Genomic DNA, 234,789 nt, shown 5'->3' with positions numbered 1-234,789 from the left:
GGGATCTTCCTGGACCAGGGATTGAACCCATATCCACTGCCCTGCATTGGAAGGTGGATTCTTTTTTTTTTTTTTAACATCTTTATTGGGGTATAATTGCTTTACAATGGTGTGTTAGTTTCTGCTTTATAACAAAGTGAATCCATTATACATATACATATGTTCCCATATCTCTTCCCTCTTGCATCTCCCTCCCTCCCACTCTCCCTATCCCACCCCTCCAGGTGGTCAAAAAGCACCGAGCTGATATACCTGTGCTATGTGGCTGCTTCCCACTAGCTATCTACCTTACGTTTGGAAGTGTATATATGTCCATGCCTCTCTCTCGCTTTGTCACAGCTTACCCTTCCCCTTCTCCATATCCTCAAATCCGTTCTCTAGTAGGTCTGTGTCTTTATTCCTGTCTTACCCCTAGGTTTTTCATGACATTTTTTTCTTAAATTCCATAGATATGTGTTAGCATACGGTATTTGTCTTTCTCTTTCTGACTTACTTCACTCTGTATGACAGACTCTAGGTCTATCCACCTCATTACAAATAGCTCAATTTTGTTTCTTTTTATGGCTGAGTAATATTCCATTGTATATATGTGCCACATCTTCTTTATCCATTCATCCGATGATGGGCACTTAGGTTGCTTCCATCTCTGGCTATTGTAAATAGAGCTGCAATGAACATTTTGGTACATGACTCTTTTTGAATTATGGTTTTCTCAGGGTATATGCCCAGTAGTGGGATTGCTGGGTCATATGGTAGTTCTATTTGTAGTTTTTTAAGGAACCTCCATACTGTTCTCCATAGTGGCTGTACCAATTCACATTCCCACCAGCAGTGCAGGAGTGTTCCCTTTTCTCCACACCCTCTCCAGCATTTATTGTTTCTAGATTTTTTGATGATGGCCATTCTGACTGGTGTGAGATGATATCTCATTGTAGTTTTGATTTGCATTTCTCTAATGATTAATGATGTTGAGCATTCTTTCATGTGTTTGTTGGCAGTCTGTATATCTTCTTTGGAGAAATGTCTATTTAGGTCTTCTGCCCATTTTTGGATTGGGTTTTTTTTGTTGTTGTTATTGAGCTGTATGAGCTGCTTGTAAATTTTGGAGATTAATCCTTTGTCAGTTGCTTCATTTGCAATTATTTTCTCCCATTCTGAGGGTTGTCTTTTTTCTTGTTTATGGTTTCCTTTGCTGTGCAAAAGCTTTGAAGTTTCATTAGGTCCCATTTGTTTATTTTTGTTTTTATTTCCATTTCTCTAGGAGGTGGATCAAAAAGGATCTTGCTGTGATTTATGTCATAGAGTGTTCTGCCTATGTTTTCCTCTAAGAGTTTGATGGTTTCTGGCCTTACATTTAGGTCTTTAATCCATTTTGACCTTATTTTTGTGTATGGTGTTAGGGAGTGATATAATCTCATACTTTTATATGTACCTGTCCAGTTTTCCCAGCACCACTTATTGAAGAGGCTGTCCTTTCTCCACTGTACATTCCTGCATCCTTTATCAAAGATAAGGTGACCATATGTGCGTGGGTTTATCTCTGGGCTTTCTATCCTGTTCCATTGATCTATCTTTCTGTTTTTGTGCCAGTACCATACTGCCTTGATTACTGTACCTTTGTAGTATAGTCTGAAGTCAGGGAGCCTGATTCCTCCAGCTCCATTTTTCTCTCTCAAGATTGCTTTGGCTATTCGGGGTCTTTTGTGTTACCATACAAATTGTGAAATTTTTTGTTCTAGTTCTGTGAAAAATGCCAGTGGTAGTTTGATAGGGATTGCGTTGAACCTGTAGATTGCTTTGGGTAGTAGAGTCATTTTCACAATGTTGACTCTTCCAATCCAAGAACATGGCATATCTCTCCATCTATTTGTATCATCTTTAATTTCTTTCATCAGTGTCTTATAGTTTTCTGCATATAGGTCTTTTGTCTCCTTAGGTAGGTTTATTCCTAGATATTTTATTCTTTTTGTTGCAATGGTAAAAGGGAGTGTTTTCTTGATTTCACTTTCAGATTTTTCATCATTAGTGTATACGAATGCCAGAGATTTCTGTGCATTAATTTTGTATCCTGCAACTTTACCAGATTCATTGATTAGCTCTAGTAGTTTTCTGGTAGCATCTTTAGGATTCTCTATGTATAGTATCATATCATCTGCAAACAGTGACAGCTTTACTTCTTCTTTTCCAATTTGGATTCCTTTTATTGCCTTTTCTTCTCTGATTGCTGTGGCTAAAACTTCCAAAACTATGTTGAATAAGAATGGTGAGAGTGGGCAACCTTGTCTTTTTCCTGATCTTAGTGGCAATGCTTTCAGTTTTTCACCATTGAGGATGATGTTGGCTGTGGGTTTGTCATATACAGCCATTATTATGTTGAGGAAAGTTCCCTCTATGCCTACTTTCTGCAGGGATTTTATCATAAATGGGTGTTGAATTTTGTCAAAAGTTTTCTCTGCATCTATTGAGATGATCATATGGTTTTCTCCTTCAATTTGTTAATATGGTTTATCACATTGATTGATTTGCATATATTGAAGAATCCTTGCATTCCTGGAATAAACCCCACTTGATCATGGTGTATGATCATCTTAATGTGCTGTTGGATTTTGTTTGCTAGTATTTTGTTGAGGATTTTTGCATCTATGTTCATCAGTGATATTGGCCTGTAGTTTTCTTTCTTTGTGACATCTTTGTCTGGTTTTGGTATCAAGGTGATGGTGGCCTTGTAGAATGAATTTGGGAGTGTTCCTCCCTCTGCTATATTTTGGAAGAGTTTGAGAAAGATAGGTGTTAGCTCTTCTCTAAATGTTTGATAGAATTCTCCTGTGAAGCCATCAGGTCCTGGGCTTTTGTTTGTTGGAAGATTTTTAATCACCGTTTCAATTTCAGTGCTCATGATTGGTGTGTTCATATTTTCTATTTCTTTCTGATTCAGTCTTGGCAGGTTGTGCATTCTACGAATTTGTCCATTTCTTCCAGGTTGTCCATTTTATTGGCATAGAGTTGCTTGTAGTAATCTGTCATGATATTTTCTATTTCTGCAGTGTCAGTTGTTACTTCTCCTTTTTCATTTCTAATTCTATTGATTTGAGTCTTCTCCCTTTTTTTCTTGATGAGTCTGGCTAATGGTTTATCTATTTTGTTTATCTTCTCAAAGAACCAGCTTTTAGTTTTATTGATCTTTGCTATCGTTTCCTTCATTTCTTTTCCATTTATTTCTGATCTAATTTTTATGATCTTTCCTTCTGCGAAGTTTGGGGGTTTTTTGCTCTTCTTTCTCTAATTGCATTAGATGCAAGGTTTGGTTGTTTGTTCGAGATGTTTCCTGTTTCTTAAGGTGGGCTTGTATTGCTATAAACTTCCCTCTTAGAACTGCTTTTGCTGCATCCCATAGGTTTTGGGTTGTCGTGTCTCCATTGTCATTTGTTTCTAGGTATTTTTTGATTTCCTCTTTGATTTCTTCAGTGATCACTTCGTTATTAAGTAGTGTATTATTTAGCCTCCATGTGTTTGTATTTTTTACAGATCTTTTCCTGTAACTGATATCTAGCCTCATAGCATTGTGGTCGGAAAACATACTTGATACAATTTCAATTTTCTTAAACTTACCAAGGCTTGATTTGTGACCCAAGATATGATCTATCCTGGAGAATCTTCCATGAGCACTTGAGAAAAATGTGTATTCTGTTGTTTTTGGATGGCGTATACTATAAATATCAATTAAGTCCATCTTGTTTAATGTATCATTTAAAGCTTGTGTTTCCTTATTTATTTTCATTTTGGATGATCTGTCCATTGGTGAAAGTGGGGTGTTAAAGTCCCCTACTATGAATGTGTTACTGTCGATTTACCCTTTTATGGCTGTTAGTATTTGCCTTATGTATCGAGGTGCTCCTATGTTGGGTGCATAAATATTTACAATTGTTATATCTTCTTCTTGGATCGATCCCTTGATCATTATGTAGTGTTCTTCTTTGTCTCTTCTAATAGTCTTTATTTTAAAGTCTATTTTGTCTGATATGAGAATTGCTCCTCCAGCTTTCTTTTGGTTTCCATTTGCATGGAATATCTTTTTCCATCCCCTTACTTTCAGTCTGTATGTGTCTCTAGGTCTGAAGTGGGTCTCTTGCAGACAGCATATATATGGGTCTTGTTTTTCTATCCATTCAGCCAATCTGTGTCTCTTGGTGGGAGCATTTAGTCCATTTACATTTAACGTAATTATCGATATGTATGCTTCTATTCCCATTTTCTAAATTGTTTTGGGTTCGTTATTGTAGGTCTTTTCCTTCTCTTGTGTTTCTTGCCTAGAGAAGTTCCTTTAGTGTTTGTTGTAAAGCTGGTTTGGTGGTGCTGAACCCTCTTAGCTTTTGCTTGTCTGTAAAGGTTTTAATTTCTCCATCAAATCTGAATGAGATCCTTGCTGGGTAGAGTAATCTTGGTTGCAGGTTTTTGTCCTTCATCACTTTAAATATGTCCTGCCACTCCCTTCTGGCTTGCAAAGTTTCTGCTGAAAGATCAGCTGTGAACCTTATGGGGATTCCCTTGTGTGTTATGTGTTGTTTTTCCCTTGCTGCTTTTAATATGCTTTCTTTGTATGTAATTTTTGACAGTTTGATTAATATGTGTCTTGGCATATTTCTCCTTGGATTTATCCTGTATGGGACTCTCTGTGCTTCCTGGACTTGATTAACTATTTCCTTTCCCGTATTAGGGAAGTTTTCAACTATAATCTCTTCAAATATTTTCTCAGTCCCTTTCTTTTTCTCTTCTTCTTCTGGAACCCCTATAATTCGAATGTTGGTGCGTTTAATGTTGTCCCAGAGGTCTCTGAGACTGTCCTCAGTTCTTTTCATTCTTTTTTCTTTATTCTGCTCTGCAGTAGTTATTTCCACTATTTTATATTCCAGGTCACTTATCTGTTCTTCTGCCTCAGTTATTCTGCTATTGATCCCTTCTTGAGTATTTTTCATTTCATTTATTGTGTTGTTCATCGTTGTTTGTTTCATCTTTAGTTCTTCTAGGTCCTTGTTAAATGTTTCTTGCATTTTGTCTATTCTATTTCCAAGATTTTGGATCATCTTTACTATCATTTTTCTGAATTCTTTTTCAGGTAGACTGCTTACTTCCTCTTCATTTGTTAGGTCTGGTCGGTTTTTATCTTGTTCCTCCATCTGCCATGTGTTTTTCTGTCTTCTCATTTTGCTTATCTTGCTGTGTTTGGGGTCTCCTTTTTGCAGGCTGCAGGTTCGTAGTTCCCGTTGTTTTTGGTGTCTGTCCCCAGTGACTAAGGTTGGTTCAGTGGGTTGTGTAGGCTTCCTGGTGGAGGGGACTAGTGCCTGTATTCTGGTGGATGAGGCTGTATCTTGTGTTTCTGGTGGGCAGGTCCACGTCTGGTGGTGTGTTTTGGGGTGTCTGTGGACTTATTATGATTTTAGGCAGCCTCTCTGCTAATGGGTGGGGTTGTGTTCCTGTTCTGCTATTTGTTTGGCATAGGGTGTCCAGCACTGTAGCTTGCTGGTCGTTGAGTGAAGCTGGGTGCTTGCGTTGAGATGGAGATCTCTGGGAGATTTTCGCCATTTGATATTATGTGGAGCTGGGAGGTCTCTTGTGGACCAGTGTCCTGAAGTTGGCTCTCCCACCTCAGAGGCACAGCACTGACTCCTGGCTGGAGCACCAAGAGCCTTTCATCCACCCGGCTCAGTATAAAAGGGAGAAAAAATATAGAGAAAGAATTAGTCGAAGTAGGAAGAAAGAAAGAAAGAAAGAAAGGAAGGAAGGAAGGAAGGAAGGAAGGAAGGAAGGAAGGAAGGAAGGAAGAAGAAAATAAGGAAAGAAGGAAAGAAGGAAAGAAAGAAAGAAAGAAAGAAAGAAAGAAAGAAAGGAGGGAGGGAGGGAGGGAGGGAGGGATGGTTGGGGGAAGGAATGAGGGAAGGAAGGAAAAAAATAAAGAAAGAAGATGAAATAAAATAAAATAACGTTATTAAATTAAAAATAATTATTAAGAAAATAAATTAAAACAAAAAACGGACGGATAGAACCTTAGGAGAAATGGTGGAAGCAAAGCTATACAGACAAAATCTCATACAGAAGCATAGACATACACACTCACAAAAAGAGGAAAAGGGGAAAAAATCATAAATCTTGCTCTCAAAGTCCACCTCCTCAATTTGGGATGATTCGTTGTCTAAAGGAAGGAAGGAAGGAAAGGAAGAAAGAAAGAAAGAAGGTAAAGTAAAATAAAATAAAGTTATTAAAATTAATTATTAAGAAAAAAATAAAAAAAAAAACCACGGACAGATAGAACCCTAGGACAAATTGTGGAAGCAAAGCTATACAGACAAAATCTCACGCAGAAGCATACGCATACACACTCACAAAAAGAGGAAAAGGGGAAAAAATCATAAGTCTTGCTCTCAAAGTCCACCTCCTTAATTTGGGATGATTCGTTGTCTATTCATGTATTCCACAGATGCAGGGTACATCAAGTTGATTGTGGAGATTTAATCCGCTGCTTCTGAGGCTGCTGGGAGTGATTCCCGTTTCTCTTTTTTGTTCTCACAGCTCCCAGGGGCTCAGCTTTGGATTTGGCCCCGCCTCTGCGTGTAGGTCGCTGGAGGGCGTCTGTTCTTTGCTCAGACAGGACGGGGTTAAAGGAGCCGCTGATTCAGGGACTCTGGCTCACTCAGGCTGGGGGGGAGGGAGGGGCATGGAGTGCGGGGCGAGCCTGCGGCGGCAGAGGCCAGCGTGACGTTGCACCCGCCTGAGGCACGCCGTGCGTTCTCCCTGCGAAGTTGTCCCTGGATCCCGGGAACCTGGCAGTGGCGGGCTGCACAGGCTCCCGGGAGGGGAGGTGTGGATAGTGACATGTGCTTGCACACAGGCTTCTTGGTGGCTGCAGCAGCAGCCTTAGCGTCCCATGTCCGTCTCTGGGGTCTGCGCTTTTAGCCGCGGCTCGCTCCCGTCTCTGGAGCTCCTTTAAGCAGCGTTCTCAATCCCCTCTCCTCGCGCACCAGGAAACAAAGAGGGAAGAAAAAGTCTCTTGCCTCGTCGGCAGCTCCAGACCTTTTCCCGGACTCCCTCCTGGCTAGCTGTGGTGCACTAACCCCTTCAGGCTATGTTCACGCTGCCAACCCCAGTCCTCTCCCTGCGCTCCAACCACAGCCCGAGCCTCAGCTCGCAGCCCCGCACGCCCCGGCGGGTGAGCAGACAAGCCTCTCGGGCTGATGAGTGCCGGTCGGCACCGATCCTCTGTGCGGGAATCTCCCCGCTTTGCCCTCCACACCCTGGTTGCTGTGCTGTCCTCCACGGCCCCGAAGCTCCCCCCTCCGCCACCCGCAGTCTCTGCCCGCGAAGGGGCTTCCTAGTGTGTGGAAACCTTTCCTCCTTCATAGCTCCCTCCCACTGGTGCAGGTCCCGTCCCTATCCTTTTGTCTCTGTTTTTTCTTTTCCCCTACCCAGGTACGTGGGGAGTTTCTTGCCTTTGGGAGGTCTGAGGTCTTCTGCCAGCGTTCAGTAGGTGTTCTGTAGGAGTTGTTCCACGTGCAGATGTATTTCTGGTGTATCTGAGGGGAGGAAGGTGGTCTCCGCGTCTTACTCTTCTGCCATCTTCCCCTCGTCCCCCCTAAACAGCCTCGGAAGGTGGATTCTTAACCACTGAACCACCGGGGAAGTCCTGTGGAATCTACTCTGTGATTTCCTGTGAAATCTAGCAAATTTCCAGTATACAGTACAGTATTATTAACTATAGTCATGCTATACGTTAGATTTCTAGAACTTACTCATCCTACAAAACTGCAACTTTCTACCCTTTGACCAACATCTCCCTATTTCCCCCACCTCTCGACCCCTGTTAACCACCGTTCTACTCTCTGCTTCTATGAGTTTGACTTTTCTAGATTTCACACATAAGTAAGATCATGCAATATTTTCACACATAAGATCATGCTTATTTCACTTAGCTTAACGTCCACTATGTTCATCCACATTGTTGCAAATGGCAGAATCTCCTTCTTTTTAAAGGTTGAATAATATTTCATTGTATATATATCCACCACAATTTCTTTATCCATTCATCTGTTAACAGACACTTGTTTCCTTATCTTAGCTATCTTGAATAATGCTGCAATGAATATGGGAGCACAGATGTCTCTTCAAGGTACTGATTTCATTTCCTTTGGGTATATACCCAGAAGCGGGGTAAATGGATCATATGGTAATTTTATTTTTAATTTTTTTGAGGAATTTCCATACTGTTTTTAATAATGGCTGTACCAATTTATATTCCCACCTACAGTGCACAAATATTCTCTTTTCTCCACATCTTTGCTAACACTTGTTATCTTTTGCCTTCTTGATAATAGCCATCCTAACAGGTGTGAGATGATATCTCACTGTGGTTTTGATTTGCATTTCCGTGATGATTAGTGATGTAGAGCACCTTTTCATGTACCTGTTGACTATTTGTGTGTCTTCTTTGGAAAAATGTTTATTCAAGTCCTTTGAGGGACTTCCCTGGTGGCACAGTGGTTAAGAATTTGCCTGCCAATGCAGGGGACACGGATTCCATCCCTGGTCCGGGAAGATTCCACATGCTGCAGAGCAACTAAGCCAGTGTGCTGCAACTACTGAGCCTGTGTGCCACAGCCACTGAAGCCTGCGTGCCTAGAGCCCATGCTCTGCAACGAAGAGTAGCCCCCACTCACCACAGCTAAAGCCCACGTGCAGCAATGAAGACCCAACACAGCCAAAAAATAAGTAAAAAATTTTTTAAGTCCTTTGCCCATTTAAAAACTTGGGTTATTTGTTTTTTTCTATTGAGTTGTGGGAGTTCCTTATATACTTTGTATATAACCCCTTATTAGATATATGATTTGCAAATATTTTCTTTCATTCTGTAGGTTGACTTTTTATTTTGTTGATGGTTTCTTTTACTGTGCAGATGCTTTTTAGTGCAATGGAGTCCCACTTACTTATTTTTGCTTTTGTTGCTTGTGCTTTTGCTGTCATATCCAGGAAATCACTGCTGAGACCAATGTCAAAGAGCTTTTCCCCTATGTTTTCTTCTAGGAGTTTTATGGTTTGGGGTCTTAAAATTTAAGTCTTTAATCCATTTTGACTTGATTTTTGTGTATGGTGTAAAACAAGTGTCCAATTTCATTCTTTTGCATGGGGATATCCAATTTTCCCAACAAGATTTATTGAAGAGATTATCATTTCCCCATTGTGTATTCTTGGCACCCCTGTTGAAAATTTGTTGACTGTATATGCTTGGATTTATTTCTGGGCTCTCTATTCCATTTCATTTCTCTATGTGCCTGTTTTTATGACAGTACCATACTGTTTTGATTACTATAGATTTGTAATATAATTTGAAATCAGGAAGTGTGATGCCTCCAACTTTGTTTTTCTTTTTCAAGATTGCTTTTGGCTGTTCAAATTTGGAATTTTTATAGGGATTGTATTGAATCTGTATATCACAATATTGATTCTTCCAATCCATGAACATAGGATATCCTTCCATTGATTTGTGTCTTAATTTATTTCATCAACGTTCTATAGTCTTCAGTGTACAAGTCTTTTACCTCCTTGGTTAAATTTATTTCTGGGTATTTTATTTTTTTTGTTGTTGCTATTGTAGATAGGATTGTTTTCCTGATATCCTTTTCAGATAGATCATTGTTGGTGTAAAGAAACACTACTGGTTTTTGTATGTAGATTTTGTATACTGCAAATTTACTGAATTCTTTTATTAGTTTTAACAGTTTTTCAGGGGAGTCTTTAAGGCTTTCTACAAGTAGGATCATGTCATCTGCAAACAGAGATATAATTTTACTTCTCTTATTTGGATGTCTTTTCTTTTTCTTGTCTGACTGTTCTTGCTAGTACTTCCAGTACTATGTTGAATAGAAGTGGTGAGAGTGGGCATCTTTGCATTGTACTGGATCTTAGAGGAAAAGCTTTCAGATTTTCCCCATTGATTATGATATTAGCTATGAGATTTTTAAAAATGGGCTTTGTTGTGTTGAGGTAAGTTCCTTCTATACCTATTATGTTGAGAGTTTTTAAAAATTATTATGAATGGATGTTGATCTCTGTCAAATGCTTTTTCTCCTTCTATTGAGATGATCATGTGATTTTTACCTTTCATTTTGTTCATGTGGTATATCACAGTGATTTATTTGCATATATTAAACCAAACTTGCATCCCAGGGATAAATCCCACATGGTCATGTTGTATAATATTCTTGATGTGTTGTTGAATTCAGTTTGATAGTATTTTATATAGGATTTTTGCATCTATGTTCATCAGAGATGACCTTTGGGTAGCAGTTGGGAAAGTCGGGACATTAGATAGCAGTCTATCCCCTTTCAGGGAGAAACTAGGAACTGGGTGTTTTTGCCCATTTGCTCTGGGCTGAGCCAGGGGGAGCAGCCATCAGGAGTGCTTGTGCACCCATTTTATTTTATTTTTTTGATTTTTAGAATTTTATTTTTTTTATACAGAAGTTTCTTATTAGTTATCCATTTTATACATATTAGTGTATATATGTCAATCCCAATCTCCCAATTAATCACAAAACCACACACCCTCCCCCCCAATGACTTTCCCCCCTTGGTGTCCATATGTTTGTTCTCTATATCTGTGTTTCTATTTCTGACCTGCAAACCGGTTCATCTGTACCATTTTTCTAAGTTCCACATACATGCGTTAATATACGATATTTGTTTTTTTCTTCTGACTTACTTCACTCTGTATGACACTCTCTAGATCCATCCACATCTCTAAAAATGACCCAATTTCATTCCTTTTTATGGCTGAGTAATATTCCATTGTATATATGTACCATATCTTCTTTATCCATTCATCTGTTGATGGACACTTAGGTTGCTTCCATGTCCTGGCTATTGTAAATAGTGCTGCAATGAACATTGGGGTGCATGTGTCTTTTTGAATTATGCTTTTCTCTGGGTATATGCCCAGTAGTGGGATTGCAAGGTCATATGGTAATTTTATTTTTAGTTTTTTTTTTTTTTTTTTTTTTGTGATACGCAGGCCTCTCACCGCTGCAGCCTCTCCTGTTGTGGAGCACAGGCTCCAGACACGCAGGCTCAGTGGCCATGGCTCACGGGCCCAGCCACTCTGTGGCACGTGGGATCCCCCTGAACTGGGGCACGAACCCACGTCCCCTGCATTGGCAGGCGGACCCTCAACCACTGCGCCACCAGGGAAGCCCTTATTTTTGTTTTTTAAGGAACCTCTATACTGTTCTCCATAGTGGCTGTATCAATTTACATTCCCACCAACAGTGCAAGAGGGTTCCCTTTTCTCTGCACCCTCTCCAGCATTTGTTGTTTGTAGGTTTTCTGATGATGCTCATTCTAACTGGTGTGAGGTGATACCTCATTGTAGTTCTGAATTGCATTTCTCTAATAAGTAGTGATGTTGAGCAGCTTTTAATGGGCTTCTTGGCAATCTGTAGGTCTTCTTTGGAGAAATGTCTATTTAGGTCTTCTGCCCATTTTTGGATTGGATTGTTTCTTTTCTTAATATTGAGCTCCATGGGCTGTTTATATATTTTGGAGATTAATCCTTTGTCGGTTGATTTGTTTGCAAATATTTTCTCCCATTCTGAGGGTTGTCTTTATGTCTTGTTTGTAGTTTCCTTTGCTTTGCAAAAGTTTTAAAGTTTCATTAGGTCCCACTTGTTTATTTTTGTTTTTATTTCCATTACACTGAGAGGTGGATCAAAAAAGATCTTGCTGTGATTTATGTCAAAGAGGGTTCTTCCTATGTTTTCCTCTAAGAGTTTTACAGTGTCCGGTCTTACATTTAGGTCTCTAATCCATTTTGAGTTTATTTTTGTGTATGGTGTTAGGGAATGTTCTGATTTCATTCTTTTACGTGTAGCTGTCCAGTTTTCCCAGCACCACTTATTGAAGACACTGTGTTTTCTCCATTGTATATCCTTGCCTCCTTTGTCATAGATTAGTTGACCATAGGTGCATGGGTTTATCTCTGGGCTTTCTATCCTCTTCCACGGTTCTATATTTCTGTTTTTGTGCCAGTACCATATTGTCTTGATCACTGTAGCTTTGTAGTATAGTCTGAGGTCAGGGAGTCTGGTTCCTTCAGCTCCATTTTTTTCCCTCAAAACTGCTTTGGCTTTTCGGGGTCTTTTGTGTCTCCATACAAATTTTAAGATTTTTGTTCTAGTTCTGTAAAAAATGCCATTGGTAACTTGATAGGGATTGCATTGAATCTGTAGATTGCTTTGGGTAGTATAGTCATTTTAACAATATTGATTCTCCTAATCCAAGAACACGGTATATCTCTCCATCTGTTTTTATCATCTTTAATTTCTTTCATCAGTGTCTTATAGTTTTCTGCATATAGGTCTTTTGTCTCCCAAGGTAGGTTTATTCCTAGGTATTTTATTCTTTTTGTTGCAGTGGTAAATGGGAGTGTTTCCTTAATTTCTCTTTCAGATTTTTCATCATTAGTGTATAGGAATGCCAGAGATTTCTGTGCATTAATTTTGTATCCTGCTACTTTACCAAATTCATTGATTAGCTCCAGTAGTTTTCTGGTAGAGTCTTTAGTGTTCTCTATGTATAGTATCATGTCATCTGCAAACAGTGACAGTTTTACTCTTCTTTTCCAAATTGTATTCCTTTTATTTCTTTTTCTTCTCTGATTGCTGTGGCTAGGACTTCCAAAACTATGTTGAATAATAGTGGCGAGAGTGGACATCCTTGTCTTGTTCCTTATCTTAGAGGAAATGCTTTCAGTTTTTCACCATTGAGAACGATGTTTACTGTGGGTTTGTCATATATGGCTTTTATTATGTTGAGGTAGGTTCCCTCTATGCCCACCTTCCAGAGAGTTTTTCTCATAAATGGGTGTTGAATTTTGTCAAAAACTTTTTCGGCATCTACTGAGATGGTCATATGGTTTTCATTCTTCAATTTGTTAATATGGTTTATCACATTGATTGATTTGCATATACTGAAGAATCCTTGCATCCCTGGGATAAATCCCACTTGATCATGGTGTATGATCCTTTTGATTTATTGTTGGATTCTGTTTGCTAGTATTTTGTTGAGGATTTTTGCATCTATATTCATCAGTGAAATTGGTCTGTAATTTTCTTTTTTTGTAGTATCTTTGTGTGGTTTTGGTATCAGGGTGATGGTGGCCTCATAGAATGAGTCTAGGAGTGTTCCTCCCTCTGCAATTGTTTGGAAGAGTTTGAGAAGGATGGGTGTTGATGCTTCTCTAAATGTGATAGAATTCACCTGTGAAGCCATCTGGTCGTGGACTTTTGTTTGTTGGAAGATTTTTAATCAAAGTTTCAATTTCATTACTTGTGATTAGTCTGTTCATATTTTCTATTTCTTCTGGATTCAGTCTTGGAAGGTTATATCTTTTTCAGAATGTGTCCATTTCTTCCACGTTGTCCATTTTATTGGCATAGAGTTGCTTGTAGTAGTCCCTTAGGATGCTTTGTATTTCTGCACTGTCTGTTGTAACTTCTCCTTTTTCATTTCTAATTTTATTGATTTGAGTCCTCTCCCTCTTTTTCTTGATGAGTCTGGCTAATGGTTTATCAATTTTGTTTATCTTCTCAAAGAACCAGCTTTTAGTTTTATTGGTCTTTGCTATTGTTTTCTTTGTTTCTATTTCATTTATTTCTGCTCTGATCTTTATGACTTCTTTCCTTTTACTAACTTTGGGTTTTGTTTGTTCTTCTTTCTCTAGTTCCTTTAGGTGTAACGTTAGATTGTTTATTTGAGATTTTTCTTGTTTCTTGACGTAGGCTTGTATTGCTATAAACTTCCCTCTTAGAACTGCTTTTGCTACGTCCCATAGGTTTTGGATTGTAGTGTTTTCATTGTCATTTGTCTCTCTGTATTTGTTGATTTCCCCTTTGATTTCTTTAGTGATCTCTTGGTTACTTAGTAACATATTGTTTAGCCTCCATGTATTTGTTTTTTTTTTTTTACATTTTTTCCCCTGTAATTGATTTCTAATCTCATAGCATTGAGGTCAGAAAAGATGCTTGATATGGTTTCAATTTTCTTAAATTTAATGAGGCTTGATTTGTGACCCAAGATGTGATCTATCCTGGAGAATGTTCCGTGCACATTTGAGACGAAAGTGTGATCTGCTGTTTTGGATGGAATGTGCTATAAATATCAATTAAATCTCTCTGGTCTATTGTGTCATTTAAAGCTTGTGTTTCCTTATTAATTTTCTGTTTGGATGATCTGTCCATTGGGTTAAGTGAAGTGTTAAAGTCTCCCACTATTATTGTGTTACTGTCAATTTCCTGTTTTATAGCTGTTAATAGTTGCCTTATGTATTGAGGTGCTCCTATGTTGGGTGCATATAAATTTATAATTGTTATATCTTCCTCTTGGATTGATCTCTTGATTATTATGTAGTGTCTTTCCTTGTCTCTTGTAACATTCTTTACTTTAAAGTCTATTTTATCTGATATGAGTATTGCTACTCCAGCTTTCTTTTGATTTCCATTTGCATGGAATATCTCTTTCCATCCCCTTACTTTCAGTCTGTATGTGTCCCTAGGTCTGAAGTGGGTCTCTTGTAGACAACATATATATGGGTCTTGTTTTTGTATCCATTTAGCAAGCCTCTGTCTTTTGGTTGGAGCATTTAATCCATTCACGTTTAAGGTAATTATCGATATGTGTGTTCCTATTACCATTTTCTTAATTGTTATGGGTTTGTTTTTGTAAGTCCTTTTCTTCTCTTGTGTTTCCCACTTACAGAAGTTCCTTTAGCATTTGTTGTAGAGCTGGTTTGGTATTGCTGAATTCTCTTAGCTTTTGTTTGTCTGTAAAGCTTTTGATTTCTCCATCAAATCTGAATGAGATCCTTTCTGGGTAGAGTAATCTTGGTTGTAGGTTCTTCCCTTTCATCACTTTAAATATATCATGCCACTCCCTTCTGGCTTGTAGAGTTTCTGCTGAGAAATCAGCTGTTAACCTTATGGGAGTTCCCTTGTATGTTATTTTTCATATTTCCCTTGCTGCTTTCAATAATTTTTCTTTGTCTTTAATTTTTGTCATTTGATTACTATGTGTCTCAGCGTATTTCTCCTTGGGTTTATCTTGCCTGGGACTCTCTGAGCTTCCTGGACTTGTGTGGCTATTTCCTTTTCCATGTTAGGGAAGTTTTCGACTATAATCTCTTCAAATGTTTTCTTGGGTCCTTTCTCTCTCTCTTCACCTTCTGGGATCCCTATAATGTGAATGTTGTTGTGCTTAATGTTGTCCTAGAGGTCCCTTAGGCTGTCTTAATTTCTTTTCGTTCTTTTTTCTTTATTCTGTTCCATGGCAGTGAATTCCACCATTCTGTCTTCCAGGTCACTTGTCCGTTCTTCTGCCTCAGTTATTCCGCTATTGATTCCTTCTAGTGTATTTTTCATTTCAGTTATTGTGTTGTTCATCTCTGTTTGTTTGTTCTTTAATTCTTCTAGGTCTTTGTTAAACATTTCTTGCATCTTCTTGATCTTTGCCTCCATTCTTTTCCTGAGGTCCTGGATCATCTTCACTATTCATTAGTGAAGATATTCACTGTTCACATTCATTATTCTGAATCCTTTTTCTGGAAGGTTGCCTATCTGCACTTCCTATAGTTGTTTTTCTGGGGTTTTATCTTGTTCCTTCATCTGGTACATAGGCCTCTGCATTTTCATCTTGTCTATCTTTCTGTGAATGTGGTTTTTGTTCCACAGCCTGTAGGATTGTAATTCTTCTTGCTTCTGCTGTCTGCCCTCTGGTCGATGAGGCTATCTAAGATGCTTGTGCAAGTTTCCTGATGGGAGGGACTGGTGGTGGGTAGAGCTGGGTGTTGCTCTGGTGGGCAGAGCTCAGTAAAACTTTAAACTGCTTGTCTGCTGATGGGTGGGGCTGGGTCCCTCCCGGTTGGTTGTTTGGCCTGAGGCGACCCAACACTGGAGCCTACCCGGCTCTTTGGGAGGTTAATGGTGGACTCTGGGAGGGCTCACGCCAAGGAGTACTTCCCAGAATTTCTGCTGCCAGTGTCCTTGTCCTCACAGTGAGCCACAGCCACCCCCTGCCTCTGCAGGAGACCCTCCATCACTAGCAGGTAGGCCTGGTTCAGTTTCCTATGGGGTCACCGCTCCTTCCCCTGGGTCCCGATGCACACATTACTTTGTGTGTGCCCTCCAAGAGTGGAGTCTCTGTTTCCCCCAGTCCTGTCAAAGTCCTGCAGTCAAATCCCGCTAGGCTTCAAAGTCTTATTCTCTAGGAATTCCTCCTCCTGTTGCCAGACCCCCAGGTTGGGAAGCCTGACGTGGGGCTCAGAACCTTCACTCCAGTGGGTGGACTTCTGTGGTATAAGTGTTCTCCAGTTTGTGAATCATTCACCCAGAAGTTATGGGGGGCTTCCCTGGTGGCACAGTGGTTGAGAGTCCGCCTGCCGATGCAGGGGACACAGGTTCGTGCCCCGATCCGGGAAGATCCCACATGCCATGGAGTGGCTGGGCCCATGAGCCATGGCCGCTGAGCCTGCGCGTCTGGAGCCTGTGCTCCACAACAGGAGAGCCCACAACAGTGAGAGGCCTGCATACTGCAAAAACAAACAAACAAACAGAAGTTATGGGATTTGATTTTATTGTGACTGAGCCCCTCCTACCATCTCATTGCGGCTTCTCCTTTGTCTTTGGATGTGAGGTGTCTTTTTTTGGTGAGTTCCAGTGTCTTCCTGTCGATGATTGTTCAGCAATTAGTTGTGATTCCAGTGCTCTCACCAGAGGGAGTAAGCGCATGTCCTTCTACTCCACCATCTTGAACCAATCTCCCCATCTTCTGTGCACCCATTTTAAAACAACCCTTTATTCTCTGTGGTCCTGGGAGACTCACAAATACTGAGCCCTGTTTGCCCTCAAAGCTAGATGATTTAATCCTCAAATTTGAAGATATTTTTGCCAGGTATAGAATTCTAGGTTATCTTTTTTTTTTTTTCAATTCATTATTTTAAAGATGTAGCTTCACTGGTCATTTTTATATTTTCCATGTCTCTCGTTGAGTTTTTGACCTTGTGGAATACCATTATAATAACTTTTAATGTCCTTCTCTGCTAATTTTAATATCTGTGTCAAATCTGGGTTGGTTTTTATTGATTATTATTTTTATGTTTTCCTACCTTAGCATGACTGATAAGCTTTGATTGGTTGCCAGATATTGTGAATTTTTTCCTTTTGGGTGTTGGATACTTTTGTATTACTATAAATATTCTTGGACTTTGTTTTGGGATGTAGTTAAGTTTCTTAGAAACATTTCTATCCTTTCAGGTCTTGCCCTTAGGATTTGTTAGATGGGGTCCTGAGCAATGCTCAGTCTAGGGTTAATTATTCTCCTGAGACAATTATTCTGAGGCAAGACCTTCCTGAGGACTTTACCCAATGCTTTATGAATTAGGTGTTTTTTTTCAGTCTGGCTGGTGGGAGCAGGTCCTATTCTTGCCCCTGTGTGAGTGCCAAGTGTTGTTCCCTCTAATCCTTTCAGATGGTTCTTTCTGTGTTCTCCTCACATGCATGTACTAATTGGTACTCTTCTGAATATGCAAGAGTACTATCTTCAGATCTCCAGGCTTCTCTTTCTGTATTAGTCAGCATTCACTAGAGAAACAGAACCAGCAGGAATAATCTAGAACAGTAGGAAACAATGTAGAATAACATTAGACCAAATATATGGATACTGTGGCCTAGCCAAGTGGACACATAAAAAATTAACTGTCACATTCTCTGCGCAGCTTTTTGCTCTTTGGTACTCTGTTCTATCAACTCTAGCTGCTTCAATTCCCCCATGAGACTCAGCTCCAAATCCTCAACTCAGGGAGTCAGTTGGGCTCTGCCTCAGTTCCTCCACCCTGCACCATGGCCTGAGCACTTTCTCAAGGCAGTCTGGGGGAATCATAAGTACTCACCTCATTTGTTTCCCATCTCTCACTTCTTGGATGCCTGCTGTTCAATGCTTAAAACCTGTTCTTTCATTCATTCTGTCAGGTTCCTTTGATTGTTTCAGGTGGGAGTGCAAATCTGGTCCCTGTCTATCTTTGATGGAAGCAGAACCAGAATCATACATTCTTCTCCAATATAACCTCTCAATGTGACTTAGAAGAAATCTAGACAAAACCAAGCAATTTACTTTCAAATAACTTGGACCCTTAAAAAAATCTTAATTGGGGACTTCCCTGGTGGCACAGTGGTTAAGAATCCGCCTGCCAATGCAGGGGACATGGGTTCAATCCCTGGTCCGGGAAGATCCCGCATAAGTACTTATATGAAAACAAGCTCAGAATTGCACATTCTTCTCCAAAGTAATTTCTCAATACATTAGAATAAATCTAGTGAAACTAAGTAGTTTGTGTGCAAATTATTTATTTAATAAATTTATTTATTTTTGGCTGCGTTGGGTCTTTTTTGCTGCGCGCGGGCTTTCTCTAGTTGCGGCAAGTGGGGGCTACTCTTCGTTTGGGTGTGTGGGCTTCTCATTGTGGTGGCTTTTCTTTGTTGCAGAGCATGGGCCCTCAGTGTGTGGACTTCGATAGATGTGGCACAAGGGCTCAGTAGTTGTTGTTCACGGGCTCTATAGCGCAGGCTCAGTAGTTGTGGTGCATGGGCTTTGTTGCTCTGCAGCATGTGGGATCTTCCCAGACCAGGGCTCGAACCCATGTCCCCTGCATTGGCAGGCAGATTCTTAACCACTGCGCCACCAGGAAAGTCCCTGCAAATAATTCAGAATCACATATTTCCTGTAAATAAACTCTTTACAGTGAGTTAAAGCAAATCTAGGTGAAACTAAGAGCTTTATTTAATTAATTAATTCATTTATGGCCACACCACCTGGCTTGTGGGATCTAGTTCCCCAACCAGGGACTCAACCCAGGCCCTTGGCAGTGAAAGTGCAGAGTCCTAACCACTGGACCACCAGGGAATTCCCAAGAGCTTTATTTTAAAACATATTCAGAATCACAAATTTTTCGCAAAAGTAATATGGGTAGAGTAAATGAAGATGAAACTAAGCTTTATATGTATAAATAAGCACAGAGTCACACATAATTCTAAAAAATAACTCGTGGTGATTTAGTGCAACTTAAATGGATTTAAACAATATAAGTGAAAACAAGCTTAGAATCACACGTTCTTCTTAGAAGTAATTCCCCAAAGCAGGTTAGGGCAAACCTAGATGAAGAGAAGCAGTATGTTTTAAAACAAGCTCAGAACCTCACACTCTTTGCCAAGGAAACCAATTCCTGAAAGAGCAAATTTAGATTAATCTAAGCAGTATAAGTAAAAATGTGCCCAGAATCACACATTCTCCTCCAAAGTAGCTTCTTACTGTAAGTTAGGGTAAATTTAGATGAAACTCAGCAGTATTTGTGGGGACAAGCTCAGTGAAAACAACATCAAAGTAACCCAGTTTTCTTAAAAGTAACTTCTTATGGCTAGAGAAAATCTTATTATTATAAACAGTGTATGTAAAAATAAGATTAGAATAACACATTTTCCTACAAAGTCAGCATAAGTTTAGGTTTAGGGTTAATGTTAGTGTCAGGGATATGGTTAGGTTTAGTATCAGGGTAAGGCGCAGGATCAGGGAAACAGTTAATTTCATGATTAGGGTCAGGGTTAGTTTCAGAATCACTATCAGGATGAGTCAAGTTCATTGTCAGGGTCAGAATTAGGGTTATGTTTAGTATTAACATCAGGGTCAGGGTTAGAGTTAGATGTCGAGTTAGGTCAGGTTCTGGGTGAGGGTCAGTGTTCTGGTTAGGTTTAAGTCACAGTCGGGTTCATGGTTAGGGATAGGTTTAGTTGTAAAGATCAAATTTAGGATTAGGTTAGGGGTTAGGCTTAGAGTCAGGGTCATGATCAGGTAATGTTTAGGATCTAGTTTATGGTTAGCTTTAGGGTTAGGGTTTATAATCAGGTTTAGAACCAGGTTTAGGATTATGATTAATGTAAGGGTCGAGTTCATGGTCAGAATCAGTGTTACGGTTAAGTTTAGGGTGAGGTCAATGTTCAGTTGTTCGATTTCAGGGTCAGGGTTAGATATGGGTGAGAAAGAGGGCCAAGAAGTTCTTTACTTGAGATTGGTTAGATAGCTGGCTACAATTGGGATTGGGGGGGCACATCTTGGGGATCGGGATCACCCCAGTTCCACAGTAAGCCTCTTCTAAAAAGTCTCTGAGTCCTCTGTGTTGGCCTCCATGGACTTCCCAGAGACATACCCCACAGTCTCTGCACCCCCTGACAGGTCCTAGAGGCCTCCTGGTGCTAGTCCTTCTCTTCCTTGACCTCCTCAGATTAAGAAGGGGGGTCAGAGGACAACCAGGTCTACGTTAGACAGCTAGCTGTTTACAGGTGAGGGAGCATAGTGTTGGGCTTCAGATGGCTCCTGGTCTGCTGAAATTCCACCTGAAAGTCTTCTTCCTTCACTGCAGGGACTCTCATGGACTCAAGTCACTTCACATGCTATCTGATTTCTCCTAGATGATAACCAAGGCCAGGATGTCACTGGCTTGAAGTAGCCTGGTTAACTTGCTGCAGTTGGAGGAGGAGTTTCGTCTGGAGGTAGGGACCGGCCCTGAATGTCAGGACATTCTTCAAAAAGGCCTCTTCTCCCCCTGAAGAGGCCACAGGGGCTCCTGGCACTGGTCCCACTGATTGCAGAGGTAGGAACCCAGGGCCCAGCAAGCCTATCCTCTGTTGAAGCCTTCAAAGGACCAGGGAGCTTGTCCTACTTCTTTCTGACCTCACCTGCTGAGAACTGGGGCTGGGAAGCAACAGGGTAGAGGTGGAAGAGTTAACCTCCTGAGGTGTGAGGAGCTTGATCTTGGGCTTTTCCTAGAGCTAAGTGTCTGGAAGGGACCTCCTAAAAGGTCTCTGTACCTTGTGTGGAGGTCCATGGGGGCTGAGCAAGTCAATCTAGCTTCCAGAGTCAAGTTGAGCAAGTCAGTCAACCTTCCAGACCATGGCATCAGAGAGTGACAATGTCAGATCACAAGCTGGCTGAAGAGGGTGGAGCTTAGATGAGGTTTCAGATAGTCCCTGTTCCATAGGAGGGTCCCCTGAAAGATTTTTTTATGCTTCACATTGGTCCCTGGGGTCATTCCATGGGATTCCATTGCTCCCTCACATGAAAAACTGGGCCACAGATCCCTGGTAGTTATTGGAAGACCAGCTGGATGCAGAGAGGGGCACTGCTTGGGGCCTCAGATCCATCCAGTTCCTGCATTGCCCCTCCTGAAAGGCCACTCACTGCACCCACCACGGAGAACCCCAGGGTTGACTTGTGCCATTTTCATGAATTCTTTTCTCCCCTGCATAAGAGATGAGGTCACTAAGTGCCCAGGTGCAGGCTGTGTGTCTAGCCAACTCTGTTGCAGGAGCATGTGCTGGTATTTGGTTTTACCTCTTTTTCCCAGTGAGTCCTTCCTAAAAGGCCTCTGTACCCTTGGTGTTGGCCCCTGAGGTTGTTCCCCTGCTCCCCAACCTCCTCTACCCAAGAAATGGGTCTTCTAGGCGCCTGGGTCATTATCGACAGACCAACCAGCCACAGAGGGTAGAAAGGGCCTGCTCAGGGTTTGTTACTGTTCCTGGTTTTCCTAGGATCAGTCCTGAATGGACCCTGTACCTTCTCTGTAAGACTCCAGGGTCTACTTTTGCTGGTCTCTCCCCATTCCTTTCTCCTCTGCATGAGAAATGGTATCATGAAATACTTGGTTGAGGTCAGGTGGCTAGACAGCTTTGGTGACCACTTGTGAAAGTTGGGACATCCTCTGCAGTGAAAATTGGAGACTTCATCTCATGACTAAGAATGAGGACTTAGATTCTGGAGCTGAAATTGGGACTTAGCATCTCAATGGGTACTGGAGGTTTGGCCTCTAGAGGGGAAATTGGGGAACCTAGTTGATCATGGCACAGGTTGGGAGGCAGAGGTCCTGACAATCTCTGGCAGGAGAGGTCAGGACTTGGTCTCTGGAGGGAGAGGTTGGAACCTAGTCTCTGAAGCAAAAGTTAAGAGGTAGGTTCTGGAGCTATTTGTTAGCCTCTAGAGGGGGAATTGGGGCACTAGTAGTTGGCAGCAGAGGTTGGGAGTTGGTGTCTGGCAGTGGGGAGACAGGACCTAGTGCCTGGTGTGAGGAGCCTGGTGTTACCACCTGGCCTGAGGACATTGGACTCAGTGTCTGATGGGTGCAGGTCAATGTCCAGAAATGTAAAGGGTCTGAGAATTTACCCTACTTGCAAGCTAACAATCTATCCTGTTTCATGGATGCAAGCAGAAGACATGAGACTCCTGGGTCAGAGATAAAGGATTTTACTATTCACAGCAAAAGCAGTAGCCAGAGTGCTAGTGTGTTGTTTGAACTGGTTCTCCAAGGGGGTAATACAGGTGGGCTTAGATGCATGCCTGTGCACATAGTGGGTGGTGTTATAGAAGAGGAACACTGAATGTGGGGGATTAATTGCTCCTATAATGAGCAGCAACAAACCTGCTTTTTGTCTGGGAGGAAATACTACCTCATTTCTCAAGGGAACTTGCTACATATACAACTCTGAAACTGTGTAAAGAGTGACTAGGGCCTTGCATTCTTGGCATGCCCAGCAAGAAAGGTGCAGGTACCCTCAGGGATGATGAAAGATTTCCTTTTGTTAAGTCAAGCTGACCAGATGACCTGCTTTGGGGTTTGACAAGGTGTTCTGATTTGGGGGTTGATCTTACTTCTGTGTTCGTAAGTTAACCAGATGTCTTGATTCACTGCCAAGTAGACGTCGTTTTAGAAGTTTGGTTGATTAGATGGTCATCTGGACAATTAGCCAGAAGAGATTCAGTGCAAGGGGGTTAATGTTTGTCATGGGGGAGGCTTCCACCACCAGGGGAGGGGGCTAGAGCCTGGGTCCCACTAGGTTGAGTTCCTGGGGCTAGGGGTCCTGGAGAGAGCAGGAGAGCCACTCTGGGGGCTTGGGATCAACTGAAATTCCAGGAGATTTCCTCCTCACAGTCCTCAGAATACCCCACCTTGGTCCCTGGAGCTCCTCAGACATTTCACCTATCTACCTCTCTGACCTACCTCCTCAGCCATTCCACCTCTATCTCTGTTTGGAAGTGAATGGGTTAAGAGGCTAGCCAGTTGTATTGGGGGGAAGGGGAAGGTACTCTATTTTGTGCTTCAGATCATCCCTAGTCTCTTGATGGCCTACAACAAAGCTTTCTACATCCTTCTTGGAGTGCTGGGAGTCTCCTCATGCCAGCTCTGTTGCTCTCTGAACTCCCTTGAGAAATGGGGTTGGGAAAGGACCAAGCAGAGATCAGACAGCTAGTGGACTGCAGTGAAGATGGGGGGAGAGGCTGGCTGAAGCTTCAGACCCACATGCCCCCTGGAGATCCCTGATGAAAAGGCCTTTGCAGATTGGGTTTGAGCTGAGGTATTCATAAACAATTTTATGGAGTTGCTTTTCCCAGCTCCTGACCTGCATGTGCATGGATTGGATCCTGATTAATATACCAAAGACTTTGAGAACTGAGCTAGTGCTAGATCCCTTCCCTGGTCCCAGACTGACCACTAGGGGGTACACACATGAGACAGACATGAATAACACTGAAAAGCCTGTGAAAATTGAACTGACACTGGAACCAGACTCACAGAAGACAGGATGGAACTTGTGGACTGAACCTAACCATGTAGATTGTCTGCTAAAACAAATGTATCAACATTCTTCATAGGATTTATTTATTTATTTATTTTTAACATCTTTATTGGAGTATAATTGCTTTACAATGGTGTGTTAGTTTCTGCTTTATAACAAAGTGAATCAGCTATACAAATACATATATCCCCATATCTCTTCCCTCTTGTGTCTCCATCCCTCCCAGCCGCCCTATCCCATCCCTCTAGGTGGTCACAAAGCACCGAGCTGATCTCCCTGTGCTATGTGGCTGCTTCCCACTAGCAATCTATTTTACATTTGGTAGTGTATATATGTCCATGACACTCTCTCACTTCGTCCCAGTTTACCCTTCCCCCTCCCCATGTCCTCAAGTCCATTCTCTAGTAGATCTGCGTCTTTATTCCCATCCTGCCCCTAGGTTCTTCATAACCTTTTTTTTCTTTTTTTAGATTCCATATATATGTGTTAGCATACAGTATTTGTTTTTCTCTTTCTGACTTACTTCACTCAGTATGACAGACTCTAGGTCCATCCACCTCACTACAAATAACTCAATTTTGTTTCTTTTTATGGCTGAGTAATATTCCATTGTGTATATGTGCCACATCTTCTTTATCCATTCATCTGTCAATGGAAACTTAGGTTGCTTCCATGTCCTGGCTATTGTAAATAGAACTGCAATGAACACTGTGGTACATGACTCTTTCTGAATTATCTTCATAGGATTTAAATAAGACCTAGAGTCTCATAATGTAATATTCAAAGTGTCCAGGATACAATCCAAAATTACTCAGCATACAAAGAACAATGAAATATTCAATTCAAGTGGGGAATGACGATCAACAGGTGCCAAGAATGAGATAATGCTCATGTTGGAATTATCTGCCAAGCACTTTAAAGAGCTATTATAAAAATGATTGACTGAGCAATCATGAAAATTCTCAAAACAAATATGAAAACAGAAAGTATTGGAATAGAAAAAAGACATAAAGATTAACCAAATGGAAATTTTAGAGCTGAAAAATAAAATAACAACAACAACAAAATCACTCAATGGACTCAACAGCAGAATAGAGATAATAGAGAAAAAAGCCAGTGAACTTGAAGATAGAGCAATAACAATCATCCAACCTGAAAAAGAGAGAAAAAATATTGAAAAAAATTACCAGGAACTGTTAATTTCAGGAACTGTACTTCAGGAACCTGTGGCACAACAACAAAAAGTCTAATATTCAAGTAATTGGAGTCCGAGAAAGAAGAATGTGAGGCAGAAAAAAGTATTTTAAGAAATAATAGACCTCCAAACTTCTCAAGTTAGGTAAAAGACATAAGCCTACAGATTCAAGAGGCTGAGCAAACCCCAAACAAGATAAACCCAAAGGAATCCATATCCAGACACATTATAATCAAATTGCTGAAAACTAAAGACAAAATGAATAATCTTGAAATCAGTGAGAGAAAAATGACTCATTACCTGTAGGGGAACAATGATTTCAGCAACTGCAGATTTCTCATCAGAAACCATGAAAACCAGAAGGAAATGGCACAACATTTTAAAACTGCTAAAAGGCTGAAAGAAAAGAACTACCAACCATGAAGTCCATATCTAGAGAAAATAGCCTTCAGGAGTGAAGGTGAAATAAAGACATGGAAGATTAAGAGAATTCATAGCCAGCAAACGTGCTCTAAATGAATTGCTAAAGGAAGTTCTTCACACAATAAAAAGGATATAGGAAGGAAACTTGGAACATCAGAAATGAAGGAAGAACAACAGAAATGGTAAGTATCTTGGTAAATATAATAGACTATTCTCCTCTTGAGTTCTTTAAAACATGCTTGGGAGTTCCCTGGTGGTCTAGTGGTTAGGATTCCAGGCTTTTACTGCTGTGGCCTGGGTGCAGTCCCTGATCACGGAACTGTGACTCCTCAAGCCATGCAGCATGGCCAAAAACAAACAAACAAACAAAAAGAATAAAACATGCTTGACGGTTGAAAGCAAAAAATTTAACATTGATGAATTTTCAGTGTATATAGATACAGTATACAATACACTTATACATGAAGGAGGAAGTGTAAAGGGACCTATATGGTGGTAAGGTTTATACATTCCAATTAAAGTGATCCTAAATAGACTATGAAGAATTAACTATGTATTTTATAATCCCCAAAGTAGTCATAAAAATTAACGCAAATAGATATAGTCAAAATCACGATAGGTACAAGAATAAGTTCAAATAACCCAAAAGAAGGCAGGGAAGGGCAAACAGAAGAACAATAAACAGGAAAAAGAGAGAGAGCGAAAGCAAATAATAAAATGGCAGACTAAATGCAAACATACCAGAAATTATACCAAGTGTAAATGGTTTAAACACATCAATTAAAATATGAGATTGTCAGAAGATTAAAAAAATGACCCAGCTTACACCTGAAACTGACACAATATTGTAAATCAACTATACCTCAATTTAAAAAATGACCCAACTATGTATGCTATCTAGAAGAAACTCACTTCAAATATAATGATATAGGTAGTACTTGAAAAGTAAAAGGTTGGAAAAAGATATACCATGCAAACATGAACTAAAAGAAACTGACAAAGTAGACTTTATTTATTTATTTATTTTTGGCCATGCCATGGGGCATGCAGGATCTTAATTCCCTGACCAGGGATCGAACCCATGCTCCCTGCATTGGGAGCACGGAGTCTTAACCACTGGACCGCCAGGGAAGTCCCTGACAAAGTAGACTTTAGAGCAAAGAAAATTACCAGAGATAAAGAGAGACCTTACATATTGAAGAAGAGTCAGTTTACCAAGAAGACAAACAGTTCTAAAGGTATATGTACCTAACAACAGAGTTCCAAAGTACACAAACCAAAAACTGTCAGAACTGAACAGAGAAATAAACAAATCCAAAATTATAGTTGGAGATTTCAACACTACTTTCTCATTAATAGAACTAGAAAACAGAAGCTTAAGAAGGATATAAAACTGAATAACACCTGGGGGCTTCCCTGGTGGTCCAGTGGTTGGGAACCCGCCTTCCGATGTGGCTTCGATCCCTGGTCGGGGAACTAAGATCCCACATGCTGAGGGGCAATTAAAACCCACACACCGCAACTAGAGAGAAGCCTGTGTACCACAACTACTGAGCCCACGTGCTCTAGAGCCCGCGCACCACAACTAGAGAAGCCCATGTGCCACAACTAGAGAGAAGTCCGCAACGAAGAGCCCGCACGCTGCAACGAAGACCCAGCGCAGCCAAAAAAATAATAAAAATAAAATAAAATTAAATTAAAAATTAAAAAAAAATCGAACAACACCATCAACTGAATCTGACATCTGTAGAACACTCCACTCATAACAGCAGAATATACATTTTTCTCAAGTGCACATAGAACACTTAGCAAGATAGACTATAACCTGGGTCATAAATCAAACTTTAATAAATTTCAAAGACTTGAAATTATAGAAAATATGCTCTCTGACCATAATGGAATTAAACCTGAAGTCAATGCCAAAAAGATAACAGTAAACTCTCCAATCATTTGGAAATTAAACAACACACTCAAAAAGTCTCCAAGGAAATTAGAAAATATTTTGAACTTAACAAAGATGGAAATACAACATATCAGTCTTTGTGGGCTGCAGAAAAAGAAGTGCTGAGAGGAAAACTTATAGCATTAAATGCTTATTTTAGAAAAGAAGAAATGTCTCAAATTCATAATCTAAGATTCCAATTTAAGAAGCTAGAGAAAGAACAACATAAATCAAAATAAAGCAGAAGGAAGAAAATAATGAAGATAGGAGGATAAATCAGTGAAATAAAAAATCAGTTCTTTTAAAAGATCAATACACTGATAAACCTCTGGCAAGACTGACAAAGAATAGAGAAGACACAAATAACCAGTACCAGGGAGAAAGGGGGATGTTACTACAAACCTCATAGACATTATTAAAAAAAATAAGGAAATACTATGAACACCTCTAAGCACATAAATTTGACAATTTACACGAAAATGAATAGTTCCTTGAAAGCCAGAAACTACCAAACCTCACCAAGATTAAATAGATAACGCAAGTAGTCCTATAATTATTAGGGAAAGTTTTAAAAACCTTCTGAAAAAGAAATCTCCAGGTCCAAATGGCTTCACTGGTGAATTTTGCTAAATGTTTAAAGAATAAATAACCATAAATAGACACTATCTTTTCCAGAGAATAGAAGAGGAGGGACTACTTTCTAACTCATTTTCTGAGGCCAGTCTTACCCTGATATCAACACCAGACAAAGACACTAGAAATATAGAAAACTAGAGACCAATATCCGTGATGAACATAGATGTAAAAATCCTCAACAAAATTTTAGAAGGTTGAATCCAGTAATATATAAAAAGAATAATATGCCACCACCCAGGGCGGGGTTTATCCCAAGGATGCAAAAATCTATCATATTAATGTCTAAAGAAGAAAAACCATATGATCGCTATCAACAAATGCAGAAAAAAATTGATAAAATACATCCAGAATACTACTACTGGGCTTCCCTGGTGGCGCAGTGGTTAAGAATCTGCCTACCAATGCAGGGGACATGGGTTCGAGCCCTGGTCCAGGAAGATCCCACATGCCGCGGAGCAACTAAGCCCACGCGCCACAACTACTAAGCCTGCGCTCTAGATCCCACGAGCCACAACTACTGAGCCCACGCACCACAACTACTGAAGCCCACACGCCTAGAGACTGTGCTCCACAACAAGAGAAGCCACCACAGTGAGAAGCCCGTGCACCACAATGAAGAGTAGCCCCTGCTCGCCGCAACTAGAGAAAGCCCGTGTGCAGCAAGGAAGACCCAGCGCAGCCAAAAGTAAATAAAAAATAAATAAATAAAATAAAATAAAAAACCAAAATACTACTACTAATAAAAACTCTCAGCAAACTAGACTAGAGGAGAACTTACTCAACCTAAGAAAGGGCATCTACAAAAAATTCTGCAGCTAACATCATATTTACTGAAGAAAGACTGCATGCTTTTCTCCTAAGATTGGGAACAAGGCAATGATATCCACTCTTACTATTCCTATTCAACGTAATGCCGGCAGTTTTAGTCAGTGCAATAAGGTAAGAAAAAGAAATTAAAATATACATATGGGAAAGGACAAAATAAAACTGTCTACTTACAGAAGACATGATTATATATCCAAAGAATCCCAGAGAAGTTATAGAGATATTCTTAGAACTAATAAGTGAGTTTAGCAAAGTCATTAGATACAAATTCAAGCTACAAACACCAATCATACTTCCATAAATGAGCAATGAACAACTGGAAACAAAAAATTTAAATAATAATAACACAATAGCTCCAGAAAATGAAATACTTGGATATAAACCTAACAAAACATGTACAAGATCTGTATGCTTGGGACTTCCCTGGCGGTCCAGTGGATAAGACTCCACTTTTCCACTGCAGGGAGCGGGGGTTTGATCCCTGGTCGGGGAACTAAGATCCCACATGCTGCATGGTGCGGCCAAAAACAAAAACAGAACAAAACAAAAATCTGTATGCTGAAAACTACAAAATGCTGATGAAAGAAATCAAAGAAGACTTAAATAATTGGAAAGACATGCCATGTTCATGGGTTGGAAGATTCAAAATCATAAAGATGCCAATTCTCTCCAAATTGTTCTACAGATTTAAAGCGATTCCAATGAAAATTGCCCCTGGATTTTTTTGTAGATATAGTCAAGCTGATTCTAAAATTTATATGGAAGGCCAAAGGAACTAAAAGAGCTAAAACAATTTTGATAAAACAAAGTTGGAGAAATCACAGTACCCAATTTTAAGGCTAATTTATAGTGACAGAAATCAGATCAGTGGTTTCCTGGGGATGGGGGCAGGCATACAGAAGGACCAAAGGGAAGGATTACAAAGGGACACAGGGAAAATCTTGGGGTAGTGGATAGATTCATTATCTTACTTGAGGTGTTGGTTTCATTAATGTGTATATATATGTCAAACTTATCAAATTGTACACTTTAAATATGTGTAGGTCAATTATAACTCAATAAGGCTATTTTTGTTTTGTTTTTTGTTTTGCAGTACGCAGGCCTCTCACTGTTGTGGCCTCTCCCATTGCGGAGCACAGGCTCCGGACGCGCAGGCCCAGCGGCCATGGCTCACGGGCGCAGCCGCTCCGCGGCATGTAGGATCTTCCCGGACCAGGGCACGAACCCGTGTCCCCAGCATCGGTAGGCGGACTCTCAACCACTGTGCCACCAGGGAAGCCCCAATAAGGCTATTTTTTAAAGTATTCTTTCCAAAGTGATACATTACATCTACTAGGTGGCAGTCGGAACCATAGATTTTGCCAAAATGTTTGATTCTTATCCTCCAGCAATATTTTAATTTGTAAAATAACATACAGGAAAAGTAATATGAAGGTAGGTCGGCACTGCAGCATATTTTATAAGATTATGATGAAAATAAAAAGGAACATAATCATAGCAAGTCATTACCAGACTACTATTTATTAATGTTTTAAAGCTTTAGGTATAGTAAGTATCGAATGCAGAGTAAAGAACAAATATGGTTCCTTCCCCCTTCCCTGATTCCACCAGCAATTTGCAAAGAATCAAGAGGCTGGTTGACGGTTGAACACCTCTATATTTCTATAGCACTTTTGCAGAAGGCCTTATAGTATGTTATCAAAACCACCTGTCACCCCTTGTTAAAAATGCTCTATGTTTTAAAAATTGTAATTAAAAATTTAATCCTATTAATATCATTGCTTCATTTTTTTTTGTAACTAGACTGAAATTTCAGCACCAGAATTTTCTAGTTGTCTTCTAAGTCTCTTCCACTATGAAGGAAGGCCTGTCACTCATCCTGCATAGGGATAGGGAGGAATTCCTTTGACCCCCAGGCCAGTTATCTGTTAAAAAAAGAAAAGAGAGAAACTCTGATACAAGGTAATTCACAAGTATTCTCCAAAAACATTTTTATGATCCACAATAATATATTTAGCCACCTATTATCCTTGTTTTGTTTCCTATAATAAAAAGGAACTATTTGATTAGGTATTTATGGTCCAACCCAATTATTCACATAGATAATAATTCAACTAGCAACCATTTACAACTAGGATTGAAAACTGAATTTATTTCTATCTTCTTCCCATCTGTTAAGAAAGGGGTTTGCGCCAGATGATTTCTACATTTCTTTTCAGCTCAAGAGATCTATAACTCTTATCAGTGTTTATTTCACTGCCAAAAAAAGTTAAGAACCTGAAAATATTCTTGCAACATCAAAACAATCAACTAATCTTATAAATGTGTTTCAAACACTGGTTTTCCAAGCCTATTCTACTGATTTATAGAATTTCAAACACCACTGAAGCAAAAAAATATTTTAAAGCACTGTACAAAGTGGGCTAAACACATTGTCCTGGACTTCAGGTCTAGAAAATCTCAATAAAATGTTTTTAAGTCTAGCATGATGAGCTTAAATGCCAAATACAATTGTATTTGGGAAGTATGAAAAAGCACCAATCATTCAGTTACTTAACCGAAGATCTCCCACCTCACCCTCAAAATAAAAGATATAGCCAGATCACCTTGAAAATTCCACCAGCTTCAGGTTGCTGCAGTAGACCCTCGGGGTCCATCCCATCCCGGGCACTGGTCACATACATTTCAGAGTAATCCTTCCCTCCGAAGCAGCATGAGGTTGTTTTAACAACAGGCAACTTCACAGTTCGGAGTCTTTTCCCTAGGTCACCAAATATTTCATTTAAGTCTAGCTCTAGCAAATTTCCACCCGCACAACTTTTCGGGACCCCTTGTGGAGCAATAGGAAAGTTCAAAGAAGATTTGGAGGTCAGACTTTGCCCAGGTATTTCACCTACCTTCCCTGACAATTTCTTCTGGGCAAAAAAGATTTACCTCTACAGGAAAAAGAGTTCTGACTATAACATTTTGGGCTATATCTTTGGCCTTTATTTCCAAAATCATCCAATTGAGACCTTTGAATATATCTCTATATAACTTTATTAGTAATGAAATTTCTCTGGCCCCTAGTGTCTGGTGTTTTCCAGACATGGCGGGTTTTTTCCATTCTGCTGTGGGCCTACCTGTCTCAGGATCCAAACGGATCACTCTTCCTCCATTGTAACAGGCCACCCAGAGCTTCCCCTCAACATCAATACACATTCCATCAGGGATTTGTTCTTCTTTCTCCAGCTTGTAAACACTTCTGCGGTTGGCTATGGTTAAAAAAACAAACAAACAGACAAACCAACCACACACACACACCCCAAAACCACAGGCCACTCAATACTGAGCATCAAACAATGAGCAATCAAGTTGATTATAAATACTGATCGCTTCTGCTTATCCAGTGTCTGGCAAATGGGTACCACAGGCGGGATGATTCAGGAGGATTCCTAACTCTAAAAATGTCTAAAAACATGAGTGGGCACCCCTCAACAAAGGATTTGTACTGTAGGATTTGGGGTGGATTCATTCCCTTTAGTTTGGGTACAGACATAGCTACCTAAGCTTTCAGAGGAGGAGAGAAAAAAGAAAGCAGAATTCTTAATAAAATAACAAAAGATATTTTTGAGGGACCTGAACTGAAGCCCTGCATGCCCACCTCAGACACACTTCTGTCTGTGGTTAGACCTTTGCTGTTTTACTTCCAAAAAAATGCCTACTTTGGGGAATTCCCTGGTGGTACAGTGGTTAGGACTCCACGCTCTCACAGCCAAGGGCCCAGGTTTGAGCTGCCAACAGTTCACGCACAAAAACTAACAAGGTGTATGAGTTCTGTTTCTGCCCAACTAAATGCTCCAAAATCATCTAAATATTAGAAGAGCTTGTTTCTGAAAAGAGGGGTATTCTGAAACCAACTGGCCGGCCTTAAAGGGAATCATAATATACAAAAAACAAGCATCAAAATCCAGAGGAACATTACACTACAAAATCCAGGTCATTACAGTAATCAGATTGAGGTATAAGGGGAAAATGTTAAAACCATGTGTAAGTAAAGTGGGTAAAAACAGTCATGAAAAAGAGCACTACATATTTCAAAGCAAAACATCTGTGCTGGAATATTTAGCCTCTGATTAAATCTACATGAGACTCATGATTTTTTTCAAGTCATTTTTATGATTGGTTTTGCTCTTGTGGTCTGGCACCTTTCATGAAAGTTTCAAGCACTCCTTTTTAAATTCTTTCCAATAATTCCTTCCCTCCCAATTTCCAACTATGGCTCATTTAGATCCGTTGGTGGAGTTGAACAATCTGCAACTACTTTTTTTACTTTTCCATTATGAAAGGTTGTTAATTTGTCTTTAAGCACTTGCCTATAGTTAACTAAAGTACAAATAAGAAATATCAACCCCAAACTCTAATTTTCTGTTCTTTTGTCCCATTCTGCTGTATACTATTTGCCTTTAAGCACCAGCTGGTAGAACAGGATCCGTTTTACAGTGAGCCTCTTTCTAGTGATGGTTGTGAGAAAAAGGATTAAGGATCTAGCCATATTATGCAAACTGTGGCCATATTTAGTTGTGCTGAGAGCCATGGCTTGACTGGCAGCAGAGTCAAGTCTGTGTAATCATTACAATATTGGAATCATAACATTAGGCATTCCTTTTTTGAAAAGTAAGGACCTTTTCAAATGGGTTAAGGGCGAGGCAGCCTGCTAGTCATATGCATATGAAAAAAATACCAGCAATATTAAGAAAAATAATGAAAAAGTACATACAGATCTTCCCTGTTTGCATGTCATAGTCAAAAGCATCCACCGAGTAGGACAGGCTATCGATGTAATAGAAGATTTTGTGGTCCAGAGACCAATCCAAACCATTGGAGATGTCCACCTGGTCAAAGTACTTTTCCACATGGTGGTCAGGAAAGAGGGAGTACAGGGACCCTTGGTGCCGCTCCAGAACTGCTGGAGCTGTTTCCTCAGCCATGGTACCTACAAAACCCAAAGAGTATGGAGCTCAGCTGCACAGCATCCCGCCCACGCACTGCACCATCTTCTCTCACCAGGACTCCTTCCCTGTGATGAAATCAAGGAAATTATTATACAATCCCAATCTGGGTCCTATGGGTTTTTTTTTTTTAATGACAACTACCTTGCTTATAATGCAAATTAAAACTACCTTGAGAGGTTCTGGTTCCAGACATCTGCACCAACCTCATTTTCTCGCACTGAGCACAACTCTAAGACCTGGACAAAATGCATGGCGTAGCTATTTGACAACTCTGCAATGTGAATTATCAGGCGGCTCAGAGAAGAACACAGAATTTGAAGTATCACCTAATTGGTGGCGAGTTCTTGAGCTCTCCATTTTATCCTCTAGTATGTCCTGGCCTGAACTCAACCCAGCTTGAAACTTGGAAGTGAGCACCATGGTGCAGGCAGAAAGAGGTCCGAGAGAAACCTCTAGATCTGGCGCAAGGAGCAGAAAACACTCCTACGGCTCAGAGAGAGAGTGGAAGAAACCCCCTGCTTATTTTCTCCTCCTTTTTCTCCATTTTCTCATGCACCAGCCCCCAGGCAATTCTGCAGTGAGGGTAGCAAAGGCAGAGAGAGGTCAGCAACAGGAAACTACAGGAATCAAAACTCTGAGGGAAGGCAACATTCCTCTGCATTTAGTGAAGCTGCAGGGACAAAAGGGCAGATCAAACACCGTTGCTTTCATGTTCTCTCTCTCTCTCTCCCCTCCTGCCACTTGGCCCTGGAGGCAGAACAGTCATAGAAGTGGGTGGTTTCTGACTGGAGGAATGAAAAGAAGCTACAGGAAGCTGGAAAGTACTAGAAGAGGGATGATGCTCAGGAATGCAACCCCATAAAGTTGTTTGTGATCTGCTGGGCTCATCTGTTTGTACATGCATGGATCTGATTCTAATTAGCATGCTAAAGATTTGGAGAATGGAGCTAATGGATAGAACTCCTTCTAGGTCTCAGACTGACCACTGAGTGGCACACCTAATGGCACCTAATAGAAAGTAGGAACTTGTGGAAAATGGAACTTGTGATCTGAACCTAAACATACAGATTGCTTACTGAAACGAATATATCAACATTCTCCATAGGATTTAAACAAGACCCAGCATCTCATAAGGTAATAGTCAAAATGTCCAGGATACAATCCAAAGTTACTTGGCAACACAAAGAAGCATGAAAATCTCAAGTCGTATAGGAAAACGAATCAAGAGGCAGACAGTGAGATGGCACAGTTGTTGGAATTACTTGACAAAGACTAAAGCAATTCTTATAAAAATGCTCAAATGAACGATCTGCAAAGTCTTAAAACAAAACTCAAAATAGCAGCAAAGGAGGAGAAATATAAAGAATCCCCAAGTGAAAATTTTATAACTGAAAAATAAAATTAATGAAATAAAAAACCCACTGGATGGACTCAATAGCAGAATAGAGATGACAGAGGAAAGAGTCAGTGTATCTGATGCTAGATCAAGAAATTATCCAATCTGAACAACAGAGAGAAAAAAAGACTGAAAAAAAATAGAGTGTTAGGGACCTGTGGGACAACAACAAAAGAGCTAACATATGTGTCACTAGATTCCTAGAGAAGAGGACAAAGAATACAGGGCCAAAAAATATTTGAAGAAGTAATGGCTCAAAACTCTCCAAGTTTGGTGAAAAGCATAAGACTATATATTTGAGAAGCTGAGCAAACCCCAAACAGGATAAGCCCAAAGAAACCTATACCCAGACACATCATAATCAAATTTCTAAAAACTTAAGTTAAATAGGAACTTCCCTGGCAGTCCAGTGGTTGGGACTCCATGCTTCCAATGCAGGGGGCATGGGTTTGATCCCTGGTCAGGGAACTAGGATGCCACATCCCATGTGGCATGGCAAAAAAAAAAGAACAAACAAAAACCCAAAAAAAACAAACAACCAAACTTAAGTTAGATAGAAATCCTTAAGATTAATGAAAGAAAAATGACATACATACAACATATAGGAGAATAATGATTTCAATGACTGTTGATTTTTCATGAGAAACTGTGGAGGTCAGAAGAAAGTGATACATTTTTAATTTGTTGAAAGAAAAATAATGTGTCAACCTAGAATTTTATATCAAGTGAAAATATCCTTAAAGAATGAAGGTGAAATAAAGACATTCTCCTGTGAAGTAAAACTAAGAGAATTTATAGCCAGCAGACTTGTTCTAAAAGAATTGCTAAAGGAAATTCTTCAGACAGAAGGGAAGTACCAAAAGAAACAACAGGAATGAAGAAAGAGCAATAGAAATAGCACGTATATGAGTAAATATAATAGACTATTCTTCCTTTTAGTTCCTTAAAATATTTCTGATGATCGAAAGCAAAAATTACATTTTCTGATGGGATTTTAAATCTATGTATATAAAGACAACTATGACATAAATGGGTGATTGTCAATTGAAGTGGTAAAATATTGGTTCTAGACAGACTGTTAAAAGTTAACTATACATTTGTAATCCATTCAGGAGCCCTTAAAAAACTATACAGAGAGATATAGTGAAAAATCACAATAAGTAAATTAAAATTGCATTCTAAAAAATATTCAAATAACCTAAAAGAAGGCAGGAAAGGGGAAACAGAGTAACAAAAAATACAGAGGGAAAGAAGAGAAAACAAATAATAAAATGGTGGATCTAACTCAAAGCATATCAATAATTACATTAAATGTAAATAATCTAAACACATCAATTAAGATAATGTCAGAATAAACTTTTTGAAAATAGAACTATATGCTGTCTATAAGAAACTCACTTCAAATATAAGAGACATAGGTAGCTTAAAAGTAAAAGGATGGGAAAAGACCTATCCTATGCAAATATTAATTTAAAAAAACTGTACAGGCTATGTTAGTATCAGACAAGATATACTTAGAGCAAAGAAAACTACCAGGGATAAATAGGAGTAACTACATATTGTGAAAATAGTCACTTCACTAAGGAGACATAATAATCCTAGATGTGCATGTGCTTAACAACAGACCTTCAAAATACACAAGGCAAAAGTCAGAACTGAAAGGAGAAACACACAGATCCATAATTCCGGTCGGAGATGTCAGCATCCCTTTCTCCGTAATAGACTCAAGTAGATAGAAAATCAGCAAAGAAATAGAAGAACTGAATACCATTAACCAAACTGGACTTAAGTGACATTTATAGAGAACACTCCATTCAACAACAGCAGAATACACATTCTTCTCATGTGCCCATGGAATATGCACTTAGACTTGAGTGTGATCTCAGAGGATAGAGCAGAATTTAACATAATGAAGAAATTGGAAAGCTCATTTACTATAACATGCTCTATCTGAAAGAAGAGTGAGTTAGAGGAAAATGGACTGAAACTGGGAAGCCTGAACAGCAAGCCAGACCTCCCTCCTTGTTTTTTTGCTATAGGGCAGTTGGGTTTGTTTCTATTATTTCTATTCCACCCCCACCCACCCCCTTCCCCCACTATCTGCCTCACAAAAGGAGATGCCTGGAACATGAATGTGGATCCCCCACTGCTTAGAAAGGGCTCTTCCTTAGTGGGAAAGAAACTGGAGCCCTGGTTTATCATTATCTAGTAGTGAGCCCAGACAGGTGAGACCTTGGGTGTTGGGACACCTTCAGGGTACTACCCACCACTAAGAGACCCCCATCCAGACTATCAGATGACCCCACCCTTTTCTGGGCCAGGGACAGCTCTCAACACCTGCTGAAATCTATAAACTCTCTCTAGAAAAAGTTTCTCAGGTGCTTCTGACAGATGCACATGACCAGTATGTATGCACACTGATGCCTACCATTTTAAGGGGTCTCCAGAGGGCAAAGGTTAAGAATTGGGGACTCCAGGCTAAGAACTCAGGCCTCTGAGGGCATTTTAATTTTGTCTCACCAAGTCCACAGAGCTGTAAACTTCTAGCCATAAGGGAGAGAGAAAATCAACTTCAACAGGAGGTAGAGTATCCAATCATATTTCTTCATCCTGCAGAAATTACTGGCAGAAGGGCTTCCAATGGATTCTCATCTTTAATCTTTCAACCTGTCCTGGACTAGATCTATGGTTGTGTAAAGTCCAGGAAGATGGGAAACAATCCACACCACCTGCTCAGATCTTACTTACCTTCCATGTTGAAAGTGAATGGAGGAACTTCCCTGGAAGTCCAGTGGCTAAGACTCCATGCTCCCAATGCAGGGGCCCCGGTTTGATCCCTGCTCAGGGAACTAGATCCCACATGCATGCCACAACTAAGAGTTCACATGCTGCAACTAAAAGATCCCGCATGCCACAACTAAAGATCCTGCATGCCGCAACAAAGACCCAGCACAGTGAAAGAAAGAAGGAGATAGAAAGAGAAAGGAAGAAAGAAAGAAAGGAAGAAAGAAAGAAAGAGAATGGAGCCAGGACAGCATGGCTGATGATGTGAGGGGAAGAGTGGGGAGGTGGAAACAGCAGGGATTTAGAATCAACTTTGGCTAACTATAGGGTTGTTAGGATGGGAGCTAAATGAGAACTAAATGTGAAATGCATTATTTAATTTCAAACTTAGAGTTAAAATTCATTTAAATCTGTATATAACTCATTCTGCAGCCATCATAATAAAGATGGCTTCAAGTGAGAATCATCAAGGAATGTAAAAGCTAAGGAAGATATTTTGATGAGGACCAGGATATTTGCTTGGACTTAAAGTATCTCCCCATGTTGTAGCCAGCCTCTAAGTTGACCCATAATGATCCCTGCCTCCCAGTATTCACACCCTTGTCTAGTCCCCTCCATAATTTTGTGACCAATAGCTCATGGCAGAAGTGATGCTATGTCACTTCTGAGATTGGTTATAATAGGACTGTAGCTTCCATCTTGGGCTTTCTCTCTTTCTCTCTCTCTCTGCCTCTCATCACTGGCTCTGGGGGAGGCCATGCCCCGGGCAGTCCTATGGAGAGGCCCACGCAGTAAGGAAATGAAGCCTCCTGCCAACTGCCTGCCATGTAAGTCAGATTTGAAGCAGATCCTCCAGGCCGCTTCAGAGACTCCAGCTCCCTCCAAGGCTGTAGCCCCAGCCAACAGCTTGACTGCAACTTCAGGACATAGCCTTGAACCATGCAGCCAAGCCAGACCCAGGTTCTTGACCTTCAGAAACTATGTGAGATAATATATGTTTGTTATTTTAAGCCACTAAATTTCAGGGTAATTTGTAACACAGCAATAGATCACTAACAGACCCCACAAACTGCTTATAAATTGCAATTTAAAAATAGTAGCTACGTAGTAGAGAAATCTAAGACCTCAACTGGGTGATCAAAACTGACATCACCAATGAGGGACAGATGGTATCCAGACGGGATACCCCGAGAAGGACAGAACAGCACCTATGCAGTGATTCCAGCCATGAATATATAGCATCAATCTAATCACAAGGAAACATTAGACGCAAAAACATGAGGAAAGTTCTGTTAAAAAAGAGGGGAGTTGGGCGAGATTGTAGTCTTCAAAAATGGCAATGTCGAGACGCTGGCAGAGCTCACGCCAAGGAGTACTTCCCAGAACTTCTGCTGCCAGTGTCCTTGTCCCCACGGTGAGCCACAGCCACCCCCTGCCTCTGCAGGAGAACCTCCAACACTAGCAGATACATCAGAAATACATCTACACGTGGATCAACTCCTACAGAACACCTACTGAACGCTGGCAGAAGACCTCAGACCTCCCCAAAGGCAAGAAACTCCCCACGTACCTGGGTAGGGAAAAAGAAAAAAGATAAAAACAGAGACAAAATGATAGGGACGGGACCTGCACCAGTGGGAGGGAGCTGTGAAGGAGGAAAGGTTTTCACACAGTAGGAAGCCCCCTCACGGGCCGAGACTGCGGGTGGCGGAGCGGAAAGCTTTGGAGCTGGAGGAGAGCGCAGCCACAGGGGTGCGGAGGGCAAAGCGGGGAGATTCCCGCACAGAGGATCGGTGCCGACCGGCACTCACCAGCCCGAGAGGCTTGTCGGCTCACCCGCCAGAGCGGGCGGGGCTGGGAGCTGAGGCTCGGGCTTCGGTCAGAGCACAGGGAGAGGACTGGGGTTGGCGGCGTGAACACAGCCTGCAGGGGGTTAGTGCACCACAGCTAGCCGGGATGGAGTCCGGGGAAAAATCTGGAGCTGCCGAAGAGGCAAGAGACTTTTTCTTCCCTCTTTGTTTCCTGGTGCGCGAGGAGAGGGGATTAAGAGCGCTGCTTAAAGGAGCTCCAGAGACGAGCGTGAGCCGCGGCTAAAAGCATGGACCCCAGAGACGGGCATGAGACGCCAAGGCTGCTGCTGCCGCCAGCAAGAAGCCTGTGTGTGAGCACAGGTCACTATCCACACCCCCCTTCTGGGGAGCCTGTGCAGCCCGCCACTACCAGGTTCCCGGGATCCAGGAACAACTTCCTCAGGAGAACGCATGGCGCGCCTCTGGCGGGTGCAACGTCACGCTGGCCTCACGCTGGCCTCTGCCGCCGCAGGCCCGCCCCGCACTCCGTGACCCTCCCTCCCCCCCGGCCTGAGTGAGCCAGAGCCCCCGAATCAGCGGCTCCTTTAACCACATCCTGTCTGAGCGAAGAACAGATGCCCTCCGGCGACCTACACGCAGAGGCGGGGCCAAATCCAAAGCTGAGCCCCTGTGAGCTGTGAGAACAAAGAGAAGGGGAAATCTCTCCCAGCAGCCTCAGGAGCAGCGGATTAAAGCTCCACAATCAACTTGATGTACCTGCATCTGTGGAATACATGAATAGACAACGAATCATCCCAAATTGAGGAGGTGGACTTTGAGAGCAAGACTTATAATTTTTTCCCCTTTTCCTCTTTTTGTGAGTGTGTATGTGTATACTTCTGTGTGAGATTTTGTCTGTATAGCTTTGCTTCCACCATTTGTCCCAGGGTTCTATCTGTCCGTTTTTTTTCTTAATAATTATTTTTTATTTTAATAACTTTATTATATTTTATCTTACTTTATTTTACTTTATCTTCCTTCTTTCTTTCTTTTTTCCTTCCTTCCCTCCTTCCTTGCTCCCTCCCTCCCTCCTTTCTTTCTTTCTTTCTACTACTACTAATTCTTTCTTTCTACTTTTTCTCCCTTTTATTCTGAGCCGTGTGGATGAAAGGCTCTTGGTGCTCCAGCCAGGAGTCAGTGCTGTGCCTCTGAGGTGGGAGAGCCAACTTCAGGACACTGGTCCACAAGAGACCTCCCAGCTCCACATAATATTAAATGGCGAAAATCTCCCAGAGATCTCCATCTCAACACCAGCATCCAGCTTCACTCAACGACCAGCAAGCTACAGTGCTGGACACCCTATGCCAAACAAATAGCAAGACAGGAACACTAACCCACCCATTAGCAGAGAGGCTGCCTAAACTCATAATAAGTCCACAGACACCCCAAAACACACCACCAGACGTGGACCTGCCCACCAGAAACACAAGATCCAGCCTCATCCACCAGAACACAGGCACTGGTCCCCTCCACCAGGAAGCCTACACAACACACTGAACCAACCTTAGTCACTGGGGACAGACACCAAAAACAACGGGAACTACGAACCTGCAGCCTGCAAAAAGGAGACCCCAAACAAAGTAAGATAAACAAAATGAGAACACAGAAAAACACACAGCAGATGAAGGAGCAAGATAAAAACCCACCAGACCTAACAAATGAAGAGGAAATAGGCAGTCTACCTGAAAAAGAATTCAGAATAATGATAGTAAAGATGATCCAAAATCTTGGAAATAGAATAGACAAAATGCAAGAAACATTTAACAAGGAACTAGAAGAACTAAAGATGACACAAACAACGATGAACAACACAATAAATGAAATGAAAAATACTCTAGATGGGATCAATAACAGAATAACTGAGGCAGAAGAACGGATAATTGACCTGGGAGATAAAATAGTGGAAATAACTACTGCAGAGCAGAATAAAGAAAAAAGAATGAAAAGAACTGAGGACAGTCTCAGAGACCTCTGGGACAACATTAAACACACCAACATTCGAATTATAGGGGTTGCAGAAGAAGAAGAGAAAAAGAAAGGGACTGAGAAAATATTTGAAGAGATTATAGTTGAAAATTTCCCTGATATGGGAAAGGAAATAGTTAATCAAATCCAGGAAGCACAGAGAGTCCCATACAGGATAAATCCAAGGAGAAATACTCCAAGACACATATTAATCAAACTGTCAAAAATTAAATACAAAGAAAGCATATTAAAAGGAGCAAGGGAAAAACAACAAATAACACACAAGGGAATCCCCATAAGGTTAACAGCTGATCTTTCAGCAGAAACTCTGCAAACCAGAAGGGACTGGCAGGACATATTTAAAGTGATGAAGGACAAAAACCTGCAACCAAGATTACTCTACCCAGCAAGGATCTCATTCAGATTTGATGGAGAAATTAAAACCTTTACAGACAAGCAAAAGCTGAGAGAGTTTAGCACCACCAAACCAGCTTTAGAACAAATGCTAAAGGAACTTCTCTAGGCAAGAAACACAAGAGAAGGAAAAGACCTACAATAACGAACTCAAAACAATTTAGAAAATGGGAATAGGAACATACATATCGATAATTACCTTAAATGTAAATGGACTAAATGCTCCCACGAAAAGATACAGATTGGCTGAATGGATAGAAAAACAAGACCCATATATATGCTGTCTGCAAGAGACCCACTTCAGACCTAGAGACACATACAGACTGAAAGTAAGGGGATGGAAAAAGATATTCCATGCAAATGGAAACCAAAAGAAAGCTGGAGGAGCAATTCTCATATCAGACAAAATAGACTTTAAAATAAAAGACTGTTAGAAGAGACAAAGAAGGACACTACATAATGATCAAGGGATCGATCCAAGAAGAAGATATAACAATTGTAAATATTTATGCACCCAACATAGGAGCACCTCAATACATAAGGCAAATACTAACAGCCATAAAAGGGGAAATCGACAGTAACACATTCATAGTAGGGGACTTTAACACCCCACTTTCACCAATGGACAGATCATCCAAAATGAAAATAAATAAGGAAACACAAGCTTTAAATGATACATTAAACAAGATGGACTTAATTGATATTTATAGGACATTCCATCCAAAAACAACAGAATACACATTTTTCTCAAGTGCTCATGCAACATTCTCCAGGATAGAGCATATCTTGGGTCACAAATCAAGCCTTGGTAAATTTAAGAAAATTGAAATTGTATCAAGTATGTTTTCCGACCACAATGCTATGAGACTAGATATCAATTACAGGAAAAATCTGTAAAAAATACAAACACATGGAGGCTAAACAATACACTACTTAATAATGAAGTGATCACTGAAGAAATCAAAGAGGAAATCAAAAAATACCTAGAAACAAATGACAATGGAGACACGATGACCCAAAACCTATGGGATGCAGCAAAAGCAGTTTTAACAGGGAAGTTTATAGCAATACAATCCTACCTTAAGAAACAGGAAACATCTTGAATAAACAACCTAACCTTGCACCTAAAGCAATTAGAGAAAGAAGAACAAGAGAACCCCAAAGTTAGCAGAAGGAAAGAAATCATAAAAATCAGATCAGAAATAAATGAAAAAGAAATGAAGGAAACGATAGCAAAGATCAATAAAACTAAAAGTTGGTTCTTTGAGAAGATAAACAAAATTGATAAACCATTATCCAGACTCATCAAGAAAAAAAGGGAGAAGACTCAAATCAATAGAATTAGAAATGAAAAAGGAGAAGTAACAACTGACACTGCAGAAATAACAAAAGATCATGAGAGATTATTACAAGCAACTCTATGCCAATAAAATGGACAACCTGGAAGAAATTGACAAATTCTTAGAAATGCACAACCTGCCAAGACTGAATCAGGAAGAAATAGAAAATATGAACAGACCAATCACAAGCAATGAAATTGAAACTGTGATTAAAAATCTTCCAACAAACGAAAGCCCAGGACCAGATGGCTTCACAGGCGAATTCTGTCAAACATTTAGAGAAGACCTAACACCTATCCTTCTCAAACTCTTCCAAAATACAGCAGAGGGAGGAACACTCCCAAACTCATTCTACAAGGCCACCATCACCTTGATACCAAAACCAGACAAGGATGTCACAAAGAAAGAATACTACAGGCCAATATCACTGATGAACATAGATGCAAAAATCCTTAACAAAATACTAGCAAACAGAATCCAACAGCACATTAAAAGGATCATACACCATGATCAAGTGGGGTTTATTCCAGGAATGCAAGGGTTCTTCAATATACGCAAATCAATCAATGTGATAAACCATATTAACAAATTGAAGGAGGAAACCATATGATCATCTCAATAGATGCAGAGAAAGCTTTCGACAAAGTTCAACACCCATTTATGATAAAAACGCTGCAGAAAGTAGGCATAGAGGGAACTTTCCTCAACATAATAAAGGCCATATATGACAAACCCACAGCCAACATCATCCTCAATGGTGAAAAACTGAAAGCATTTCCACTAAGATCAGGAACAAGACAAGGTTGCCTACTCTCACCACTCTTATTCAACATAGTTTTGGAAGTTTTAGCCACAGCAATCAGAGAAGAAAAGGCAATAAAAGGAATCCAAATCGGAAAAGAAGAAGTAAAGCTGTCACTGTTTGCAGATGACATGATACTGTACATAGAGAATCCTAAAGATGCTACCAGAAAATGACTAGAGCTAATCAATGAATTTGGTAAAGTTGCAGGATACAAAATTAATGCACAGAAATCTCTGGCATTCGTATACACTAATGATGAAAAATCTGAAAGTGAAATCAAGAAAACACTCCCATTTACCATTGCAACAAAAAGAGTAAAATATCTAGGAACAAACCTACCTAAGGAGACAAAAGACCTATATGCAGAAAATTATAAGACACTGATGAAAGAAATTAAAGGTGATACAAATAGATGGAGAGATATACCATGTTCTTGGATTGGAAGTATCAAGACTGTGAAAATGACTCTACTACCCAAAGCAATCTACAGATTCAATGCAATCCCTATCAAACTACCACTGGCATTTTTCACAGAACTAGAACAAAAAATTTCACAATTTGTATGGAAACACAAAAGACCCCAAATAGCCAAAGCAATCTTGAGAACGAAAAGCGGAGCTGAAGGAATCAGGCTCTCTAACTTCAGACTATACTACAAAGCTACAGTAATCAAGACAGTATGGTACTGGCACAAAAACAGAAAGACAGATCAATGGAACAGGATAGAAAGCCCAGAGATAAACCCAGGCACATATGGTCCCCTTATCATTGATAAATGAGGCAGGAATGTACAGTGGAGAAAGGACAGCCTCTTCAATAAGTGGTGCTGGGAAGACTGGACAGGTATATGTAAAAGTATGAGATTAGATCACTCCCTAACACCATATACAAAAATAAGCTCAAAATGGATTAAAGACCTAAATGTAAGGCCAGAAACTATCAAACTCTTAGAGGAAAACATAGGCAGAACACTCTATGACATAAATCACAGCAAGATCCTTTCTGACCCACCTCCTAGAGAAATGGAAATAAAAACAAACATAAACAAATGGGACCTAATGAAACTTCAAAGCTTTTGCACAGCAAAGGAAACCATAAACAAGACCAAAAGACAGCCCTCAGAATGGGAGAAAATATTTGCAAATGAAGCAACTCACAAAGGATTAATTTCTAAAATTTACAAGCAGCTCATGCAGTTTAACAACAAAAAAACAAACAACCCAATCCAAAAATGGTCAGAAGACCTAAATAGACATTTCTCCAAAGAATATATAGAGACTGCCAACAAACACATGAAAGAATGCTCAACATCATTAATCATTAGGGAAATGCAAATCAAAACTACAATGAGATATCATCTCACACCAGTCAGAATGGCCATCATCACAAAACCTAGAAACAATAAATGCTGGAGAGGGTGTGGAGAAAAGGGAACACTCTTGCACTGCTGGTGGGAATCTGAATTGGTACAGCCACTATGGAGAACAGTATGGAGGTTCCTTAAAAAACTACAAATAGAACTACCATATGACCCAGCAATCCCACTACTGGGCATATACCCTGAGAAAACCATAATTCAAAAAGAGTCATGAACCAAAGTGTTCATTGCAGCTCAATTACAATAGCCCGGAGATGGAATCAACCTAAGTGCCCATCATCAGATGAATGGATAAAGAAGATGTGGCACATATATACAATGGAATATTACTCAGCCATAAAAAGAAACGAAATTGAGCTATTTGTAATGAGGTGGATAGACCTAGAGTCTGTCATACAGAGCGAAGTAAGTCAGAAAAAGACAAATACCATATGCTAACACTTATATATGGAATTTAAGGGGAAAAAATGCTATGAAGAACCCAGAGGTAAGACAGGAATAAAGACACAGACCTACTGGGGAATGGACTTGAGGCTATGGGGAGGGGGAAGGGTAAGCTGTGACAAAGCGAGAGAGAGGCATGGACATATATACACTACCAAACATAAGGTAGATAGCTAGTGGGAAGCAGCCGCATAGCACAGGGATATCAGCTCAGTGCTTTGTGACCGCCTGGAGGGGTGGGATAGGGAGGGTGGGAGGGAGGGAGATGCAAGAGGGAAGAGATATGGGAACATATGTATAACTGATTCACTTTGTTATAAAGCAGAAACTAACACACCATTGTAAAGCAATTATACCCCAATAAAGATGTTAAAAAAAAACTCATTTAAACTACAAAAATACAATACAAATTTTAGTCTGCTAGAGACAACAGTTGAAAGGGATATCTATGAAGTGTTTCTCATGGGATTTTTTTTTTTTTTTGGATACAAGTGACTTAAGTAATAATGAAAGAAGAACCCCAGACCCGTTATGAACACTTATTTTACTACTGCAGCTGTGAGGCTTTTGTAAGTCACATTCTGGTCTTCCCCAAAGCTCAGTAAGTAGGTGCTAAAGGTAAATCATACCGGCAAAGTATCTCCCAGCGGGATCCACCTTCCCGTCATTGAATCGATTGTTTTTCTTGTCTTTATCTACCGTGGCCAAGACAACTGCTGATTGATCTTCCCAGTTCAAAGCACAGAACTTTGTTCCAACTGTGGCGACATAGCCTCCTGACTGGCAAAGGGCCACAGAGCTGACTGGGGCATCTGCAGAGGTAAAAGCAGCAGTCAGGGGGCAGCCAGTAGTCACACTGTGTCCATCACACCACCCGGCATCTCTAAGAGGTTGCAGCTCTTTTGACAAGGGGAGTGCTCCCTCCTCTCTGTTGAACAGTGAAGGTTACATAACCCAGTATATTCGTTGACCATGAACTCCGTGTGCTGTTCCGGGCAGCATGGATGTAAACATGAATGAAACCCAACTCCTCTGGAAGCTCCGAGTCTAGCAGGAGAAGCAGAGAAGTCAAATCACAGCAGCCACCATACACTGGGGCAGATGCCACAGCAAGTTCAGAGGAGAGGTTCCTAAGGGGGTGGTGTGTAAACCAGGGCAGTTGTCACAGAGCAAGCAATGCTCAGTTTGCCTGATCTTCAGGAAATGCAGGGACACAAACTGTGTTTAGTTCCAGCAACTGGGTTTTGTGACATCTCTCTCTCCCTCAAGTACAGGGCTTGTCTTTTTTTTTTTTTTTAAAATTAGGACTTGTCTTGTTAAAGGTACCCTGTTTTGTATGTATTTAATTGAAAATTGCTTCTTAAATCCTTTTTGGAAGTAAGCATGATTAAAAAATAATAGAGGGACTTCCCTGGTGGCACAGTGGATAAGACTCTGCGCTCCCAATGCAGGGGCCCGGGTTCGTTCCCTGGTCAGGGAAGTAGATCCCACATGCATACCGCAACTAAGGAGCCCACGTGCTGTGACTAAGGAGCCGGCAAGCCACAACTAGGGAGCCCGCCTGCAGCAACTAAGACCCGACACAACCAAATAAATAAAAATAAATAGTAAAAGAAATGTAGATGCAATGATTTAAAAAATCACGTCTTCCTTATACTACTATATTTTGTATATTTAAATTTTAGGTTTTCTGGGTTTAACATTTTTCCACATATAAGGAAACTTTTTTTTAAGTGGAGAGATGGATTACCATGGTGAGTACTCACAGGAAACAAATTGACAGACTTTATTGTGAAAACATTTCCTAAGCATCTATTCAGTGCAAGACGCTTGGTGCCCCGTGCGGAAGTTGATTGGAGCCGTGGAGGGTCCCAGGGAATGTGCAAGACACTAGTAGGAGCGTCATATCCTCATCAGGGATCCCAACCTGTGGCCTGAGGCTTCTGTTAGCTTTTAAGCTGCTGTGGACACCACAAGCCCTTCCCAGGGTTTGTGGGGGGGTTGTTTGTTTTGTTTTTGTTTTGAAGATTAGGGGTAGGAATATATCCCTAATGTGTGCATATTGGGAAAGAGAGACTAGGGAAGGTGATGGGTCCCTCCCCCAAGTCTGATCACAGTGGGTCACAGTCATTTTGCCTCGAGCCACAGTCATGTCCGTGAGTGAATTAAAAGCTGTTCCCTCTCATCTAAGAAAAAAAGGTCCCCAGTTCTGGGTTGAGTGTGTCCTGAGGTCACAGGAATTCCTGGTATCTCTTTCCCAGGAACACAATAATGAAAAGAAGAAACTTCTTTATCTCTAGTCAAGCCCATATCCTTGGGCCATAAAATGTGATAAACCCCTCCATGGGAAATCACAGGGCCATTAACAGAATCATACTCCAATGCACTCGAAATTCCTTTGTGAATCCTGTTTTGAACAGTGAACAGAAAGCCCCGGTTAATGCTTTCTAAGTCCAAAAGCTCCTCTTTGCACAAAGAGGGGATATATCTGTTGTTATTATTATTATTTTGTTTTTCAAATTAAGGCCTTGGCCTGACCCAAGGTAGATAACCTTTGCTGTGCCACAAACCGGGTCTCCAACTTTCACGGCTGTTAACTGAAGGTATGAAGGAAAGATCCTACCGTGACTCACCATCCAAAACATAATGGGGAATGTTGCCCGGCACCCGCAGGGGAAGAGGAAAGTATTGACCATCCAGATTTTACTCCTGGGTCAAAGTGGGGGACACAGAAAGGATGACAATCCAACAGTTTTCAAGCATATTCAGTACGCTTTAACAAGAAGGTTCCGGAGGAATGACACATTAGGTGACCGCGCCTCCCCAGGGAAGAGAAGGCTGTCTGGGCAGATCCAAGCCCATCCTTCATCCTTACCCACGGTCACTTGCTGCACTTCCTTGCTGAGCGAATCCCACCGGCAAACCTTTTTTGCAGGAATATCTACGAAGAGCAGAGAGTTGGATGCCTCCTCCCAGACTGGAGACTCACCGCAGCGCCAGTTCTCCCGCAAAACACACTCAATCTTAGCGGAAGACATTGTCATGGGAGAGATTTACTGAAGACAACAGAGATAAAGTGAAATGTCATTGCATGGAGCAAATTCAGCAAAACACCTAAGACGCTGGTAAGATCCCAATACAGATTGAGTTTTTAAAATCAGAACTGGAAAAGCTGGACACACTTTCCCCAGATCAGAACAAAATACGCAATGTGGCAGGAGGAGACAGATAAAAATGAAGAAAGAGCTGATAGGCCATAACACAAGACATCTTCAATCAACTTACCGGTGCTTTTTTTTTTTTTTCAAGGTTTCTCTTAAAAAGAGAGAGAGAAAAAGCAACACTCCAACATCCACACCTTGGCGCTAGTGACCCCCAGAGAGAGCTGGCTGCTTCTACAAGGCAAGGCTGCCTTTATGCCAGCACCCAAGCCCCCAAGGCGGGTCAGGGGGTGGGAAACTACCTCATTGGTGGCCCTCTGAGCATCCTTCTCCTGCTGCCCTTCCCATCCGTTGCATGGTGTTGATTTCCTTCTCTAACGGCCCAAAGGCCAATCTTCCTGCTCTGCACTTTTCTGAACTGCATTTTTCGAAATGCAGTTCATCAGTGATAATACACTAAAGTAGAAATAACATCCATATTCTTTTTTTAATTTAAGTATAGTTGATTTACAATGTTGTGTTAATTACTGCTGTACAGCAAAGTGATTCAGTTTATATATATATATATATATATATATATATATATACATTCTTTTTTTAATATATTCTTTTCCATTATGGTTTTTCATAAGATGTTGAATATAGTTCCCTGTGCTATACAGTAGGACCTTGTTGTTTATCCATCTTATATATAAAAGCTTACATCTGCTAATCCCAACCTCCCACTCCATCCCTCCCCCAGCCCCCTGTCCCTTGGCAACCACCAGTCTGTTCTCTATAACATCCATTTTCAAATTCAGACAATGGAAAGGGGGGAGAAAAGGACATTGTTGGGGCACCACTGTAGGAAATGACAGCCCCTCAGCTATTTCTTGCTGCCTAGGAAGGCACCATGCCAGTTTGGCAAGGAGTCTTGAACTCCATAGGCAGGAACATTCTATGCTGGGACTTTAGGCCAGAGGCTGTGACCAGCGAACAGGTAGAAGAAAAAGAAAAATAATCAGAAAAGAAAAAATCCTTACTTAAGAAACCCACGTGGGAGAGGAAAGACAGACAACTTTCAAGAGCATTCTCTCTTTCCCAGACTGTGTCCTGATGGTGATCAAAACTGCCTGCATCTTCACCCTTCTCCTTGACAATTACCTGATTTGAAGTCACTGGTCCCACACATGGATGGGCAAATTAATGGTAGGGGAAAATAATCTTTGGTTTAATATTACCTTCGATAAATCGCTTTTTTTTTTTTTAAGAAACACAGCTCAAATCGTCCTCAAATGCTGCCTGCCAGCGCTGTAGCATTTGCAGTCCTCACTGGCTGTTAAAAATTGGCAGAGGTTCTAAAGGCCTTCCTGCTGTCAATCTGAGATAAGGCCCAAGATCAGACGCAGGACTTTTGCAATCGCAACTTTTAACCCCACGCTCCGTGGTGCAAGCCGGGGGGAGGGGGTGTCTGGCAAATGTCCCTTTTCTGCTCGGGCCACCTGTGCGGGCGCGGGCCCGGTACCGGCTGGCGGCGCAGCCGCGGCCTAGGGTGCCGCGGGGAAGCTGAAGGTTGTGCCCGCCTCCTCCCCAGCCCCGGCCGGCCGAGTGGGGCGCGGGTCCCCGGGTGGCAGAGGGGGTCGGTCTCCTTTCAGCCGCGCGGGTTTGGGGGTGGGGCTGGCTGTCGCCAGATGTCCCCTCTCCAGGGAGGGGGCGGGGAGGCCGGCCTGAGCAGGACACTCACCAGCCTGATGACTTGCAGGTGGCTCAGAGGTCAGGTGGCAGAGCAGGGCCCGCGGTGGAGAGTCACCCGGCCGGAGCTGTGGGTGGGAACCGATTCCCTCCACGCCTTCCCTCCTCCTCGGCAGGAAGAATCCAGCAAAGCCCGCTGGGGCAGGGAGGTGGGATAGAGGCTTGGAGTCCAGTGAACCTAAGCTTTGGAGTTTGGACGGATAGCTAAACGTAATCTCTGACTTAACCAAAAAATGTTATCCAAATGCCTCACCGAGAGATTGGGTCGAGGGTCCGGTTAAACACAAACAGGTTCTAAAGGAAAGTTCAAACAGTTAAACAAATCCTATTTTCCTAGTGGAGAAGAGTCAGCTGGAGGCCAACTATTGCAAAACGTTTTTGGTGGGGCAAGAGGAGAGGATTTATTTGATGCTTAGTGAAATAAGTCAGACAGAGAAAGAGAAATCCTGTGTAATATCACTTATAGATGGAATCTAAAAAATACAACAAACTAATGAATATAACACAAAGAAGCAGACTCACAGACACAGAGAACAAACTAGTGGTTACCAGTGGGGAGAGGGAAGGGGGGAGGGGCAAGGTAGAGGTAGGGGAGTAAGAGGCACAAACTACTATGTATAAAATAAATAAGATACAAGGAAATATTGTACAGCACAGGGACTATAGCCAATATTTTATAATAACTATAAGTGGAATATAAACTTTAAAAATTGTGAATCACTATGCTGTACATCTGAAACGTACATCAACTATACCTCAATAAAAAAAAAAATCCTGTGGAATAAATATTCCTAAACTGCACTCAGTTTCACATTCTCCATTGAGAGCCTAAATGCATTCCTGGCTCTGACACCTGACCATCCATACTTTCTCTAAATAACCCTCAAGTTTAAAACATTAAAAAATAAAATTAAGGGAGGGAGGCAAACAGAATGGTGGCTGCTCCTGAGGGATGCAAGTCAGGTATTAACTGTGAAGGGGAGTTGAGGGAATTTTCTGGGGTGATGGAGCTGTTCTGTAACCTGATGGAGGCGTGAGTTGCACAGGTGTATGTACTGTCAAAAACCATCCAGTGCCACGCTTGAGATTTATGCATTTTATTGTACGTGTTGAATCCAAGGTCAGTGTTACCTCATTATTTATATCTCTCAATCAAGTGTCCCATTCTTTGCCATCTGCACTATCAAATCGCACTCAAATCACAATCATTGTGGCATTCTAATTTCCTTTAATTCACTAAGGAGGAAGAACCAGAAATCAATACCTAAAGGCACAGGCAGGAGATGGCTGGAGCAATCTCAGTTCAGTTTACGGTCAGTACTTAGAATAACTGGTGTTTATGACCTCAATTATTTCGCCTTCACACCGGGAGGTACTTAAGACAACTACTCTCCCATGTCCCCATTTACGTGTGGGAAGGAAGTCTACAAAGTGAGGAACCTCCGAAAGCCACACATCCAGCTGGGAAAAATCTGGCAAAGAGCCCAAACCATCGGTAGAAAAGTAAGAACTTGAAGGACATTTTCTTGGGTGAGGCAAAGACTGGGACTGCGATCTCCAGATGTTGGGGTTCTCTTGTGCCTTCTTCTTATCTCGTGGCTTCCTCTAACTCCTCAATGCTGATGACTCCTCCAAATATATCTCAGCTCAGATCTTTCCCCTAAACTACAGTCCTGTAGCTCAAACCCTCTACTTAACAGCACCACTGAGCTGTCCAAACTCAATCCCATTACTCTCCACAAACTGCGTGAGCACTCTGTCTTGGTGACTGGGACCATGGTCCAGCCAATGGACTGTGTAAGAAGCCCAGACACCTCACTAGACTTCTCTTATTCCCTACCTCAAGTCCAGTTAGTCACCAGATCATAAATATTGTCCCTTTGATGTCCTTCCAGCTACGTTGGCACTGCCCTAATTCATTCAGGCCTTCCCCATTTCTTGCCCAAATTGTTGTCATCTTCTTGGAGGTCTTGTCTCACCTTTGGATCTGCTGCCAAGATGGCCTGCTGGACCATGAGTCCTATAGAGCAGGGGATGCATCTTATTTACCCTCTCCTTCCCAGGTCCCACCACAGTACTGACACATAGAGCTTGTTCAACTACATGCATTTTTTTTTGTTTTGTAGGGAAGGGGTAACTATATTTTGAAAAAATTTCAGTCTTACAGAAAAGTTGCAGGAATAATATAAAGAATTCATGACTACCCTTCATCTAGATACCCCAAATGTTAACAGTTTACCACATTTGCTTTATCCTTCTCTCATTTACATATATATATATATATATATATATTTATGAACAGTTTGAGAGTTAGTTACAGACATGGTGCTCCTTTACCTTTAAATACTGTGGTGTGCATTTCCTGAAGACATTCTCTTATATAACCACAGTACAGTTATCAAGATCAGGGAATTTTTTTTTTTTTTGGCCACACCACGTGGCTTGTGGCAATCTTAGTTCCCCGAACAGGGATTGAACCCGGGCTCACAGTCGCAGTGAAAGCATAGAGTCCTAACCACTGGACCACCAGGGAATTCCCAAGATCAGGCAATTAACATCCATACAGTATTATCTAGCTGAGTCTCATCAGTTGTCCCACTAATGTTCTTTCTAGCAAAAGAAAAAAAGTATTTCGTTCCCAATTCCAATCCAGGGTAAAGCATTGTGTTTAGCTGTGTTTAGTCTCCTTTAACCTGGAACAGCACCTCAGCCTTTTTTTCTTTTATGACATTGATATTTTTGGAGTTCAATGTGCAGAATGTTCCTTAATTTGGGATTATTTGCTTTTTCCTCATGGTTAATTCAATTTATGCCTTTTTGGCGATACAATAAAAGTGATGCTGTATCCATCTTAACATCTGGAGGTAAATGATTTGTTAACTTTGATAACAGTATGTGGTTATTGAACTTTATAAAATACAATCTAATCCTACCACCCTTCAATGGACCTAAAAGCATATAAGGCCCTGCAGACTTGCTGGTAGTCCCTTCTTGACCTCAGTCATGGTCTAGCTGTATAGTCTCTCTGCTTCTTGCCTTTGAACTTTCTATTTTCTGCCTAGACACGTTTTTCCTCCCACTAAATCCAACCCCTACCTCTGTACTGGGCTAACTCCTACCTAAGATTCACCCTAGTGTCCCCTCTACCAGGAAGCCTTCACTGAAACCCCTGGCTCTGACATGTCACTTGTACAGCACCCTGTCTTTACATTTTATTATAATACTCATCACACTGCCTGAGAACTGTTGGTTTGTCTGTCTCTCCTGCTACATTATGAGCTCTTAGAGGGTAAGTCCTGGATCTTTTATTATAATTCCCTTCATTCATTAATTTCTTCATCCAGTCACACAAATCTGGGTTCATTGATTCCTTGCCATGAAGGAGAACATATACACCATGCGATGTCTCGGTAAGAAGGTGTTAGATTCTATTATGGGATGTGGCCTTGTGTTAGACGATTTGAGGGGAGAGTCCAAGGATTGGAGGCTGTCAGAAAGTGGGTGTGATTCTATGATTGGGTATCTTAATCCTTATCTAGAAAGGTGAGGCGAAGGGAGTGATTGATAAAGAAGCAGCACCCATTCATATGAGCTAGAAGAGGGTGATGTTTAGTCATTTGGGGAATTTGGACAATGCTTATTAGTCTAGTTTTTGTCTTGATCTATTACAGTCATAGAGTGGCCTTGTCTGATGTTTGGAATCTGTGAAATTGGTCATGTCCATCGGGAGAGCACCAAGGCCTTGCTGTGAGTGCCAGACCAGCTCCTGGATGTCAGGGCCTGCATTTCTTTCTCATTCCCCCCCTTTCATCCAAGGTCAGATGAGGTCAGGCCACAGGACATGAATTTATATATTCTAATCATCACCATTGCTGAGATATTGCTGATCTGGAGGTGGCACCGAGAAAATTGTCTGCAGGAGGACTTGGGCAAGTCTCTCCTGCTCCTTTTGTTGCAGGATGAGGTGTTGAATCTTCTGATGTGACAAGGGCTGCACAGTGGCATTTACGACTCTGGACAGGATCCATCGGCCAAAAGCACCACAGGCAGTTACCAGAAACAAGATGATGATTCAGCCTTGTAATAGACTCTGGACACAGGGGCCTAGATGACCCAACCCAGGCCATGGAAATATGTCCCATGTTTCAGCTGGTCTCTTGTAGAGAGCCAGGTGCCTTTTTCTTTTAGCCTCATCAGAAATTGTTCTACTTGACCTGCAGTATTTATATAAGTGCAGCAAGAGGTATTGCTAAAGCTAACTCGCTCCTCGGATTGCTCGTGACAGCCTGGCTAAAGAATTTAGACTTTTTGGGGGTGGGGAAGCCTTCTAGAGTAGAAGTTGTGTCATTTATGGCATCTGTTAGGGTCTGAGACAGGTTTGGGGCCACCTTTTCACCACTGTGGGAACCGCAGCTCACAGAGAATGCAGGAGGAGCCAGTTATCTCTCTGGGAGTTGTCCTGATTCTGCTGTGCTGCCCTCTTCTTCTTTTTTTTTTTTTTTTTTGCGGTACGCGGGCCTCTCACTGTTGTGGCCTCTCCCGTTGCGGCCTCTCCCGTTGCGGAGCACAGGCTCTGGACGCGCAGGCCCCGCGGCCATGGCTCACGGGTCGAGCCGCTCCGCGGCATGTGGGATCCTCCCAGACCGGGGCACAAACCCGTGTCCCCTGCATCAGCAGGCGGACTCTCAACCACTGCGCCACCAGGGAAGCCCCTGCCCTCTTCTTTTCATGAAAATTTGATCCTCTGGAAGAGAGGTAGTTTTAAATATCTGAAAGTCTCTAACAATTACCCCAAATATATTGGATAAGTTAGTGTGTGGTAGGTTGGTGTAAGTCTGATGTCCACCTCAGAAATGGTATCCCAATGGAGCACAGACTTTATTGGGAGTATAAGTATCATTTTGCATGAGCTAATTATATGTCCCTTGAAATGCGCAGATAACGCGAGTGGAGGTAAACAGTTCCCAAAAAGAGTGTCTCTGAAGAGAACAAATGTTTGTAGGGAATTCCCTGCGGTCAAGTGGTGAGGACTCCAATCTTCCACTGCTGGGGTCCCGGGTTCGATCCCTGGTCGGGGAACTAAGATCCTGCAATCTGTGTGGTGCGGTCAAATTAAAAAAAAATGTTTGTAGCTAATATTAGTTCTCATTCCTTACGGGCTACGTTTTGCTGATAGGGTTGTAGTAACCTCAGTAGAAGCATTTTGTTGATGTGAGGTCAATTTTTATGTGACTGAAGCTTGGGATTAATGATGTGGGGGAAACTTAAGAACCAGAAGGGGCCTATAAAAGGAAACGTACCTTCTCAGAGGTGTTTAAAAGAAAAAAGATTAAATTTTTGTCAGCAAACAGTTAAATTCAGAGCAGTAGCTATGGTCTGAGAAAAACCCATCAGAACATTTTACTTTTTCTGAAGTGGGAGAAGATCATAAAGGGTCAAAAGTCATAGGATGAAGATAAGGAAGAACATATTGAGCCTTAGAGGCAGTTCCTAGGGAGTGTAAAGTACAATAACAGGCAAGATGAGTGGTAAAAGGAAGGAAAAAGGCCACTGAAGAATCAGAAAATTAACCTTGGGCAGAAGCTGTCAACTTCTGCGGTCAGCAGTTTCTGGAGGGATTCTAAGAATCCTGTTTAAAGTATTCCAATGGAATGGCCATCCAGTAGTCAGGATGAAGTGATGTATAGCTTTTTTTTTTATTTTCCACATCTTTATTGGAGTATAATTGCTTTACAATGGTGTGTTAGTTTCTGCTGTATAACAAAGTGAATCAGCTATATGTATACATATATCCCCATATTCCCTCCCTCTTGCGTCTCCCTCCCTCCCACCCTCCCTATCCCACCCCTCTAGGTGGTCTGTATATCTTATAAGCTGGGAGACATGAACTTCAGTACCAGTACCTTGGAGTTTTAGTGTTGTGTCGGTTGCTAACAGAACCTGAAAAGGTCTTTTCCACTGAGGCTCAAGGGCAGTTTTTCTCTGATGCCTCTTCAGAAAACCAAGCTTTCAGGTTTGGGATCATGCAGAGGCTGCTTAGGTGGGTGTTTTGAAAAAGCAGCTGTACTTGTTGGTGATAAAGCTGGAGGTATTTTATGAGTTCCCTGCTGTAACTAATGATATCAGCATGTCATAGGGTAGAGTCTAGGATTGGGATTACTTTCCAAATCCATGGGGCAACTCGTTATTAACTCAGAAGGAGGTAACTTGTGGATCCTAGAGGGGACAGATCTTACTGCTATCAAGGATAATGGCAAGACTTTAGGCCATGGACGTTCAAGGGTTTCTGAGAACTTTAAAAATTTTGGTTTTAGAATTCAGTTAGTTCTCTGCACTTCTCCTGAATTTATGGACGATAAGTACAGTGCCATTCTAGGAGATAAGAATAAAGAGTATGTTCAGTGGCCAGTGTTTTGTATCTGTTGCTTACTTAGAAACTGTCCAGATATCCAAAGATTATTTATTAATTAACTTAACCATTTATCTAAGGCCTTAAAATTAGTCAGGATCTGGAAATTTCAAGTTTAGCTAATATGTTAAATCTTTGTGATTTGTAGCAGTTTAAGAATTTCATAAAATTTCATAACTCTTTAAAAAGTTATTATCATTTCATTTAATTGTTCATAAATATATTTTTTCAGGAAGTTATGGAAACAATGGTAACTTACTTAACTCATAAAACCAGTGTAGGAAATTTAGAAAGGTTAAATAATTTAACCCTGGTTTTGTACAAACCAAAATACTGTGCTGACATTATTTTTAAATGGTAAACTAATTTTTAAAAACTCTCAGTCATGGGACTTCCCTGATGGTCCAGTGGTTAAGACTCTGTGCTCTCAGTGCAGGGGGCCCAAGCTCCATCCCTGGTCAGGAAACTAGATCCCACATGCCGCAGCTAGGAGCCCACGTGCTGTAACTAAGACCCGGCTCAGCCAAATAAATAAATAAAGACTAAGTTGTATCAAAAGCTCTTCTTCATCTTGGAATTAAGCTCTTTTCTTCTTTTCTCATAACTAGAATAACAAAGGCTATTATGCAAGTACACTTTTCAGTGTCTACAAAAAGAAACAATTTAATAACATTTTCTTTTTTTTAGACATTTTTGACAGTTTATCTGGACTAGAAAAAAAAGTGTACACATAACAACTGAATGTTTTTTGATCAGTTAATCTTTAAAAGTTTCCTAAGGGGGTAAAACAGAGGGAGAGGGACAAAAATTAAGAGGGACCCAGCTTCAGACAAATATGAAATTACAATTTTTAAAGGGTAATTATGTTGCTTTTTGAAGAAGGAAGAGTGTATTGATACAGAAACCCCATTTTGACAAACACAAGAAATAGAAAGAAAGATAAATAGATATATAGATATTGAGATTACAGCTGGTTTAGACAATAACTCAGGCCACTGACAATTTTACCAATCTAAATAATTTAAAAGCTACCATTCATTAATCCTTGAAGTATAGAAACAAAGCTAATATAGTCTCCTATGTTAAAAAAAATTCTCTTTTAGATAAAAACAATCTCCTCATGACTCATGAGGGTTTCTTCCCTTTTTGTTCTAAGGTACCCCCCCCCTTTTTTTTTTCTGGCCGTGCAGCACAGCTTAGTTTCCAGACCAGGGATTGAACCCGGGCCATGGCAGTGAAAGCTCCGAGTCCTAACCACTGGACCACCAGGGAAATCCCCTGAGGTACTTCTTAAGTGAACAATCTTGTTCATGTCAGAAATTCCCCAGTGTGGCCATGGTAATTTCAAATTGACCTTAGATAAATTATGCCAGGTAGAGAACATGATAGTAGGAAAATATGAAGAAGGCAGGTGTTTAGCATAGAAGGGTTGCAGTTTTAGATTCAGAAGACGCCATGAGAACTTCCATGGGCCGTAAGGATAGTGCTTGTGCAATCTTGTGTCTCTAGAGCATGGCTGAAGCCCAACCATTACCCATCAGAAGCTGAATAAAACCTCCTGTTTGCAGGCTAATGAAACAGAGTTCCTAGGGACACAGAGACATAATTGAAGAAGTCTTTTTAAGGTTTTATTTTAATAGCTTTATTGATGTATAAGAGACATACAATAAACTGACATATACAAAGAGTATAATTTGGTTAGTTTTGACACAGACACATTTGCCTGAAGCCATTACCATCATCAAGATAATGAATATATCCATCACTCTCAAAAGTTTCTTCTGGCCCCTTTATTATCTCTCAGTCCTGCCCCTCTGTGCTCCTAACTCCCAGGCAACCACTGATCCACTGTTACTCTAGATTAGTTTTCATTTTCTAGATTTTTATATACATGGAATTATACAGTACGTTTTCTGTTTTGTCTGGCTCCTTTCACTGAGCATAATTATTTTGAGAATCAAAATATCTATCCTGCTGTGTGTAGTTCATTCCATTTTTTTAAACATCTTTATTGGAGTATAATTGCTTTACAATGGTGTGTTAGTTTCTGCTGTATAGCAAAGTGAATCAGCTATACGTATACATATACCCCCATATCTCCTCCCTCTTGCGTCTCCCTCCCACCCTCCCTATCCCACTCCTCTAGGTGGACATAAAGCACCGAGCTGATCTCCCTGTGCTATGCGGCTGCTTATTACTAAGAGGTATTTCACTGTATGTAAATACCACAACTTGTTTATCCATTTAAGTGTTGTTGGACATTTGAGTTGTTTCTAGTTTCGGCAATCACAAACAAAGCTACTATGAACATTTGTGTACTAATCTTTGCTTTCATTTCTCTCCAGTAAATATTTAGGAGCAGAATGGCTGAATCTTATGGTAGGTGTATGTTTAACTTTGTAAGAAGCTTCCAAACTGTTTTTCAAAGCGGCTGTGCCATTTTACATTCCCACCACACACTTATGAGAGTTCCAGTTCATGTGGTATGGTGAGTCTTTTAAGTTTTAGCCATTCTAATAGAGGTGTAACAGTATCTCACTGTGGTTTTAATTTGCACTTCCCTAATGACTAATGGGGTTGAGCATCTTTTCATGTGAGCATTTGCCATTCATTGTCTTCACCGAAGTGCCTGTTGAGATGGTCTGCTCATTTTTTAATTAGGTTATTTTCTTGTTATTAAGTTGTGAGGATTCTTGACACATTCTGGATACCACTCCTTTATCAGATAAATGATTTTGCAAACCTTTTCTCCCAGTCTGACTTCTTTTTTCATCCTAGCAACAGTGTCTTCTAAAAAGAAGTTTTAATTTTGATGAAGTCCAATATACCAGTATGTTCTTTTAAGGAAAGTGCTTTTGGTGTCATATCTAAGAAGTTTTTACCTAACCAAGATTCTAAAGGTTTTCTTCTTTGTTTTTGTCTAGAAGTTTTATAGTTTTAGATTTAGTTCTTTGACCCATTCTGAAATTAATTTTATATATGGTGTGAGGTATTGATAGGAGATGTTTTACTTTTTACATATGGGTATCCAATTTTTCCAGCATGCTTTTTGGGAAGAGGATTGTTGAAGACACTCCTCTTTTCACTAAATTGCTCTGCACCTTTGTTGAAAATCAGTTGCCCACATATATGAGTCTACTTCTGAATTCATTCTGTTCCACTGAGCTATATGTCTATCTTTACCCCAATACCACATTGTTTTGATTATTGTAGCTTTATAATAAGTCATGAAATCAGGTAGTGTCAGTCCTCTAACTTCATTCTTTTTGTTCTAAGCAGTTTTGCCTATCCTAGGACCCTTGCACTTTCATATGAATTTTAAAATCAGTTTATTAATTCACCCCCCCAAAAAAACCCCAGGTGTGAGTTTGATTGGAATTGCATTGAATCTATAGACCAACTTGGGGATAATTGAAATCTTGATAATATTGAGCCTCCTGATCCATGAACATGGTGTCTTTCTCCATTTATTTAGGTCTCCTATTTTTCTCAGTAATGTTTTATGGACATCATTGTAAAGGTCTTTCACATCTTTTGTCAGATTTATACATAAGAATTTCACATTTTTGGTGCTGTCATAAATGGTATTATTTTTAAAATGTCAACTTCTGATTGTTCCTTACTAGTATATAAATATAATAGGTTTTTGTAAGTTGACCTTTTATCCTGCAGCCTTGCTAGACTTCCTTACTAATTCTGGTAGCTTTTTTTGTCGATTCCGTCTGATTTTCTACATAGATAATCATGTCATCTGAAAATAAACAAATATTTATTCTTTTCTAGTAAGGATGCCTTTAATTTATTTTTCTTGCTTTACTGCACTGACTAGAAATTCCAGTATAGTGTTGAAGAGAAGTAGTGAGTTCAGATACTCTTGTCTTATTCCTGATCTTAGGGGGAAAACATTGTCTTTCACTATTAAGTATGATGTTAGCTGTAGGTTTTTCATAGATGTCCTTTATCAGGTTCAGAAAGTTCCCTTCTATTCTTCATTTGCTAAGCATTATTATCAGGAGTGAATATTGGAGTTTGTCAGATGCTTTTTATGTATCTTTGAGATATAGCAAATTACACTGATTATTTTTTGAATGTTCACTCAAACTTGCATTTCTGGAATAAATCTCACTTGGTCATTGTTATAGACTGAAATGTTTGTGTGCCCCCAAATTCATATGTTGAAGCCCTAGACCACAATGATTTGGTATTTGGAGGTGGGGTCTTTGGGAGATAATTAGGTTTAGATTAGGCCAGGAGGGTGGAAACCTCATGATGGGATTAGTGCCCTTATAAGAGGAAGATTTCTCTCTCTCTCCATGAGTGTAGGCACCAAGGAAAGGCCATGTGAGCACACAGTGAGAAGGCAGTTGTCTACAAGCCAGAAAGTGGGCCCTCACCAGACATGGATCTGACAGCAACTTGATCATAAACTTTCCAGCTTCCAGACTGTGAGAAATAAATTCCTGTTGTTTAAGCCACCCAGTCTATAGTTTTTTGTTATAGCAGCCCAAGTGGACCAAGATAGTCATGATGTATTATCCTTTTCATATACTGTTGGAGTTCAATTCGCTAAAGTTTTAAGAACTTTTTTTTTTTTTTTTTTGCGGTACGTGGGCCTCTCACTGTTGTAGCCTCTCCTGTTGCGGAGCACAGGCTCCGGACACGCAGGCTCAGTGGCCATGGCTCACGGGCCCAGCCGCTCCACGGCATGTGGGATCTTCCCTGACCAGGGCACGAACCCGTGTACCCTGCATCGGCAGGTGGACTCTCAACCACTGCACCACCAGGGAAGCCCCTTAAGAACTTTTTTGCATTTACTTTATTTATTTTTATAAATTTATTTATTTTTGGCTGCGTTGGGTCTTCGTTGCTGTGTGTGGGCTTTCTCTAGTTGCGGCAAGCAGGAGCTACTCTTTGTTGTGGTGCACGGGCTTCTCATTGTGGTGGCTTCTCTTGTTGCGGAGCATGGGCTCTAGGTGCAGGGGCTTCAGTAGTTGTGGCTCGCAGGCTCTAGAGTGCAGGCTCAGTAGTTGTGGCGCACGGGCTTAGTTGCTCCGCGGCCTGTGGGATCTTCCAGGACCAGGGCTTGAACCCGTGTCTCCTACATTGGCAGGCGGATTATTAACCACTGTGCCACCAGGGAAGCCTGCATTTGCTTTAAATAAAGGATATTGACCTGTATTTTTTTTTGGGGGGTGCCGTGCTGCCAACACTGCTTGTGGGATCTTAGATCCCTGACCAGGGATTGAACCCGGGGCCACGGCAGCGAGAGTGCCGAGTCCTAACTACTGGACCACCAGGGAACTCCCAATCTGTAGTTTTCTTATGTCTGTGTCTGGTTTTTATATTAGGTTAATGCTGGCCTCATAGAATGAGTTGAGAACTATTCTCTCCCGTTCAATTTTTTGGGAAGAGTTGTGTAGGATTGATATTATTTGCTCCTTAAATGTTTGTTAGAATTTACCAGCAAGATCCTTTGGGCCTGGAGTTTTCCTCATAAGAAAGTTTTTAACTGCAAATTCAATTTACTTAATAATAAAGGGCTTTTCAAGTTATCTATTTATTTTTGAATGTGCTTTAGTAGTTTGTGTCTTTGAGGGAATGTATCCATTTTGTCTTTGCTGTTGAGTTTACTGGCATAAGGTTGTTCATAATATTCCTTTATTAGTCTTTTAATATCTGTAGAATCTGTAGCAACGTCATTTCTCTCATTTCTAATGTTGATAATTTGCCTTTTTTTTTTCCTGATCAGTTTCACTAGAGGTTTATCACTTCTCAAAGATCCAGCTCTTGGTTTCAATGATTTTCTCTACTGATTTTCCTTCCTAGTTCACTGACTTCAGCTCTGATCTTTATTATTTCCTTTCTTCTACTTTGGATTTCATTTCCTTTTCTTTTTAGAATTTCTTAAGGTGGAAGGTGAGGCCACCGATTTGAGACCCTTCTTTTCTAATATAAGCATTTGGTGCTATAGAATTTCCCCAAGGCACTGCTTTAGCACCATCCCACAAATTGTATTTTTTCTTTTTCATTCAGTTCAAAATACTTTCTATTTCCTTTTTCAGTTCTTCTTGGACTCATGTGTTATTTAGAGGTGTGTTTAGTTTCCAGTAATCACATTTTCCAGAGATGTTTCTGTTATTGATTTCTAATTTTATTCCATTGTGGTCAGGGAATGTTCTTTGTTTTTGAATCCTTTTAAATTTATTAAGACTTGTTTAATGGCCCAGAATATGGTCTAACTTGGTTAATGTTCCATTTGCATTGGAAAAAGATGTATATTTTGCTGCTGTGGGGTGGAGTGGTAAATGTCAATTAAATCTAGGTGGTTGATAGTTTTGTTCAAATCTTCTATATCCTGATTTTCTATGTACTTGTGCTACTAATTAGACATAAACTGTAATTGCAGGTTTGTCTGTTTCTCCTTGAAGTTCTACTAGTTTTTCCTTAGTGTATTTTGAAGTTATGTTATTAGGTGCATAAACATTTAGGGTTTTTATGTCCTCTTGATGAATTTGCCATCATGTGATACTAATATAGCCACTCCAGCTTTCTTTTGGTTAGTGTGAACACGGTATCTTTTTCCATCCTCTTACTTTTAACTTATTTGTGTCTTTATACTTAAAAGTGTGTTTCTTATAGGCAGCATAGAGTTGCATTCTTTAATCCCCAAGCTCTGTTCAATCCCCAAGCTCTGGGATCTTCAAGAACTCTCTAACTCTCCAGGCTACCCATTTCCTTGTAGGAGGCTCTGATAATTAGAGCATCATTCCTCATAATGAGCCCCACCTACCTTCTATCACCTCTCCCCCCGCTCCCCAGAGTTACACTCAGTGAATTATTTCCACTTCCCGAGGACAGTTTTTCAGACAACAGGGACATCCAAACCTATGGCAAGTCCTTAGGCAGTGCCAGATCCAGGCACACTGGATCAAGCAAGCCATGGAAGATTACCCAAGGCTACCTGAGACGTACCAAAGGGTACCTTGGAAAAAGTGGGTGGGAGGGAGGAAATAGAAAACTAATTTGTATAGGGAAGGATTTTATTGATTGAAAAAAACACGTATTTTTCCATTTCCAGAAAGTGTTTCAACTAAGATAGAAAGCACAGGACCAACCTAGAGTGGTCAGCTGCAGCCCAGGTGGGCCCTTTGGGAAGGAGGAATGTGCCCCTGAAAGGATAAGGAACACTTGCTCTATGCCTAGTGTATTGGCTTCCTATTTCTGCTATAACAAATTACCACAAATTTAGTGGCTTAAAACACCACAAATTTGTTCTCTTATAGTTCTGGAAGTCAGAAGTCATGGTGTAGACAGGGATGGGTTCCTTCTGGAGACTTCAGGGGAGAATTCATTTCTTTGCCTTTTTCAGTTTTTAGAGGTCACCTGCATTCCTTGGCTCACGGCCCTTCTTAGCATCACTCCAACCTGTTGCTTCCACTATCACAACTCCTACTGCTACTGATGCTGATCCCCCTGCCTCCCTCTTAAAAGTACCCTTGTGATTATACTGGTTGGGCTCACCTGGATAACCAAGGATAATTTCCGTATCTCAGGTCCTTAACCTTAATCACATCTGCAAAGTCCTTTTTATCATGCAATGTAACATATTCACAGTTTCCAGGGATTAGAATGTGGACATCTTTGGGGGGCCATTATTTAGCCAACTACACTCAGTTACAGGTTAGACTAGCTATGGAGAAGGCAAGTTCACCAGGTCCTAGCTCCATCGCAAGGCCTGTCCAGTCTAGATTTATGTGAATTATCTTGCTCTTTGGATGTGAGCTTCTAAACTGTTTGCCTTTGTGTCAGATGACTAGTCCAATCTTCTGTTCAGGATGGCAAGAATGGAGCAGTACAGAACTCATGAGTAAACCCCCTCTCAGGTTGTTTTCTTCAGGGAGAAGCTGAGCAGAAACTTGCTGTAGTAAGTACAGCTTAATCAGCCCAATTCCATCTTTCTAGTTTGTTTATAACCTGACAATCGGTAAAAATAAAGGAAACTAAGAAGGTGGGGTGGGAGGAGTAGTCAGGGGAAGAGAAATTAATGCTTGGGGTATCCAGGCTGTGAGGTTGGAACGCTCACACCCAAACCCACTTTAACAAGATGAGAAATGATGGATGCTCTGAGAGTTTGTCAAGATGATTAATATATTTAGGGAGCATCAGGTCAAAGAACTCATCAGTGACCGGACAGGGCAGGAAGCACCAATCTGGGGTGTGACCACCCCCATCATCTCAGCTCATTTCAAAGACAACTATCCTCATGGTTTCAGGTCATGCCATCTGTTCCAATCCATGAAGTAAAATAAACTGAATTCACAGAAGCCTCCTTCAACAATGATGAACTGAGTATTACAGAGCTCCATATGTGTAGGAGAGACAGCCTCAGGGTAGGCCTTTGTTTATTAACTTAAAGTTATTTTTAAAAATCAATATGTAATTGCTGCTTTCCATAAAACTTGAAAATAGGTGAATTAAGGTTGTGAAAATCTAATAAACATGTGTTATAAATAAAATACATTTTTTGAAAATATCCCATGAAGGTTATTCAGTGGTGAATAAGGTTTTAATCCTATCATGTATTTTTCCTCCATTCTTAAGGGTCAGCAAGCATGCTGAGGATTGTAAAGTCCTGGAGGGAAAAAGTCCTGGGACTGTGCATCCTCTAGTTTACTCTATGAATTTAAAAGTTTCTTCAACATGAAAACAAAGGTTCACCTCTTATTAGAGATACAGACATTAGAATACACCCAAAGCTTTTGTTGGCTATAACAGAGTGGTATTTGTAGTTTTAGTACTCCAACATTTTACCTAGAAATTTACTGAATCAAAACAGTTATCTATGAAGGAGAGAGAGGAGGTGGTGGTGGAGGGAGAATGCAGGGGAAGAAGGGGAGAAGGAGGAAGAGAAGATGGGGGAGAGAAACAACCTTATCTTTTAACTATCTTCACTAATGATTTACCCAATGACCTTCAGCAAATTTCTCAAACATAATGAAAATGTTTATAAATGCCTTCAAAAATCCCTCCATGACACTACATAACCCCTATAATCTTAATATTCTCACGTGACTCCAAAATAGAATGAATATTGTAAAGAATGTACATTTAAGTGAGGCCTGATCTAAGCCTTCTGAACTTTGTGACTTTAGACAGCCTCCATTCCCCTAGTGATTTATGTTGATCCTAAGGTTCCGTCTTATCGGCCTGATGAAATCATGATTTGCAGGTAGAGTCCAATTTCCGAGTTCTCTTTGTTTCCTGGTATTGACATGAATCACGAATTTGTGCTTCTAAACATTCAATTCCTCCTTCCTTTCCCCTTACCATCTGTTGTGCTTAATGAATAAGATTTTTTTTAAATATAGAAGAAACATATGTAAGCTTTTCTAAAACCCATATGCCAAAATAAAAAATTACCACACCAACAGTAGTTAACAGTTTTCATAATTTAATGAAAAAGTATCAGTAAAAAGGTGACATTTGAAAAAAGACCGAGTTTATCTTTGAAAACTGGACTATATAAGACAAAACGAAAAAAAATTTAACAAAGAAGATTAAGAGGTAATACTTCAAACAACAGCAAAATGTAGCAAATACATTTGGGGGCAATTGAAATGTACACAACTGAAGGCTCCTTCATTTACCTAGGAAAATCCTGTAAAAATATTACAACTATATTTCCCTGACTGAAATTATTTTAGTCAATACTCTCCCAATGGCATTACATATGGAATTTGGCTGAAGCACTTTTTCAATGTTTGCTTTTCTTCCTCACTCAGAATTGAAAGGCATGAAAGGATATAGGCTACTGCACTGGCCTCTAACAGGAGTTTATAACATAGCTCCACTACAATTTTATTACCATGAAGGTATCAAATTAATATCGAACCCAGGAGAATGCAAAGAAAAAGCACAGAAACCTAGTGCATAAATAGGAGAACTACTGTTCCTCATTTGGATAATCCATAGCTTTTTCCATTCAAACAAAGCATAGGACACCTATTACACATGCTATGGCATGTTCACACATGTACACAGGCACAAAAGAAACATTTTGAAGGTGTAGCCAAAGGAGAGGCAAAATACAGAAGTTTTCAGAAAAGGAGGAAGAAATAAAAGCAAAGGAACTCATTAACAAAGCTACAGGCTACAGGAACAAAAGCGGGGGAGAGGAAAACTGCTGAGCTTCCCATATTGACGGAGAGAAGAGGGGCCCCTGCCTTTACTGCAGCTGGGCTGTTTCACCAGGAAGCAACTTAAAATATCTAAAATGGCCTCTTTTGTCTGAAAAGTCTCACTACATGTTCCCAAATTAGAAGAAAGAGAATATTAATTTAAGGCTAAGAAGAAAAGAGAGCAGAGAATTATAGTTGGCTTCACACTTTAAAAACTGTAACATTTTCCTCTTCTTTAAACACGAAGCAGGTATGTTTTATCTCCCACTAATGTAATTATCCTCTTCCTCCCAGAAATTAATAAAGGCTGATAGTTTGGGAACAGAGTATGAGTAACTTCTGAAAAACAGCTCCAGCCCTTTTGTTTGGGAAATTGCCTTGGATTCAAAGTTGGTACAAAGCTAAATTATATCCATGTGTTAAACACATGCTTTCAAATTCTGTTTGACAATAAAAATCTGTTTCAAAATTAAAGCAGGTAAGAATACTTAACCTCTCTGCATTTTACTATATCTTAATTATACCTCAATAAAAATTTTATAAACATTAAAGCAGGTATACAAAAACTGTCAGCCAAACTTATTTAAGTCAAACTTATTTGAAAACAATAACACAAAAACCCTGACCTGATACAAACCCTCCAGAAATGTTCTCACTTTGGGAAAGGCTCTGGGATCCTTCACAAATGCCTAAACTGAGAGGATCAGAGCATTTTCCTTGGAAGTAGTACTTTTGTAAACACTATCCACAAGTTAGCCTTTTACGCTTGTTAGCTGGGTGAAATAGTTACAAGTGCGTCCCCAACAAGCAAGTCTAGGAACAGGCACTGGACACTTATAAGCATTAGGTGTATTGACTTGGTAAGTTAAGATACTGTGAAAGGAACTCAACCTTGTTCAGAGCAAAGGAAGAGAGTAGTGAGTTTGACAGTATCTGAGATATTGGTCCCTGGTCTCTCCCTAAAGAGGGTTTCCAGGTACCAGTGGAAACTTCTTACAGACAGGAGCTCTGGAAGTCACATGCTGTAGCTTCAAAAGATAAGTAGTTTTAGTGTCTGATAATCATGATCTCCTGCAAATCAAGGACAATGCAAGGACTCTTAATACATATGTGTTAATATAATTGGAAAGCTGCCCCAAAGTATTTACTGAGCAAATACTCTGGTCCCAGCTGTTCTCACTAGCCTCTGGCAAAAAAACAAAACAAAACAAACCCCTAAACTTTTGGACAATATGTAATTTCTATGATGTGCTCGTGAAAATTGGACTTGAAACTGGTTCAAAAACTGCAAGCCAATTTACTGTGGAAAAATTTTATCCTTTTCACTACAATTCCTCCTAACATATACTAGAATCCTTTTGGTGTATGGGTTTTCCCCAATATATGAGGCAAAGGCAAAGATGGAGTTTTTCGTGGAATTTCTAATCACCTATGCATTGAACTGTGGGAAAGGGGATATGTCTTGCTTTTACCATGGCAATCCCGTCTGGAGTCATGGGGAGGATTTTCCCTGTCTGAGCTATCTCTCTTTACCCTAACTTTCTCTTTATTCCCATCACTTTCTGCTTCTGAATCACTCAGCTCCAAATCTGGGCAATACCCGTCATTTTCCTGATATGGAGCTCTCCCTGCAGACCGCCTGACAAACTGCCTGCCCCAGAGCTGCTCCTTGGGGTTAGTATTCTTGGTTGGCTTCACATAGCACGGGAGGTCCTCTGTGGTCCTCACCCACCTGTTGGTGGCCTCCTTAAAGGACCTGCTGAAGTGTTCCATGGTAGATTTTCTAAAGCTGCCCTGACTGCCCAAGTGGGAGCTGAGCATGGGCTCCTGGTCACAGAACATCTCACTTGAGCTGTCTTTTTGGGTGGCATCCCCAGACCAGCTGCCCTCCAGGCCATTGGATTTGGCAAACTTGGAGTTAGGCTGACTTTTCCCATTCCCAATGGAAGACTGTCCATGCAGGGCAGCCTGAAGGACCAGAGGCTTTCCCAGAGACTGCCCATGATAGAACTCTGGAGATGGAGTTATCCAAGCAGGACTGGGATCCTTTGCTTCACTCCTAGCATGGCTGAGACTGGCCGGCAAACAGTTATTCTTGCTCTCTAGTGGATACCTTGGGTATGACTTCATTCTCATTTCTAGTGATTCCTGAGCCACCTGCATGCTCCTCATATTGCAAACAGGGGAGCTGCCGTCAGGAGAGAGAGGTCCATGATCAGGCTCTGTGGAGCTGTTTCTGCAGTCTTCTGGGGCTGATTTGGGCATTTTTAACTTTAAGGTAATTCTTGGTGGTGGGTAAAACAATGAATTTTCTAGTGCATTTGTCAAAGGAAGTCCTAAGATGAAAAAGAAAGATTCATTTTAAATGACAGAGTACATTTTCATGCAAATGGACATAACAAGAAAGTGGGGGCAGCAATACTCCTAATCAGACAAAGCATACTTTAAAACAAAGGCTGTAACAAAGACAAAGAAGGGTGTTATATAATGATAAAGGGAGCAATACAAGAGGAGGGTATTACATTCATTAACACATATGTACCCAATACAGGAGCAACTAACTATATAAAGCAAATACTAAAAGATATAAAGAGACAAATTGACAATAATACAATAATAGTAGGAGACTTTAACCCTACTTACATTAATGGACAGATCACCCAGGTAGAAAGTCAATAGGCAACAGTGGTCTTAAATGACACAATAGACCAGTTGGACTTAATAGATATCTATAGGGTATTACATCCAAAACCAGCAGAATACATATTCTTTTCAAGTGCACATGGGATGTTCTCCAGGATAGATCACATGCTAAGCCACAAAACAAGTCTTAACAAATTTAAGAGGAGAGAAATTATATCAAACATTTTTTCCAACCACAATGGTATGAAACGAGAAATCAATTATAGAAAGAAAAAAGTGAAAATAAACACGTAGAGACTAAACAACATGCTACTAAAAAAACCAATGGGTCAATGATGAAATCAAAGAGATCAGAAAATACCTTGAGACAAATGAAAATGCAAACACAACTTTCCAAAAATCCATGGGATGCAACAAAAGCAGCTCTAAGAGGGAAGTTTAGAGTGATACAGGCCTTCCTCAAGAAACAAGAAAAAAATCTCAAGTAAACATCCTAACCTACCACATGAAGGTATTAGAAAAAGAACAAACAAAGCCCAAAGTCAGCAGAAGGAAGGGAATAAAGATCAGAGAAGAAATAAATAAAATAGAGATTTAAAAAACCCAATAGAAAAGATCAATGAAACCAAGAGATGTTTTTTTGAAAAGATAAAATTAATAAACATTTAGCCAGGCTCACCAAGAAGAAAAGAGAAAGGACCCAAATAAACAAAATAGGAAAGGAAAGAGAAGAAATAACAACAGATACTACAGAGATACAAAAAAAATCATAAGAGAATACTATGAATGGTTACATGCCAACAAATTGGACAACCTAGAAGAAATGGACAAATTTCAAGAAACACACAACCTGCCAAGATTGAATTGAGAAGAAACAGACAATTTGAACAGACTGATCACTAGTAGTGAAATTGAATTTATAATTTAAACAAACTCCCAGCAAACAAAAGTCTTGGACCAGACGGCTTCACAGGGGAATTCTACCAAACATATAAAGAAGAACTGAGACCTATCTTTCTCAAACTAGTCCAAATAATCGAAGAGGATGGAACATTCCCAAATTCATTCTGCGAGGCCACCACTACCCTGATACCAAAACCAAAGACACTACAGAAAAAGAAAATTACATGCCAATACCTTTGATGAATACAGATGCAAAAATCCTCAACAAAATATTAGCAAACTGAATCCAACCACATATAAAAAGGATCATACACCACGATAAAGTTGGATTTATTCCAGGGACATAAGGATGGCTCAACATTTGCAAATCAATCAATGTGATACATCATATTAACAAAAGGAAGGATAGAAAGCACATGATCATCTCAATAGATGCAGAAAAAGCATTTGACAAAATTCAACATCCATTCATGATAAAAACTCTCATCAAAGTTGGTACAGAGGGAACATAGCTCAACATAATGAAGACCATTTATGCTAAACCCACAGCCAACATCATACTCAATGGTGAAAAGCTGAAAGCCTTTCCTCTAATTTCAGGAACAAGACAAGGATGCCCAATCTCACCACTTCTATTTATCATAGTACTGGAAGTCCTAGCCACAGCAATCAGACAAGAAAAAGAAATAAAAAGCATCCAAATTAGAATGGAAGAGAAAACTGTCACTATTTGCAGATGACATAATTCTTTATATAGAAAACCCTAAAGTCTTCACCCAAAAACTATTAGAATTAAAAAATCCAGCAAAGAGATGCAACAGGGAAGACATATGGGAACATATGTTTATGTATGACTGATTCACTTTGTTATAAAGCAGAAACTAACACACCATTGTAAAGCAATTATACCCCAATAAAGATGTTAAAAAAAAAAAAAAAAAAAAATCCAGCAAAGCTGCAGGATACAAGATTAATATACACAAATCTGTTGCATTTCTATACACTAATAATGAACTATTATTTCTCAGAAAGTAAAAAAAAATCCCAACGGGCAGCATTTGTTCCCTAAGGGTCCATACTGAACACTCATAGCTCCCATCTCTATCAGGGCCTGCCACCTGTTGCTGCCACAAGCAGTTATGGGGCTGGGTCCCACTAATCAGAAGCCACATGGTCTAGGGGCCAATTTCCTTGGCACCATGGAGGCTCTTCCTGCTGTCCTTTGGTTCTTCTTGTCTTGTCCATCATGGTGCTCTTGTGGCTGAGCAGCCCTGCTGTCTCCTGCTACACCATTTTGCTGTGACCTGTGATACTCACAACTGACCACGAGCCTTTGATACCTACCTGACACCTTATTTCTGGGTGCCTCTCTTGCTCTATAGCTGGCCCTTGGCAGAAGCTGGCTTCTGCACACCCTGCCCAGTGACCCCTGGTTGCCCAGGCTCTGCCACTGACCTCTGTGTTAAATGAGGCACAGGGAGGTTACAAATGTCTCTGAATACGACTGTCATTATTCCAGCCAAGCTCCCATGCTTAGAGCACTGTAATTATGCTCACTTGTTTCTCTCACCAAGTAGGCAGAATTCTCTGAAGGAATTCTGTCTTGCTGACTGCTCTGTCTTATAGCTCAGCTCTTAGTCCATAGGAGGTGCTCAAAAAATATCAGTGAATAAATGAAGAGACAAGAGCCCAGATCTCCTAACTTCTGGCTAAGGATCTGTTATAACAGACAGATTAAGTTAAGTAACCCTGGAATTAAATGTTTTCTGGAAACTAGGATTAGATCCTATCCTACTGACTTCTTTTTTTTTTTATCCTACTGACTTCTAAATGAATTCAATGAGTTTAGAATAATTTCACAGCTCCAACTAATAGCCTCAAATATCTGTCTGGGACCTAGGTTATCTGTCCTAGGCCTGCCACTCCATCAACCCCACCCCGGGATTTCTTGCCTCATGAGTCAACAGTGAAATGGGCCATGTTATATCAGGGCTGGACTAGAAGAAATGAATTTAAAAGATTTTTAAGTTAAACAATTGATATAAAATTTATACAGGTTACCTGCAGCAATTTCCTGGTTAGCAAGCTGGACTTGCAAACTGAAGATCTGTTCCTGTATTTTGGTTTGTGACAGCTTCAGCTTCTCTCGCCTGGTTATCATGTAGCACAGGTTTCGGACCTGAAAGCCCAACCCCCAGCAAATAAGAGATTTTTGTCATGTTACACAAACCTGACATTTGAAATTGTTTAGCTAAAATTAAGACAACTGAAGTCAGGTGGGGTTGGGGGGTGGTGGGCAGGTGAGGAGAGAAGACAGACCCTAAAAGCTGTATAACGAGAGCCACTCCACAGGAAGTCACATAGCATGGTCAGTCGTGGGATCATGGTTCCTGTATCAATCAGTAGCACAAGCAAAATGCTCCAAAGCCACCTTCTGAAGTCTACTCTCCCTGTGGTATCATGGGGTTGATATTTATCTGCATAGCCAGGCTGGGAAAACTGAATGATGACTTAACATTTTAGCTTTCCCTTTAGATCCCTGAGTAAATGGTGGCAATGCTGGATCCAGTAAAGTTTTCTAATGAGTGCTGGATCAGCAGGATAAAGGTCTGCTGGGAAGACTGGAAGTGGCGTTTTTGCTCACACTTTCAGCTCAGCCAAGTCTCCACAGCCACAAGGGTGAAATCCTCACCCTCTCATGCTCCTTCACCTGGACAAATTACTCAACCTTTCTGTTGCCCCAGTTTATTCATCTGTAAATAGGGATAATAATTGTACCTTCTTCATAGGCATGTTAGGATTATATGAGTTAATATTTATAAAATGCTTAGAACAGTGGTGCCACATAGTAAGTGCTATATATGTGTGAGTTAAATTTTAAAAAGTGAACCAAATCTATTAGTTCCCCTCCAAATTCTGGTAGCAGAGAAAAAAACAAGCCACCTCTATAATTATACTTGATTATAAGATTCTCTAGGGTAAACACAGGGCCTAACTTATCTTTGAACCCCTACAGTACCTAATTTAGTAGATACCTGATTATATATATATATATATATACACATATATATATATATATATGTATATATATAGCTAAATTGAATTATCTGGCACAGAGGCTCTCAACCAGGGGCAATTTTGACCCCCAGAGGGCATTTGGTAATTTGGGAACATTTTTGGTTCTCACAACTGGGCATGTGGCGGTTTGCTACTAGCATCCAGTGAGTAGAGCCAGGGATGCTGCTAAACATCTTACAGTGTTCCCCACAACAAAGGACAGTCCCCTACAACAAAGAACTATCCAGCCCCAAATGTCAATAGTGCCGAGTTTAAGAAACTCTGATCTGGTGCTTTCCTAAATAAAATTCATTCTTTCTTCAGCCTGTAGTCTCATAAGTGTGTCAGTAAAATATAGCTGAGCCAATTTAGGTTCCACAGTGAATAAAAAGTAAACCAAATGAAAATTTATTTCAAATTTAAGGTTCATAGAGCATCTAAGTGAGGAAGCTTCCATTCTCTGATGTGTCTACCAGAATTTTAACTAAGCCCAATGTTTGGGGCCACGATGAAATCAGAAGATAAGCAAGGACACAGAAGCTTACACTATAAATGTAAATGAGCTGTGTTCTTTTAAAAACTGGAAGTGGGGCCTCCATTTCTATGCAGACCAAGATCTACACACTAGTCACAGTTGGTCACCTTACCCTCTCTAGGTCTTGCCGTAGGTGCATAAACATTCTCATGCGAGTGTGAATACTCTCCTCTTTTGGCTGCACCAGACCATTTTCTTCATCCTCTTTGGGAGGAAATAATGGCTTATTGAAGTTACTTTTCCGCTTTAGTTTCCAGTAGTTATAGATAAAGTCCACAGCTAGCGTGGGCAGCCCCAGCTCTGCGGCCACATCTTCCACACGGACCAGGGAATAGAACTCCTCCTCCAGCTCCCGGAGCTTCTGTGCCCGCACGCTGGTCTTCTCGCTTTTGGTCTGGCCCTGCTCTGAAGCCCTGTGTAGAGGGTACTCGGCCTCCCCGAGCTTCTGCCTGTTTTGGCTGTGCTTGAGGCAGTATGACTTGAACTTTACTTCATCCCCGTCATCTAGGATGGTCTTCATTTCTAGGCTGTGCTCGAAGGCACAGGTGACGTGGAAGGCAGTGATGCAGCTTTTCACTGAGCACTGTGGGAAGAAAAGATGTGTTAAGGCAGCAGGGCTGTGGGGGGAAAGGGGAAGCCCTATACGCCTGGGCCTAAACTGAGAGCTCATAGGAAGCAAAGAAAAGACAGGGAGAAAGTTGGTCTTAAACTGACCATGATGGACACTTTACAAGTAACCCAGGAAATCTGCTCTTATAGAAAACAGTAAAAACAGAGGCAAAAAAATGTTTTTTTCAAACTCTCCTTTAAATTTTAGCTCAAGCATTAAGTTTTTCCGAGAATTCTTCTTTGGCCCCTGTAAAGTCATGCTGTACTTTTTCTGTGACCCCAATATCACTTTATTATATGCTTCTACAATGGTCCTTTTCACACTGTACCTATAGCATAATAAATGTAAAATCCCTGGCCATGGCTCTTAACGACAGAAGCTGTGTCATTCATCTTTGCATTACCATCAACTATTGAACAAGGAAGTACTCAAGAAATGCTTCTGAACAATCGAAAGAAAAACAAAATCAATATTATTGCCAGAGCAGCTATTGGTTCTAAAAAAGGCCACAGGAACTCCAATATCTAAGTAACCTAACTTCTTGAAATTGGTCTTATAGAGATGTGCTGTCCAACATGGTAGCCAGAGTAGCCAACTGACCACAAGCAGCTATTAAAATTAAAATTACATACAATTAAAAATTCAATTCCTCAGTCACACTAGCCACATTTCAACCATACTGGACAGCACAGATTTCCATCACATCATAGAAAGTTCTGTTGGACAGTATGGTTACAGACAATCTGGAATTAAGTTTATAATATTCTGCCATTCATAGATGCAACACATTTGTTAAGTATCACTATGTGGCATGCACTGAGGACTCACAGGGAGGCAGAGAGAACCTGGCCCATGATTGCTGGACTCTTGTGCTTCAGTTAGTCTCAATTACCATTTGTTATGGCTATGTTACAGTTTTCCTTCCAAAGATTTAAAATGCATGTGTGTGTTTATATTTTTATGCAAAGGAAGGAGGGAAAGCAATGGAGGATTTGTTTCAAAAGATATAGTGGGAATTCCCATGGTTAAAGCCAAGTCTCAAATCTTTTGGAAGCTTGCATCTGAAGGGCAGACTGCTCAATATGTTGGGTTTTTGATAACTAAACATAGAGGATGACCTTGTATATGAATAAAGACTAAAAAAATGCAAAACCTGATAGGTCTCTTTATAGATTGAGAAATTCAACACTTAAGAGAATGCTGGCAACCATCAAAGCTTTAATGGGGGCAGATTCCATTTAATCTAATTTCACAGGATAAAGAATTCCAGGGATGGAAAACAATTCAAAGATCATCTTATCCAACCTCACATGTATTATTGCTTGTACTTCCTGTAAAGTACCTGATATTCTACCTACACTGCTCCCTGCCCTCAACTCCTTCCACTTTTCAGTTAAGTGGTACTCTAGCCACTTACTGTATTCCTAAAACAGCCCACCCCAACTTAGAGCAACTGGAAGAGTCTGTTACATTACATCCAAGTTTGTATTCTTAAAAATTCTATGTATTTGAAAAGCCTCATGAAAATGAGGATGATGAGAGCCCCAAACTATACTTTCATCTGGGTACCTTTGGTTATCCCTTGAATAAGAAACTAGCTGGTCATTTAAAACACAAGTAGCAAAAGGCACTCTTTAGCAAAAGATTAAAAGTGTTGGGCAAAGTGCTCTTCTGCTGTCTAATAACTGACAAAAATATGGGAAGAGAAAGCAAAAGGATTGTTTTCTATTCAAGGAGATGAGTGTGTGACATAAAACTACTACTAATGGGAAGCTAAAAACAGATCACCTCTCTCAGGTCAAATTTATAGAATGTAGAGACATAAATATAAATTACTCCAAATAAAAAGACAATACACGAATAAGAATAAAATCCATCTAGTTTCAAAAAAAGGTCATTCTATGATATTTATAGCTAGACGTCCATATACCTTGGTGGTAGAGAAATGCTAACCAAATAACTTAATTTTTTTCCCAAAAACATATATTTGGCACATTCTGTTAAACAGAATGTTTATTTCTACTGTAATCACTTAAGGTGATAGGGGAGGTTTTATTATGCCCATTTTAAAAGAACAGCTTTATTGAGATATAATTTACATACCACAAAACTCACCAATTTTAAGTATACATTTCAATGTTTTTAGCATATTAACAGAGTTGTGCAACCATCACTACTACATAATTCCAGTACATTTTTATCACCCCCCAAAAGAAATCTCATGCCTATTTGCCACTCCCTGTTCCCAATCCCAGCCCCAAGCAACCACTAATCCACTTTGTGTCTCTATAGAAATGCCTATTCTGGACATTTCACATAAGTGGAATCATATGTGACAGTTTATATCTGGCTTCATTCACTTAGCACGTTTTCAAGGTTCATCCATGTTGTAGCATGTATCAGAATTTCATTCTTTTTAAAATATGGCCAAATAATATTCCATTACATTGGATATACCATATTTGTTTATCCATTCTTCAGCTGATGGACATTTGGGCTATTTTTACTTTTTAGCTATTATGAAATAATGCTGCTATGAATATTTGTGTACAAGTTTTTGTGCAGACATGTTTTCATTTCTCTTTGGTAATGTGCAATAAAGGATTAACCTTGCCAAAGAAAGGCTTGGCCCTCTGCCTCTAGCTCCTAAGAGGTAACCTCTAAACGCTTGGAATGTCCTGCCTGATAAGAGTGTCTTTATTTACCTGGGGGCCTTGGGCCATGTCAGATAGTCTATGCTAACAATGTGATTTATGGTGGAAGCTCTGAGCCATGTGGTATCAGCCTGACCTCTGGAGGGACTGGAGACTAAGGCCAGCCATGCAGGTGGTCAGCCACGTCTATGTGACCAACTCCTAATAAAATCTCTACACCAAGACTTAGGTGGCTTTGCTGGTTGGCAGTACTCTGTGTATATTATCATACACCAATGCTGAAAGAAATAAGCACTGTCCACAAGATTCCACTTAGAGAGGAAACTGGAAGCTCCATGCCTGGTCTCTCCTGGACCCTGCCCTATGTGCCTCTTCCCTTTGCTGATTTTAATCTGTATTCTTTCACTGTAATAAACTATGACCATGAGTATAACGGTTTTTTGGGTTCTGTGAGTCCTTCTAGTGAATTATTGAACCTGAGAGTGGTCTTGGGGACCTCTAACTTGTAGGTATATACCTAGAAGTGGAATTACTAAGACATACAGTAACTCTATGTCTAACTTTTGGAAGAATTGCCAAACTGTTTTCCACAGTGGCTGTGCATTTTACATTCCCACCAGCAATGCATAAGAGTTCTAATTTCTACACCTTCTTGCCAATAATTGTTATTGCCTGCCTTTTTAAATTATTCCCACCCTAGTGGGTATGAAGTAGTATCTCACTATGGTTTATTTACTTTTAAAGGGGGAAAAAGAAATAATTTTCTACCTATTCTTCAGAAATTATAGAAGAGAAATGAGTTTTTGAAATACTTTCATTAGAGGGAAAATGCTACCCTTATATGTTCACATTTGTAAGGGGAGTTGGAGTTTCTGTGGGATGAGAACTGGATTAGATAGGATGGTTGGAATAAAAGTCTTTGAAAAAGAACACCAGAGACTGATTTAGGAATTAAATTGTTTCTTGCCTCTTTAAGGAAATATTTTGTCACCCCCCCGAAAAAAAAATAGTGTGTCCTCCTCAAAAGCAGATGACACCTGCGTTGAACACCAAGGGCCTGGTGCATGTGTCCTCAGCAGTTCTTATCCTGCTGCAGGACAGTGTCCATTTGGTTGCCCTTAATCCCCAATAATCTGTGAACAGACAAATGGGTGATATCAGAGCAATTTTCTCAAAACTTGGTCACTGAAACCATGTCATAAATGATTCAAAGTCAGCCCACAAAACCTATTTAGCCATTATGTACTTAAACTCTAGCACCAACGGTGGCCACCAGCCCTTCTGATCTCTCATCCCTAAGGGTCTGCAAGGTCTGAGGGGAGATGTCACTTCAGTGTTATTTAACTTTTCTCATGTTTATATCTGGTCTCCCTTAATAGACTATAAACACCTGAAGGCAAGGACCAGAAATATCTTAGAATAGGAACAATTTGTACTCACAAATAAAATTTGGAATATATGAGAAAAATATTAAGGTGCTTTCCCTCTTAATTTTTTTTGATGCCCTTTAATCTTAACATTTAATTTCCATCTCTACTAGTACCACCTTTAATAGTTACTGAGTAGACGTACTTGCATTTCCCCACTTGGCAAAGATTTTCATTTGTTTTAAAAAAGTTCACTTCCCTCATAGTCAAGCTCATATTAGCCTAACAGTAAACTCATGGTGGCCCACCAATTTATTCTGACTTCACTAAACATGCATGTAACTCCAGACATGACCACATTCCTCTACTGTCGAAAGGGGCACCTACTCCAGCACCAAATGTTTAATGATTCTATTCAGTTTGGCTGGATGAATGCTAGGGCTTTCCATCAACAAAGTCAGACTGACTCCAGGGAATAATATGAACAATAACAACAAGTACAAATACTAGTACCACTAATATTTACTGAGTATTTAGTATCTGTTAGGCACTGTGTTAAGCTCTTCACCACATTATTAAGTAGGTACTATTTTATCATCTCCATTTATAGATGTGGAAACTGAGGAACAGATTTGGCAGGTAACTTTCTCAAGATTACATAACAAACAAGAGATGGAACCAGGATTTGGACCCCAGGAATCTGGCTCCAAAGGCTGTATTTTTAACCACTGTTCTTCCTTTTTTCTCAGGGAAGGCCTATAACATCTGGATCTAGGTTGAATGGGGCTTGAACATAAGATATATAAGGACCCTATAGGAATTCTGGAAAGGTGGCAGAGGGACTGTGTCCAGGGTTTAAGCAAAATTCAGAGCTGTCTGGGGCATCTGTTTTGAACCCAGTCTTTAGGATCTGTTCCACGATTATCAGAAACCTTCATCCTCAGGAGAAAGGTTCTAGCTCCCAGATATGGAGGCTGTAGATATTGGCTAGTCTAGACCCCAAAACCACCAGTGTTAGATTCTATCCTTGCCGAATGAATGTTCCCAAATCAAAGGAAGAGGAGAGATGTGGGTATTCCCCACTGCTGGGAGATAGGAAGAATGAACACAATTCACAGTTAAGAAAATGCCATAAAGAGTTTATAAAACAAAATACCTGAGATGTGTTACTAATCACAAATACCCTTAAATAAACCTCTGACAAACAAAGATGCTAATAAAACTTGACCCCCACCTATGTTCTGCTTATACTAACAGAGTGGGCTTTGTTTTCCACGGTTCACACCTAGTTTTCCTGTGGAAAAAGAGACCAAAACCCTTTTTTCCTTTTAAACCACCACTAAGTTAATTTCAAACCAATTAGTAATTTAGAATCTTGTTCCCTATATGGGGATCAAAAACAGTAAATTAGTATAGGCAGAACATAGGTGGAGAAAAATACAGCCACACTTCACAAGGTCACCTGAAGTTCACTCCCCCTCACTTGTGGGGAAGATCTTTAATGCAGCCTGGCACTCACAGTGTACTTCCCGAAACCAAAAAACTATTTCACACCTCTTCTCTCCCCACACCTTGAGACTTCACCCACATCCTCACTCTCAGCTGATGATCCTGTTTCCTATCTCACTGAGGAAATTACAACAATCAAAAAGAGCACTCTGGGGACTTCCTGGTGGTCTAGTGAGTAAGACTCCTCGCTCTCAATGCAGGGGGCCCGGGTTTGATCTCTGGTTGGAGAACTGGATCTCGCATGTGTGCCACAACTACGAGTTCACATGCTGCAACTAAGAAGTCTGCATGCCACAACTAAGAGTTCACATGCCACAATTAAGAAGTCCGCATGCCACAACTAAGAAGTCCACATGCCGCAATGAAGATCCCACGTGCTGCAACTAAGACGTGGAGCAGCCTAAATAAATAAATAAGTAGGGCTTCCCTGGTGGCACAGTGGTTAAGAATCTACCTGCCAATGTAGGGTATGTGGGCTCGAGCCCTGGTCCAGGAAGATCTCACACGCCACGGAGCAACTAAGCCTATGCACCACAACTACTGAGCCTGCGCTCTAGAGCCCATGAGCCACAACTACTGAGCCCACGGGCCACAATTACTGGAGCCCACACGCCTAGAGCCTGTGCCCCGCAACAAGAGAAGCCACCGCAATGAGAAGCCCATGCACCGCAACAAAGAGTAGCCCTCGCTCACCACAACTAGAGAAAAGCCCACGCGCAGCAACAAAGACCCAATGCAGCCAAAAATTTAAAAAATAAAATAAATAAATAATTTTTGAAATTAAAAAAATAAAACAAAACAATAAGAGCAAGGATTCTGGGAAAATGGCAGAGTAGGAGGCACCAGGAATATGTTTAAAAAAAAAAAAAAAAAAGAGCGCTCTGCAGATTCCCAGCAGCACACCTATCTAATACTGTACCTACACACTCTGCCTTCAAGCCTGTTACCCGGGAAGAACAATCTGTGCTCTTACCTGAAGCCGCCCCTCTCTCACCCTCTTTACCCCACCCTCTCTCAGCTACTGAAAAACCTTGCTCCAGCAGTTTTTCCTCTTCATGGGTCACTCTCTTTGCATGCATACTGTTATGTTCTATATGTTAACAAGTATACATACAATAGTCTCTCAGTATCCTCAGGGGATTGGCTCCAGACTTCCTGTGGATACCAAAATCCACAGATGCTCAAATCCCTTATATAAAATGGCATAGTATTTGCATGTAACCTTCGTGCATCCTCCCGTACTTTAAATCATCTCTAGATTATTTATAAAACCTAATACAACGCAAATGCTATGTAATAGTTGCCTGTGCAAGGCAAATTCAAGTTTTGCTTTTGGGAACTTTCTGGAATTTTTTTCCAAATATTTTCAATCTGCAATTGGTTGAATCTTCAGATGCAGAACCTGCGGATACAGAGGGCTGACTGTACATACTTGTTATTTCTTCCATCTTAAAGAGCGGACTTCTTTCCCTCACTTTTCCGGACTGTTCTTACTCCATTTCTTTGCCCTGACCCTTGGCAATGTAGCTTTTGCCATCATCACTCCACCTAAACTGCTCATCCAGATTACCAATAATCACATTGCTAAATTCAGGGGTCAATTTGTTGTCCTCGTCTTACTCAAGCAGTATTTTTACATCACTGATCTTTCCCCTCTCCTTGAAACGCTTTCTTTCCTTGATTTCTAGGCTACTATGCTCTCTTGGTTTTCCTCCTGTCTCCCTGGTGACTTCTCAGTCTCCTCTGCTATCTCTCCCTACTCTCCTGACTACTTAACACTGGAATGCTGCAAGGCCCAGTGCTTGGTACTGTTCTCCTCTCTATCTACACTCCCTCACTCAGTGATCTTACCCAGTCCAAGCTAAAGATACCTACATGACAATGACTCCCAAATTTATGTCTTCAGTCCAAAACTTCCTCCCAAACTCCAAACTCGCATAGACAACTGTCGGTTTAATATTTCCACTAGGATATCTGGTAGACATCTCAAACTTAAATGTTTAAAACTGAACTCATGATGATCTTTCCGCCCACATCTCTTCTACTTGCAGATTTTTCCATTCAGTTTATGGCAACTTTACCCTTCTCCCTGTTCAGGCCAAAACCTGGAAGCCTCCCCAACTCCTATCTTTCTCTCACACCTCATACCCGATACACAGTTAATCCTCTTGGCTCTACTTTCAATATTCATCCAGAACCCAACCACTTTTTTTTTTTTTTTTTTTTTTCGGTACGCGGGCCTCTCACCGCTGTGGCCTCTCCCGCCGCGGAGCACAGGCTCCGGACGCGCAGGCTCAGCGGCCATGGCTCACGGGCCCAGCCGCTCCGCGGCATGTGGGATCTTCCCGGACCGGGCCACGAACCCGTGTCCCCTGCATCGGCAGGCGGACTCTCAACCACTGCGCCACCAGGGAAGCCCTGGAACCCAACCACTTTTCACCACCTCCAGGGCTACCACTCCAGACAAAGCCACCACTGCCATCTCTCAAGGATTACCGTAATAGCCTCCTAATTGCTTTTCTCATTCCTAACCTTCCCTCCTCACAGTCTGCTCCAAATAAGCAGCCAGAGTGCCTATTTTTGTTTTAACCTTCTAGTATGGAAAACCCTACATAATAGCATAGAGAATACTATATTAAACCCTATATACCCATTATACAGACTCAATAATTATTAATGTATGACCCATCTTGATTCATCTTTAACCCCCATAGTACCCTGCCCTCCAGATTATTTTGAAGCAAATCTTAGACATCATTCCATAGAGTGATCCCTTAAAAATATAAATCAAATCATTTTACTTATCTGCTCAAAACCTGCTAATGGCTCCCCCTTTAAACTCTGAGTAAAAACAAAAGATCTTTTTTTAAAAAAAAAATCTTTTGGCCACGCCACGTGGCATCTGGGATCTTAGTTCTCTGACCAGGGATCGAACCAGTGCCCTCTGCATTGGAAGCGCGGAGTTTTAACCACTGGACCGCCAGGGAAGTCCCAAAACAAAAGATCTTATAAGGGCCCTGGAAACCCTTCACCATGGGCTTGCAAACTATGGCCCACAGACCAAATGCAGCCAGATACCTGTTTTTATGTGGCCCATGAGCTAAGAATGGGAGCTAAAAATGGTTTTTACATTTTTTAAATGGTGGAAAACAAAAGAAAAAGAATATTTTATGACATATAAAATAAATTTAGAGTCCATAAATAAGCAAATGAGCATGGCTATATTCCAGTAAAGCTTTAAGTATCGTCTATGGCCACCTTTGTGCTACAAAGGCAGAATTGAGTAGTCGTGACAGAGACCATATGGCCTGCAAAGCCTAAAATATTTACTATCTGGCCCTGTATAGAAAAAAATTGCCAACCCCTGCCCTAACCAATCAGGTCCCTGTGTAATCTCTCTGATATTCTCTTCTCACACACTCCATTCCATTCTCATTGGCCTCTTTCCTATCTCTCGGACAAGCCAAACACACTCCTATCCCTGGGCCTTTGCACTGGCTGATCCCTCTGCCTGGAACATTTTTACCCCAAATATCTGCATTGTCTCCTCTCACCTTCAAGTCTTCGCTCAAATGCCACAGCTACGGTGAGTCCTACTCTTACCACTCTATTTAAACTTGCAATGTATGCCTCCTGCCCCACAATCCCCATCTTCTTACCATACTCCACATTTTTCCTTTCCAGAGCACTTACCATCTTCTAACATGATATTTAGTATCTATTGCTTATCATTGATTTCTCCCAAACCAAAATGTAAGTTCCATGGTGCAAAGTTCTTTGTTGGTCCACTGATAAATCCAAAGTGCCTAGAACAGTGCCTGGCACACAATTAGGCACTCAAATATTTGTTGAATAAGTGAAATTCCTTATAATCAAAATTTTAAGAGACTTTTATGACCACTACAGCAGCATACATCTCCACTTCATTGATCCATGTATCAACACATGATAATTGAAGCATGGCAGGTACCTCACAGAAGAAATTCTCCACCTGATATGGACCACAGTGAGGTAACAAGAAGGTCAACACTATTTGCACCAAAGAGTTGCTGAAACCTGTTACCCAAGCCACTGCTGCCAGTTGTTGGCATAGCCAAGAGTGCATGATAACTGTGTAATGGAGAGGCTGGCAGATAGCTACATAACGACCAAAGGCCATTACTGAAAGAAGTACACATTCAGTGGATCCTAAACTAAGGAATATGAAAAGTTAAGCTATGCATCCTAGGTAGCTGATATTTCTCCAGTGGCTTTGGATGTTGACCAGCATTTGGGGGACAGGGGAAGTAGTACAGCAAAGGTCCAAAAAAAGAGAGATTAGACAGAAAGAAATACATGGGGGTGTGGAGCCTGGCATCAAGGCATGACAAGATAATGATGGCTAAATTCCCAAGGAGGGTCATTATGTAGAAAACAGAGATGGCCAGAAAAAGAACCATTTCTAGTTTGGGCCATTCAGAGAAGCCCACCAGAACAAAGCCATCAGAGTGATGAAAAGTGTTACTGAATTTTCTCATTGCTTAACACTACTTGCTGGAAACACCACAGTCAGAATTTTGAAGCCTGATTATCCTTTGCTTAGAACTTAATGCTGGTTCATGAACTTACATGCAACAGAGGAACTGGATAGGGAATGTTGAAACAAGTAAAATCATTAATGTATTTCCTTTTATTACCTCAGCAAGAAAACTAAGAATTAGCAATTATATACCTGTATTTTAACAACCATATTTTAAGCCACGACTTTCATTTAGTAAGCTCATAGTTTACTAAGTAGAGGTATTACGAAAGTAAAGGTAGTATAGATGCATTACAAAATATTTGTTATAAAAAGGTCTTGGATCTGTTAAGATTGAGAGAAACAAAGACTTCACTGGAGCTTCATTAAATCTCTAATTTACTCAGTAAAAAAAATTTTTTTAAGAGTCTTAATTTGGAAAGACCTTTACAAAATGCAGAATCTAAACTCTAAGCAATAAAAACAAAACCACTGCCCTGAAATAAAAAAACCCACTCCAGAATGTTTCTTCCATCCATCTGTCCATCCACTATCCATCTATCAATCTAATATTTATTGTTCATTGGCCATGTCGGGGGTTTGCAGGATCTAAGGATGAAACAGTTTGAGCTTGCAGCCTACTAGGGAAGCTAAGACTCATAGATAAATAACTACAATAGAGGGCAGAATGTGGCAATATGGGGCATTTTTTCTCTCACCACAGTCATGCTGCCAATTACTAACTGTTGTAAAAAAAAAAATCATCCTTTAAAACAGCAAAAATTGGGGAAAATGCAGGTACCACGATAAGGAAAATAAGTAAATTAACAGACATAAATTCAATGTGCTATTATAAAATGACTAAATGATAATTATGAAAAGATGGGAAATATTTTATTTTTTAGTGGGGAGAATGCATATTACAAACTAATCTATGATACAATTAAATACGGATATATTTATTCAATAAACACTAATTGAGCACTGACAAGGGGCAAGAACTCTCTTTTGTGCTAGGGAAAGAATGATACATAACCTTGGCCCTCAAGGGGCTCACATGTGGGGCGGAATCAGGAGAGAACTTAGAAAAGCATAAACAGGCAATGTGTTAAGGCAGTAGAGCCCATGGGAATAGTTTTCCTTAAAAATTTTCCTCCTTATAATTGCTAAAGTGCTATAGTTAAAATAAATAAAATCAGCAGGAAAATTTTTTTTTAAAAAGCAAGACAAAGTATCCGATTCTGTCAAATGTAAAAACGAGTTTAAAAACTAAAAGTGTTTCTGGGGTCCAGATTGTGTTCTTTAAATACCATTTCCCAGTAAAAGAACCAGGGTTACTTGGAGGAGTGGCTGATCACAGGTCTAGAGCAAGAAATCTACAAGATGAACCAGATAGCAAGGAACCTCATGAAACACCTAGAGCCACTGTCCCTAAGCTATGACATCATATGGCCCCCTTTCTGTGAAGGTGAACATGCAAACCTAACTCCAACCAGACTGTATCCTATGCAAGAGGTCTGGGAAGTGGAAGGCCAGCCCTTCCTCCCCTCTCACCAGGAAATCCACCTTATTACATTCTGAATAAAAGGTGAGATGACATTCTGGAAAACTAGATTATGAAGGGTCGACCTTCCTGCCTTTTCTGGGGGTGACTGGCCTCTCCCAGCCCCATCCTCCCCACCTCCAATGTTGCTTTTGGGTGCACCAGCTACGACTTCTACTTCAAGCAGCTGAATTTCTATGCCTCAGATGTCTCAGAAAACTCTACTTGCACTACCATATGCAACAAATATGCCTATGAGAGTGACTTTCAAACCTATCAACCAGAATTTATCCATTCAGATGCATCTTTCCCTATCAAATGAGTTGCACTTAGTCCAGCAACAGGGTCATCTGTCAAATCATCCTGGAACCCAAGTCATCTATCTACAATGGGTGAGCCACACAAGAACATGGGCCTGGTTGTTTAGAAGTTATGGCTTGTTGCCACCCAGGATCATCTAGCTTCAGAACTCACCTAATTCATCAGATCTGACAGTGAAAGATGGAAATTAACCACCACTATGGCTATTGAAAAGAATAAGCTGAAGGGTCCAGAGGCAACATCCAAAAAAGGGGCTCCAGAAATGGTCTGTACAGTAGCAGAGCTCTAGGAGCGAGTGGGAAGCCTGCTGAGTAACCTTTCAATCAGCAGGATGCTCTCACTGGGAGGGTGAGTCTGGCCAATTTGGTGTTAGCCCACTCTACCACTTCTCATTGGGACTTACCTGAATACAAGCCCCTGTCTTCAACTTGCACAGGTTGCAGACTAAGGCCCACCGACTGGGCGGAATATGGGAGACCTTTGTGATTGGTTCCATCCTCTCAGGACAAGCAATGCTGACCTACAAATAAAACACCACCATAAGGCAGAAGGCACCAAGGCATTCCAGAAGTACCTTTCACAAACCATAAATGATATCACAAGAAGCTCAGAACATCAAAACAATGAGGTGAGCCATGTCTCCTAAGGTTACTATGAGACTTAGAATAAATAAAACCCATCTCTAGCCACTGCTCAGGCCTTCAATCATTTCCAGTAATATAAATGATTCATATATAGGATGAGAGGGCAGGAGTAGAGACTAGGCATGGTTACCTTAATGAATCAAAGATATCTACACTTTACTTAGGAACCAAAGAAAGCTACTAAGGAAAGGAATTAAGATTCACAAAATCTAGCACCTCTCACATGTTTGAGATGGTGCCACATGCCTTGTGTTTTTTTCATTTAATACTGAATGATGAAAAACAGCGGCAGTGACATAGTATCATTGGAAAGTAGCAGCAATCTGTGTAATGAAGAGATTGCAGCACATAAGTAGAAAAGATGAGGATAACATTTTAAAACCAGTCTTTAAAATCACGCTAACTATCACCAGATTACTCTATTCTTTCAGCCAAAGTAGCTTTAAAGTTAAATTAGTCTTTGAGAGAGTGCTGAAAGAGATGCTTTTTAAAAACACGGAACTTTTTTCCGTGTGAAAATAAGGGGTCAAGCAACTTCTGGTAAAAAGTGTTTTCTTTAAAAATACGTACATGAGTTTCTAAGAGAGAAATGACTTTGAAAAGTGAAGGACTGTTGAGTAAGGACAGTTAAACTAGTACAAGTTCCACCCACATGGAGAAACCAACAGTAGAAAGATCAGAGACATCTAGAAAAGCCCCCAAAGTACTAGAAATCAGGTATTAGAAACCATAAGAGAATGTCAACAGGTGAGAAAGCTTCTTTTAATTTTAAAGAACTCTTCCTGAGTCATGTTCCAGACTTTTAATATTCTGAAAGAGCCTGCTTTATTAGCTGGGGAATTTGCTGCTAGAAATTAGTGATTCTCAGGCCAGAAACCTCAGAGTTCATTTCACATGTCTATTAGCTGGATGTTCTCAGTAAGAAAAAGAAACCACTACTCAAATTAAAAAAACAAACTGACTTCTATATCCATAAGAATACCATAGTATGTACCTAGAACTTTCAGTTTAACTTTGTGAGCTCGACTGCTAGACAGGTTAGACGTTAACAAGAATAAAGGCAGGCAAGTTTTAAAGGAAGAATGAATTTCTGATACAGTATCATCAGCTCCCAATAAACTGAATTCTGCAGTCTCTCTTGTTCTGCACTTAAAATGCTAACAAATTTGCTGGCTTGGATAGGGTTTGGGGAGAGAGAATGTGAATGAGATGTCCAAACAGATTTTTTTTTTTTAAAAAAAAAAACGGGCAGCCATAGGGCTTCCCTGGTGGTGCAGTGGTTAAGAATCCGCCTGCCAATGCAGGAGACTCGGGTTCGGGCCCTGGTCCGGGAAGATCCCACATGCCGTGGAGCAACTAAGCCCGCGGGCCACAACTATTGAGCCTGTGCTCTAGAGACCGCGAGCCACAACTACGGAAGCCCATGCGCCTATAGCCCGTGCTCCACAACAAGAGAAGCCACCACAACGAGAAGCCTGCGCACTGCAACGAAGAGTAGCCCCCTGCTCTCTGCAACTAGAGAAAGCCCACGCACAACAATAAAGACCCAACACAGCCAAAAATAAAATAAATAAATTAAAAATAAATAAATAAATAGATAAAAATAAAAAGGGCAGCCATAAAAAGTAAGAAGTAATGTCTGGAAGCCCTCGGGAAATATCAGCAACTGAAGGACCAGATTAAATAGTGAGGGGTGGCATTCTGAATAAAGACACTCTTAAAAAATGGAATACTACTCAGCAATGGAAAGGCATGAACATTGACACACACTACAATATAGACTGCTAGCCAGACAGAAAAGAGTGCATACTGTATGATTCCATTTTTAGACAAAACGAAACTATAGTGATAGAAATCAAAATGGTAGTTACTCTTGGGTAATAGGGACCCAGATAAGGACTGGAAAGTAGGTGTGAGGGATCCTTCTGGGATGCTCTATGTCTACTTCTGGGATGTCCTATGTCTTGGTCTGGGTTGTGGTGACAGATACATACATGTGTAAAAACTTACGAAACTCAACACTTAAGATTTGGTATTTTTAAGGTAGGTTTTACCTTTAAAAAATCTGCTGCTCATACCCTCTCCTCTCATCCAAATTTATCCAATACCACTGGTAGTACCACCTATAAATTAATTAGCATGGGCTCACATGCCCACTTGCAAAAGAAGGATGTGAGGGAGGTCAAGTGGAACCATTGTCACCTCAGAAACTTGGGCAGGCATGAAGCATCTCCATGAAGCCTGAGTCAGTCTGAACGTTGTGGGAGAGCAAATGGCCTCACAGACCTGGATGAATTCTTACCTCTGGAATCCACAGGGCACAGCTGACGTGAGCCCATTTAGTCCCTGTCCTGGTGGTCTTCATGGCTCCACCTTTCTTTGGACATAACAGACATTGTGGATGAATGCCCAGGACACAGGAGCGACACAGCCAGCTGCCTTCTGGGACCTTGAGGATGCCGTAGCAGGCCTGGAGGCACGAGGAGGAGAGGGGGGTAATGGTTAGCATCTTCTCACGGGGTCAATGTCTGCTCCGGTACACAGTCACAGAGTACCCTCCACTTTTAGGAGAAAGAGGCAAATAAGGCCAAACGAGCTCATATCCAGGATTTAGTAATTTTAAAACACTCAAAAAAAAAAAAAAGCAACTTCTAGCATCTGTTTTAAGGTCAGCATGTCTGTCTATGAGAATTAACTTTAAGGATGATAGAGTAAGACTAGAAGGAAATACACGCAAAGGTTAGCCCAACTGTTATCTGAGTTTTGTGATTACATATTTTTTTTGCCTCCGTTTTCTAAAGCTTTCTCAATGATTATGTATTATAATTAGTCAGTCATATACTCACTGAACAACTTCTACATGTCATGCACTGCTGTGATCAAGAAAAAAGTGTTAAGAAATAAGCAGAATGAAACTTCTGAGGAGCAAATGAGCTGATGTTAAAGAGCCTAACAGTGCCTGCTGCATAAAAAGCACTCTCAGGAAACTGTAGCAGTTACTTGCTTGAGTTGAAGAAAAAGGGACTTACGAATGGATCCTGAATTGAACAGAATATTAGACTAATCACAATAGTCCATAATGAGTTCTTGAAGCTACTTCAAATTCCTTACAGAATGAAGTCGGACAAATAAATAAATGAATTACTATTGGAGGTGCAAGGAGGGAGATTAGTTTGGAAATATTTTAGATTTCCTTTTCACTATCTCTAATTTTGCCCATCCTTCCCCCCTTACTGCTCTACTCTCACCATTAGAGACTATAGCTGGGGGTCATCTGGCTCCCCATGTGGCCTAGCATACCTTCACTACTGACTGATTCACCACCGCAGCTTCAAAGTCTGTGCCTGCCCCAGAAAGTTCACCCACACCTCAGATTCCAGTTCCAACAGTCACCATCATGTTACCCCCGCAACTGGCCCCCTTTCCAAACTCTCTCTATCCATATCACCACCATGCTTCGCAGCTTCCAGATCCAAATTCCTTGACTCTTATTATCCACTTTCCTTCATCTACTGTCCCTTGGGCTTGCTACTAATCCCTACGGAGTGGTCACTAGACTCTGACCTTCCTCTCCATCCCCACCACAACTGCTCCAAACAAGTCATGCCTGGATTGATTTATTTCTAAATTCTCTTCCTCTCCCTTCATACCTTCAATCCTTCTTCTATTTGGCTGCCATATTCTTCTTACTAAAACAAAGACTTCATACCATTGCACAGCAATAAACCCTCTAAAAACCCCTTCTGCTCCCACCCCCAACCCCATCTAAAACCAGGGGCCTACTTCTTGAGACGTGTTTTGTAAGGCCAACAAGCTAAGAATGGTTTCCATATTTTTAAAGGGATGTTAAAAGAAAGAAGAATATGTAACAGGGACTATATGTGGTCCTCAAAGTCTAAAATATTTACTATCTGGCCCTTCAAAGAAAAAGCCTGCTGTTCTTCACCTCAATTCTCAGATCACTGTAGCCCCTGTGTCTGCTCCACTTCCTGACTCCCACCCTCCACTCAACGTCGTTTCCCTCACCAGGTACTTAGTTGACATCATGTATGCTTCTCTACTTTAACTGTTATGTTTCATCTCCTCAGTGATACTGTAAGGTCACTGGGGGTAGGTCCTTTACCATCAATTTATCTGGAAGGTTCTCTACGCTGAGCTTGAGTAGGTGGTTTGGTAGAACAAATAAATTTCACTCAACAACTGAAGCTGGATTCCAACTAGGCTGCTGTCACAAAAGCAGGGCATCATTTTATAAGGTCCCTAACCTTCAAAGCTTTTTCTTTCTCTGAGATTCAGAAAGTCTGCAAGGAAATGAAAGCAAGCTTTCTCCCTAAAACAGAGCCTCTTTCAGACCAGCAGAAGAAAAACCAGAAGCTGGTTCTAGCAATACCCTTTATCACCTGGCCATTTTATTGGGTAGAAAATAATTTACTGAGCTCTTCTGTAGACTTATTCCTGGTCATAAGATCATAGAAGCTTGTATTTCATTGTAGTGTTGTAGTGGCTCTCAACTTTTTCTAGACCACAAAATGACGAAGGCTGGACTGCATTTTTTTAAAAAAACTGCACACATGCACGAACATATGTTTTACATATAATTTCAAGGGGTTAATAAATTTAGTGCTAAACATTATATATATGACAGGTATAAAAACTATGAGCATGTACCTTCAGGCAAATTAATTTAGGCCTCAGTTTGAGTGTTCAATACATGGGCTAAGAAGCAGAAAATGGAATACATTAAGGGCCTTGGAATGGTCCCAATTTTCACAGTTTTTCATGAAAAAATTTAATTATTAAAATCCAACATCTATTGATGTAAAATAAACCTCTCTTCTAAAGTACGGACCGTAAGTATATTATAGTCACAGAGGAACAAACAGTTGATATAATATGGTAGTTAAAGAAGAAAAATTATGTTTAATAAATATAATTGTCAACATGTCCCCAATTCTGTTGAGTAAACCAAATCTTCCAAATCATTTAAAGTCACTTTTCAGTCAACAGAGGGAGCTCTAACCTAAGTATCTCTTTAGAATTCAAGTGAACCTACTCACTTCGGAAGAATTCTCTTTTATATGAAACTTTATGTGGCATCAACGTCCAGCTTTAACACATACCAGCTTATATTCTGCAAGGCCTGGTCAGGTGTTATTGTCATTTCTTTCTATGTGAGGAAAGGGCACCATTTATAGTCATTACTGGATATGTTTTCAAAGCAAAATATCTTTAAGGAGAATTATTATGCTACATTTCATTTTGTTAGTTAAAGAACCTGGAAGTAATTCATTAATATTTTGTCCCAACTGTGAAGGACAAATACAGAAAATATATACAGATGACCTCAGTACTATTACCTTCAATTCTACTAAAGATCCACAATCATTTATCTGAAAACTCTAGGGTAAGAAACATCAGGAAATTCAGAATTGTTCATATCTTAGGAAAGTGATACAGTATATACATGGCATATTACCTATGGGACCAGGGCAGTGCCATATAATCAAATACATTAATATTTCTCTAACAAAATATATGAGTATTTTCACAAAATGGAATAAAGACTACAAATAGCCTCATACGGGGTGAGTTCTGCTACTGCCCTCAAATCAGTTTTGGTGCCAAACTTCGGTAAAAACTTGTAGTTTTCAGAGCTTTAAAATTTTGGAAATGCATAGAAGGGACTGTGGACCTGTACTGTCAGATATTTAAGTTCGTACTTAAGTAGTAAAGATTTTCTCTGTCACTAAAGGTGAGACATAAATGCCAGTAACTGGTAGAGTGAATATACATTTTCAAAATTCACTCTAAAAGGATACAAGTAAAAGGAAGAAAGAGACCCAACTGATCACAGAATATTCTGAGTACCTTTTAATACAGAGGGTTAGGTTAGGTGGCCCATGGAACTAAAATAAAGTCTTAAGTCCTGGTTTCTCTCTATCTCCTGTATTATCTAATCATTTTAATATCTTTGTAGTCAGGATGATCCTTCTAAATTACAAATCATATCCTTCAGGGTTGACAGGACAAAACCGAAGTTCCTTAGTTTGTCAGAGAAGGCCCTTCACATTTGTCCCCTGTATCCCTCTCTACCCTCACTCTCCATGCATTCCCTACTCGACCCCACCACTCTCCACAGTTCTGAACAGCTCAGAGTTGCTTCTAACATACTTTGCCTACTCTCACTACCCCACCTGAACATGTTCTCCTCTCTGCCTGAACACACGCTGCTGTTTTTTTCTGGCACTTCCCTTTGGCCATTAAGATTCAGCTTGGATGCCACCTTCTGGATGGTATCCCTGACCCCCATCCCTCCCATGCACTTCCACAGCAGCATGGACTTCAATCTACAAAAACACTTGGCATACTATGCTAAATGGGCAGTTTCCTTGTAGACCCTACACCAGATTCTGATCTCCCTGGGGGCAAAGACCATGTCTGCCTCTTTATCACTGTATCTTCAGCATGCAGCACAGTCCTGGAACATGGATGGTGTTGCATACCTATTTACTAGATAAATTAATGAAATGAATGAAACACACAACAGGTTCAGAAGAGTGAAAAATCACTTAGGGTAAGGGAGTTCAAGAAAGGATTCGAACTAGATCTTGAAAGATATATAAAGTTTTGTTAGCCGGAGGTGGGAGAAGGCATTTTAAATTGGTGTGGCTGAAACATGGAGACAGGACAGCATCAGGAATATTCATCACTGCCCCACTGAGTAACCTTATTTTGCTAGAGCATAGGGCTTGTGGGGGAAGAAAAGGAAAGAGCTGAAAAGAATGTGGATATCACCATCATCATTACTATTAATTTAAAAAAGTAGTGTGGTAGAGAAAGAATGACAACTAGCTATAAGAGGTTGGGTAAAGTCACATCACCTCTCCTGGTATTATCTGTAAAATTAAGGAGTGGGACGGTTTTTTACAATCCTAAAATTCTATGATGTTTAAAAATGGAGTAGACCTAGTTTCCTGGGAGTGGTATATTTGGGAGACAGAGGAGGGCTCTGGGTGCCAGGATGAGGAGTCCCGACTTCCAGCTGTAGGAAGTGTAAACTCCCCAAGGTTACTGACCATGGGTGTAACCTGATGATATAACAGGGACTCCAAGGCAGAGGAGAGACTCCCAGGCAGGTAGCAAGGAGACTCCCCAGGGGACTGTAAAAGTACCGAACAAGGCAATCTCAATGGCATGGGCATGAAGATACACAATAAAGACCTGGGTTTAGCCCCCTGGAGTAAAGTTAATAAGTCACCTTGGGGATCATAAGAAGTATTATTTCTAAAGGAATTACTGGAGAACAGCCAGGCCAAATCCTTATTTTCACCCTTAAATGCAAGCTGCTACCCAGATATGGGTGCTGGAGATGATCACTGAACTTCAGAAAGGCTGACCGTGGGGAGGTGGCGGTCTCCACTCTCACTAACCTGATGCACACAGATGTTACACTTATCACAGAACACCATATCATTCCCTTCTTCACTGTCTGGAGACCGGCACACATCACAGATCACATCTTCATCATACTCTATGCCTAGCCCTTCCTCTGTCTCAATAGCATGGTTCATATTTTCATGGCAATGGCGTTCCAGGACTTCTACTGTCTTTTCCATAAGATTCTCATCAACTGGCCCACAACCTGCACAGAAATACAAACAATCAATCAACCCATCAGTCAGCTGTCATTCCCAAATCACCTACTGTGAGCCCGGTGCAGGGGTGGGGAGATTCTAAAGGATAAAACCATCTCTTCCCTGATCTAAAACAACCAGATTTTAAAGAATCTTTTACTAGAGCTATTCTAAAATTTACCTATCATCACATATTAGTGTTTGACACATGAAAGGAGAAATACATTTCACCATATTCTTTGTAAGTTATATATACTGACCCTTTCAATTTTCTGTCCAAATCCTAGCCAGTCTCCTCCTAAATCTGTTTCTCTCTCTCTCTCTCTCTCTCTCTTTTTTGTGGCTGCGCCATGAGGCTTGTAGGATCTCAGTTCCCTGAACAGGGATTGAACCTGGAAAGCCCGGAATCCTAACCACTAGGCAACCAGGGAACTCCCCCGAATCTGTTTTCTCTTATTCCCACTGAGGGAGGACTTTCATTGGACTTTGTAATCTTGAACACTTTATAGTATAATAAAATAATTAGAATCATATAACTATTTGGATATAAATAACAATTCATTCTTAGCAAATTAGTTCCAATGAGCACATCTAATGGTTACACAAGGAAAATTTCATACAAAAAGGTATTAAGCCATAAAAGAAAATTCTAGGTACTGTATATGTGATTATACATATGAAATATTTGTTATTTGTTTTTCAAACCTGACTTTTAGAAAATCCAATAATATTTTCTAATGACAAACTAAAATATAAAGTAAACTTATTAGCATTCATAAAGGTCTAACTGCAAATTCTGAAATTACCTTTTTTGCCTCTTGATTCCTTTTCCTTCTATACTTTTAATTTTTCTTAGCCTTCTATACATAATAACTCAACTAAAAGATTCATATGATGGCTATTGGTAACAACTAAACATTTTTCTTCTTAGGGGGACTGATGATTTTGTGAGAGCACACATATATTTATTCTAACAGCTTATAAACTCAGGAGTACTTCTCAAAGTGATCCAAAACAAATTTATCCAAATATACCACTTCATCTGCAATATAAGATCCTAAGGAACTTTGGAATTCCACATAAACTACCTTTTCAATGCTGTTGCTACTTATGAAACCAAAAACTACTCAGGTAGTATGTTTAATTTTTCCAGCCAAGACAAATTACACTTTTTTTTCCCCTGGAGTGAAGGAGTATAGTGTCTGGTTATAAGAGCACTTGGATTCAAATTCCAACTTGACCTCACATTGGTTATATAAGCTTTGACAAGTTATTTACCCTCTTTAGGGCTTAGCTTCCTTATCTATAAAAATAAGGATAATAATACCAAACTCATTGATTTCTTGTGAGGCAGAGATGAGATCATGTTCATACATTGCTTAGTATAGTGACTGGTATGCAGTAAGCACTCAACTTTTAGAATTCCTTAATCTGAATAAAAAACATGCTTAAGATAATATTGTTTTTGAAAGTTTATTTTAAGCTCTTAGAACCTTACTACAATATCATTCACTCTAAAGGAATGCTGGAGATAAGGTAATCATCTTTTTAAAACTCATCCAAGCCTAAATGCAATGTGGTATCCTGGACGGGATCCTGGAACAGAAAAAGGTCATTAGTGGAAAAACTGGTGAAATTCCAATAAAGTCTGGAACTTAGCTAATAGTACTGTACCTGTGCTGTTTTCTTAGCTTTGACAGATGTATCATGGTAAAGTGAGATGTTAACATTAGACGAAACAAACTGCGTGAGGCGTATATGGTAACTATATTAAAACTGCAACTTTTCTTGAAAGCTAAAACTATTTCAAAAATTTTTTTGAAAGCTTATTTTAAAAAAACTCATCCAAAGGGAATTAACTGCAAAATACCAAAGGGACTTTGTTATAAGGCAGTGTCATGTTGAAGGCAGCACTGTAATGACTATAGTGTATATGGATGTTGTATGGTTCATAAACACAACTGTACATTGAGCCATCGATCCACTTGATTATGCCCTCATACTCTCATTTTCCCTTTCTGTCAGTCTTTTATTCCCTTCTCTTTGTGGTTCCGACCCTAAATTTTTTTGACCCCTCTCCTTCCTCTTAGAAGGCAGAACAAGAGAAGACATAAAACAAAATGTTTTAAAAAGCAAGGAGTTAGTATTGGTTACTGGCAGAGTAACTATCACCACCATGCCAAACTGGATTTAGTATAATTTTAATTTTGTATTCACATGCATTCAGATACCAACCTCAAAAGAAAGAAAGAAAAAAAAGGGAAGAAAAGGAAAACCACTGATCCTTGTTGTACTAACAATGAACAAATGTGATTCAAACAAAAACAAAATCAAATGTATCCTTTACCATATCTCATACAGAGAGTTAAAAACCACCCAGTTTCACAGGACCACTTGGACCTAAACACTGTTTAGACTGAAAACAGGTCAGAAAGAACTGTGTGTAAGTATAAGGTGAGTTTCCTTTCAGCCTAGGATTTCTGAGCATTGCCGGTATGGTACTGTATGGCACACGTTTACTTTAAAATTACTACTATGTTTACTACGAGGTTTTTTATTTGCTTGTTTTTGCTTCATTCTATTCTATTTTTTGAGAGTAGCATGACAACTCTAGAACTCACTGTAGGTAGCTAAGAACTGCTTTGGGGATGTTTTGCCCTAGGCCTGCCATTCTTCTTCCAGGCAGCAAAATACAAGTCCTACATTAAGGCATCCTGGTCACATCAACCTGTCAGTTGCAGTGGTGCTGCCTAATGCTAAAGTTGCAGTTTCTCTCCATCAGGTGGAGATGTCAGAGGTGCCACTACCCTTGGCCCTGCTCACTGATCATGGTACTTTTCAGGGCCGAACGAGCAACCAGTCTCAGAATCCTTCTCAACCAGAAGTCCAATCAGCCATGACCAATCTCACACTCAGAACTGGGAAATGGCCTTGTGAAACCTACATGCCATCCCTGATCTGTGATATTCACCATGAACAGGGAAAGACAAGGTCAGATTTAAATGTTACTGCTCTACTTCAATATATTTATGCATTTCAGGAAATGCCTCATTAAGATTAAGATTAAAGAGAAAAATAAATGAAGAGTCCAGAAAAGAAAGGAAGCCACAAAATGAAAGCAAGTTAAAATGGTCCTGACACCTTTTTTAAAAAATCACAAATCAAGTCAAGGAACAAGTTACTTGTGAGGAAACAACTTACCCATTTCTGCGAGGTCTTCATTGAGTTCCTGGAGCCAGAAGATGTCCATGTCATCTAGGTCATAGCGGCACACAGATGCCGCCAGCTCCATGATGTTGATGTAGCCAGGCTCTGCAGTCTCTGGGCTGGAGCAGTGGATGTACTTCCGGGGTCGGATAAATAGGACCTCCTTTACCTTGTCGGCTACAATCCTAGAAAAGCAAAAGAAAGACACTGATAACAATCAACAAATGACAGATTCCAGGCACTGACTGGATGGGCCCAACAGCACTCAGGCCATACAGTGGAGCTGAATGTTCTCCCTTCCCACCCTGGGGAAATCCCCTGCTCCGCCAAATGAGAGGCATGACAGATCCCTTTCTAGAAAGTAAATGGTTGTACAAATCCAGCTTTGTTATTTGCTGTGAATACTCTGACTGCTAATAAAATGTTTCATTTACGCTTTTGGCTCCTAGGCCCTTACTTCCATTCCTTCTAATAAAATATTGCATTGTGCATTCTTGGTGCAATGGCCACCACATTTATTTAGAAGGGGAACCAGAAGAAGGGGTGATACCTGTACAAAGGCACAGCCGGATTACATACCAAAGATATAGTTTAGCTAAACTCATGATTTTCTACCATGGAGGCCATACTGGATGGTGGTAAAGAGTATAGGCTATAGACTCACACAAACCAGTCTTTTACTGCCACTCACTTGCATGGTGATCTTGGGCAATTACTTAATGTCTACAAAGTTCAGTTTTCTCAGCTAAAAAGGATGATAATCATAAATTATGATATAATAGTATTAAACTTATAGGGTTATTATGATGATTATATGAAATAAAATACATAAAGTGCTTAGTAAAGTGTATAGTAAAAAACAGATGATCAATAATGCCAGTGTCGGGCTTCCCTGGTGGCACGGTGGTTGAGAGTCCACCTGCTGATGCAGGGGACACGGGTTCATGCCCCAGTCCGGGAAGATCCCACATGCCGCGGAGCGGCTGGGCCCGTGAGCCATGGCCGCTGAGCCTGCGCGTCCGGAGCCTGTGCTCCACAATGGGAGAGGCCACAACAGTGAGAGGCCCGCGTACAGCAAAAAAAAAAAAAAAAAAAAAAAAAAAAAGCCAGTGTTATTTTTATATCTCTTATTATTTTTACTATTTAGGTAGATGAGTTAAAGCCAAGAGGCCATGGATTTATACAAACTTAAGCCATTTCCCAACCATAAATGATAGTGACTATAAGTCTGAGTCAGGAAAACACAATGGGATGAAAGATTCCCATTCTTCCACCAAATTATCTAGCAGGCCTGAGCAAACCCATTATTTTCCCAAACCCCTCCTGACACTTAAGAGCCCAAGGCAAGGAAACCAAGCAAGGGAAGAAACAGAAATTTCTCATACCAATGACTCGTTCTACAATGAATGTTCTAGATAGTACATGAAGCATCAGAAAATGTAACCAAGACGAAATCTGAATTATTAGTCCCTGGAAATTTTGAAGAACAGGGTAGGCCATCTAAAAAAGAGAGAAAGGGGGTAATCCGAGAGGAAATCAAAAAATACCTAGAAACAAATGACAATGAAAACACGACAACCCAAAACCTATGGGATGCAGCAAAAGCAGTGCTAAGACGGAAGTTTACAGCAATACAATTCTACCTCAAGAAACAAGAAACATCTCAAATAAACAACCTAACCTTACACCTAAAGAAATGAGAGAAAGAAGAACAAAACTTCCCCAAAGTTAGCAGAAGGAAAGAAATCATAAAGATCAGATCAGAAATAAATGAAAAAGAAATGAAGGAAACAATACCTAAGATCAATAAAACTAAAAGCTGGTTCTTTGAGAAGATAAACAAAATTGATAAACCATTAGCCAGACTCATCAAGAAAAAAGGGAAAGGACTCAAATCAGTAGAATTAGAAATGAAAAGGGAGAAGTAACAACTGACACTGCAGAAATACAAGGATCATGACAGATTACTACAAGCAACTCTATGCCAATAAAATGGACAACCTGGAAGAAATGCACACATTCTTAGAAAAGCACAACCTGTCAAGACTGAACCAGGAAGAAATATAAAATATAAACAGACCGATCACAAGCACTGAAACTGAGACTGCGATTAAAAATCTTCCAACAAACAAAAGCCCAGGACCAGATGGCTTCACAGGTGAATTCTGGCAAACATTTAGAGAAGAGCGAACACCTATCCTTCTCAAACTCTTCCAAAATATAGCAGCAGGAGGAACACTCCCAAACTCATTCTACGAGGCTACCATCACCCTGATACCTAAACCAGACAAAGACATCATAAAGAAAGAAAACTACAGGCCAATATCACTGATGAACAGAGATGCAAAAATCCTCAACAAAATACTAGAAAACAGAATCCAACAGCACATTAAAAGGATCATATACCATGATCAAGTGGGGTTTATCCCAGGAATGCAAGGATTCTTTAATATATGCAAATCAATCAATGTGATACACCATATTAAGAAATTGAAGGATAAAAACCATATGATCACCTCAACAGATGCAGAAAAAGCTTTCAACAAATTTCAACACCGATTTATGATAAAAACCCTGCAGAAAGTAGGCATAGAGGGAACTTTCCTCAACATAATAAAGGCCATATATGACAAACCCACAGCCAACATCGTCCTCAATGGTGAAAAACTGAAACCATTTCCACTAAGATCAGGAACAAGACAAGGTTGCCCACTCTCACCACTATTATTCAACATAGTTTTGCAAGTTTTAGCCACAGCCATCAGAGAAGAAAAAGAAATAAAAGGAATCCAAATCAGAAAAGAAGTAAAGCTGTCACTGTTTGCAGATGACATGATGCTAAACATAGAGAACACTAAAGACTCTACCAGAAAACTACTAGAGCTAATCAATGAATGTGATAAAGTTGCAGGATACAAAATTAATGCACAGAAATCTCTCACATTCCTATACACTAATGTTGAAAAATCTGAAAAAAGAAATTAAGGAAACACTCCCATTTACCACTGCAACAAAAAGAATAAAAAACCTAGGAATAAACCTACCTAAGGAGACAAAAGACCTGTATGCCGAAAACTATAAGACATGGATGAAAGAAATTAAAGATGATACAAATAGATGGAGAGATATACCATGTTCTTGGATTGGAAGAATCAACATTGTGAAAATGACTATACCACCCAAAGCAGTCTACAGATTCAATGCAATCCCTATCAAACTACCACTGGCATTTTTCACAGAACTAGAACAAAAAATTTCACAATTGTGTATGGAAACACAAAAGACCCCAAACAGCCAAAGCAATCTTGAGATAGAAAAACAGAGCTGGAGGGATCAGGCTGCCAGACTTCAGACTATACTACAAAGCTACAGTAATCAAGACAGTATGGTACTGGCACAAAAACAGACATATAGATCAATGGAACAGTATAGAAAGCCCAGAGATACACCCACGCATCTATGGTCACCTTATCTTTGATAAAGGAGGCAAAAATATACAGTGGAGAAAAGACAGCCTCTTCAATAAGTGGTGCTGGGAAAACGGGACAGCTACAGGTAAAAGAATGAAATTAGAACACTCCCTAATACCATACACAAAAATAAACTCAAAATGGATTAAAGACCTAAATGTAAGGCCAGACACTATCAAACTCTTAGAGGAAAACATAGGCAGAACACTCTATGACATAAATCACAGCAAGATCCTTTTTGACCCACCTCCTAGAGAAATGGAAATAAAAGCAAAAATAAACAAATGGGACCTAATGAAACTTCAAAAAATTTGCACAGCAAAGGAAACCATAAACAGGACAAAAAGACAACCCTCAGAATTGGAGAAAATATTTGCAAATGAAGCAACTGACAAAGGATTAATCTCCAAAATATACAAGCAGCTCATGCAGCTCAATATCAAAAAAAACAAACAAGCCAATCCAAAAATGGGCAGAAGACCTAACTAGACATTTCTCCAGAAAAGATATACAGATTGCCAACAAACACATGAAAGAATGCTCAACATCACTAATCATTAGAGAAATGCAAATCAAAACTACAATGAGATATCATCTCACACTGGTCAGAATGGCCATCATCAAAAAGTCTACAAACAATAAATGCTGGAGAGGGTGTGAAGAAAAGGGAACCCTCTTGCACTGTTGGTGGGAATGTAAATGGATACAGCCATTATGGAGAACTGTATGGAGGTTCCTTAAAAACTAGAACTGCCATATGACCCAGCAATCCCACTACTGGGCATATAACCTGAGAAAAACATAATTCATAAAGAGTCATGTACCACAATGTTCATTGCAGCTCTATTTACAATAGCCAACACATGGAAGCAACCTAAGTGTCCATCGACAGATGAATGGATAAAGAAGATGTGGCACATATATACAATGGAATATTACTCAGCCATGAAAAGAAACGAAATTGAGTTATTCGTAGTGAGGTGGATGGACCTAGAGTCTGTCATACAGAGTGAAGTAAGTCATAAAGAGAAAAACAAATACCATATGCTAACACATATATATGGAACCTAAAAAAAGAAAAAGAAAGAAAAAAGATTCTGAAGAACCTAGGGGCAGGACAGGAATAAAGATGCAGACGTAGAAAATGGACGTGAGGACGTGGGGAGGGGGAAGGGTAAGCTGGGATGAAGTGAGAGAGTGGCATAGACTTACGTATACTACCAAATGTAAAACAGATAGCTAGTGGGAAGCAGCCGTATAGCACAGGGAGATCAGCTCAGTGCTTTGTGACCCCCTAGAGGGGTGGGATAGGGAGGGTGGGAGGGAGATTCAAGAGGGAGGAGATATGGGGATATATGTATTTGTATAGCTGATTCACTTTGTTATAAAACAGAAACTAACACACCATTGTAAAGCAATTATACTCCAATAAAGATGTTAAAAAATTATAATAAAAAAGAGAAAGGGACTTCCCTGGTGGCGCAGTGGTTAAGAATCCACCTGCCAATGCAGGGGACACGGGTTCGAGCCCTGGTCTGGGAAGATCCCACATGCCGTGGAGCAACTAAGCCCGTGCGCCACATCTACTGTGCCTGCCTCTAGAGCCTGTGAGCCACAACTACTGATTCCGTATGCCACAGCTACTGAAGCCCGCGCGCCTAGAACCTGTGGTCCGCAACAAAGAGAAGCCACCACAATGAGAAGTCCGCGCACCACAATGAAGAGTCGCTCTAGCTCTCTGCAACTAGAGAAAGCCCACGCGCAGCAGTGAAGACCCAACGCAGCCAAAAATAAATAAATAAATAAATAAATAAAAAAGAAAAAAGAAAGAAATAGATATATGTGTCATCATAAAATGATGAAAATTGTTTCTCTGGAAGGCTTCTGGAGCTTCTAGAGTTACTATGTATGTACAAGGATTCATAAACATAAATGTATTCATAAGAATACACATAAATATATACAGAGGCATAGTCCACCCTGTAATTTTAGATTGAATATTTCCTCCTAAGCATTCTTCCAAAAGTTTATGATTCCAAATAATGCATGTGGAATAAAGTTAATAACTACACACATTTGCATATTTTAATTTTTCTACCATATGGAGTTTTAAAAAGCCAACAACAAGAAAGTATTTGAGGAAAAAAGTGGAACTCTAAATATTAATTGAAGCTAAAAATTTGGGAGCTGCTATCAGAGGCCTGCTTCCAACTGAAATGAACCCAACCGAAAAGGACAAGACATGCATATGAATTCTCCAGAGACTATGAGATTAAATATGCTGCACTTTTTGGTGCATGGCTTATGAGGTAATTATAGAATATCTAAGTTTTTTCAAGATTTATCTTTTTCTAAAAGGAAGAATATTTTGCTTAATTATTCATCTTAATTGCCTCAAATTCTACATGGAACAAGGCAGACTATAAATGTTCTTGATTTAAACTAATATGTTTATTAAGCTTCTGGAAGAAAACAAAGGGGAATATCTTTATAACCTTGGGATAGACAAAGATTTTTTAAATAAGACACAAAAGCCATAACCTCCAAGACTGAAAAACGTGTTTATCAACAATGTATAATAAACTTTCACAAATCAATTAGAAAACAACAGAGAAGTCAATTAAAAACTGGGCAAAAAACCTGAATAGACACTTCACAAATAAGGCTATCCAGATGGCGGTTCTCGACCTCATGAGTTAACATGGAAATGCAAACTGAAATCATAATCACCATTACCTGCCAGAATGGCTAAACTTGAAAAGACTGATCAAAAATTGAAGATACTAAGTGCTTGTAAAGAAATGGAGCAAATCGACCACTGCTGCTGGGAGTGTGAATTGGTACAATCATTTTGGCAAACTATTTGGCAGCAGATATTATGGCTGAACATGTGCATACCTTATGACCTAGCAAAGCCACTCCTAGGAATATACTTAACAAAAAAGTACACATATGTATCCTAAAAGATGTATAAAAATGTCCATATTAGCATTTTTCATAATAGCTGAGAACTGAAAGCAACCCAAATATCTATCAAAAGCAGAATGGATAAATAAAATGTGGTATATCACACAATGGAATATGACACAGAAGTGAAACTTAATGAAATGCTCCATGCAATAGCATGGATGAATCTCACAACCATAATGATGAACAAAACAATCCAGTCTCAGTATGAAGGTTAAAAACTGGCAAAACTGGCACCTATGGTGAAGGAAGTCAGTGGGGAGGAGCAGAAGGAGGGCTTCTGGGGTGCTGGTAATGTTCTCTTTCTTGATCTGGGTGCCAGTTAAGCAAGTGTATTTAATTCATGAAAACTGAGTTATACATTAGTTATCTTTCTGTGTGTATATTATATTTCAATGCAAAATTTATAACAATGATGATGTTATCTCACTCATCTTTCATATGTATCTTGAACTAAAGGTCTGAATCTAAGGACTGAGCCTATGACAATAAAAAAAATTATAGGCCGAAACAGTAATACCAAAGGCAAGGAAATGCATGGGTAAAAGGTGGTTAATACACACTCACAAGGAGAAATTCTTATAACGATAGAGGGAAGGTCTATGAGAATAAATGAAAAAATATTACTTTGGGGTTTTGTAAAATGCAGCTTTAACATCTTCAAGTACACATAACATTGCTATAGCTGGACGAAATCCCAGGATCATCCCTCAGTGATTTTCTTCTCTAGCCACTATACACTTGGTAGAGGGACACTCTTTGAATTGTCACCAGACCACTGAACAAATCAGCAAAAGCTCACAAGCCTAGAGATATGAGCAATTTTGTTAGAGTAATGTAGTAAGTGCAGTTTTCAATTTGGATGCTTGAGTGTAAACGAATGCTGTAGTAACTTTCTGGATGACTGATTTTGGTGAAAGGACCCACAACCACACCTGCTTAGCCTCATAGAAAGAAAGCCTATCCACCTGCTCCTCAGGGTAGGTCAGCTACCTCTAGCCCATGTGAACACTCCTGTTGACACTGAGGAGGCAAAAAAAAGAAGCTGCAACCACTCTAAGCCGACCTACAGCCTCTTCCAGTGTCTTATGCACAGTGAGTCCTCAGTGTGTCTTCAGTTGATCTAAATATTTAACAGGTAGAGACTATGCTTCATTTCCTAATGAGTGGATCAGAATCATCTGTGAATAGCACAGAAATTGCACAAATACCACAACATCATGGATTTTTTTTAAAGGCTTGAAATAAGTGCCTTAAAAGCTAACTAAACAGGAGGCCCTTATAATAAAATCTCTAGGAGTAGTTTCCCAAGATGCCCCTTGTTAATCTTGCCACTCTGCTTCTCTACAAGACTCCATGCTTCATTTATGAAACAAAAGACAATTACAACCTCTGTGACAGATGGTATTTTAAAAATTCCACACGCTCTTCTACAATGTGACTCTCCCACTGCCCCATCAAGTGGTGAAGTCTATTTCTCCTCCTTTTGAATCAGGAAGGGCATGTGACTGTTTCCACCAATAGGATACAGCAGAAGTGACGCTATGAGAATTGCAAGGCTGAGTCATAAAAGGGAAAACAGCTTCATCTTTTTGCTGGAACATGTGCATGTGGACCCCTGTGTCTGAGGCCTGTAGAGAGTCTGCCTATGCTGAGGTTGTCATGCTATGAGGAAGCCAAACCAAATGGAGAGGCCATGTGCAATCTTTATGTCATCCCAGCCCAGGTGGCAGACACGTTAGTGAAAGCCTTTAGATGATTCCAGCCCCCAGCCGCTGAGTCACCCCCAAACTTCCAAGTCTTCCCAGATGAGGCCCTAGACATAGTAGAACAGAGACTAGCCATCCCCACTGTGCCCTGTCTGAATTCCTGACCCACAGAACCTATAAGTATAAAAACATGGTTGCTTGGTGCTAAGTTTGGGGGCAACAGTAACTGGAAAAACAATTTATACAGCAATAGTAACTGGAAAAGCTACCAAAAGACTGCTTTAAACTTTAAATAAGATAAATGTGTGTATAAAAGTGCTCTTTATTGATTCTCATAATTGAAAGCAAAATGGTAGACTGCTGCTGCCTAAAATGGAATGGGAAAGGAGGTGTGTGAAGAGTGGGGCAAGGAGAGTGGGGGAGGTGAGAGAAGCATGATGATAAAATATAGCAGTGGGAGGCAGGCTTGTGCTCCCATTTATCATTAGGGGCCATTCTTCCTTTGACTTACTATATGAAATCTGATATATTTTGAAAAGTAGAACCAAGGGGATCTCCTTTGATACTGAATATGGGGTATGAGGCAATGAAGAATCAAAGATGACTCTAGGAATTTTGGCCTGAAAGACTGAACAGGAAGAATGAATCTGCTATTAGTTAAACGTAGAAAATTACAGGTGGAACTAGTTTGGGAAGAACATCACTAGTTCAGTTTGGGACACTTTAAGTCTGAGATGTCTATTGGACATCCAAGTGGAAACATTGCATTGGTGGTTAAATATTTGAGTCGGGAGTTTAGTGAAGACAGTACTGCTCTCCATAACCCAGTTAGTCCAACATTTATATTCCAAGGAGAACTAGGCCTCTCTGGATACCTAATCATCCTCTCTTCCAGTATCACTAATGACTCAGAAGTATATGATAATATATTGTTAAGTGAGAAAAGCAAGTTACAGAATGTTCCCATTTATTTGTACATACATATGTACATGTTGTATAAGCATATATATTATACAGTTAATATTTGTATTCTGATTATTTTTGTTTTTACAGTAAGTCAATAATTCATCTACAATTTAAAAATCATATACACATACATGATAAATATAACATTAACCACTTATGTGTAATATAACTTATAATGCATGCTTCCTTTTAACCAAACATGAAGCGTTGCTTTCCTTCCATTGGAACCTTACTGTGAAAGAAACTGATTTAAATATACAAATGAACACAAAATGAAACAAAACAAAAACTATCTGAAACTTGTTTATCATTGATGAGCATCAAAATCATCCACGGTCTACCTAAAAAACATGAAATGGGGTTAACATCATCTTTATTTGTTGAACTTACTTCAAAAAATTCCTTGTGGTAATGAAAAGGCTTACTTAAAAAGCTGTAACTTACAGTGCAAGTTGGCTCCATTTCAGAATTCTCTGTACCCCTCCCCTCAATCACCACGTATATGCACTACACTACCCTAAACTAAGGGACAAGAGAATAGCAGAAAGGATAATGGAACAGAGAGGAAAACCTAACCTGAAAGCTGGAACAAAAACCCTAAAAGGATTTGCTCCACCTACTCTGTTGTATCTTTCTTCACCCCTTTTCAGTTTTAGCACCCAAGAATCAGGTCAATTAATTTATATACATCCAAAATTACTTCTGTAAGTTCATTAGGAAATAAAATTCTAAAGCATTTTGACAATCTTGTGAATTAGGTAATAAATAAAAAGCAAGTGCTTAGTTTTACTAGTATTTAAGTTTCTCTAGCTGAATGATTAATCTGTCTGTAGTCAATAAGACAAGTAACTCAAATACAAACATTACAAATATTACTATTGTGATGGATTGAAGATAGTCATAAATCCTTTGATAGTCCTTCTGTTGAGAGGTAGGGTCTATTTCCCTCCCCTTCAGTCTGGGAGCTCTCTGCAACTGCTCTAATAAAATATGGTGGAAGTAATACTGTGACATTTTCTGAGCGCAGGCCTTAAGACTGGCACCTTCCACTTCTTTTTTTTTTTTTAACCAAAATTATAATTATTATAATTGCGGGATTATCACACATAAATTCATTTATATTTACTGTAGAAGAAACTGCACATTTTCAAGACTGCTTTGAATTCAGCTAAATTTGGTAACAAAATGTTGTTACCTAAAATGAGTGTCAATATTCCTTTGATCTCAACTACAGAGTCAAGTAATCCCCTAGGGAAAACAGACTGAAGTTCAATGCTTACACATAAAAAATTCAGGGGATTTGGGCTTTGAAGAGTATGAGGTTTTTGTTGTCTTGACTAGTGCTTCTAGATTTTTAGTAAGACTTTTCCATTCTCTACTTTCTCTTTATGTTTGATATACAATCTAATGCTTGTGAGTATTTTCAAAGCTTTGGTAGTTTTAAATTTCTTGTAAATCTGATAATCAAACTTCATTTACATTGATTTCTTAGAAAAAAAATTCTATCCAGGTTCAAGCACAACAGTAAAAATGAGCTAGTAACAGTCTTTTTTGCCATAATATTGGACTTTGCATATTATTTTAAAATTATATAGCTTCCAAAAAGAATGGCACCCTTATTCCCTCCTTTGCTCCCAAAAGAAGTTAGCTAAACATCTAGATTTTCATAAATTGCAAAAAATGAGGCACAGAAGCTAATTATGCTTAAAAAACAGTATGTAAATAATTTATTTGGCTTATACCAACATTTTCATATTCTGGATCTGACAGTTTTGTGTAAGCAGTAAAGTTAGTGTTGTCTCCTCCTGATGAATGTAGAATTAAAAAAAATTTTTTTTAATGTCATTTATTTAAAAAAATGTCATCTATTAAGTAGACTAAAAATGAGAGGTAGGGTGGGAAGGAAAAGCAGGAGTTGAGGACACAAGTGTCTAGGCTGACTCTCAGTTTCCTTTTTGATAATTTTTAAAAAACACGGAATTCCTTCTCTACTTTGTGTTGCCTGAGAACCACTATGGTTTGGTAAAGTCTATAACAGTAATTACATTTAATCACCATGAGTACATTTGTTTTAAGCCTATAAATACTATGTTAGTAACACTAAACTATCTCCATTGGCTTATTTGTAAAAAGAAAAATATATATTTATATTCTTACAAGGTTAACACTGAGGGCTGAGGAAAGGGAATGAGAAGCAGTGTTTAATCACAGTTTCTCTGGACTCAATAACCAGACTGGGGTCTTGCTCAAGCCACCTGGTCAAGCAGTGTCTGAGGAAGAGTCATAGGAGGCAGAGATGATGAAATGGCCACTGCTGGAGTGGCACCTTCCACTTCTCATCGCTTAGAAAACTCACTCTTGGAGCCCAGAGCTGCCAGGTAAGAAGTCAGAGTATCCTGACCACGTGGATAGGTCCTAAGACTAAATGGGAATCTGGGTAGTACAGATCATAGCATCAACTACAGGGTTACAGTGGTGAATAAAAGCAGTAAGGTTCTGGGACTTACCTGGTGGCACAGCAGTTAAGACTCTGAGCTCCCAATGCAAGGGGCCTGGGCTCGATTCATGGTCAGGAAACTAGATCCCACATGCATGCCGCAAGTAAGAGTTCACATGCCACAACTAAGGAGCCACTGAGCTGCAACTAAAGGAGCCTGAAAGCCGCAACTAAGGAGCCCAACTGTCACAACTAAGGAGCCAACATGCCGCAACCAAGGAGCCCACCTGCCAGAACTAAGACCAGGCGCAACCAAAATAAATTAATAAATCAATAATCAGTAAGGTTCCTCTGAGACTGAACCAGGAAGAAAGAGAAAATATAAACAGACCAATCACAAGCACTGAAATTGAGACTGTGATTAAAAATCTTCCAACAAACAAAAGCCCAGGACCAGATGGATTCACAGGCGAATTCTATCAAACATTTAGAGAAGACCTAACACCTATCCTTCTCAAATTCTTCCAAAATATAGCAGAGGGAGGAACACTCCCAAACTCATTCTACGAGGCCACCATCACCCTGATACTAAAACCAGACAAAGATGTCACAAAGAAAAAAAACTACAGGCCAATATCACTGATGAACAGAGATGCAAAAATCCTCAACAAAATACTAGAAAACAGAATCCAACAGCACATTAAAAGGATCATATATCATGGTCAAGTGGGGTTTATCCCAGGAATGCAAGGATTCTTCAATATACGCAAATCAATCAATGTGATACACCATATTAACAAATCAAAGGGTAAAAACCACATGATCACCTCAACAGATGCAGAAAAAGCTTTTGACAAAATTCAACACCCATTTATGATAAAAACCCTCCAGAAAGTAGGCATAGAGGGAGCTTTCATCAACATAATAAAGGCAGTATATGATAAATCCACAGCCAACATCATCCTCGATGGTGAAAAACTGAAACCATTTCCACTAAGATCAGGAACAAGACAAGGTTGCCCACTCTCACCACTATTATTCAACATAGTTTTGGAAGTTTTAGCCACAGCAATCAGAGAAGAAAAAGAAATAAAAGGAACCCAAATCAGAAAAGAAGAAGTAAAGCTGTTACTGTTTGCAGATGACATGATACTATACATAGAGAATCCTAAAGACTCTACCAGAAAACTACTAGAGCTAATCAATGAATGTGATAAAGTTGCAGGATACAAAATTAATGCACAGAAATCTCTCACATTTCTATACACTAATGATGAAAAATCTGAGAAAGAAATTAAGGAAACACTCCCATTTACCACTGCAACAAAAAGAATAAACCTACCTAAGGAGACAAAAGACCTGTATGCAGAAAACTATAAGACACGGATGAAAGAAATTAAAGATGACACAAACAGATGGAGAGATATGCCATGTTCTTAGACTGGAAGAATCAACACTGTGAAAATGACTATACCACCCAAAGCAATCTACAGATTCAATGCAATCCCTATCAAACTACCACTGGCATTTTTCACAGAACTAGAACAAAAAATTTCACAATTTTGTATGGAAACACAAAAGACCCCGAACAGCCAAAGCAATCCTGAGAAAGAAAAACAGAGCTAGAGGAATGAGGCTCCCAGACTTCAGACTATACTACAAAGCTACAGTAATCAAGACAGTATGGTACTGGCACAAAAACAGAAATATAGATCAATGGAACAGGATAGAAAGCCCAGAGATAAACCCACGCACATATGGTCACCTTATCTTTGATAAAGGAGGCAAGAATATACAATGGAGAAAAGACAGCCTCTTTAATAAGTGGTGCTGGGAAAATGGGACAGCTACAGGTAAAAGAATGAAATTAGAACACTCCCTAATACCATACACAAAAATATACTCAAAATGGATTAAAGACCTAAATGTAAGGCCAGACACTATCAAACTCTTAGAGGAAAACATAGGCAGAACACTCTATGACATAAATCACAGCAAGATCCTTTTTGACCCACCTCCTAGAGAAATGGAAATAAAAACAAAAATAAAGTGGGACCTAATGAAACTTTAAAGCTTTTGCACAGCAAAGGAAACCATAAACAAGATGAGAAGACAACCCTCAGAATGGGAGAAAATATGCAAATGAAGCAACTGACAAAGGATTAATCTCCAAAATATACAAGCAGCTCATGCAGCTCAATATCAAAAAAACAAACAACCCAATCCAAAAATGGGCAGAACACCTAAATAGACATTTCTCCAAAGAAGATAGACAGATTGCCAACAAACACATGAAAGGATGCTCAACATCACTAATCATTAGAGAAATGAAATAAAAACTCCAGTGAGGTGTCACCTCACACCGGTCAGAATGGCCATCATCAAAACATCTACAAACAATAAATGCTGGAGAGGGTGTGGAGAAAAGGGAACCCTCTTGCACTGCTGGTGGGAATGTAATGGATACAGCCATTTGGAGAACTGTATGGAGGTTCCTTAAAAACTAGAACTGCCATATGACCCAGCAATCCCACTACTGGGCATATACCCTGAGAAAAACATAATTCATAAAGAGTCATGTACCACAATGTTCATTGCAGCTCTATTTACAATAGCCAATACATGGAAGCAACCTAAGTGTCCATCAACAGATGAATGGATAAAGAAGATGTGGCACATATATACAATGGCATATTATTCAGCCATAAAAAGAAATGAAATTGAGTTATTTGTAGTGAGGTGGATGGACCTAGAGTCTGTCATACAGAGTGAAGTAAGTCAGAAAGAGAAAAACAAATACCATATACTAACACATATATGGAATCTAAGAAAAGAAATATGGTTCTGAAGAATGTAGGGGCAGGACAGGAATAAAGACGCAGATGTAGAGAATGGACTTGAGCACACGGGAAGGGAGAAGGGTAAGCTGGGATGAAGTGAGAGAGTGGCATTGACATATATACACTACTAAATGTAAAACAGATAGCTAGTGGGAAGCAGCTGCATCGCACAGGGAAATCAGCTCGGTGCTTTGTGACCACCTAGAGGGGTGGGATAGGGAGGGTGGGAGGGAGACACAAGAGGGAGGGGGATATGGGGATATATGTATATGTATAGCTGATTCACTTTTTTATACAGCAGAGACTAACACACCAGTGTTAAAGCAATTATACTCCAATAAAAATGTTAAAAAAGAAATCAGTAAGGTTCTTCTGCTCATGTAGCTTTGAGTTCGTAATACCACTACCAAGGAGTAACACAGAAATGCTAATGTGTTCACCAAACCCTGTTTCTTTTTCCATCTAGGCACATAGCAAGACTGCATTCCCCAGTATCCTTTGCAGTTAGGTGGGCCATGTGAATGAGTTCTGGCTAATGGCGTATGTGTGGATAATCTACTTCAAAGTCTAGCCCCCCTCCAAATCTACCTGCATAACCCTCCATACTGCCTTTTCTTTTCCTGCAGACTGGATTTAGAAGTTTGGGGGTGGAAAAGGGAGTGGGAAAAGACCTGGTAGACAGAGGAGTCACTCATAAAAAGAGCCTGAGTCCCTGAATGCCTATGTCAGGCAGAGATGACTCACATCCCAAACCCACACTGGATGGAGACATGTGCAAAAAATAAAACCTTCATTGTGTTAAGATGCTGAGACTTTCGGAGATGTTTGTTATAGCAGTTGGCCTATCCTGACTAATACATACATAACGGTAAAAAATTATTTCCCAATATTTTCATGTATGTTTCCACTTAAGTAACTATTTTGTTGCATTAGATTCATTCTTAAATTTCTCTAACAGATTTATATTTTAGAATATTTTCTCCAGAGCTATCCATCAGTAGAAAATAACTAACCAATGAGGTTTTAATTTTACTAAAACTAACATGGAGGAGTCAACCCAAAATAATATATTAAAAGATTTTTGTTTTTACATTCTGATACTTTTCATATGCTATTGTGAACTGCTATAACACTCTTTATTAAAAATATTTAGCACAGGTTTCCCTGGTGGCACAGTGGTTAAGAAGCCACCTGCCAATGCAGGGGACATGAGTTTGAGCCCTGGTCCAGGAATATCCCACATGCCATGGAGCAACTAAGCCCGTGTGCCACAACTACTGAGTCTGCACTCTAGAGCCCACGAGCAACTACTACGCTCATGCGCCACAACTACTGAAGCCCATATGCCTAGAGCCCATGCTCCGCAACAAGAGAAGCCACCACAATGAGAAGCCCGCGCACCGCAATGAAGAGTAGCCCCTGATTGCCTCAACTAGAGAAAACCCGTGTGCAGCAACAAAGACCCAATGCAGCCCAAAATAAAATAAATTAAAAAAAATTTATCACAAAATCAAGGAATGTCATCATGCTTTTAATGCACACTGACAATTTTTTAAATTTGGAAGGCAGGAAGAATTTTTACAATTGAATAATTATTAGTGAACATTTATTTTTATATGAAGGTAATACACTATCGTTATTTTAAATCTAAAAGCAATCATTGCAAGGGTTTGCTATGAAACATTTACATTTGTTTAGATTTGGCAGTTATGTCAGAAGAAAATACTTTTATTTGTGGCTTTTGAGAATAAAGCTACATCTTTTAATTTCAAAAACTATCTAAGTATACTCTCAATAGTGTAAATAACCAAACTTTTACCAGGCACCTCCTTAACTTCTACAAAATTTGTAACCTATGAAAAAAACCCAACAAAGACATAAAAAAGAAACACTAACATAAAAAGTTGTAAAATTAACCAATAAAAAAGGAACATATATGGTATTTTCCCATATAGTGGGAAAAAGTAACGTATTTGGACAGAGTGAAGCATAAAGTAGAGAAATTAGCATCTCAGTTCAAAGTAGGAAAAACTTTTGAAAAGTCACCTTGGTATATTTGTGAAAAGGGACTTAAAAAGATGGAACTGGGATTTCTTGGTGATTCAAGAACTGTGTTTTCTTTCATAGCAGCCTGGTGGAACCAAGGTGGGTAAGGTTGGGATATAGTGTCCATTGCTTTCAAAACGGAAGCTGCTCAACAGATGGAGCTGGGATACATGGATATCCACAAGCAAAAGAATGAAGTTAGACCCCTAACATCTCATGCTATACACAAAAATTAACTTAAATGGATCAAAGACCCAAATGTAAGAGTTTTATAAAACTACAGAATTCTTAGGAGAAAACATAGGTATAAAACTACATGATCTTGGTTTAGGCAATGATTTCTTAGATATGACACCAAAAGGACAAGCAACCAAAAGAAAAAAAATAGATAAACTGAACTTCATCAAAATTAAAAACTTTTGTGTCTCAAAGGACACCATCAATGAAGTGAAAAGACAACCTACAGAAAGGGAGAAATGATTTGCAAATCATATATCTGATAAAAAAACCTGTATCTAGGGACCTCCCTGGTGGTCCAGTGGTTAAGACTCCACACTCCCAATGCAGGGGGCCTGGGTTTGATCCCTGGTCAGGGAACTAGATCCCACATGCTGCCACTAAGAGCCTGCACACTGCAACTAAATGATCCCACATGCCACAGCTAAAGATCCTGAATGGGGCAATGAAAATCCCGTGTGCCTCAACTAAGATCCGGTGCAGCCAAATAAATATTTTTTAAAAACCCTAGACTACGTAAAGAACTTTTACAATTCAACAATAAAAAGACAAATAGCCCAATTTTTCTAATGGGCAAAAGATGTGAATAATTTCTCCAAAGAAGAAATATATATAGGAGGTATGCATCAAAGCACCAAGTAAAAATGGGATATTCTAGAACTGCTGGTCAGGGGACTTTGTCACCCTTTTCACTAAAGGGTTAGATTTTCAGCAGCTAAAGGCAGCCATTCCAAAGTGAATGTGATAGAACATAAAGAGGTGAACTGAGATGATTCACTTTGCAGTTTGAACAGTAGTGTTTCACAGGAAGGGAAAAAAGATCAACCTTGTATTTTTCTGACCACATAAAGGCTTCTTCTCTTTGTAATAAAGTAGAAAAGCTCTCTTCCAAAAAGAATATACAACTGACTAATAAGCACATGAAGAAAAGATGCTCAACATCATTAGCCATCAAGCAAATGCAAATCAAAACCACAATGAGATATACTTCATAACTACTAGGATGGCCACAATAAAAAATACAGACAATAACAAGTGTTGGCTAGGATGTGGAGAAAATGGAATCCTCATACAATGCTGGTAGGAATGTACAGTTGATCTTTGAACAAGACAGGGGTAATGGGCACTGACACTTCATGCAGTCAAAAATTCACACATAATTTACAGTTGGCCCTCCACATCTGTGGTTCTGGATCTGTGGATTCAACCACCCACAGACTGTGTAGTACTGTAGTATTTACTACTGAAAAAAAACCACGTAAAAGTGGACCCACACAGTTCAAACTCATGTGGTTCAAGGGTCAACTATAATGTCTTTTGGTTGTTCGCTAATTTTCTTTCCTAATACCCACCCGGTTTCCTCTTTCCTTCCTTCATCCTATTCTCCTTACAATAGTAAACGTATATTGAAAACCTACTATTTGACGGTAAGGGTTCTGCTCTTGGGTAGCTTATAGTCACATTTGTTGTCTTTCTTCCTTTTCTCTTCTAATCACGTACTGTTGTGCCTTCATGTGCCCACTACCACATTTTATTACCATCTATACACTCCTTTATTTGTGATGATTGTTTATGTATTTAAACATATATTTATAATTACATACATGGATGATACTTTTATTAACATTATTGAGGTATAAATTACATATTAAGCTGCATATATTTAAAATGTACCAATTAACAAGTTCCAACACACATATAAATTTGTGCAACCAGAATTACAACCAAGATAATAAATATATCCATCACCTCTAAAAGTTTCCTTGTATCCTCCTGCTCCACTGGCCACTTCCAAAAAACCACTGATCTGCTGTCACTAAAGCAGGTAGTCCTTGCTTTGCACAGTGGTACTGTACTGTAAAAATGACTGTGCAAACTGAAACTGTGAAAAGCAACCTTAATAATCAATGGGGAAAACTGTGATTGTTCAGTGACCTTTAAAATTTTTGTCAAAGCATTTTACTCTCTTACTGTTGGCTGTAACTATATAGGAAAATAAAAAATAGTAAAACCAATATGTATTTAATACACTATAATTTGAAACACTGAGAATTTAAACTCTTTTATCTCTTTGTAAAAACTTATCAAGAGTACAGTGCTTGACTCCTTCTTTTAATTACAAAATTTATGACACAGAGCAAGCACCTTTTCTATGTCTTGGCAAGTTGTCATACTGTTTTATGAACTTGGATCAGTTTCCAACATTTGTCCTTTGTGCTTTGACTGTTGAAAAAATTTCTGAGAGTTCCATTAATGTGCAGTTTTTTTCTGGCATCATTTTCTCTGGGGCATCTTCATTCTTTTCATCACAATCACTTTCTTTATGTCCATAAGTTTGCCTTCATTAAGTTCCTCTAGCTGCATATCTAGTTCCTCTCAAACTGCAACAGTGTATCCACATTCCCATGGTCAACTATTTATTCTATAACTACATTTAGTTTGATTCAAATTTCTCTTCCAGTATCATCACGTTTTATTTCTTTAAATGTCTGGAAGAATTTTCCAGTGAAAGCATCTGGGCCTGGAGGTATTTTTAGAGAGAGTTTTTAATTACAAATTCAATTTCATTAATAGTTATGGGGCTCTTCAAATGATTATTTCACACTGGGTAAGTTGTGGTAATTTGTTCAGGTAACCCTCAGGAAGGCAGGAAAAAGAAACGAGAGAAATAAAAAACAGAGAACACACACATACACACATAATAAAATAAAATGGCAGACTTAAGCCCTAACATATCAATAATTACATTAAGTGTAAATGGTCTAAACCCATTAAAAGTCAGAGGTTGGCAGAATGGATTAAAAAACATGATCCAAATATATGCTGTCTACCAAAAACACACTTAAAATATAAGCATATAAGTAGGTCAAAAGTAAAATAATGGAGAAAGATATACAGTGCAAACGTTACTCAAAAGAAAGCAAGAGTGACAACATTAATATCAGATTAAGTAGCCTTCATAGCAAAGAAAATTACCAGAGACGGGGAGGAATATTACATAATGAAGAAACGATCAATCCACCAATAAAACATAGCAATAGTAAATGTATGTGCACCAAACAACAGGGCTGCAAAATATCTGAAACAAAAACTGATTGAACTGAAAGGAGAAAAACACAATTCCCCAATTATAGCTGGAGACTTCAACCTCTGTCAGTAAGTGATAGAACAGACAGAAAATCATCCAGGATATAGAAGAACTCAACACCATCAACTAACAGGACTGAACTGACATTTATAGAGTGTTCCACTCAGCAGCAGCAGCACAGGCATTGTTTTCAAGCACCCACAGAACATGTACCATGATAGACTGTATCTTGGGTCATAAAATAAACCTCAACAAATTGAAACAAATTGGAATTATACAGAGTGTTCTCTAATACAATGGAATCAAAACTAGAAATCAGTAATAGAGAGATAAGAAAATATCCAAATAAAGTATAATAGAGAGATAAGAAAATATCCAAGTAAAGTAAAAACCACACTTTTAAATAAAAGAAGTCCCAAGGGAAAAAAAGAAGGTGAAAGAAGTCTCAAAGGAAAAAATACACTAAAGTGAATGAAATGAAAATACAACACACCAAAATGTGTGGGACATAGCTAAAGCAGTGATGAGAGGGAAATTTTTAACACTAAATGCTCATATTGGAAAGAAGAAATGTCTCAAATCAATAAGCTAAGTTCCCAATTCAAGAAACTATAAGAAGAAGAGCAAAATAAATCCAAAGCAACTAAAATAATTGAAGTAATAGAGAGAAGAGCAGAAATAAATTAAAAACAGAAAAGATAATGAAACAAAAAGATGGCTTTGTGAAATGGTCAGTAAAAATGACCAACCTATAGCAAGTAAAAAAGGAGATAAAAATTGCCAATATCGGGGAAGACAGCAGAAGCAAGAAGAACTACAATCCTGCAGCCTGTGGAACAAAAACCACATTCACAGAAAGATAGAGAAGATGAAAAGGCAAAGGGCTATGTACCAGATGAAGGAACAATATAAAACCCCAGAAAAACAACTAAATGTAATGGAGATAGGCAATCTTCCAGAAAAAGAATTCAGAATAATGATAGTGAAAATGATCCAGGACCTCAGAAAAAGAATGGAGGCAAAGATTGAAAAGATGCAAGAAATGATTGACAAAGATCTGGAAGAATTAAAGAACAAACAAACAGAGATGAACAATACAATAAGTGAAATGAAAAATACACTACAAGGAACCAGTAGCAGAATAACTGAGGCAGAAGAACAGATAGGCGACCTGGAAGACAGAATGGTGGAATTCATTGCTGTGGAACAGAATAAAGAAAAAAGAATTAAAAGAGACGAAGACAGTCTAAGAGACTTCTGGGACAACATTAAACACAACATTCGCATTATAAGGGTCCCAGAAGGAGAAGAGAGAGAGAAAGGACTCGAGAAAATCTTTGAAGAGATTAGAGTCGAAAACTTCCCTAACATGGGAAAGGAAATAGCCACCCAAGTCCAGGAAGTGCAGAGAGTCCCATACAGGATAAACCCAAGGAGAAACATGCCGAGACACACAGTAATCAAATTGGGAAAAACTAAAGACAAAGAAAAATTATTGAAAGCAGCAAGGGAAAAATGACAAATAATATACAAGGGAAATCCCATAAGGTTAACAGCTAATTTCTCAGCAAAAACTCTCCAAGCCAGAAGGGAGTGGCATGATACACTTAAAGTGATGAAAGGGAAAAACCTACAACCAAGATTACTCTACCCAGCAAGGATCTCATTCAGATGCCATGGAGAAATCAAAAGCTTTACAGACAAGCAAAAGCTAAGAGAATTCAGCACCACCAAACCAGCTCTACAACAAATGCTAAAGGAACTTCTCTAAGTGGGAAACACAGAGAAGAAAAGGTCCTACAAAACCAAACTCAAAACAGTTAAGAAAATGATAATAGGAACATACATATTGATAATTACCTTAAACGTGAATGGATTAAATGCTCCCACCAAAAGACACAGGCTAGCTGAATGGATACAAAAACAAGACCCATATATATGCTGTCTACAAGAGACCCACTTCAGACCTAGGGACACATACAGACTGAAAGTGAGGGGATGGAAAAAGATATTCCATGCAAATGGAAATCAAAAGAAAGTTGGAGTAGCAATGCTCATATCAGACAAAATAGACTTTAAAATATAGACTATTACAAGAGACAAAGTAGGCCACTACATAATGATCAAGGGATCGATCCAAGAAGAAGATATAACAATTGTAAATATTTATACACCCAACATAGGAGCACCTCAATACATAAGGCAACTGCTAACAGCTCTGAAAGAGGAAATCGACAGTAACACAATAATAGTGGGGGACTTTAACACATCACTTACACCAATGGACAGATCATCCAAACAGAAAATTAATAAGGAAACACAAGCTTTAAATGATACAATAGACCACATAGATGTAATTGATATTTATAGGACATTCCCTCCCAAAACAGCAGATTACACTTTCTTCAAGTGCACACGGAACATTCTCCAGGATAGATCACATATTGGGTCACAAATCAAACCTCAGTAAATTTAAGAAAATTGAAATCATATCAAGGATCTTTTCTGACCACAACCTATGAGATTAGAAATAAATTACAGGGAAAAAAGCATAAAAAACACAAACACATGGAGGCTAACAATACATTACTAAATAACCAAGAGATCACTGAAGAAATCAAAAAATAAAAAAAATAAAATAAAATAAAAAAAAAATTGCCAATATCAGGTATGAAAGGGGGGATACTATTGTTTCATTTGCTTTAAGTGTACTCATAATTGCTCACTGAACCATTTTTATGATGGCTGCTTTTAAGTCTTTGTTAGATAATTCTAATATCTGTCACCTTGGTACTGGCATCTACTGATTATCTTCAAGTTGAGATCTTCCTAGTTTTTGATATGAGTGATTTTTTTCACTGGAGACTGGACATTTTGGGGATTATGCTATGAGACTCTGGATCTTCTTTAAAACTTTTGTTTTGACTGGCTTCCTCTGACACTGCTCTGGATGGAGATCAGGTTGGGGGTGGATATCATCTCATCACTGCCAGGTGATTGTATATGTCCTGGTTCACCATTTGGCCTGTGTTGACATCCGGGGCAGGGACTCTTTGTTACTACTGGGTGAAGCTGAGAGTTCTGGCTTCCCATTAGGCCTCCACTGATACCTCCTTTGCTGGGATTGATAAGAGCACCTTACTCCCTATGTGGCCTCCACTGATACCATGGGGTGGGGGGAGCAGGTGTCCTCATTACCTCTAAGGAGTGGTGAAAGTCTCCTCTGATAGTATGATAGATGGGAGGGAGAGGGATGCATCATTAATGCTGGTTTAAGGTGGAAGTCTAGGCTCCCCAGTTACTGCAACAGTATATAAAAATACTGACAATAAGGACATGAAAATGCCTGACTCCTATGTTCATTCATGATGCTGTTGTGATTTCTAGGAGGATGGTGGCAATGATGATGAACTAGTAAGGGTCCATAAGTGTACTGGGCAAGACTGTGAAGTTTTCCTTAACAGAACATAGACAGTCTCTCTGTGGGTGGGACAGCCTGGGCTTGGGTTTTTAGAAGTGATTTGACAAGCATTTCTGGAATATGACTAAGACCTAAGAACCTGCTGCTAGGGGCTGAGAATTCAAGAATGTGGTCTCTGACCTTTAAGAACCTAATATGTACTAGAAATAGATAGCTATACAATGAGATGTACCATTTCTCATAGTAACCAGCAGGTCCTACCGCCCCTTTATCTGATTCTATTCCTTCCCTTTCCTTCCTTCCCTCACTCGCTCAAACTTATACCAAGCATTTTATTTCATGCTGGCCTTTGTGCAAAGCACTGGGAACACAAAGACCAGTAAGAAAAAGTGGCTTCCAAAACCAGTCATTACTCTTGAGGAGCTAAACTTACTACTTCCTCTGTCAGAAAAGTCCTCTCCTACTTAAACTTTCTTCTCAGGTCTTTGCAAATGAAGGCTGTGTGCTTACGGTCAACCTAATTATTCCAGTTACCCCCTTTCATTTGGGTTTATGCATTTTACAAACTCTGTATGTTTTGGTGCTCTGTTTACAGATGCTATCACTATGAAGCCCCTATTAAAATGAAGCAACTTGTCATGCAACTTAATAGGGTTATTATGGGGTTATGTAATTAATGTTCTGCTTCTCTTCAAAGGCTAATTAATAAATGCTACTGATTATTGTGTCAGACTGGGAAATCTTGGTCTCCAAAACCTTATAATTTCAGACTGGACTTCAAACAGTTTTATCCTGTGAATAGGTACATATATTATCCCTAAATAAACGACCTTGACTTCAACTACTGACCTATCCTAGGCTGGTATAATCTGCCATTGGTCTGAGTGAATTGCTGAACATGGTATGTGACTTTGCATTATAAATGTTTAATTAGCCACTCAAAGTCTCTCCTCAAGCAGCACACAGATAACCATAAGAGCATTCATTCCGTAAATCAAAGATACAAGCATAAAAATACCTGAGGGAAGGCTGTGGAACAGCGTCTGGACTGGCTGGTACCTGGACTCCCTTTTCCCATTCTTCCTTCCATGTATCCGCAAAGAGGTAATAACTGTCAGGATTAATATGGTGAGAGTCTGGAAGTTTCATCGCACTGATAAGGTCCTTCCGGAATACCTGGGAAGACATTGCATACACCTTGAGAAGATCATCACTATGGAACTAACACCATTTAATGTTCTCCTTTTAAAAAGACCATCCCCACCCACTCTGCACTTCAACAAGAGAGACATCTCTTAACTTCGTAAATGGCCAGATCAACTTCTATTTGTAAAGAGTCTGAAGTATTGACAGGGAAGCCAGCTTGTTCTGGATTTAATAAAGAGTAAAGGGGTACTTCCTGAGTTATTTTTCTGGGCTCCTTGAATTTAAATCAACAATACAGGTTACTCTTAAAGAGTCTGTGTAAAACAAACAATCCTTAACTCTCTCAAATTAGGCAACAAGTATCCTATGATAACTTATAATCCAGAGGAATGGATAAAGATGTGGTACATATATACAATGGAATACTACTCAGCCATAAAAAGGAACGAAAGTGGGTCATTTGTAGAGATGTGGATGGACCTAGAGAGTGTCATACAGAGTGAAGTAAGTCAGAAAGAGAAAAGCAAATATCGTATAATAACGTACATATGTGGAATCTAGAAAAATGGTATAGATGATCTTATTGGGAGACTGGGATTGACACATATACATTATTGATACTATGTATATATAAAATGGACAACTGATGGGAAAATGCTGTATAACACAGGGAACTCACCTAGTGCCCTGTGGTAACCTAAATGGGAGGTAAGTCCAAAAGGGAAGGGATAACTGTATGTGTATGGCTGATTCATTTTGTGGTGCAGTGGAGGCTAATACAACATTGTAAAGCAACCATACTCCAATAAAAATTAATTTTAAAATAAATAAATAACTTATAATCATTTATTTAGCTATCACCTAATTTTAAAATTTACTTAGACATAATTTTAGTCTTACAGAGAAGTTACAAAAATAGTACAGAGCTCCCATATACCCTTCACATAGTTCCCTCTAATGTTAACATCTCACATAACCAGAGTACAATTACCTAAACCAGGAAATTAACATTACTATAATACTATAATTAATCTACAAAACTTATTCAAATTTCACTAATTTTTCCCCTAATGTCCTTCTGTTCCAGGATTCAATCCAGGATCCCACACTGCAGCAGCTGTCATGTCTCCTTAGTATCCTCCAATTTGTGATAGTTTCTCAGTCTTTCCAGACCTCGACACTTCTGAAGAGTACTGGTCATATATTTTATAGAATGTCCCTACAATCTGGGTTTGTCTGATGTTTTCTCACCGAGGTTATTCAGTTTTGAGCAAAAATGCCATAGAAAGGTTGCTGTGACCCTCTTATCCCATTATATCAGGAATGTATGATCTCAATGTCTTATTAGTGGTGATGTTAAACTTTATCAGTTGGTTAAGGTAGTGTGTCTCGCTGGTTTTCTCAGCTGTTAGGTTACTATATTTTCCTTTGTAATTAATAAATATCTTAGAGGAGATACTCTGAAATCATAAAAACATCCTGTTTCTCCTCAAACTGTCATGGACTAATTTTAGCATCCACGAATAGATACCTTGCCTGTAACAGTTATTACTGTGGTATTCTAATGGTGATTTTCTATTTCCCTCAGTTCTACATTTATTAATTGGAATTCCTCTGTAAAAGAGACCTGCCCCTTCTCCCTTATTTATTATTTGTTTGTTTGTTCATTCGTTCGTTCATTCATTCATTCAATTATTTATTTATATCATTATAGACTCATGGATCTATTTTATTCTTTGGGTTACAATTCAGTATTATTGTTGTTTATTTTGATGCTTAAATTGTTCCACCTTTGGTCACTGGGAGCTCTTTCAGTTTGGCTTGCACCTGTGCTCTTTTGACACATCCCACCCCTTTTTGCATATTTCCTTAACTTCCTGCATTACAACATACCCCAGGCGTGTTAATATCCTCCACCTGATTATAAAAGCTATTGATTTTTATATGTTAACTTCATATCCTGCCACCTTACTAAATTCTTTTATGGCCTGAGTTAGTTTTATCATTGACTTTCCTAAGGTTTTCTAAATATACTATTGCATCATCTGCAAACAGAATTTTGCATCATCTTTACTTGGTCTTATGTCTCTAATTGGTTTCTCTTGTTTAATTGCACTGACTAATACCTCTACTGATATTTGGAATAGTAATGGGGATAGTGGGCATATCTGTCTTCTCACTGAAATTAGTGGAAATGCCTCTAGTGTTTCCCCATGAAATAAGATACTAGGTTGAAGACTATGTCATATTTATGTTATAATGTTAAGAAAGTATCTTACAGTTCCTATTTTCTTGAATGTTTTATAATGCCTAAGTACTGAATTTTATTAAAGACTTCTTTAGCATATATGGAAATAATTATATAGTTCTCTCCTTAGATATATTAATATGCTATATGATAATATTAGATTTCTTAATACTGAAACTTGCATTTCTAGAATGAATATCTATTTGGTCATGATATATTATTTTCTTAATATGGTATTATATTCGTTTTCTAATATTATTTTTGTATCATTCTCATGAGTGATATTTATCTGCAGTTTTCTTTCTCTCCTTTTTTCTGGTATTGTCTTTGTCTTTTAGATTTAGGTATCAGCGTTTTGCATGCTTCATAAAGGGAATTAGGACATTTTCCTTGCGTTACAATGCTCTAGAATAATCTGAGAATTATTGGGACTATCTGGTCCCTATGAAACCATCTGGACTTGGTGCTTTTTAGTGGGGTAGTTCCTTATTAATTTTCTCTACCTTTTTGGAAATTGATCTCTTTAAGCTTTCTACCTCCAATGGGGTCAATTTTGGTAATCTGTATTTCCATGGTAAGTTATCTATCTTATCCAGGTTTTCAAATTTATTTGTACAGAGGCTTGCAAAGTATACACAGTTACAGCAACCTAAGTGTCCATCGACAGATGAATGGATAAAGATGTGGCACATATCTTTATATGTGGAATATTACTCAGCCATAAAAAGAAACGAAATTGAGTTATTTGTAGTGAGGTGGATGGACCTAGAGTCTGTCAAACAGAGTGAAGTAAGTCAGAAAGAGAAAAACAAATACCATATGCTAACACATATATATGGACTCTAAAAAAAAATGGTTCTGAAGAACCTAGGGGCAGGATGGGAATACAGGAATAAAGACGTAGATGTAGAGAATGGGCTTGAGGACATGGGGAGGGGGAAGGGTAAGCTGGGACGAAGTGAGAGAGTGGCATGGACTAATTTATACTATCAAATGTAAAACAGATAGCTAGTGGGAAGCAGCCACATAGCACAGGGAGATCAGCTTGGTGCTTTGTGACCCCCTAGAGGGGTGGGATAGGGAGGGTGGGAGGCAGATGCAAGAGGGAGGAGATATGGGGATATATGTATATGTATAGCTGATTTACTTTGTTATAAAGCAGAAACTAACACAGCACTGTAAAGCAATTATACTCCAATAAAGATGTTAAAAAAACATAATGGAAAAGAATATGAAAAAGAATATATATATGTATAACTAAAGTCACTTTGCTGTACAGCAGAAATTAACATTGTAAATCAACTATACCTCAATAAAATAAAAAAAAATGCTTTTCCAGGAAGAAAAACAAAAACAGAAACAAAGTATAGACAGCTCCACTTTGCACAGCAGTGTGCACAGGGGTGAGGAGGACACGAATGATATGCTTACTGTGGCAGCCAAGAGGCTCCCAGTGCGAGCCTTAACCTTACCCCTGGCAAAGGATCCCTAGCTGTGTGGAAAGTTCAAAGGCCAGAGGTAGGGGATGATGATATGGGTACAGCTAAAACTTGGACTTACAGAGACAAAGAGATTCCCTATAGTCCATTTTCTGCACCTTAAGCACAGTTAGGTACTGACAATATGGGAATGAATACCCATCTAAAGTTTGATGTACAGTTATCCTCTGACTGAACGGGCTCCTGCGTGATTGACAGGCACAGAAATGTACTCACAAGCCTGGGAACATGACTTAAATTGCTGTGGCAACTTAGGCTTTGTGATTCTGCCTTTTCAAGAACAGGAAAGAAGAATGCCATGAGTTCTTCAGCTAACCTGGTACTGATTTCACTGATGAAGGCCCAGTTAATGCCTAAACAATGAGGGAATAAACTTTCATATAAAAGCATACATACACTGATATATACCTCACCTACTAAGTGCTAATTCTGAAAAAAAAATCAAACAACCACTTGCAGGTTTAAGGTAAATGTGTCTACATCTCTGGATTATCAAAGGAAGAGATGCCATCAAGCAAACATTTTAGCCTTTAATGCTAATCAACGTTCTCTGAAGAGAAACACTGTCCAAGTTATGTGTAACACGAAAGTTGAAGCACAGTGCATGGTACAAGAAAGCAATTAATTCTCAGTTGGTGTAGTTCTGTTTAAACTGACATTTCACAGAGTACAGGACTGAACTATCACATAATCGAATGATGTCATTTAAATGCATAAGGACTCATTCCATTTGCTATTCTGCAGGGACAACTCTACAAATGCCTGTTGGTTTCATTTAGGGAAGATTTAGAATGAATAATATGACCTGAGCAGGAAACCAACGTTAAACATGCTGGTGTCGAGGTGGCAACAAAATGACTTTCCTACCAAGAATCCTAACCAATTAAAGTTAATTGGGTACTGTGCAGGGAGAAAGCTAAGTCTATAGGAAACAAAAAACCGGTGGTTTACTACATAATGCTTTGTATAAGGAGGTAAGAGAGGATCACAGACATATCCATTAACATGTTTTGCACAGAGCTCAGTGTTCTGGGTGGCTAGTTGGAGAAACTGAATCACCATTTTGCTGAACACTCTGATCCATTTCTATAAATTACCAGAGTGCCTTTAATGAGACAGTGGTTAAGACACGGTGGCAATTTACAATTGTGCTCAACTACTGCCTGTGGGAAATCCTACCTTAGCTCTGCAAAGAATACTAGAGCCAAGTATTTTTCAACCTCATAAAATATTTCATTATTTTCCATACAATACACTTCTCAAAATAAATCAACTGATTGCAAAATCATGCTTTGGGATTAACAATAATCACACAGCATAAGCCATGTCTTCATACTTGATATAACTGCTTATGAAAGTCTGTTTTGTAGAGTTTCCTAAGTAGCCTGGAAACATATTGCAGTGGGCTGAATGGTGGCCCCCCAGAAGATATGTCCACATCCAAATTTCTGGAACCTGTGAATGTTACCTTATATGAAATGGGATCTCTGCAGATATAAATAACTTAAGGATTCTGAGATGAAAGGATCATCGTGGAATATCCAGGTGGGGCTTAAATCCAATAAAAAGTGTCTTTATAAAAGAAAGGCAGAAGGAGATTTGAGACAGAAGAGGAGAAGGGATTATGACCATGGAGGCAGAGGCTGGAGTGATTCATTAATCCACAAGTCAATAAATGCTGATAGCTATCAGAACCTGGAAGAGGCAAGGAATGGAATCTACCCTAAAGTCTTTGGAGGGAATGCAGTCTGGCTGATTTTGGACTTCCGGCCTCTAGAACTGTGAGAAAATAAATTCCTGCTGTTTTAAGCCACCCAGTTTGTGGTAATTTGTTATAGCAGCCCTAGGAAACTAATACACACATTTACCAAACAGAAGAGTAACTTGAAGACTCTAGACAAAGAGGCCAATGAAATCTGGCCCTTGTCCATTGCTTCAGAAATAGTAAACTTCCAGGGAACAGGCACTCTGTGAAGTCTGGGGAACCTCGGACTGCAGAAATACCAATCAACTCATACCTATTTTTCTTAAGCAAATGAAGGCTAAATCCAATGACTACTGTAAACTTCCCTTCCACCTTTAGAAAAAAATAGACTTACATGGTAAGCCTGATTTCAATTTTACAAGCTAGCCAGATTAAGCAGCATCAGATCCAAGGTTTCTAGAGAAGCATTTTTACTCAAGGCAGAGTGCAAGAGTCTGCCTTATCTTGCTGTAGAAGTCAAACATTTCGAGTATGAGGCAGAACATAAAATGCTGAAGAGGGGATAGGAATTTAAGTTCAGTACTCAGGAAGATATCTGCAAAGTGATATGAAATACATTTACCAGACTGGTCTCATGAATCTGCTTCTGGTAAGAAAAGTCATTTTTAAAGGTTTATAAAATAAACACAGGCAAAATAGTTACAGTGTATCCTGGGTAGAGGTATGAGCTTTATATACATATAGTGGCACACACATACATGCATATTTGTATATATTTTCATAAACAATAAAAGGATAAACGAAGAACTAAAAAATAATAATAATAAACAGCACAGAGGAAAGGGGAGAAAATAGGGAGAAGAGAGACAAAAGCTGAATCTTTCTGAATGTATTTTGTTTCATAGTTCGATATTTGAACCAGGTAAATGTTTTATATGGTAAAAAGTGAAATTAAAAATGTTTAGGGGACTTCCCTGGTGGTGCAGTGGTTAAGAATCCACCTGCCAATGCAAGAGACATGGGTTCAAGCCCTGGTCCGGGAAGATCCCACATTTCACGGAGCAACTAAGCCCGTGCACCACAACTACTGAGCCCGTGCTCTAGAGCCTGCAAGCCACAACTACTGAGCCCACACACCTAGAGCCCGTGCTCCACAACAGGAGAAGCCACCACAATGAGAAGCCTGTGCACCACAACGAAGAGTAGCCCCTGCTCACCACAACTACCCCGCTCGCCACAACTAGAGAAAGCCTGCGCACAGCAACAAAGACCCAACTCAGCAAAAAATAATAAATAAATAAATAAATTTATTTTAAAAAATTTTCTTTAGGACTTCCCTGGTGGTGCAGTAGTTAAGAATTCATGTGCCAATGCAGGGGACACGGATTCAAGCCCTGGTCCGGGAAGATCCCACATGCCGAGGAGCAACTAAGCCCGTGCGCCACAACTACTGAGCCTGTGCTCTAGAGCCCGCGAGCCACAACTACTGAAGCCTGCATGCCTAGAGCCCATGCTCTGCAACAAGAGAAGCCACCACAATGAGAAGCCTGCGTACCGCAATGAAGAGTAGCCCCCGCTCTCAGCAACTAGAGAAAGCCCATGAAGCAACGGAGACCCAATGCAGCCAAAAATAAATAAATTTAAAAAAGAAAAGAAAAAGGAAAAGCGTTACAAAAAAAAAAATCTTTAAAGAGAGGAATATGGGTCCCGGGACAGACTGCCTGGATGGTCTACTGGTTTCACCACTTACTAGTTTGGGAAGCTGTCTAAATTCTCCATGTTTATTTACTTATTTGTAAAACAAGGATAAGAACACTTACCTCATAGGGGTAGTTGTAGGGATTAAATAGGTGAATTTATGTAAAGGTCTTAGCATGGTATTGGGCTCATTGTAACTGCTAAATAAATTCTAGTTGCAGTTATTTTATTATCATCATCATAGTCTCAGCTTTAGTTCTAAAAGCAGAAAGAAGTATATAGCTGAATTCTCCTCTCTAGTCCATAAAGTAATTGTTGATGGGTAAAAGGAGATGTGAGTTCAGGGCTCAACTAAAACATGCATGGTTTGACTCCCAAAGACAGTGTTCCCAAGCAAGAGCTCCATCGAGAACTTTAACCAACATTCTATAGGTCATGCGGTAATACAGAAACTTCACAAAATGAAACATGGCTATTCGTTGCTAAATTAAAGATTGTGAATGAGGGATCTGGATGTTGACATTGACCTAGGTAATGAAGTTGAGAAGTTTTACAAGTTCTTAACTGTGTGCCTATTTTATATGCACTGGTAGTTTCCCCAAAAGTTCCTGAAACAAAAATGCTTTGTACTTACCAGATATCTGCTCATTTATGGTCAAAGAGGGGATTCACAGGCTAACATACAGCCCAGAAGCTATGCCAAGTCCAACAGTGCATGCACATCTTGGCCTCTCAGATGCTTGCAGAAACAAAGGAGGCCTCACTATGAATTCAATTAGAATATCAATGCTTAACCTGCCAGAGCCACAAAATGAAAATGCCCTTCATGGACAGCTCTGGCTTTTACTGTTCTCATTAACATCTCTCAGTGGGCAGTTTCTTATAAGCACAGCTAGTCTGAACATTTCTGTGACATTTTTTAGAGGAAAAGCCAAAACATGTGCTTCCTGTATGACACAAAGGGGAACACTGTCTGGTCCATGTATAATGAAGCAGAGAGATTGATCAGTTTTGATTCATAGTCACTAAATCTGAAATACATAACTGAGGACAAACAGATGTCACCCCCAAAGCATTAAAAAACAGCTGCAAACACGGTAACTCTATTTGATCAAGAGGAATTAACCGTAAGTGATTTTCTTAGAATTATACAATCTTAAGGCAAGAAAAGATTTTTCAGGTTATCTAAAAGAATCAACCACTTAAAGCAGAGAAAACCTAGCAAAGAATACAAGCTTGTTTTTATATCAACAAAAGTAGCCAGTGTTGTCAAGATACTGTGTCCCACGTTGGTTTTTCCAATGAAGCAAAACTTATTCAATTTCTAAGTTTAAAACTTTAAAAATCATGGAAATACTTTTCAGATAGTTTAAATAATTCTTAGGTTTCTTATAAAGAATAAATAGGACATTTCTGATGGCTAATGGGCTGACATCAACTGGAACATCGATTCCCGTAAAGCAATGTACTTTTGGGCTGCTTAGGTAGGTTTGATTATTCTCCTTACCCTGTATCAGAGGCATATACATCCTGTTAATGGAGGAGGAGGAACAATTGAGTCTGACTTGGAGATGTGAGCAATTTTCATACAAGAGATGACAACTGAGGTTTGCTTTGAAAGTTTTTCTCCCATTCCTCAATGTCCCTTTTTGTGCAGTAAGTGTGCATTTGCAAGCTTAGTACTTTTTATCTGCTGTGGGTCAGAAAACCAAATAATCAAGCTTGTTAGAAATACAGGTAAAGTGATATAAATAGGCTCTATTTGAGAGTATGCAGTGTTCTCTGCTGAGTTAAAATATATGAGCTTTCACTCTGTTGCTATGAAAGTCTTAGATATAATAAATGAGACTCTGGGCCTAGAGAAGATATGCAGTCAATCTTTTAAGATAGGTTGATATATTTTATAGACCAGTCAGACTAATATTAGGTGAAAATATGCAGGCTTTTGAGAAAGAATAAAAGACTTTTTAATATATTCAAATTGGTCATCTAGTACTATGAGCTTTTTCTAGGGCAATTAGCTTTTTAAAAACATCTTTTAGAATAGGAGCCCTTTTGAGAATCAGATGAAGGCTACTAGCTCAGAAAAAAAATACACATAAAAACATACCCTTAAAAGTCTGTATACAATTTTCAGAAGGTCCCAAAGCCCCTGAACTGTATGTGGAATTCACACACCCCTAGGAAATACTCCTCTAGAGGATAACTCAGGGAGGCACACACAGGAATCTCACCAAAGCACTAAACATCAAAGAAAATATTTGTCTATCAATGCAGCCAATTAAGCCCCAGTGAAAAAGATCATTTATATTGCACTTCAATGACTAAAAAATAAGGTTTCATCTTGGACCTGTAGAGAGTCAGAAAAAAGAAATTCTCATCTTTACAAGAAGAAAAAGGCAGGAGAGGCAGCAAATTAACGAGTTTTTGTGAAGCCATTAGAGAAATGAGTCACAGGACAAATAGTCAAACTCAAAGAGAGGCAAGCACGCCTGCAGGGAGACACAGGACAGGAGCATTTCCTTACTTGGGGCAGAAGCCACAGCAGGAACATTAAACTAGAAATTCTGATGAATCTCTGGGGGCTAAGTGGGGCCTACTATGAGAATATGAAGTTGCTGGGGGCTGTAGTCATAGGGGGTTCCCACCTTCTTGTAAGCTTTTTCTCTAGAAACCCAGGAGGCCACTCACAGGGAAGATGGGGGAGAACCTGGAGAAAAAGCTCCCCCAGTGGTGCTGTCTGGGTCGCTGGTGCTCAGTGTCCTGGCTCCCTTATTGAACAAAAGGCTTCATCTACAGAGGAAGGATTTCAAGTGAGGGCACTGGACTAGTGCTGTGGGAAGGGAAAAGCACCCAGCCTCAGCTTCCCTGTGTTACTCAACAGAGAAAAAAGCCTTAATCTGCAGGAGAGAAAACTTCAAGGACATAGACTGAGAATACCAGAGGATACCTGCTGCAGGCATTCAGGAAAATAGTGGGCAGGGGCAAAAATGCTCTATCCCTGAAGGCTACCTCCCCAACCTCACCCCCAGACACAGGACCACTACACACTCCAAAGACTGAGACATAATCAGAAGAGTAGAGAATACCACCCCTCCCTCATACCCTACCACCACACTAAAGCCTCCAGTGATAACAGTGGCTTACAGCTAGGAGAGCTGTAGAAGACAAAATCTCTCTGAGGACAAGCACAAGGGGAAAAGTCAAGAGACGAGACAAAAACAAAGTTATCTGAGGAATTCCAAGTCTCTGGTACCCATAGCAATAACAAATTTCAAACACTCTTGTACACTGCTGGTGGGAGTGTAAACTGATGAGACCCCTTTGGAAGATAGTCTGGCATTCCCTCAAATGGTTAAACAGAGTTACTATGAGACTCAGCAATTCTACACCTAGGTGTTTTTGAAAACATATGTCCACCTAAAAACGTGTATATGAATGCTCACAGCAGCATTACTCATAATACTCCAGAAATGGAGACAACCCAAATGTCTATCAACTAATGAATGGATTTTAAAAATGTGATATATGCATACAATGGAGTATCATTTAGTCATAAAAAAGAAATGAAGTACTGATACATGCTACAGCATGAATGAACTTTGAAAATGTTATGTTAAATGAAAGAAGCCAGACACAAATAGCCATATATTGTATTATTCCATTCATATGGAATGTCCAGAATAGGCAAAACTGTAGAAACAGAAATTAGATTAGTGGTTGCCAGTGGCTGGGAGTAGGGGCCCAGGGAGTTAACTGCTAATGGATAGGGAGTTTCTTTCTGGGGTGATGAAAATGTTCTAAATTTAGACTGTGGTAATGGTTACCCAACAACTCTGTGAATATACTAAAACCCACTGAATTATACACTTTAAGTAGATGAACTGTATGCTGTACGAATTATATTTCAAAAAGATGTTAAAATGTCTTTTAAAAAAGAACAATTGTTGTGGCATCAGTGGACATCACCTGAGAGGCTTTGACATCCACTCCCACCCAGCAATAATAAGGCATTCCTCCTCCTCAATGTGATATCAGCAGAGACTGGGTAGGGAGCCTGGACTATCACCACTGCCCATCAGTAATGCAGTACCCCTTACCACACCACTGCCCCTGCTATCAGTGGAGGTAACAAAGTGGGGATTTCCACCCCTGCCAAGTAGTAATGAGCCAACCTTCCCCCTTCCCAGAGGGATAACAGAACTACCTTCCTAGAGAGATACTAGAACTAGGATGGGGAGCCTAGGAATTGTGTAACTGGTGGTAAAAAGTCAGTGTCTCTCTTCCCCACTGGTGTGGTTATTATGGAAGCCTGCTAAAACAGATTTAAATAAGACTTAGTGTCTGATAACATAATACCAAAAAACAAAACAAAACAAAACAAAACAAAAACCCAGCCCAGGATGCAATAGGAAATCGTTCATAATACTAAGAACCAGGAATAAGAGACCATCAACAGATACCAGCACTGAGATGACACAAATGTTGGAATTATCTGACAAGGATTTTAAAGCAGCCACCATAAAAATGCTTCAACAAGAAATTACAAACACTTTTGAAACAACAAAAAAAGAAAGTTTCAGCAAAGAAATAAGAAGATACAAAGAATAACCAAATGGAAAATTTGAAATGGAATAATATAATAACTGAAATAAACACATAGGATAGGTTCAATAGAATAATGGAATTAACAGAATAAAGAAACAGGGAAAAAGAGAAATTAATCTAACCAACAGAAAGAATATACACTGAAAAAACAGGAAGAGTCTGAAGGACCTGTGGGAAATAACAAAAGATCTAGCATTCATGCAGTTGAAGTCTCAAAAGAAGAAAAGAAAAAAAGGTGGAGCTGAAAAGTAGCTGAAGAAATAATGGCTGAAAATTTCCCAAATTTGGCAAAAGATATAAACTTAGATTCAGGAAGCTGATCAAAGCCCAAACAGGATAAACCCAAAGAAATCCATGCCCAAGCATGGATTTCTAAAGTTTTCTTTGGAAAACTAAAGACAAAGAAAAATCGTGAAGGCAACTGGAAAAGAAATGACTGATTACCTACGGGAGAGCAACCATTTGAATGAGAGCAATCTCTAATTAGAAACCATGGAGGCAAGAAGGAAGTAGCACATTTTTCAAGTGCCGAAAGAAAAGTTCTGTCAAACCAGAATTCTATATCAAGTGAAAATAACCTTCAGGTAAAACCAAGACATTCTCAAATGAAGGAAAACTAAGAGAACTTATCACCAGCAGACTCCCCCTAAAAGGACAGCTAAAGGGAGTTCTTCATATAGAAAGGAAATAAACAGAAGGAAAGTTGGAACATCAGGAATAAAGGAAGAACAAGAGAATAAAAATACGGGTAAATATAATAGACTACCCTTTTCCTCTTGAGTTTTATAATAATATTTTACTGTTGAAGCAAATATTCTAACATTGTCTAATGTAGTTCTCAATGTATGTAGAGAAAATATTTAAGACAACTATATGATAAAGGTGGGGGTGGGGTGGATAAACAAACCAAATGGTGGTAAGCTTCCTTTACTTCAAAGTGGTAAAATGTAGAGATCAGGAGACTGATGTCATGTTTGTAAAGGCCCTCCCTTTTAAAGGTTGCTTCCCAAGAGCAACCACTAAAAATCTACACAAAGATATACCCTTAAAACCACCATAGAAAAATCAACATGGGGGAATTCGCTGGCAGTCCAGTGGTTAGGACTCTGCACTTTCACTGCTGAGGCCCCAGGTTCAATCCCTGGTTGGGGAACTAAGATCCTGTAAGCTGTGCAGTGCAGCCAACAAAAAAAAAATAGAAAGAAAAAGAAGAAGGAAACTCAACATGGAACTTAAAAAAATGTTCAAGTAATCCACAAGAAGACAGAAAATAAAAGAGGAACAAAAAACCCAGAGAAAACAAACAGAAGAATAGTAAAATGGCAGACTTAAACCAAACAGTAGTAAAAGTTACATTAAATATAAATGTTTTAAATATGCCAATTAAAAGACAGAGATTGAAAGAGTGGATTAAAAAATGACCCAACTATATATCATCTGCAAGAAACTCATTTCAAATAAAAATTATATGTATAAATGAAAAGTGAAAGGATGGAAAAAATATACCATATACCATGTAAACAGGAATCAAAAGAAAGCCAGAAATGATATTAATATTAGATAGTATAGACTTCAGAGCAAACAAAATTACCAAAGACAAAGAGGGACATTACATGATGATAAATTCACCAAGAAGATATAGCAATCTTAAATATGTATGCACCTAACAACAGAGCTTCAAAATACACAAAGCAAATTTGATAGAACTGAGAGGAGAAATACCCAAATCCACAATTACAGTTGGAGACTGCTACAGCCCTAACTGAACAACTGATAAAACTACTAGGCAGAAAATAAGCTGGGATACAGAAGAACACCATCAACCAATAGGACCCAACAACAGTGGAATACACATTCTTTTCAAGTGCCCATGAAACATTCACCAAGATAAACCATATCTTGGGCCAGAAAACAAACCTTGACACATGTAAAAGAACTGAAACATACAGACTATGTTCTCTGACAAAAATGAACTCAAACTAGAAATCAATAACAGAAAGATAGCAATAAAAGTCTCCAAACGCTTGGAAACTAAACAACACACTTCTAAATAATCCATGGATCAATGAGGAAGTCTCAAGGAAAATAAAAATATTGAAATGGATGAAAATGAAAATAAACATACCAAAATTAATGTGGTGCAGCTAAAGTAGTATTTAAAGGGAAATTTATAGCACTAAAATTCTTATACTAGAAAAAAGGAAAAATTTCAAATAGCCTAAGCATCTACCTCAAGAATCTAGAAAAAGTACAAAATAAAACTGAAGCAAGAAGGAAGAAAATAATAAAAGTAAGAGCAGAAATCAATGGAAATTGAAAAGAGAAAAATAAGAGAGATGATTTCACTGATATATAGAATAATTTGAGCAATACAATATATTATGTAGTACTGGATTATAACCCAAAGTATAAAATAAATATATGTCAGTCCATACTGATATAAATAAGTTATTAAATAAAAATTTTAAATGAAGGCAGCATCCAAGGAGGTTCTTACAATTGCTTAATTTTGGGAAACAATCAGATTATCTAATAAAAAGCTCTTGGCACAGAAAATTACAATAAATGGTACCTATGAGAGGTAGGCGTGATAACATCCATGTTATAATGACAAAACAAATGATTTCAGAGAGATGAAATAAACCAGCCAAGCAACACATGGAATCAATCTTTTCTAATGCCAAGGCTGGTTTTGTCCTACAATATCAGGTTCTCTCTTTTATAATAGAATGGGACATATAAATGAAAAAATTTGCTTCCAGTAGCCCAGGTCCCCTATCTCTTGCAACAAAAGACTGATATTCTCACTGACTCGGAGGCAGCAGGCCTTAAGACTCAAAGCTCTTGAGTCACTTTATGTTCGAGGACTGGCTGTCCTAAATGGGAAAGTAGCAAGGTTTCTTTCTCACCATTCTGTAGTCAAAGCCTCCTCTGGATAGGTGGGAAATTTGTTCTGCTCCTGTTTATGTGCGTTTTATTCCCTAAGTTTTTCTGCATGACACAGACACATATAAATACACACTGATATTCTACTCTGCCCAGAAAGGTCCCTGGCAAAAGGTGAAAATGAAAAGTGACCTCTGAGAAAGGGAGAAATGCTCTCTCTGGCTAACACCCTAAAGCAATGCCGCCCCCCCCCCCCGCACCACCACTTGCATGAGGGCAGGTGGAACCTGGACTTGTTTCTAATCAACAGAATATGTCAGACATGATGGGATGTCACTCCCTCGATTAGGTTATGTTATGTGGCAAATGTAATGGGATGCCATTCTCATGATTATGTTATATAAGACTCAGTCTTGGGCTTCCCTGGTGGCGCAGTGGTTGAGAGTCCGCCTGCCGATGCAGGGGACACGGGTTCGTGCCCCAGTCCAGGAGGATCCCACATGCCGCGGAGCGGCTGGGCCCGTGAGCCATGGCCGCTGAGCCTGCGCATCCAGAGCCTGTGCTCCGCAATGGGAGAGGCCGCAACAGTGAGAGGCCTGCGTACCGCAAAAAAAAAAAAAAAAGACTCAGTCTTAGCAGACTGGAGTAAAAGACTCTCCCCTAGCTGGCTTTGAAAAAGTAAGCTGCTGTGTTTTGAGACGATCTATGGAGAAGGCCACATGGCAAAGAACTACAAGCAGCCTCTAGGAGTGGAGGGTGGTACTCTACCAAAAGTCAATGAAAAAACAGGGACCTCAGTCCTCCAGCTGGAAGGAGATGAATTCTGCCAACAATCTGAATGAGCTTGGAAGCAAATTCTTCCCTAGTCAAACTTCCAGATGAGAACACAGCCCAGCCAGCACACTGATTACAGCCTTGAAAGACCTTGAACAGAGAGAACCCAGTCATGCTGTGCCCAGACTCCTGACCCACAGAAACTGAGATAATAAATGTGTGCTGCTTTAAGCCAATAATTTTGTGATATCGTATAATGCAGCAACAGTTAACTAATACATTCCCTTTTCCTTTGCCAAGGAAGACTACTCATAGTAGAAGTGAAGATAGACAAGGTCAGTTTCTCATCATTTAATTATCACAGAGGAAAGTCTGTAGGATTCATAAAACAATTACCAAATCCAGGTGCAACCCTGGCACTTTGCTGCCCTTGAAGCAGAAGACGACTAGCCTCACAAGGACTGGCCCATTTTTCCTGGCCTGGTGGTAGTGCTCTGAAGGCTGTGAGGACATACCAGAGCCCAGATCTCCAATCCAGTCCTTTCCTTCTCTATCCACAACTTCCTCATCTATCCTTTCCTGCACTGCCTCCCACCTGCCAACTTAGCTCTTTCCTATCATAGGCCAGATCTTTGGCTCTTTTGGTCCTTCCCAATTCTCCAAATCTGGCTCCCTTTGACTTCTTGGCTAGGAGAGGATTTATATTCTAAAGCCATGCACTTAGGTGTCATCACCAAAATGAAAGCACAGTGAAGGTTACTGTTTTCCCCAAAGGAAAAAGGAAACGGAATCTTTCTTGAAAAACAAAAAAGTTCATCAGAAAACAAGCCTATCCATTGGCATGTAGTTTACTCCTCACGTCTCCAAGATCTGGGTATTGTAGATATGTAGGCAGAAGGTAGCTATCTGTCTATTTTTTAAGTCTTAAGAATTTAATATCTGATCTCACCTCAGCAGGTTTCTTGTGTTCATTTGGAATTTTTGACTTGCTCCTATACATTGAGCCAGAAGTAAAGGAAGTGGAAGGACCTGCAAAAGATAATTAGAAAAACATACTGAGACTTATTACCTGCTATTATAACTAAATGTCATCCAAAAGAATATGAAATATATGGTGGAGAAGAGCACAGTGACCTCATACCACTGAGGAAAACAGTTAAATTGCAACCAAAAAAGTTTCATAATGGAGTTTAATGACATTTATGGGTGACATCCCAGGGTGCAAAAGCTTCAACAGTGCTAACGCTGAGGAGATTCAATTTGGTGTAATCATATTTCATAATAACTTGGAATAACACAATTCATGTTCCATCTGGAGAAAAAGTATCTGCAAAAGCAACTGAAAAAACTAAAAATGTGGAGCAGGTAATCTGTGTAACCTTCAGCACTTCCCCAAATGCTACTGTTAACAAAGTTGTTGTCTTTTACAAATGATGACTCATCCAGTCAAACACTTAGTACCTGAGCTACAAATAGAACTGTAGGGCCTACAATTATGCTCTCATACTTTTCTTACTTTCTAGAAAAGGACTGTTATATCATTGGTAGATGTGGCTTTGTTGCTTGGGTAAATAAAAAGTGAAAAACAAAATGCTATATGACGCATAAAACCAATTTTCTCACCTAACTTATCTATGTCTAATGAAATTTAAATAAGAAAAATGGTACTCCAAGCTTTCCTTCCTAGAAACATTATTTTTTAACCATTAAAAGAAGCATGAAACAGCTTGTCCTCAAGTCAAAGAAATCCTCAAGGATTACAGATACAGAAGTTACCAGCTGTTCGCTGGTTCTACTCACTCTCGTCTGAACTGTCACTGCTGCTGAGAGTTCTATGACGTTTCATCCTGGAGCATCCTGGGAAAGAGAACAACACTGAATAAAATAGTCAACCCACACATACCCATCCCAGAGGGCAGTCAATACTGCTCAAGAAGCAGCAGCAGGCAAATCACACAAATCAAATAATTTCTGTTAAGAATATTCTCAAATGACCTAGAGTGATGGGAGAAGAGTACTACCAAATTCTCCAATACACAGTGTGTCAAAGACTGGGTGAGGCCACATATTAGCTTTAGGAGGAAATCCAAGCAGCAGAGAATGAATGGTATAGGATTGGCTGGAGCCTCAGATGTGGCCACATGACCACTGTCCACCCAAACAAAGGGGGCAGCCACAGGGTCATCATCAGCCAGGGATCCCCAATAAGAGAGGAGCAAGAAAGGAAAAAGCAGTTGCAAAGGCAGAGCTGTCAAGGGCCAAGGTTAAAAAGGCATGAGACATGGCTGGCTGAAGAAAGAACAAGTGAGGCATGTCCCATCTTTAAAAGCACAAACCATTGCTTTTCTGCCTGCCCTTTCTCCCCCTTTCTCACTTTCTACCTGTTCCCATCCCACAAACTAGCCTAATTTAAAATTATATCTATCTATCGCAAGAAATGCTACAGAAAGCTCCTATATCATGAAAAATAATGTTTTTAATTAAAACTTCCAATAGTTTAAGCATCCTTGTGTGTGTGTGTGTGTGTGTGTGTGTGAGAGAGAGAAAGAGAGAGAGAGAGAGAGAGAGAGAGAGAGAGAGAGAGAGAGAGAGAGAGGGAGGGAGGGAGGAAGGGAGGGAAAGGGAAAGAGAGAAAGAGAGACCAGTGACAGATAAAAAAGAGGCACCACCTTTCTGGGAACACATCAGCACTAGAGAGTAGAAAAAAAGGAAAACATGGTAAGACACTTTAAGTCACAAAAGAAGTGCTGAAAATATAAACTAGAAAAGACAGTGATACAGTCAATAACTAACATTCTTTTATGTGCCACAGTATATAAAATGCTACTAGGGACAATCATGATCCAACAAGGAATAAAGGTCAGGGCTACTGCCTTCAAGAGACTCACAATCTACCAAGGAGATAGAAATCCAAGTACAAGGCCACTATGAGCAATCAGGAGTAACAGAAACAAAACTGTATGCTAAAAAGCTAGTAGAGCTCCATTTCTGGCATGACAATGTGAAGAGATTTGTGGATCCATTCCCCAGTGAAACTGGTGAAAATTACTTAAAAAATAAACAAAAAACACTCATTTAAAATCTCTGGAGGGCTTCCCTGGTGGCGCAGTGGTTAAGATCCGCCTGCCAACGCAGGGGACACGGGTTCGAGCCCTGGTCCAGAAAGATCCCACATGCCGCGGAGCAACTAAGCCCGTGCGCCACAACTGCTGAGCCTGTGCTCTAGAGCCTGAAAGCCACAACTACTGAAGCCTGTGTGCCTAGAGCCCGTGCTCCACAACAAGAGAAGCCACAGCAATGAGAAGCCCATGCACTGCAACAGAGTAGCCCCCACTTGCCTCAACTAAAGAAAGCCCGTGCAGCAACAAAGACCCAATGCAGCCAAAAATAAATAAATAAAAATAAAGTTCCCTTTAAAAAAATAAAATAAAATAAAATCTCTGGAAATGGTCCTAAGGGCATACAGAAAATGAAGAAGCACTCATTAAAGAAAATCTACAACTCAGTACATAAAGTAAGAGTCCATGGTATTTGGACCTAGACCCACTCCCTCCATCCCCACTCCCAGCACAGATATCACACCAGACAAGTGCAGCCAAGAACACAGAGCTCCCTCTCCTCCAGCTCCCAGTTGTAAAGCTTTCTCCTGGGAAGAGCAGGATGTGTGTTTCTCATCTGGTCCACAGCGACTACTGGTTGATGAGGCTAGGTTCCAGACAACTATGGCTGAGAGATGGGGGTTCCCTTCTTCCAGGTGGCCCCCATTCCTGGTATGGAGGCTAAGTCCAGGGGTGTGATACCACCAAGAATACTGAGGCCCTAATTGCCATGGGCCCAGCTCGTGGGTTCTACATTAGGAGAGGCAAACCTAGGAGACCTGGGGTCACCACTCAGAGGGAAACACATCATTGTCCCCACCCCCTGCACTAGAGCTGTGGCTCAGAGATTTTGCCTAGGGGGAGAAGTAGGCCATAGAATAGAGGGCTCTAAATCTTCCCCCAATGGAACTGACTTCATTTGCAACAGTGTGTGGAGAAGTCCAAGCCTACGGTATAGCATGCTGGAGAGAACCAAGGAAAGAAATAGCTGGGAGGAACCATCCTGGGGTCAGAAGAAATCTCTAATACTGATCTCAGGAACTATCCCTTCAAAGGAGCCCTAATCTGACTGGATCAGTTTGGGGGCACTATTAAAAACAACAGCAATCAGTGGAGTTTAACAGCTGGACGTGGTCAGGGTAAAGAGTCAGAAAGAGCCCTGCCAAAACCACAGTCAATCCCAGGGTGACTGTGGGCATACCAAAGGCCACATGCCTAAGAAGCAACATCAAGACTTCACACTTCAGGGCAAAGGGCGAGAGTAAATAGGTTTCAATAAAATAATGCAGCCAGTCACTAAAAAAATTCACAAGCAAATAACAATAAAGAGCCCTGAGGGGCGGTGGGGCACCAGTACTGAGTTGCTATGTTATATTATCTAAAATGCCCAGTTTCTAACAAAAAGTTACGAGACATGTAAAGAAACAGGAAAGTATGACCTATACACCAGCAAAAAAGCAAGCAACAGAAACTGCCTGTAAGTGCAACTAGATGTCAGATTTAACAGGCAAAGACTTCAAATTAGCCATGTAAATATGTTCCTAGAACTAAAGAAAACCATGAACCAGGAAGAAAGATGAAGAAAAATGTACAAAGCCTGAGAGAAATGTGGGGTACCATTAAATGCACCAACATATATGTAATAGGAGTGCCACAAGGAGAGAGAGAAAGAAAGCAAAAACAACCTTTTTTTTTAGTGGCTGCAAACTTCCCAATTTAACTGAAAAACATTAATTTGCACATCCAGGAAGCTCAAAAAACTCCAAGTAGTTTATACTACTACTACTTCTACTACTACACTACTGTCTGCAAACAGCTGCACAAATAGACGGCATATCATGGTCAAATTGCTTTAAGCCAGACAAGGAGAAAATCTTGAAAGCGGCAAGGGAAAAATGACTCCTCACTTATAAGGGAACCCCAATAAGATTAACAGCTGACTTTTCATGAAAAACAATGGAAATCAGAAGGCAATGAGATAAGATATTCAAAGTGCTCTGTACTGATGTTGGCACATATCAGTGAATATATTAAGAATCATGAAACTGTACACTTTAACTGGGTGAACTGTATGGTATGTAAATTATAACTCAATAAAGCTGTTATTTAAAAAAACGAATAGGATTAGCATAAGTATCAAAATTATTGGGCTTCCCTGGTGGCGCAGTGGTTGAGAGTCCACCTGCCGATGCAGGGGATGCGGGTTCGTGACCTGGTCCGGGAAGATCCCACATGCCGCGGAGCGGCTGGGCCCGTGAGCCATGGCCGCTGAGTCTGCGCGTCCAGAGCCTGTGCTCCGCAACGGGAGAGGCCACAACAGTGAGAGGCCCGCATACCGCAAAAAAAAAAAAAGATTATTAATCAAATTCTATTTGTCCTACTATCAAAATCAACTGAATATTTCTTTTCTTAAATTGTGATATAATTGACATATAACACTATGTTAGTTTCAGGTTTATAACATAATAATTCAGTATCTATATATTGCAAAATGAAGAATGTTTCTTTAAATAGGATGTTAACCTCCCGTCACATAAATTTTGGGGGCTGTGTTTGGTTCCCAGTGTAAAACTCAAGACATTCAAACACTCTTCTGAAATGCAAACAAAAACAAGTCACAAAACACTTCCCATCAAAAAGGAACATAATTTAAAGTCACAATGAATGTAGAAATTTAAAGATAAATGTAATATATTTTCTAATTATTCCCCATTGAATGCACAAATCTACCTAGAGTAGCACTTCATTTGTCTGATACCATTGGGATGTTCCATATATGTAAACTTTCCAGATAAGTGGTGTGCCCAAACATTTAGAATCCTATTATCAATGGGAACTTTTCTGAAATATCCATTTATTAGTATTCTATTGTTGCAGCAATAAGTTACCACAAACTCAGTGGCTTAAAACTACACAAATTTATTATCTCTAATAGTAAGTTCAGTGGGTTAGAAGTCTAATACAGGTATTCCTAAGCTAAAATCAAGATGTTGGCAGGGCTGTGGTCCTTTCTGGAGGCTCTAGGAGAGAATCCATTTCCTTACCTTTTCCATCTTCTAGAGGCCATTCACATTCCTTGGATCCTCCTGGCCAGCTTCCTCAGTCTTCAAAGCCAACAACACTGCATCTCTCTAACCCTGCTTCTATCCTTACACCTCATTCTCTGACCTTTCTCTTCTGCCTCCCTCTTCCACTTTTAATAACCCTTGTTATTACATCAGGCTCACCCAGATAATCCAGGATAATGTCCCTACTTTAAAGTCAGCTGATTAGCAACCCTAATTCTCCTTTGCCATGTAACCTACCATGTTCACAAGTTCCAGGGATTAGGTCATAGCCATTTTAGGGGGCCCATTATTCTGCCTACCACAACCTAATATATTTTGCAGTATTAAAATGAATATACTCCCACACGAATATGCCCAACAGATTTCTGACAGAGGTAGAAAAGTAATCAAATGGAGGAAGATGGTCTTTTTAACAAATGGTACTGGAACAATAGGAAAAAAAAAAGAACTTCAACCTAAGTCTCATGACTTATACAAAAGTTAACTTAAAATGGATCATGGACTTAAATGTAAAAGTAAAAAAACTTTAGAAACACAAAGGAGGAAATCTTCAGGACCTAGGGTTAAGCAAAGAGTTCTTCGATTTGACACCAAGAGCAAGATCTATCAAAGAAAAATTCACTTTCATCAAAATGAAAAACTTGCTCTGCAGAAGACTGTTAAGAAGATACAGAAACAAGCGACAGAATGGGACAAAATATTTACAAACCACATTTACAACAATGGACTTGTATCCAGAATACGTAAAGAACGCTCAAAACTCAACAGTAAGGAACAAATGATTCAATTTAAAATGCACAAAAGATTTGAACAGACATTTCACCAAAAAGCATTACAAGTGGAAAATAAGCACATGAAAAGAGGTTCAATATCATTAGCCATCAGGGAAATGAAAATTAAAACCACAATGGCTGAAATAAAAAACAGTGAAAATCCAAATGGTGATGATGTGAAGAAACTATATCATTCATACACTGCTGGTGGGAATGTAAATGGTACAGGTATTCTAGAAACAATTTGGCTATTCCTTTAAAAATTAAACATGTAACTATCACAGGATCCAGCAATTGCACTCCTGGGCATTTACCCCAGAGAAATGGAAATACATGTTCACACAAAAACCTATACACAAATGTTTATAGCAGCTTTATTCATAATAGTCAAAAACTGGAGACAACCCAGATTTCTTTCAACAGGTGAATGGTTAAACAATCTGTGGTACATCTGGACCATGGAATACTACTCGGCAATAAAAAGGAACAAAGTACTGATACATGCTACAACGTGTAAAACAAATGTAAAACATGTAAAAAAAAAACCACTTAACAAAAACATTATGCTCAGTGAAAGAAGTCATAAACACCATATCACTTATCATATGATTCCATTTATATGAAATGTCCAGAGTAGGAGCAGGCCTATGTATAGAGACAGGAAGTAGATTAGTGGTTACCTAGGGTTGGGAGTAAGAACACAGAATACTGACTGCAAATGGGCACAAAGCTTCTTTTTGGGGTGACAGAAATGTTCTAAAATTGGGTAGTAGTGATGGTTGCAAAACTCTGTAAATATATTAAAACTCACTGAATTGTCTACTTAAAATGGATGAATTTTATAGTATGTAAATTATATCTCAATAAAGCTAAAAAAAACCTTTAAAAATATTGTGACATTTTACCAATGAGAAATTTTTAGGTAGAGTCAAGAATAACATCAATAGAAAAATTCTGTGTCTACTGAACATAACCTCCATATGGATAGCTTGTACTGGGATTGAAGGCAGCATATGCCATAGAAGAAATACTTTTATTCTCTAAAAACTGTCAGTGAAGAAAGCCAACTGAGTATGGTCCCTCTCTCTTCACTTTCTTGAAAGTTTCAGGAGACCTAAGACTTCTTGTAAGCTAGATACTCCTCTCATCTGAAGTTCTGGTCTTATGAACTCTGGCTAAAAGAGTGTCTCCATTTTCTATAATATTCTCTTCTTTAGATGAGCTACCAAACTGTTCATGACTGAGGGAGGTGCAGATTTTTAAGAATCTGTAAAATCTGGTGCTTTTTTTTCCCCCATGCCACACGGCTTGTGGGATCTTAGTTCCCCGACTGGGGATTGAACACGGGGCCCCAGCAGTGAAAGCACTGAGTCCTAACCACCGGACTGCCAGGGAATTCCCAAATCTTGTGGTTTTTAAACTATTACAGTAACAGTCATGTTTTACTATAGATGGAAACAAAAAATCTTTTATTATCAATAAAGAGCCTAGGAAACAGATTAACACCAATAACACCAGTCCTGGAAACTGGGTTGCTTATAATTTTTAGAAAAGAAAACAAAGCAAGCAAATTTTTGAGTCTGGGCTATTAAAGTCCACTGATTTATTTCTGTGACAGCACTGCTGTTTTAATTACTACAGGAAAATGACAAAGAACAGTAAATATCAGCAGAATAATTCCATGGTGGCAAATCTTTAGATCTGTCTTTATTACTTCTAATCACAACAACAGTCCTATAAACATCATTATCACCATTTTACAGATGAAATTGGGGCTCAGAAATGTTTAAATGACATGCTTGGAGCTACATGGCCACCAGAGGGCAGAGCTCAGGGCACTCCAAGTTGACCCTGAGACCTGAGGCAGGCTGGGGGGTTAACAGCAGGAATGCTGCCCCTTCTAAGCCCAAGACTCCTAAGCATAGCCTTGGAGGCCCACAGCGTTCCGGCTCCAATTTGTCAGGCCTCATCAGCTGCTTCCCCCCTGCCTCCTGCACATGCTATGCCTCATGTGATTCCATGAACATACCATCTTGTTTCATACTTGCCAGCCTTTGGACAGGGCTCTTCCCTCTGCCTACAGTCCCCTGCTTGTTAACCCGGACCATCCCATTTTCCCCCAACCTGGTCCGACCCATTTGTTAGATCTCCTCAGTGAGGTTCCCCAGATATGCCTCTCTCACAATTATTCACTCCTTTGCTTTCTATCCAAGCCTCTATACATGCTTCTGTCCATGTAAAATGCTCTTCATTTGCACTGTAAATATTCTTTACATGGTCAGCCCTGCCACAAGACCACAACCATCTTCAAAGCAGGAACTATGTCACATTCATCTCTTACTCCCAGGTCTCAGCACAGTGTCCTGCACAAAGTAAACATGCCCCACCCACATCCCCTTTACTAGCTAGCATACCCATCTCCCAGGTACTGCTTGTTGGCTGCTAATGGCTCACAGCTGTCCCTTTCCCCAAGGGCTGGAGTCCTGCCAGGGAGATTATACTCTCCCTGTCTCCCTCCCAGGGGTAGCCAGTAGCTCTACACCACCCCAACCATGCCCCTAACCAAAACAGGCTAATGCTAGTCTATATCCTTACTTTAGCTTCTTCCTCTTCCCTGCCTTCTTGTCCTTGCTCCCTTATAAGTTTCTCCTGAGAGCAGTCCCTCAACAAATCATGTACGTTCAAATATGGTCTCACATTCTGCTTCCAGGCACCCCTAAAGACAACATGTGAAACTTCATTTGGTGGTACCCTTTAAAAAGTACTTTAGAATAAAATTTTTTGTTAAGCAAAACCAAGAATAAGTACAGTGCGATGTACCTCATTGCCTTACATTTGGATATATTATTCAGCTGTTTATTTTCTAGTCCTCTATTCAGCGTGCAGACTTTACAATGACATTATTTTCTTCCTTACCTCCCACAATGAGTATTCCTTTGTTTTGGCAGAAATGAAATGTGCACCAGCCCTTACATTGCACCCTTGAGAACAGTAATTTGAAGGCGGTTTTCAGATCTTATTCCTACTATAATCTCAACCAAAATGATTAACAGCATTCTGATTAATCTTAACAGTGACTGTAAGCCAGGCAAAATACAACTGTATAAAATAAATGCCTTCCTTGGGTGAAACTCCCTCTTAAAGGAGCACTGTCTGGAAGTCAACCCAACTAGGATTATTTGGGACTGGAATCTAAGTCTGTGGTTTGGTGGCTACTGGACTCCCCATTAATGTTCCCACAGAAGAGCAGGCGGCAGGAAAAGTGATTAACTCAAACACAGCCCTTTCTTTCCTTCTATACACCCACCAGACATACTTTTGAAATGCATGGTCAGTTCAAGGAGCCACTATTCACTGCCATCTGTGGGGCCATGCAGCAACTTAAAAATAATCTAAGGCTCTACTTTATACATATTCATACCCTTTGATCCAGGAATTCTACTTCCAACATTCATATTTGAAAAATAATCCAAAACACAGAAAATGATTTATGAACAAAATGTTCATTAAAACTCCCTAATAAAAACAATAGATGAAACCTAGCTATCAAACAAAAGAGGACTACTTAAAGTATATTAATATTATGGTATTTCACTCAATTATTTAAACATGGTACACAGGGAAACATTCATGTTAAAATGTTAAGTGGAGGGCTTCCCTGGTGGCGCAGTGGTTAAGAGTCTGCCTGTCAATGCAGGGGACACGGGTTCGAGCCCTGGTCTGGGAGGATCCCACATGTTGCAGAGCAACTAGGCCCGTGAGCCACAATTACTGAGCCTGCGCTCTGCAACAAGAGAGGCTGCGATAGTGAGAGGCCCGCCACTGCGATGAAGAGTGGCCCCCGCTTGCCGCAACTAGAGAAAGGCCTCGCGCGGAAACGAAGACCCAACACAGCCATAAATAATAAAATAAATAAATAAAAATGTTAAGTGGAAAAACTATAAAAATTGGTCTTATAGCAAGATTGCACCTATGAAATAAAATATATAGAAAATAATGAAGGCCATAAACCAATTTACTAACATTAGTTGCATCAATAACACTGAAGTTTTCTGAGTGACAAAAACATTCTAATTTTTTCCATTCTCCACATTTTTACAGTACACATATAGGACATTTATAATTAGAAAAAAACTTCTAAGTTTTCAAGGTATTTGTTCCACACACCACTCACAAACGATGCAGCTGACCTGAAAAAACTGAAACTATGAAAAGTAGTTGTCACTGTCGTTCAAGATGGACATCAACCAGAGCTGGGAAAAAACCCAGAAAAGCACAATACAATCAACTGGATAGAGGAGCCTCCATATTTATAAAGTTAGTCCCAAAAGACAAAACCCTACAGTTTGGAAAAGACAAATATCTAAAGTAGTGATTCCCAGCTGAAGGCAATTTTGTTCCCCAGGGACAATGTGGCAATATCTGGAGACATTTTTGGTTATCGCAACTGGGAAGGGGCAGCGTTACTGGCATCTTGGGGGCAGAGACCAGGGAGGCTGCTAAACATCCTGCAATGCACAGATTTATCTGGCCCAAAATGTCAATACTGCCAAGGTTGAGAAATCTTGCTCTAAAAGAATGAAGCAGTAAATCGATAAGAATCAAGACGAGTGTGGAAATTGTTGACTTTATTCACCCAATCACAGAGTTAAAGTAACAAAGGGGCAATCCCTGTAACCTAAAGGCAATTTTATCAAAAAGAAAGCAGGACTTTGAGCAATGTTTAGGGAACTTAGAGAACTCATCAGCTCAAGAAGTGGAACAGAATGAAAATGTAAACAGGTTCAAGAAGGACTGAGATAAAATCAGGGAGGATAAATCCATGATGGTATTTGGAAGTAATCCTTAAGTAAAGAAGCATCTAAAAGTCCAGCTCCCTTAGACTTTCAGGAAAATACCCTTCAGGGCCGTTAACAGAGACAGATGTTTGAGTTAGGCCACTGGTCAGACCAGAGCAGCACACTTCTTTTATTCTTAAGGATCAATTCCTGCTCATGCGGGCAAAGAAACTCCCAAACTATTCCTTAAACAGAAATCATAAATACTACAGATGTGTTTCTTGAGCTGATTACCTCTGCTCTGGGGTAAACAATACTAACCTTCTCCACACGGAGACCATTTGAGTCCACTGCCTATGCTTTAATTCAGAATTCACCCCTCTCTACAAAACAATTCAATCTATCACTGTTTCAGTGTCGTGGAAACAAAACTTCCCTTCAAGCCTGTTCACCTCAAATATCTTTTATCTTTACCACATTTCAGTACTCCAGTAACTAAAACCATAAATATTTAATTGAGTAAACAAAAAATAATCAGAAGAAAAAGAACATATCCTACATAGTTTACTGCTTCTCCTTACCCCCCACAAATCTTTGTCTTTAAAAAAGAAGAGATACCAGAAATTGGAGTCGGTGAACTTTTCTGTACTTTTTAAAAGAAGACTGCCTTCATCTCAGTCATTTTAAAGCTTGTTTTTAAAACTTAAGACACATCGTGTGACTCATGAGTCCCCTGTGACCAGATGAGAAGTCTGGAGGTCAACTCTTTCCCAAAGCCCTCAAAAAGCATTAAAGAAAAAAGAAGAAAATACCAATTTACCTAGGTAGGTTCCTGCCACTCAGTCAAGTATTTCTATGTCAACCACAGGTATCCCTGTTGCCAGGAAACAGGCTTACCCTCCTTAATGTTAACAAATTATTTGGGAATTTCAAACCTCCTGAGTAGAAATCATCTTGCATGGGAAGGCCACATTGGGAAGGGAGTTTAAAACAGGGTTCAGCAAACTTTTTCTGTAAAGGACCAGATAGCAAACATGTTTGGCTTTGTGGGCCATATGGTCTCTGTGGCAATTACTCAAATCTGTTATTGTAGCATGAAAGCAGCCACAGACAGTACATAAACAAATGATCATGGCTCTGTCCCAATAAAACTTTATTATACTAAAATTCAATTTTCACATGTCATGAAATATTATTCTTCATTTTTCAACCACTTAAAAATGTTAAAAACCATTCTTAGCTCACAGGCCATACAAAAACAGGTGGTAGGCTAGATCTGGCTCACAGGCCATAGCTTGTCACCCTCTGGTCTAAACTACAAGAAACCTTTCTTTTAATGAAAGAAAGAATACTGAAAATTGGAAGCATACAACGGAATTATCACTTTCCTAACACCGCTCCCTCCTTCCCAATCTCTCAGCCCACTGTTTGGCTAATAAAGACCTCACTGGAAGGTTTCAGCTTGGGTGGCCTATTCTGTGACATTATCTTGACAAATTTTAATGGTCCTAGACCCTTTCTAAATTAAAATCTGTTTTATGCCTTTTAAGCAAAAAGGCCCCAGTTCTAATAATTTTTTTAAAATTAGCAGTACGTTCCCTTTCTTTCTTTGTTTCTTTTTTGACTGCGCCACGTGGCTTGTGGGATCTTAGTTCCCTGACCAGGGATTGAGCCCGGGCCATGGCAGTGAAATCGTCAAGTCGTAACCACTGGACCGCCAGGGAATTCCCTACAATTTCTTTTTGATTTATATACATATGTTCAATAATTTCAACTACCCAGATAAATAAGCAGGCTTGGCATCTTAAGAATAAAGAGATACATGTACAAAGCATAAATCCTCTTAAGATAAAATACCATTTGCAAATAAGACCTCTTAAGAATAAAGTAAATCAACAAGAATAGCTTTTACTATGAAATACATAATTCTTTCTCCAGATAGAAACTCAAACAATTTTTTAAAAATAATGATTTCCATTATGTCTTATCTCTTGCTGTGAGTTGCTTCCACATTGAAATTTAGCCACATGTACCCCTAATACATTTACAATAACATCTACCTGATTTAAAGTGATCATCAGAATTTATTAGGAGAAAAGTATCTTTATCCCAGGTTTTAGAAACAATAACAGGTCTCACATGTAAGGTCAAACAAACAACCCCAAACTTACTGAGCAAGTGCAAATCCACCGTTCATCAACTGTTAATAGTGTGTTAATAAAGGGAAGGCACTGCACTGGCCACCAGAATGGAAAAACCAAGTCCTTCGGCTCCCTCAGAGCCAGGGTCACAAGACCAGGTGCACTAGACACACTGTTACTGTGGCTTGGGTGATCACAGCCTAAAGCTGGTGACCAATGATGTGTGACAAACCAATCAGAGGGGGTTTTGGGGGTTAATCCCAAATCAATCAAGGTGGTGTGGGTGTGAAGTGGAGGGGGGTTGCAGTTGGGAACAGTTCACCTCTGGTCAGGGCTATACTGATGGCAAAAGGGCAGTCAGGCAGGGAAGTTAACCTACAAGGGAAAGGATCAGCACTGACTTTGAGGGCAACAAAAAGTGAGAGAAAATGAAACGACTACAAATTTTCCTCAGGAGAAATGAAAGGGGTGGGCCATAGATGCCAACACCAGTTAAACCCTGAGAAAATTATCTGGCCTCCACAGCAGAGGTTCTCAATTCCCATTAAACATTGGTATCACCTGGAGAGATTGTAAAATTCCAGTGCCCAAACTGCACCCATTACCAATTAAGTCAGAATCTCTCTTTTCAAAGAACCATCTTTTTTGGATTCATTGTTTTTCTCTACTGTTTTTGTTTTCAATTACATTAACTTCTCTCTTCTTTATTATTTCCTTCCTCCAGTTTGCTCTGTGTTTATTTTGCTCTTCTTTTTTCTATTTTCTCAAGGTGGAAGCTTAGATTATTCATTTGCGACCTTTCATCTATTCCTCATATAAGCATTTAGTGCTATAAATTTCCACTCAGCACTGATTTAGCTACAACCTACAAGTTTTGATATGCTGTATTTTCATTTTCATTAAGGTCAGTGTATTTTTTTGTTTCCCTGAGACTTCCTCCTTGACCCATGGATTAATAAGAAGTGTGTTGTTTAAGTTCCAAGTGTTTGAAGACTTTCCTGTAGTCTGTTTTTCATTTCTAGTTTGATTCCATTATGGTCAGAGAATATACTCTGTATGATTTTAATTCTTTTATATTTGTTGGGGTTTGTTTTATGACCTGGGATATAGTCTACCTTGGTGAATGTTACATGTGCGCTTGAAAAGTAAGTATATAATGCTATTGAAGTTCCTACTGATAACTGTGGATTTATGTCTATTTCTCAATTATGTTCAGTTTTGCTTCATGTACTTTGAAGCTCTGTTTGGTGCATACACATTTAAGATTGCCCTGTCTTCTGGGTGGATTGACCCTTTGAATCATTATGTAGTGCTCCTCTTTGTCCTTTGTAATTTTCTTTGCTCTGATGTCTAATTTATCTGATATTAGTATAGCCACCCCAGCTTTCTTTTGATTGGCATTTGCACGGTATGTCTTTTTCCATCTATTTACATTTAAACTACCTATATTGTTGCATTTAACTGGAATATGGTGAAATGTGTCTACTCCATCTTGTTTGGAACAGGAAATTTGCTCTCTATATTATTTTTGCAACTCCTCTCTAAATTTAGACACATTATCTCAAAATCTTTTATTTCAAAATAAAAATTTTAACTGTTAAAAAGTAAGTATATGATTAAAAGGGCATTTTTATTCATGTTCTTAACATGTTCGGAAAGTATTAAATTGTGAAAGGAAAAGAATCAACTTGTGGACTTGTGAGATTTTTCACTTACTGCACTCTCCCAGAGCAAGGAAACAAACAGGCTAAGAAACAGGTAAAACTTACAGGCCTGGGGGTAACTGGGAGGCTGCTCCCCTATCCACGGGCCATAAGAAGGAAAGTCAGTTGGTAACAAGGATGCAACTATTTTTCCTTAAAAGATAAATATTCACCACACCTGGTGCTTATTCTTGGGGGTGGGGGAGCTGTTTTTTCCAGTACTTGCATTTTTTAGTTTTTCTGTATGGATTTGTTTTACTACTTACTAGCATTTTGAAAAGGTTAACAGAGAGAATTTAAAATGTATAACTTGAAAAGGAATACAAGTCTAATTAATTAGTTATACCACTTGTCGGTTCTGTAACAGAAATGAGTGAGAAAGTTGGAAAGTACTGACTAAAATGTGGCTTTCTGAGAATTAGTTGAGTTCAGTAATTTACGCTGTTCATGCTTCAGTACCCCAGGAAGCCAGATTTGGATACAGATAAGTAGTCATTTGAGACAAACAGCAAAGTTTACCCCTGAATTGTTTTAAATGCTACCCAAAAGGACCACTAAAAGATCTAAGATGAGGACTAGAGAGCAGAGATGGAAACTAATTATCTCTTCTTGGCCCTAAAAAACCAAACTTCTATGTAAACTAAAAGCATCCATATAGGAATATGAATCACAGAGAAAAGGAAACAGATTTTTCTTCTCTATCCATTTCTCCTATAATCTCAGTGCTATTTTAATTATTCCAAGTAACAGTGTTTTACAAAAATGATGGACAGATAAAAAAAAACTCTCAAAAATTTGAAATAAAGGCTCTGTTGTTGTGTGTGGAAAGTGACTACCTTGTCAAAAATACCTGTGGACCCAGACCATGGTTGACTGTCATAGTGATGAAACGTTCCTGGACACCGAGACTCAATATTTTCTTATCTAAGAATCTGCAGTTTAATTTCATCCTTCAAGATCAAAGGCACATAAGTTAACTTGGCCCATTGATTTGATCAATCTATGGAGAGCTGCCAGGCAACACAAGTCCACAGAATAACTCATTAGTTTATAATGCTTAAATCAACTTTGGGCAAAGTGTTGAGAATTGAACAGAGCCTAAAACACCCAAAGACGCTCACCAACATATCTTTCTACACAGCTGACTAGAAAACATCTAATCTCTATTCGACCACTCCAGTGACAGGGAGCAACTATCTAACAAGGCAATCCATTCTAATTTTTAGACAGCTCTAAACAAAGAATAACTTTCTATGAATAGAAAAAAATCTGCCTTCATACTAAATTTTTACCTGTTAACAGATTTTTTTTTACGTGTTAATTTTTACCTTTTAATTTGTACCTGTTACCTCCCTACCTTTATTCCCAAATTATCTCTTGACCTTACATAATTTTTCTCTATTTAATACCTAATTTCCTTCTTTCTCTTCTCTTGCAAACTCCTCAAAATGTAGTCTATGGTCTGTCCTCCCTTCCTTGCTCTCAGTCACTCCTCAATTACCTTCTACAGAGTTCTTGAAAAAGTCATCAGTCTGTGCACATTTCCCAACCCTCATCTCTAAGTACCTGTATGCTGCATTTGACATACTGATCACTCAGTCCCTCCCTCCCACTATCTTGAAACAGCTGCCTTGGTTTCCAAGGGCTTTTTCCGGGTTCCCTGTATTGCTCCCTAATATCCTTTTCTTCCTCTAACCATCTTGTGATGGTGTTTCCCCAAAGTGCCCTACTACACTAAACCCATGCTATGGCTCCCAGAATAGAAAGAAAGAGGGATGGGGGAGGGAGGAAGGAAAGGAAAAGATGAAAAAGAAAAAAAAATCTAACACCCCCCTACCCATACCCCTCCCCCCCACCCCACCCCCGCCAACCAAACACACCAACCTGAAAGGTGATCAACACTAAGGCCACTACCTTCTTTTCTCCACTGGTTCTTCCTCCCTTCTAGTGGTCTCAGTTGGCACCCTCTATGTAGTTACAAAATCTAGAAAAATTCTCTTAACTATTTCCTTTCTCTCATCCTGGAACATCCTCATCAAACCCTGCCAAGTTAACATCTGAAATAGTCTTCTAAATCAATAGTCCCATCCCATTTTAGCCTTCATTTTCCTAGGTTGGGACTTAACCATCTCCTGAAACTGAGACTGCAACAGTAGCTTCCTAACTGGTCTTGGGGCTCCTGATCTTGTTGCCCTCAAGTTCACCCTCCACCCAAATGCCAGAAACTTACCTGAAACACAAATTCGACCATGCCCCTTCATTGTTGGGACTTCAATGGCTTCCCTTTGCTCCTAGATCTTTATTAAGGTCCTCATCAAGGCCAACCCCCACAGTCAAGCTACACCTACTTCTGCAGCTTTATTCCTAAACACACTATGCTCCAGTTTTATGCTCTAACAATGCTGAACCTCTGCAGTTCCCACACCCATGTTGCATGCTTTATATAATCATACTATCCCTTCTGCCTGGAAGGCCCTCTTCTAACTTCCTCACTTTGCAAACACATAAACTCATCCTTATAAGGCTTAGCAAACATGTCACCTCTTCTAAAAAGCCTCCCTTGTCTGACTCACCCCCTTGACGATCTCAACAGCAGTATGCTCTGAATGGGCTGTGTACAGTACCATCACTAACATAAACGATTTTGTAATCACTGATATATATTTAAAAATCTCCAACTAGAATATGAGTTCCTACCAGGTATGGCTAGATTTTTTAAAAACTTATAATGCAAGTTATTCTTGCTTTAGCTCTTTGAAAATAAACTTTAAAGTCACTCTAAAATGATTCTCATTGGGAGTAAATTTATTTGCTGGGTGCTAATTTGGACAACTGTTCTCACTTTGAAATTTTACTTTGTAAGCTAACCTTGGAGGAAGTTCATTTCCCTCCTTCATTCACCCTCTCCATTGAGAGTTGCTTCCTCCCAGCATTTTCAATCCCATCCTACCAATAGGGATAAAAATACAGATTTAGACAGTAAGCCAATAATACATTTGCATCTGGCCCCGAGTCTCTCTGTGCTCTCCTGCCTGCCACTACAAATATAAGTAACATCTTTTTCCATCTCTGTTCATGAGCAGTCCTTGACTTTGCACAGCCAGGGATCATTTCCTCCAATCAGTGAGTGCTTTGATTTCCACTGTCTATAGAAATACAATTCCCAGCCATCTCTACCTTTCTCTGGATCTAGAGTCCAGTACATCAGTAAATAGCGGCCCATGACTAACAATCTCCACTTAACTGTTTGATCTGTTTCTGGTCCAGAGATTTATCTTTTCTTTTTCTTTTTTCTTTTTTTTTTGGCGGTACGCGGGCCTCTCACTGTTGTGGACTCTCCCGTTGCGGAGCACAGGCTCCGGACGCGCAGTCCCAGCGGCCATGGCTCACGGGCCCAGCCGCTCCGCGGCATGTGGGATCTTCCAGGACAGGGGCACGAACCCGTGTCCCCTGCATTGGCAGGCAGATTCTTAACCACTGCGCCACCAAGGAAGCCCCAAGATTTACCTTTTCTTGATCACAGATATGTCTTTCTAATTTTTTATTTTATCTATTATCACTTTATTTAGAGAGGAGATATGAGTTTGAAGCATGAAATCAGAGCCATCTTGGCCAAAAGCCCTTAGGTTTAAATTTTACAAGTACTACATAATCTTTTAGAGCAGGGGTCAGCAAACTATGGCCTGTAGGCCAAATCTAGCTCACTGCTTGTTTTTGGTATGGCCCATGAGCTAAGAATGGCCTTTACAGTTTTTAATTGTTGGAAAAAATCAAAAGGATATTTTATGACATGTAAAAATTATGTAAAATTCTTATTTCAGTGTCCATGAAAAAAGTTTTATTGGAATACAGCCATGCCCATTCATTTATTCTGTTTCAGTTTATCAATTGCTATGTAACCACTGTAAAATATAGTGGCATAAAGCAACCATCATTTTATCATCTCACAAATTCTGTGAATCGGGAATTCAGGTGAAAAACAGCAAGGATGGCGTTTTTCTACTCCATGATGTCTGGGATCTCAGCTGCAAAGACTCAAAACAGCTGGAATCATCTGGAGGATTCTTCACTTCACTCAGCTGGCCCCTTTGACAGGGATGACTGGGCTTAGCAGAGAGTACCTCTGAAGTGCCCACACAAGGCCTCTCAGCACAGTAGTCTCAGGGTAGTCAGGCTTCTTACATGGCAGCTCAGGGTTCCCAGCATAAATGTTCTAATGAACAAGGCAGAAGCTGCACTGCCTTTTATAACTTAGTCTCAGAAGTCACATACTCTGTTGTATTGGCTGAAGCAGTCACAAGCCCACCCAGATTTAACTCAAAGGAGACATGGGCCCTACCACCTGATGAGACTAGTGTCAAAGAATCTACAGCTTTGTTTTAAATTTCCATTTATGTTCTTCATGTCATTTAGTAGAAAGGGTCCAGTTAGTGACTTTGATTTAAAATGTGAGGCTCTCTTCAATAAGTGGTGCTGGGAAAACTGGACAGGTACATGTAAAAGAATGAAATTAGAACACTCCCTAACACCATACACAAAAATAAACTAAAAGTGGATTAAAAACCTAAATGTAAGGCCGGACACTATCAAACTCTTAGAGGAAAACATAGGAAGAACACTCTATGACATAAATCACAGGAAGATTCTTTTTGACCCACCTCTTAGAGGAATGGAAATAAAAACAAAAATAAACAAATGGGACCTAATGAAACTTCAAAGCTTTTGCACAGCAAAGAAAACCATAAACAAGACCAAAAGACAACCCTCAGAATGGGAGAAAACATTTGCAAATGAAGCAACTGACAAAGGATTAATCTCCAAAATTTACAAGCAGCTCATGCAGCTCAATATCCAAAAAACAAACAACCCAATCCAAAAATGGGCAGAAGACCTAAATAGACATTTCTCCAAAGAAGATATACAGATTGCCAACAAACACATGAAAGAATGCTCAACATCACTAATCATTAGAGAAATGCAAGTCAAAACTACAATGAGATATCATCTCACACCAGTCAGAATGGCCATCACCAAAAAATCTAGAAACAATAAATGCTGGAGAGGGTGTGGAGAAAAGGGAACCCTCTTGCACTGTTGGTGGGAATGTAAATTGATACAGCCACTATGGAGAACAGTATGGAGGTTCCTTAAAAAACTACAAATAGAACTACCATATGACCCAGCAATCCCACTACTGGGCATATACCCTGAGCAAACCATAATTCAAAAAGAGTCATGTAACACAATGTTCATTGCAGCTCTATTTACAATAGCCAGGACATGGAAGCAACCTAAGTGTCCATCAACAGATGAATGGATAAAGAAGATGTGGCACATATATACAATGGACTATTACTCAGCCATAAAAAGAAATGAAATTGAGTTATCTGTAGTGAGGTGGATGGACCTAGAGTCTGTCATACAGAGTGAAGTAAGTCAGAAAGAGAAAAACAAATACCGTATGCTAACACATATATATGGACTCTAAAAAAAATAAAGGTTCTGAAGAACCTAGGGGCAGGACAGGAATAAAGATGCAGATGTAGAGAATGGACTTGAGGATATGGGGAGGGGGAAGGGTAAGCTGGGACAAAGTGAGAGAGTGGCATGGACTAATATATACTACCAAATGTAAAATAGATAGCTAGTGGGAAGCAGTCGCATAGCACAGGGAGATCAGCTCGGTGCTTTGTGAACACCTAGAGGGGTGGCATAGGGAGGGTGGGAGGGAGATGCAAGAGGGAGGAGATACGGGGATATATGTATAGCTGATTCACATTGTTATAAAGCAGAAACTAACACACCATTGTAAAGCAATTATACTCCAATAAAGATGTTTAAAAAAATAAAATAAAATGTGAAGCACATTCAGGTATCAGAGCATCCAAGTTCCCCCCCCCGAAACTCAGCTTCACAAAAGGACTATCATGGTGGCCCTGACTTGTGAACGATTTTAATACTTTCTTATTTGTTTTTGATCAGTCTTTAACCCTGTGAATACGAATTATGTGATTATACAGAACACATGAGTTTTAAATGTTACAGGAGTAACTGAAGCCTTTAAGAAGAGTAATCTGTATTTGTCCGATAGACAGCAAAAATGGTCTCAATTCTCCGCCTTCTTTATCTATGCCCTTTCAAGGTGATTTTGAAGCTCCTTCCCATTCCCTGAATCTGGACTGGCTTTATGACTTGCCTAGGCCAACAAAATGCAGCAGAGGTGATGCTGTGCCAGTTCTAAGCTTAGGCCTCAAGAGGCCTTGCTGCTTCTATTCAGTCTTAGAAACCTGCCCAGCTATCATGAAAACAAGCCTGGGCTAGCCTGCTGCAGGATAACAGATGTATAGCTCAGTACTCCTACCCTCTACCATTGTCCCAGTTGGCAGCCAGCCAACCTCAAAAGCAGAGCTCCCTGCTGACCTGTAGCTGACCACAGACATAAGGGAGACCAGCTAAGAACAGAACTGCTCAGCTGAACCGAGCCCAAATGGCCAACTCACAGAATAATGAGCTAAACAGATAATTACTATTTTGAGCCACTAACTTTTGAAGTGGCTAGGTGTACAGCAAGAGTCAACTGACAGAATTTAGAAGTCAGTTTTTAATGATTAAATATAGAATGGAAATTTCATCACACACCACAGTCCTACTACACTAAATCACTTTAGACATTGAATAATTCTCCAAAGCAGGCACTACTGCTGGGCTCCACTGAGAAGGGCACTCTAGCTAATGCCAAGATCACAGAGGGGGTCAAACACCTGACCCCAAAGAAGAAATTTATAATAACGGCCATGCAAATAACAAATGTCATTGCATACACAAGTCTCTCATCCTACCTGATGCCAAGGTAGCCATAAGGTACCTCCTCAGACCAGAGGCAGTGGCACCTGCAATCAGCAGTTAACCATTTAACTAGTTAATATGTCCCACACTGCTAATATCTCACCTGAAGAGAACTTAGCATTGCCATTAGAATCCCTATTCTTTTTAGTTATAATCCCCATCCTCTATTTGCACACTGTTACTCTTCAGTGCATTCCAGTAAAGACAGGGCGGTTACCAACTCAAAAGATTAACTACACAGATGTATGTAACTATGAAGTAATTTTAAAAAAACCAAATATACCAGAATTCACACATCCAATTACAGGCTGACTTCCAAGAGACCCTCTGAGGCAAATGCAATTCCTCAAAACACTTAGGACATTTTCTACTTTGATTTGCTTTCTGTCCCTTTGGTGTATCATATTTCTCTGAGTAAGGTCAATGGAAGCAATTTTTCTTCCTTTGAAAGTGAATTTCACTTTTGGAAACAATCAAATGTTATTCAAAGTCCATTGAAATGGGCATGCAGTTGAGGTGTGTAAAACCAGTTTTAGTCAGTAACAAGCTCGGAAAATAAACTGCAAGACTGATTTACAATTCCAATTCTACTGTCATCAGCTGGCAGGTTAAAACTCTAAAAGCACAAAACCTTCAATGGCTCCCTACTGCTCACAGCACAAATTTCAGACTCCTAGGCTTAGTATCCAAGGCTAAGCTTGGATACTAGGCTAAGCCACAATGTGGCCACAGCTCACCTTTCCAGTGTTATTTTCCTTGCATGGTCTCTTCTCTAGGGAAGCTAAGCCACTCACTGCTCCCCACTCACATGTCCTGGTGCTTTCCTGCACACATGCTTCTGTTCACACTCCTTCCCTGGACCACCTTCTATGTCCATGTCATCTGTCTCTGTACCTGATACAATGCCCAACATTGTAAATAACTCAAATAAATACTTATTGAATGAATGAAGTGAATAACCAATTCCTCGTGTGGCTTAGTATATGGCTCTAAAGGTAATTCCAAAAAGGAAAGCCCCAAAAACATTCTGAGCAAGGGAATAAGTAGCTAGCCTCCCACGTGCATTTTGAGAATGAAATTATGAAATGTTGGAATAGTAACTGATTTATAGTCAGGCCTAATGACTGCCTAAGAAAGCCCAGTGAATCAGGTACTGAGCCAGAAATGAACTAAAAATTCCAGGCTACTCCAGTCTATCTAGACCACTGATCACAATGCCACTGTATTTAAGACAGCAGGCCTTGGGGTTTTGGTTTTCTTTGGGATTCTCTCTCAAGAATATCCAAGTTAAAAACAAACACTACTTTTGGATATATATCTAGAAGTGAGATTGCTGGATCATAGGGTAGCTGTATTTTTAATTTTTTAAGAATCTGCATACTGTTTTCCATAGCGGCTGCACCATTTTACATTCTCACCAACAGTGTGGGAGTAAACAGTTCTAATTTCTCCATATCTTCACCAACACTTACCTTTTTAAATATATAATAGCCATCCTAACAGGTGTGAGGTGATATTGTGGTTTTGATTTGCATTTCCCTGATGATTAGTGATGTTGAGCGCCTTTATATATATACCTGTTGGCCATATATATCCAAAATAATTCAAGTCAGGATCTCAAAAGAGATATTGGCACTCCCATGTTCACTATAGCATTATTCACAATAGTCAAGATATAGAAACGACCCAAATGTCCATTTGACAGATGAATGGATAAAGAAAATGTGTTATATACACACAATGGAATACTAACCTTAAAAAAGAAGGGAATGCTTTCATTTGCAACAACATGGATGAACCTGGAGGACATTATGCTAAGTGAAATAAGCAAGGACAAATACTTCATGATTCCACTTATATGACATATCTAAAATAGTCAAACTCACAGATGCAGACAATAGAATGGTGGTTGCCAGGGACTGTGAAGAGAGGAAAATGGGGAATTATTGTTCAATGAGTGTAAAGTTTCAGTTATGCAAGATGAATTAAGTTCTAGAGATCTGCTATACAACACAGTGTCTATTAATAATACCATACTGTGCACTTAAAAATTTAAGAGGGTAGATCTCATGTTAAGTGTTCTTATCACAAAAAAAAGAGGCACAAGGAATCTTTTGGAGGTAGCTATTACCTTGATTGTAGTGATGGTTTCATGGGTATATGCATTAAGTCCAAACACATCAAACTGCATACATTGAAAATGTGCAGTTTTTATATATCAATTATACTTCCATAGAGCTGCTAAAAAACACGTTTGATAAGTGCGGATTAATGTCATAAATTATAAAGAAAAGACTTTCTAAGAATTTATGAGATCTTTCCCCCTCTGATGAAGTTAAGTCCAAAAAAAATAATAAGCTGAGAATATTTTCAAAGCATTTGTGTGGTGAAATTAGATGTATTAGGTTAAACCATATGAAATTGCCATTGTTGTAGGTAAAAATGTTTGAGTATCAGCAATTTCATATGGTTCAGTCTAATACTGCAGAATTTTGCTCACGAACAAAAATAAAGAAAAGGCTCCTTCCTTTGCTTCTCTTCTTTTGTCTCCAAAGCCCTCACACACTCTGGAAAACCTTAATTCCTATGAACTTTTGAGGACTTAAAATAAACAAAGAAAGAATACATGAAGCCTCGCCTATACATACATTATTTCTTAGTTCAAAACACCTAGTTTCCTTTAGGAGTTGTATTCCAGTTACCAGACTCAAGGTAATTGGCCTGTGAGTCCCCAGTGGGGTGTTAGGTCTCTCCACCTACATCTCAAATTTCTAGGTCAGATCTGAGCACCACCCTCTGCCCATGTTCCGTTTACACACTGCAAATAGGCCATCACACCCAGGATTCCTGAATGTTGTTTAATGCAAGATGAGGTTGTTGACAAAAAGGCGTCTGATCATTATTATCAGTGTGGGCTTGGGAGTGGGGGGGACTTGATTTTATTCTCACTTTTGCTGCTTTTCCTGCCCCAGCATTGCAGCCAGCTGGCTAGACTATCGTCTCTGGGTCTCTTGTCAATCAGAGCAGGAGAAGAAGGCTCCTAGGTAGGATTTCTAGCCTTGCATCTGTGGCTGGAGTGGTGAGGCAGTTACCCTCCATCTTCCTGGGCAGCGGCAACAAGACCCTGTGAGGAGGCGCAGGTGCTACGACTAACTGGCACACTCCCAAGCCACAGTCAACCCCATGTGCTCAGAACAGAGGCTCAATTTTAATCCTTCTGAGACACCATTTCAGGAATCAGCCAATACACGGACATGTAATCAATGTAATGCTTTTGTGTGCTCATGTAGGTCTTGAACTTATGAATTTCTGCATTAAAAATTTTAGAATTTTCTGCATAGAAATTTACCCAAGACAAATATAAATGCAATCTCTTTTTAATGGTAAATGTTATTTCATGGGAAACAGTGAATACATAATTTCAGCTTCAGCGGTCAGAAGATCCTGTGCTTTCAAGTTTACTGTTAGAAATGCAAAACAGGGACAGCAGAACTCCATCATCCCACCTCTGTTCCTTCAGTACAGGATGTTTTCCTCTTTCAAAGGTTTTTTTTTTTTAAAAAAAAAACTAAGATCTTTCATCTAGTGTTTTAAATAACCAATTTTCTCTATTTCTCCAAGAAGATTATTGCATGGTCTAATTAAGTTTTCCCTTAGGAAATATCATCCCTGACATGCAAAGGAAGACAAAACAATGGTGGTAGATTGTGGAAATAGGAATATTTTTACCAACTAAAAAACTGTAAAACTCAAAAGTGCCAAAATCACCCCTAAGCTATTAATATGCAATGATTTGAAATATCAGCAATTCACAGGAGGGAGACTGGTAAAGAGTTCACTATTTACTTACTGTTTTTTTTCCACGTTCTGAATTCAGAACCCCACATTCCTACGTTGACAGTTGACAGCATCCCAACCACCCAAAAACAAGTTCAGAGAGTTCCACTGAAGACAGTATAAATGATGCTTGCTTTTGCATGACCTGTCTCAGAAGTAAAGCAGAGAAGGAACTGAGTTTCACGTGTTCACTCTTACAGAACTCATCAAAGAACTCGATAAAGGTTTGATGAAGGAACTTGGGCTGAAATTTGGGAAACCTGGCTGTTACATCAAATTTCTAGTCCATTACCACACTATTTTATGATAGTGGCTTTGTATAGATAGTTGTATTCTGGTGAAGCAAACTCTCCTCACAAATTCTTGTGACGATTCTCGGGCATTTATTCTTCCCCAAACGCAAATCTGATCATGACTCCTTAGTGTATAACCTTTCCATTGCTCCCCAGTGCTCAAAGGTTCCCTTGCAGGCCTCTGCAAGACTGAGGTTTAGTAGAGTGGAGAGTACAAGTTTGGGACCAAAGCTGACTGCACAAAAGGAGAGGAGAGTCAGTGCCACCACCAGAGAGCCTCTTTCTCTGCCCTAGTTCCTCACCAGGCTCACTCTCTCCTTTGAAAATAAGTGTTGAAAAGTACTTAAGAATGGTTTTGCAAGGGTGCTGTGTCAGGGGTCCCCAAGACCACCCCAAGTTCTGTGATTCACTAGGAAGATTCACAGAATTGAGCATATAACCACACTCATCGCCTATGATTTATTACGGTGAAGAAATACAAAGCAAAATCAGTGGAGGGAAAAGGCACCTGGGGTGAAATACAGGGGAGACCAGACACAAGTTTCCAAGAGTCCTCTCCCAGTGGAGTTACACAGGATACACTTAATTTCCCTAGCAACAAGTTGTGACAACATACATGAAGTGTAGTCTGCTAGGGAAGCTCATTAGGGACTCAGTGCCCAGGGTTTTGATTGGAGGTTGGTCACATAGGCTCCCTCTGATTGGCAATATCAAAATTCTAGACCTCAAGAAGGAAAGTAAGTGTTCAGCAGAAACTGAACTATTTATATAAACAGTTCAGGCACATTGAGCCACCCTTATCAGTTCTGGGAATGGTGGGAATCCCCCTGAAAGTCAAGTTCCAGATGCCAGCCAAGGGACCTTTCAAAGACAGGCCTGCTATGACAACACTTTTTTGCACAGATGCCAATCATTAGCCTGGCTGGGCACCAACATGTCTTGCCCAGGCTTGGATGGGGTAAATAAAACCATTAGAGTTCTCTGAGCAGGGTACTAAGGGAGTAGGAATGGAGGGGCACCTACCCTCTCCCATTGGCAGGAAGGATTGCTTCCTGGGAGAGGCAATGCCTGAGCCAGGTCTGGACATGTGACAGATATTGTGGTGCTCCTAGATTTAAATTCCAACCAGGTGGGTGATCTTGGCTAGTTAATTAACTAGACTAAGGAAGTTTTTAGGAAGTGAGTTACCCACATAGACTAGGGCTATTTGTATGGCTTCCAAACCTCTTGCCAAGCCATGAGGCATTGCTCAAGTGGTACCAACCTACTTCTCCAGCCCCACATGTGCCTCTCTGCTCCTTCAGTCTCTGTGATCTAACCATACTGGCCTTCTTTCAGTGCCTGGAATATGCCCCCTTCTACCTCCAAGGCTCTGTACATTCTACCCCCTCCCCCAATTGCTTGTCATCAACCTTCCTACCTACTTCACATAGCTAACTCATACTCATGTCAGATTTCAATCCAAAAAACACTTCCTTAGGGCAGGCTTCCCTAACCTGCCCCAGAGTAGGTCAGAACCCCTGTCATTTGCTTTCCAGCACCAGTAACTTCTCCTTTATTATTGTGAGCACATTAAAGTCCATTTTTTAAACGCTTATACACTTCAAGAAGGCAGATTATATCTTGATCAATATATATATTGATTATGTTATATCAATACGACTATGTTGTTCAGTGTAATAACAACCCCTGAGCCTAATATGGTGCCTATCATATAGTGGGCACTCGGCAAATACATGAAAGAGGAGTGAATGAGGGCTCACTCTCAGTCCATGTAGTCAGGTTGAGGGCAATCTCTGCCCTACTTCCTAACACATACACACCTCCTGGGGCTAAGGTATATGAACCAGGCTAAATCAACAAGTCATCCAAAGGTTCTGACAGAAGTATTGGAAAAGAAGCACTGCATCTGCTGCAGATAGCATGCCTGAGAGTGAGCGAAACTAACTCAGAGGAAAGCAAAGGTGAGGGAAGGAGAATCAGGGATGTGATGAGTGAGAGGATACAGCCATTCCTAAAGGCAGCAGTCCATGGGGCTATTCATTTACCAGTAAACTTTCTTTTTGTTTCTTAGGCTAATCTGAGTTGGGATCCTGACACATGTAATTAAGAATCCTAATACAAAAATGGTAACAGGAATTAGACATGTAGTTGGTCCCAAAGAACAAGAGAAAGACCATCAACAAGTCTAACTTGTAATGACCTGAGCTACTGGACTAGGGAATCCTTATAATTCCTAGAACTATGAACAGGTTTGGTTCTGGTGCAGGAAGAAAAGACACTGACTGGGGAGTAGAGCACAAGCATCCTGGCTGCTCATAATCCTAAAAACCACCTTGTTCCTCTCCCCAGGAATAAAAGACTATTTGCAGCTATGACAGCAGAATCACTTCCTTTCATCTATGAAAACTCACAGAAACCAGACCTCCCAACAAACTGGAGAGAGCCAAAAAATCTCCCTTATTTTCAAAGGGGTGGAGCATAATCATTACTAATAAAAAGCTTGAAATCTCACTCCAAACTAAATTCTAGATCAGATTAATAAAGCACTGGTTGGATAAGCACTTGATAATCACTAACTGCCAGGATAGGCTCTCTAAAATTATTACATGCCCAACTTACCCCAGACTCCTTTCTGTTCCAGTCACTCAATTCATTTATTGGAATAATTCTTTATAGGTAGAGTATATGTGGTGCAGCTGACGAAGGCCACCAGGATTTTCCGCTTGATAAGATGAAGAATCCTGAAGACAAGTAAACCTGAAAGGTGTCTCATGGTGGGACACAGAGCTATGCCCTTGGCCCTGTGCTGATCAAAATTTTGATCAGTAATGTAGATGAACCTAGGATTACTGACCTAGGAAGGGTGACATTAGAGTAAAGGGGAGAATTCAAAAGCTAATATGATAAGCAAAAATAGGATGAAATTTAACTAGAACATATGTAAAGCCACTGCAATTTAAAAAACTCCTAAATACAGGATGTTTCCTAAATACAGGATGATAGATGTTCAGTCTTCTATGCCAGCAAATACCCCAGGGTGATGCAGCTACTCAGCTTGGGCTACATTTGGAAATATATCATCTACCTCAGTTGGACAACAACAGGACAACCAAGTTCCAGTCTGAGTATCACAGAGAAACAATGACTGACAAAAGTGAATCCAGAGATGGGAATCAAGGTTAGTAAAAAGTTTGGGAATCATGTCACACAAATGACAGTTGAAAGAGTGAGAATGTAAATTGATATAGCCACTTTAGATAGCAAAGACAGAATCCTGTAAAACTGAAAATATCCGTACACTGTGACCCAAACAATCCTACTTCTAGATACACATCCTGGAGAAACTCTCACAAATTTATACAATTACCAACAGAGAATTGTTTATAACAGCAAAATTCAGGAAGTCCTTAAGCTTCTTCTGTCAGTAGGAGAATGGCTACACAGAATAAGGTCTACTCACACTCGGGGATACTTTGCAGCCACTAAAAACAATGATGTAGGTCTACTTATAAATCAGGATGGGCTAAGTTTGCAAATTAACAAAAGGAACCTAAAATCCGAGTGGCTTAATACAAGCAAAGTCTATTTATTCATATGCTACATGCTTAAAAAGTGAGTTGGCAGGAAAGTTCAAGTAGTTATTCTCAGACCCAGGCTGACAGAGAGACCTCATCTCTATCTGCCAGGGGAATTAAATGTGGTAAATCTCATACTGGCTCTTAAAACTTCTATTTGGAAGTGCACCCGTTACTTTTGCTGACATTTCATTGACCAAAGCAAATCACATGGCCACACCTAACTTCAGAAGAGGCAGAACTACAATCCGACCATATGCCCAGATGGCAGACAGCCAAAGTATCTTATGTCATACATATAATGACTAATACAATACATAGTATGGAAAGATTAATACAAAACATATGAAAAGATCTAAGACATTTGCTGTATGGACAAAACATATAGACACACCCATAATAACACCATTTGTGTAAATTAAAACAAATCTATATGTTGTTTATACACACCTATATATGCATGACACTGCGAGGGAGGAGGTGGACACTAGAAGGGGTGATCAAAGGGGAAATAATCATTTCTGTAATGTTTTAATTCCTCTATTTAAGAAAAAGAAAAATATGACAAAATCTTAATTGTTGATAATTCTGGCTGGTGGAGAATATGAGTGTTCATTATATTATTCTTTGAATTTTCCACTGCATTAAAAAGTCTTGAATTAAGCTGTTGAAAGAACCAGGAATTTTTTTAGCCTGAGAAGATCACAGATGCGAAAAAGGGGAAGTACGAAAATAGACGGCTTTAACTATTTTGGACAAAGGAGATTTGCTCTGTGTGGTAATGGAGGAGCTGGGAACAATGGTGAGAGACCCTAGAAGGCAGATCTTGGCTTGGGAATAAAGAATGACCTATCATGGAAAGATGAGTGAGTAGCATCAAAAATGTATGGAGGAAAAATATATATTCTTTGGGGGTAAAAGTGGTAAAGAGTCAGACAACTGCCTGTCTGACAGAATATTGTGGAGAGGATTGTTGCACTGGGAAGGTACCTGGACTTGGTGATCCCCAAGGTCCTTCCAATTCTCAGGTTCCATCAAAGTTAGGCCAGCACCTCACAGTTTAGAGCTCACAGACTCTGGAAAATGCAGCAGTTATCCCAAGACAAGCTTTAAGAAATAATGCAACAATCCGAAATCAACACAGCCTTTAATGGTTTTACCTGGGAATATTTCACAATCAATGAGGAATAATTCACTTAATTGGGCCTGAAAGTTATTATAGTCACAGGATTGGGGGGAGTGGTGTTTACAGTATACTGGCCTTAAATAAATCTCACTTTAATTCTCATGCCTTGGTTGACCTTATGTACATAATTAAATCAGTATTATTTGTAGAACTGTTGCCTGTTTAATCACTGTTTCTGTGACTTAAGTTTTTCCAGTACCAAAGTCAAATTGCTCTGATAGCTAAAGAGATCTCCACAGAAACATACCACTGAAATGAGTATTGCTGTGTAAAATGAAAGAGTAAGAATAATGAGTGTGTTTTCTTTACAACTAGTTGCTTTGGCTACTGTCAAAAGAAAAAATAAAAATCTTATCAGTGGAAAAGAGTATCACTGACCTGAAAAAATAAAAATCTTAGCAGTGGAAAAGACTATCATTGACCTGTCCTTGTGTGAGGAGGGCCAGTCTGGCATAAAAACAGTGGGTCAGAACTCAAGGAGCTCCCTGCTGCTGCCCTGCTCCCAGACAAGAAGATAATGAATTTTAGTGGGAGTAAATGAGACAATATGCTGTACCTGAGGATTTTCTTTCCAAAAGGTACCATATCTTTTGAATACCTACAAATTTTATCTATACATAGTTAATATATGCCCAGAAGGTTATGAGTTGAGCAGCTTTTGCATGCCTGGAAACTGATGGATCTGAAGAGACACCTGGGAAGCCCACTGTGGTTTTTAAGGAACGTTATGTTTCCACCATAAAAATACTGAAAGCATGCTGCAACATAAAAACTTGTGCTTTGTCCATGTGTTTTTGCCCTTTTAGGATTTCCTTCTGGCAGTGATTCTGTACCACCGTAACTAAGAATAGGAAATACTTGCATAAAAGTAACTGTTATTTAATAGTTTCTTCCTATTAAATTTCACAATTAACAACAAAACACAACAGCTCAGAAGGCCCTGATATATTCTCAAGTTAATGAGGTTAGTGTGGCTTGAATACTACCTTCTTTCTAGACTGATATTCCTGGCTGTGCTGGAGCTTCACATGGCCAGGCCCCACTATCACCAGAAATACTGATGAGAGAGAAAGCCTTAATATGCTGGAAGAGCGGCTGGCTAGACCACTACAATGCCTTGCAGGGACTCTGGTCTGGCCCTAATCTATAAGCAAAAGCTGATTACTCACCCCCCACCTCCCCAGCCTAGCTTCTCCACCCTTCAAGTGCAAGCACTTACATCCTAAGACATCACAGAGCAGTGTATTTATCCTTGGAAGACAGAGTCTGGTGATAAAACGCAAGAATGTAATGTTCGGAAGAAGAGAGTGTAGGGTAAACCAGAGACAAACGGGAGGGAGGAGGAGGAGAAAGGAGTTGATAAATGAAGTCCTGAGGAGCAAAGTTTACTGAAAAACAGCAGGACAGAAGTAAGAGAATGTGACAAAGAGGCAGGGCCAAGGAAAACAAGGAGGTCAATGATATGCTGCATGAGGACAAAGAACTGTGCTTCCGGATGAGATTACCATGTATGCCTTCAGAAAAGTGGCTTTGTTTTTCAGGAGGTCATTATTCTGCCAATACTGCAGCTCCTCTGCTTATACTTAGGAACTTTTGTCCACTTAACAACACCAAACACTGCATCTTTGAAACTATTTCAGAGATATAAATATGTTGGGGAGTTGAGGAAGCCAATCCAAAACATCATTTAAAATATCAGTTAAGACTTCTGGTTGCAGGTAAGATGGAATCAACACATCCACCTTTATGTCCACCAGAAGCAACTATAAAATCTGTACAGAATGCCTGGGTAGCTATTAGAGAACTCTTTAAAGTATATTATCAGCAGATGAATCAGGGAAGAATATCAGGGTGCCTAGTACAACTGAACTGGTGGTGACTTTACTACTTTTCTTCCTCCCGTATTCTCTGGCCTGAAAACACAACAAAACGTGAAAGTGAGCACTGTGTTTAGAGCACATGTTCTGGCTCAAGGTGCTTTTTTTGGAAAAGGGAACTACTAAAACTCAAGAGAGACTGGGGGGAAATCCCCTGGGGTTTTCTCTCCTTTTTCTCCCTTCTCTCATGTCCAGAAAATCCCATGGTGGAGGCTGTGGCAACAGCAACGAAACTGACTGGCAGAGGGAGACTTGACTGTAGGAGTTAAAACTCTCGAGGGAAAGGAACATTCCATTCCATTCGGTGGAACTATAGCAAGCTCCAAAAGGGCAAAGCCAAATCCCACTGTTTTTTCTTACTTTCTTTCTCTCTCTGTCTCCCTGTCCCTTATGCCCCAGAGGCAGTGCATCATGAAAGCGGGTGGTTTCTGACTGGAGGACCGAAAAGGAAAGCTCTAGAAAACCATAAAATACCATGGTAATAACGAAGAGGGAAGACCTCAGGAAAGCAAACCCATAAAGCTGCTTATGAACAACTGTGATCACCCTCCATCTGGGCATGTGTGGATTTGATCCTAATTAGCATGTCAAACACTTTGAGAACTGAGCTAAGAGACACTCAGGTCTCAGACCTGACCAGTGGTCATCACACATGGGACAGATCTGAATAGCACTGCAAAGGCATTGAATACTGAACTCATATTGGAACTACAGCCCACTACAGAAGGTGAGCTGGAACTTGCAGTATGAACTTAACCAGGTCAACTGACTGCTAAACAAATAATCAACATTCTCCACTAGATTGAAACAAGATCCAGAGTCTAATAACATAATATTCAAAATGTCCAGGATAAAATCCAAAGTCGCTCGGTATATAAAAAATAAAAATGCCAACTCACATGGGAAAAGACAATCAACAGATGCCAACAGTGAGATGACACAAATGTTGAAATTATCGAACAAGTAGGTTAAAGCAGCTATTACAAAAATGCTCAAATGAGCAATCACCAAACTTGAACACTCTTGAAATAAATTTAAATAGAAAGTTATTGGCAAAGTAAAGAGAAGATATAAAGGATAACCAAGTTAAAACTTTAGAACTGGAAAATAAAATAACTGAAATAAAAAATTCACTGAAAGAACACAATAGCAGAATGGAGGAGGCACTGAAACTGAAAATAGACAAACGAACTAGCCAATTTAAATAACAGAAAGAAAAAAGATTCGGGGGGAGAACCAAAGTGTCAAGGACCTGTATGATAATAAACGATCTAATATTTGTGTAACTGGAATCCAATACAGGGAAGAAAAAGAGTGTGATGCCGAAAAACATTTGAAGAAAAAACAGATGAAAATTGCCAAGAAGCTGAGAGAATACCAAACATAATACAAAGAAATCCACACCCAGACACATCATAGTCAAACTGCTGAAAACTAAAGACAAAGAACTGAAGAAACAGACAATTCAACACTAATAGAGAGTTCAACATCCCATTCTTGGTAACAGAACAACTAGAAAGAAAATCAAGCAAGAATATAGAAAACTCACACAACACTACCAAAAAACTGACCTAGTTGGCATTTACAAAACACTCTTCCCAAGATGAGCAAAATAAACATGCTTTTCAAGTGAATATGGAACATTCTCCAGGAACTGGCGGGACTATAACTTGGTTCAGCCACCTTGGAAAACAGTTTGGCAGTTTCTTTAAGAAGTTAAGCATAAATTTACCACACAACTCAGCAATTCTACTCCTAGGAATCTACCCAAGAGAAATGAAAACATATGCCTACACAAGGACAAGTACATAAATGTCCACAGCAGCATTATTCGTGAGAACCTGGAAACACCCCAAATGTCCATGCACAGAGAATAGATAATCATAATGTGGTATATCCATATAATGTAATACTATTCAACAATAAAAAGGAATGAATTACTGATACATGGCATATCCATGGATGAACCTCAAAAGCATTATGCTACATGAAAGAAAACAGACACAAAAGAGCATACCGTGTATGATTCTTTTTATACAAAATGTCCACAAAAGGCAAACCTATAGAGACAGAAAGTAGATTAGTGGTTGCCTAGGGCTCAGGGGAGGGGAACTGACTGATGGCAAATGGGCACAAAAATTTTTATTGGAGTGATGGAAATATTCTAAAACTGGATTATGGATATGGTTACATAACTTGGTACATTTACTAAAAAGCATTAAACTGTATGTTTGAAACATGTGAACTCTGTGGTATGGAAATTATACCTCAATAAAGTTGTCATTTTAAGAATGCTATATCAAAGAAATTATTCAGTATATAAACTTACTTTTTTACATTCAGCATAATGCTCCTGAGATCCATCCAAGTTGTTCCATGTTCATTCCTTTTATACCATTATATGGATGTACCACAGTTTGTTTAACCATTCACCTACTGAAGGACATTTGGGTTGTTTCCAGTTTTTGGTTATTGCAAATAAAGCTGCTATGAACATTCCTGTATAAATGTGTAACAAGGATACTCTTAAGAGAGTGAAAAGACTCTCTCAGACTAGAATGGACTCATATCCAGGCTACATAATGAACTCCAATAAATTAATAAGACAAACAACTCAAAAGAAAAATGGCAACAGTCTTGAACAGGCTCTTCACAAGAGAATATCAAATGGCAATAAATTATGAAAAGATGTTCCATAGTATTAGGCCTCAGGGAAGTAAAAATTAAAAACCACAGTAAGACTTCAAAAAAAAAAAACCCAAAATGTCCATCAACAGGAGAACAAATAAACAAATTTTGGTACATTCATACAATGAAATACTCAGCAATGAAACAGGATATACTACTGATACATACAACATCATGGATGAAATCTCAAAAACATTATGTTGAACAAAATAAGCCAAAAACAAGCCAAACACGAGCTTACACACTGTATGATTTTATTTACATAAAGTTCAATAGCAGGCAAAACTAATCTATGGTGACAGAAATTGGAATCATGGTTGCCTCTGGTTGGAGAGGATCAAATGAAAAGGTACTTTATGGGGTGACAGAAAATCATCTATATCTTGCTGGGGTGTGAGTTACATGGGTATATACATTTGTCAAGACTCAAACTGTAGGACTTCCCTGGTGGCGCAGTGGTTAAGAATCCTCCTGCCAATGCAGGGGACACGGGTTTGATCCCTGGTCCGCAAAGATTCCCACATGCCGCCGAGCAACTAAGCCCGTGAGCCACAACTACTGAGCCTGAGCTCTAGAGCCTGCGAGCCACAACTACTGAGCCCGCGCACCTAGAATCTGTGCTCCGCAACAAGAGAAGCCACCACAATGAGAAGCCCACACACCGTAACAAAGAGTAGCCCCCGCTCACTGCAACTACGCTTGCAGCAACAAAGACCCAACACTGCCATAAATAAATAAATAAATTTATTAATTTTTTTAAAAAGACTCAAACTGTACTCTTAAAATCTTTGCATTTTATTGTATGCAAATTATATTTCAATTAAAAACGAAATAAAGCCACAATGAGATACCACTACTATCCATTAGAATGGCTACAATTCAAAATATTAACAATACAAGTGATGTCAAAGATGTGAACAAATGGTACCTTCTGTATACTGCTGGCAAGAACGTAAATTAGTATAAACGCTTTGGAAAGCTGTTTGACAACCTCTACTAAAGCTTAACATATGCGTACGCTATTACCTCACTCTTAGTTATATATCCAACAGAAATGCACACATTTGTTCCTCAAAAGACACGTGTGAGAATGTTCAGATGAGACATGCTCATCACAGTATAACAGATTTTTAAAAACTGTATGATATATATATTCTCCATCTATGCAAAGTGAAAAAACAGCATTAATCTATAGTGATGGAATTCAGGATAGCAGTAACTTGGTAACCTAACCTCTAGGGTAGAGGGAAGGGGTAAGTAAGTCATTGCCAGGAAACAGGAAGGGGGCCTCTGAGGTGCTGGTGATGTTCTTTTTCTTGACCTGGGCACTGGTTAAATGGATGTGTTCACTTTGAGATTATTAATAGAGTTGTGCACTTATGACCTGTTCACTTTTTCTTCAGGTACATTCTACTTCCACCTATATTTTAGACTGTCCCTTATGCTATATGTATGTATAATTAAGGTTTTCTCTCTTTGCTCACTACCAACACCACCCCCTTTGCCCCCTTTATCCTTCTTTAGCATATACACTTCTCTTTCTCTGAATTCCTGTCTGCCTAACTATCAATAACCTGAATCTTCATTGGCAGTGACTAGGAACACATAAAGTCAAAATTGCGGTGAGTAAAGTGAGCCCACAAAATAACTGCAGGGAGAACACAGGCATACTTTAAACAGGCAGAATTTCATGAATCAGCATCAAAGAAGCCAGCCCCTGTCTATCTACAGAGGGGAAACCATCCTTTAAATAGTAGGATTAGTTCATTTGCCCACATAATTCCCGGACAAAGCTGTAGACCCAAGAGTGACATTCCTTTACGTGCTCCTTCCTGTATAGGGAATCTTCCCAAAGGCACTTTCACATACTTTAGCAATTACTGGAGTTGAAAAATATTATAAAGGAGGCAAAAAGGCTGTCCAGGAATTGATTCTTAACTCACAGTGTAAAATTTGGACTTACGGAGCTTAATATTAAAAACTCCCACAGGCTAACTTAACTTTCACATTCCCTTTAATTCCACAGAATGTTATTCATTAATTTACCCACACTCCAAATTTATGTGCAAGATACTACAGGCCTGACACCATGCTCAATACTGCAGATACAGGGACAGAAAACTGCAAGGCCTGTAATTTCGAGGAGCTCAGGGCTCTGGTGGAGTGATAAGGAGAGGAAAAACAAATTACCAGAACCCAGGGTGATAGGTTTTGTAACAGAAAAAGGGAAGGCTCCAAATTTCCTAGGAGCATGGAAGGATAGTGACTAAATCTATCCAGAGAGGGTGTGGAGACTCCATGTTGGAAGTGACACATTATCAGGATGTGGACCAACCAAACAACATGGGATCTCTCAGTATGGGACCTCTCAAGAACTCAGAACTGCAAAATGCAGGTGCTTACTCTGAGAAATGACTAGTGAAACCCACATTTGGATGTGACTGAACACTTATGGGGGCAAACCCTCATACTGCCTATACAGGGGACCAAAAGCTCATCAACACCTAAAATTCCCAACAAATTAATTTGGGAGTGGCATGGATGCAAAAAAAAGTGAGTTTGACTTCATTTCAGGGAAGCAGGATTGAAATATGACTACAATTTAGTAAAAACAAACAATTATATTTTATATTCTACTTAGGATGGAAAAAGACTATGAGAATAAAAGTTGGATCAGTCCAAAGGATTGAAAAAAGGAACGTCACACAGTCAGAAGTTACCATCTAAGCGTGGCCCAGAGAAGTTGGAGCTCATGTCCAAGTATCCACCCCTCTGGGCTGAAAAACAGAAACACCACAGTTCCAGAAAAGGACTGAGAAGAGGTCTCATGCTGATAACACCAAATATGAGAATCACATCACTAAAGTCCCAGGTCCAAGTCCACATTTATGATGTAGTAGTCTTATGAAGATGGCTTGGCTTCCCACACAACTCACCCAAAGAGACAGAGAGATAGTATCAGTGGTATGCTGATAAATGTTTAACAACAGGCTCTACAGGGTGGGGGAAAGTTCTGATTTGTAGTTTACTGTTTTCTGAAATGTAGATACTCTCACCATGGTCAATTTCAAGCTATTAAGATGATGTCACTTGCCGTGGAATTTGACAGTGATGTGCACAATTGGCTCTTGCAATCTGGTGTGAGGTGACTACATACGAAAATGTAATCAGTTGAATTTCCACTATATATCAATAAATTGCCATCTTGGTTTATACAGGTCAGATCTCAAGAGCTAGGTGACCTTAAGTCAATCCCTAAGTAGGGGTCCATCCTTATTGGGGTTCGGAGTCCACCAAGTGGAAGGCCAGCCCTGGACGAAGGTGAATTCTCCAAGGTGAAGGGCATAACACACATGATAGCATGGAAGGGCACAACATGCTTAAAACAAAATAAAATGAACAAGCTAACAGACAAAAATTAAGTAATTCTGAATAGACTAGACTATTCACTCTGTAGACTACAGAGTGGTATAAGAGACTGATGAATGGTGAGTTTGGGGAGCCCAGCTAGGGACAGACTATAAAGAACGGCATGGGGGACTATACTCATGAGGGTACCCTTTGCTGTGGTAGATGCTTCACATACTTTAATTCATGTAATCATACCTATCACATGATATTATCCATTTATACAAAAGAGCCTCAGTGAGGGATTAGAGAGCTGAGATTTTAACCCATAGACTGATTTCCCAAAACGTACCTTCCCACTAGTTCACGCTACTTCCAAGGGAAGGCCGGGTGATGATGTAAGAATGCTCCCTTCCCAATCCTGCCCACTGCCTCTTAAGTCCCTCTACATTTACCTGAAGCCCTAAAAGGGAGACTATGAAATTTTTCTCTCAGGCCCAACTAGGAAATTCTACTATATCCCCTTGGAATCCATCTCAACAGTTGTTAGAAATACTTCCTTCTTTTCCTAAACCCATCATAGCAATAAAGTCCTTATATTATTTTTAGTACTCATATTATAACTGGCCACTACCAAATTTTGTTTAAAATGTCCCAAGTACTGAAGGAGTACCTTCAATCTTTTCTTTTGCAGAGTCAATAATCATAATCCTTTACCTGCTACTCTAAAGTCTTGCTTTCCAACTCTTTATTATTCTCCATGTTTTCCCAAGCCAGATACTCTTGTAAAAGGCATGGCCACTGGTGAACACCATGAGGAGGTTACCCAGTAGCTCCTGTATTCTGTACCACTGTGTATCCATCCAATTATTAGAAAAACTATAGACAATGGAAAAGGGATTCTCAAAAAGGGAATAAGAATGATTAAGCTGGTTAAAGGACTTTAAAAAAATTTTATTTAGGGACTTCCCTGGTGGTGCAGTGGTTAAGAATCCGCCTGCCAATGCAGGGGACACGGGTTCGATTCCAGGTCTGGGAAAATCCCACATGCCACGGAGCAACTAAGCCCGTGTGCCACAACTACAGAGCCTGTACTCTAGAGCCCATGAGCTACAACTACTGAGCCTGTGTGCCACAACTACTGAAGCCCGCGTGCCTAGAGCCCGTGCTCCGCAACAAGAGAAGCTGCCACAATGAGAAGCCTGCGCACTGCAACAAAGAGTAGCTCCCGCTCATTGTAACTAGAGAAAGCCCGCGCACAGCCACGAAGACCCAACACAGCCAAAAATAAATAAATTTATTTTAGAAAATTTTATTTAATCCTTACTAATAAATATGAACCTGGTTTAGGAAGAGGAAGACAAATACTATAAAACTTACTTATATACGAAGACACCATTAGGATGAATACAGGAATTAGAAATGTGACAAATAAAGTATAAATTTAATAGTCCTTTGAAGCCTATGATTTGTGCCTTTCCCTACCACCTACCCTAAGCATATGTGTATAAATACTTTGCACAGGAGAAGAGTGACTTTAATTGATATTGATTTATGAAGACATGTGAGATACCCCATGATGACTTATAGACCTAAGCACGAATACTTTGCTGGAGCCTGAAAGTCCAGTAGGAGCCAAGAGAACCAAGAACCATACAATTTGGGTATAAATAGAGCCATAGGATACCAAGGCCTGAGGATATCTAGATTATACAATATTAAATATGTGTTCTGGGGGTGAGAGGCTGAATTTTTTCTTGATTGGACTGCCAATCTCTCCTTGAACACAAGGAAACAAAAACTCAGAAATGTTCTAAATTTTCTTCCTCTGCTCCCTTTTACCTTGTCAATCTCTATTGGTCATTTAAAATTCAGCACAGGGGCTTCCCTGGTGGCGCAGTGGTTGAGAGTCCGCCTGCCGATGCAGGGGACACGGGTTTGTGCCCCGGTCCGGGAAGATCCCACATGCCGCAGAGCGGCTGGGCCCATGAGCCATGGTTGCTGAGCCTGCGCGTCCGGAGCCTGTGCTCCGCAGCAGGAGAGGCCACAACAGTGAGAGGCCCGCGTACCGCAAAAAAAAAAAAAAAAAAAAAAAAAAAAAAAAAAAAATTCAGCACAGTCATCACCTCTCTTGGAAGCCTTACCTAACCCCCCTTCCACTACCAAGCTGGGTAAAATGCCCATACTAACCTCTACCGTAATAGTCATCCCCTGTAATTATCTGATCATTTGTACATGTCTCCCAGTGGACTCTAAATTCTGGGAAGGCAAAGAGTGTGTCATGTCTTATCTTTGTGTTTCTAGTACGTAACCCAGTACTTGGTGCTCAACAGAAACTCAGTGAGCATTTTTAGATGGAACTGTGTAGTATCATTTGTCCAAGGTCACAGAACTGCTGTATGGCAAAGGAAGGCCTATGCCCGAGGACATCTGGCTCTTCACCTAGTGAGCTTTTCATTATATCATGTATTTAAAGAGTCACTCATGAAGAAGCCAGACATGAATCTAGAAAACATATTCTATGGATAGACATTTTATTGATCTTTGAATAACCAGCAAATATAAATGGTCTAAATAAACCAATTAAAAGACAGAGAGAGATTGGCAGAGTGGGTTAAAAAACATGATCCATCTATATGTTGTCTGCCACAACTCACTTCAAATATAAGGAAAGGTTGAAAGTGGAAAAAAATGGAGAAGGATATAAGATATAAATATTACTCAAAAGAAAGCAGTGTGGCTATATTAATATCAATAAAAAGATAATCACCAGATGGAGAAGAACATTAAATAATGATAGAAGGATCAATCTACCAAGACATAGCAATCCTAAATATGTATGCACTAAAAAAATGGAGCTGCAAAATATGTGAAACAAAAACTAACTGATCTGAAAGGAGAAATAGATAAATCCACAGTCATAGTTGGAGATTTCAACATTCTTCTCTCAACAACTGATAGAACTAGTAGACAGAAAATCAGCAAGGACATATTGATAGAAGAACTCAACAAACACAATCAACCAATACGATTTAACTGACACCTGTAGAACACTGCATCCAACAACAGCAGATTACATTTTTTTCAAGCACCCACAGAAAATATACCAAGACAGACCGTATCTTGGGCCATGAAACAAGCTTAAACAAATTTAGTAAGATTGAAGTCATATGGAGTGCATTCTCTGACCACAATGGTATCAAAGCAGAAATCAGCAGCAGAAAGACAACAGGAAAATCTCTATAAACACTTGGAAACTAAATAACATACTTCTAAATAAGCCATGGGCCAAAGAGGAAATCTCAAGGGAAAATTTTAAAGTACACTGAACTGAATGAAAATGAAAATACATACAACATATCAAAATATGTGGGGCACAGCTTAAAGCAGTGCTGAGAGGGAAATTTACAGTACTAAATACTTACATTAGGAAAGAAGAGTCTCAAGTCAGTAATCAAAGCTCTGCCTCAAGAAACTAGAAAAAGGAGGATAACAATCCTTGGAATAGGATACAAAAGTAGATGAAGGTTTGGGAAGAATGAGAGTCAACTTCTATGAAATAGCAACACTGGATAGTTAGGTCAACCACTTAGGCCTGAAGTGGGCACAAGGTGGTACATGGCAGAATGTTTGGGCAGGGAGAAGACCAAACTAATGCTAACATCTCAGATGAATGCAAGAGTTTAGGTAAAGGCAGAAATTAAGCTCTGGGCTTCCTATAGCAGCTGCACAGCTTTAAAATCTCCTCAAGGATATGCACCATAGGGCACATATTATCAATACATATACATAAACTCACAGAGGGGCCTAACTTGAGCAGAAGGTGATTAACACACCAGTTGAATTCTCACCTGTCAGGTGTACCTAGGAGCAGCCTATCTTACCAGGAATCTAGGTTCTTGAGGGACCAAGGAATTCCCTAGTAAAGAAGGGAGTTCCAAGAGAAGATGGTAGCTCATCAACTGATTTAGTGGCAATACCCCAAGGTATGAGAGAGGAATGATTCAGAAAATGGTGTGAAGTGTGTTACTCAGGTTAATCTAAAAGCTCAGTTTTCAAGGACGTGGTTCAGAATCCAGTAAGAGATGGGCTTTCCACAGAAACCTAAACAAGCTGACATGCAGCCCCCACAGCCCCAGAAGATCCAGCTGCAGCAGGAGGATGAGAGAGTCAAAGTCAAGGTCCATAGCACAGACACCAGTACCCTTAACTGGGAAGTGTAAGAGTGAGCCACCCACATGGACAGAGTCAGGCATGTCAGTGGTATTTGCAGCACTGGGGGCTGTGCAAACACAGGAGAGCAGCCTCAAGGGGCTGAAAGCACTAGCAGCCCAGCAAGGATCCTGCCCCAGAGGTCACCAAAGGTGCTAAGAGCAAAGGGAGAGGAGGGAGATGACACTTGGAGCTCTAGAATACCTTATTCAGGAAAACACAACAGATACCTCCAGGGTAAACTGGGTATGTTTGAAGACTTCCCTGGAAGCTGGAGAACTATAATAGAGCTGGCAAAAGTCTGAGGGACTGTTATCCAGACCCTGCTTTCACTGCCAGAATGGTGTGGCCCAGGACATTCAGAACAGCTATATTTCATAGTAGTAGTAGATCCAAGAGAGAATATATAATTATAGAACACATATGTATAGAAAATACATAAGCAGGCATAGCACAAAGAGAGATTTGTTTTCCTGTCACCTAAAAGGTAAGTTTACAAACCAAGATAATAATATTTTTACCCTAAAAATTAATGTGTATTGTGCATTTAAAATTTGTTGTTGCCAGGAACTCTATGATAGGCAACCCACTCGAGAAGCTTAAATTTCAATGCGTAACAGAAGTTAACTTGGGCCTAAAAAAAAAATCCTTAAATTCATGCATAGTACAGATGTGGCTCATTTGGTCCTTGAGATGGAGGGAAGAGGTTAGGAGAAACAGGCCATGTACATCTCAATGGACTTCTGATGCCAGCTGGCAAGGTAGGTCAATAAGCCCAAAGGAAAGGTCCACCTATAGCGGTAGGGGTGAGGGGCAACGGTTCCTGGTCTGAGTTGGGCTTTCCTCTTCATTTAAAAGTGATCAGCCATTTCCTCTCACTAGTCATAGAGAAAAAGACTCACAAAAGAACAGAAAGTCAACTAGGTAATTAGACCTGTAAAAAGCCCAACAGAGAAGCAGGAAAACAAAGTTTAAATAATGACCTTTACCTCGTCCAGCCAAGAAAACCTCCCTAAGCCCCTCACACTTGGGCCTCAAGTGCCTCCAACTGACAATCTTCTTCAACCAGGTAGAAACAGTCCTGGCTTTTCTTCTAATCAATTTCTCTTGATCTGAAAGACTAATTTTATTTTATGTTTTGCCCTTTATTTATTTAATTTTCCCCTCAGCTTTACTGAGGTATAATTGACAAATAAAATTATAATATATTTAAAGTGTACAATGTGATGATTTGATTTGATATACCTATACATTGTGAAAGGATTCCCACCAAGTTTACACATCCATCACTACACAGTTACCTTTTTTCCTTTTTGTGGTGAGAACATTTAAGATCTACTCTCTTAGCAACTTTCAAGTATAAAATACAGTATTGATAACTATAGTGACCATGCTGTACATTACATCCCCAGAACTTATTCATCTTATAACTTAAAGTTTGTACCCTTTTACCAACCTCACCCCATTTCTCCTGCCTCTTCGCCCCTAGCAACCACCATTCTACTCTCTGTTTCTATGAGTTTGACCTTTTTTTTTTGATTCCACATAGAAGTGATACCATGCAGTATTTGTCTTTCTCTGTCTGGCTTATTTCACTGAGCATAATGCCCTCCCAGTTTGTCCATGTTGTTGCAAATAGTAGGATTTCCTGAAGGGCTAATTTTAAAAGAACAGAATATTGCTGCAGAACTGAAAACATTCAATACATGTCAATAGACTAGTACTGTAAACAGTTAATAATTCTTATCTTCTACTTTTCTTACACCTAAGACACTTATTCAAAGAGCAAAGTTTGAATTCTAGCTACCCTTTTCACACAGTTCAGATCAGTGACATCCTAACTCAATTCACTGGACATTATTCTAAACAAGGAGTTAGCAAACGTTTTCTGTAAAGGGCTAGACAGTATATATTTTTTGCTTTGCAGGCCATTCAGCCTCTGTCTTAACTACTCAACTCTGCCATTACAGCATAAGAGAAACCACTGACATTTATTTATGTAAATAAATGGACATGGCTGTGTTCCAATAAAACTTCACTTATAGGGGCTTCCCTGATGGTCCAGTGGTTAAGAATCCGCCTTCCAACGCATGGGACTCAGGTTCGATCCCTAGCCACAGAAGTAAGATCCCACATGCTGTGGGGCAACTAAGCCCCCGTGCCACAGCTACTGAGCCCGTGTGGTCTAGAGCCCGTGCGCTGCAACGAAGAGCCCGCGTGCCTCAGTGAAGAGCCCGTGTGCCGCAACTAAGACCCAACGCAGCCAAATAAATAAATAAGTAAATAAATATCAAAAAAACTTCACTTACACTGAAATTTTAATTTCATACAATTTTCACATGTCATCAAATATTATTCTTCTTTTGATTTTTCCAACCATTTAAAAACAGAAAAATCCATTCCTAGCTTATAGGCTGCATGAAAACAGGTAGTGGGACAGATTTAGCGGGCAGGCTATAGTGTACCAATCCCTGCTCAAACCAAGACTTAATGCCTCCCTGAAGGAATTTAAAATATGAGACTTTCCCTGATTTTTTTTTAAAAGTAGACATTTCAAACGAGCATCTCACCATAAACTTAAGCTAAAGTTTCCGTTTAGGAGGAGGGACAAATTCTATAAGTGCATAGGAACATATTATAGTAGTGTAAACAGAACTTGAACACTAACTTATAGATCTGCAACTTACTAGGTGTGTAAAACTACAAAACTCACTCATTCTCTCTGGAGCTCAATTCTCTCCATTCTAGTCCATTTGCAACAATCTTCCACATCACTGAAAGGGAGCAGGAGTTACAACTATAATTTACTAATGTTAAATTCTGTCTGGGATATACAGAAAATATTTCCATTTCTACTGTGTGCAGGTCCCTACAAAGCAAAGATACTTTCAAAAGAAGTTTTTTGTCATTATTATTCCAATCTCTTCTGGATCCAGAGCCTATTTATGAGACTTTGAATAGCCTGAGCAGTGAAAAACCCCAAACAGAATAAACCCAAAGAAACCCGTTTCCAGACATATCCAAATCAAACTGCTGAACGTAGTACAAAGAAAAAAATCTTGAAAGCAGCCAGAGGAAAAATACATTACCTTATAGGGGTATAACAATTCGAATTACAGTGGATTTCTTGTATCAGAAACCATGGAGGTCATAAGGAAATGGCACAACATGTTTGAAGTGTGGGGAAAAAAGAACTGTCAACACATAATTCTATATCCAGCAAAAATATCTTTCAGGGATGACAATTTATAGCCAGCAATCTGCTCTAAAAGAACTGCTAGAGGAAGTTCTTCAGCCAGTTGGGAAATTATAGCAGAAAGAAATTTAGCACATTAGGAATGAAGGAACAGCAATATAAATTGTAAAATTTGGGTAGATATAACAGACTGTTCTTCTCTTGAATTACTTAAAATATGTTTGGCAGCTGATAGCAAAAACAATAAGAATGTGTGAAGGGATTTTCAGTATGTGTAGATGTAATATATAAGACAACTATAACATAAAGGGGAGAGGGTAAAGGGACCTACAGGGTGTAAGGTTTCTGCATGACTCCTGAAGTAGTAAAGTATTGATTCTAAGCAGACTGTGCAAGGCTTAATATGTATATTATAATCCCTAGAGTAACCACAAAAGATATGCAAAGAGATAAACTCAAAAATCACAGTAGGGCTTCCCTGGTGACACAGTGGTTGAGAGTCCGCCTGCCGATGCAGGGGACGCGGATTCGTGCCCCGGTCCGGGAGGATCCCACGTGCCGCGGAGCGGCTGGGCCCGTGAGCCATGGCCGCTGAGCCTGCGCGTCCGGAGCCTGTGCCTCGCAGCGGGAGAGGCCACAGCGGTGAGAGGCCCACATACCGCAAAAAAAAAAAAAAAAACAAAACACAGTAGATTAATTAAAATGGAGCACTAAAAAACGTTCAAATAACCCAAAAGGCAGGAAAGTGGAAAAGAGAGGAAATAATAACAGAGGTATAACACAAAGAAAAGAAATAATAAAATGGTAGGTTTAAACCAAGCATATCAATAACTACATTAAGTGGAATGGTCTAAACATACAATTAAAAGACAGAGACTGTCAGAACAGATTTAAAAAACATGATCCCACCACAAAGACTATAAGAAAATCATTTAAAATATGATATAGGTAGATGAAAAGTAAAAGATGAAAAAAGATATGATGCAAATGCTGATCAAAAGAAAGAATTCAGGGCTTCCCTGATGGCGCAGTGGTTGAGAGTCCGCCTGCCGATGCAGGGTACACGGGTTCGTGCCCCGGTCCTGGAGGATCCCACATGCTGCGGAGCGGCTGCACCCACGAGCCATGGCCGCTGGGCCTGCACGTCTGGAGCCTGTGCTCTGCAATGGGAGAGGCCACAGCGGTGAGAGGCACACGTACCGCCAAAAAAAAAAAAAGAAAAGAAAGAATTCAGAGCAAAGAAAATTACAAGGATAAAGTGGGCCTTTCCGTCTGGCAGCAGCCATCAGGTGAGCCGAGATGGGCACTTGCTAGTACATCCAGGAGGAAGAAGCAGTCCCACATAATTTGCTTTCTGCTCAGGGTGCACTGCTGGCAGTACCGCCAGCTCTCTGCACTGCAGAGGGCCCTCTGCCCCACCCAGCCTGACAAGGTACACAGGCTGGGCTACAAGGCCAAGCAAGGTTATGTCATATATCGGATTCGTGTGTGCTGTGGTACCCGCAAATGCCCGGTTCCTAATGGTGCCACCTACGGCAAGCCTCTCCATCATGGTGTCAACCAGCTCTAGTTTGCTCGAAGCCTTCATTCTGTTGCCAAGGAGTGAACTGGACGTCACTGTGGGGCCCTAAGGGTCCTGAATTCTTACTGGGTTGGTGAAGATTCTACTTACAAATTTTTTGAGGTTATCATCATTGATCCATTTCATAAAGCTATCAGAAGAAACCCTGTCACCCAGTGGATCACCAAACCAGTCCACAAGCACAGGGAGATGTGGGGGCTGACATCTGCAGGCAGAAAGAGCCGCGGCCTTGGAAAGGGCCACAAGTCCCACCACACTATTGGTGGTTCTCGCCGTGCAGCTTGGAGAAGGCGCAATACTCTCCAGCTCCACTATTACCGCTAATATAAGTAATGTTTGTAAAATTCTTACCTAATAAACAATTTAGGACATTCATGTCCGCTTAAAGGTGTTTTTAAATTTGTCTGTTAAAACTAGTTGTCTCCAGATTATTTCATTGAATGCATTGTCAAATTATGAAAATTAAAGTGCAATAATGTTTGAAGACTTTAAGTGATGGTGTATCTTGTTTCTAATAAAGGAAATGCCTTTGTTTTTGCTTTATTAGGGAGTTGATATGTCCGTGTTTAAAATGCTGTTTGGTACAATAGGTGTAAAATAAATTCTGGAAAAGAGGAGTGCAGAAACTAGCCATGTAGATTTGTTGATGCATGTGATGAAACCTACAGCTTTATTGGGGTGATGCAATGCTCTGCTGGTTTACTCTAAAGTGGCTGTTTTATGGAGTTTGGCAAGGACAAACTTTTTAAATTGGATTTTCCTTGGAAATGTGAAGGATATCCTGATCCTTTATCATGATCATACGCAGAAAAAGAATGAAAGTTGACTAGGGCCCACATTTTTAGACTTAATCTAATATTCCATTTATGTAAACAGCTGCTTCCGAAAGGCGAAAATTAAAGGAGTGTCACCATTTTTAAGAGAATTGAATAAACCTGTTGCAAGAGGGTTCGCTTACAAATGAAAACATCCTGGTTAACCTAAATTAAACTGCCTTGGCCTCCATGGTACCACTGATGTTCACATAAAAGATGGGAGCTACTGGTTTAATCCCAGGACTGGGATCTGTAGAATACTGAACTTCATGCAAAATAGTCATGGTATTTACACTGGTGTATACTGAAACTGATGGAAATTGAACATTAGGTAAATGAGAAGGGAGTTAATTAGCCCTAAGGTTTGTAAGCTAGTAATGCTAGGATTGGGAAATTGGTGTCCATCAGATACCTTTCAAGTGTGGGAGGACAGAAAAAGCTTGGATCAAAATTTTAAATGTTTTATCTGTAATATTAGTTTGTGACCATTATGAACTCTCTAAGCCACCACAGAGGGGACAACAGGGTTGGTTTTATTTAAAAGTAACACTAAGTCTAATCAGTGCTATTTTGGGTCAAGCCACATTATCCATTCCCATAAGGATACTGAGAAAAGTCATGTAGTTGGTGTCAATACAAGTTCAACTGGTTTCCAATTTTATATGTTGCCTACAGTTATTTTTCTGATCCCTGCTCAAACTACCATCAAGAGCCTCACCATTCCACAAACTTGCCAGGCCACCAGTTGTGGCTGGGCATACCACTACATTCTGCTTGCATCATGTTCTGTTTCCCAGGGTGGATTTGAGTGTATAGGAAATATGGAAGAGGAATTGCCCCAATTCTTTCCAATTCTTGGTTTGCTATCTTAACAGGTAGGTTAATTTTGAAATCTAATTGCTGGTTTTCTTGAACCAATTTTTCTCGTATTTTCTTCAAGGGTCTTGAAAGGTCCACTTAATGATTTCCAGAAAACATGTAGCAGGCTCGCAAAACGTTTTGAGACCCAAATTTCTTCCCACTCAAAAAAAAAGTCTTAAACCATATAATTTTGTGTGTAGAGCTTGTTCAACTATACATAATAATAGAATAAATGTCTATTAAACTAAAAAGAAAGGATAAAGTGGGATATAAAGAGACATGTCATAATGCTAAAAGGGTTATTTAATTCACCCCAAAGACTTAACAATCCTAAATGTGTAAACACCTAACAACAGTGCTTCAAAATATGTGAAGCAAAAACTGTCAGATCTAAAATTAGAAGTAGAAAAACCCACAATTATAGTTGGAGACTTCAACACTCCTCTCTAATTAATATATAGAACTAGCAGACAGAAAATCAGCAAGAATATGTAAGAACTGAACACTATTATCAACCAAGTGGAATTAGCTTATATGTACAGAACACTCTATCTAACAATCGCAGAATATATATTCTTTCAACAAGATAGATCACATCCTGGGTCACAAAACAAACTTCAAATATAAAAGAACTGAAATCATACAGAATATGTTCCCTGACCATAAAGGAAATAAAATAGAAATCGACAACAGAGAGATAAGAGGAAAAGCTCCAAATACTTGGCTATTGGATATCATATATCTAAATAACCCATTAATCAAAGAGAAACTTTTAAGGGAAATTAGAAAATATTTTTAATTAAAGAAAAATGAAAAAACAACATAACTCAATTTGTGGGCTTAGAGGGAAATTCATAGCAGTAAATGATATTTTAGGGAAAAAAATCTCTCGTATAAATACAGTTGACCCTTGAACAATCAGGGGTCAGGGGTGCCAAACCTCTGCACAGTCAAAAATCCATATCTAAGTTATTGTCAGCCCTCCCTATCCATGGTTCCTCCATAACCTCAATTCCTCTGTATTGGCAGTTTCACATCTGTGGATTCAACCAACCATGTGGATCGTGTAGTACTGTAGTATTTACTATTGAAAATAATCCACATATAAGTGGACCTGCACAGTTCATACCCCTGTTGTTCAAGGGTCAACTGTAATCTAAGCTTCCCCCTTAGGAACTAGAAAAAGAGCAAAATAAACCCAAAGCAAGCAGAAAAAGGAAATAAGATAAAACAGAAATCAATGAAGCTGAAAACAGAAAAACAACAGAGAAAAATAAATGAAAACAAAAGCTGGTCCTTTGAAAAGATCAATAAAATTGATAAACCTCTAGCAAAACTGAGAAAGAAAAAAAAAAGCAAATTACCAATATGAGGAATGAAAGAGGAGATTATCACTATAGACCCCGCAGACATAAAAAGATAATAAGGGGATACTACCATGAATAACTCTACACACATAAGTTAGACAACTTAAATGAAATGGACAGACTGCTCGAAAACCACAAACTACTAAAACTCATTGAAGATGAAACAAGTAACCTGAATAATGATCCATCTATTAAGGAAATTAAATTCACAGCTAAAAATCTTTTTTAAAAGAAATGCCCAGGCCCAGATGGTTTCACTGGCAAATTCCAACAAACATTTAAAGAAAAGATAACACCATTTTATAGGCAAGTGGTTATGGCACAGGGACTACAGTCAGACTTCCTGAATTTTAATCTCTGCTCAGCCACTTACTAATTCTGTGCTCTTGGGAAACTGTTAACATTTCTGTGCTTCAGAATGTTTCATTATTGGTTCAAAAGGGGAAAATAATAGTATTGTACTTATAGGATTGATATGAGTATTGAATAAATTATTAAATATAAAGTAAAAAAATTAAAAAAAAGAAAAGATAACACCAATTCTGCAAGATCTCTTCCAGAAAACAGGAGAGGATAGAATCTTTCCCTACTCATTTTATGAAGCCCTGATACCAAACCCAGACAAACAATACAAAAAAGAAAACTATAGACCAATATCCCTCATGAATATAAAAGCAAATACCCTCAACAAAATATTAGCAAATCTAACAGCAATATATAAAACCCTACATCCAAGTGGGGTTTCTCCCAGGAATGAAAAGCAGGTTCAATATTTGAAAATCAATCAATGTAATCAACATATTAAGTCTAAAAAAGGAAAACCAAATGATAATATCAGTTGATGAGGACAAAACCATTTGTCAAAATTCAAAATGCATTCATAATAGAAACTCTCAGCATAGTAGGAATAGAAGGGAACTTCCTCAACTTGATAAAGAACTTAAAGGTAAAATAAGAAAAAGCTGTGCTCTCTCATCACTTCTATCAAACATCATACTAGAAGTCTTAGCCTGTGCAAAAAGGGACAAAAAATATATAAAAGGTATACAGATTGAAAGAAAGAAATGAAAGTATCCCTACTCCTAAACAGCATGATTGTTTGCTTAGAATATATCAGAGAAATCTATTTTTTTAAGTCCTATAACTAACAGCTTAGCAAGGAAGCAAGATATAAGGTCAATACAAAAATCAGTCATATTTCTATATGGTGGCAATAAACAACTAGAAACTGAATCTTTAAAAAAATATATCATTTACAACAGCTCCAAAGAAATGAAACATTCAGGTATATATCTAACAAAACATGTACAGGATCTCTATGCTGAACACTACAAAACATAGATGCTTCCATGAAAAAATCAAAGAAAATCTAAAGAAATGGAGAAATATGCTATATTCATGTGGTGGAAGATTCAGCATATTAAAGATGTCATTTCTCCCCAAAGTCATCAGATTCATGATTAGATTTAACCTAATTCAAACAAAAATGCCAGTAGGATTTTTTGTAAATATAGACAAGATGATTCTAAAATTTATAAAGAACAGCAAAAGATCTAGAATAGCTAAAACAAATTTTAAAAAGAATAAAGTTGGAGAAACACACTGATTTTAAGGCATAATATAAAGCTACAGTAATCAAGACAGTGGTATTGATGAAGTGATAAAAACAGAACAATGGAACAAAAGAGAGTTAAGATATTGACCTACATAAATACAGGCAACTGATTTTTGAAACAGGTGCAAAAGCAATTTAGAGGAGGAAAGATAGTCTTTTGAACTAACGGTGTGGGAACAATTAGACATCCATATGTAAAAAACAGATCTCCACCTAAACTTCACATCATGGACAAAGATTAACTCGAAATAGGCACATACCTAAATGTAAACCATGTAACTACATAACTTTTAGAAGAAAACATAGGAGAAAATCTTCATGATCTAAGGTTAATATAAGAGTTCTTAGACATGAGTCCTTTTAAAAAATGATAAATTGGACTTCATCAAAATTAAAATCTTGCTTGGTGAATGACACCATTAAGAGAATAAAAAACCGGGGCTTCCCTGGTGGCGCAGTGGTTGAGATCCGCCTGCAGATGCAGGGGACACGGGTTCGTGCCACGGTCCGGGAAGATCCCACGTGCCATGGAGCGGCTGGGCCCGTGAGCCATGGCCGCTGAGCCTGCGCGTCCGGAGCCTGTGCTCTGCAATGGGAGAGGCCACAGCAGTGAGAGGCCCACGTACCGCAAAAAAAAAAAAAAAAAAAAAAAAAGAGAATAAAAAACCAAGCCACAGATGTAGAGAAAATATTTACTGATAAACCACATAACCAACAAAGGATTTTTATTCAGAATATTAAAAAAAAAAAACTCTCGGACTTCCCCGGCAGTCCAGTGGTTAAGCCTCCGCGCTTCCAATGCAGGGGGTGTGGGTTCAATCCCTGGTCGGGGAACTAAGATCCCACAGGCTGCACGGTGCAGCCAAACAAAACAAAACAAAACAAAACACAAAATTCTCAAAACACCACAGCAAGAAAACAAACTACCAAATTTAAATTAAAGCAAAATACTTGAACAAATACTCCTCTCAACAAATACGTGAGTAATACTCCTCTGATGGGCTCAATAAAAGTCATGAATTTTAATTTAGTTTGGCTAATTGTAAGGGTAAGAGCAACACTACTTCCAGCTCCCTACATCCCAAGGCAGAAGCTGGCCTAAACAGATTATTTTTTCAAAAACATTCTATTGTGAAATATTACAGAATTCTGTTTTAATAATCACCAGGGTAAAAGTAGGTTGAAAAAATTACTCCTACTCCTGTTCTATATCCTCAACCCACTTCACCCCCTCCTCCTTGGCGTTTTAGAATTTTGGTTCAGACTTGCTTTGCAGAGGATTCCCTATGCTGCATGGAAACTTGGCACTTTGGTCTTTGTATGAATGGGCACCATATTTCGATTATTTCTGAGTTTGAGTGTTTATTGGAAGATATTTGTTTCATACCTCTTTCAATAAAGTTGTCAAGCTGATTCAGAATATTTATAAATAGCAGTTTGTTTGTGAACCACGTTTTAACCCACCCTTCCTGTTTCTCAGGATGTTTCAAATCTGTATGCATTTAATACTCAGTGGTGTTGTAGATCATTAAATTTTATTAATGTGAAAGAGATCCATTCTTTTGCTTGACTCCATTTTAAATCTTTTGGGTGCTGACAGGACAGAATGCAACCCTCCATTTAGGCTCTATTCTCCATTTTCATCCTGGACAACTGCAAACCAATGATTGACACTGAGTACTAGTTGAGCCTGCTTGGGGAAGGGGGTGAGGGTAGTCAGGGCTGAGCAGTGTCTAGTGCCTGGAACTCACTGAGCATTTGCTGAATCTGTTAATTTGATTATACTATTCAGTAGTGTGAAAAGGCAAGTGTTAAAATAAAATGTGTTAGGGAAAAGGAGGCTCTATCACAACAAGCTGCAGTATATTTTGCCAAAGCTATTAGATTTTTGAGGCAGCTGGTAGTTTATCAATTTTTATTGCTCCAATATAGTTATTTTATGGCCATTACTAGCAAAAGCGGATTACAGGAATAGTGTTTGACAGGAAAGAAGGGCCCAGTGTGAGTCTATTTGTTCTGGATCTCTAAAACAAAGGTTCTTAATGTCATCCTCTCGGTTTATAGATAGAACAGTAACATGATAGGAAAGACATCAGTTTCTCATTTTGTGAGAGTAGTTCCAGAAAGTCTTTCTGCAGTTTTCTTGAGCACTTGCAGAGGTATCCAGTTTTTTTCCTGAAAAGACCTCTTCAGGTACCAGCATGATCACAAAGATATTTCAAGGTGCTCTTACAGCATTAAAACCAGCAGTCAGTAGTAGATATCAGGGACTTTGTGCAGGATGGGACATGGTCCACAGACAATGTTGTAGGATGTTTGGGGTATAATATATATAATTACAATATAATTTTCAAAATTAAGAACATGACTCACATACAAATACAGAATGAACACATGTCAAAGACTAATTTATTAGTGAGGGACCCAGCATTATGTAAGGCTGATTCAAAGAATATTTGAGAGATTCAGTATATATAAATACTGAAAGTAAAAATGCTAGAATAAGATAGCTAAATTAGATAGAAAAGTGGTTAATGCACTATAGGACAGTTAATCCATAGTCTTTGGGATTATTTCTTCTACCAAACAGAAATTTTTTTCATCTCTACCAGACAAAAAATCTTTAAGTTAACATGTCACTTCAAAAAGTCTGGATCCTAATCATTAGTGAATAATAAGCCAAACAAGGATGTAATCCCCTAGAGAACTAAATAATCCTTGGGTTATTTAGACACACTTGGGTTATAGACACACATCTCTCAGTCAATGCTCCAGAATGACAACGAAAGGACATTTGGTCGTCCTTTTGTATTATTTTTTAAGTTTTAAAATAATTTCTATTAACAGAGGGTTAATAGTTTTATACCTGAGTCTAAGTCTTTGGAAGTAAAATCAAGGTTCTAGGGGGCCCACCTTTGGAATAGTGTAGTAACGCTTCTATATTTTACTTTACACATGTGTTTCAAAACAGTCATTTATTTACCTTTCAAAGAAATCATAGGATCTTAGAAGTCATCTGAGATCCAGTCATCTCCTAGGGCAGGAATGCTTTCTTTAGCAGTCTTGACAGGTAATCATGAAGCATTTGTGCACAAGAAGGAAGGAAACTAACATTACCGAGTGCCTATTATGTACAAATTTATTTTCAAAGGGCCAAATTTCTTTTCTCACAGTAATACATTTAGCCACATTTATCAAATAAATAGATCTCTTCAGCATAATTGCTTTGAATTATACCTTAATTTAAAAATTTATACACAGTATAATTTACCCTTTTTAATGTACAGTTCAAGTTCTGACAAATACCTATGGTTGTAATTACCACCAAAAACAAGATACAGAACAGATCCAAGCGTAATTTCCTTTTAAATGTCAATTAATCAACAAGCATTTATTGACTGCTGACGTGTCCAGTAGTTACTAGTCAGTCTTTGCAGATAGCAGGAAGAGTGTGAAAAGGTAGGAGAAGTAAAAGATATGATGCCACTCTCCAAGGAACTTCCACAGTCTAAACTGCAGGGCACAGTTGCACACACACAAACCAAGCACAAATAAGCAATCTACTAGGTAATAATCTGCATGACATGTGGGTTCTGGTATTGATACTGCCATCATGTGACCTTGAATAAGCCATTTATTATTATTATTTCTTATCTGGGACTTTCTTTCCTCATTCATAACTGGAAGGGGTTGTCCTAGACAATCTCTTAGGTCTCTCCTAATTGTAAGCACATGTGAATCAGGTAGTGAGGGTTCAGAGTGATGGTGGAAGGTTGGGAAGTTGAGAACAGCTTTATGGCATTGAGGCAGTCCATGGGTTGGCCCCTCAGGGTTTAGTGAACGAAGTAATTAGTGAGGGAATGCAGCATGCAGCTGAAAGATATGACCTGTCAAAGGGCTGTGAAGGGAGCAAATGAATGGATGTTGGTCCAGTGGAGTGAAGAAGAACTGCAAGGTGTCATCCTGGAAGACAGTGTTGAGCCCAGGCTTTGAACTGTTTGAGAGCCAGGGAGAGACATGAGGATTAGGAAGCTTGGTTGTCTACTAAGTAAAGAGGAGTGACACCTTGATGACAGGGATCCACAGCAATCTCTTACCGACAACCTACCATGAACATGCCCTCTAGATGCCAGGAATACAGCAGTACAAAACCTGCTCTTTCAGTTATTTACTGCTGCATAACAAATCACCCCAAAATTTAGTGACTTAAAATAACAACCATTTTATTTGCTCATAATTCTGTGGGTCAGCAATCTGAGCTAGAATCAGCTGAGTGGTTCTTCTGCTAGTCTTTCCGAGAGTTCCTCATGAAGTTGGTCATCTGGCAATACGACTAGGGTTGAGTATTTAAGATGGCGTCACTCACATGTCTGATGGTTGGCTGCTGACTGGCCTCTCAATATCATCTCTCTTCCTCCAGCAGACTAGCTGGGGCTTCTTCACATGGTTGCTTCAGCATTCTCAGGGAGAAGAGGAAAGCTACAAGACTTCTTGAGACCTAGGCTCAGAAGTCACCCAGTTACTCATGCTGCATTTATTGGCCAAATCGAGTTACAAGAACAGCTCAGATTCAAGGAGTAGAGAAATAGACTCCACCTCCTGATGGAAGAAGCTGCAAAGTCACACTGTAAAGTGGTGTATATACAGAAATGAAAAGACTTGGTGGCCATTAAGCACTCTATCACACCATTCCATTTGGGAAAATGAGTGTTAAACACATAGTCCTATGGGCCTTGAGAGATGGAAGGAACCACTGAGGTGAAAAAAATGAGCTTTTGAGTGGATCCTGAGAAATGTGCAGATAGAACAGAGGAATGTGGAGAACTTCAGGCAGAGGCAGTACAGACAGAGTGGCAGGACGACTCATGGTATGTTTAGACTCTAGTGAATGCACACCTGGGTGGAGTGGGTAGAGAAGAGGATTTAAGACATAAGCGGTAAGGATGGTGGGAAAGGTTATGCTTGGGCGTGGGGGACTTTACCTGCTAGGCTCTCAGGAGTACAGGCATACCTACTATGCAGTGAGCAGCCAGGAGTACATGGTGGCTTAGTGGCAGGAGTGGGTATGGTGGTGTAGCGAAGACACCTTTAAGAGCCTGCATCTTTATGAACAGCAGTTTGGAAGGAAGTTGAGTATGACCTGGAGCGGCACAGAGATCATGGCAAGAAATCAGCCTAGAGACAGTTTCCCTAAAGGCAAGTGCCTACATGGATTCTCCTCAAGGGGCTAAAGGGCATAATTGGAGTTTTCAAGGTAGGCTTATTTAGAAGTATAAAAAAATGCTTATCCTGGATTGAATTGATTATCCTAGAGAGAGCTAAATTTAGGTTCATAACACACACAAACACACCCTCCTCTCTCCTGTATAAGATTCAACTTTCATGTGAGACAAGTAGGATACAACTGTTTACAGTCAAAGTTTTGTTTGTATTTGAAAAGAAAAAATCCTAGTGCTCTTTAACATTATAAGTGGGCAAGGAATCATGGATGAGGCTAGAAAACATGATGCAGCCAGGGAAAAGCTGCCTGCAGTTTTGACTGTAATCTAAACTACGGAGCCATGCTCTGCCCAGGCAGACTGTATAGCCACACTTTTCACAGTGGCAGCATAGGAAAACACCAGTTTTCTTTTGACAGTCTGCAAAATGTATTCCAAACTACTGCTTTCCACAGGATTTATGTGGCCATTAGAACACGTTATGTGTAATTTTTTTAAATACAAAATGAGAAGTGATGTTTGGTTTGTTAATTAAACAGCAGGCAGCAAATAGATAACCAGCAAGGACCTACTGTATAGCTCAGGGAACTATACTCAATATTTTGTAATAACCTATAAGGGAAAATAATCTGAAAAAGAATACACACACACACACACACACACACACACACGTATCTGAATCACTTTGCTGTACACCTAAAACTAACAAAATTGTAAATCAACTATACTTCAATAAAAAATAAAAAACCAGCAGGCAACAATTCTGTTTCAGGTATTTGTGAGAGACAGAACGTAGAGAATTTGAAGTTCTACTAACACTATGGGAGGGGCAGTCTAGTTGTAAAGCTTCAGGTCATGTGTATACGAAATAGGTCACAGAGTAAGGAAGTATGGCATTAGGTGCCAAAGTGAATAAAAAAGACAGGACTTAAAATGAGAGAATATGGTGCAGAGGATAACATCCAAGTGTGTGGGTTTTGGGGAAATGGAGAATCTCCCAAGCTAGAATTTCCAAGAATTTGGAATTGGCCCAGGCAGGATTGATTGGCAGGAAGAAGAGGACAGGATGATCCAGCTGTGAGGAAAGGCTCCAGGTAAACTTGAGTGTTGGATTGTTGGTGGTACTGGGGGAGGGGAGCCAGTGAGGAAACAGTTCAGAGATGACTTCCCAGTCTGTGTGCTTAAGATTTCTGTTAAACCTAGTTGCCCTGAAATCCCAGGTGAAGAACTGTCCTCAGTTGATGGATTGCGTCATGGGAAAACATTACAAAACAACTGAAACTAATAGACAGGAAAAGAAAGGATATTTAGGTTCCTCTTTACACATACAGGGCTTTATCCACTGTCTAGTAGGTGAATGGGTGGCCCTTTGTGCATACATCATAGGATAGGGAAAAGTTCTCCAAGGGAAAACACATCTCCTCTGCCCTTGGTGCTTGCTCAGACTGAGCCAGACCATAGCATGCAGCAGTTATGCAAGAAAGGGACCTCCACTGCATTTTCTAATGACATAGTATTCTAGGGAGATATCTGAGTGGGCATGCTGTTTTTGTCAATTCTCTCCTCAATGTGCTCCTCAAAACTGGGGAGGTTTCCTGTAAAAAGATGTGTTTTCTTTTAGGATCTGAGAAATTATAGATGGTTCATATCACGGGGGTTCCAATAAATCATGCCTCATCAGTGTCCTCAACAGTTAGCTTTTTAAAAAAGTATAAAAATAGCATTTAGTGATTATCCGAATTACTTATTTTGTGGGGAGATACTCAGGTTTACACACTTGAGGACTGTCTACACATAGGCCTGGTATATAGCAACCACTCGAGTGTTAGTTCATTCTGAGCTACTTTTTGCAGCTTCTTTATGAAGTATAGCAATGCACTAAATTTTTGGTGAACGTGATTCTTTAATGTTGGGAGGACAAGTAAAACCATCAAAAGGGGGCATCTGGCCAATCATTGGATATTATATAGGACTCCCATACATCTAAATGTTCCTAAGGACAACTGAGGACAACATTTAAAATTTCGCCAATGGACACCATGCTTTGAAGGCTTGCCTACCAAACACACCACACCTATGGATTATTATTATTTTTTAATTACTTATCTCCATGATATCATTTTATTTTATTCTATTTTTTTAAACATCATTAGAGTATAATTGCTTTCCAATGGTGTAACAGTTTCTGCTTTATAACAAAGTGAATCAGTTATGCATATACATATGTCCCCATATCTCTTCCCTCATGCGTCTCCCTCCCTCCCACCCTCCCTATCCCACCCCTCTAGGTGGTAACAAAGCACCAAGCTGCTCTCCCTATGCTATGCGGCTGCTTCCCACTAGCTATATATTTTACGTTTCATAGTGTATATATGTCCATGCCACTCTCTTACTTTGTCACACCTTACCCTTCCCCCACCCCATATCCTCAAGTCCAGTCTCTAGTAGGTCTGAGTCTTTATTCCCGTCTTGCCCCTAGGTTCATGATCATTTTTTTTAGAGTCCATATATATGTGTTAGCATACGGTATTTGTTTTTCTCTTTCTGATTTACATCACTCTGTATGACAGACTCTAGGTCCACCCAACTCACTACAAATAATTCAATTTCGTTTCTTTTTATGGCTGAGTAATATTCCATTGTACATATGTGCCACATCTTCTTTATCTATTCATCTATCGATGGACACTTAGGTTGCTTCCATGAGCTGGCTACTGTAAATAGTGCTGCAATGAATATTGGGGTGCATGTGTCTTTTTGAATTATGGTTTTCTCTGGGTATATGCCCAGCAGTGGGATTGCTGGGTCATATGGTAGTTCTATTTTTAGTTTTTTAAGGAACCTCCATACTGTTCTCCATACTGGCTGAACCAATTCACATTCCCACCAGCAGTGCAAGAGTGTTCCCTTTTCTACACACCCTCTCCAGCATTTATTGTTTCTAGATTTTTTGGTGATGGCCATTCTGACCGGTGTGAGATGATACCTCGTTGTACTTTTGATTTGCATTTCTCTAATGATTAGTGATGTTGAGCATCCTTTCATGTGTTTGTTGGCAATCTGTATATCTTCTTCGGAGAAATGTCTATTTAGGTGTTCTGCCCATTTTTGGATTGCGCTGTTTGTTTTCTTGATATTGAGCAGCATGAGCTGCTTGTAAATTTTGGAGATTAATCCTTCGTCAGCTGCTTCATTTGCAAATATTTTCTCCCATTCTGAGGGCTGTCTTTTGGTCTTGTTTATGGTTTCCTTTGCTGTGCAAAAGCTTTGAAGTTTCATTAGGTCCCATTTGTTTACTTTTGTTTTTATATCCATTTCTCTAAGAGGTGGGTCAAAAAGGACCTTGCTGTGATTTGTGGCATAGAGTGTTCTGCCTATGTTTTCCTCTAAGAGTTTGATAGTTTCTGGCCTTACATTTAGGTCTTTAATCTATTTTGAGTTTATTTTTGTGTATGGTGTTAGGAAGTGTTCTAATTTCATTCCTTTACATGTAGCTGTCCAGTTTTCTCAGCACCACTTACTGAAGAGGCGGGCTTTTCTCTACTGTATATTCTTGCCTCCTTTATCAAAGATAAGGTGACCATATGTGCATGGGTTTATCTCTGAGCTTTCTATCCTGTTCCATTGATTTATACTTCTGTTTTTGTGCCAGTACCATACTGTCTTGATTACTGTAGCTTTGTAGTATAGTCTGAAGTCAGGGAGCCTGATTCCTCCAGCTCCAGTTTTCGTTCTCAAGATTGCTTTGGCAATTCGGGGTCTTTTGTGTTTCCATACAAATTGTGAAATTTTTTGTTCTAGTTCTGTGAAAAATGCCAGTGGTAGTTTGATAGGGATTGCATTGAATCTGTAGATTGCTTTGGGTAGTAGAGTCATTTTCACAATGTTGATTCTTCCAATCCAAGAACATGGTATATCTCTCCATCTATTTGTATCATCTTTTATTTCTTTCAACAGTGTCTTACAATTTTCTGCATACAGGTCTTGGTCTCCTTAGGTAGGTTTATTCCCAGATATTTTCTTTTTCTTGCAATGGTAAATCGGAGTGTTTTCTTAATTTCACTTTCAGATTTTTCATCGTTAGTGTATAGGAATGCCAGAGATTTCTGTGCATTAAGTTTGTATCCTGCTACTTTACCAAATTCATTGATTACCTCTAGTAGTTTTCTGGTAGCATCTTTAGGATTCTCTATGTATAGTATCATGTCATCTGCAAACAGTGACAGCTTTACTTCTTCTTTTCCGATTTGGATTCCTTTTATTTCTTTTTCTTCTCTGATTGCCGTGGCTAAAACTTCCAAAACTATGTTGAATAAGAGTGGTGAGAGTGGGCAACCTTGTCTTGTTCCTGATCTTAGTGGAAATGGTTTCAGTTTTTCACCATTGAGGATGATGTTGGCTGTGGATTTATCATATACTGCCTTTATTATGTTGACGAAAGCTCCCTCTATGCCTACTTTCTGGAGGGTTTTTATCATAACTGGGTGTTGAATTTTGTCGAAAGCTTTCTCTGAATCTATTGAGATGGTCATATGGTTTTTCTCCTTCAATTTGTTAATATGGTGTATCACACTGATTGATTTGCATATGTTGAAGAATCTTAGCATTCCTGGGATAAACCCCACTTGACGATAATGTATGATCCTTTTAATGTGCTGCTGGATTCTGTTTGCTAGTATTTTTGCATCTATGTTCATCAGTGATATTGGCCTGTAGTTTTCTTTCTTTGTGACATCTTTGTCTGGTTTTGGCATCAGGGTGATGGTGGCCTCATAGAATGAGTTTGGGAGTGTTCCTCCTGCTGCTATATTTTGGAAGAGTTTGAGAAGGATAGGTGTTAGCTCGTCTCTAAATGTTTGATAGAATTCACCTGTGAATCCATCTGGTCCTGGGCTTTTGTTTGTTGGAAGATTTTTAATCACAGTTTCAATTTTAGTGCTTGTGATTGGTCTGTTCATATTTTCTATTTCTTCCTGCTTCAGTCTCGGAAGGTTGTGCATTTCTAAGAATTTGTCCATTTCTTCCAGGTTGTCCATTGTATTGGCATATAGTTGCCTGTAGTAATCTCTCATGATCCCATGTATTTCTGAAGTGTCAGTGGTTACTTCTTTTTCATTACTAATTCTACTGATTTGAGCCTTCTCCCTTTTTCTCTTGATGAGTCTGGCTAATGGTTTATCCATTTTCTTTATCTTCTCAAAGAACCAACTTTTAGTCTTACTGAACTTTGCTATCGTTTCCTTAATTTCTTTTTCACTTATTTCTGATCTGATCTTTATGATTAATTTCCTTCTGCTAACTTTGGGGTTTTTTTTTGTTCTTCTTTCTCTAATTGCTTTAGGTGTAAAGTTAGGTTGTTTCTTAAGGTAGGACTGTATTGCTATAAACTTCCCTCTTAGAACTGCTTTTACTGCATTCCATAGGTTTTGGGTTGTGTTTTCATTATCATTTGTTTCTGGTATTTTTTGATTTCCTCTTTGATTTCTTCAGTGATCTCTTGGTTATTAAGTATTGTTTAGCCCCCACGTGTTTGTATTTTTAACAGATTTTTTCCTGTAATTGATATCTAGTCTCACAGCGTTGTGGTCGGAAAAGATACTTGATATGATTTCAATTTTCTTAAATTTACCAAGGCTTGGTTTGTGACCCAAGATATGATCTATCCTGGACAATGTTCCATGAGCACTTGAGAAGAATGTGTATTCTGTTGTTTTTGGATGGAATGTCCTACAAATATCAATTAAGTCCATCCTGTTTAATGTATAATTTAAAGCTTGTGTTTCCTTATTTATTTTCATTTTGGATGATCTGTCCATTGGTGAAAGTGGGGTGTTAAAGTCCCCTACTATGATTGTGTTACTATCCATTTCCCCTTTTATGGCTGTTAGCATTTGCCTTATGTAGTGAGGTGCTCCTATGTTGGGTGCATAAATATTTTCAATTTTTATATCTTCTTGGATTGATCTCTTGATCATTATGTAGTGTCCTTCTCTGTCTCTTGTAATAGTCTTTGTTTTAAAGTCTATTTTGTCTGATGAGAATTGCTACTCCCGCTTTCTTTTGATTTCCATTTGCATGGAATATCTTTTTCCATCCCCTCACTTTCAGTCTGTATGTGTCCCTAGGTCTGAGGTGGGTGTCTTGTAGACAGCATATATATGGGTCTTGTTTTTGTATCCATTTAGCCAGTCTATGGCTCTTGGTTGGAGCATTTAAACCATTTACATTTAAGATAATTATTGATATGTATGTTCCTATTACCATTTTCTTAATTGTTTTGGGTTTGTTTTTGTAGGTCTTTTCCTTCTCTTGTGTTTCCTGCTTACAGAGCTTCCTTTAGCATTTGTTGTAAAGCTGTTTGGTAGTGCTGAATTCTCTTAGCTTTTGCTTGTCCGTAAAGGTTTTAATTTCTACGTCAAATCTGAATGAGATCCATGCTGGGTAGAGTAAACTTGGTTGTAGGTTTTTCTCCTTCATCACTTTAAATATGTCCTGCCACGCCCTTCTGGCTTGCAGAGTTTCTGCTGAAAGATCAGCTGTTAACCTTATGGGGATTCGCTTGTGTGTTATTTGTTGTTTTTCCCTTGCTGCTTTTAGTATTTTTTATTTGTATTTAATTTTTGATAGTTTGATTAATATGTGCCTTGGTGTGTTTCTCCTTGGATTTATCCCGTATGGGACTCTCTGCGTTTCCCGGACTTGACTGTTTCCTTTCTCATATTAGGGAAGTTTTCAACTATAATCTCTTCTAATTTTTTCTCAGTCCCTTTCTTTTTCTCTTCTTCTTCTGGGACCCCTATAATTCGAATGCTGGTGCATTTAATGTTGTCCCAGAGGTCTCTGAGACTGTTCTCAATTCTTTTCATTCCTTTCTCTTTATTCTGCTCTGCAGTAGTTATTTCCACTATTTTATCTTCCAGGTCACTTATTCATTCTTCTGCCTCAGTTATTCTGCTACTGATCCCTTCTAGAGAATTTTTAATTTCATTTATTGTGTTGTTCATCACTGTTTGTTTGCTCTTTAGTTCTTCTAGGTCCTTGTTAAACGTTTCTTCTATTTTCTCCATTCTATTTTCAAGATTTTGGATCATTTTACTATCATTAATCTGAATTCTTTTTCAGGTAGACTATTTCCTCTTCACTTGTTTGGTCTGGTGGGTTTTTACCTTGCTCCTTCATCTGCTGTGTGTTTCTCTGTCTTCTCATTTTGTTTAACTTACTGTGTTTCGGGTCTCCTTTTCACAGACTGCAGTTCATAGTTCCCTTTGTTTTTGGTGTCTGGCCCCAGTGGCTAAGGTTGGTTCAGTGGGTTGTGTAGGCTTCCTGGTGGAGGGGACTAGTGCCTGTGTTCTGGTGGATGAGGCCGGACCCTGTCTTTCTGATGGGCAGGTCCACGTCTGGTGGTGTGTTTTGGGGTGTCTGTGGCCTTATTATGATTTTAGGCAGCCTCTCTGCTAATGGATGGGGATGTGTTCCTGTCTTGCTAGTTGTTTCTCATAGGGTGTCCAACACTGTAGTTTGCTGGTTGTTGAACAGAGCTGGGTCTTGGCATGGAGATGGAGATATCTGGGAGATTTTCACTGTTTGATATTACATGGAGCTGGGAGGTCTCTTGTGGACCAGTGTCCTGAAGTTTGCTCTCCCACCTCAGAGGCACAGCCCTGACACCTGGCTGGAACACCAAGAGCTTGTCATCCATATGGCTCAGAATAAAAGGGAGAAAAAAAAGAGAGAAAGAAAGAAGATGATAAAATAAAATAAAATAAAGTAAAATAAAATAAAAAATAATTATTAAAAAAATTTAAGTAATAAAAAAGAAAGAAAGAAGAGAGCAACCAAACCAAAAAACAAATCAGCCAATGATAACAAATGCTAACAACTATACTTAAACAAACAAAAAAAAACGGACACACAGAACCCCAGGACAAATGGTAAAAGCAAAACTATACAGAGAAAATCACACACAGAAGCATACACATACACACTCATAAAAGGAGAAAAAAGGGAAAAAAATATATATATCATTGCTCTCAAAGTCCACCTTCTCAATTTGGGATGATTCGTTGTCTATTCAGGTATTCAACAGATGCAGGATACATCATGTTGATTATGGAGATTTAATCCACTGCTCCTGAGGCTGCTGGGAGAGATTTCCCTTTCTCTCCTTTGTTCGCACAGCTCCTGGGGTTCAGCTTTGGATTTGGACCCGCCTCTGTGTGCAGGTCGCCTGGGGGCGTGTGTTCTTTGCTCAGACAGAACGGGGTTAAAGGAGCAGCTGATTCGGGGGCTCTGGCTCACTCAGGCCGGGCGGAGGGAGGAGTACAGAATGCGGGGCAAGCCTGCGGCGGCAGAGGCCAGCATGACGTTGTAACAGCCTGAGGCGTGCCGTGCGTTCTCCCGGGGAGGTTGTCCCTGGATCACGGGACCCTGGCAGTGGCAGGCTGCACAAGCTCCCAGGAGGGGAGGTGTGGACAGTGACCTGTGCTTGCACACAGGCTTCTTGGTGGCTGCAGCAGCAGCCTTATCATCTCATGCCCATCTCTGGGGTCCGCACTGATAACCGCAGCTCACACCCTTCTCTGGAGCTCGTTTAGGCGGTGCTCTGAATCCCCTCTCCTCGCGCACCCCGAAAGAATGGTCTCTTGCCTCTTAGGCAGGTCCAGACTTTTTCCTGGACTCCCTCCTGGCTAGCTGTGGCACACTAGCCCCCTTCAGCCAACCCCAGTCTTCTCCCTGGGATCCGACCTCCAAAGCCAGAGCCTCAGCTCCCAGCAGACAAGCCTTTTGGGCTGGTGAGTGCTGGTTGGCACCTATCCTCTGTGCGGGAATCTCTCCCCTTTGCCCTCCACACCCCTGTTGCTGTGCTCTGCTCCGTGGCTCCGAAGCTTCCCCCCTCTGCCATCAGCAGTCTCCGCCCGAGAAGGGGCTTCCTAGTGTGTGGAAACCTTTCCTCCTTCACAGCTCCCTCCCACTGGTGCAGGTCCCGTCCCTATTCTTTTGTCTGTTTTTTCTTTTTTCTTTTGCCCTACCCAGGTACGTGGGAGTTTCTTGTCTTTGGGGCAGTGTGAGGTCTTCTGCCAGCATTCAGTAGGTGTTCTGTAGGAGTTGTTCCCCCACGTAGATGTATTTCTGATGTATTTGTGGGGAGGAAGGTGATCTCCACATCTTACTCTTCCGCCATTTTGAAGCTCCCTCCTATGGATTATTTAATTTCTCTATTTTAATTGACTAAAGGCGAATGTCTCTGACAAGAAAACGTTTTATTAAACATGAGATAAGTATAATAATACATTTAATATGCCAGACATTTATCAGCATTTTATTCTTTTTTAAATATTTATTTATTTGGCTGTGCCAGGTCTTAGTTGCGGCATGCAGTATCTTTGTTGCAGCATGCAGGATCTTTTGTTGAGGCATGTGGGGTCTTTTTTTAGTTGCAGCATGTGGGGTCTTTTTTCAGTTGTGGCATGCAGGCTCTGAGTTGTGGCACGCGGAATCTAGTTCCCTGACCAGGGATCAAAGCCAGGCCCCCTGCATTGGGAATGTAGAGTCTTAACCACTGGACCACCAGGGAAGTCCCGATCAGCATTTTATTCTTAATATGCCATCAATATAGGACTTCCCGGGTGGCACAGTGGTTAAGAATCCACCTGCCAATTCAGGGGACATGGGTTTGATCCCTGGTCCGGGAAGATCCCACATGCCGCAGAGCAACTAAGTCCATGCGCCACAACTACTGAGCCTGCACTCTAGAGCCCGCGTGCCCCAACTACTGAGCCCATGTGCTGCAACTACTGAAGCTTGCATGCCTAGAGCCCATGCTCCGCAACAAGAGAAGCCACCACAATAAGAAGCCTGCACACCCCAATGAAGAGTAGTCCTCGCTTGACACAACTAGAGAAAGCCTGCATGCAGCAACTAAGACCCAACACAGACAAACATAAATAAATTTTTAAAATATGCCATTAATCCCACACAATAATCCCAGTGGTTGTTATTGTTAACTTCATTTTACAAATATGGAAACTGTGGCACAAAGAGGTTAAACTCACTCAAGGTTGCATAGCTAGTAAGAAGCAAAAGCAAGATTTAAACAATTTGGGTCTTTGTTACTCTATCCATTTCTAGCATTCAAACTCTAGCTAACTAGTTTTACCATGAATGGCAGTGTAATTCTAGCAATCTCACTCTCAGGTATTTACCCTAGAGAAATGCAAATTTATGTGCACACAAACACTTGCACATGAATTTTTACAGCAGCCCTACTTTTAATCACCCAAAACTGGAAACAACCAAAATGTGGTTTCATATAATAGACTACTACTCTGTAATAAAAAGGAACAAACTATTTGATACACACAACTTGGATGAATCTCAAAAGCATTATGCTGATTGAAAAAAACCCTCAAAATATTACATATAGTCTGACTCCATTTCTGTGACATCAAAGTGACAAAACTATAGTGTGACAGAGCACAGATCAGTGGCTGCCAGCAGTTGGGGTGAGAACATAGTATGACTGAAAGAGGTAGCACAAAGGAGTTTCCTAGGGTGGTGGAACTGTTTTGTACTTTGACTGTGGTAGTGGTTACACTGATCTATACGTGTCGAAATCCACTGAACTATACACACCCCAGAAAAGTCAATTATACTATGATAATTAAAGAAAAAGGCAACAGGTCGTCATCTTTTCAGTCAGTACGAATTTCTGTATTTCTTATTTACTCAAAATAAACTTTTACAGTTCTGTCACCAACACTAGGTTTTCAGGTTTAAAAACCAGAAGAGTTACATTATAATGTGAAGCAAAGAATCATTATTAGGCCACACATCCAACCTAAATGATGACAGTTACCCCTAATAAACATTCTTTAAAAGTTAAATGAATTTGGGTGCTTATTCCCTTAAATATAAAAATATTTCACGGGACTTCCCTGGCGGTTCAGTCGTTAAGACCCTGCACTTCCACAGCAGGAGGCATGGATTTGATCCCTGGTCGGGGAACTAAGATCCCACATGCTGTGTGGCACGACCAAAAATAAAAAAAAAAATTTTTAAGTATTTCAGTAAACTTATTAGATGATACGTTTGATATAGCAATTTGCACAGTAAAACAAAAGTAAGTAGTTAAAATTAACTTTGGGAAGGAGAATGTGACGGAATGAGAATGTCATAAGGATGTCATGGACAACCATGGCTCTAGTAAAAACTAGTAAAAACTTTTCAGTTTTTACTAGAATTCATTCATGTATCACTAGTATAATTAAAAATAAAAATTTAAAAAGAATTTTAAAAATCCTAGATTGAAATGGAGATGTTTCCCAAGTTGCAATTTCCTTCCATCCATGGGGCTTCCATTGCCTTCAGGAACCCCTTGGTTACTCCATTTACCAGGTCAGGCTTGTATTCTACTTAACACTTAGTGCCTCACTCATAGCACAGTGGGCACTCAACAACTATCAGCTGAACTGAATTGCACCTGGAAATGTGAAGAATAAAAACAACGAACACATGGTCACTAACAAACTCTATGATCTAGAAAGGCTAAATCATGCTCTAATTTTGAATGAGGCAAATTATTATTGAGTGCTAACAACATGCTCAATAGTTACCAAAGGCATACACAGAATTTTAGAAGAGAGCAAGACAAACATATAACATACTACCAGTGGTACAGAGGCTTTTAAAGCCTAAAATAGGCAGAACCCAAGCCAGAATCAATTATTTCTGGCTCCCTAGCCATAAAACTATAAAATTCAAGGGTTTGAAAAAAAGAAAAGGGGAAAAAACTAACCTGTACTAAGTTTCTATGGGCTGCACATTAGACATTTGTGTAGATTAAAAGTTATTTGAGGACTTAGGTTTCAGCTTGGTCATGTAAAGTACTGGGAGGTCATCATTTCCACCTTTACAAGAAAGAAGCTATATCGACTGAAAATCAATGACTCTTCTTGGACCTATCAGAGAAGTGAAGTCATAGGGCAAACCACCAACCCACTATCTGAAGAGACCGGTGCCTGCAGGTAGCCACAGGATCCGAACATGTAAGCTGGTAGGAAGATTAAACTAGAGATTCTGACAAATTACTGGAGGCCAGAGTATGGAATGTCATGAGAGTATGAAGCTCTTGGGCTCCACGTTGTGGGGGAGGGGTTTCCCATCCTCTTCCAAGTTTTACCAAAAGGAATCCCACAAGGCTCCTACAGGGAAGATCAGGAAAAATGTCAGAGAAAGATTCCATGAAGGTGCTGTTTGGCTTAGGAAAATAGCACTCACTGTGAAATCCACCCAGACCCCTTTCCTTTATCTCTAGTACAGAACAAAAGGCTTAATTTTCGGGGGGACTTAAAATCTATGGCTTGAGGACACTGGTGGATACTCACTGCTGCTGGGCGAATGAACAGAGGAAAAAGAAAAAGAAGCTCCACTCCTGGAGAAAGGGCAGGAAATCTTGTGAAGGACACACTCAAGACCCAAGTTCCAGTACCTGCCTAAGTCTGAGGCTTAATCAAATCATCAGAGAACTCCCCCTCCCCCAGCAACCACCACCTGGCAAACCAGTTATGTGGTTAGTAACACTGAAATACAACTGGGAGAGCTGTAAGAGACAGCTCTTGGGAAACAGCACAAAGGAAAAACCCAAAGCCAAGCAGGAGTCAAAAAGAAGGTATCACTAGAGGAATCAGAAATCTCTGGTGCCCATAGCAAAAACAAACATGGAACACAGGCAGACTCCTGACTAGATTAATTAAAATCCCCACACTAAAGGCCTAGCAGAAGGAAACCTGTGTTCTTCTCCTGCCCATGTTCAGCTTTTAACAAATTTATGAGGTATAATAAAAGGCAGGAAAATATTCCAAATGCCAAAACAATCATCAGATCCAGATTCAGTATGACACAGAAGTTGGGACTATCAGAAATGAAATCTAAAAGAATTATGATTACTGTGTTAAAGACTCTAATGGAAAAGGTAGACAATATGCAAGAGCAGATGGATAATTTCAGAAAAGAGATGTTAACTGTGATAAAGAATCAAATGGAAATGCTCAATAAAAAAAGAGTAAAAAACCACCATGCTCAACAGTAGAACTGACACAAACAAGGAAAGAATCAGTGAACATAAAGATCAAATTTGTTGATCAGGTCAATAAAAATAAAATAAAAAGAGACAAAAGGGAGAAAAAATAGAACACAGCATTCAAGAACTGTGGGACAATAACAAACAGTATAATATATTTGTAATTGGAACCCCAGAAGGAAGAAAAAAAGAGAGAATGGGGCACAATAATTATTTGAAGAAATAATGGCTGAGAACTTTCTAAATTAGTGACAGGCAACAAACCACAGACACTAGAAGCTCAGAGAATACCAAGCAGCATAAATATGAAAAAAACTAAAAGGCCACACCTAGGCAAAGACAAAGAGACTTAAGGAAGCCAGAGGAAAAAAGGCAAATTAGCTATAGAGGATCAAAGATAAGAATTACAGCAGACTTTACAGAAACCATGCAAGCAAGGCAACAGTGGAGTAGTATGTTGAGAGAGGAAAAAAACTCAACTCAGAATTCCATATTCCATGAAAATGTCCTTTAAAAGTGAGGGAAAAAAAGACTTTCTCATACAAACAAAAACAGAATTTACTGACAGCAGATCTGGCATAAAAGTTAATGTTAAAGGAAAATTCTTCAGGCAGAAAGATTATGAATAAGATGGGAAGCTGGATTAGCATAAAGAAATGAAGAACGTTGGAAAAGGAATAAATGAAGGTATAATATAATGTTTTATTTTCAAAATGTTTGAAAAGCCAATTTCCCAGCCTCAGGCCTGCTATGTTAACTCTTTTCAGCACAAGAGGGTATATATTAAAAAAAAAAAATCCCTACAGCTAGCATCGTACTTAATGGTGAGAGATGGAATGCTTTCTAAGACTGGAACAAATGAAGGATGTCCTCTCTCACCTCTACAACTCTGATAAAGAAGAAAAAATAACAGTACCCATATTACCTGATTTCAAGAATCCTATGAAGCTATAATAGTCAAGACAGTGTGGTAATGGCAAAATGACAGGCACAAAGATCAATTCAACAGAACAGAGATCTCAGAAATAGACCCACACAAGCATAACCACATTTTGACAGAGGTACAAAAGCAATTCAATGGAGAAAGGACAGTCTTTTCAACAAATGGTTCTGGAACTACTGGACATCCATATTCAGGAAGATGAACCTTGACATACACTCCTCATTTTCATGGCTGGTAGGAATGCAAAATGGTAGAACCACTTTGGAAGACAGTTTGGCAGTTTCTTATAAAAACTCAGCAATCCCACTCCTACGTATCTACCCAAATGAACTGAAAACTTATGTCCACACAAAATATTTATTCAGCTTTATTCATAATAGCCAAGAAACTGGAAGCAACCAAGTTGTCCTGAAACAGGTGAATGAACCGTTGTATTCCATACAATGGAATACAATTCAGCGATAAAAAGGAAAAGGCTATTATTTCACATAACATAGATGAATCAAGTAAAAGAAGCAAGACCAAAAAAGGCTACATACTGTATGATTCCATTCATATGACATTCTGAAAAAGGTAGGGCTATAGTTAAAAATTCAGAAGTACACTATTCTGAGGCATTTCTAGGAAACAAAACTGGCTGGATATATTTTTTAACATGGATAGTTCTGACCAGGTCAACTTGTGTAGGAGTTCATGGAAGTTCACATCACCATAACCATATACCATCTCTTTTTAGATAAATGTACTTAATTTTTAAAATAGGGTAATATATTCACGTGGCTTAAAATTCCAAAAGTATATATAAAAGTTTATGCAGTGAAAAGTCTCTCTCCCACCTTCTACCCAGGCCATGTATGCCCCAAAGCTATCAGTGTCTTGAATATCCTTCCAGAAATATTTTATGTTTATGTAAGCAAAAATTTACATATTACTGCCCCACTATCTATTTTATACAAATGGTAGTATACAATACACATTGTTCTGTTTCTTGCTTTTTTTTTCATTTTGTACATCTTGAAGATCATGCAATATCAATGTAATATTCTACTGTATAATCAAGCCTTGATTGATCCTTAGGCTATAACCACTCTTGCTATTATAAGCAATATTCCGAGTAACACGCAAACATTTGTTGAATTCATTCCTGGAAGTGTTTGCTGGTTCAAATGATATGTGCATTTATAATTTTGATGGCTATTTCCAAGTCACTTTTTCTTTTTTTAACATCTTTATTGGAGTATAATTGCTTTACAGTGGTGTGTTAGTTTCTGCTTTATAAAAAAGTGAATCAGCTATACATATACAAATATCCCCATATCTCCTCCCTCTTGCGTCTCCCTCCCACCCTCCCTATCCCACCCCTCTAGGTGTTCTCCCTGTGCTATGTGGCTGCTTCCCACTAGCTATTCTACATTTGGTAGTGTATATATGTCCATGCCACTCTCTCACTTCGTCCCAGCTTACCCTATCCCCTCCCCATATCCTCAAGTCCATTCTCTACATCTGCATCTTTATTCCTGTCCTGCCCCTAGGTTCTTCAGAACCTTTTTTTTTTTAGAGTCCATATATATGTGTTAGCATATGGTATTTGTTTTTCTCTTTCTGATTTACTTCACTCTGTATGACAGACTCTAGGTCCATCCACCTCACTACAAATAACTCAAGTTCGTTTCTTTTTATGGCTGAGTAATAGTCCATTGTACATATGTGCCACATCTTCTTTATCCATTCATCTGTCAATGGACACTTAGGTTGCTTCCATGAGCTGGCTACTGTAAATAGTGCTGCAATGAATATTGGGGTGCATGTGTCTTTTTGAATTATGGTTTTCTCTGGGTATATGCCCAGTAGTGGGATTGCTGGATCATATGGTAATTCTATTTTTAGTTTTTTAAGGAACCTCCATACTGTTCTCCATAGTGGCTGTATCCATTTACATTCCCACCAACAGTGCAAGAGGGTTCCCTTTTCTCCACACCCTCTCCAGCACTTATCGTTTGTAGATTTTTTGATGATGGCCATTCTGACTGGTGCAAGTCACTGACTTTTAAAATGTCAGGGATTTTTCATTTTAATTTTTATCCTAGGAGGAAAAAAAGGAAGCTGAGATTCTATCACCAGGCAATTTTCTAGAGAAATGTACAGCTCTAAGATGTACAAAGTGAGCCTTCTATTCATTTTCCCACACATGCTTCCTAGGGTCCAGTTGCATTTTCATGTAATGTATTTCAGGCCACAAGCTGGTTGTAAAGCCTATTTCAGGTGTGTAAAAGGTGTTACTTCTAAAATCTTCACAAGCAAAAGCCAAAGGCTGACTCCCCAAATTACTAGTCACTGGCCACTCTACAGCACAATGGTGGATTCTTCACAGCAACCACAGGGAGATTTTAAAATCTTGACCAAATAAAACATATCTACAGAGAATCCTTTGTCCTTATTATAATGCCTAAATAAGGATTTCTTCTCTTAGGTAAAACTATAAATCACATAAAGGTTATGAAGAAAGGATGCAAATGTTTCTCTCATCTTTCAGGTGGTGATGGATTCCCAGTTAGCCATCTTTTTGCTTGACTACAAAACCTAGTGCAGTCTAGTACACTACAGTTTTTGTGATAAAGCTTGAACGGGAGGTTGAGGAAACCCAGGGGCTCCTTTGATAATAGCCACACAAGATCAGTGAGCAGCCAAGCCATTCATGATGGTATCTACATCTAGAGCCACACTGTCTCCCTTTGGCTTCCTCCTAGAAAAACCATCACTCAGCTCCACACTCGATAGAAGAGACGTGGCATGATCATATTACTTAGTCTCAAGAATACACTACATTTACAAATGAGCATTTAAAATGATTTATCAAAGGAAAAGCTGCTATATTCATTAATAATTATTATGCATTACTGTGGTAATGGTCCCCAATTTTCTCACATCTCCTTATGTCCACACCCTGGAGGGTCCCCTCCCACAACGACTCTGGGCTTGGCCATGGAAGAACTTCTGTGGTTTGGCTGATGGGACAATATCAAATGTGACACAAGCAGACACTTGAGAAGTGCTTGTGCACTGGTGCTTGCTCTCGCTTGCTACTCTTTGTGCCTTTGAGACCAGGATGTTAACAAGTCCAGACTAGCCAGCTGGATGAGAGACCATTTGGAGTGGGGATGAGCCATCCCAGCTTAGGGGCTCCTAGACCAACCAGCCTGCCAACTACCAAATGTGTGAGCGAGGCCATCCTAGATCATCCAGCTGCCAGCTAACTATCCTCCCTGCCAAAAAAAAAAGAAGGAAAAGCTAATTGACATAGGCTACTTCAAAGTAAATATGTTTGTGGTCCACTATATATGGAAAGGGGAAAAGAACACTGATTTTCCCTATGAAGTTTACTCTGCACATAAGAAATAGTTTCAAACAGAAAAACCTGCAGTACCTGGATGAGAATAAATAAATATATAAGTATAGAAAAAATTCATCAGTCTTCCCAGATTCTCACAAATGCACTGTCTGCCATCACGGATGGCACACACCAAACACACACACACACACACACACACTCCACAAAAAATTTCCATTTAGTCACTGAAGCATCTTTATCATGATATATTTAAGCCAAAGTCTTATATATTCAACAGTTCCATTTCTAACATGAACAACAACTCAGGTTTCCAGGAATCACTTTTTCCTTCAATTCTACTTTTTTTCCCATTTGACAGGGCTTGGTGAAAGCTGAAAGAGCTCCCTTAATGCAGCCTAAAAAGCATCAGATATAAGAGCCCAATTAAACCTCCTTCTAGAAGCATTCTACAGGACCAGCTTCTTCCAGCATCACAGCAACTCTTTTTAGCCATGTTAATGGTGGGCTGTAAAAATTGTTTAAGATCTACACATGGGACTTCCCTAGTGGTCCAGTGGTAAAGAATCCGCCTTCCAATGCAGGGGACATGGGTTTGATCCCTGGTCAGGGAACTAAGATCCCACATGCCGCAGGACAACTAGGACCGTGCACCACAACTAGAGAGTCTGTGTGCCTCAAACTACAGAGCCCACGCGCTCTGGAGCCCGCAAACCACTACTAGAGAGAGAAAACCCGCACGCTGCAACTAGAGAGGAGCCCGCGTGCTGCAACAGAGGATCCCGCCTGCCTCAACGAAGCCTGTGTGCCGCAACTAAGACCCGACGCAGCCAAAAAAAAAAAGATCTACACATTTAGGCCAGAAACACTGCCTCTATTGGATCACAAAGTGGGACACTGAAAGGGAAATGACTCTCTTAAACCGCTTTTGTTTAGGCCTCACTAGATGCCTTTCTGGATTAAATACACACACACACTGAAAAACACCTTCCAGCAGCCTCCCCCAGTCCTTGGAATAAAACACAAGCTCCTTAATGAGGTCCCATAAGGCCCTGTCAATTTTCCCCTGCCTATCTCATCTCTTTCCCCAGGTCCTAGCCAAACCTCTGTGGATTCTTTCTACATCTCTCTCCCATCTCAGTGCCCTTACAACACCTGTTGTTCCCTCTGCCTAGCAATCCCTTCTCTCTGACTTTTACCTTGTTTTTTCCTGCTCATCCTTCAGGCTCCAGGGCACCTTGCTGATCTCCCTCTCAGAAGCATTCTACCTCTTACTTGCTGTGTGACCTTAGGCATGTTACCTTTGCTTCACCTCTTTGAGCCTCAGAAAGATACCCTGTGATAAGCACTTAACACAGTGCTTAGCACACAAGAAATGGTTAACAAATCATCGCTGCTGTTATTGCTATTATCTCATAGTAATCTCCATCACAACTCAGTACAATTAGTAATTAGATATTTATTTGCAGAAAAATAGAAACACCTCCTTGGATTTCACCTTAATACCTAGTACCTTTCATGCTATTCCCCCCATACTGTATTTTTTGAAGGGAAGACGAAATGAATGTTTACAGAGCAATTATTTTTATTATTATTATTTTTTTTGCGGTATGCGGGCCTCTCACTGTTGTAGCCTCTCCCGTTGCGGAGCACAGGCTCCGGACGCGCAGGCTCAGTGTCCATGGCTCACAGGCCTAGCCGCTCCGTGGCATGTGGGCTCTTCCTGGACCGGGGCACAACCTGTGTCCCCTGCATCGGCAGGTGGACTCTCAACCACTGCGCCACCAGGGAAGTCCAACAGAGCAATTATTACCTCAATTAATTATTATCTCGGAGGTGTGGTTTGGCAGATGAAGAAACTGAGGCATGGTGAAGTTAAGTAACTCGTCAAAATCAAGTGGTGGATTAAAATGCAAGTTGGCATGACCCCACAGTCTGTGTTGGATATGACACCAAAGGCTTCCCTAACTCATAAACCTTGTCATCTAAGAGCAGCAAGCCTCAGAAAAGATGGATCTTCACATTCACATACTTCCCAAATGACTCCCAGGTATCTAACTCTTCAAATCCTTAACCAGCTTGCTGTTCCAATTACCCCTGTAAACCCCTTTAGCACAATACTCTTCCCCTTGATTGAGGTGATAGATTTCCTTACTACCTTTCCACTGGCTGTTGAGCTCTCAAGGAGATGAGTATCTTTCACCTCTTATACCCCTAGCAAATATATGCTTGCTAAATAAATTAAATGAAAATGTTCGAGAATATATTATAGGTGCAAAGTTGGGGGAGTGGTGGAATGGATTTTCATAACTATTAAAGCTTGGCAGAGCTAAGAACAAACTTGACAAAAATGCTGACAAAAGGAGAGTTTACATTAACCACTTTTCCAATTGATACTGATTTCTATATTTAGCACCAGAGATTCCATGTGATTTACAAATGTGTGCTTTACAGCTTTAGGTAGATTTCACTCACCAATGTTCTGCTGCACCCCACAGCTGCACCTGGGCCACCCTCTGTGCAGATGCCTTTGACAAATACCAATCTCTCAATGGTTACTCTCAAACTGTTCATAAAAAGAAACAGAAAGAGCAAATGATAAGGCAAATGGGAACAAACTGTTAGTAAACGGTGACCTTGACTGAAAGGAATAAAGGAGTTCTTTGTACTATTCTTACAACTTTTTTTCTAATTGTGTCAAAATAAGAAGTTTTGAAAATCTAAAAAAAAAATTTCCCAGGAGATTGCAACACACAAGGTCTAGTGTACTGGCCATGCTGGTACCATATTCTCTTGTCAGCTGTTCCAAAAAACACACTCCAGACTCGGGTTTCCTTGCCTATCAGCCAACAAAAAGCCCCTTAGGTAACAGGGCTCAGCCACGGCTTCTGGGTTGGGACAGAGATTAAATTATTTACCGCTTGAAGAGCACTAATGAACATATAGGTATCTCCCATTGGACAATGCCCCAGTACTATTTCCCCACACCAGGCCCCCTGCTTTCTTCAGTCGGCTACCTTTGGGTTCTTACTTTCTGTTTCCCAAGCTCAGCTATAGGGTCAGGCAAATTCTCCCCAGGACACTTCTTGCTCACTGTCCCCGGCAAGAGAAGCACAGAGGCAGTTTCGATGGTAAGAGCTTTGCTGCTGTTGTCTAAGGAGAGATCTACAGGAAGGAGGCAAAAATAACTATGGGGGAGTCACAAAGATTCCAGAAAAGAGAAAACTCAAAGCTAGTAGTTAGTTGGTCTGTAATGACCACTTGCTAGCACCCTTTTATTCGTTCATCACTTCTACGTACTCATCCTAGACCTTCCCCACCCCACAAACCAGAATGCTTCAGCTTTCCCAGTCACTGTAAGTGGAACAACAGGTAGAAACTTGTAAACCATTCAAGTGTCCCATATTAGCCATTTCAGCAAAGTGCCACATGGGTGTCACCCAATACTCACCCCTCACTTATAAGGTGAGATAAGTAAAGGTCACAGTAAGTTATCCCCTGATGAGAGATTTTCTTAATGTAAACCAGCATATGATCTCTACCTTCCTCAGCTCCTGTTTTGTGTAAGCTCTATGAGGAGGTAGGTACCTTATGTCCTATGATAATATTCAACCTCTGTATCCCTGATCAAGGCTTGTTAGAGTCCTTTGTAATGCCATGTCTTCAAAAACACCCAATGCCTTCTGCCTCCCCCAAAATACTTGCTTAGTTCCAGCCAGACCTCAAAGTAGCGTGCAAAAAGAAGAAATGCTTTCGTGTAGCTTAGGGTAGAAATGGGTTGTTAGGGTCAGTGGAACACAAAGGAGGGAAAAGACAAGCATTACCAAAGGAGATCATACTCAACCTACAGCCTTCAACATCCTTTGTTCTTAAAATATTTTAACTTTTGCTAACTCATACATCTCAACTATGATGACAGCCCTGCACCATCACCTTTCTTGCTCCTGGGAACTCTCTACAGGCCAGAAGGTGGGTCCCGGTCACCCCTAAGGCTGCTTCCAAGTCACTCCCGGAGGCCAGATGATCACAAACACTTCAGGTAGGAGTGGGAGGCCCTTCTTCACTTTCCCCTACCTGTGAACAAGATTCACCAACTCCTACAGGTGAGAAGGCATTTACCACACTGCCAAGGCACAGCAACACGACTCAGAAAAGTGGGAGAACGAAAGTGTAGGTTCTAGGACCAGACCAGGACCCCTGAGTATTCCAGAACTGACTGGATGAAGAATGCAAGAAACTGTCAAGGCACCAAAACTGGGTTAAGAGCACTTCTCTAGCAAACAAAACTGTAGAGAAGAGCATAGTTGAAGAAAAGGTGTCAATGATGGTAGCCAAGACTGAGAGCTCATGTAATTCTCTCACCCTTGGAGAGAATCATTATCCTTTTACAGTTCAAGTATTTAAATTTAGAGCTCACTTTAAATGAAAAAGAAAATGATATGTTATAGAGGTAGAATACTCCTAGGCTAAACAAAAGAGAAAAAAAAACACATTTTCACTTATCCAAAGAGTAATCACATGATACTATAAAAGCATGAGAACTACACTATTCAAAAGGTACAGAGGCCTGGGATCCACATTCCCATTGTTTACAGATGTTATGAAAGTATTAAATAAAAACGCGATGCTTTGTTCAGGCCGACTCCTTTCTCACACCCCGCCTTCACCCCCAGGCTGACAAGAAATGGCTGCAGGGAAGGTATTTAAGAGAACTACTCTGAGAAAGTGGATTCTGGGTTGCTTAAACTAAGCCAAGATGTTGTGCAACCAGTCTTTACCTAAATTATTTTCCATTACTTTGCCAGTTTTGAGAGAAGCAGACAGTTATCTTTATCAGGGAATGAGGTCGCCTTTCCCTCCAGGCCACTGGAATCACCATCAACACGGTTTTGATTTCTTACACAATCAGACGGCAGGGGGGTGGGGGGACGCGGGGGGAGACGACACGGGGACCTCATCCTCAGCTTCACAGATCAACGGATCTCACATCAAAAACAATCTCTCGAACATCTGAGACCATGGATTTCCCTGCAACTCAGAAATCCAGAGAAGCGGCCAAACAAGTTTCTTGCCAAATGCTTAGGAGCTGCATATGTCCCAGGGCTACACAATGATACCAACTTTTAAACATGCCTTCACATACCACCATTACGGTCACACACTCGAAATCCCGCCCCCCCTTTCCTCCTCACAAATAATAAACGCAGGTTGCCCGGTGCAATTTAAAGCCAGACTTCACCGAAGCAGTGCCTCTGAAAAGCGAGAGAAAAAGATTGGAGGGAGGCTATCTTTTCTTTTTTTTTAATCGATTGCCCCACGGCGGAGGGAATAAAACCAACTCGATTGCTGGAGAAAAGTTAACTTTGCCTTGCCCAGCGATGGGAAATTTTTCCCATAAGACTGGCAAAGCCCTCCCGTTTTCGCCACCCCCGCCCCCGGACCGCCCGGCGCTCACCGCGGATCCGGACCCGGAGCGCCGGAACAATGACGCGAGGGGGAGGGAAAGTTCGCCAGCCCGCGGGTCGCCCGGGCTCACCGGGGACCTCGCCGCCGCCCGCACCGCCCGGCCCCCAGTCTCCGGGACTCAGTTCTTCCCGCCCCCCAACATCGAAACAGTCAGGGCGCGCCCCCGCTCCCCGGAGCATCCGGCCCCAGGCGGCCGGCAGAGCAGGTCCTCCCGCCGCGGGTCTGACCCCGGGAGCCCCGAGAGCAGGCAGTGGACCGGGAGGGAGGGGGCGCCAGGATGGGGCACCGGAGGGAACGGCCGCAACAGTTATGGCGCTCAATTCCTTCCCGAGTGTAGCCGCAGCCGAGCCCGGCCGGGCGCCCCCACCACCCCTGCCCCCGCGCCGGCCACCCGGCGCTGCGCCGGCCGGCCGAGGGACCACCGGGCACTTCACCTCAGCCCACACACGCTCTCGGCCCCAAGGCGCTGGGGACGCCGGAGGCCACCGCGGTGAGGAGCCGAAGCGACCCGGAGCGCGGCGAGGCTGGGCCGGGACGTTGCGCTCCGCGGCGCCCGTTTCCACTCCCTGAGGCCGCCACTCCCGCTGCCCACACAACGCGACGCCCCCTAGCCCGCTCGCCCCGCGTCGAGCCTCAGTGGCGCCTACCTTTGCGCAGCTCGGTCGCCGCTCCTTCCCGGCTCCACACTCGGGCCCGGCAACGTGCCTGGCGAGTCGGGTAGGGGTGGTAACCGCCCCCCGAACCGCTCGCTTTCTTCTCTCCCCTCCCTCGCACCTGCCCCCTAATCTCCTCCCCACCCCCGCCCCCCGCCCCCCGCCCCGCCACGGGATCCGCCGGGGCCGCCCCCAGTGCCTCAGCTCCCGCCCTCGGCCCTCGCCCGCCCGGCCCGTCAGGCCTCAGCGCTGGGCAGGCGGTTGGGCGGCGGCGGCTGCAGCGGCTGAGGCGGCGGCGGCGGCGGCTGAAGCGGCGCGGAGCACTATTGTATTCCTGACACTGTGCGCTCCCACGCTCCGCCTCTTCCCCTTCCTTCCTCCCCCCGTCCCCCCACCCCCCGCGCTCCACTCACAACCCACCCCCCCGCAGCCAACCGCTGTCCGCGCTCGCCCTACCCGACTGGCTCCCCGCCGTCCGCCCGCCGCGCGCTCTTCTGGCGGGCTGGGCGCCGTCGCTACCGCCGCGCGCCTCGAGGCTCCGCCCACTTAGTGCTCCCGCACCCGCGGCGCTGGGCTCCAGGTGGGTTCCTCTCTGCTCCTGCTGGGCGCGCTGCTGTCGGGAGGAGCCTCAGCGCCTCTAAGGGCCGGAGACGCCGACGACGGGGAGGTTCCTGGGCCGTGTTGAAATACTACCTAAGCTTTTCATGGCCCCTTTCAACTCTAAAGTTGTATAAGTGGACCCTCATGTATACAACTCTTGTCGGCCACTATTGATTTAAGTCGTTTGCACTTGAATTACCTATAATAATCAAGCCAAAGTGGCTATTAACAGAATAAATTTATTCAGTTGCAAGCACAAGTGGTTTATGATGTGTGGCTTTTTGACGAGTCAACTTGGTTAGGCTACAGCCTCCATTTATTCAATCAAACACTAACCAAGGTGTTGCTGTGAAGGTATTTTCATGTAATTAAAGCTCCTGATCAGTTGACATAAAGTAAGGGAGATTATCCTGGATAATCTGAGTGGGCCTGATCATTCCTTTCTGACTGCGTGCCCTATAGATTTTGGATTTACTTAACCTGCCCCACATTTGTAAGCCAATATCTTATAATTAATGAATGAATAAGAGAGAGAGAGAGAGAGAGAGAGAGTGTGTGTGCGCGCGCGCGCGCGCGCGTGTGTGTGTGTGTGTGTCTATAGCTATTGGTCTACTTCTTTGGTGGAATACTGACTCATACAAATGTTTAAGCAACAAACCCTTTACCATGAACTCATAATTGTCATTTTCATTTACATTTCTAGACTAAACAGAAAGGTAAGCTCTATGTCATAATATGCAAATGTGTGAATTCTAAAATATTCATGGTCCTTCAGACTTACCTCATTTTATTACACTTATTTTGAAATAATTATAGATTCACAGGATCTGTAAAAAAAATATTACAGAACAGTCTCATGTAATCTTCACCCAATTTCCCCCAATGGTAATCTCACATAACCAAGATATTGACATCGGTACAATCCACAGGCCTTATTCCGATTACACCAGTTTTACATGCACTCGTTTCTGTGTCTGTGTATATAGTAGTGCGCAATTTTATCACATGTAAATGGAATCATACCTTTTGAAACTGGCTTTTCTTCATTCAGCATAATTTCCTTGCGATCCACCCAAGTTGTTGCATGTATCAATAGTTCATTCCTTTTTATTACTGAGTAGTAGTATTGCTATGGATGTACTACAGTTTGTTTAACTATTTACCCATGGACGGACATTTGTGTTGTTTCCAATTTTTGCCTATTAAGAATAAAACTGCAATGAATATTCATGTAGAGTTTTTTGTGTAAACATTAGTTTTCACTTCTCTGTGACAAATGCCCAACAGTGCAATTTGCTGGGTCGAATGGTATAAGTTTAGTGTTATAAGAAACTGCCAAAAATTCCAGATTGTCTGTACCATTTTACATTCCCACCAGCAATGTATGAAAGATCCAGTTTCTCTACATCTTTGCCTGCATTTGGTGTTGTCACTATATTTTTATTTTAGTCATTCTAATAGGTGTGTAGTGATACCTCTTTGTTTTAAATTGCACTTCCCAATAGCTGATGATGTTAAACATCTTTTCATATGCTTATTTGCCATTTGTATATCCTCTTTGGTGAAATGTCTGTTCATGCCTTTTGCCCATTACATTTTGAGAATTCTTTATATATTCTAGATACAAGTTTTCTGTCAGATATGTGGTCTGCAAACATTTTTCCCAGTCTGTAGCAGGTCTTTTCATCCTCTTAAGAGATTTTGAAGGCCAAAAGTTGTAATTTTGATGAAGTCCAACTTATCAATGTTTGCATTTATGTATCATGATTTGGTGTCATGTCTGAGAAAAATTTCACCTAGTCCTAGGTCCCACAAACTTTCTCTTGTATTTCATTCTAAAAGTATTATAGTTTTATATTTTACATATAAGGCCATGCTTCATTTTCAATTAATTTTTGTATAAAATGTGAAGTTAAGGTCGAGGTTCATATTTTTGCCTATGAATGTCTGATGGCTCAAACACAATTTGTTAAAATAACTATTTGTTCCTCCACTGAATTGCTTTTGCACCTTTGGCAAAATCAGGTGGGCATATTTGTGTTAGGCTATTTGTGTGGGGCTATTTCTCCATTCTCTATTCTGTTTTATTGTTCTATGTGTCTATCCCTCTGTGAATACCAAACAGTCTTGATTACTGTAGCTATATATTTCTTTATTCTTCTTCAAAATTGTTTTAGCCATTCAAGGTCATTTGCTTTTCTATATAAATTTTGGAGTGAGACTGTCTATATCTACAAGAACCTTGCTGGGATTTTGATAGGAATTGTGTTGAACCTATAGATCAATTTGGGGAGAATCGACATCTATACTATATTGAGTCTTCTATCCATAAACACGATATGTGTGTCTCTCAATTTATTTAGATCTTCTTTGACTTCGTTCATCAGCATTTTGGAATTTTCAGCATGCAGATCATGTACATGTTTTGTTAAGTGTATATCGTATTTCATTTTCTTTGGCGTGATTGTAAATAATATTGTGTTTAAAATTTCAGCTTCTTTATTCATTGCTCATTATTATTATATGGAAATGCAATTAATTTTGGCTGTTGATCTTGTATTCTTTGACTTTGTTGAACCCACTTACTAGTTCTAGGAATCTTTTTGGTAGATTATTTGGGATCTTCTACATAGACAATCATGTTGTCCATGAGTATGGACAGTTCTATTTCTTCCTTTCCAATCAGTATGCCTTTTATTTCCTTTTCTTGCCTTATTGTGCAGACTAGAACTTTCAGTACTATGTTGAATAAGAGTGGACATCCTTCCCTTGTTCCCTATCTTAGGGGGAAATTTGCCATTAAGAAAACTGTTAGGGGGCTTCCCTGGTGGCGCAGTGGTTGAGAGTCCGCCTGCCGATGCAGGGGACATGGGTTCGTGCCCCAGTCCGGGAAGATCCCATGTGCTGCGGAGCGGCTAGGCCCATGAGCCATGGTCGCTGAGCCTGTGCGTCCGGAGCCTGTGCTCCGCAACGGGAGAGGCCACAACAGTGAGAGGTCCGCGTACCGCAAAAAAAAGAAAGAAAGAAAGAAAGAAAGAAAACTGTTAACTGCGGTGTTTTTTTTTATTTGTTTGTTTTTGTAGATGCTGTTTATCAAGTTGAGCAAGTTCCCTTCTATTCCTAATTTGCTGAGAGTTCTTATCATGAATGAATGCTGAATTTTGTCAAACGCTTTTTCTGCATCAATTGATATGAACATACGATTCTTCTTCTTTAGCCTGTGGATATGGTAGTTTGCATTGATTGAATATTGATTTTTGAACTAACCTTGCATAGCTGGAATAAGCCCCGCTTGGCCATGGTATAATTGTTTTTATACCTTTCTGGATTCTATATCACTAATATTTGATTGCAGATTTTTGTGTCAAAGTCCCTGAAAGAAGTTTTGAGAGTTTTTTTCATGCCATGTTTGTCTGGTTTTGATATTAGGTGAATACTGGCCTCATAATATGAGTTAAGAAGTTGTGCAGAAAAGAGTTAACATAGCAGGCCCTTGGTGGGCCTCTGGGAACTGGGATTTCAGGAGGGTTTCCACCATCCCCAGAACTGATAAGAGTGACTCACTATGCCTAAACTGTTTGTACAAATGTGATTTATACTGGGACTAAAATTCAAGTCTCCTGATTTCCAAGCTGTGCAGAAGAGTTAACATAGCAGGCCTGACTGTAATCCTTTGAAAGGCCTGTTTGCAAGGTTGGTTCTTAGATGGCATCTGGAAACTTGGATTTGGAGTGTGTTCCTCCCATTCCCAGGACTGATAAGAGTATCTCACTGTGCCTAAACTGTACAAACAATATGGTTTATGTTGATCATCTGCTTTTCTTCTGGGAGTCTGGAATTTTGGTAAGTGCTAAGCAGAGGGTGCCTACATGACCGACCCTCAATAAATGCCCTGGGAACTAAGCTTCTAATGAGCTTCCCTGATAGACAACATTTCACATGTGTTGTCACAACTCTTTGCTGGAGGACATAAGTACATCCTGTGTGACTCCACTGGGAGAGAACTCTTGGAAGCTTGTGCCTGGTTTTCTCTGGACTTCCCCCATGTGCCTTTTTCCTTTGCTGATTTTGCTCTGTATTCTGTCATTGTAATAAATAATAGCCTTGAGTCTGACTATATGCTGAGGTCCTAGTTGAATCATTGAGCCTGGGGATGGTCTTGGGGACCCTGACACAGAAATGTTCCCTCCTCTTTGGTATTCTGGAAAAGATTGTGTAAAATTGGTGTTAATTCTTTAAATGTTGGTAGAATTTTCCAGTGAAACCATGCGGACCTGGAACTTTTTTTCCCAAGACATTTTAAATTACAAATCTAACTCCTTTAGTAGTTACTGGAGTATTCAGATTATAAATTCCATATTGTTTGAGTTTTGATAGTGTGTGGTTTTCAAGGAAACGTTCCATTTTATCTAAGTTGTCAAATTTATACGCATAGGGTTTTTCATAGTATTCCGGTTTTTAAAAAAATTATTTAATTATTTTCACACCGCACGGCATGCAGGATCTTAGTTACCCGACCAGGGATTGAACCTGTGCCCCCTGCAGTGGAAGCACGGAGTCCTAACCACTGGACTACCAGGGAATACCCCATAGTATTCCTTTTTTAAAAAAACACATCCATCACCTCACACATTTACTTTCCCCTTCTTTTTCTTTGGTGAGAACATTTAAGTTCTACTTAGCAATTTCAATTATACAATACAGTGTTATCAACTATACTCACTATGTCATACATTAGATCCTCAGACTTTCTTCATCTGACACATGGAAGTTTGTACCCTTTTTTTTGTTTGTTTTTGGCTGTTTGGCATGCGGGATCTTAGTTCCCCAACCTGGGATTGAACCCGTGCCCCCTGCAGTGGAAGCATGGAGTCCTAACCACTGGACTGCCAGGGAATTCCCTGGAAGTTTGTACCCTTTTACCAACCTCTCTCCGTTTCCCCTACCTCTCGGCCCCTGGCAACCATTATTCTACTCTGTTTCTATGAGTTCGACTTTTTTTTTTTTTTTTTTTTTAGATTTCACATATAAGTGATTCCATGCAGTATTTGTCTTTCTCTGTCTGGCTTATTTTACTTAGCGTAATGCCCTCCAGATTCATCAATGTTGTCACAAATAACAGGATTTCGTTCTTTTTTTTTTTTTTGCAGTACGCGGGCCTCTCACTGTTGTGGCCTCTCCAGTTGTGGAGCACAGGCTCCGGACGCGCAGGCTCAGTGGCCATGGCTAACGGGCCCAGCTGCTCCGTGGCATGTGGGATCTTCCCGGACCAGGGCACGAACCCGTGTCCCCTGCATCAGCAGGCAGACTCTCAACCACTGCGCCACCAGGGAAGCCCCCTCGTTCTTTTTTTTAAGGCTGAATGATATTCTTGTATATGTGGTATATATATATATCACATTTACTTGATCCATTATTCATCTGTTGACAGACACTTAGGTTGCTTCCATACCTTGGCTCTTGTGAATAATGCTGCATTGAACATGGGAGTGCAGATAGCTCTTTGAGATCCTGATTTCAGTTCCTTTGGATATATACCCAGAAATGGGATTGCTGAATCATATGGTAGTTTTTTTTTTTTTTTTTTTTTTGCAGGGGGGACCCTAATGTCAAAGAAATACAATAATTTGCAAGTTTCTTTTCCAAATAGTGACATTTTTGGGAGTTCCCTCGTGGCCTAATGGTTAGGATTCCAGGCTTTCAGTGCTGTGGCCGAGTTCAATCCCTGGTTGGGGAACTGAGATCCTGCAAGCTGCACAGTGCAGCCAAAAAAAAAGAAAGAAAGAAAAGAAAAATACAGTGACATTTTTAATGAACATTTTGGTCAGGGATTGACTATATATTTGCTATAGACAGACATTTCCATAGCATCTTCCTTCCAAAGAATTTGGTTACCAGGTTGAGAACTTTATTTTCCTTTCAATTGGCTTCAGGATCTGTAGAAAGAGCCCCTGGCTCATTTGTGGTATTAGTGATTTATGTCTCCTCTCTTTATCTTAGTCAATCAGTGCTATAGGTTTATCAAGTTAATTGATCTTTTCAGAGAAACAGCTTTTTGTTTAATTGATTTTCTCTATTGTTTTCCTTTTTTCAATTTCATTGATTTCTGCTCTTATCTTTGTTATTTCCTTCCTTCTGCTTGCTTTCTTTGAGTTCATTTTATTTTGTTCTTCTTTTTCTAGTCTCCTGAGATGGGAGCTTACATGATTGATTTGAGGCCTTTCTTCTTTTCTAATGTAAGCGCTTAGTTCTAAATTCCCATGCCAGCACTACTTTAGCTACATTCCACAAATTTTGATATGCTGTATTTTCATTTTCATTTAGTTCAGTGTATTTTTAAAAATTTCCCTTGAGATTTCCTTTTGACCTATGGATTAATGAGAAATGTGTTATTCAGTTTCCAAGTATTTGGAGATTTTCCTGTTGACTTTGTAATTGATTTCTAGTTTGATTCCATTATGGTCTGAGAACATACTCGGTATGATTTCAGTTTTTTACATTTGTTGAAGTTTGTTTTATGACTCAGAATATGAGCTATCTTGGTGAATATTCATTGGTATTTGAAAAGAATGTGAGTTATGATGCTGGATGGAGTGTCCTATAAATTAGGTCCTGTTGTTTTATGGTGTTGAGCTGTATAATCTTGCTGATCTTATGTCTAGTAGTTCTGTTGCTGAGAGTGGGTATTGAAGTTTCCAACTATAATTATGGATTTGTCTGTTTCTCCTTTCAGTTCTATTAGATTTTGCTTCATGTGTTTTGAAGCTCTGTTGTTTGGTGCACACACATTTAGGATTGCTATGTATTCTTGGTGGATTGACTCTTTTATCACTGTGTAATATTCCTCTTTGTCCCTGGTAATTTTGTTTGCTCTGAAGTCTACTTTATCTGATGTTAATATAGCCACTCCTGCTTTTACAAATTAATGTTTGAATAGTATATCTTTTTCCATCATTTTACTTTCTATCTACTTATGTTATATTTGAAGTGAGTTTCTTGTAGACAACATATAGTGGGGTACCTTTAAAAGCTGTTCTGTGAATCTCTATATTTTATTTTCTAAAATTTATTTATTTATTTATTTATTTTTGGCTGTGTTGGGTCTTCATTGCTGTGCACGGGCTTTCTCTAGTTGTGTCAAGTGGGGGCTACTCTTCCTTGCAGTGCGTGGGCTTCTCATTGCAGTGGCTTCACAGGCTCTAGGCGCACAGGCTTCAGTAGTTGTGGCACAGGGGTTCAGTAGTTGTGGCTTGCAGGCTCTAGGGCGCAGGCTCAGTAGTTGTGGCACACAGGCTTAGTTGCTGTGGCATGTGGCATCTTCCCAGACCAGGGATCGAACCTGTGTCCCCTGCATTGGCAGGTGGATTCTTAACCACTGCACCACCAGGGAAGTCCCTGAATCTCTGTATTTTAATTCATGTATCTATACTATTTACCTTTAACATAGTTATTGATACCTTAGGGCTAAAGTCTAATGTTTTATTATTTGCATTCTGTTTATTCCCTCTCTTTCTCATTCCTCTGTTTTCCTTTTCTTGCCTTATTGTAGGTTACTTTTTAGAATTCCATTTTGATTTACATTGTATTTATTTATTTATTTTTGGCTGTGTTGGGTCTTCGTTGCTGCACGTGGGCTTTCTCTAGTTTGGGCAAGCGGGGGCTACTCTTTGTTGCGGTGCATGGGCTTCTCATTGCAGTGGCTTCTCTTGTTGTGGAACATGGGCTATAGGTGCGTGGGCTTCAGTAGTTGTGGCATGAGGGCTCAGTAGTTGTGGCTCGTAGGCTCTCGAGCACAGGCTCAGTAGTTGTGGCACACGGGCTTGCTTGCTCTGTGGTATGTGGGATCTTTCTGGACCAGGGCTCAAACCCGTGTCCCCTGCATTGGCAGGTGGATTCTAAACCACTGTGCCACCAGGGAAGTCCCTACATTGTATTTTTGAGTATATCACTTTGTATGGTTTTCTTTTTCTTTCTTTCTCTATTTCTTTCTCTCTTTTTTTTTTTTGGAGGTGCTGTGTGGCATGTGGGATCTTAGTTCCCTGACCAGGGACCAAATCCAGGGCACCGGCAGTGGAAGCATGGAGGCCTAACCACTGGACCACCAGGGAATTCCCTCTATAGTTTTCTTAATGTTTGCTCTAGGTATTAAAATACACATATGTAATATCACAATGTACTGTCATCAACATTTTACCACTTCTAGTAAAGTGTAGAAATTTTATTTTCATTTATGTCCCTTTACCCTCTCACTTTTTAAATGCAATTTTCTTATCTATTTCCTCTACATACATTAAACCCAACATCAGATGGTGTTATAATTTTTGTTTCAAGAATCCGTCATGATTGAAAAAACTCATGAGGAAAAGGATAGTCTGTTATATTTATCCTTATTTTTACACATTTAATTGTTTCCCTTCCTTTCTGAAGTTCCAAGCTTCCTTCTGTTATCATTTCCATTCTTTAGCCATTCATTAATGGTAATTCTGCTAGTAAAAAATTTATAAGTTTTCTATTATCTAGGAATGTCTTTATTTCCCCTTTATTCCTGAAGGATATTTTTGCTGACCATGGAATACAGATTTGACTTTTTTTTTGGCTGTGCCGCATGGCTTGCAGGATCTTAGTTCCCTGACCAGGGATTGAACCCATGCCCTCAGCGGTGAAAGTGCGGAGTCTTAACCACTGGACCACCAGGGAATTCCCAGATTTGATATTCTTTTCTTTCATCATTTGAAAAATGTATCACTATTTTTTCTTTCATCATTTGAAAAATGTATCACTTCCTTCTAGCCTTTATAATTTCAGATGAGAAATTCACTATCATCTGAATCAGTGTTATTATACAGGTAATGCATTTTCTTTTATCCCTAGCTGCTTTCAAGATTTTTTTCTTTATCTTTAGTTTTCAGAAGTTATTTATGATGTGTCTTGGTGTGGATACTTTTTACTGTTCCTGTCTGAGTTTCACTGAGCATTTTGAATTTGTAGGTTTTTGTCTTTCACCAAATTTGGGTCATTTTCACCTATTATTTCTTTGAATTCACTTTTACTTCTCCTTCAATTTTATGAATATTAGCACTTTTGTTGTTATTGTCCAACAGGTCCCTGAGACTGAGGTTTTTTCCCCCCTTCATCTTTTTTCTCTCTTTTGTTCAGATTGGAGAAATTCTATTGTTCTGTCCTCAATCACTGAGTCTATCCTGTCATCTTCATGCTACTATTGAACCCATCCAATGAGTTTTTTATTTTGATTATTATATTTTTCACTTCTATACTTTCTGTTTGGTTCTTTTTTTGAAACTTCTGTTTCTTTTTTTTATACGTTTATTTATTTATTTTTGGCTGCATTGGGTCTTTGTTGCTGCATGTGGGCTTTCTCTAGTTGCAGCAAGCAGGGGCTACTGTTCATTGTGGCACACGGGCTTCTCACTGCAGTGGCTTCTCTTTCTGTGGAGCACGGGCTCTAGGCATATGGGCTTCAGTAGTTGTGGCATGCGGGCTCAGTAGTTGTGGCTCGCAGGCTCAGTAGTTGTGGCACATGGGCTTAGTTGCTCCACGGCATGTGGGATCTTCCCAGACCAGGGATTGAACCCATGTCCCCTGCACTGGCAGGTGGATTCTTAACCGCTGCGCCACCAGGGAAGTCCCAAAACTTCTGTTTCTTTGCTGAAATTTTATGTATTTCTCCATTTGTTTCTTTTTTCTTTTTTTGGCCTCGCCACATGGCTTGTGGGATTATTTCCCCGACCAGGGATTGTACCCGAGCCCTCGGCAGTGAAAGCACAGAGTCCTAACCACTGGACCACCAGGGAATTCCCTCTCCATTTGTTTCAAGAGAATCTGTAATTGCTCATTGAAGCATTTTTATGACAGCTGCTCTAAAGTTAGTTTAAGATAAATCCAACATCTGATTCATCTCAGTGATATATCTGTTAATTGTCTTTTCCCAGTAAAGTTGTGATTTTACTAGATCTGGGTATGATGAGTGCTTTTCCATTATCTCCTGGACATTTTGGACGTTAGGAGACTCTGGATACTACTTAAATCTTCTATTTTAGCAGGCAGTAACACTATTTAGGTTTAGTGCACAAGTCCTAGTCTACTTTTGTGGGCTGTGGTTCCAATGACAATTTTGTTTTTAGAACCCTTCTTGAAAACAGAGGTGGCATTGCACACTGTAGTTCAGTTCTCAGACCTTCAGGCATGTTGATTTAGTCAGTTTTACCTTGTGGTCAGTCAGGTGTCTTTCCAGGACTTCCTATACAGATTTAAAGAATCCCTTTCTCCAGCTCCCTCCTCTCTGAGATCCTCTCTTCACTCTCTAATTGAGAGAATGAGGGTACTAGCTGCCACTGGCCGACAAGGGTAAAAGTCTGGACCCCTCATTCTGTCTCTACTGACATGGCAACACCAGGTAGGGGGAGCATCTCTCTGGATCCTTTCCTTATGCCAGGTGGGAGAGGAGTGGCAGATGTCCAAACTCCCCCATACATTCTCAGCCAACACCACTGGTGGGAGAGGAAAGTGCCTCCCCAGTCGCCTGCCACTTGATGGGGGTCAGGGGATCCTGTGCCTCCCTGGGCCATCCCATATCACCAGGTTGAGGGGAGGGGGGCTGGAAGATGCCAGGCCTGCTGGGGCTGAAAGTGCTAACCCTGGCTACCTGGTGCTGCTGGGTGAGCCACAGCAGTGTGGATTCCTTGCTGGTTATCTGCTGATGGCTCCAGCAGGGCACAGCACTGCCACCATCCCCACCCCCACTCCCGACCAGTGTCATTGTGGCTCCAGTTTACTCTCCATGGGGGGAGGGGGTGTGGGGTGCTTCCCAGGCTGCCTGGTGCCACTGGGACTCACACTCAATCTTGGCTTGTGCTCTTCGAGGGAGAAGGAGGGGAAAGCATAGGAAAGTGTTTCCCCTAGCTGCCTGCAGCTACTGAATGGGGCACCTAAGTCAAATGTCCCTATTCAGTCACTGCTGACACCATAGGCTGCTGTAGGGCAGGTGCTGTCAAAAAGGTTTCTCTCCTGCTGGACTGGGTTTCTCTCCTTTCCAGGTGCTTTGGCCAGAAAGAACAGGATGTTTTTTTTTGGCTTTGCTGTTTTTTGTTTGTTTGTTTGTTTTGGTCTGCTCTGATTGGAGATCCTAGGTTGCAGGATTCCCCAGCACCCAGTCTGGAACACTGAAAAACCAGGGAGCTCACCTCCATGTTTTCTCGAGTCCTGAGGTCTCTGGGCAGCCCACATTCCTCTTTCCAGCACCAGAGTCTCTTTATGATGGACTTTTGTATTATTTCCGGGGATTTTAGTTGTACTTAGCAGGGAGGAGCAAAGAGAAATGAGCCTATGCCATCTTGTCTGAAACTTGAAGCTACCTCATCATTTAAAAGAAATTAGTGAGGGCTTCCCTGATGGCGCAGTGGTTAAGAATCCGCCCGCCAATGCAGGGGACATGGGTTCAAGCGCTGGTCCGGGAAGATCCCACATACCGTGGAGCAACTAAGCCCGTACGCCACAACTACTGAGCCCACGCACTGCAACTACTGAAGCCCACGTGCCTAGAGCCTGTGCTCTGCAACAAGAGAAGCCACAGCAATGAGAAGCCGGTGCACTGGAACTAGAGAAAGCCCGCGCACAGTAACGAAGACCCAACGCAGACAAAAACTGAAAAAAAAAAATAATGAAATGATTAACAAAGAGATTTTTGTTTCAGTTGGAAAACACGAAGAATTTGCCACCATGATGACTTCAGCTTGTACTTTAAAGCCAAAATGACTCTTCTTTCTTTCTTTTTAATTTGTAAATTAGAGCTGCTAATGCTTGGACTTCAGTGGAGAGACTTTCAGAAGGCCTAGGGGACTGTGTATCTGTCTTTGTTGAGCCACTCCTTGATGAAACTGGATGCAAGATCTCTAGACCACCTGTGCTATTGTGCAGACACTATGGTGGTGTAACTTGCCAGCAATGGGCTCAGGGGACCAAAAGTGAAAAGGCCAAAGAAATATAGAGAAGTAAATTATCACTCTTGGCAAAACCTTCCATCCTTCTCTTTTCTCTCCAATCTCTCTCTTACTCATCACACCAGTTTCACATGATAAAAATCAATAATAGGCCCTATTTTCCTTAGACAAGTAAAACAGCTACTTTCCATATAATTTCATCTGTCTGTGTACTGTACTATATATGTAAATCCATAGACAAATGGTCTGGAAGAGTACAGACCAAATTGAGAATGGTACTTACCAATGGGGAGTAGGGATCAAAGAGCATTTTTAGATTTATCTCCATTTTTTTCAGGGAAAATAAAATGGTATTATTTTTGTAATTAACAATTAATAATAAAACAACCTGTGCATCTGCCGAGCCACATGAGAGAGACTGATAAGGAAAAGAATATAAGATATGCTCCCTTTTCCTTGGCCAAAACTTATTTCAAACTTGTGAAATCTGGTAACACCTAACCTTTGTTCAGAACTTCATGACTATGAGTCAGGAATATTTTCAGATAAAATTTGGAAAATTGCTGACTTTTCAAACAGAAAAAGCAATTGTAAACACCTGGAGAATTTTATCTGCACTCACGATTGAAATGAAAACATGTAAAAATGGTCTTCATATGCGCATAAGCAAATACAAAGGAAACTACAGTGAGAGTATAGTCAGTGTGATAAATTCACGAGCCCTGGTAACCTCACTTGATTCTTTGCTATATATTGATATCCAAAATAATGCTATCAAGTAGAAACAATCTGCAAAAAAAAAGTTGGAGAGAACTTTTAATTCACAAGAGTTCACTTGTGAAGGCTGTATTCATGGAAGGAGACAGAAAATCAATGTGTGGAGAATCTACTGTGTTCCAAGTGTTTTAACTTATATTTTCTCATCTAATCCTTCCCCAAACCCTCCAGATAATAATCATTATTCCCACTTCACAGGTAAACAAACTGAGGCTCAGAGAGAAAATAACTTTCTCCACATCATTAATAGACAGTAGGTATGCTTCATACAAAATGCTTCTTACTCTTGTGTAGGTTTCATTATTTAAAGCATCCACCATTTTTATTCCAAGGGAGAGTAGAAATTGCCAACTAACCTAGCCCAGTATTCATTAAACATTTGTGGCATGATGGGAATTCCCGGCGGGCCAGTGGTTAGAACTCAGCGCTTTCACTGCCAGGGCCCGGGTTCAATCCCTGGTCAGGGAACTAAGATCCCGCAAGCCAAGCAGTGAAGCCAAAAAGGAAAAGAAAAGAAAGAAATGATTTACAAATGAAGAAATACACACCTATTCCTTGAAATACTTCTTCCTTTTTAGGTGTTAACTGCAATTGAGTTGGAAGACTAATTTTCTTACCAATAAACTGAAAAGAGTTTAGTGGAATCAGGTAATAGCATACACCCAATGGATGAATTATAATCAGTGAAGCTTCCTTTCACCAGATGGTTAATGACCTTTATAGACCAAATATGTATTAATGCTGATACCACAGGTTGATAATATTGGTTCTTTCTCTTCTTAGAAGTCTGTCCAGGCTTGTGATTTATTTTCACAAAGAACAAAATGTTCTGATGGAATTTAAAAACAAAATGAAACACGAACAAACACCATTAGTGTTACAGGGCTAGGCTATAGTTCCCAGCTATTCATTCAAACACTAATTGAGGTGGGGCTGTGAAGGTGTTTTGTAGATATGATTCAAGTCTTCCTGACTTTAAGTAAGGAAGATTATCCAAGATAATCTGGGTGGGCCTGATTCAATCAGTTGAAGGCCTTAAGAGCAGAACTGGGGCTTCCCTGAAGAATTCCCACCTACGGACAGCAGCATCAGCTTGTGCCTGAGAGCTCCAGCCTGCTCGTCCTGACACTCCCCTCTACAGACTGCAGATTTTGGACTTGCCTAGCCAGCCCCCACGATCACCTAAGCTCTCAGTTATGATAATGCTGGTCTTTAGGAGAAAGGAGACTCAGGGTTACTAGTCTCCTCCCCCACTTCCCTGGACAATCCTGCACATGCTCTATTGATGATGATGGCCAAGCTCATCCCTAAACTCTCCAAGTGGAAAGATGTCAAGAGATAAAGAGGGAGGATAACATCTGAGAGGGACTAAATGACTAACTTTCCCCACAAGCCCAAAGCAAGTAGCTGACTGCTGTTTTACTTTAACTCAGCCCCAGC

At 39.9% G+C, this 234,789-nt stretch overlaps 3 protein-coding genes, 1 non-coding gene and 1 pseudogene across 10 annotated transcripts; 1 reads left to right on the top strand and 4 right to left on the bottom strand.

Moving 5' to 3' along the window:
* Positions 1-30,232: 30,232 nt before the first annotated feature.
* RGN (regucalcin) lies at positions 30,233-51,239 on the bottom strand. Its single transcript, XM_033409651.2, has 7 exons — positions 50,984-51,239; positions 48,975-49,155; positions 46,729-46,911; positions 33,489-33,704; positions 31,852-31,983; positions 31,336-31,490; positions 30,233-30,654 (listed from the first exon to the last, which is right to left on the bottom strand). The coding sequence occupies exons 2-7, from the start codon at positions 49,141-49,143 to the stop codon at positions 30,604-30,606; spliced, it is 906 nt and encodes a 301-aa protein (XP_033265542.1). The 5' UTR covers positions 49,144-49,155; positions 50,984-51,239; the 3' UTR covers positions 30,233-30,603.
* Positions 51,240-62,627: 11,388 nt separating this feature from the next.
* Positions 62,628-62,700, bottom strand: TRNAE-CUC (transfer RNA glutamic acid (anticodon CUC)). The gene has a single exon. It is a non-coding gene; the product is annotated as a tRNA-Glu (tRNA).
* Positions 62,701-66,834: 4,134 nt separating this feature from the next.
* JADE3 (jade family PHD finger 3) lies at positions 66,835-220,149 on the bottom strand. Of its 7 annotated transcripts, XM_033409700.2 has the most exons (14): positions 220,010-220,149; positions 216,372-216,462; positions 195,677-195,808; positions 194,294-194,372; positions 140,249-140,305; positions 139,398-139,477; positions 122,903-123,060; positions 98,698-98,888; positions 95,293-95,504; positions 90,165-90,332; positions 87,622-87,738; positions 74,829-75,299; positions 73,186-73,303; positions 66,835-69,914 (listed from the first exon to the last, which is right to left on the bottom strand). In XM_033409700.2, the coding sequence occupies exons 4-14, from the start codon at positions 194,307-194,309 to the stop codon at positions 69,004-69,006; spliced, it is 2,499 nt and encodes an 832-aa protein (XP_033265591.1). In that variant the 5' UTR covers positions 194,310-194,372; positions 195,677-195,808; positions 216,372-216,462; positions 220,010-220,149; the 3' UTR covers positions 66,835-69,003. The 7 variants fall into 7 exon arrangements, with proteins under 7 accessions (XP_033265591.1, XP_033265590.1, XP_049560776.1 ...); XM_033409699.2 differs by lacking the exon at positions 195,677-195,808; XM_049704819.1 differs by lacking the exons at positions 194,294-194,372; positions 195,677-195,808 and having other exon boundaries at positions 140,249-143,835.
* LOC105748649 (olfactory receptor 2J3-like) lies at positions 81,902-85,497 on the bottom strand. The gene is given in 2 exon segments (XM_033409705.2): positions 81,902-85,165; positions 85,167-85,497. Coding segments are annotated over 2 exon segments (636 nt in total). The 5' UTR covers positions 85,374-85,497; the 3' UTR covers positions 81,902-84,736.
* Positions 181,748-188,953, top strand: LOC101281039 (60S ribosomal protein L15-like; annotated as a pseudogene).
* Positions 220,150-234,789: the final 14,640 nt, after the last annotated feature.

This window comes from Orcinus orca, chromosome X (genome assembly GCF_937001465.1).
Source record: "Orcinus orca chromosome X, mOrcOrc1.1, whole genome shotgun sequence".
Lineage (NCBI taxonomy): Eukaryota > Metazoa > Chordata > Mammalia > Artiodactyla > Delphinidae > Orcinus > Orcinus orca.
Note: the sequence above shows the minus strand (reverse complement) of the source record. Positions and strands in the feature narration are given on the sequence as shown.

Excerpts from the sequence above, each read along its gene's own strand:
- RGN (XM_033409651.2), bottom strand. The coding sequence starts at position 49,143 with ATGACAATGTCTTCCGCTAAGATTGAGTGTGTTTTGCGGGAGAACTGG. Across the intron at positions 46,912-48,974 it reads AGTGCAGCAAGTGACCGTGG|ATGCCCCAGTCAGCTCTGTG; the intron begins GTAAGGATGAAG and ends TTACCTCTGCAG. Across the intron at positions 30,655-31,335 it reads AAGCTGGTGGAATTTTCAAG|ATAACTGGCCTGGGGGTCAA; the intron begins GTGATCTGGCTA and ends TTTTTTTAACAG.
- JADE3 (XM_033409700.2), bottom strand. Across the intron at positions 98,889-122,902 it reads GTTCCACAGCCTTCCCTCAG|GATTGTAGCCGACAAGGTAA; the intron begins GTATTTTTATGC and ends TTGCTTTTCTAG. Across the intron at positions 69,915-73,185 it reads TAACCAGGAAATTGCTGCAG|GACTTCCTTTGACAAATGCA; the intron begins GTAACCTGTATA and ends TTTTCATCTTAG.